The 237,193-nt window shown below is 51.2% G+C and overlaps 91 protein-coding genes across 91 annotated transcripts, besides 1 other annotated feature; 43 read left to right on the top strand and 48 right to left on the bottom strand.

Moving 5' to 3' along the window:
• The first annotated feature begins 2,241 nt into the window (after positions 1-2,241).
• On the top strand, positions 2,242-5,427 carry COCSADRAFT_181726 (uncharacterized protein). The gene is made up of 2 exons (XM_007702378.1): positions 2,242-2,358; positions 2,441-5,427. The coding sequence occupies exon 2, from the start codon at positions 2,457-2,459 to the stop codon at positions 5,100-5,102; it is 2,646 nt and encodes an 881-aa protein (XP_007700568.1). The 5' UTR covers positions 2,242-2,358; positions 2,441-2,456; the 3' UTR covers positions 5,103-5,427.
• Positions 5,428-5,818: 391 nt separating this feature from the next.
• COCSADRAFT_160864 (uncharacterized protein) lies at positions 5,819-10,173 on the top strand (the record flags this gene model as incomplete). Its single annotated transcript, XM_007702377.1, has 3 exons — positions 5,819-8,547; positions 8,595-9,061; positions 9,110-10,173. The coding sequence occupies 3 exons, from the start codon at positions 5,819-5,821 to the stop codon at positions 10,171-10,173; spliced, it is 4,260 nt and encodes a 1,419-aa protein (XP_007700567.1).
• Positions 10,174-10,309: 136 nt separating this feature from the next.
• COCSADRAFT_90911 (glycosyltransferase family 34 protein) lies at positions 10,310-11,555 on the bottom strand (the record flags this gene model as incomplete). Its single annotated transcript, XM_007702376.1, has 2 exons — positions 10,310-10,636; positions 10,800-11,555. The coding sequence occupies 2 exons, from the start codon at positions 11,553-11,555 to the stop codon at positions 10,310-10,312; spliced, it is 1,083 nt and encodes a 360-aa protein (XP_007700566.1).
• Positions 11,556-13,763: 2,208 nt separating this feature from the next.
• COCSADRAFT_66812 (uncharacterized protein) lies at positions 13,764-15,164 on the top strand (the record flags this gene model as incomplete). The annotated part of the gene is made up of 2 exons (XM_007702375.1): positions 13,764-14,535; positions 14,584-15,164. Coding segments are annotated over 2 exons (1,353 nt in total), but the record flags the coding sequence as incomplete, so codon positions are not given.
• A 24-nt stretch (positions 15,165-15,188) lies between these two features.
• COCSADRAFT_47509 (uncharacterized protein) lies at positions 15,189-15,578 on the top strand (the record flags this gene model as incomplete). Its single annotated transcript, XM_007702303.1, has 1 exon — positions 15,189-15,578. A coding segment is annotated over one exon (390 nt), but the record flags the coding sequence as incomplete, so codon positions are not given.
• Positions 15,579-18,158: 2,580 nt separating this feature from the next.
• On the top strand, positions 18,159-20,366 carry COCSADRAFT_37239 (uncharacterized protein). Its single transcript, XM_007702182.1, has one exon. The coding sequence runs from the start codon at positions 18,294-18,296 to the stop codon at positions 20,196-20,198; it is 1,905 nt and encodes a 634-aa protein (XP_007700372.1). The 5' UTR covers positions 18,159-18,293; the 3' UTR covers positions 20,199-20,366.
• A 5-nt stretch (positions 20,367-20,371) lies between these two features.
• COCSADRAFT_37238 (uncharacterized protein) lies at positions 20,372-22,232 on the bottom strand. Its single transcript, XM_007702181.1, has one exon. The coding sequence runs from the start codon at positions 22,181-22,183 to the stop codon at positions 20,474-20,476; it is 1,710 nt and encodes a 569-aa protein (XP_007700371.1). The 5' UTR covers positions 22,184-22,232; the 3' UTR covers positions 20,372-20,473.
• A 103-nt stretch (positions 22,233-22,335) lies between these two features.
• On the bottom strand, positions 22,336-23,469 carry COCSADRAFT_37237 (uncharacterized protein). The gene is made up of 4 exons (XM_007702180.1): positions 23,214-23,469; positions 23,095-23,162; positions 22,979-23,041; positions 22,336-22,928 (listed from the first exon to the last, which is right to left on the bottom strand). Exons 2-4 carry the CDS (start codon positions 23,113-23,115, stop codon positions 22,617-22,619), a joined length of 396 nt encoding a protein of 131 aa, XP_007700370.1. The 5' UTR covers positions 23,116-23,162; positions 23,214-23,469; the 3' UTR covers positions 22,336-22,616.
• Positions 23,470-23,852: 383 nt separating this feature from the next.
• Positions 23,853-26,010, bottom strand: COCSADRAFT_181722 (uncharacterized protein). Its single transcript, XM_007702374.1, has 5 exons — positions 25,485-26,010; positions 25,364-25,431; positions 25,082-25,305; positions 24,625-25,032; positions 23,853-24,574 (listed from the first exon to the last, which is right to left on the bottom strand). The coding sequence occupies exons 1-5, from the start codon at positions 25,619-25,621 to the stop codon at positions 24,203-24,205; spliced, it is 1,209 nt and encodes a 402-aa protein (XP_007700564.1). The 5' UTR covers positions 25,622-26,010; the 3' UTR covers positions 23,853-24,202.
• Positions 26,011-27,173: 1,163 nt separating this feature from the next.
• On the top strand, positions 27,174-28,907 carry COCSADRAFT_160857 (uncharacterized protein; the record flags this gene model as incomplete). Its single annotated transcript, XM_007702373.1, has 4 exons — positions 27,174-27,196; positions 27,270-27,339; positions 27,392-27,472; positions 27,522-28,907. 4 exons carry the CDS (start codon positions 27,174-27,176, stop codon positions 28,905-28,907), a joined length of 1,560 nt encoding a protein of 519 aa, XP_007700563.1.
• A 1,230-nt stretch (positions 28,908-30,137) lies between these two features.
• COCSADRAFT_37234 (uncharacterized protein) lies at positions 30,138-31,941 on the bottom strand. Its single transcript, XM_007702179.1, has one exon. The coding sequence runs from the start codon at positions 31,720-31,722 to the stop codon at positions 30,307-30,309; it is 1,416 nt and encodes a 471-aa protein (XP_007700369.1). The 5' UTR covers positions 31,723-31,941; the 3' UTR covers positions 30,138-30,306.
• A 502-nt stretch (positions 31,942-32,443) lies between these two features.
• On the top strand, positions 32,444-34,546 carry COCSADRAFT_328094 (glycoside hydrolase family 16 protein). Its single transcript, XM_007702372.1, has 3 exons — positions 32,444-33,026; positions 33,099-33,721; positions 33,788-34,546. The coding sequence occupies exons 1-3, from the start codon at positions 32,609-32,611 to the stop codon at positions 34,070-34,072; spliced, it is 1,326 nt and encodes a 441-aa protein (XP_007700562.1). The 5' UTR covers positions 32,444-32,608; the 3' UTR covers positions 34,073-34,546.
• A 296-nt stretch (positions 34,547-34,842) lies between these two features.
• COCSADRAFT_328072 (uncharacterized protein) lies at positions 34,843-35,216 on the top strand. The gene has a single exon (XM_007702371.1). It carries the CDS (start codon positions 34,955-34,957, stop codon positions 35,177-35,179), a length of 225 nt encoding a protein of 74 aa, XP_007700561.1. The 5' UTR covers positions 34,843-34,954; the 3' UTR covers positions 35,180-35,216.
• Positions 35,217-35,254: 38 nt separating this feature from the next.
• On the bottom strand, positions 35,255-38,518 carry COCSADRAFT_160854 (uncharacterized protein; the record flags this gene model as incomplete). The annotated part of the gene is made up of 5 exons (XM_007702370.1): positions 35,255-36,439; positions 36,489-36,652; positions 36,780-36,820; positions 38,130-38,408; positions 38,478-38,518. 5 exons carry the CDS (start codon positions 38,516-38,518, stop codon positions 35,255-35,257), a joined length of 1,710 nt encoding a protein of 569 aa, XP_007700560.1.
• Positions 38,519-38,879: 361 nt separating this feature from the next.
• COCSADRAFT_37230 (uncharacterized protein) lies at positions 38,880-41,147 on the top strand. The gene is made up of 6 exons (XM_007702178.1): positions 38,880-38,963; positions 39,022-39,037; positions 39,117-39,126; positions 39,184-39,294; positions 39,349-40,699; positions 40,747-41,147. Exons 1-6 carry the CDS (start codon positions 38,940-38,942, stop codon positions 41,008-41,010), a joined length of 1,776 nt encoding a protein of 591 aa, XP_007700368.1. The 5' UTR covers positions 38,880-38,939; the 3' UTR covers positions 41,011-41,147.
• A 168-nt stretch (positions 41,148-41,315) lies between these two features.
• On the top strand, positions 41,316-42,941 carry COCSADRAFT_118325 (uncharacterized protein). The gene is made up of 3 exons (XM_007702369.1): positions 41,316-42,152; positions 42,263-42,498; positions 42,639-42,941. The coding sequence occupies exons 1-3, from the start codon at positions 41,408-41,410 to the stop codon at positions 42,684-42,686; spliced, it is 1,029 nt and encodes a 342-aa protein (XP_007700559.1). The 5' UTR covers positions 41,316-41,407; the 3' UTR covers positions 42,687-42,941.
• Positions 42,942-43,380: 439 nt separating this feature from the next.
• On the top strand, positions 43,381-44,040 carry COCSADRAFT_37228 (uncharacterized protein). The gene is made up of 3 exons (XM_007702177.1): positions 43,381-43,579; positions 43,690-43,707; positions 43,859-44,040. The coding sequence occupies exons 1-3, from the start codon at positions 43,439-43,441 to the stop codon at positions 43,886-43,888; spliced, it is 189 nt and encodes a 62-aa protein (XP_007700367.1). The 5' UTR covers positions 43,381-43,438; the 3' UTR covers positions 43,889-44,040.
• Positions 44,041-44,851: 811 nt separating this feature from the next.
• COCSADRAFT_181715 (uncharacterized protein) lies at positions 44,852-46,152 on the bottom strand (the record flags this gene model as incomplete). The annotated part of the gene is made up of 3 exons (XM_007702368.1): positions 44,852-45,244; positions 45,388-46,078; positions 46,142-46,152. 3 exons carry the CDS (start codon positions 46,150-46,152, stop codon positions 44,966-44,968), a joined length of 981 nt encoding a protein of 326 aa, XP_007700558.1. The 3' UTR covers positions 44,852-44,965.
• A 483-nt stretch (positions 46,153-46,635) lies between these two features.
• COCSADRAFT_328020 (uncharacterized protein) lies at positions 46,636-48,302 on the bottom strand. Its single transcript, XM_007702367.1, has 2 exons — positions 48,106-48,302; positions 46,636-48,054 (listed from the first exon to the last, which is right to left on the bottom strand). Exons 1-2 carry the CDS (start codon positions 48,268-48,270, stop codon positions 46,744-46,746), a joined length of 1,476 nt encoding a protein of 491 aa, XP_007700557.1. The 5' UTR covers positions 48,271-48,302; the 3' UTR covers positions 46,636-46,743.
• Positions 48,303-48,983: 681 nt separating this feature from the next.
• Positions 48,984-50,725, bottom strand: COCSADRAFT_200012 (uncharacterized protein). The gene is made up of 4 exons (XM_007702366.1): positions 50,577-50,725; positions 50,363-50,518; positions 49,681-50,292; positions 48,984-49,627 (listed from the first exon to the last, which is right to left on the bottom strand). Exons 1-4 carry the CDS (start codon positions 50,599-50,601, stop codon positions 49,182-49,184), a joined length of 1,239 nt encoding a protein of 412 aa, XP_007700556.1. The 5' UTR covers positions 50,602-50,725; the 3' UTR covers positions 48,984-49,181.
• A 626-nt stretch (positions 50,726-51,351) lies between these two features.
• Positions 51,352-57,770, bottom strand: COCSADRAFT_171710 (glycosyltransferase family 57 protein; the record flags this gene model as incomplete). Its single annotated transcript, XM_007702365.1, has 13 exons — positions 51,352-54,141; positions 54,202-54,218; positions 54,271-54,488; positions 54,534-54,566; positions 54,622-54,680; positions 54,737-54,802; positions 56,068-56,155; positions 56,201-56,511; positions 56,560-56,699; positions 56,746-57,242; positions 57,295-57,488; positions 57,551-57,629; positions 57,694-57,770. 13 exons carry the CDS (start codon positions 57,768-57,770, stop codon positions 51,352-51,354), a joined length of 4,569 nt encoding a protein of 1,522 aa, XP_007700555.1.
• A 1,542-nt stretch (positions 57,771-59,312) lies between these two features.
• Positions 59,313-62,418, top strand: COCSADRAFT_327942 (uncharacterized protein). Its single transcript, XM_007702364.1, has one exon. It carries the CDS (start codon positions 59,518-59,520, stop codon positions 61,987-61,989), a length of 2,472 nt encoding a protein of 823 aa, XP_007700554.1. The 5' UTR covers positions 59,313-59,517; the 3' UTR covers positions 61,990-62,418.
• A 160-nt stretch (positions 62,419-62,578) lies between these two features.
• Positions 62,579-63,783, bottom strand: COCSADRAFT_37220 (uncharacterized protein). The gene is made up of 2 exons (XM_007702176.1): positions 63,700-63,783; positions 62,579-63,632 (listed from the first exon to the last, which is right to left on the bottom strand). The coding sequence occupies exons 1-2, from the start codon at positions 63,711-63,713 to the stop codon at positions 62,849-62,851; spliced, it is 798 nt and encodes a 265-aa protein (XP_007700366.1). The 5' UTR covers positions 63,714-63,783; the 3' UTR covers positions 62,579-62,848.
• A 182-nt stretch (positions 63,784-63,965) lies between these two features.
• COCSADRAFT_143429 (glycoside hydrolase family 47 protein) lies at positions 63,966-66,403 on the top strand. Its single transcript, XM_007702363.1, has 4 exons — positions 63,966-64,902; positions 64,957-65,745; positions 65,802-66,068; positions 66,136-66,403. The coding sequence occupies exons 1-4, from the start codon at positions 64,220-64,222 to the stop codon at positions 66,176-66,178; spliced, it is 1,782 nt and encodes a 593-aa protein (XP_007700553.1). The 5' UTR covers positions 63,966-64,219; the 3' UTR covers positions 66,179-66,403.
• A 411-nt stretch (positions 66,404-66,814) lies between these two features.
• COCSADRAFT_118300 (uncharacterized protein) lies at positions 66,815-68,051 on the top strand. Its single transcript, XM_007702362.1, has 3 exons — positions 66,815-66,932; positions 66,995-67,610; positions 67,692-68,051. The coding sequence occupies exons 1-3, from the start codon at positions 66,891-66,893 to the stop codon at positions 68,015-68,017; spliced, it is 984 nt and encodes a 327-aa protein (XP_007700552.1). The 5' UTR covers positions 66,815-66,890; the 3' UTR covers positions 68,018-68,051.
• Positions 68,052-69,365: 1,314 nt separating this feature from the next.
• Positions 69,366-71,046, top strand: COCSADRAFT_160842 (uncharacterized protein; the record flags this gene model as incomplete). The annotated part of the gene is made up of 3 exons (XM_007702361.1): positions 69,366-69,867; positions 69,942-70,410; positions 70,560-71,046. The coding sequence occupies 3 exons, from the start codon at positions 69,366-69,368 to the stop codon at positions 71,044-71,046; spliced, it is 1,458 nt and encodes a 485-aa protein (XP_007700551.1).
• Positions 71,047-71,138: 92 nt separating this feature from the next.
• COCSADRAFT_171703 (uncharacterized protein) lies at positions 71,139-73,023 on the bottom strand (the record flags this gene model as incomplete). Its single annotated transcript, XM_007702360.1, has 3 exons — positions 71,139-72,307; positions 72,361-72,882; positions 72,933-73,023. The coding sequence occupies 3 exons, from the start codon at positions 73,021-73,023 to the stop codon at positions 71,139-71,141; spliced, it is 1,782 nt and encodes a 593-aa protein (XP_007700550.1).
• A 383-nt stretch (positions 73,024-73,406) lies between these two features.
• On the bottom strand, positions 73,407-74,191 carry COCSADRAFT_37216 (uncharacterized protein). The gene has a single exon (XM_007702175.1). The coding sequence runs from the start codon at positions 74,162-74,164 to the stop codon at positions 73,862-73,864; it is 303 nt and encodes a 100-aa protein (XP_007700365.1). The 5' UTR covers positions 74,165-74,191; the 3' UTR covers positions 73,407-73,861.
• A 430-nt stretch (positions 74,192-74,621) lies between these two features.
• COCSADRAFT_327892 (uncharacterized protein) lies at positions 74,622-75,677 on the bottom strand. Its single transcript, XM_007702359.1, has one exon. The coding sequence runs from the start codon at positions 75,425-75,427 to the stop codon at positions 74,855-74,857; it is 573 nt and encodes a 190-aa protein (XP_007700549.1). The 5' UTR covers positions 75,428-75,677; the 3' UTR covers positions 74,622-74,854.
• Positions 75,678-76,562: 885 nt separating this feature from the next.
• Positions 76,563-78,479, top strand: COCSADRAFT_143415 (uncharacterized protein). Its single transcript, XM_007702358.1, has 2 exons — positions 76,563-76,587; positions 76,655-78,479. Exon 2 carries the CDS (start codon positions 76,688-76,690, stop codon positions 78,353-78,355), a length of 1,668 nt encoding a protein of 555 aa, XP_007700548.1. The 5' UTR covers positions 76,563-76,587; positions 76,655-76,687; the 3' UTR covers positions 78,356-78,479.
• A 1,057-nt stretch (positions 78,480-79,536) lies between these two features.
• COCSADRAFT_171700 (uncharacterized protein) lies at positions 79,537-80,969 on the bottom strand (the record flags this gene model as incomplete). The annotated part of the gene is made up of 3 exons (XM_007702357.1): positions 79,537-80,036; positions 80,092-80,631; positions 80,693-80,969. 3 exons carry the CDS (start codon positions 80,967-80,969, stop codon positions 79,537-79,539), a joined length of 1,317 nt encoding a protein of 438 aa, XP_007700547.1.
• A 207-nt stretch (positions 80,970-81,176) lies between these two features.
• On the bottom strand, positions 81,177-83,366 carry COCSADRAFT_200000 (uncharacterized protein). Its single transcript, XM_007702356.1, has 5 exons — positions 82,850-83,366; positions 82,372-82,742; positions 81,902-82,316; positions 81,661-81,851; positions 81,177-81,608 (listed from the first exon to the last, which is right to left on the bottom strand). Exons 1-5 carry the CDS (start codon positions 82,955-82,957, stop codon positions 81,509-81,511), a joined length of 1,185 nt encoding a protein of 394 aa, XP_007700546.1. The 5' UTR covers positions 82,958-83,366; the 3' UTR covers positions 81,177-81,508.
• A 2,964-nt stretch (positions 83,367-86,330) lies between these two features.
• Positions 86,331-88,496, bottom strand: COCSADRAFT_37209 (uncharacterized protein). Its single transcript, XM_007702174.1, has 7 exons — positions 88,162-88,496; positions 87,895-88,002; positions 87,689-87,810; positions 87,586-87,618; positions 87,223-87,520; positions 86,818-86,869; positions 86,331-86,750 (listed from the first exon to the last, which is right to left on the bottom strand). The coding sequence occupies exons 1-7, from the start codon at positions 88,294-88,296 to the stop codon at positions 86,467-86,469; spliced, it is 1,032 nt and encodes a 343-aa protein (XP_007700364.1). The 5' UTR covers positions 88,297-88,496; the 3' UTR covers positions 86,331-86,466.
• An 861-nt stretch (positions 88,497-89,357) lies between these two features.
• Positions 89,358-90,412, bottom strand: COCSADRAFT_26784 (uncharacterized protein; the record flags this gene model as incomplete). The annotated part of the gene is made up of 3 exons (XM_007702142.1): positions 89,358-89,816; positions 89,871-89,939; positions 89,993-90,412. The coding sequence occupies 3 exons, from the start codon at positions 90,410-90,412 to the stop codon at positions 89,358-89,360; spliced, it is 948 nt and encodes a 315-aa protein (XP_007700332.1).
• A 358-nt stretch (positions 90,413-90,770) lies between these two features.
• COCSADRAFT_26783 (uncharacterized protein) lies at positions 90,771-91,169 on the top strand (the record flags this gene model as incomplete). The annotated part of the gene is made up of 2 exons (XM_007702141.1): positions 90,771-90,787; positions 90,860-91,169. The coding sequence occupies 2 exons, from the start codon at positions 90,771-90,773 to the stop codon at positions 91,167-91,169; spliced, it is 327 nt and encodes a 108-aa protein (XP_007700331.1).
• A 167-nt stretch (positions 91,170-91,336) lies between these two features.
• COCSADRAFT_327773 (uncharacterized protein) lies at positions 91,337-93,044 on the bottom strand. Its single transcript, XM_007702355.1, has one exon. The coding sequence runs from the start codon at positions 92,974-92,976 to the stop codon at positions 91,696-91,698; it is 1,281 nt and encodes a 426-aa protein (XP_007700545.1). The 5' UTR covers positions 92,977-93,044; the 3' UTR covers positions 91,337-91,695.
• Positions 93,045-93,732: 688 nt separating this feature from the next.
• On the bottom strand, positions 93,733-95,671 carry COCSADRAFT_327726 (uncharacterized protein). The gene has a single exon (XM_007702354.1). The coding sequence runs from the start codon at positions 95,504-95,506 to the stop codon at positions 94,052-94,054; it is 1,455 nt and encodes a 484-aa protein (XP_007700544.1). The 5' UTR covers positions 95,507-95,671; the 3' UTR covers positions 93,733-94,051.
• A 376-nt stretch (positions 95,672-96,047) lies between these two features.
• COCSADRAFT_160832 (uncharacterized protein) lies at positions 96,048-97,067 on the top strand (the record flags this gene model as incomplete). Its single annotated transcript, XM_007702353.1, has 3 exons — positions 96,048-96,116; positions 96,163-96,508; positions 96,562-97,067. The coding sequence occupies 3 exons, from the start codon at positions 96,048-96,050 to the stop codon at positions 97,065-97,067; spliced, it is 921 nt and encodes a 306-aa protein (XP_007700543.1).
• Positions 97,068-97,957: 890 nt separating this feature from the next.
• COCSADRAFT_91497 (uncharacterized protein) lies at positions 97,958-99,392 on the bottom strand (the record flags this gene model as incomplete). The annotated part of the gene is made up of 2 exons (XM_007702352.1): positions 97,958-98,545; positions 98,592-99,392. The coding sequence occupies 2 exons, from the start codon at positions 99,390-99,392 to the stop codon at positions 97,958-97,960; spliced, it is 1,389 nt and encodes a 462-aa protein (XP_007700542.1).
• An 824-nt stretch (positions 99,393-100,216) lies between these two features.
• Positions 100,217-102,590, top strand: COCSADRAFT_160830 (uncharacterized protein; the record flags this gene model as incomplete). The annotated part of the gene is made up of 8 exons (XM_007702351.1): positions 100,217-100,310; positions 100,358-100,595; positions 100,642-100,801; positions 100,854-100,874; positions 100,929-100,998; positions 101,051-101,083; positions 101,135-101,273; positions 101,324-102,590. 8 exons carry the CDS (start codon positions 100,217-100,219, stop codon positions 102,588-102,590), a joined length of 2,022 nt encoding a protein of 673 aa, XP_007700541.1.
• Positions 102,591-103,030: 440 nt separating this feature from the next.
• Positions 103,031-104,159, bottom strand: COCSADRAFT_327686 (uncharacterized protein). The gene is made up of 2 exons (XM_007702350.1): positions 103,873-104,159; positions 103,031-103,809 (listed from the first exon to the last, which is right to left on the bottom strand). Exons 1-2 carry the CDS (start codon positions 104,031-104,033, stop codon positions 103,434-103,436), a joined length of 537 nt encoding a protein of 178 aa, XP_007700540.1. The 5' UTR covers positions 104,034-104,159; the 3' UTR covers positions 103,031-103,433.
• Positions 104,160-106,503: 2,344 nt separating this feature from the next.
• COCSADRAFT_143386 (uncharacterized protein) lies at positions 106,504-108,139 on the top strand (the record flags this gene model as incomplete). Its single annotated transcript, XM_007702349.1, has 2 exons — positions 106,504-106,735; positions 106,789-108,139. The coding sequence occupies 2 exons, from the start codon at positions 106,504-106,506 to the stop codon at positions 108,114-108,116; spliced, it is 1,560 nt and encodes a 519-aa protein (XP_007700539.1). The 3' UTR covers positions 108,117-108,139.
• Positions 108,140-108,271: 132 nt separating this feature from the next.
• On the bottom strand, positions 108,272-109,934 carry COCSADRAFT_37201 (uncharacterized protein). The gene is made up of 2 exons (XM_007702173.1): positions 109,654-109,934; positions 108,272-109,595 (listed from the first exon to the last, which is right to left on the bottom strand). Exons 1-2 carry the CDS (start codon positions 109,688-109,690, stop codon positions 108,298-108,300), a joined length of 1,335 nt encoding a protein of 444 aa, XP_007700363.1. The 5' UTR covers positions 109,691-109,934; the 3' UTR covers positions 108,272-108,297.
• A 1,081-nt stretch (positions 109,935-111,015) lies between these two features.
• On the top strand, positions 111,016-112,387 carry COCSADRAFT_160826 (uncharacterized protein; the record flags this gene model as incomplete). The annotated part of the gene is made up of 2 exons (XM_007702348.1): positions 111,016-111,433; positions 111,483-112,387. The coding sequence occupies 2 exons, from the start codon at positions 111,016-111,018 to the stop codon at positions 112,385-112,387; spliced, it is 1,323 nt and encodes a 440-aa protein (XP_007700538.1).
• A 684-nt stretch (positions 112,388-113,071) lies between these two features.
• On the top strand, positions 113,072-114,597 carry COCSADRAFT_327530 (carbohydrate esterase family 5 protein). Its single transcript, XM_007702347.1, has 2 exons — positions 113,072-113,630; positions 113,684-114,597. The coding sequence occupies exons 1-2, from the start codon at positions 113,183-113,185 to the stop codon at positions 114,283-114,285; spliced, it is 1,050 nt and encodes a 349-aa protein (XP_007700537.1). The 5' UTR covers positions 113,072-113,182; the 3' UTR covers positions 114,286-114,597.
• Positions 114,598-114,807: 210 nt separating this feature from the next.
• COCSADRAFT_327571 (uncharacterized protein) lies at positions 114,808-116,303 on the top strand. The gene is made up of 3 exons (XM_007702346.1): positions 114,808-115,586; positions 115,724-116,079; positions 116,182-116,303. Exons 1-3 carry the CDS (start codon positions 114,967-114,969, stop codon positions 116,223-116,225), a joined length of 1,020 nt encoding a protein of 339 aa, XP_007700536.1. The 5' UTR covers positions 114,808-114,966; the 3' UTR covers positions 116,226-116,303.
• Positions 116,304-116,380: 77 nt separating this feature from the next.
• On the bottom strand, positions 116,381-117,976 carry COCSADRAFT_90923 (uncharacterized protein; the record flags this gene model as incomplete). The annotated part of the gene is made up of 7 exons (XM_007702345.1): positions 116,381-116,876; positions 116,928-117,057; positions 117,111-117,297; positions 117,370-117,505; positions 117,556-117,596; positions 117,648-117,819; positions 117,876-117,976. 7 exons carry the CDS (start codon positions 117,974-117,976, stop codon positions 116,381-116,383), a joined length of 1,263 nt encoding a protein of 420 aa, XP_007700535.1.
• Positions 117,977-118,289: 313 nt separating this feature from the next.
• COCSADRAFT_171682 (uncharacterized protein) lies at positions 118,290-118,694 on the top strand (the record flags this gene model as incomplete). The annotated part of the gene is made up of 1 exon (XM_007702344.1): positions 118,290-118,694. One exon carries the CDS (start codon positions 118,290-118,292, stop codon positions 118,692-118,694), a length of 405 nt encoding a protein of 134 aa, XP_007700534.1.
• A 1,168-nt stretch (positions 118,695-119,862) lies between these two features.
• Positions 119,863-122,329, top strand: COCSADRAFT_160822 (uncharacterized protein; the record flags this gene model as incomplete). Its single annotated transcript, XM_007702343.1, has 3 exons — positions 119,863-120,094; positions 120,143-122,138; positions 122,266-122,329. 3 exons carry the CDS (start codon positions 119,863-119,865, stop codon positions 122,327-122,329), a joined length of 2,292 nt encoding a protein of 763 aa, XP_007700533.1.
• A 668-nt stretch (positions 122,330-122,997) lies between these two features.
• Positions 122,998-125,391, bottom strand: COCSADRAFT_91618 (uncharacterized protein; the record flags this gene model as incomplete). The annotated part of the gene is made up of 3 exons (XM_007702342.1): positions 122,998-124,544; positions 124,597-125,072; positions 125,129-125,391. The coding sequence occupies 3 exons, from the start codon at positions 125,389-125,391 to the stop codon at positions 122,998-123,000; spliced, it is 2,286 nt and encodes a 761-aa protein (XP_007700532.1).
• Positions 125,392-126,953: 1,562 nt separating this feature from the next.
• On the top strand, positions 126,954-131,341 carry COCSADRAFT_171679 (uncharacterized protein; the record flags this gene model as incomplete). The annotated part of the gene is made up of 8 exons (XM_007702341.1): positions 126,954-127,071; positions 127,130-127,326; positions 127,394-128,175; positions 128,503-128,649; positions 128,704-129,346; positions 129,401-129,553; positions 129,605-129,719; positions 129,768-131,341. 8 exons carry the CDS (start codon positions 126,954-126,956, stop codon positions 131,339-131,341), a joined length of 3,729 nt encoding a protein of 1,242 aa, XP_007700531.1.
• A 97-nt stretch (positions 131,342-131,438) lies between these two features.
• On the bottom strand, positions 131,439-131,848 carry COCSADRAFT_327430 (uncharacterized protein). Its single transcript, XM_007702340.1, has one exon. It carries the CDS (start codon positions 131,817-131,819, stop codon positions 131,556-131,558), a length of 264 nt encoding a protein of 87 aa, XP_007700530.1. The 5' UTR covers positions 131,820-131,848; the 3' UTR covers positions 131,439-131,555.
• Positions 131,849-132,262: 414 nt separating this feature from the next.
• COCSADRAFT_91745 (uncharacterized protein) lies at positions 132,263-134,068 on the top strand (the record flags this gene model as incomplete). Its single annotated transcript, XM_007702339.1, has 1 exon — positions 132,263-134,068. The coding sequence occupies one exon, from the start codon at positions 132,263-132,265 to the stop codon at positions 134,066-134,068; it is 1,806 nt and encodes a 601-aa protein (XP_007700529.1).
• Positions 134,069-134,411: 343 nt separating this feature from the next.
• Positions 134,412-134,978, bottom strand: COCSADRAFT_92016 (uncharacterized protein; the record flags this gene model as incomplete). Its single annotated transcript, XM_007702338.1, has 2 exons — positions 134,412-134,844; positions 134,947-134,978. The coding sequence occupies 2 exons, from the start codon at positions 134,976-134,978 to the stop codon at positions 134,412-134,414; spliced, it is 465 nt and encodes a 154-aa protein (XP_007700528.1).
• A 1,997-nt stretch (positions 134,979-136,975) lies between these two features.
• COCSADRAFT_37184 (uncharacterized protein) lies at positions 136,976-137,965 on the bottom strand. The gene has a single exon (XM_007702172.1). It carries the CDS (start codon positions 137,880-137,882, stop codon positions 137,136-137,138), a length of 747 nt encoding a protein of 248 aa, XP_007700362.1. The 5' UTR covers positions 137,883-137,965; the 3' UTR covers positions 136,976-137,135.
• Positions 137,966-138,129: 164 nt separating this feature from the next.
• COCSADRAFT_143356 (uncharacterized protein) lies at positions 138,130-141,945 on the bottom strand. The gene is made up of 8 exons (XM_007702337.1): positions 141,449-141,945; positions 141,199-141,298; positions 141,063-141,144; positions 140,966-141,012; positions 140,591-140,917; positions 139,721-140,539; positions 139,503-139,670; positions 138,130-139,454 (listed from the first exon to the last, which is right to left on the bottom strand). The coding sequence occupies exons 1-8, from the start codon at positions 141,563-141,565 to the stop codon at positions 138,556-138,558; spliced, it is 2,559 nt and encodes an 852-aa protein (XP_007700527.1). The 5' UTR covers positions 141,566-141,945; the 3' UTR covers positions 138,130-138,555.
• A 483-nt stretch (positions 141,946-142,428) lies between these two features.
• Positions 142,429-143,378, top strand: COCSADRAFT_327360 (uncharacterized protein). Its single transcript, XM_007702336.1, has 2 exons — positions 142,429-142,603; positions 142,659-143,378. Exon 2 carries the CDS (start codon positions 142,701-142,703, stop codon positions 143,280-143,282), a length of 582 nt encoding a protein of 193 aa, XP_007700526.1. The 5' UTR covers positions 142,429-142,603; positions 142,659-142,700; the 3' UTR covers positions 143,283-143,378.
• A 95-nt stretch (positions 143,379-143,473) lies between these two features.
• On the top strand, positions 143,474-144,875 carry COCSADRAFT_143355 (uncharacterized protein; the record flags this gene model as incomplete). The annotated part of the gene is made up of 4 exons (XM_007702335.1): positions 143,474-143,628; positions 143,677-144,080; positions 144,132-144,224; positions 144,275-144,875. The coding sequence occupies 4 exons, from the start codon at positions 143,474-143,476 to the stop codon at positions 144,508-144,510; spliced, it is 888 nt and encodes a 295-aa protein (XP_007700525.1). The 3' UTR covers positions 144,511-144,875.
• A 1,206-nt stretch (positions 144,876-146,081) lies between these two features.
• On the top strand, positions 146,082-147,209 carry COCSADRAFT_327350 (uncharacterized protein). Its single transcript, XM_007702334.1, has 3 exons — positions 146,082-146,155; positions 146,275-146,489; positions 146,585-147,209. The coding sequence occupies exons 1-3, from the start codon at positions 146,119-146,121 to the stop codon at positions 146,810-146,812; spliced, it is 480 nt and encodes a 159-aa protein (XP_007700524.1). The 5' UTR covers positions 146,082-146,118; the 3' UTR covers positions 146,813-147,209.
• A 445-nt stretch (positions 147,210-147,654) lies between these two features.
• COCSADRAFT_143349 (uncharacterized protein) lies at positions 147,655-149,202 on the bottom strand. Its single transcript, XM_007702333.1, has 2 exons — positions 148,919-149,202; positions 147,655-148,836 (listed from the first exon to the last, which is right to left on the bottom strand). Exons 1-2 carry the CDS (start codon positions 149,109-149,111, stop codon positions 147,761-147,763), a joined length of 1,269 nt encoding a protein of 422 aa, XP_007700523.1. The 5' UTR covers positions 149,112-149,202; the 3' UTR covers positions 147,655-147,760.
• A 1,551-nt stretch (positions 149,203-150,753) lies between these two features.
• Positions 150,754-153,325, top strand: COCSADRAFT_37179 (uncharacterized protein). Its single transcript, XM_007702171.1, has 2 exons — positions 150,754-151,150; positions 151,331-153,325. Exons 1-2 carry the CDS (start codon positions 150,841-150,843, stop codon positions 152,947-152,949), a joined length of 1,929 nt encoding a protein of 642 aa, XP_007700361.1. The 5' UTR covers positions 150,754-150,840; the 3' UTR covers positions 152,950-153,325.
• Positions 153,326-153,441: 116 nt separating this feature from the next.
• COCSADRAFT_37178 (uncharacterized protein) lies at positions 153,442-155,365 on the bottom strand. The gene has a single exon (XM_007702170.1). It carries the CDS (start codon positions 155,239-155,241, stop codon positions 153,568-153,570), a length of 1,674 nt encoding a protein of 557 aa, XP_007700360.1. The 5' UTR covers positions 155,242-155,365; the 3' UTR covers positions 153,442-153,567.
• Positions 155,366-155,937: 572 nt separating this feature from the next.
• On the bottom strand, positions 155,938-157,706 carry COCSADRAFT_118215 (uncharacterized protein). Its single transcript, XM_007702332.1, has 3 exons — positions 157,339-157,706; positions 157,031-157,278; positions 155,938-156,977 (listed from the first exon to the last, which is right to left on the bottom strand). The coding sequence occupies exons 1-3, from the start codon at positions 157,574-157,576 to the stop codon at positions 156,252-156,254; spliced, it is 1,212 nt and encodes a 403-aa protein (XP_007700522.1). The 5' UTR covers positions 157,577-157,706; the 3' UTR covers positions 155,938-156,251.
• A 729-nt stretch (positions 157,707-158,435) lies between these two features.
• Positions 158,436-159,998, bottom strand: COCSADRAFT_327307 (uncharacterized protein). Its single transcript, XM_007702331.1, has one exon. The coding sequence runs from the start codon at positions 159,816-159,818 to the stop codon at positions 158,571-158,573; it is 1,248 nt and encodes a 415-aa protein (XP_007700521.1). The 5' UTR covers positions 159,819-159,998; the 3' UTR covers positions 158,436-158,570.
• Positions 159,999-160,945: 947 nt separating this feature from the next.
• On the top strand, positions 160,946-163,033 carry COCSADRAFT_327297 (uncharacterized protein). The gene has a single exon (XM_007702330.1). The coding sequence runs from the start codon at positions 161,217-161,219 to the stop codon at positions 162,879-162,881; it is 1,665 nt and encodes a 554-aa protein (XP_007700520.1). The 5' UTR covers positions 160,946-161,216; the 3' UTR covers positions 162,882-163,033.
• Positions 163,034-163,143: 110 nt separating this feature from the next.
• Positions 163,144-165,307, bottom strand: COCSADRAFT_91089 (uncharacterized protein; the record flags this gene model as incomplete). Its single annotated transcript, XM_007702329.1, has 2 exons — positions 163,144-165,116; positions 165,250-165,307. The coding sequence occupies 2 exons, from the start codon at positions 165,305-165,307 to the stop codon at positions 163,144-163,146; spliced, it is 2,031 nt and encodes a 676-aa protein (XP_007700519.1).
• Positions 165,308-165,960: 653 nt separating this feature from the next.
• COCSADRAFT_91729 (uncharacterized protein) lies at positions 165,961-167,635 on the top strand (the record flags this gene model as incomplete). The annotated part of the gene is made up of 3 exons (XM_007702328.1): positions 165,961-166,249; positions 166,300-166,340; positions 166,388-167,635. 3 exons carry the CDS (start codon positions 165,961-165,963, stop codon positions 167,633-167,635), a joined length of 1,578 nt encoding a protein of 525 aa, XP_007700518.1.
• Positions 167,636-167,716: 81 nt separating this feature from the next.
• Positions 167,717-173,145, bottom strand: COCSADRAFT_327280 (uncharacterized protein). Its single transcript, XM_007702327.1, has 7 exons — positions 172,987-173,145; positions 172,019-172,923; positions 170,710-171,955; positions 170,436-170,664; positions 170,069-170,382; positions 169,502-170,019; positions 167,717-169,452 (listed from the first exon to the last, which is right to left on the bottom strand). The coding sequence occupies exons 1-7, from the start codon at positions 173,109-173,111 to the stop codon at positions 167,798-167,800; spliced, it is 4,992 nt and encodes a 1,663-aa protein (XP_007700517.1). The 5' UTR covers positions 173,112-173,145; the 3' UTR covers positions 167,717-167,797.
• A 794-nt stretch (positions 173,146-173,939) lies between these two features.
• Positions 173,940-175,700, top strand: COCSADRAFT_26751 (uncharacterized protein; the record flags this gene model as incomplete). The annotated part of the gene is made up of 1 exon (XM_007702140.1): positions 173,940-175,700. One exon carries the CDS (start codon positions 173,940-173,942, stop codon positions 175,698-175,700), a length of 1,761 nt encoding a protein of 586 aa, XP_007700330.1.
• Positions 175,701-175,934: 234 nt separating this feature from the next.
• COCSADRAFT_118199 (uncharacterized protein) lies at positions 175,935-176,731 on the bottom strand. Its single transcript, XM_007702326.1, has 2 exons — positions 176,326-176,731; positions 175,935-176,203 (listed from the first exon to the last, which is right to left on the bottom strand). The coding sequence occupies exons 1-2, from the start codon at positions 176,674-176,676 to the stop codon at positions 175,988-175,990; spliced, it is 567 nt and encodes a 188-aa protein (XP_007700516.1). The 5' UTR covers positions 176,677-176,731; the 3' UTR covers positions 175,935-175,987.
• A 907-nt stretch (positions 176,732-177,638) lies between these two features.
• On the bottom strand, positions 177,639-180,137 carry COCSADRAFT_37170 (uncharacterized protein). Its single transcript, XM_007702169.1, has one exon. It carries the CDS (start codon positions 179,855-179,857, stop codon positions 177,875-177,877), a length of 1,983 nt encoding a protein of 660 aa, XP_007700359.1. The 5' UTR covers positions 179,858-180,137; the 3' UTR covers positions 177,639-177,874.
• Positions 180,138-180,360: 223 nt separating this feature from the next.
• COCSADRAFT_37169 (uncharacterized protein) lies at positions 180,361-181,194 on the top strand. The gene is made up of 3 exons (XM_007702168.1): positions 180,361-180,513; positions 180,585-180,669; positions 180,729-181,194. The coding sequence occupies exons 1-3, from the start codon at positions 180,499-180,501 to the stop codon at positions 181,028-181,030; spliced, it is 402 nt and encodes a 133-aa protein (XP_007700358.1). The 5' UTR covers positions 180,361-180,498; the 3' UTR covers positions 181,031-181,194.
• COCSADRAFT_37167 (uncharacterized protein) lies at positions 181,189-182,242 on the bottom strand. The gene is made up of 4 exons (XM_007702167.1): positions 182,026-182,242; positions 181,805-181,976; positions 181,380-181,469; positions 181,189-181,333 (listed from the first exon to the last, which is right to left on the bottom strand). Exons 1-4 carry the CDS (start codon positions 182,100-182,102, stop codon positions 181,274-181,276), a joined length of 399 nt encoding a protein of 132 aa, XP_007700357.1. The 5' UTR covers positions 182,103-182,242; the 3' UTR covers positions 181,189-181,273.
• A 96-nt stretch (positions 182,243-182,338) lies between these two features.
• On the top strand, positions 182,339-183,661 carry COCSADRAFT_37164 (uncharacterized protein). Its single transcript, XM_007702166.1, has 4 exons — positions 182,339-182,518; positions 182,576-183,009; positions 183,060-183,176; positions 183,231-183,661. Exons 1-4 carry the CDS (start codon positions 182,516-182,518, stop codon positions 183,238-183,240), a joined length of 564 nt encoding a protein of 187 aa, XP_007700356.1. The 5' UTR covers positions 182,339-182,515; the 3' UTR covers positions 183,241-183,661.
• A 520-nt stretch (positions 183,662-184,181) lies between these two features.
• On the bottom strand, positions 184,182-184,878 carry COCSADRAFT_327164 (uncharacterized protein). The gene has a single exon (XM_007702325.1). It carries the CDS (start codon positions 184,674-184,676, stop codon positions 184,308-184,310), a length of 369 nt encoding a protein of 122 aa, XP_007700515.1. The 5' UTR covers positions 184,677-184,878; the 3' UTR covers positions 184,182-184,307.
• Positions 184,879-185,089: 211 nt separating this feature from the next.
• Positions 185,090-186,034, top strand: COCSADRAFT_160798 (uncharacterized protein; the record flags this gene model as incomplete). The annotated part of the gene is made up of 2 exons (XM_007702324.1): positions 185,090-185,363; positions 185,460-186,034. The coding sequence occupies 2 exons, from the start codon at positions 185,090-185,092 to the stop codon at positions 186,032-186,034; spliced, it is 849 nt and encodes a 282-aa protein (XP_007700514.1).
• Positions 186,035-187,285: 1,251 nt separating this feature from the next.
• COCSADRAFT_171654 (uncharacterized protein) lies at positions 187,286-189,144 on the bottom strand (the record flags this gene model as incomplete). The annotated part of the gene is made up of 2 exons (XM_007702323.1): positions 187,286-187,485; positions 187,536-189,144. 2 exons carry the CDS (start codon positions 189,142-189,144, stop codon positions 187,286-187,288), a joined length of 1,809 nt encoding a protein of 602 aa, XP_007700513.1.
• Positions 189,145-191,025: 1,881 nt separating this feature from the next.
• COCSADRAFT_327140 (uncharacterized protein) lies at positions 191,026-196,015 on the bottom strand. Its single transcript, XM_007702322.1, has 5 exons — positions 195,720-196,015; positions 195,499-195,624; positions 193,025-195,442; positions 191,845-192,969; positions 191,026-191,793 (listed from the first exon to the last, which is right to left on the bottom strand). Exons 1-5 carry the CDS (start codon positions 195,735-195,737, stop codon positions 191,155-191,157), a joined length of 4,326 nt encoding a protein of 1,441 aa, XP_007700512.1. The 5' UTR covers positions 195,738-196,015; the 3' UTR covers positions 191,026-191,154.
• Positions 196,016-196,233: 218 nt separating this feature from the next.
• On the top strand, positions 196,234-198,362 carry COCSADRAFT_37160 (uncharacterized protein). Its single transcript, XM_007702165.1, has one exon. It carries the CDS (start codon positions 196,294-196,296, stop codon positions 198,187-198,189), a length of 1,896 nt encoding a protein of 631 aa, XP_007700355.1. The 5' UTR covers positions 196,234-196,293; the 3' UTR covers positions 198,190-198,362.
• A 2,126-nt stretch (positions 198,363-200,488) lies between these two features.
• Positions 200,489-201,862, top strand: COCSADRAFT_37158 (uncharacterized protein). The gene has a single exon (XM_007702164.1). It carries the CDS (start codon positions 200,562-200,564, stop codon positions 201,792-201,794), a length of 1,233 nt encoding a protein of 410 aa, XP_007700354.1. The 5' UTR covers positions 200,489-200,561; the 3' UTR covers positions 201,795-201,862.
• A 337-nt stretch (positions 201,863-202,199) lies between these two features.
• On the top strand, positions 202,200-204,608 carry COCSADRAFT_37157 (uncharacterized protein; the record flags this gene model as incomplete). Its single annotated transcript, XM_007702163.1, has 5 exons — positions 202,200-202,591; positions 202,737-202,867; positions 202,923-202,938; positions 202,985-203,403; positions 203,454-204,608. Coding segments are annotated over 5 exons (1,922 nt in total), but the record flags the coding sequence as incomplete, so codon positions are not given.
• Positions 204,542-206,234, bottom strand: COCSADRAFT_90999 (uncharacterized protein; the record flags this gene model as incomplete). Its single annotated transcript, XM_007702321.1, has 2 exons — positions 204,542-205,641; positions 205,712-206,234. The coding sequence occupies 2 exons, from the start codon at positions 206,232-206,234 to the stop codon at positions 204,542-204,544; spliced, it is 1,623 nt and encodes a 540-aa protein (XP_007700511.1).
• A 1,062-nt stretch (positions 206,235-207,296) lies between these two features.
• COCSADRAFT_37155 (glycoside hydrolase family 31 protein) lies at positions 207,297-209,219 on the top strand (the record flags this gene model as incomplete). The annotated part of the gene is made up of 1 exon (XM_007702162.1): positions 207,297-209,219. A coding segment is annotated over exon 1 (1,739 nt), but the record flags the coding sequence as incomplete, so codon positions are not given.
• Positions 209,220-209,279: 60 nt separating this feature from the next.
• COCSADRAFT_143293 (uncharacterized protein) lies at positions 209,280-211,029 on the bottom strand. The gene is made up of 4 exons (XM_007702320.1): positions 210,725-211,029; positions 209,831-210,656; positions 209,598-209,778; positions 209,280-209,540 (listed from the first exon to the last, which is right to left on the bottom strand). Exons 1-4 carry the CDS (start codon positions 210,960-210,962, stop codon positions 209,460-209,462), a joined length of 1,326 nt encoding a protein of 441 aa, XP_007700510.1. The 5' UTR covers positions 210,963-211,029; the 3' UTR covers positions 209,280-209,459.
• A 1,203-nt stretch (positions 211,030-212,232) lies between these two features.
• On the top strand, positions 212,233-213,427 carry COCSADRAFT_160790 (uncharacterized protein; the record flags this gene model as incomplete). The annotated part of the gene is made up of 3 exons (XM_007702319.1): positions 212,233-212,262; positions 212,320-212,746; positions 212,802-213,427. The coding sequence occupies 3 exons, from the start codon at positions 212,233-212,235 to the stop codon at positions 213,425-213,427; spliced, it is 1,083 nt and encodes a 360-aa protein (XP_007700509.1).
• A 48-nt stretch (positions 213,428-213,475) lies between these two features.
• COCSADRAFT_143289 (uncharacterized protein) lies at positions 213,476-215,829 on the bottom strand (the record flags this gene model as incomplete). Its single annotated transcript, XM_007702318.1, has 3 exons — positions 215,377-215,829; positions 215,280-215,320; positions 213,476-215,228 (listed from the first exon to the last, which is right to left on the bottom strand). The coding sequence occupies exons 1-3, from the start codon at positions 215,770-215,772 to the stop codon at positions 213,476-213,478; spliced, it is 2,190 nt and encodes a 729-aa protein (XP_007700508.1). The 5' UTR covers positions 215,773-215,829.
• A 1,635-nt stretch (positions 215,830-217,464) lies between these two features.
• Positions 217,465-218,208, top strand: COCSADRAFT_26733 (uncharacterized protein; the record flags this gene model as incomplete). Its single annotated transcript, XM_007702139.1, has 4 exons — positions 217,465-217,695; positions 217,738-217,805; positions 217,839-218,022; positions 218,071-218,208. 4 exons carry the CDS (start codon positions 217,465-217,467, stop codon positions 218,206-218,208), a joined length of 621 nt encoding a protein of 206 aa, XP_007700329.1.
• A 2,064-nt stretch (positions 218,209-220,272) lies between these two features.
• Positions 220,273-221,198, bottom strand: COCSADRAFT_171645 (uncharacterized protein; the record flags this gene model as incomplete). The annotated part of the gene is made up of 4 exons (XM_007702317.1): positions 220,273-220,445; positions 220,525-220,613; positions 220,736-220,787; positions 220,862-221,198. 4 exons carry the CDS (start codon positions 221,196-221,198, stop codon positions 220,273-220,275), a joined length of 651 nt encoding a protein of 216 aa, XP_007700507.1.
• Positions 221,199-222,719: 1,521 nt separating this feature from the next.
• COCSADRAFT_357797 (uncharacterized protein) lies at positions 222,720-223,433 on the bottom strand (the record flags this gene model as incomplete). Its single annotated transcript, XM_007702316.1, has 2 exons — positions 222,720-223,302; positions 223,380-223,433. The coding sequence occupies 2 exons, from the start codon at positions 223,431-223,433 to the stop codon at positions 222,814-222,816; spliced, it is 543 nt and encodes a 180-aa protein (XP_007700506.1). The 3' UTR covers positions 222,720-222,813.
• An 8,201-nt stretch (positions 223,434-231,634) lies between these two features.
• COCSADRAFT_37152 (uncharacterized protein) lies at positions 231,635-232,893 on the bottom strand. The gene has a single exon (XM_007702161.1). The coding sequence runs from the start codon at positions 232,711-232,713 to the stop codon at positions 231,700-231,702; it is 1,014 nt and encodes a 337-aa protein (XP_007700351.1). The 5' UTR covers positions 232,714-232,893; the 3' UTR covers positions 231,635-231,699.
• Positions 232,894-234,735: 1,842 nt separating this feature from the next.
• COCSADRAFT_42941 (uncharacterized protein) lies at positions 234,736-234,939 on the bottom strand (the record flags this gene model as incomplete). Its single annotated transcript, XM_007702301.2, has 1 exon — positions 234,736-234,939. A coding segment is annotated over one exon (204 nt), but the record flags the coding sequence as incomplete, so codon positions are not given.
• A 1,995-nt stretch (positions 234,940-236,934) lies between these two features.
• Positions 236,935-237,108: a sequence feature (Protein overlapping with rRNA (COCSADRAFT_91614, EMD63368.1) was converted to a misc_feature.).
• Between the last annotated feature and the right edge of the window lie 85 nt (positions 237,109-237,193).

Genomic DNA, 237,193 nt, shown 5'->3' with positions numbered 1-237,193 from the left:
AAAAAAAAAAAAAAAAAAGGAAAGAGAAAAGAGAGAAAGAAGATAAAGAGATAGGAAAAGTCTTGCAGGTATAGGCTCTAGTGAGGCCTACATATGGTGCTATAGAAACCTGTGACTTCTAGGAAAGCGGCAAAGTCCTCTGGCTCTTCCCAGAGCTCCTGGAGGTACTTGATTGCTTCGCTAGGTGTCCTAGGCGGTGCTGGTGGCCGTCTTGGCCATCGCCGGAAGACGTTTGCTGTTGTGGTTTTCCGGCATAGTGCGATATGCAAGGGGGTCTTTGGGCGCCCGCAGGAGCACTTCAGAGTCGCGTTGTCATGGTGGAACTTCCGGTGGTACCATGTAAAGTCTCCATGGCTTGTTCGGATTGCCAGCAGTCTTGCTAGGGTTGGGCGTGTTAGCTCTAGCTCTTGGGGAGGTCGGGTGGGCTGGTACGGTAGCTTCCACTGGGTGTACCAGTTGGAAAGCTTGCTCTTGGCGCTATTCCACCAAGCTGCTCTAGCTGTGGCTAGCTGTGCCTTCCTGATCGTGCGTATACCCGATACTGTTGGTTGTGCTGCTAGTCCAAATGGAGTGGAAGGTTCTTTCGCCTCCGCATCTGCGAGGTTGTCTGCTGTTTCGTTGCCTTCGATGTTAGTGTGTCCTGGTGCCCATCGCACCTTAACGTTAGGCATTGTGTCCATTATCTCCTGACATTGAAGAAACGCCCATTGTGAGGAGTTTGAGGCTGTTCCGCGTAGACACCAGATTACTGAAGTGCTGTCTATACACATATAAACTGCATCTGTTGGTCTTGCTATCTGGGCCGCGTGCTGAAGTGCTCTGCATGCCCCAATCGCTTCGGCATCGAAAACATGTGAAAGCGGGTGGAGAGACCCGCGTCCTGTGGCTATCTTTTCCTGGGCCCGGTATATGGCATACCCATAGGTGACTCTCTTTTTCCCTTCACAGCGCTGCTCCGATCCATCAGAGAAGATTGTGATCGTGCTGCTATCTAGAGAGGCCCACCATTCTTTGAATTCCTTCGCAGCTGTTTTCTTCTCTATTCCTAGCGTTGGATCTGTGCGGCACCCTTGCGAGAAGTGCGGCGCTATTAGAGCTGGCCGGGGGATAGTTGGCAGAAGAAGGCCTAGCCTCTGGATCTTAGTTCTTGGTTGTTGCCTCTCCCCTACTCTGGTGCCAGACTGATTGTGAGGTACGATCGCTCGGTGGGTGAGAGGATGTTGATGGTCTATTGTCTGAAGTCGCAGCGCGAGACGCCACCTAGCCTCTTCAAGTGCTATTTCTGCTGACGGTATCCCAGCTTCTCTAAAGAGTCGTCCGCGCGGAGAAATTGCCGGACTGCACACTCCATGCCTTAAATTGACTTTCTGAGGCGGCAGTCTTCATCTTCCCCTTCTTAGCTCGCTCTCTGACCTGTCGAGCTCTTAGCGACTGTACGTAGCCGTAAACGAGCAGGGGGGTTCTTAGAGAGGGTTGGTCGACAGCACTAAGAAAAAGAGCGACAGCACAGTTGGCAACGCGTTCTCTAATGTCGGATAGGGATGCAGTAGGAGGACGAGTGCTAGAGAATAGATGGACACTGTACCGGCCAATTTACATATATCGTGTGAGCATGCCGGGTGTCCGAAAGAAAAAGTGTCCCGTTACACCGGGCGTCCCGGCACGCGAGGATTGACATTAGCTATTTACTATATTTTGTAACTAATAAAAATCACATATAATATATATACACAACTAAGCTCTTGAGTTAGTAATTTTGTTATTATGTAGCAGGAGGTTGTTCTTTGGTAGCTGTCTTTACTCTGCCATGCGTCTTGTCAGACTTGGGACTAACAGCAAGCTCTTGCATCAACGCAGTGTAAGCACACATATATTACACCCTGCGCTTACTCGTGGAGATGACCAAGGTGCTTTGCCAGTGCAATGGCTCGACTGGGTAATCAGAGTATGTACTATACCTGCGTCAATTACAACTACTTCGTCGAGACTGGTGCTGCATTCCATCGTGGTAGAAATTTAGCATCAAAAACTCTCCAGATGCAAATAACAACACAGACAGTAGAAATACAGCACGGTCCAAATCGTACAGCTTCACATCGCTTGTACGCGTTCTCCAGCTCAGTCCAATGCGACGTGTATGGGCTGGGCCTCGCCGACAGTGACAATCTTAGCTTCGCCTACTAGGGTCTCCGACCCCACAAGAACGGTCCCTGAGAAGCAACGGCGAGATTTGCCCGCCATCACAACACGTAGCATCTCAACACTCGAACAAAGCAATTGGCATTTGGCCCACACATCAATTGCTCCTCTTCCTTAACACTTAGTGGTACACATAATCGATTTTGGCATCTCCTTCCGGTAAGTGCAAGAGAACAGGTGCCCCACCCACCATCTGCAGCTCTCTGGACACAGTAGCTAACACTCGACCTCGCCCGTGCAGCTACCCGACATCCACCATGAGCAACCTTTTCGAGGCAAAGGTCAAGAGCGTACTTTCCGGCGATACCGTCGTCCTCCACAACATCAAGGATCCAAAAGCAGAGCGCATACTCAGCCTAGCCTTTGTAACAGCGCCGCGATTGAGACGAGAGGGAGATGAGCCCTTCGCCTTCGAGTCACGCGACTATCTCCGCCGCCTGCTGGTAGGCAAGGTCGTCCGCTTCCAAGTCCTGTACAAAATTCCCACAGGCGCGAACCGCGAATACGGCCTCATTGTCACACCGAACAAGGAGATACTACCGCAACAAGCCGTCGCGGCAGGCTGGGTGAAGCTCCGAGACGACGCTGGCCGCAAAGAAGACTCGGACGAAGCGGCCAATCTGATTGAGAGACTCCAAGTCGACGAGGCACGCGCCAGGGCAGATTCAAAGGGAATCTGGGCTGAGACGGGTGGCAGGATCAATGTGGCTTTAGAGCTGAGCGATCCCCACAAGTTTGTTGAGCAGAACAAGGGCAAGGACATTGACTCCATTGTCGAAAAGGTCCTGTCCGGCGACCGTCTCATCGTGCGCCTCCTTCTTTCGCCCACCGAGCATGTACAAACCATGGTCCTCCTCGCTGGTATCCGCGCACCAGCAACACAACGAACTAACCCCTCAGACGGAAAGGTACAACCAGCTGAGCCATTTGGTGACGAGGCACAGCAATTTGTTGAGGCAAGGATGCTCCAGCGCGGTGTGCTCGTTCAGGTACTCGGTACTACACCCAACGGCCAGCTCGTTGCAGATATCAAGCACCCGACCCAGGGCAGCATCACACCTTTCCTCCTCAAGAATGGTCTCGCAAAGTGCACCGACCACCACACCACCCTTTTGGGCCAGCAAATGGGTATACTGAGGGGAGCTGAGAAGCAGGCAAAGGAAAACCGACTGGGTGTGTACAAGGAACACGTTGCGCCCAAGGTCACCAGGGCAGGCGAGCAAGAAGCCACCGTCAGCCGGATTCAGAGCGCAGACACCCTTTTCCTGCGGAACAAGGCCGGCGCAGAGAAGCGCATCAACCTCAGCAGCGTCCGTCAACCAAAGCCTACTGATCCCAAGCAATCGCCATGGGTGGCCGAGGCAAAGGAGTTTCTGCGCAAGAAGCTTATTGGAAAGCATGTCAAATTCCACGTCGATGGAAAGCGGCCAGCCAGCGACGGCTACGATGAGCGAGAGATGTGCACCGTCACCATCCAGGGCAAGAATATTGGTCTGATGCTTGTCGAGAACGGCATGGCTTCGGTCATCCGCCACCGACAGGACGACACGGATAGGAGCCCCATTTACGATGATCTCCTGCTGGCTGAGCAAGCTGCACAAGAGGAGAAGAAGGGGCTGTGGTCGGACAAGGCGCCGTCTGTCAAGCAGTACGTCGACTACTCGGAGTCACTTGAAAAGGCCAAGCGCCAACTCACCGTACTCTCCCGGCAACGCAAGGTACCCGCGATTGTAGACTTTGTCAAGTCTGGATCGCGTTTCACTGTACTGGTACCACGCGAGAACGCAAAGCTCACCTTTGTCCTCTCTGGTATTCGTGCGCCTCGGTCTGCGCGTAACGAGAACGAAAAGGGGGAGCCGTTTGGCAAGGAGGCACACGAATTCGCCAACCGACGCTGCCAGCAGCGAGACGTTGAAATCGACGTCGAGGACTGTGACAAGGTCGGTGGTTTCATCGGTACTCTCTACATTAACCGCGAGAACTTTGCAAAGACGCTAGTCGAGGAGGGTCTTGCAACAGTCCATGCCTACTCCGCGGAAAAGTCTGGAAACGCAAACGAGCTGTTTGCTGCTGAGCAGAGGGCCAAGGACGCACGCAAGGGCTTGTGGCATGACTATGATCCTTCACAAGAGGATGACGGTGAGGAAGTTGAAGCTGCTGAAGCCACCAATGGCGAGGCTGCTCCATCAGCAAAGGCCGACTACCGCGACGTCATCATCACACATGTCGAGGACGATGGCCGACTTCGACTCCAGCAAATTGGTAGCGGCACATCGGCGTTGACATCGCTGATGGACGCCTTTGGCAAATTCCATCTCAACCCAGCAAACAGCCAAGGCCTGTCCGACGCTCCCAAGGCTGGTGAGTTCGTCGCAGCCAAGTTCACTGCCGATGATCAGTGGTACCGCGCGCGCATTCGACGCAACGACCGTGAAAACAAAAAGGCCGAGGTCGTATACATTGACTATGGTAACTCCGAGATAATCCCATGGTCACGCCTCCGCCCTCTTTCACAGCCCCAGTTCTTGCCATCAAAGCTCAAGCCACAAGCTGTCGAGGCACAATTGGCATACATCCAACTCCCTGGCAACTCCGAGTACCTCCAGGATGCGGTATCATTCATCTCGCAAGAGACTGCCGACCGCGAGCTCGTTGCCAGAGTCGAGGCAACTGAAAAGGACGGCATGCTCTGGGTGACCTTGTACAACCCCAACCAGAGCAAAGACGGCACTGAGAGCATCAACGCAGACATTCTGAGCGAAGGTCTCGCTATGGTGCCCAAGAAGCTACGACCATTTGAGCGCAGTGGCGGAAACATCTTGGCTGCCTTGAAGAAGAAGCAGGATATCGCCAAGGAGGAGCGTCGTGGCCAGTGGGAGTATGGCGATCTTACTGAGGACTAAGTTGTTGACTTGTCTTTGATTTGGCATCAGTTGAACCTGGATATGACTTGTATGAGAAAACAAAAGTTGGCACACAGCAGGACTGAAAGAAAAGGGTTTGGAATTATATGCTAACGATGTTGTAATATTAAAAAAAAAAGTCTATGCATTAGATTACGGTGTGCTATAGTCGTAGGCTGCTGCTGCTGCTGCTCACATGTTGAAATCTGTTAGTGTCGTCGTGACTATGGCACACCGGCGTGCCAGTGTGCCGCGCGGTAGCAGCTGAGACATTATTACTCACTACAGCCTCGCTTTTCACAACAATGACGAATGTTGTTTCAGTAGAGATCGCGATAACACTCATGTGTGGCTTCTGTATTAGCATGTCGAATTGTATGCATGCACGTCCATCGTTGCCTGAGGCCGTCGCACACTGCGTAGGCCAGCCCTGCCACGGTGGTGGCGCAAGCGGAGAAGGCCGCACTGTGATTGGCGCGTCGGCGACGGAGATCTTTCCCCCACCATCCAAGGAGCTGAGGCGGTGCCTGTAGGCAACCATCAAATGCACCCTGGTTAGACAGAACACGAGTCTTGTGCCATGGCGACGGGCCCCAAGGCAGTCGTGTTGCAGGCACCCCTCATGCATCCCCTCACATAGCTAATAATCGCCTTTCCCCCCCCCTCATCGCGCGTCGTAGCAGCCTTTGCGACGACTTGCCCGCCCACTTGTGACCATGGAAACGATTAGCAGACTGCCGCGGCGCTTGACACAGCTCTACTCAGATACCAAAACCACATGCGATGCTGTGGTGGAGCAGGATGCCAAAAACACACCAGAATCGCATGCGCTGCATCGCAAGTTCAGGATCCAAAAGGACAGGCTCATAACATGGGGCGTCGACTGGAGCGACAACGCCAAAGGAAAGCAGGGCGACATTGACGACAGCGTCGAGGAAGCTGGCATGACGGAGACTGTCACAAGTGTGCTCGGGACCATCAAGGAGATTCTCGATGAGGCAGAAAGAATGCACCCGGGCGCATCTGCTGCTGGTGTGGGAAAGACATTATCTGGAGAGAAGAGTCGGCCTGACCCGCCCTCGTGGGCGCCCGCTGACAAGTCACGTTACGAGGACTTGATCAAGGACCTCACCACTTCCATTGACATACTGTACGACCTGTCCCGCAACCGAAGAAACCAGAGAGGCCAAGAGCGAGGGAACAGCCCGGGAAAATCTGCACCACGATCTCGTCAACACGGCACTGCAACACCAGTGTTCCTGTCGCCAGACTACAACGCATCTGACCTGACACTCGTAAACCCAGCCACCTTTTCGTCGAATGCTCAGATTCCCCGGTCCAACCTCCCACCAAAACTAGACTATACTGACCTCATCCTGCCCGACGAGGAACCGCCACCATACGAAAGTGTTGGTACCACATCTGTTCGTGTCATTGGCCGCTTACGATCTAGAAACAACCCGCATGCCTGGAGAACAGACAGTGCCAGAGATAAAGAGACCTGTGTGCTCGTAGATTACGCAAGTTACGATCCTACCTATCGCCTTACTGGAGTTTCGCCATCGATAGAGCGTCTCGAGGCTCTTTTGGGTATACTAACAAAGTTGACTAACAGCCAATCTTTTCACGGCACACTCAAGTGTCTCGGATACGTTGAAGATCCAAGCCAGCCGCGCTTTGGTTTGGTATTCGAATTGCCGAGTTCTGTCTATTCCGGACCTCTTGATTCACACAAATCTATAGACGACTTGACGCCAGTTACCCTGCTGAGCGTGCTTCAGACGGGATCGAAATCCTTGCACAACTCCAACAGCGCGACGCCGCCACTCGAAGACCGCTTTCGTCTGGCCTTTACTCTCGCCTTGACTTTCAGCAAGATCCATGGCGATAACTTTGTTCACAAGGACGTTAACAGTACTAATATTGTACTATTTAAGAAGAACAAGCGCCATTCTGCAAACAACCGAGCACTACAGTATTCGCTACGGACCCCTGTCATCTGCTCATTCGATATCTTTTCCGACTGCGACGTTGAGGCCACCAACACGATGCCGACACTAAACATTTACCGTCACCCTGAGGATCCCAAGTGCAGTGGCAAAAAACACCCGTACACGCCGAGTTTCGATTTGTATGGCCTGGGTTTAGTACTGCTTGAAGTGGGTCTGTGGCAGCCGCTCTTTGACTTGTGGAAGCAAAAGTACACCCTCCGCGATTTCAAGCAAAGGATTGAGGATGTGTATATCCGGAGGCTTGCGTCCAAATGCGGAACGGCTTACATGCAAGTGGTGCGCGACTGTTTTTGGGCTGCCGATGCAAAGGGTGACGCTGCAGATGTCTACCCAGTCTATTCCCGCATCCTTACTAGGCTACAGCGCTGCTGTATGCTGGACGAGTCCGAGCCCGGCTTCGACCTGAAAGACTTGCGGCCTGACGCTGCGAACATGCAACACCCGTCTCCACTAAAGCGCAAGAGCGGCAGCCAGACTCAGCTTGCTGCCGAAGCTCAGCAGAGTCCATCGTATAGAAGCGCAAAGAGATGGGCTATGGAAAAGGGATCACAGGCGTTGGAGAGAACCAAGTCTTTGTCAAGAAAATCACCCGACTTGTCACTCGCACGAAACCCATCACGAAGCTCACAACATTCTATCCGAAAGAGCATCTCGGAAAGCCTGCGGATGATGAGCCCCAAGCAAGACACACTGGATTTGGAATGGGAACCGAGAGATCCGCTTGAAGAATCAGGCACTCTTGTTGAGACGCCACCGAACTCGCACGACCCAAGTGACGCCTCATCACTGTACCGAGAGCGAGTGGTTACTGCCGCTTCAACGATACAGCGCGCATGGAGACAGTCACGCAAGCCTCCGGGTCAATCCGTATCCCTCAAAGATTACAAAGAAAAGATTACAATCATCCAGAATGCTTGGCGACAGTCAAAGGAGAAGCGAACGAACAGCACCATTTCAGCTCTTGTTACTGACGGAATCCGCCACTGGCCGCAGGCTACCCTTGGGTATCCAACGCCTGAGCCTGAGCCTGAGATTCAAAGCCGCACAGTGGATTCGAGCGAGAGTTTCGTTACGTCTTCGATTCAGATCGAGACGGAAAATGAACCTGTCGCTCGTCCAAAGATGCGCTTATTTCCCGTCAAGTTCACGCCCGAGATTGTGGAAGAATGGCACTCAACTATGCTGCCTCGTCTCGAGCGCCTCATCGAGCGTGCACTCAAAGACTCTGAGGAAACTGTCAGCATCGATCTTGTAGCTGTGGGAGAAGTTCTGGAGAAGGCTAAGCCTACGGTGTTTGTCACTTGCAGTAGCGTTGCAAAGGTCAGGGCTATTCTAGGTCGCCGCTTTCGATACGACGAAAATGTGTATGATTTGAAAGTCAGGAGGGGCAAGATTAGGAGATCGAAAATGAGTCGCTCGTCACGTCGTACTCGGTATGTTGTTTGTTTTTGAACTACGAGCAAGTGACTAATTCTAACAGACCCCCTCATCGCTCCATGATGAACACCGACTCGTATGGCGCTGACATGGCTGTCATGAATCCATGGCATCAGCAGCGCCCACTCTGTGGAGCATCTATCGGCGCCTTCAATGGACAGCACCTACCACCAGTTTCATATGGTGGAGTCATTCTAGTCGATGATGAGCCATTGGGAATGAGTGTTCACCACCTGCTCGATGCGCCGTCAGACGACGAGAGCGATGCTGGTGAAGACTACGATGGGCCATACCCAAATGAAACCACATTGTCAAGTGCAGCGAACAACCCTTGGCTGATGGGTATGGGCACGCAGCCAGGTGTTTACTTGGAGTCAGAGGAGCCTGCTCCTATGTGGGATCTTGAACTATCCGATGACGAAGATCTAAGGAGCGAAGATGATGAGGTCGACGCCGACTCTTTTGACTTTTCCGACAGCGAATTCGAATCCGACGATGAGTCCGCTGAGGGTATGTTGACAAACTTCGCCATACGGCCATCAAACTAACCAAGGATAGACATGGCCGAATCTGCCATGTCACGTGCAACTACAGGCGATATCGATGGCATCCTGCCCGGCGAGGGCGAAGAGATCCGAATTACCCAGCCAGCCCTTGACGATGTAGACCCAGATTTCTTTCCTAACGAAGAAGACCGCGATGACGACCATCTCTCTTCCCACGAACTAGGCCACGTCCACGCCTCATCCGGCATCCGCCGCTGGAAGCGCGATGGCATCCTCCACGAAATTGACTGGGCCCTCCTCAAGCTCAAAGAAGACCGTCTCCAACCCTACAATATTTGCCAGGGCGGCCGCCGCTTCTGCTTCGGCAACATGACCCCCGAACAACGTATCATAGCTTCCAAGCTCAAGGCGCCCGTAGATCGTCGCCAATACACGCCCGAAGAAGACGAATACCCCAACGGCGTCGCACCTGCCTCTTCCCTTGGCGGCCTCGCCGTTCACTGCTTCGGCCGCACAACCGGCCTCCAAGGCGGTATGATCAGCTCCGTCATGTCCGCTGTGCGCATCTACCACCGCAAATCCTTCTCCCGCTCCTGGCACGTCGCCGGCGACTTTGGCGTCGGCGGCGACAGCGGCGCGTGGGTCGTGCAAAACGGCAAACACAAAGTCGTCGGCCACGTCCTTGCTTTCTGCCACAAAAACCGTATCGCGTATATTTGTCCAATGGAGGTCTTGCTCGAAGATATCAAGCGCACCCTTGGTGCTAAGCGGATTTATCTACCTGGGTCCATGGAACAGATGTCGTATGCGGCCCGGAAGACTCGGCATCAGCCGCAGCATCAGCACCAGCAGGTTGATGCCATGTCGGACCTGGGGGATAGAGTTCATGGACTCGGTATTGTGGATTCCGCAGTCGATGTTAGAGAAGCGCTTGCGTCGGGACCTCCTCCTCCTCCTAGTGTGAATGCAGGCGGTATATGGAGCCATCGCTCCCCACTACTCGCCCGCGCGGCAGCGCAGGATGCAGCGGATAAAGAGGGGCGGAGCGTGATTCGGAGTAGTATTGTGCGCGTGCCTGAGAGTACTAGGGATGGCGGGATTGAAATGAGTGTTTAGGGAAATACCTTTCCTCCCCTCTCCTCTTTCTTTTTCTTCATGTTGTTAGTATAGCCTTTTATATATATATTCTCAATTTGAATTCCATTCTTCTTCTTCTTCTTCTTCTTCTTCTTCTTCTTCTTTTGCAACAAACTCATTCCCATTTTCTAGCCCCTATATCACTCACCACCCCGCCTTCGTCCTCACCCTCACCCAGTCTCCGCCAAAACTCGTCGATTTCGGTAATATACCGTGTCTCGTTCAGCGGCTTGTTCCATTCGTTACCTGGGGATCCGGCGATGCGCTGCCACTGCGCCATGCGCTCGGGCCGCTTGCCGTCGCGGTTCGAAGCGAAGTGGATGAGAAGTGAACCTTTGCGCGCAGCGGATGGGGCAGATGGTGGCGGAGAGGTAGTAGAGGGAGGTGGGTAGGCGTTGAACCAGCGCTGGGGGACGTGAATGATGTTTGGAGAGAAGTGTGGCTGGTACAATACGTCAGTCAATCTTTCCCCTTTTTTCCTCTTGGATTCCCTTGCCCCTTTTCCCCATCTCTTCTTTTTCTTTTCTTGTACGATTACAACGGAGGCAAGTATGACCAAGTGTGTTTAGTGAAAAGAAAAGAAAAGAAAAGAGAAAAAAACGTACTCGTCCCCCCACAATCTCCATAGCACTCTGCTCCGAATACTTGAGCGTGACATGCGCATCCCACTCCCTCAAACTCAAACTCGCACTCAAAAACCGTACCGCCCACTCACTCACCCTCAGAAAAAACACCCCATTGTTCAACCCGTGCCGGTCATTCGTTACTATCAAATTCACATCCCTTCCTGTCCTGTTCCCGCCTACCTCCTTCTCCGGTGGCGGTAAAAAGACTTCAAGTGGAACGTTGGGATTCATGAGGATGGTATCGCGGTCGTGCCAGAAGAGCCAGTGAAGTCGGTGTTCGGCTGGTTTCGACAGTTCGGTGCCGAGAAGGGTGAGCAGGAAGGCGTGTTTGGACCATAGCCCCGGCAACATGCGTTCGCGTAGGATAAAGTGCGGGTAGCTGTGAATGGTATCATGAGTGTGGTGCGAGGAGATTGCGGCTTCGTAGGTGGTATCTTTGGGGCCGAAGGAGGCGGTTGCTTTGCCGATTTTGGAACGGAACTTGCTATCTTGTGGAGGGGTGCTGGAGGGGTCTGAGGCGAGGAAGGGAGAGGAAGGAAGGATTGGCGGGGAGAGGGATGAGGTTGGGGTATGTGTGAGGTAGAAGATGAGGGATACGGCGAGGGTGAGGAAAGAGAGGTATTTTAAAGTTTGAATGCGACTTCGTGGGCGACAGGTCTGGCGGCATTGCGATTCCTCGTCGTTGTCGTCGAGAGAGAAATCGCTGTCGAATGATGGTCGCGTGCTGCGGCTCATTACGGTGTTTGATGGTGTTTTCTGGGCGGAATGCGACTTTGGCAACTGCGCATACGACGTGTATCTACTAGCATTGAGGATACTGCACTATCAATCGGGTTGAGAGAGGAAAAGAAAACCCCTAGACCGAGGCTGGTGAAGCGGGACTACATGGCTCGAGACTTGGGGAAACGGCAGAGATATGAGACGCGCATTGTGTTGGTCTTGCGCCTCAAAGGCCGGCGTCAGCCTCCCTGCATGGCCGACGTAACGAAGGTAAGAAGCTCCCAAGATTGCCAGCTCGGCCAATTAGGTTGGGCGGACTGGGCGCCGGACTGGGCGCACCAAAGTATGACGACCGGGGTTGCCACGTTTGTGAGGCTCACTACGTGTTTAGCACCCACCGGCTCTATTCTCGTGTACATGTCTAGAAGAAAGCCATTTCTATCAGTTTTGGTGAGCTCTCTTATACTACGCCGTCCAATGTAGGGGCTGGCAGCAGTCTTTTAGGCGTTTTAGCCAAGAGCCTGGGCACCATGATACAATTGTACGTCGATGTATCAAAAGAGTAGACTTTGACTCTTCGCAATGTCTAGAATTAAGCTACCTAAGCCATTACACCCACAAGACACATGTAAAAAAGAGTATAGTAAAATGTCTAACTTAACAGCGAGTGGCATGACTCAGGTCATCTTCGTATTCGCAAGATTAGCTACAACATTAGTTATGACCTTCAGTCTCCGTACGGGAGTTCTGCGATATAACTCCCATACATCTCTTTACGAAACGTGATTCATGGGTCTTGTTAATTCACTCAAGTGCTTTGGTACGATTAGCTATGCTATATCTAGCTAGCATACCATCGTATTTGACTCTTGTCGTGATTAAGAAATTGCTTGAACCACTGCTTATCTGAGGCACTCATACGAGAGCACCCCACCAATCACGAGTTCCTTCTTCACGAGTGTTGGCACTAGGAGTAATTTTGCTTAGTTGGGGCTTACGAGTGGAGTCGGCTTTCATGCAGAGGACATGTAGTTCTACAGTGATACAAGAGGGTGTCTTGATAGTGCTCAGAACGTTGTATTCGTCTTAGGATAATGTTTCCAAATCTAAGTCTACTGCATCCGTTTCGACGGATCTCAGACTCTACTCCTACTCGACGCAGATCCAGCGACCGTTTGGTTTTTTATTCGTCAAGTCAGTATAGCAGAAAGTCTCCGACGCCGGCCCGACATAAATGTTTTACTCCTGACTATAGTCATTCCAGCGTTTTTCGGACGAAATTTTTGGAATGTAGTTCACACCAAGTTTTAGAACTACTAGTCTAGAGAAAGAAAAGATGAGGAAACCGATTTGAAGAGTGTTTTTACCTACAGATTGTACGTGGGCCTGATTTTCCTTTCCAGAACCTTGGTTTCTGAATGTAAGGTATTGAATATTGGGAGTATTTGCTGGCTTGCTTGGCAAATAATAGACTGCAGAGACTGTGCTTAAGAGGGCAGAGACTGCGAGGAAAATTAGTGCAATCATTACGTACCGTTAGGAAACAACCCCTAATGTAGATTCTAGCTGGTACGTAGGCAGTGATGTAGGTGGACGGGAGAAAAATCGCAGTGTCATGGAACATAGATGAAGATTTATCTTTCTTAGTGAGAGGCTGTTAGTGTGCTGAAGTTTGCAGATGCTCCTACTGTAGAAGACAAGTATTCATGCTGGAGCATGCATATTTCTGTGATTAAAAACCTAGAAGAAGTGTTGTCGTAGCACTCTTTCTGTCTCTTTCTATACCTTCACTTCTTTATCTTTACTTCTTAGGATATAACTAGTTAAAAACAGAGAGATATGTAAAGTGAGAAAGGAGAAGCAGTACGAATAGCTCAAGTTAATGTGCTAGACAGATTAGGTATAATATCATAGAGTTTTCCGCAGATGCAGAGATCTTTGAGAAAGCACACTGGTTGATATCATAGCGGGCAGTGCGTGAACACCGCTAGTGCAACAGTGGTGCTGTCACTTACCTTCCTCTTCAACCAACAACCTAAGCACGAGGTACATGCAAGACTCACTGAAGGTTTCCTTCACCTTCCTATATCTACTAGTATACCAGGATGCTTGTCTGTCGCTAAGCCTGTGGCGTGCTGCTTAGCCGTGCTTGCCTGGTCGTCTTAAATAGCTGTGTAACTTTAAGTTTCCCGTCTTGCAACGTTCGACATCTCCCAATTTACCATGCCAGGCAAAACCCTTCACACTGACGCTGAGGTCTACGACTTCGTTCTCATCGGAGCCGGATCAGCTTCTTGCTTAATCGCATCACGTCTTTCGCAACAGCTGCCTGACCACCAGATTCTTGTTCTGGAAGCTGGAGAACATATTCGCAATGACCCTAAAGTGCAGACACCTGGTCTAGCCACGAGGCTACTATCGGATCCCACTTACGATTGGCGATATTCTTCTGCGCCGGAGCCGGGGTTGAATAACAGGAAGGTTGACCATCCCAGGGGAAAACTGGTGGGCGGTAGCAGTGCGATTAATAGTCACAGTGTGGTGTTTCCTAATCACGAATGGCACGACGACCGTGTGGTAGAGGAGCTTCTATCAGATGCGGGGAGAGAAGAGTGGGGCTCACGGGGCATGAGCGATTGCTATAGACGATGGCAGGCAGAACATCCCAGTTCAAGAGTAGATGACGATGGAGTATCTCTGGATCGTGTGCAGACATCATACCCGCGTACCTGGGATCTACTTCGAACTCGATGGGTGGAAGCCTTTGAGGAGCTTGGTTGTCCGACGAGGGCTACAGGGTTTACCGAGAGCTCTGCCGGAGCAGTCAACATCACCAATGCGATCGATTCCTCAAAAGGCGAACGAAGCCATGCAGGTATAGCATATCTAGAACCCGCCTTGAAACGTGGCACTGTCACATTGAAGACTGGCGTAAAGGTTGATAAGATTGCATTTGATGAGGCATTGACTGCTGATGGAAAACTCAATGCTAGAGGTACCCACTACACATACAGGGGAGAAGAGTATTTTGTCAGTGGTTGAGAAATCATCCTCGGTGCAGGCGTATTTGAACCGTCCCTCATCCTGGAACGATCCGGCATCGGATCTAAAAAGATTCTTGCAGACGCCAATATCCCGGTCCTGTACGAACTTTTAGGGGTCGGTGAAAACTTGCAGGATCATCTGAATTGCGGCCTGTCATGCGAAACTCAAGACGACATCCCTACCCGTGACGAAATAATGCGAAGCCCCGAATTGCAAAAGACCGCATTGTTGGAGTACGAAGAAAGCCACACTGGCCGAGTGTCAGAAGGGGCCGCATATAGTTTTGCCTTTACACCACTACAGATGCTGGAAACTCCATCGGATACACAGGACCTTATCGAAATAGTCGAACATTGGATGAAAAACGAGAGTAACCCGAACCTAAAGGCCCAGTACTCCATTCAAAAGGCGGTCGAAAGTCCCAACGAAGCGACAACCACCTTGTTCATGCTGCGTACACAACGTCATAAAGACGCTGATTCGCTCCCCAAAGGCACGCCATCTGTTGTAGATGGCAACTGTATAAGCGTTGTAGCAATGTTGGCTCATCCCTTCTCGCGTGGAAGCTGTCATATCTCACTCGATTCTTCAAATCAGCCCGAGATAAAATTCAACTACCTTTCTCACACCCTCGATACGGAAATACTAGCTCGCCACTTGCGTCTCACCGAAAGGCTATTCCAGAAGCCTACCTTTGCTGCCATGACAAAGCTGGACGGAAGACGATTGCCTCGAAACTTCCCCCATCCGGTAACATCACTCAAAGACGCGAAAGGGATCCTCCCAATCAACTCTGCGACGAACTACCATCCGTGCGGTACTTGTTCCATGATGAGGGAAGATCTTAGTAGAGTGGTTGACGAGCGGCTGGCTATATACGGGACGAAGAATATGAGGATTTGCGATGCGAGTGTCTTGCCAATCATCCCACGGGGGAATATTCTGACCGCTGTCTACGCTTTCGCCGAGAAGGCAGCTGAGATAATTGTTAGGGAGACGAAATCTGGTCTTCTTTCACGCCAAGGCATATGATTTTGACTTCGTCATTGTATCACTACTATGGCAATACATGGAACTCAAGCGACTACTTCTTAGGTAGCACAAAAAATGCGAAACGACTGGCTTTGATGATATTCACTACTATATTTCCAATCTACAAAAATGTATCAGAAATACTCCTATCCACTTATCACTTCTGTCACATAGTAAGGATTAAATTCTTTGACTAACAGTAGTTAGAGCAGCCAGAGCAACGCTTAACTTTAGCTATACCCATTTTCAGCCCGCTCATGGGCTATTAGCTGCTATTAGCTTAATACAAGAGTACCAGAGTAACAGGCAGTGCTAGGCGTCACTCAGGCGCTACCCCTTTGGTGTCACTCGTCTATCATCCGACAGTGGCTGATGAGCGACAGTGGCTGATGAGCGACAGTGGCTGATTGGTATGTACGTCTTTGTGGACTGAAACAAGTGAATGGAAAATTGCCTTGGTTACCAGAAAAGTGTACCTACTCACAATTGGTTGTCTCTAACATTACTCCCCTGCACTTGAATTGACTTTGTGTGCAGAAGCGGCTGGATTGCCTGTGTAAAGTTGATAACAGCTTTGGACAGCTACTGCAGCTACGTGAAGTCGGGCTAGCCAGATAAATTTGTAGTTAGAGCTACACCCCTTCTCAGCACTGTTTGTGACTGGGTACCAGTGTGATATTGAGGTTCAAAGTCGTGTATGCAGATGATAAGGGGCTTCGCACACTCACGTGGCTTGCTGTATGATCAATCGACGGCTGCTGCCTAACAGCCACAATTCAATTGCTGGCAACATCCTCGAGCGAGACAGCAGCTGGAGTGACACTAGGAAAGTAACAGTATACACGAGGCTATGCTGTTAGCTTCCACTCTTGAGGACTTTGAAGCAAATCCCAGAGGACCTGCCACAGGTACGTACTCAGCTGCATCCAAGTCGTTCAGGGGTTTATGCCGTAGCATTTCCCCATGCAAGGAGAGTTGTAGGCTGACTTGCTCAAGAAGCGAATGCACCATGGACCCAAGCTGTACAACGGTGTTGCCTAACGAAAGTCTTGTTATTAGTTAGCGTCGGACCTATGTACATGCCGAAGCATCGGAAACAGACTTAAGCGCAATTCCCCATAGTCATTGTAGCTGAAATACTAGCAGCTAGTGCGAAGAATAGCCAATACGGTCGTGGAGTGAACCGATGCAATCCTGTCAAATCTCCACAGTCCTGTGGCGGTTCGTATTTTGTACAGCTGTGGGTGTTGATTTCGGTACAAGGCAGCACGATGTTTCCGACGTTGGTGTCAGCTTGTCACCGTCCCGTTTCTAGTGGGCACCATGCGGGAAGAATGACTTAGGTGATTATGCTATGCTAGACCACTCGGATTTGAGGCTGAGCCCCTTTCGCCTTTGTTCACTGCTATGTGCACGACTTCGTCGTCGTTCATAATCCTACCCCTAGCATCGTTGTCTCTTTAAGCTGATCTTGAGCAATCCAGATAAACATTTATGGGGCTTTAAAAAAGGGTCATTAAGAAGCCAATAACCCAATAGTAGAAGCAGGAGCCCACGACAGCCTTGCTGCGCCGCTTTGGCGTATCTGTATACGGGCAAGCGTGCGCTAGACGCCCCAAATGAGGGACGCTAGGGCGAGAATGAATGTGGCGCATCCCCTATGAGGGTCTGTTCTTTGGCGAACACCATAAGCGAACACGCATCTTGGTCCCGGCTCCAATCGCTGCGGGGTTGAACAGCTTCTGCCATGCTAGGCGCTACCACGTATCTCGCATTGGACAGGTTTGACAAGTACAAACTGTATTTGAAGTCTTCCGACAATGTTTGAGCGTAAACGCTGGTGGCTTCGCTGTCTGCTGCGAGCTGATGTCAAGTCTACGCATCAACTCGGACTCGCGGCGTACGAGGTACGCACGATTATACGCAATGCTGATCTTGAAGTTCGCGCTATTGACGGCTCAAAGCGCTGAGGCCATAAAGTCTAGGCCTATAGACAGGCAATACTGGTGCGATGGACAACGATGCTTCACCGAACTAGCACTCGGCAGCTAGCACTCGACTCCAACGACCTGGCAATGTGGAAATACATCCACGCAGAAAGGGATGTCGTGAACTCCATGACTCGCTTTCGCGACTCGTTCCATGCACAACGGAATGCCCGGATGTCCAAGTCGTTGCCTGTGGAATCGAAAACTCACGAAGCTGCTGAACAAACAACCAATGGAAGAAAAACCACCTCCAATGATCCAAAAGCAAGTCTCTAAGTAGACACCGAGTCTTACAAGGTCGCACAGATGTAGGGCATTAGTCCGAGTCTCAGCCTTGTGCCTAAAAGCTTGCACATCGTATCCGCAGCGGCATCAGACTCAAGAGTGCTTAGCGGGTCTCATTCAATGCAGTAGCGCTACGGGTGTAGATCGAATCAAGGGCACGACAGAAGCTTTTGCAACCTCAGGGGCAAGTCTCTCCGAGACCGAGCTCTGCGGCTTCAAGTGAGTATATAGGTATCATCGTTTCTCTTCCTACATTCTCCATCTTCACGATCCTCTCAATCAATCAACATCTTTCGCACTCTTCGAGTGACGACGACATTCCTTTTTCATTATCAACTTACCCCAGTCATTCGTTATCCACGATCTTTTTATACGTAATATTTAGCTCTACTAATTCATCACAATGAAGTACGCTATCATCTTCGCTGCTACCGCCGCAGCCCACCAGGCCTACGGCGGATATGGTGCCGATGCTCACTCCAGCGTCGAGCCAAGCACAACCGCAACCCCCATTGGCTACACCACCGTTGTTCCCGGCTATGGCAAGCAGCCGGTCACCGTGACCACCCAGCACCAGGCGTACCCAACCTGTGTGACTCCTGCTTATGGCGACAAGGGCTGTGCCAAGTGGGGAGAGGACACCTACGTCTCCACTGTCATCAAGGACTACGACAACAACTACGCTACTGTCACCAACACTGAGCAGCCAGTCGTTGTCTACCACACCAAGACGACCATTACTCACTCTGCTACTGGAACTGGTGGCTATGCTGCTCCCACTGGCACTGCCTCCAAGAACGGCACTGCTGACTGCTGGTACGAGCTTTATGAGAAGATTGAGGAGGTTCCATACAAGAACCTTGGCCCCAAGGCTCTTCCCGGATACAGTGGCTCTGGTCTCTACACCAAGGGTGACAAGGAGCAGCCCGTTCACGTCAAGGAGTACAAGGGTGGAAAGTGGTCCGAGTACGAACATGTCTACTCCCATGGCGAGCCCAAGCCAGAGGTCAAGGTTTACGAGAAGCCTGGCGTCTACGTCGTCCCCAGCAAGGACATGGTAGTCGATCACCCTGTCGACCACCCTGCTGAGGCTACCACCACCGCCAAGGCTGGTGAGACCTGCACCTACGGCGGACAGTCCGTCACTGCCACTCAGACTGGCTACATCACTGCTCCCTATGCTGGCTACAAGACCAAGGTTGAGGGTGACAAGACCATGACCGAGACTGTCATCGAGTACACCACCATCTACGCCTCGACCACCGGTACCTACGAGGTCACCAAGCCCACGACTACCGTCTACGACCACGACACCGAGGTCACTTACCCCACTGCCCAGCACTACGACGCCGGTGTCTACCACCAGCCGGCCCAGACTGTCACCATCACCTCTGCTGGCCAGGCTTACACCTGCGAGTATGAGAAGACCAAGGCTACTCCCTCGCCAATGGTCCCTGGACACGGCAAGGCCTACGGTGGAAACAGCTACGGCTCTTACCCAGCCCATAATAGCTCTTCCATCGCCTACGGCTCTTACCCAGCTGCTTCAACCCCTGCTGCCCATGGTTCTTACCCAGCTGCTTCCTCCCCAGCTGCTTACGGCTCCTACCCAGCTGCTTCCAGCCCAGCTGCAGTCCACTCCAAGCCAGCCCACTACGGTGGTAACAACTATGGTGCTTACTCCGCCTCTACCATGAGCACCGTCCCCGTCCAGGCCTACTCCACTCCCGCTGCTCAATACCCTGCTTCTTCCAGCCCAGCTGCCTACGAGCACTCTTACCCAGTAGTCTCCTCCCCAGCTGCTTACGGTTCCTACCCGGCTGCCTCTTCCCCAGCTGCCTACCAACCCGCCCCGGCTGTCTCCTCCCCTGCCGCCTACGGCTCATACCCCGCTGCCTCCAGCCCAGCTGCCTACGAGAACACCCCAGCTGCTTATGAGCCCGCCCCAGCTGCCTCCACCCCAGCTGCCTACGAGAACACCCCAGCTGCTTATGAGCCTGCTCCAGTTGCCTCCACCCCAGCTGCCTACGATTCCTACCCGGCTGTCTCTTCCCCAGCCGCCTACGAGGCCGCCCCAGCTGCCTCCACCCCAGCTGCCTACGAGAACACCCCAGCTGCTTATGAGCCTGCCCCAGTTGTCTCCACCCCAGCTGCCTATGAGAACACCCCAGCTGCCTACGAGCCCGCTGCCACCCCCACCCCCGCCGCCTATGAGAACACTCCCTCCAATGAATACTCGTCTGGCTCCGAGGCATACGGCAGCAGCGAGAAGCCATCTGAGAGCTACTCTGACTACGCTGCTTACTAAAGCGAATGTAGTAGTATAAATTATTTCTTTCCTAGAGTTGAAATATGTTGAGTTTGGAAAGGTGATTGTGAGCAAGATGTTTGTGGAGAGGAGAGAGAGAGAGAAAGGATATGAAGGAAAAAGAAACGAGCAATAGTGAAAAAGGAGATAAGAAATGTCAAGTGAAATATAATATTTTTTGATCTCGATACCTTTTCCCATTCAGACACACACACACACACACACACACACACGCACACAAAGTGCATAACATCGTAACCTTTTATCTAACTATTTCATTTCCCCATACCCTTCAAATACGCCTCCCACCCCCCTTCGGCCAACACGCCATCCTTGCGCAAAACCTCCTTCTCATTCCCCTCCATCCACACCCTCAATCGCTCCCGAATCGCCTTATCCTCCGCCCCGAGAATCCTCACAGCCAACAATGCCGCATTAGTCGAATTATTAATACCAACTGTAGCAACAGGCTCTCCCCGTGGCATCTGCGTCATGCTAACCAAACTATCCCATCCATCCATATGCGTCGCTTTCACCGGCAACCCAATAACAGGGAGTGTGGTCCACGAAGCGCACATACCGGGGAGATGGGCTGCGCCGCCCGCCGCGCCAATGATGACTTTGAGGGAGGTCTGGGATGCGGTTTTTGAGAATTCGCGGAGCCAATCTGGGGTGCGGTGCGCGGAGGTGATGCGCGTGGTGAAGGGGATTTGGAGTTTGGTTAGGATTTCGAGACCGGCGCGGAGGACGGGGAGGTCGGAGTCTGAGCCCATGATCACAGCGACGAGCGGATCTTCTTTGCTGTTGGTGCTGGTGCTTTTGGAGTCGACTGTCTTGCCCTTTTGGGTGTCGACAAAGTCGATGAGGGGTTGGATTTCGCGCTCGGCGGAGGCGAGCGTGGGTGCTGTTACGGTGATGTGGCCCATTTTGCGGCCTGGACGTGCGTCTCCCTTGCCGTAGAGGTGGATTGAGGCGTTGGGTGAGTCGAGAGCTTTCTTTGCTACTTGGACGTGGGAGTCTGGCGTCTTGCCGCCGAGGATGTTGAGCATGATTGCAGGTTCCCGGAGGCGGAGGTTGGACTGTGAGATTGGGAGGTCGAGGATGGCGCGAAGGTGAGCGTCGTATTGTGAGATTGGGCAGGCCTCGATTGTGTAGTGACCGGAGTTGTGTGGACGAGGCGCAATCTCGTTAATGAGTAGGCGATCGTCCTTGAGGAGGAACATCTCGACACCAAAGACACCCTTGCCTTCGAAAGCGCCGATGGCCTTCTTAGCCAGCTCTTGGGCTTGTTGTGTGATCTTTTCTGATACATTTCGTGGAGGCGCGTATGTGAGCTTGCAGATGCTGTCCTCATGTACAGTTTCCACCGTAGGAAATGTGAGCACTCCATCCTTGGTCTTGACAATCATGACTGCCAGCTCCATTCTAAAGTCAGCCCATCGCTCTGCGTAAAGCGGTCGCTTGCCCAATGCTTCGAACGCCGCACCAACATCTGCCTCGCTCCTAACTACAAAGTTTCCTTTGCCATCGTAGGCTTCTGTCTTGCTCTTAAGCATGAAGGGATATCCATACGATGACCCCACTTCTTTGAGTCCCTCGATTCCTTTACCCTCAAGATCAATACTGTCAGCAACATCGACTCCATGCTCTTTCAAATACTGCTTTTGCGCATATTTATCCTTGATCGTTCGTAGTGTCTTCCAGCTGGGTTCAACAACCACCTGTCCCGCAACCTCTTCCAGCATGTGGGTGTCCACGTGCTCAATTTCCACAGTGACAACATCGGAAGATTGTGCAAGTTGCTTTACAGCAGCAGCATCCTTGAAAGACCCCTCAATATGACCACTGTGCGCCGAGATTTGCTTTGCGGGTGTTGCTGCTGCGTCCAGTACGTTGACTTGAATGTTTAAGCGATTTGCGGCTTCAATGAGCATGCGACCGAGTTGGCCTCCGCCCAATACACCGACTTTGCGAGTGTCGACCATTTTGCAGATGTTGATGTTCAAGTCACTGCTGTGCTGCAGTGACTAGGTTGGGCCATTACGTGGGTGAGAGTTGCTAGCGCTCTGGTTGGTTGGATGCGGGGGAACCGCAAGAAAATTTGACAAAGAGCCCGACATCAGTGATTGTATCCTGGGTTGCCGAATGCGGACAAGCAGTGCAGGAAAAAGTTGTACAGTACTAAAAACGTTGCAATACATCACTAAATACGTCTGTTTCACGATGAGGTACTGATATTCATGGGTTGACCATGAGCTCGAAGAGCCCGTTCGTATGCTTTCATTTCATGTTGAGCATCGAGTATCTTTTTATAGGCCTTCAAAGAGCCATTCCTAGTCATGATGCACGCCTCATAAGTGAATTCCCATGACCTTGACCACGCCAAACCAGAGAAACCGAACCACTTGTAGCACACGCTTAGACCTTGAAACCACGAGACCTTCTGCGACCACGGGCACGCTCGAACTTGCGGCCCTTGCTCTCGACGTAAGGCTTCTTGCCGGAGTGGGGACCGAAGCCAAAGTGCTTGAAAGCCTCACGGGCGTTCTTGGGTCCACGGAGGAGGAGGGTGTTGGATCCAGTGGGGGAGCGGGTGGCAACCTCGTCGATGGTGAGAGTCTCACCACCAGCCTTCTCAATGCGCGCGCGAGCGGAGGCAGTGAAGCGGAGAGCCGCAACGGAGAGCTTGGGGAGCTCGAGCATGCGGTTGTCGTCAGTGACGGTACCGACCTGATCCTGAGTTAGCTAGTCATCGGGTGTTTGGTATTTGGAAGCCGTACGATGACAATGGTCTTGCCGTCGTGTCCCTTGGCGTTGGAGACAATCTTGGAGAGCGAGACCGGCTATATCATGTCAGTGGTCATGTCGACAGGCTTTCGTGCCATTGGCGTCTTACGGGACGGTTGGTCTTGGACATCATGAGGCGTCGCAGAACGGTCTTGTTGAAGGGGGCATCGGTGCGGCCTGTTCGCAGTTAGCACAGATTGTGTGCGCGATTCCAGTTGGATAACTTACGAGCCAGGAACTTGTACAGACGCACCAACAGCTTGACGTAGGGGTTGGTGGACTTAGGGACCTCTGTACACTCGTCAATCTTTCTCCTCTCTCGGGCTCATGTTGCGTCTAAAAGACTGCTATCGCCAGCGCATTTCTGCGCCGACTCGACGGGGGGTTCACATACTGCGGTGCCCGTCTCGAACATGGTGGCGGTCGAGGTCAATTCCCATTTTGACTGATTTTGAGCGTGTTGTGCTGGGGGTTAGTAACGACTGAAGAAGTGAAGTTCTTGCGAACACGAAATTGCGAAATAGGCCAGACTTGGCGTGGTGTGGCCCGTGCGAAGCGAGGACATTTCAACTCCACCTGCACGCGCCTCCAAAGTGCCCTCGCTAGCGCTGGTCAGCATCTCCGCTGGATCTACAAATGGTAGACGCCGTTTGAGACCCTTGATTATCATTCTTGGGTGAGATTTTTTGCATTGCCAGTAGTCGTGCCATGTGGATTGATGCAGGATGTGGCATGGGAAAGGGAGACATGAAGTGAAGCTTGAGAAATCCAAGAAATACGTCCTCTTCAATCTCTACCTTAAAGCTGATTGACTGAATTGGGTTATTCACTACACTTCAAGTTGCATCTCATTACACAAAAAGAATAGTTTGCTTCACAAGCATTATCATTATGTGGCTAGAAGGTATATACCTTTCGCTCGCAGTCGCTGTGAATGCCTGCAAGATCTATATCCGACAAAAACGCATCACTTCATCGTTTCCCTGTTGTGCCCAAAGCTCCATCCTGAATCAACAAGCTTCCCAAAGCAGGCTCACTCAGGCTGAGAGAAACCCACTAGTCTATATGTATCATACCAATCACCATACACCTCGAGCCTGCTCCAAGTTGACAATAAAAAGACAAGAAAAGAAGAAGAAGGTGCGACATGGTAGTAAAGTGCATCGACAGGCGTGTGTAAGACTTCTGATAGCGTGCACCGGTTATTGAAAAGCGCTTTATACAGCCTTGTCGCCAATGAGCTTGCCGATACCGTTGTAGACCTGGTTGGTCGACTCAGGGGCATAGCGTGGTCCAAGGGAGCCAAAGATCAAGAACATGGAGATGATGACGGCGGAGAAAACCATGAGCTTGCGGAGAACAGGCCTGCTGTGGCCAAGCTCTTGCCACTTCATGCTACCCTGGCCGAGGTACTCCTTGAGCTTCTCACCACCAAGCTTGTAGTAGACGAGGCCACCAAGCGCAATGCTGTAACCAAAGGCCTGGAGGAGACTGACGGGGTCCTTGAAGAGGAACATGGACGCGAAGACGAGGAGAATGTCCTTGAGTACACCGGAGAGAGTGAGGACGAGCGACGAGGTCTTGCCAATCTGGAAACTTGTGAGCGGGTGTTTTGTGCAGGTGAGAACAATGAACGTACTAGGAAGACGACCGAGACGTTGAGCAAGAAGGCAACGGAGGCGTTGGCCAACAGGGTGAAGAGACCAACGCGGTCAATGTCAGCCATGGTCATCGAAGGGAGCTCAGTGAAGAGCAAGATGGCACCGTTGATAACAGCGCAGGCGGGGGCGTAGTAGTAGAGGGAGACGAGGGGATCCATCTTGAAATCGGCGCCGCTGAGCAGACGCTGGACCATGACCAAGCGGATAGCCTCGAAAGCGATACCAGCAGCCTGAAACAGGAAACCAGTCATGACAAACTTGATCTCACCCATCGAGGCAACAACGACACCAATGACAATGAAAGACACGTTTCCGAGCGTCTTCAGATTGACAGGCGAAACACCGAGACCCCAGGTGGTAAGCAGGACAGCGACGGGCATAGTAGCCTCGTAAAGTTAGCATCCATGTGCTGACTGCAGAATCATGTCAACATACCTTGAGCATCTGAATAAAGGCCACACTCAGGTACAGGTAGGCCTGGTTACCGCAGATCAAACTCATGCTGAAGAAGATACCAATAGGGACAATAGCTCGCAGATAGACACGGCCGTTCATGGGCACCTTCTTTCTTGAGTCGAGGATAGTGGTGCAGCGAGCGAGGATTTGCGTCATGACAGTCGCAAAGACCAGATGCCATGTTGTAAGGAAGATTGGAAAGTCTGTAATGGGATCGCTGTCAGTATGCGCTTGTGGGACAGGGGCGGGAGGTAGACGTACGGAACTTGGCCGTGTCGAGGATGTACTTGTTGAAGACGATTGTGCTGGAGCTGAGCGTGATCCATGTGCTGCGTATCGATTAGCGTGCGTCGTGGAGAGGGCAGTGGTGTGTGAGGCATACGCAATGTAGACGGCGGGATGGAAGGTTGGCGGCTCAGGTGCGGACTTTTGCGCATCGGGGTTGACGGTGGGCAGGACTGGCAGAGCAGTGTCGCGGGAGGCCTCGACCGAGGACCTCACCTTCTCGTCTTGAGACATGGCTGGGGGTGGGGGTGGGTAGCTAACGAGGGACTGTGGAAAGGTAGAAGGGGAGAGAGAGGGAGGCAGAGGGGATTGTCGGTGGCGGAGGTCGAGGAAGAGATGCGGCGATCGGGGGTGGGAGCAGAGTTGTGGTTGAGGTTACAATGATGGGCGGGCTAGCGCCGCTGACTGATGAGGGTCTTGCGCGTCAAGGGTACAGTGAAACGGTGCAACACAAACGTGGCACAGGGTACAGGTCTTGGGCGAGGGCTCTGCGCACTGGAGGCAACAAGGAGATGAGGAGCGACAGAATTGTTGGGAGGAAGCGTAAATGTGATGGTAATGCGTTAGGCGCTAGTGAAGAGAGGGGCGGAGCGGAAATTCAGCCAGAGGAGCTTGTAGAACGGGGGCGCACAGGGGGTGCGTCTGCCTGTACCCTACTGGGCAACGGTCGACTACTTATTGTACTCGCGCCGATAGCAGGCAGCATGACGCTTCCGTCGCGGCTGTGATGGCGACGTGAAACGGATCTGCTGTGGAGCTGGGCATTGGACGCGCAATCGGCCTGCTTTGCGAGCCTTGGTTCTGGCGGCGAAATTTTGAGCCGCGCAGGGCAGCGCTGTGGGTGTGGGTGTGGGTGAAGGCGTACGTACGCGTACCGTGGCCGCCCTGCAGAGCCGCTTTACATTACAGGCGCAGGAGACAAGGTCCATGACGCGCGACATGGCAAAAGGGCAGGCCTAGCGACACACAAATGGCCGTGGCAAGCCCATGCAATAGGGGGCATGCATGTTGTCGTTGAGCAATCCGTACACGCTTGATTACACCGTCGCACTAGCACGACACGCAGCCCGTGGCCCGTGGGCCGTGGATCTGAAGCTGTAGTTTCCAAGAGATAGACGCCATTGCCCGCCTAGTCGGCTGAGAACATGGTACGGTACACACACAAACGCACACGCACACATGCACATGCCGTCAGTATACTTACATGCTACATGTCCAAGTAAGTACACAGCATTACGCCCCGCCTGGTGATACCTTGTTCCCACCGACGGGAGTGTGCATTGGGGGAGCACAGCACAGCACAGCACAGCATAGCATCACCCGCTGCCGTCGCTGCTGTATTCTTACCTACCTCGACACTCGACGTCGTTGGTTAGTGGTGCACACGCGCTATGCGAGCAGCACCCAAAAGGCGAGGCAGGTGTTGCACAAAGTTGGAACCAATCGATGTGGCCACGAGCAGCCACGGTTGCTGCACTGACGGGGCCCCCATGGCGGCCTGCCCCTTTTCTGTCGTCGAGCCTCTCTTGGACATGCAGATGCTCTCCAGGCGCCCGCCAGCCCAGTCCTTCGCCGGCTGGCCCCCCCACTCCCTACCCTGGACCCACTTATAACAGTATCCTCCTTGGCGTCCCTAGTTCCTCTCCAGCTACTCTATATTCCTCCCACCCACGCCCCAAGTGTTCACAGGCCACTGCTCCTCGTAGCTTCACACATATACATGCTCAACCTCGCTCGTCAGACACTAAAGCGAGTTCCAAGTTTCCAAGAAATCCTCCAGGGCACCATGGGATCCGCAAAGGAAGAAATGTACGTTCACCGCCCAACCTGCCTTGCTCTTTTCCCCCTCCTCTCCCCCTCCCCCAGACTGACCATGGCAAAGTTCTGTTGACGTGCTCGTCATTGGCGCTGGCCCTACCGGACTGGGTGCCGCAAAGCGTCTCAACCAGATTGTAAGTCTACGCAGTGTATAACACAGTTTTGCCCTGGTGCTAACAACCCCAGGATGGCCCCTCATGGCTGATCGTCGACGCCAACGAGACACCTGGTGGTTTGGCCTCGACAGATACCACTCCAGAGGGCTTCGTAAGTACCCCGCCCGCCAATTGGCTGCTCCTTCCTAACCATGCTCCAGCTCTACGACGTTGGTGGCCATGTCATCTTCTCCCACTACAAGTACTTTGACGACTGCATCGACGAGGCCCTGCCCAAGGACGACGACTGGTTCACCCACCAGCGCATCTCCTACGTCCGCTGCAAGGGCCAATGGGTCCCTTACCCATTCCAGAACAACCTGTCCATGCTGGGCAAGGACGACCAGGCAAAGTGCATGGACGGTCTGATTGATGCCGCCCTCGAGTCTCGCGTGGCAAACACCAAGCCAAAGAACTTTGACGAGTGGATCGTCAGGCAGATGGGTGTCGGCATTGCTGACCTCTTCATGAGGCCATACAACTTCAAGGTCTGGGCTGTGCCCACCACCAAGATGCAGTGCGAGTGGCTTGGCGAGCGTGTCGCTGCACCCAATGTCAAGGGTGTCATGTACAACATCATCCACGGCAAGACTGCTGGAAACTGGGGCCCCAACGCCACCTTCCGCTTCCCCGCACGAGACGGTACCGGTGGTATCTGGATCGCTGTCGCCAAGACGCTGCCAGAGTCCAAGACACGATACGGCGAGAACAGCAAGGTGACCAAGGTCGACGCCGATGGACACAAGGTACACCTCAAGGACGGCACCGTCGTCAACTACAAGAAGCTCATCAATACCATGGCTGTTGACGCCCTGGTCGAGACCATGGGCGACAAGGAGCTTATTGACCTCAGCAAGGGTCTCTACTACTCCACCACCCACGTCATTGGTGTTGGCCTTCGTGGCGAGCGCCCAGAGCGCATCGGCGACAAGTGCTGGCTGTACTTCCCCGAGGACGACTGCCCCTTCTACCGTGCCACCATCTTCTCCAACTACTCACCCTACAACCAGCCGCAAAAGGACGTCAAGCTCGCAACCCAGCAGCTCGCTGATGGCTCCAAGCCCAGCTCCACCGAGCCCAAGGAAGGCCCATACTGGTCCATCATGTTGGAGGTTGCCGAGTCTGGCATGAAGCCCGTGGACCGAGAGAACTTGCTCAAGGACTGCATCCAGGGTCTCGTCAACACCGAGATGATCAAGTCCGATGATGAGATTGTCTCCACCTACCACCGCGCCTTTGACCACGGATACCCCACTCCTTCGCTTGAGCGTGAAGGCGTCCTCACCAAGCTCCTCCCTGCCCTTCAGGCCAAGGACATCTTGTCGCGTGGCCGCTTCGGTTCATGGCGCTACGAGGTCGGTAACCAGGACCACTCATTCATGTTGGGTGTCGAGGCTGTAGACCACGTTGTCAACGGAGCTGTTGAGCTTACTCTCAACTACCCCGACTTCGTCAACGGTCGCAAGAATGAGGAGCGTCGTCTCGTGGACGGTGCCCAGATCTTCACCAAGCCTTCTCTTGCGCTGAGGAACAAGGGTGTTGACTAGACGCATACACAATGAATACTGAGCATGTTATGGATTTTGAGAGATGTTTACAGGATACCACGCTTATTTACGAAAGGGACGGCATGGAATAGGGAGTCGGCGCATGTGTGCATGTTTGGACTCTAGGTAGATAGATAGTTGTTGCATCTGCACAGCATCTAGCCGATGTTGGCAGTGATAAAGGATAGACATTACCTTTTTGCCCAGTCGCGTTTCTCCTTGGACTTGTTATCTTTTGTGATTGTCTTGTCAGTGCTTACTCGCTTCGTACCCCAGCAAGCCCTCCATTTCGACGATCTACAGCATTCCTCCACTTAATTTAACCCCCACTCACCTCATCCCATCCCCCCCACTAACAAGAAGCACATCGCAATAACCACCGACTAGACGACGTATTACGATGACGCAATCACGCAAAATGCAACTTCCACTGGTTCAAGTCATGAATCATGCAATATGCCCCTACTGCTACTTAGATTCGGGATAATTAAAAGAAAGAAACACCATGCCCGCAATCTGCAATCATGATTTTCGCGCCCAGTGAACAGGTTCATTCGGTCCGACTACACATGGATAAAACGAAGCAAGACGCGCGCCCGCCGAAGTGATTGCGGATTTACTACAAGTCGAGTAAAGTCAAAAAGATTTTTATTTCCTTTAAAAAAAGGAAACTTTGCAACTGAAAACGGCAAATCCGGTATGAATTTGCGTGTATATGCTAATCTATGTTATTTGACTACTACTACTACTACTACTACTACTACTACTACTACTACTACTACTACTACTACTACTACTACTACTACTACGACGTGAGAGAAAAAAACTGATGATGTGGCGCGCGATAAAGCATCTGTGCTTGTATATACACACTAAGTATTTGTGGGGAAAGCAAAAAGATTTGTGTGTAAAAATGGAGGGATGAGCATGCAAATGTGACGCGTAAGTCTCGGGTTATTTGGGTGGCGGTTTATTTTTATACATTGTGTCTCATGCGCCTTACATTATTCTCGATTTAGTAATATGGGAATTTTTTTTCTTGGGGCGTGGTTTGAAGTTAATGCTGGTTTCGGGTTTGATATGGAGTAGAATGAATGAGATTGAGTGAGGGGAGAGGTGATCGGAGATGCATGGGTATGTGTGTAAGTGCGGAATGCGGGATGCGGTGAGGAACAAAGGGTACACGTGGAGGGATGTTTGCGTGTCGGAGTATGAGGCTTTTTTTTTGGTGAGGCCCGGGATCGTCGATCTTCGGTATCGCTGCTTTATCTTGATAGATATGGAGAGCCAAGAGTTTGGAATGTAGTATGTAATCTTAATGGTGCAGTTACTACGTAATCACGTGATTACTACTTGATTCAGGTACGTACACTACAACAGAGTAGTGGCTACGTGTATCTCATGCCTTACTCGCCCTAAACTTCCTCAAAATCTCCCTCTCTTCTTCGTTTTGCGCAATGCTCTCCTCGTCACCGACAGGTAGGCGCTGGTGTTTCCACTGCCTGCCTCCAGCCCCGTACTCGGCGCTCACCTGTGCATCGCCTACAATTACCCATTTGTATATCGTCAGGCCTTCTAACCCGACAGGCCCTCGCGAGTGGATCTTGTTCGTGCTGATGCCGACTTCAGTCCCAAATCCATATCTCTGCCCATCAGCCATGCGCGTAGACGTATTCCAGTATACGCTAGACGAGTCCACGGCTGCAAGAAAAGATTTGGCCGTGGCTTCTGATGTAGTCAAGATAGCGTCGGTATGGTGAGATCCGTGTGTATTGATGTGAGAAACAGCTTCTTCAACATTTGAGACGGTCTTGATGGCAAGAATGTAGTCCAGAAACTCGGTATCGTAGTCTTCTGGTCCTGCTTCTTGCAGTAGCGCTGCCGAGTGGGGATCTAATTTGCCTTTGAGTGCGACCAGTGACGCATTGTCGCAACGAAGAGAGACGCCCTTTTGTAAAAGTGCTTCTGCAATGATGGGCAGACTGGTGCTGAGGGCTCCTTCCTCTACAAGAAGTTGTTCAAGTGCATTGCAACCTGCAGGATAACTCGTCTTTGCATCAAGGATGATTTTGGTAGCTTTGTCTGCAGGGTAGTCTGAGCATAGATAGGTGGAGCATATGCCGTCAGCGTGGCCGAGAACCGGGATCGTGGTCGTGTCTTTGACATAGCGAACTAGTTTGTTGCCGCCACGGGGAATACATAGGTCGATGTAGGTGTCTTGTTTGAGGAGGTCGGCAATAACATCATGGGTCTGAACTAGTTGGAGACAGTCTGATGGTACTGCAGTTGACGCCAAGGCCTTTGAGATGATGGATGCAATTGCTGCGAAGCTGTTGCTGGATTCGCGGCCACCTTTGAGAATGGCGGCATTTCCAGACTTAATTGCAAGCGCGGAAATGTTGGCAATGACTTCGGGTCGTGCTTCGAAGATGATGAGCAGTACGCCAATTGGACACGTGATTCGCGACAGGACCAAATTGTCGTCAAGCAGTGTCTTCGCAGTTGTCTTGTTGATGGGGTCTTCCAAGTCTCGCACATCCAGTATGCCCTGGAGCATATCCTCATATTTGCCTGGCTTTCCCAGATCCAACCTCTTTACCAAGCTCGCGCTGAGCGTGCCTCCTGCTGCAGCTTTGTTGGCAGCCTCGAGGTCCTGAACATTGGCGGCTAGTACTTCATCCTTGGCATTCGCCAGTGCATCGTGGATGGCTGTCAGGGCCGCATTCCGCTCGTCGGTAGATAGGACGGCCAGTTTCCGGGACCCGAGTCTAGCTGCCTGTGCAACCTCGAGCGGTGTGGCGTTGGTCAGAGACATTTCTTCTCTTTGGGGATTGCTTTTGCCAGGTGGTGGTGGTGAGATGTGGTAAAATGGCCAAAGTCTTCGGATGCGTGTGACTCAAATTCAATATTGATGGAGTGACGAGGGGCCTAATGCCGGTTATGCAGGGTCTGTTTCCGCTGCAGATGCTATTGGAGATCCGACTGCGGGTCGTACATGTGTGGAGATGGCGAGGAGGCCTAAAAAAAGCGACAGGACTCGTGGTGGGATGAACGTGGTGGTGTTGCGGGGTCTAGATGCATGACGCCACACCCGCCCGCATGCGAACCAGGGTGTTCTCCTCTTCTCACACCAACCACTACCACCCTGCTGACTGCGCTCTTATTACTTGCATCCTGGATCGCTGCCCAACTCGATCGCTGACAGCTTTCGATAAGTTACCGGCTTCGTCATAGGCCGGGGCTCTGGACGCGCACCAAGATTGCGTGTTGGCAGCAGCGTCTGGCGGTCGAGTGCTCGGCAGGGGTTTGGTGTGGCTGGGTGCGCCTACCAACCACCTCGGCGTCGCCTTGCCAACCTCGCCCAATTCCATCCACTCCCGTATTGCAACAAGCAAGCCTGACCGCACTATCCCAGTTTCACTTGCAGCCAACTACGTAGGTCACCGCTCAGAGATGGCTGGGACTCTACAAAAGCTGCAGGGTCGCCGGCCACAGGGCCTGCCACCTCTGCACACTGTTTCCCGACCGCCTCTCAAGTGCTGAGAAGGTACCCTGTCGCACTTTACCTTCACGGTACTCACGTGCATACCCGCCAGTGCGCCGTAGACTGCTGTACCGTTTTTTACGACCACTCGTTTGACTGCATCCGTCCTCCAATATATCTCACACCACTATCGCTATCGACCGTCACCTTTACTAAGATGCGCTCTACAACAAGGGTCCTTGCAGCTCTGCTCTCAACTGTCTTATACGTTCCCTCTGCAGCACAGACATGGTCCAACTGCAACCCGACCCTACGAACCGACTGCCCTCCGGACTCCGCGCTGGGAAGAACCGTAGACATTGACTTCAGCTCAAAGTCCGACAGTTTCACACCGCAGGGCAACCCAACCTATGGCTCCGATGGTGTATCCTTTACCATCTCAAAGGCTGGCGATGCGCCACAGCTCACTTCGCTATGGTACATAATGTTCGGCAGGGTAGACATTCAACTCAAGGCTGCCCCAGGCGCGGGCATTGTTAGCAGCTTTGTCTTGCAATCCGACACTCTTGATGAGATTGACTGGGAATGGCTTGGTGCAGATCCTGATGAGGTTCAGTCAAACTATTTTGGAAAAGGTAAGATATGATCGAGTTTGTCGAGCCATGCACACATCAACTTTTAAAGTCACTTGCTAACAGCCCATCCAGGTCAGACAACCGACTACAACCGCGGTGCTTTCCATTCAGACCCCGGTAGCCAGTCAAACTTCAAGACGTATACAATCATCTGGACACCAGAGCAGATTGTATGGCAGATTGACGGAAAGACTGTGCGTACTCTTGAACCTGCCAATGCCAACAACCAATACCCCCAAACACCTATGCAGGTCAAGTTTGGCTCCTGGAGCGGTGGTGACCCAGCGAACCCTGCCGGTACTATCTCTTGGGCTCGTGGTCCTACCGACTACTCCAAGGGACCTTTCACTATGACTGTCAAATCCCTCAAGGTCCAGGACTACTCCACTGGTTCCCAGTATATCTACGGTGATCAATCTGGTACCTGGAAATCCATCAGGTCCAACGGCGGTGCCATTTTTGCGGGAGGTAAAGCTCCAATTGGGGACGCACCAGCAGTCACCGCAACAGCTAATGGCGCTCCTCTGCCTTTTGCTCCTCACCAGACCAACGCCGAGCGCCCCAGCGTTTACCCCTGGATTCCTGACCCGAACGCTACTCCCACTCCTCAGCCCACGTTTGCAAACTACCCTGGCCTTCCGAGTGGGTGGACTGTTTCCAATACCGGAAAGGTGATTCCACCCAGCTCAGCCACTGTCAGTAAGCCATTTCTTCAGCAGTTCCTCCACTTTGCCAACAGTATACTGACTTGACTTTTGTAGATGTCCCCTCCAGATTCCTCTATCTCATCGCCGCAAGCTTCGCCTACGGATTCCTCCGGCAATGGGCCTAAGACTGTAACCGGCTACGACGACCGTGGCTTCACGACAATTCGCACAATCTACCCCGAAGCCACGCCAGCACCCTCAGGCAACGGACCACAGGGCAACGCTGGGGAGGCAGTCCCTGCCGCCCCCTTGGCAGCAAGTTCTTGGACCCTCGTCCTCTCGAGCATACTGCCCTGGGCAATCGTACTCCTCCATATTCCAACCTGCCTCGGCTTCTAGGCGAGTTGGGAAAACGTATGGTATACCGTGGACTTCGGACCAGCCTACTCTATTCTCGGTGCTGGTATCGTCGCGATGTTTGCATGTCTAATGAAATGCGTTACGAAGGGGTATATTGGTTTCAAAATCTCCATCAAGTTGTGGGCAGGTCCTTGGCCTGACGCAAGCTGGAAGTGGAACTACAAGTTTAAGGGCAACAAGGAGACGGAAGCGACGTACAGAGCCATGTGGACGTTGCTTCGGCGGTTCGTTCTTGGGGCTTGATTTGTTTTTTGTTTTGTTTTATTGCATAGCGCTTGGTTTTGGTATTTGAGCGTATTGGCTTTTTGGTTTGTTATAGCATATCTGCGGGCGATTGAGCCGACTAGGCTGCGGTTGATGTGGATTCCTTGTCTGCTTTCAAACGAGATTATAGAGTATAGGAGACGATGTCATGTCGTAACGTAATGAACTTATTATAGTGTATCATCGGCATTGTCAACATTGACATATTATTGTGCCTAATAAGTCGTTAAAGAGATACCGTCTGATGGGTCTCGATTGCTTACTTCTCTCGCCTAGCAGGTCTTCAAATACACCATCTTCAACATTCACTCTTATTCCCCAATCAAAGGTCATTCCAAACAAAAATCCCGTGCATTATTTTTTGGTGAAGTAAAATCAGCAACTCTAATATACAAAAGCAAACGCAAGATTTCAACCACTCTCCCAGAGAGTAAAAAAAAGGACCCCAAACTGCCGAAGCATACCATTATGATTTTCTGATTCCTCTTCTTGGTTTTTCTGCCCTAACATACCGTACTCCTCCATTAGATTTGATTGAGTGGGCGGACCCTTTGAATTGAAACTTTTTTCTGCGCTTTTGAACCGTTTCGAGGCGAGATGATGGATGTAGGAAGAAAAAAGTGTTTCTCCCCTAACCGTATGGCATACCTTGATGGTGAAGAAACAGTAGCCGTATTAACTCCACGCTCTCTGGGTTCTCATCCAAGCAACAGTCTCCGAGTTCTTTTTATGTTAGGTGAGGAGGAGTTGGACAAGGAGGTGAGAAAAGTTGTTTTTCTCGTTCCTTTCCTGCTTCTTCTCCTTTTCAATCCAAGCTTGTGATTCCAAGAGCCATACTTCTCTCTTTCTCCACTCTGTGAAGCTTCTCGCCTGCAGATCATCGATACCAACGACGGTTTAACCGCCACGGCCACCATACGGTTGGTGTCTGAAGCCGCCGCCTCCACGGTGGCCTCCGCCACGGTAATTGGCGCCGCGGACACCAGCGTTCTTAGGACCAGTGGGAGCATTGATGGGAGCCTGACCGCCGCCAGAAGGAGGTTGGCTGGACCCCTGACGAGAGCGGTTGTTTCTGAAGCCACCACCGCCACGGCCGCCACTAGGTCCAGAGGGGACGTTGGGCGGAGGTGCGTCGTCGTACATGCCGTCCCAACTTGCTGGGCCGCCGCCCTGTGCCGCGCCGTAGCCCGCGGGGCCAGAAAGTTGTTGCTGGCGACGAGCTTGCTGTTGCTCGTATTTTTGCTGTTCAAAAGCCAGCTGGTCTTGTGCCGTGTATGCTGGGCGAGGACCGGCGTTTTGTCCGCCTTGAGCATTCATCATGCCTGGGCCTCCGGGTCCGCCTGGGCCACCTCCACCTTGCATCTGTTGCATCTGTTGCATTTGCATCTGCTGCATTTGCATCGGATTCATGCCGCCAGGGCCACCCATCATCTGTGGGTTTGGCGAGCCAGTGCCACGGTTCATGCCTTGGTTCATCATCTGCTGTTGCATCTGCTGCATCTGCATCGGGTTCATGCCGCCCATTCCACCCATGGGGTTACCCGGCATACCACCACCGGCCTGTTGTTGAGCGAGCGTTTGCTGCATAGATTGAAAGTATTGCTGCATCCGCTGCCAGTACTGGGCCATCATAGCCGGAGACATGGCAGTGTTGCTGCCTTGTGCTTGCATGTTTCCTCCCCCGTTCTCATAGCCGTTCCCTCCACCCTGACCACCATTTCCGCCATCGTTGAACTTGTTGATCTTGTTGCCGCGACCGAACTTCTTGTTTCCATCACCCCCATCGTCGTCGCGCATGTTTCCGCGAGGCTGGGCGCGCTTGACTTCGATTTGCTTGCCGAGAATCTGAAGTGGGCCGCGTAGTGTAGCATCTACTGCCGCATCGCCGTCAAAGGTAACGAAACCGAAGCCACGAGGGCGGCCCGTTTCCTTGTCCATCATGAGTGTAGCATCGACGACACGGCCAAATTGCTTGAAAAAGTTTGTAAAATCTTCCTCTGTTGCTTCTTGGCTAACGCCGCCAACAAAGATCTTGCTGGTTCGCTCTTGTTCTTCACGAGGAATAGCCCGCTTTGGGTCAATCTGATCATTGTTAGCGAATAGTTTTCATTTGGATTGGTGGTTGACATACGATCTTGCCGTCTAGATAGTGCTCTTTGACCATGACGATGTTGACGCATTTGGGGTCCTTGAAGGTGAGGAAGCCAAAACCTCGAGATCGGCCAGTGGCAGAATCGCGCATGACAGTGCACTCGCTGACCTCACCAAATTGTGAGAAATAGCCCTTAAGGGAATCTATGTATCGGATATTAGTACTAATTCAGTGGTATTACTGGCCGCAATGGTTACAAGGCTGACAAGTAGCAGTTCTCAAGATGAAAGACTAGGAACTACTCCTAGCTCGTCAAGCCAATAAACGTACCTTCAGTAGTCTCCCAGTTCAGACCTCCGATGAACATCTTGCTACAGATGGTGTCAGTACGTCAACATTGAGATGGTGGATAAAAACAAGAGTACAAAGGGGGCATTGAGACGCATCACAGGTTGTCGACCAGCGGTATCCAAAGGCCATTCGAGATGAGTAAACAGTGAAGATGATAGACCAACAACTCGACATCTTGTAATGTCGAAAAGGTACAAGGGTAGTGATCGCCACATGTATGCGCAAAGTCACTGGGCTCCAGTAATGTAACCAACGTCCAGAGGAAGGTGTATGACAAGGGTCTGTGGCGGGCGAAGCGGGGAGAAGCGCATGGTTTCGGATACGGCGTATGGTTCGTCCAGTAATATCGAGATAGCCAGACTATAATATACCCTGGCGGTCCTGAAGGCGTGGAAAGGCAAGTTGAATGTATTGCCTGTTTGTGTTGGCGATTCAGACACAAGATCGAGGTACCATCGTACCCTAGAACATATAGTCTCGGTGATTTTAGGTACTTTGCATTCAGGCACCCTGGCTGTCCGATGTTGGTTGTGATGATGACCGAATACAGAACTTAAGCGAAGCCATGTCCAACGCCGCATCCTAATCCCAACATGTCGAATCTTGTGGCGTAGACCAATCATGCAGACTAGCAACGCAAACCACGTACTCAAGATCGACATTTCGAGGTTCAAAAGTAGCCCTGCAAAGGCACAGTATGGTTCGGATGAAGCGTCTGTGTTTTGCTATGGATTCGAGTGCAGACGTCTGAGAAAGACATTCTTACAACTCGGTAGCTATCCTCTGCTTGCGTTGCTGGTACGCGCTATCAAGTACCTAGGTATATATCGACATGAGGCGCTGCCAACGTTCGGGCAAGCCACAAGAGTCCTCGCGAAAGGCGCGTTGATAGTTGTTTCTGAGTATCGCAGAGCCGTTGACCCGTGTCTTCCAGCTTCTTCCAACAACCAAGCTTGACGGCCCAACCCGTCATATTCAGAACGCTCGCCAAATGGGCGACGCAGATTGCAAATCTTCGCATCTTGTCAAGATCCTAAGCCTTCACACCAGACTGGCCAGTCACGACCCAAGGCGCTCTTGGATAATGCAAGCGCATGAGAACGTCTAGGGCATGCTCCATAATCATGCGCCTAGAGAAATCAAGCAATTAGTGTACCCTTTTGTCGCTGTCTGATGTCCCAATACTACTTTTCATGCGGCCGATTATAATTTTGATCCTTATAACGGTATGTTGTTCGGCAGGTGGATGAGATTGTATCTTGTACGTGTGACTTTACCTTGTGATGCGCCTCTAGGATATTAATACGATATCAAGCATACATGACTTACCCGTCTTCTTTTACGTTTATAGGTCCATAGTTGTCATCTTCCGCAGGTGCGTTATCAAAGGACTGTTCGCCTCCGGCATTGAAGCCAGATTGGCCCATCTGTGTGTCCTCGCCTGCCGCACCTTGGGCTGCCCAAGATGCTTCAGCATTTTGGTTGTGATTCTGAGTAGCATCCTGAGGTGGCGCGCTCGCAGATTCGGTTGGTGCTGGCTCTGGCTCGGCTTTGGGAGCAGGTGCAGATGCCGCTGGGGCTTGTTGCGACGTGGGCTCATCGTCATAACTGGCTGGTAGTTAGCATGGCGCAAAATGGCGTCACAGAGTAGCTGAACGCATCGCATCCGGGTCTTACAGATCGTCAAAGATATCGTCCTCGTAGTTCTCGTCGGCCATTGCAGCGGCTGAGGTTGAGCTAGAAGTGATTAAGAAGCAGAGTCAGAAAATGACTGGAGTGATGGCAGTCCTTAATTGAGCTCCTGGCGCGATGCTCTGATCAAAAGCTTCGACTACCTGGAAAACTCAGTTAGAGAGGCAGATTGTACAGTCGCAAAGAGTAAGGCGATGGTGTGAGAATTAGGGGATTGACGCGATAGAAGGCGGGTGGGTGATAGTGAAGGGGAGAGAAGAAGAGGCTGCCTGAGGTTGGGAGATGAGAAGCAACGGGCAGTCGCGCTAGTGTGGGTGGAGCTTGGCGTGGCAGGCGCGATGGATGGAAAGCACGAGCGGCAGCGCCGTGGTCGGGCAACTTGGAGCTCGGGGCCTCGCAGCGGGGCGTTGTCGCGACACGATTTCAAGAGACGCATTCGATTCCACCATGGCTTCCAAAAAGCAGCAGCAGGTTTGTGATTCTTCGCCCGTGTATGCGCAAATGCCGAGTATTTCTGACACGTCGCTAGGAAATGGTGCAGGTCGGTTCGTGTCCATCCAAACCACCAAGCGTACATACATCACGATACCCGGGGTAGCTAACACATCGCTTCCCTACACACAGACCGCTCCTCGTACGTTGCTATGCCCGAGCCGCACCCACACCGCCGATATTGACATTGATTGCGCAGTTCTGCCTCGCCCTTTTGGCGCACGACATCCAATACCGCTACCTCGCCTACAAGCAAGAAGGTTATCGGCGCATCATACTCCCATGCCGACATACTCAACTTCAGCTCACTGTATGTTTTCTTGGTACGGCATTCACGTATTGGCGCCTAGACTGACCGTCAAAGGAGCGTCTCTGGGTCGACGTCACGGCCTCGCACCCCGCCATCGGCTACGCATAGTCGCGAGTCGAGCATTGCCCCAGGTCGGTCAAGCAAGACCACATCACCCCGCTCGCGCCCAACATATAGCCACTTTCTCAACGACACACAGCAAGACTGGAACCATGGCGACGACCCAGATGACACCGACAATATGTTTGAAGACGATGAAGACGAATTTGGCCTACCGAGCATTGCAAACATGCGAAGAAAGGGCCGTCGCAAACAGCCAACAAAGCCAAAAGACCCAGGCGGCACCGCTCGCAGGGAGAGTCAGGGCTCGACTGCATGGCGGGCAATAGACAGTGGTGACATAGCCGAAGAGCGAGGCATACCCAACTACCCAACCGCCAAGAAGATTGAAGGAAAGATACTGCGACCGCAATATCAAGAGATCCTACGCGACCCCGCAAATTCTCTACATCTCATCTCACATCCCCCCGTAGACCCGAATGCGTCAGCAAAGCAAATTGAGGAGCACTCGGCCCGAACAACAAGAATCAACAAATTCAAACGCATACTTCAAGCCAGCACCATCTCGCTTTCCGATTTGCGCGACTCAGCATGGTCAGGTGTGCCATCTGAAGTACGCGCCATGACATGGCAGGTCTTGTTAGGATACCTCCCCACCAGTAGCGAAAGGAGGGTTGCGACACTGGAGCGCAAACGGAAGGAATACCTCGAAGGTGTGCGGCAGGCTTTCGAGCGAGGAACTTCTGGTAGTGCAGGCGCTGTCGCCTCTGGTATGGCCGGGGGCGCCTCTTATCCTGCGACAAACCGAGGGCGTGGGCGTGGCCTGGACGAAGCGATATGGCATCAAATCAGCATCGATGTGCCTCGGACAAACCCTCACCTAGAACTCTATAGCTACGAAGCGACGCAGCGGTCGCTTGAACGCATACTATACGTCTGGGCCATACGGCACCCCGCCTCGGGCTACGTACAGGGCATCAACGACTTGGTAACCCCATTCTGGCAGGTCTTCCTAGGTGCCTACATCTCAGACCCCGACATTGAGTCTGGTATGGACCCTGGGCAGCTGCCTAAGCAGGTTCTTGACGCTGTAGAAGCCGATTCATTCTGGTGTTTGACTAAGCTGCTTGATGGGATACAGGACAACTACATCGCCCACCAACCGGGGATCCAGAGGCAAGTGTCAAGCCTGAGAGATCTCACCACACGCATCGATGATGGGCTAGCAAAGCATCTTCAGAATGAGGGTGTCGAGTTCATACAGTTCAGCTTCCGTTGGATGAACTGCCTTTTGATGCGTGAGATATCCGTGAAGAACACAATACGGATGTGGGATACCTATCTGGTATGTATTGTTGACTGAAATACTGACAAATGACTGACGTGTGTTAGGCCGAAGAAGACGGATTTTCGTCTTTTCATCTTTACGTTTGTGCCGCCTTTCTTGTAAAATGGTCGGACCAACTTCGCAAGATGGATTTCCAAGAGATTATGATGTTTTTGCAATCACTACCAACTCGGCAATGGACCGAAAAAGATATAGAATTGTTATTGAGTGAAGCCTTTATTTGGCAAAGCCTGTTCAAGGGTAGCGGTGCCCATTTGAAGAACACTGGCTCAAGAGAGATCGGTGTAGGGATGGGTCCCGACTTTTAGTAGCGCCAATGTTGTAGGTTGGGTAGATAAATCGCAGCTATGTCGAAAGCGCATAGACTGCAGCAAAGTTGTGCACAGGTCTTGCGAGAGTTTCTTCCGCGACTGCCAAAAACAGTGTCAATTCGAGATGCTTGGCGCTTGCTTTTCCGAACAGTGTTTGTTATCTCCGCACTACACCAATATCGGCTCAGGTAATGAGTAGCAACGGGGAACAGAAGCTACCCCGCCCTTTACCCCACTATACGTCACTTTGCCTATGCCTTGGACTGAGACGCATAAAGTATCGTACTCTGCCTAGTTCCATTACTCGAATGCCGAACCCGAATCACCCGGGTTTTCGAACAGTACTGCTTCGACTAGATATTACAGAGGCCAAGAGCAACTTCCAAGATCTCCAATGGCACCACCACCTCGCCCTCCATTCACCGAGCTTCCGCTTGACAAGAGCGGTCCTCCAGGAAATGCATGGGGTCTCTACGGTGCCAATGATGAACTTGGTGCCCTCAATATGATCACTCCCTCTGTTGTCAAAGCCGCCGCACAAGAAATCCAAACCGGCGACCGTGTATCTCTGGACTGGTATCTTAATCTGCCATCCCACCCGTCCTTCAACCGGCCATCATTCTCTTGGACTATGAAAAACAAGGAGCATCCAGACGGGACGAAACGAACAGTAAATGACGATCATGTGGATTTCAACACTCAGGGAAGCAGTCAGTGGGATGGTTTTAGACATTACGGATATCAAAGTGCGAAGAAATACTACGGCGGACGCTCACAACAAGATATTGAATCGTCGCAAGTCATCGGTATCGACCGTGTAGCTAACTCGGGCGGTATTACGACCAGAGGCATCATCCTAGACTATCCACGCTATCTCGAGAAGAAAGGCGAAAAGCAAGTGAATTCACTGGAGGCGCATGGCATCACTGCAGACGTGCTGAGGGACATGTTGAAGGACGTGGGCGTTCAGTCAAGAGAAGGCGATCTGCTCTTGCTGAGAACAGGCTTTACTCGGGATTACAACAAGCTCAGTGAAGCCGACAGAAAAGCGATCAAGGACAAGCCACCAACTTTCCTTGGTGTTCAGTCCGACAAGCAGAGTTTACAGTGGATTTGGGAAAGTGAATTCGCAGCTGTTGGTAAGATCTTCCTCGATCTATGCTCTTTCCTATGTTCAACCTAGTCCATGTCGTTTCCGTTTCTCATATTAAAAGTTCTTTATGTTAAGTGTCTCCTAACCGAATCACAGCATCTGATGCCCCTTCTTTCGAAATGTCACCTTTAGTAGGCCCTCACAACGCCCCCGGCGGCATATGGGCAAACGAGTCCTGGGAAGAAGAGATGCAAGGCGGTGGGTTGTTGCATCAATGGTTACTTGGTGGTTGGGGGGTTATGATTGGTGAAATGTGGGACTTGGAGGCACTATGTAATAAGAGCGCAGAATTGGGAAGAAACACATGCTTTGTGAGCAGTGTGCCGCTCAAGGTATGTTGGATCGTCTCTTCTTCTTCTTTTCCCCGTTCTTAGAGGCCACGTGAGTACACTCACGGGAGAGATGGAAGGTGCAAAACAAGGATTTGCTATTTTGCGATACACCACGCAAAGCTAATCATGTTCCATCACAGGTACCGGGGGGTGTAGCAAGTCCACCGAACGCTGTCGCTATCTTTTAATTTGGGTTGTATATTGGAAGAATACACTTGTGGACCTTTATAAACTTTGCCAAGTTCAAGGTAGGTTTGGAAATGGCCTAGTCGACGGCTATATCACAAATTCCGGTAATCTTCCACCAAATTTCTCCGTATATCACTTCTATGTAAGATATACGAGACGGCCCACTTCCCTCCGGATCGCTGCGGAGTGTACAATTTACAATGTAGTGCTGGTCTTAGAAGCAATACTTACACGGGCACACTGCCCTTCACACTCTTTCACACTTTCTTTATTTCCCTCAACCAATTTGGACTAAGTGCGTACACGCTATGCGTTGATCTCGGTGAAGGTGAAGGTTAGTACAATTAGCATTATGTATTGCGGTCATGTGAAAACATGACACACTAAAGCTTACACAAGTTGAACGGACACACATATATAACCATGCAATCCCTGGTATGACCACCTTCATCTTCAGTCCCCAATCTTGAAACAAAGCCAAGCACATATACTTATATACACAACTGGAAAGGGGGGGGGGGGGGTAAAAAGCTTGGAAAGACGCACAGCCACCTTTTCAACCCTGGTTTCAACTTTAAAATAACGTAAGCCCTAACCCTAAATCCAGAGTTGTACACATCTATGGAAACTCTAAACTCTATCGTAAGACTTTAAATGTCCGCCCTTCGTCCATCGTATTTTAGACTTTTGTCTTTTCGCTTCACTTTCCTCATTTCGCCAAGATATACCTGACTTCCACGAAGAAAACAAGATGAAGTACTTCACTCTTGTAACGATAACTACGATTGTTGCTTTTGCGACTGCGCACCCTGCGGCTCAAGGTATTGGACAGTCGGTCGTTGCTTGTAGCAGGATTTGTGCTGGGCCTTCGTTGTCATGCAGTGGTGATGAAGTAAGTTAAACATTCTTTTTCTTGTTTTTCGGTTTTCGCCTCTCCTTCGTACATGCTTTATGTTCCGTTACATGCGCGCTATACTGTTCAGAAAGCTAACGTCGTGGCAGTTTGTCCAGCATACTGGTGTAAGTATTGCTATATTCCATGCGGGAGAGACTACGTTGAACGCGCAAACAACGTGGGGTGGAGAGTAGTAGACTGGACGACCCACAGAGAGAAACCTTTCAAACCCAAGCGCATAGTAAATGGGTTCGAAATAACTAACATATCGTATAGGACTGCTACACTTGCTGCCGACAATCGTAGTTCCCTCACGGTTTCCTGATGGCGTGCACTGGTACTACCGCCACACGATACAAGCCCTATGACAGAGGGTTTTATGCATGCATACCATGGGTCAAAAATACACCTGCATTCTTCTTCGTACATACTACCCGACTTAGTTTCGAAAACTGTGTATATTGGATTCTGTACTTGAATAACAAATTGTCCGACATCTCAAGTAGCAATGGAACAATCTGCTATCAAAGCTTACCCCAATGTTCATTACAGTAAACCCATCATTATGGCTATGAAATAAGATAAAGGTTCTACGAAATGAACCGTCGCCCCCAGAGCCAGAAACAGTATCCACCACTCTCCACTCTTCCTCGATGTACCTGCCATACGCCCTACACAGATCCAAAACTCGAACTAGAAACGAATTTTCCAGACATATGCGGCGACATGTGCATCTAGCTCTTTTTTTTGAATATTCTAACCATCAGGCATATGTGGTATTTTCCTATTTTCCATCTTTGGCGCGAGAGAACGGAATTGAAACTGTATTTTGGTGTGTAATGGTGCTGACGTGAGGGATATATTGTTAACTGGTGGAAGGTTGATATGCTCGTTCATCTATCGTAGCTATGCTGGACGTGTTTACGGGTTGAAGAGGGATAAGGGGACTACTAGCTGCAAGTTGCGGTTTTCGTGGTTTGATTTACTAAATAGCGTGTGTGGTTATGTGGGAATTGACGATGAAAGTGTGAGAGTTTATGTCGTTGGTATAGGATAGAGTGATGTAAGTGGGGTGGTTTGCTGGGAAGAGAGACTAGAGCGGTAGCGGTGGGAGCGAGCTGTGATGAAAGAAAAGGGTATTCTTACTAGATGATTTGGGTGGGCATAGGTATGGAAATAATTCTTTACTCCGCATGATCTATGAGTTCCTGTGAGAAGTTTTTGGCAGAGCCAGGCGTCTGTACAATCTGACAACATCCATGATGCATTCTCCAGCTCTAAGTATCTAATCTCTATCATGTCGAAATCCATACTACTATTTGACCAGAAAAAATCGCTCAAAACATTGTCGGTATAATTACCTTCACCTCGTCCATCCAAATCTCAGGTATAACGCTCAACCTGCTGCTCGTTCCACTCCCAAAACGCCTTTGCAGTCTCCTTTCCCTCCTGACCCCAGTAGTCCTTTCTCAACGGCATCACGCGCCCAAAAGGCACAACCCACTCGCTCTCCTTCAGCTTCGCAGCTTCGGGCGCCAAACTCGCAAAAAGTTCCGTATACGCACCGTTCACAGGCGGATGCAATATGAACTTAATGATCATCTTCTGCCACGCAGGTATATGCCTGGTAAGTTCCGTCCTGAGATTTCCAGGATTGAGTGGCTGAGTAAGGGGGAAAAACGTCAGTGAAAAAATAACTAAAAGCAATACACACACACACATGTAAGGAGCCGATCTAGATCGAAGGCAAACATGAAAATAGAATCCCTGGAGGTAAGACGAAAAGATATGAGGGAAAAACTTACAACACTGACCACCCCCTCTGCACCATACCTTCTCTGAAATTCGAGAGCTTGCAAAATGTTCCCCCCTTTACTAATCGAATACTTCGTGGTCGGCCCAGCATTCTTCTTATAGTCCAAATTCTGCATATCCACCCCTCCCTTTGGCGCAGCTACATCTGCCAACGAACTCGACACCCACACCACCCTTACACTCTCCGCAGGTTCCTTCTTCGCCGTCACAATCAGCAGCGGAGTAAGCAGCTTAGTGAAAAGAAACGGGGCAACGCAGTTAGTTCCGAGCTGTTGTTCGTAACCTTGTTTTGTTGTTGAGCCTTGCGGGGTCATCATGACGCCTGCGTTGTTGATGAGGACGTCTAGACGGGATTCCTGGGCGAGGAACTTTTCAACAGAGGGTTTTATGCCTTCGAGGTCGTTGAGGTCGAGGTGGACATGGCTTAGTTTGCCTTTGGAGGATGGGTGTTGCTCTTTGATCCACTCGAGCGCTGCTGTTGTTTTGTCCAATGAGCGCGCGGCGGCGTATATGGTATCATTGCGCGAGTAGAGGAGGCGCGCCAGTTCTTTGCCTACGCCAGTGGAGGCGCCGGTCACGAGGAAGACCTTGTCTTTGAGGTCGGGCAGCGAGTCTTCAGTGAAGGTAGGTGCTGGGGGGAACACCTGGCTTAATTGGTTACCCAATTTGACTCGAAGTTTCCTGGACGGATCGTATATTGATGGTTAAGCTTGTGAGATGATGTTGATGGCCTTGAGAATGTACTTAAATACCATATCCCCTGATTTTCGGAAGGTCCGGCTCTTCTCGTCCGCTAGAAACGGCCCATTACAAAAAAGTTGTCAGGTATCACCTCAGTTGGCGAATCCAATAAAGATAATTAATCTTAGATGACCGACTACATTTGCCGACCTTCATGGCATGTAGTTAGTTTCCTCAGAGAACGTTATGGTAGGGGATCGAGCGTAAAGTGGGCCCATTAGCGTGACTGGAGAGCCTAGCTTTGACCGGCGGAGAAGGAGATGTGGAGGTGCAAGGATACCACCAGGGTGCTGTCCGGTCATCTGCCTGGGAGCTAAACGCATAGGTCTGTTTTTTTTGGGAAAGCTTGAAATGTGGAGTATCGAAGTCGGATCTGGAATGAACCACATCGTTTATATACAAGCTGGAAGTAGAGTCAACACTCGATACAATCACAAAGCCGAGAATCAGCAGTGGTAAGGCAGCAATTTCGAGATGACTGCAACTCAGTTGGAAGTGCTAGAGGATACTTTGATGGTTTCCGGACATGGTAAACATTGGATATATCTTGTTTGTATCTCTTCTACACATACTGCCTGAACATAATTCACTCTTGGACCCAGGGCCTATTTCTTGCTGGTCTTTCCCATAGCAAGCAGCGCATCCTGGTCACTGATACCAGCCAGTTGTCCTTGTTGCGCACGCTTGACCGTAAGCGCAGCAATGAGCGCAGCACCAACACCGGAACCGTCCTCGGCAGGTAACACCTCAATAGGATCGTTCTTGCCTTTTCCATACTTGGCTGGCCAGTCCATGATTTCCTTCAGTGCCTGAGCCTGACGGATCTTGAAGTGAGGGTACTTGCTGAATACGGAACCGTCAGCGCCAACATGCACCTCGCTCCATTTCTTGTGCTTGCAGATAGCGGAGACACCGCAGGCAGTCAGACGAGCAGCGCGGGTACCAATCAGCTCAGCAAGTCGGCGGATTAGCTCGAGTTCAGGCTTAGTGCAGGTGATACCAAGCGTCTCCTGAAACAGATCGGCCGTATCTTGCAAATTCTCGAAGCGGTCTTCTTCGATTTGGGAGAGGAAACCAGCATCAAGAGAGTAAGGCTTGTCGAGTTTGCTGGCATTCTGGCCTTCGAACATGGAGCATTCTGAACCCTTGTGAAGATCCAAGAGGACTAGACGGAAGATCTCGCCAAGGTACAAACCTGCAACCATCTTTTCAAAAGTCTGTTGACCCGGCCGAGGCGACTCCTTGTCAATTATAACGTCGTATTTTGTCCGTGGCAGAACTTGGTGTTCGTTGTCAAAGGCGCCCCATTCGCAGTTGATAGCCATTGGCAGTTTTGGGTCCAGGTTCATGTGCTTCAGCTTGGGAATAGCACCACACTCCTCCATGTAGGCAGCGTTGCACCCCGTACCGAAGATGCAACCAATCTTGATGCTGGTATCAGTATATGCTGAGGCAATCATGGTGCCAGTGGTGTCGTTGACCAGTGCCGCGAGCTTGATAGGCACGCCGCGTTCCTCCAGAGCTGCCTTGAATCCAGGCACAACGTCTACACCCTCCATGCCTTGTACGTCGAATCCCTTGGTCCATCGCTGTAGGACACCGTGGTCAATAGCATCTTGGGAGACAGGGTACGAGAAGGTGAAACCGAGGGGCAGATCGGCGAGCTGCTCGCCCTCGTGGTGGTACTCGATGAATTGCTGGAGGCAGTCGGCAACGTAGCCCCATAGCTCATCAGCAGTTCCAGTCTTCAGCTCCTCAGGCATACGGTACTTTGATTGTATAATCTCAAACTCTCCCTTCTCTTCCGTCAGGGTAACCTCACAAACACGTAGGTTCGTACCGCCCATGTCAAGCGCAAGGTATTTTCCGGTCTCGTTGCCATCGGGAAAGGCCATGCACCAGGTCGGAATCATAGGCTATCTGTGTCAGTGTTCTTCTGCCAGCGCTGCGAGTGAGCTGCAACTCACAATGCTTCCGCCTTGCTCTGATAGTCCCTTCTCGAGCTCTTTAACAAAGTGATCCGAGATGTGCTTGAGCTTTTCCGTGGAGACAACAAAGTGCTCCTCCAGCTTCTCAATCTGCTCCTTCAGATCCCGGGGCATGTCCGCCATGGAGCCTAGCACAATTGTCATTCCCTCAGTCTTTGTGGTAGCAGGCTTGGAACATACCCTTGCGGGAAGGGGGTTTCTTTGCGCCTAGCAACACCATGATTGCAACTGTGAGAGTGAATTAGGTATGACCGGTTTTATCGTAATTTATCGTAATAGGCGTTGTGTGTCAAGACAAAAGTTGAGGCTGATAGGTGGGGAGCTTCAGTTGCTTGTCAGTGTCGGTACAATGACGATATGCCTATGGAGATGCTAAGACTGAAGGGAACCGCTCGGCCGTCATGTTCCGCGGACAATCCCACTTTTTGTAGACGAGATTTGCTTTCTCCACCAGCCCAGGTTGCTTTTGGAAGTAGTATGGGGAGCTCAGCTTACCGAGACTGTCTTATCATGCACCGTTCACAGTCAAGTCCGCCAATGGCTTGTAAGGATTATTCAACAAGCGTTCAAGCTCAATCGGGGTTGATGGGGACAGAAGCAGAAGAAAGTGTAGGGTGCAATTGGAGGAAGCGAAATCGGGGAGGGAGGAGGGAGGATGGATACGCTCGAAAGCCATGTTGAGCCCCGCCATCCCACGTAACATGGCTGGACACGCCTCGGAGCTTGGAGTGCCGCCATGGACCCCGCCACCCTGTCCACCGCCTTCGCTCAATCATCCTTGGCTTCGAACTCGATGCTTTTGCTTCGTACAACACCTCACCGCAACACATTTGCGTGCTTCTCAACCCGAGAAAGCTCTGTGCATTCGGCATCACACACAAGGAATCGCTTGTTTTTGAATCGTTATTTAAACATGAAAAGCTAATGTCTAGATACCCAGACACTAGCATAAAAAACCTCATTGTGTTCCTGCACGGGGATCATAACGCCAAGACCCAGGCTTTACGCCATGCCCAATACCAATACCCTTGCCCGTCATCATGTGCACGCTGCTCTCAGGACACCTTCTGCAAGTGTCCGGGCAGCAACTGTCGAGGGCCACCTGAACTAATAGTACTCTGCCTTCTGCTTCCCGCTCCACTGTCAAGTCCAGCACTCAGCGGTGCCCCAAAGCCCGCGCTCTGTGGAAAATGTTCGTTGGTTGCGCTCAGAGGTGCGCCCATCATACCCAGTCCCATCCCTCGTCCGGTACTCGCGTTGTCTCCTCCTGAGAACATGGAACCTCCTCCACCAGGCGGCGCTCCAAGTGCAGAACGAATCATGCCCTTCATCCGTATATATTGGTATTTCGATCGTTGAGATGTGTGAGTATACGTTGCCATGGGACGCGGTCGGTGTCGACCCAGGGCGGCCATAATCGAATCTTTCTCTTCGTCCGAGTCAACAGCGCCCGAGGGCTCGAGATCTTCGGGAAGAGGAGCGTTTGCGTCGATGAGTGATCCTGAAGCAAGGTTAGCGTGTGCTCCTCTCGACACTGGTTGTTAAATGGCATACTTTGTATCTTGGCCTGGTTCTTCTTTTGGTACTGCGCCAACAGCATATCGTACGGCAGACTACGTCCCGGGACAGCCCTCTTGAGACCCATGGAATGGCTCTTGCAAGTCAAACTCCTGGCGCAGTATCCACCGTTTGGTAGAGATACACCACATTGCCTCTCGACGTCGACTGGCCCTTTGGGTTTGGCACCCTTTTGCTTGGGTTCGTCCTTCTTCTTCTTCTTTGCATTGGGCGCCTTCTCTGCATCCCCATCAAGCTTCCGCTTCTTGCCCTTCTTTGCGCCGTCCCCATCCATGGAAGCGCCTTTGATGGCCGACTTGCGCGACTTACCACCTTCGTCGTCTTCGCCTTTCTCCTTTCTGAGCGCAGCATCTTTGGCCTCCTTGGCTTCTTTCTTCTTCTTAAGCTTCTCTTGCTTCTTGTGGAGACACTCGCGGATATGTGTTGCTGACGATGCGCGGAGCACTGGCCGACGACAGTGCTTGCATTGTACCGTATCTACTTTGTCATCTAACGGGCGGCCGCTGGGGAAGCCAGAGATTGTCTTTTCGTCGAGAGCGTTGATCACAGGCGAAGTCGTCGACGATGCGGGGGCTTTGTTCTCAATATCTAACATTACATTAGCATAGGATAGACTATATGCATGCACATGGTGCGCTGCACACAGAGTTTGGCATACTTGTTGCATCGCTTTCCTTCCAGTTGCCCGGTAGCGATGGTTTAGGCACCGGCTTCTTGATCCTCAGCTTGATCCTCGACTTTTCCGACCTTACGACGCCTTTGACCAGACTCTTGTCTAGCAGGCCTGTGGCTCCCTCCGAATTTGTAGGAGTTTCTATAGCGCATTAGTGCCAACGCGCGTGTGGGGTGTGGACACTGCGGCGTGAGCTCACCCTTTCGCGCCCCATTCACGGCCATAATTACGGCTGCTTAATATCGGCGGAGCCCTTTACTGGGCTTCTGAGAGGTTCCCAAGATCGCTCGGAACGTGATATCAATATTGCCGATGCCCGGTTGCTTGCAAGGAATGAATCCAGATGGGTATAGACGCGCGTGTTGTTGAAAGCCTCGGATCGGTTGTCGCCCGGCGATGACGCGCTAGTCCAAACCGGTCGATACATCACATGCGCGCGACATAGTTGCACTCTAAGATCAATCACTAAACAGCCTTCAGCATAACACCGAGTATTGCACACATGGTTGAAAAGTGAATGGTTCTCTTTCTCTCACAAAAATATATTGTTTGGTCGCTTGTTTCAGTGATAAAACACCATACAGCTGCATGTAGTACTGTCAAGTCAAGACAGAATGCGCAGTTCCAAGATAACCACCCAATGCATACCATGGCATACCCAGTGAATCGAGGCCGAAACTTCCAGTGGACCACTCCAGCGCCATGCCATATCCTGCTAAACGCCTTGAAATGCATGTACCGTACTCTGAGCGCCATTTCTCTTGGTATCAACGCTCCGAAATTCGCCAAAATATGCTGTTTCGTCATTCGTAAATATACGCAGGTATTTCAACCTTCCAGTGTGGCGCTTTCGAGCTTGATCGTGATGAAAGACTTGCAAGAATATGTAGATCTTGCCGCTATGGTTTTGCAGCAAGTTCACGGGTTGTTTTCACCATGTTCAACCTCTTGCATATGCTTGTTGCACCTAGACATTAGCGTCCACGGCCCTTGGCCTTCGCCTTTGCAGTTTTTGCCTTGCCCTTCTTAGGTGGCTCGTACTCCTCGAAGTGGTTGTAACCAAACTCATCGCGCATGATGCTGTTGGTCCAGTGAAGACAACGATCCTTGGGAGCCTCGTCGGCTTGAGTCTTGTTTCGCGTCGACACCCGGGGCCTGTTCTCGTCCTCTTCTTCTTCCTCCTCGGGCTTGTTGGATTCTTGTAGATGTTGCTGCATCTTCAGCATGTACTCTGCAATGCGATCACGGAAGGCCTGCAGCTCTTTACGCAGCGCACGCTCCCGTAATCCGCGCTCATCCAGCCAGGCCAACAGCTTGTCAATGTCTTCGGGGTCATCGTAATATCCCCACTCAGTAGCCGTTGAGAGATGCGTAGAACCTTCCTCGCGCTCTTTGCGCTGAGGGACAGTGTAACCGAAACGCTCCATGTCTTGAGTAAGGGCAGGTTCCTCCAGATTCGGACCAAGTTCATATTCGCTAGGACCCTGTACCCAGATTCGCCCATTGGCGTAGCCATACTCAGCAGTAGAACTGTTCGGAACACCACCAAAAGGCATGCCGTTGTGTTCAAACCAGTAATACTTGTTGAGGAATCGATCCTTGCCGAGAATCTTGCTGCGGTGCACCAAAGTCTCACGGAGATCATCGTCAAGTTCGTTGATGTTGGCCTCGCAGTCCTTGAGCTCATCCTTCTTTCTCTCAATAGCCGATAAAAGCTTTTCCCATTCCTTTTGCTTCTTGTTCTTTTCGGCATCGGCCTTTGCCTTCTTGACCTTCTCTTTCCGGGCATCTTCGGCGGCAGCCTTGCGCTTGTTCTTGTTTGATGGACGAGTTCTTGTTTTGGAAGCAGTGGTATCATCTTCACCGTTGGTTTCGGCAGCAACCACATCTTTGGTGTCCTCGTTAGTACTGACCATGGATACGTCTGCTTCTTCGCTCGCCTTGGCGTCAGTAGGCGATGCGGGAGTGTTATCGGGCAGATGGATCTTTCGCTCCAAGTCCAACTTGCACAGCTCATCGGCCAACTCCTTCCTCTTGCGCTGATACTCAATCTTCTCCTTCCGCAAACGAGTCATCTCCTGAGCGGCGGCAGTGAGTTGATCTCGGAAGTTCTCGGTGCCAACAGTCAAGCTGAGAATCATCTCAAGTGCCGAGATGCGGAGATTAACGTCCAGGTTGTTGTAATTCTCGGCAATGGTGAGGGTAGTGGGTTCCTCCTCCTCTGACGGGATCAATTGCGCAAGAATCTCATCACAAGCCTCCTTCCTAGCAGGATCAAAGGAAAGACGATGGAGTAAGGCTACGATAATGGACTGCCACCCGCCCTCAGTGAAGTTGCGCACCTTGCACTGCTCGATCCAGTCAAACTCTGCAATAAATTCTGCAGCCTTATGAATCTCCTTCGGTGGTTCGGGTGTGGGCGTACGTTGTTTTGCAAGTAGCTGTGCGGCACCCGACTTCCTCAAGCTGCTGCGGGTTGTCCTAACTAGTGGCTCAGGCTCAGGAGTCGGGGTTGACTCGCTGCTGGACTCCTCATCCGACGAGTCGTCATCCATGTTTGGCAAGGAACTCTGAATTTTGCCGGACTCGTCGATGATTTGCTTCAATATAGCACAGTGCATCTCAACAAACAGTTCACACTCAACCGTTTCGTGCGAAAAGCGCATGGCATCAACGAAGTCGTCGAACGTGAAAGAGTCGAGCATGTAGACCGTGTCATGGACATTGAGCGTTTCCCAGATGCATAGCAGCCGGCCAATGCTTTTCATCAGAATACCCGTCTTCTTTTCCTCAGGGGGAGGCTCGACTCCATCGGGTACATCATCAGAGAAGAACTTCAAGGGTGGCCTATTTACTTGAAGACGGGGATGCTTAATTTCGAGATCTTCGCATGGGTATTTGATATATTCGACAGGGCGAGCTGGTGGAGGTGCTTGTTGCGGCTGTGCAACGCTCGAGGGCCTGGGCGCCTGTTGATGAGGAAATGTGGTTTGAAATGGAAAGTTGATTGGATGACCATTTCCCTGTGGAGGTATCTGCATCAGATGGGGAGTTAGATGCGCCGGGAGATTGGATAATACCTGATGTGGCTGTCCAAAGGTCTGGATAGGCTGTGGTCCGCTGTTGTACATCGGCGGCGCATTGAACAAGTACTGCGGTGGAGGGCCATTCAGAGCCACGAAAGGATGGGGCAGATTTTGTTGGGGGTAGGGAGGTGTATTTGTAGAGAAGTTGACGAATGTGGGCTGGCCTGGTCCAGGAGGAAGAGGTGGCCTTTGACCATTCATGTGCGGACTATGACCGTTTACTACGTGCGGTGGGTACGGCTGTTGAACCGCCTGGGTGGCGCCGTTAGGTATGCCATGAGTTGCCTTTCTAGCAGCGATTATAGCCTCCCGTGTCTTGTTATCGGGGATCTTGGTTGGAATATCATAGCGCTTTGCAAAACTGTCTTTGACCATCCATGGGGCTTTGAGCCAGTCCTCACGTTTGAGGGCATTACGAAGAAAGGCCTTTAGAATAAGCTTTGAGAAAGTTTTCTTGTTTCGGTGGAGGTCTGAAGCTTTGTACTTTGTCACGTTTTCCCCAGTGTCTTCCATGGTGATTACGTAAGTGTACGTTCGGATGTTGTCGTCCATCGATTGGCCAGTGAACATACTGTGCATTCGACTGTTATCCGTGATCTGAGTGATTGTACCGAATCGACGTGGATTGTCTCCCTCGATAGATACACGGTCATGCAGCATGAAGTGCTCCTTGAAATGCTACAAAGATGAATTAGTATCACAGTTTCCGTGGCTTGTTCGGAGATGCAAGCAGCTTACATCGTAAACGTCATTTACTTCAAGATGTGTTAGCAAAATACTAGTTGCAAATATGGAGTCTGAACCTACCTAGGTCGTCTATGCGCTCGTGATCCTGAAACTGAACATAGTGAAGAACAGGAGACTTCAAGCTATCAGGGAAGATGCTATTGATCTCTTTGGAAGCTTCCGTCTGCACGGATGTTACCTCCTCGTCGGCCTTGACGAGTATTGACGTGGAGCCTACCTCGCTCTCTTGGGCCTCGAAATAAGTGTAACCAGAATGCCCAGTGGCCTGGCATGTGAAGCTTCGCTACGATCCGATTAGCCGTTTTAAGCCCAATTGTTCAAACTATGGTTCTCTTGCCTGTTGGTAGAAGTCCAGCCTAGATTGTGTTAGTAACGTCCTTGTGCCTGACGTCATTTCCATGAATCTCTTACCGCTCGAGATAGCGCTCATAGTCGACAAAAACCTCCCCAGTCTGCTCGATATGCCACACCTAACCAACAATCTTAGTATGTATGCCCTTCGGCTTCATCCAGTTATGTGACGCACTTCGGCATTATCGTCGAGATTCTTGGGCCGGGGTTCAAGCTTGACGGGTTTGCGCTTGAAGAGAACCTAAACAATTCTCAGCAGATGTTTGTATGTATGCTGCGATCCAGTATGTACCATCTTGAAGTGAGCACCAGCTCATGTAGGGCCCTCGGCCTCTAGTGTACCGCGTCGCAAACTTCGGAAGCGTCGCGATGGTCGGAGCGCGTAGGTTGTGCTTTGCGGGGTACAATGTACAAAGAAGCGGAAGCAATGGCCCCTCCGCGAGCGACTGTGCGACTCTGTGCTTTTCACGCGTCAGAAAACGACGTCCACAAATTGCTGTCGCACTCTTCGGTGGTCCGAAAAGCGTTCCGAGACGCGTCTTCCAGTTCCGAAAGCGCGTCTGAGAGGTTCGAAGCTGCCGGCAAGAGGTTGGGGCGCGGTTGTTGGTCAGGCAGGCGAGAGGGTGGACAGCAGCAGTCGGAGGGCAGTCAATGGGAACAAAAGTGAGTGGAAGGTAGTAGGAGAAGCCCATAGTCCCTTGGCGCGAGGTGCCATACTAGATGCGGTAAGGACCGTCTTCGCACCCTACCACCTACGCCCCGAAGCTACGCACCCCACCACCATCACGATATCGACGTATTTGGACTCGTTCTCGTCGTAAAAACGAGGACAATCAGGCTGCAGCATGTATGCATCGGTTTGGCATGGCATGTCAAAGAATTTCTCATTATCAAGTGACAGTGAAGGCCGGCCATGGAGATGCTCCATGCCGCGAGCCACCTTGAGCAAACCCTTGGACAGGCTGACCCACTTGCTGGGACACGCCATCCTTATACCCGCTTCTAGTCACACACGGCCTTGCTGAACCACGTACAACCAAAGAGCCGTATATTCTGAAAGACAGCGCAGTATCAAAATGACTTGACAGGATACCCTACCCTACTTTGCCCTTGATGTCTACGTTTGTCTCCTTCGACTCACCAAGTATGATATTTGAAGCTGCTGAGCGCTCAGAATGTCGGAGTGAACCTCTCCCGGAAGCCAAACCTCCAAACACCTTGTTTCCTGCAGGTTTATCTGACTTGATGTAGTGTATGTTGGAATGAAAACGAGCTGACATGTCGCCCAGACGAGGTTACTTGAACGATGTTGGTGACAGGCACAGATAATGGACGGCAAAGAGTATGGTTAACAATATAGATTTAGCCAATATGTATTTCGGCTTACAAGTCAAAGTATACTACCAAGAAGCCAACCCAACTACCCACTACACCGATAGCAGAGTAAGAGCTCGTGAACATGAGCGGCAGGAACTCATAACGGGACCCAAATACAATGCCGTGGACAAGTGAGCAATACGCAATCAAAGGTATCGAAAGCGTTATGTAGAGCAAAGAGAACCGATCGAGCAGAAAGATGCGAGGTTTGGGTGACCTAACAGGTTAGCGTATACTTGGACAAAGACCAGAGGTTGCCTACGCTGGAGCTAGCCGGTCAAAGGCAATCAGAAACAAGACAAGCCAGAAAATGGTATAAACCGTCTTGATAGGAAACTCGGCTGCAGTAAACAGTAGCGGGAACAACGACACGTGACCAGCAACAGCCAAGGGCCGGAAAGCCCCGTAATACCTGCGATCTTGGAGCGCTATCAGACTGAAGGGAATAATGACAAGCAGAATCGCCTTTTCGTGGACGTGCCAGCCGAAGAGAAACGATGCGTAGCCACAGAGCGTGACGGCGCTGACAAAGGCTTCCCAGGTAGGCTTGAAGAGGAGTCGGAGAAGAACAGGCTAAAAGATGTTAGTTGAGTCGTCTTTGTGAAGTGGCAGGGTGCATACTATCTGCGCTCCGAGTGTAAGGAGGAAGCAAGTCAATGGAACTATGTCGGGAAGCACAGCAAAGGAGGTGTCTCCAACTAGACCTCGCGTTACGCTATTCACTGCCTCTTGATCAACATGCAATCCGAGCCGTGGTGCCACTGTCCGCGTTAGTGTTGTCGAGTAAAAGAAGGAGGTTGTTTTTACAGTAGATCAGCACCCGGTCCGTAAAGGAATATATTGCCCAAACGTTTGGCGCCCAGTATGCGTGACACAGTCCGCGGGAGAAGGGAAACAGGCGACTGACTACTTGCCCCAACTGACCCCATAGTGCGAATGGACCAAAGGCTGCTGCGAATACCGTAATGATGCTGACTCCTAGTTTGGTACAGTTGAAGAACTGAATATTGAAATAGGGAAATGACGAGCGATTACCCAGACAATAAACACGTAGGAGATAGACAAAATAGGCAGGCGCGAGATACAGATAGATGTGCTTGAAGCACAGGAGGGCAGCAAAGAGAAGGCCAGACAGCAGAAGCGTAGAGCTGTTGCGTGCCAGGACCATTGACAATACCAGGATTCCGTAGAGAAAGCCATTATACTGGAAATGGATGTGGTCGATAATTAGCAGTCCCGGGGACAAGAGAACTGAGAGAGCAGCAGCATGAGCTGTGACTTTGGACTTGGACGTCTTCACATAGCTGAAACGGACTTAGCATGGTGTGTATGTCACGTAGGGTGGGATGGTTGTACAGATGCAAAGCGTAGACCAGAACCAGTTCAGTGAGGATGACAGTAGTGCGCTGAAAGTAGATGGTCTGCCAGCTGTCATAGCCCAGGTCTTTCACGTTAAGCAAGCCAGCGTCAACATATGCGGCGGCTTGAGACAAAAGCCACTCAAAGTAGGCGAAAAAGGGCGGATAATCAAGGGTCCATTCTGAAGTTTTCTGTTTGTGCGGTTAGAGGATGATGACGAGGCGATGGATGCTATTGGACATGGCAGTCTGACTTCATAGTACCACTCTTTGATGGGCAGGGAGTGGGTTAGAGCTAGCCAATTGCGGTGGACCTCAAAGTCGGTCGACTTGCTGCCGAAAAAAAGGTCAGCATGGAGAGGGTTGAGGCGTTGGGCGTGTGGTGCGGCAGACGTACTATGCAGGAAACAGTAGCACCTTGAGCGCCGTGGCCACGACGGCGCACTGGGCAAGTGACGGATACAGCTCTGCCATGGCGAGACTGACAGCAGGTGAAGGCACAATGGGCAGAAAGCACAGATTAAGTTGAGGATCGTAGTCAGAGTCACGTGCTCGCTTACGGGCGAACCCCGGTGGTTGTAAGTAGTGCTTGGTAGTCAGTAGTAGCAAGCAGTAGCAAGCATACCAAGACAGCAGCAGCAGGGCAAGTGCCTGTGTTTGGAATCACACCCACGCACGCGGCTGGCGCGACGAGAGCAAACGGGCGAAGAAGCAAAAGCGGATTCGAGAACAATGCAAACGTGAACGGGCGACAGGGGAGAGTGGCTGGCAGGCGGCGCTGACAGTTTCGCATAATGGTGTCTGACGTTTGACACACGGCATAGGCTCCGCTCCGTCTTTGTTCCCCTGGGTGCAAATGCTCCACGTGAGCGGTTTCCTGCCTCGCACACCTGTTCGTTCCCCCCCCCCCCCCGGGACTAGGGGGAGGGGGTTTGTCTAATGCTAAGTACGCTGGAGACTGGAGCCGCAATTTGATCTGGACCCGCTGACGCTGGCGGTGGGTAAGTAGCATGGCAGGGCAGGGCATGACATGGCATGGCATGGCATAGCACGGCAAAGCAGCACTATAGTACTATGATTGTGGCGCGCACCCACGATGCAGCGGCACTGCACCATGTGGAGTGTGGTGTATCTAAGTAAGTAGGTACTTGGATACTAAGTACCGTTACTACTGTACTTGGAGCATGTATCAGCGTGGCCCGTCTAGTCAGGGACCAGAGCTGCACGTCTGCAATTACCCGCTGGCCGCAGCTGCTCGAGGCAAAAACGCTCCGAGCAAGAGACACGGTACACGGCACCCTCGCCCCGTCCAGCACCAGCACCTACTGGCAAACTGGCGGACTGGCACTGAACTGACATTGACACCGACACATTCACTAAACACTGGCACACACACACCCACACCCACACCCACACACCCCACGGCAGGGCGGCGCCTGGTGTCGAGGGTAGCATTGTCCGATTCAGTGGCGGGCCTGCGCGTTTAAAATAAGCAGAGCGCTAGCCGTCCGCTTTTGGCGGCCTCATTTGCGCCTGCCTCCTAATGGACCCTGCTAGTGAGCATTTCTCACCGACCTCCTCCTGCTCTCTCCTCCCCACCGTGTCAGGTCGCATCCCTCTTCTTCGATCCCTTCATTCATTACCTCCTCTTCTCCCCCGCATCGACGCTTCTACGCTCTTGCACAAGGCGCGCTTCTTTGCCCTTCCTTCTTGTCCTTGTCCCATCGTTTGGTGCACGTATCAACACAAGCCACGCGGGTTTCTTCTTCGCCAGCTCTCGGCCACAGCATTTAATTGCCTTTCACCCCCCGCCGCTGCCATTGGCCTTTCATCCTTACCTTGACCGTGTCGCCTCGCTCGCCCGCCGCCGCGAACCTGTGCCTGTGCACTCGGCATTCCTGCAATCCATCCAGTCTTTGCCTGGTTTGGTCGACAGCACTCGCCGCCATTGTGCCCTCCCCAGTGCGTCTCCTCACCTCCTTTCGCTTCTGCGCCATGTCAGACTAACCTCGCTTCCCAGATCGCTTCTTACTCATTGTAATACAGCATCATACTTTGCACGCCTAGCGACCATCCTGCAACCGGTTGCAACTTCCCCTTCTGCCATACATATTTCGTCGTCCGGTCCAACGAGTCCCGGGCGCAGTAATACACCTTCACCACGGCGGTTCTATCTCAAAACCCGCGGGACAGCTTCAGCCTGCCCCCGCACCTTCTCGATATGCAGCAACACGACGGTGCCCCTACCGCGCCCAGCGGTCCCCGTCTTCAGACTGGTTTCCCCAGGCAGGTCAATGGAGGCCATCACGGCTTTTCCCATGGTGCCTTTGCTACCAACCAGCCCGGCTACGGTGACAGGCACCCGGAGAGGGCCAACAACATGTCCATCAACACCGGCAGACTTGCCCCGGGCAACCAGAATGGCGCTGATTTGCAGACTCCTGGAACCGGTTTCGACATGAACTTCACTCCTCTGCTTCCTTCGCAGTTGCTTCTCGGCAGCCCTTTCCAGCCCGGCTCTCCCTCTGCTTTTGCGTCCCCGCAATTCCAGAATTTTGCCCAGTTTGCGAGCCAGAACCAATCGCAGCAGCAGAATCACCAGTCTAACCACGTCGGTAGCCCTCTGCAGCAGCCTCTGTCGCCCCAGCTGTACCAAAACATGGTCTCTCCTACAAGCGGCTTTTTCGGTGGCCCACAGTCTCCCACAGGAGGCTTTTCTGGTTTTGGCGCGCAGGGCCTTGGTGGCCTCGGCTCCTCCATGCCAATTGCCCCTGGCCTAGTCTCTGGAACCAGCAGGACCGTCTACTTGGGCAATATTCCGCCAGAGACATCTGCGGAGGAAATTTTGGGTCATGTCAGAAGTGGCCAGATCGAGTCTGTCAGGCTTCTTCCTGATAAGAACTGTGCCTTCATCTCGTTCTTGGATAGTAGCTCTGCTACGCACTTTCACTCTGATGCCATCTTGAAAAAGCTCTCCATCAGGGGTCAGGACATCAAGATCGGGTGGGGAAAGCCTTCGCAGGTACCCACATCTGTGGCCTTGGCAGTACAGCAGTCCGGCGCGTCTCGTAACGTCTACTTGGGTAACCTACCAGAGGACGTTACCGAGGACGAGCTCCGTGAGGATCTCAGCAAGTTCGGACCCATTGACACTGTCAAGATTGTCCGAGAAAAGGCCATTGGTTTCGTTCACTTCTTGTCGATCGGTAATGCCATCAAGGCTGTTTCCCAGCTTCCCCAGGAGCCCAAGTGGCAGGCTCCTAGGCGTGTATACTATGGCAAGGACCGCTGCGCATATGTTTCCAAGACGCAGCAGCAGAACGCTGCTCAGTACTTGGGCATTGCACCCGGATATGCACACGTTTTGAACGGCGCGGACCGTGATATGATTTCCAACGCCCTCGCTCAGCAGTCCGTAGCTGCGGCTGCAGTAGCAACCTCGGCTGGTGGTGTGAACAACCTGGGTAACCGAACTGTCTACCTAGGCAATATCCACCCAGAGACCACCATCGAAGAGATTTGCAACGTTGTGCGCGGCGGCCTTCTTCACCACATCAGGTACATTCCCGACAAGCACATTTGCTTTGTTACATTCATCGATCCCACTTCTGCAGCGTCCTTTTACGCTCTCAGCAACCTACAAGGTTTAATGATCCACAACCGCCGTCTGAAGATTGGATGGGGCAAGCACTCTGGCGCTCTTCCTCCTGCCATCGCCCTTGCCGTCAGCGGCGGTGCTTCCCGCAATGTGTACGTTGGTAACCTCGACGAGTCTTGGACTGAAGACCGTCTGAGGCAAGATTTCTCTGAGTACGGCGAGATTGAGTTGGTCAACACCCTGCGCGAGAAGAGCTGTGCCTTTGTCAACTTCACCAACATTGCCAACGCCATCAAGGCTATTGAGGCCATCCGAGGCCGCGAGGAGTACAAGCGGTTCAAGGTCAACTTCGGCAAGGACCGATGTGGTAACCCTCCCCGCCAGATGACCAACCAGCAATCACAGTCTCAGCAAGCCGGCAGTGATGGTCTCCAGTCGCCTTCACCCATCAACGGTCTGCACCCCAACCGTGCTGGTGCGTCGGTCTCGCCCACTGGCTCTGGCGCTCCTGGCTCTGGTCAGAGCACCAATGGACAATTTCCCTCTGTTCAAGCCCCTGCTTCAGGCAATATTCTGAACGCGAGCAGCAACAACAACCCGTTGATGATGTATCTCCAGGCCCAGCAGCAACAGGCTCAACAGCAACAGGTAGAGGCCAACATGCAACAACAGCAGAACCAGCAACAACAGCAACAGCAGCAGTCGTTCCAGTCGCCCCAAGCTGCCTTCTATGGTGCTGACTTGAACACACCCCAGCCTCACCACTCGCACAGCTCTCACCAGAGTACCTCAAGCTTTAGCCTGATCAACGGTACATCTGCTGGTGGCTCTGGAACTACCACTGTTGGCGGTCTTCTTGCGCCCTCGAACCTCAATTCTCGTGGTCAGCACTCCCGTGCTGTGAGCCTTCCCGCCTTCACCCAAGGGCCTTTCAACCACTCTATGCCACAGACTCAAGCTCCTCAACAAGGATCATTTGGTAGTCTGAGTTCGGGCATTGGTGGGTTTGGCAGCGGCAATGGTGGCTACGGCCTTGCGATTCAAGGTGATGGTGGCTTGCCTGGATGGGCTGAAGAGGAGGTTGGTGCGCAGTAAGCGCTCATGGCCATTTTGGATACTCGCCAATGTCATGTTCACATTAGCGATATCCGATTCAAATCTACGACGTCAACCTGTTGGTTATTACTCACCACTTACCTCACTTCTCCTTTCTTTCTTTCTTTTTGCAAATCTTTTTTGAACCTAGGGTACTCGCGGAAAGGGCGTCGCTCTATTGATCTATCCTAGATCTGACTCTTCAACTATGTGTTGTAATTTGAACATGCGCGTTCTTTGCCTTAATACTTGACCTTACTACCTTCGCTTTCTCTTTCTTTTCTTCTTCTTTTTTGATTCTTTCACACTTCTTCTTTTTCATGGCTTGACATGTTTTTGTTCATGTTTCTAGTTTAGATACCTGTAGGGATACCTAGGGACAAATAGGTGTAGGGGCATGAGACTAGCACCGGGTCGACATGAGTGTCTAGGCAGGAGTTCGCCAGTGATGTTGGCAATTGAATTTTGTAAAAGCTCAAGTGTGTGTAATGTTGCTGTTTAATTAGTGATGAATGCTGAATAAATGTGCAAATTCCTTTTCTTTTCACATGAACTAAGCACGGTTTTACTCAAAAACAGATCATCAGCATTACCTAGATAGGGCATTTGTGCATTGAGATACCATGCTAGACTCCCGTTGCGTACATGCTTTCTTGATTAGAATATGTGCGTGTCTCTAAGCTAGTCTTTGACGATTTTTACTGAGTAACCGGTTGCTGGGATATAGTCTACGCAGCATGCGATTGTGGAACGTTTCGCATAACCACACATGTAAAAGCGAGACATTGAATGCTGCTCTATCCTGTCTGAAGAACACCCCTCCAAAAAGAAGAAGACAAAAGAGCGGCCGTGTGAAACCTCAGCCCCGGATTCTCAATGCATCACACCACATATGCACCGCCTGTTCGCGCTGCTGCTCCCTCTTCACCTCAACCCTGGGCGCCATCATGAACTCCTTAACTTCCGAGCGACCCAGATCCTTCCCGTCCTTGATACGATTCCAGCACTCGCGAACAACCGCCTGCGCATATTCAAAATCAATGTCGTTCTGCTCGCCCGCATCCAACGGTGCACCATTCTCCACTGCTGAGTACGCTGCGTCGGGTCCCTCATCTCCGTCTTCTGCGCCGACAACGGTGGTGATGCAGAGAACTATGCCAGGAGAGAGCATTGTACCTGACTGTGGCCCCTCGCGTGTGGCGCGCAGTTCGCCGAGCTGGATGGTGCAGAGGCCCGCGGTGTAAGAGGTCCCATCGCGCACGGAGAGTACATGGCGCTGTGCCCACAGCGCGGAAGACTGGCTCCTTAGCATCGAGGCGTGCGCGTCTTGCTGGCGCAGCGGTATCGAAGCGGTAGTCGCCGTTTGCGCGGCTGGCTGCGCATAGACATATGTTCTGTTTGGGGCGAGGGTGGAGAGGTGCAGCATGTGCTGGTACGAATGTGGGTATGGCGCTGGTTTACCGTCTGCACCCACGGGCGGCTGGTAGCCTGGGGGGATCACGTCGCGGAATGCGCGGTAGGAGAGCGACCATGTTGGTTGGCGGGTGGCGGTTTGGAAGCTCGACTCTATGCTTTGAGTGAGGGTGTTTACGGTGGAGAGGGCGGCCTCGACGCTTGTGGAGGGGTTGGAGATGAAGTAGAGCCTTTGTATGTGTGTTTAGTTATGATTTCAATTGAGAGTTTGGTTAGGTAGCTATCTGGCTTGCTTACCCGCTGTACTTCATCGTGGAAGCGGAGGAAAATGAAAAAAGATGCAAGTCGGGCGATATATCTCAGGCACCGCGGCAGGTGAATGGTCGGACATGACGGAGCCGATGGTTTGGGGATCGGCGCATGGGCAGCTGTCTTGCCCTCCCCTGCTAGCTTCAGGGTCGGGGGACGCGCAACCGCGTCGGGAATCGGCACTCCAGCCTTGTCGTCTCAACCATGGGCTGGCCTGGCCATGCAGCTGCCATGCGTCTCCTGTCTTTCCCATCCCATCTTGGCCGCATCGGTGTCCTATCCTGAGCGTTTGAACGCCGCCATTACATATTTTTATAGAGTTTTTGTCTATTGATATTGTTCGAGCTCGTCTTTCCCCGCTTCTTCTGGCTTTCCCCGCCGCTATCTGCATCCATTGCGGCACCGCCGTTGCACTTGACTACTTTAACTTTGCTCTTATTTTTAGATCGTACACCTATTCCAACCCTTTGCTACATGAGACTCCCTCCATAGACTTCCTCTGGCTATCATGAGCCCCATTGTCCGACGCATCATTGTACTGTTCGTCTCCACGACATTCTTCATCCTCGCCTTTCGCCAACTAGGCGCTCGAAACGGACTCCCCTCGCCCACCTTTACCTCTTCAAATCGCATCACAAACCCCGTAGAATGGAAGAACGTCCCCTTGCGACATCCAGTCGCCTCGCTGGCGCCGTGGCCGACAGGCTCGCCTGCTGCCATCCCCAGGATACAACATGAGTTTGGAATTGAGACGGAGCATAACAAGGCAGAGAGAAAGCAGAGACAGGCGGCGGTAAAGAAGGCCTTTTTGCATTCGTGGCGGGGCTACAAGCAGCAGGCATGGTTGCAGGATGAAGTGACTCCGGTGACAGGAGGCTTCAAAAATGGCTTTGGACAGCGTGCAGCGACCCTGGTGGATGCGTTGGATACACTGCACATCATGGGGCTAGACGAAGAGTTTGAGGAGGCAGTCCATGCAGTCAAGAAGATTGACTTCACCACTACGGCTGTCCAGCGGCTGAATGTGTTTGAAACAACCATTCGCTATCTCGGCGGTCTGCTCAGCGCCTACGATTTGAGCAAAGGGAAACATTCTACATTGCTGCATAAAGCAGTCGAGCTAGGCGATATGCTGTACGCCGCGTTCGACACGCCGAACAGGATGCCTGTGACACGGTGGGACTGGGAAAAGTAAGCTTTGTGTGCCTCGTGTGTGCAACCAAACTGTATACTAACGACCAACAGCGCTGCCCTGAGTGGCCACCAAGAAGCCGATGCGCAGGCGCTCAGTGCGGAGATTGGATCGCTGACTCTGGAGTTTACCCGTCTCTCGCAGATTACAGGCGACCTCAAATATCACGATGCAGTACAACGCATCGCGAATCTTCTGGAGAAACACCAGAGTCGGACCAAGATACCTGGTCTCTTTCCTATCCTTGTCAGTCCTTTCCGTGAGGAGTTTGACACTCATGGCTCCTTTACTATGGGAGGCATGACGGACTCGCTGTATGAGTACTTGCCCAAGCAGCACTTGCTTCTCGGGGGAGCAACGGATCAGTATCGAAAGATGTACGAAAACGCCATTGAGCCAGCCAAGAAGCATTTGTTCTTCCGCGCCATGGTGCCTCACAATCAGAACATTCTGATTCCAGGAAACGCGCGAATTAGTGCTGCGGGCTCGATCAAGCTCGAGCCTGACGGTCAGCATCTAGCATGCTTTGCGGGCGGCATGGTTGGTCTTGGTGCCAAGATCTTCAATCGCACTGAAGACATGGATGTCGCCCGAAAACTGGTAGATGGCTGTACCTGGGCGTACGAAGCCATGCCGACAGGCATCATGCCCGAGACATTCAGCCTAGTGCCGTGTGTCAACGATGAAGACTGCGCTTGGGACGTTTCAAGATGGCATGGCGCTGTTAAACGCGCATATTCTGGTGCTCTGCATGCACAGCATTACGATGTTCAGGACGTGATCAAGGAAGAGGGGCTCCAACCTGGGTTCTCAAGGATTGAAGATCCCCGGTTTTTGCTACGGTAAGGAGTTTGACCTCTACCCTTTATTTATAGCTTCATCTAATGCTGGCATATAGACCGGAGGCCATCGAGTCGGTTTTCATCCTCTACCGCATTACCGGCGACACTGCGCTGCAAGATACTGCCTGGCGCATGTTTGAGTCCATTGAGAACGCTACCATGGCAGAGTTTGCCCACTCGGCTATTGCTGACGTGACTGTGCCCAAGGGACAGGGTCCACTTAAGTTAGATGAGTGTGAGAGTTTCTGGATGGCGGAGACACTCAAGTATTTCTATTTGATTTTTAGCGAGCCGAGTCTTGTCAGCTTGGATGATTACGTCTTGTAAGTATTGGGCTCTGGTCAACGCCGCGACCATATTTTGATTGTGACAATGCTGACGGTTGGATAGTAACACTGAGGCCCATCCGCTACGCCGGCCAAAACAGACTTGATGGCCTGGATATTTTTAGTGGATATTCTACGATATCAAGGAAATCTAGCAAATGTACATGTGTATATATGATTATGGGAGTGCGGACACATTTTGTTTTGCCTCTTAGCAGTATATCTGGAAAATACATCTGAGAAGAATTGGGCGAACGCTATAGTCGAAATTTCATATAGACATAGACTATCGCCTGTTTGCCTCGCCGTTTCACAATACACAGAAATGCATGATATATGCCAAGACTTTCCCGTTTAGATTTAGTGTACTACAGCTGCACTTTAGTAGCTTAGTAACTCCTGCTTATATTCTCCGTCAGCGAGATGTTGTGTTTCAAATCCATGGTGTGACTGGCTATAGACAGTGGAATGCGGGGGTGTTTTTGTCCGACTGCTACCGTGCCCATAGCCCTTTCGAGCACAGTGCAGAAGCAAACCTGAAAACATCTATCTATTTGCTGGATGTCATCTACTTCACGACGCGAGAGGCTGACTATGTCCGGTGCATAACAAGTAAAGTTTGGCCAAGAAATATGTTGGGGATTACATTCTTCTTCGATGGCAACTTGGCATGTAGCTGGAGACGAGATAGTCCACGAACAGTACCGGATCACAAATCGTTGAAGTATATAAATTGTTTTGTTCTCGGACTTCACCAATTCTCTATCCATATGCAAATTCTAAACTAGTCCCAAGTCAACTATCCATCTGTACAGAATCATGACAAAGACAATCGCTGTTATCGGCGTAACAGGGAACCAGGTAAATATGAACTAAACCCACCACCACACCAACATCGTTACACAAGACACTCAAACCCCCAGGGCTCATCCGTCGCCCGCGTATTCCTCGCCGAGCCTGGATGGAAAGTCCGCGGCATCGCCCGCGACCCGTCCAAGCCCTCTGCACAAAAATGGTCGTCCCAAGGCGTCGACATCGTCCCCGGCAACCTCGACGACGTCTCCTCCCTCAAGCAAGCCTTCCAAGGTGCGAACGTAATCTTCGGCGGCACAGACTTCTGGGGCCACCTCAACGACCCAGCCACACAAAAGCTCGCCGCCGAGCAAAACCGCACCCCAAACGAAGTCGCATACGACCGTGAGGTATCCCAGGCGAAATCCATCATCGACGCCGCAGCCGCCAACATACAAACGCTAGACCGTTTCGTGCTCTCCACTTTGTCCGAAGCGAGGAAGTGGAGCAACGGGACGATCAAGTGGAACTTGCATTTCGATGCCAAAGCCGAGGCTGTGAATTACCTCAAGTCTACGTATCCGGATTTGCTGGCTAAGACGAGTTTCGTGCACTTGGGGTACTACGCTAATAACTGGAAGTCGTTTAGTGGGACGCCCACGAAGCAGGCGGATGGGTCGTTTGTTGTTAGTTTGCCCATGAGTGGGGAGAGGAAGATACCCATGGCGGATCCGGTTGCGGATACTGGTAAGATATTCACGTCTCTTCTTTTTTTTCATGTCAACTTGGATTTTTTTTGATGTTGCAGAGGCTGATATGTTTGAAAAGGCCGTTTCACCAAAGCGCTGGTCGAATCGCCTCCGGGTATTACTCTGAGCGGCGCCGGCTCGTTCCTTTCGTTTAATGAGTGGTGCGAAATCTTTGGTCGCATTAACAATGTTAAATGCGTCTTCAAGACTATACCTCGCAAGGTGATGGAAGAGGCAATGGGACCTATATACGGGCTTGAGATTGCAGACATGTTTGAGTACTTTGACAAGTATGGGTTTGATGGTGGGGCTGAAGTTGTCTTTCTGTGGGATCTGGGGGTCAAGGTCAAGTATACGACGATGGAGGAGTATATGAAGGGTGAGGATTGGAGTTCTGTGCTGTGAAGTCCTTCTTTGGCTGAAGCTGAGTATACCATGGGTAGTGTACGGATTGAAAGCTATTCTCGTTCATGTGATGACGACCCTTGCGCGACAATGTTTTGTCACATATTGTCGACTTGTATGAGTTCTCTTCTTTGTACTGCTATGATCTTCTATACCGAGATCATTAGTGGGATGCAGGCCTAGTTGGGTGCGGGGTACATGACACGCGCGGTTAGTGGCAGCCGTGACAGCGACGATCAACTCTGTCACCCACATCTTTATCCTCATATATCTAGTCTCTTATAACCCAAAATACGACTAACTATATGCAAGGGTCACTGGTGGCCTCCGGAAGCGTCCCATCGTCCGACGATTGGTCGGCAATCAGAGTGTTGCTTTTTTGTATCTACCAAGCCGTTGACCTCATTGTCCCTCTGGCAACTCGATAAAATCAGCCCATTTTCACGCGAGCCAGATATCGAAGGTCAATTGCACATGCTGCTTCTCTCTTGAGAACCTTACTTTTTCCATGCAAGCCCATTGCAGCAAGGGCTCATATGGTTCAGGAACATTATTCCGACTTGGTCAAATGCATGTCACTGCTCAGAGCAATTCACTAACCTTGACTCCGGATATCACACCACTACGGCACTGCAAATGCCGTAGTTCCCCAATCACATCGTTCCATCACAAAGAGTCCTAGGTAAGTCTAGAATGCCGATAGTAACCTTTGTACAATGCCGACAGCGGCAAGCCGCTCAAGTCAGCCGCGCAGCATGCACCGCACAGGGCTCGACTGAGAACCTAATCGATTGGTAGACCAGTGAAAGATAGCCAACTCAATCTGCGCACTCCTCTGCCAAGAGGATTGGGATTTGGATACCAGACAAGGTTAGCTTCATGCGTTCGCGCAGCGATCTACGCTGAGGGCACCCCCACCAGCATTATGCTAATGATGTACACACGGCGATACGGACCTATAAGTTGCAGTCGTCATTCATGGGGTAAGATGTGCCATATGCGATCGCCTGCGTATCATCGCAGCCTGCTGATGGCTCTTTTCTGGGTAGTCGTGCATAGCACCTTGTAATACATGTACTTAAGCGGAAGGCGCCCCACAGGTTGCATTGATAAGGAATGTGTATCTTGTTTTGCTTGCTGTGAAAGGCGTTTGGCTTGATCCATGCTAGCTTTCGTTTGTTTTATCAGTGTGTAGAAGGACTGGGCCTATCTTGACGATTTCAGCTTGGGGCCGTACAAATCACTTTGTCCCGCCACATTTGCGGGTATTCTGAGAGCCGAGAGAAAAGTATCGGTGCCAAAGAACCAAGAGAAAAAAAAGAAATTAAAAACGAGTACGTAGTCTGAGATGCCGTTCAACCTTTTGCTGCTGCTGGGCGCGGCTTTCCTCGTTGGCTCGACTTTAGCCTTTCTTCGAAGAAGCCGACGCACCATTCTCCTTGAGCGCCTTCGCGCTGGCGGGCGAAGAGTATCAGGAGCAAGAACCCCTCCAAGATCTCTATCACCCAGCCAAAAGACGGAAATCCCTCTCGAAGTCGACTACTCTGACACGTTCCCGCCATCACGGCGATCAGCACTAGCCGGAATCTTGAAAGATGGAGAACTCGACGAGCCAGCAGAGGATTGGACGAAGAACATGCTACGAATGGAAATGCCATACTTGAAAGCCGACGATGCAAAACGTCTCCCCTGCGGTTTTTCCGTCAAAGAGATCAAGGCTCTCGGCGACTTCCCTGACTATGCTACCCTCAGCGGCGTACCGCTTCCAAACCCATATCCCGAGTTCGACATAAACAAGGCACTGCCTCGACCATATCGACCGTTCCGATGGCCATACCACCAGACCATGTGTGAGTCTTCCTAAAAACCCCCCCCCCCCCCCAACGACATATCTTTGAACTCTACTAAGAACCAACACAACCAGCCCTCAGCAAACTCCAACCCGATTGGTGGATCGAGCTCGAAAACACCTACACAGAACGCATCCAACAACGCAAATCCCTCTTCACCCAACATGGCACCGACGTCCTTGACGCCCTCCCCGGCTCCGAGCTCGCCTGCAAAGAACTAATGGAAACAGCCGTCCAGTTCCTCTGCGCCCGCTACCCGCACTACTTCTCCCTCTCCCCAGACAAGTCCATTCTGCGAAACGGTATTCTGGACTCGGAAACCAATATCTCCGCCACACACCCGTTGCACGTGCTCCTCGACAATGTCCCCGAGGACTTTGCCATCATGCTGCGCGATGAGCGTAGCGGCCGTTATGTACTCCGCGCAGGCGTCATTTGCAGTGCGTTGGGCTGGAATCTAGGAACGAAGCTAGGGAAGCATCTCGCGGATATTCATGCGCCGATTCCGGATTATAAGGAGAAAATGGCGTTTTCAATGGATAGGTATGTTTCTTCTTCTTCCCTCTTCCATGTACCTCAACCCTTTTCCACTCCCAAAAAAAAAGGCGTCAGAGCAAAAAAAAGAAAGAGTCAGTGTGAAGTTGGTAATAGATTGGAGGGAAAAAAAATATTTGCTGATAGAAGGGAAAAAGATACTTTAGCAAAAAACCAACCGACAAACCCATCCAACGCGGCTCCTGGGGCCTCGAAATAAAAACTCCCCTCTACGCCCCCCCTTCTTCCCCCCTTCTCGCCCACCGCAACCACCAACTACCCCCTTCCGAACTACCCCTTGAGGACATCCACTTGCGCGTGGACTGGCAGACGCTGCGGCGCCTCCCGCTCTCGGGGGCTGTGGTGTTTAATTTCAAGGCCGTGTTTACGCCGGTGCAGCAGTTTAGGGATGAGCCGCGTATCCCGGGATTACTGTTGAAGGTGTTGGAGGAAGGAAAAAAGGAACTGATGGAGTACAAGGGGACGTGGCATGTGGAACACGTGGTCAAGGATGCGTTGAGGGCGTGGCATAAGGAGCAAGCAGCGAAGGGGTGGGTGGAGGAAGGGTGGGATGCTGAGACGTTGGGGGAGAGTCCTTGGTTTGAAGGGTGGGAGGGGAAGTGGAGGGGGATGCAGGGGTTTTGAGAGAGTTGGTTGTCGATGGAGGTGGGAATTTGAAAGATGTATTTTTGTAGGAATTTTCAAAGAGGGATTGATGAGGGGGACGAAGAAGAACTTCACTTCCCCAGTCTCTTTGCTATATCCCCTCGATAAATCCATGCTGCAGCTCCTGCAGCCACCGCTCCCAGTGTTCCGAGGACCAACGTTGTGTTACTCACGTATGACTCCTCGTGCACACGTCCGATCTTAGTCGTCTGTTTTCCAGTCCCAAAGACGACCTTGCTGGCTCTCATTCCACCCTCCTTCTCAGCCCCTACACCATCACCATTTTGTACAGGCTTGACGCTTGTGACCTCGAAATCCTCCCAATCAACCTTGCTCATCATCTCCTGATATTCAACCACCGTGCCTGACCAATTATTCGTGATTCTCCCTTCGCTATTCTTGTACCAACTGCTACAGTTCGGGTCCGCAAATGAGCTCGTGGCGAGTTTCTGCTGGATCTCATCATTGTACGCTTTTGTACGCTGGGCGTTAGGCACGAGGCCGATTCGCTTGCCACGGCTACGGGCGTCGAGGACAGCAGCAACGAGGGCATTGAGGTAACGTGACTGGGCCTCGATCATGAGGATGATTGAGTTGTGGCCTAAGTTCGTGTTGGGCCCGTAAAACATGCCAAAATTAGGTAGTGAGGGAATGGAGGTGCCGTATAGGGCGTAGGCGCCGCCGTTCCAGATGGAAGAGAGGCTGCGGTTTTGCGTCCCGGTCACGTGGATGGGGTGTAGGAACTCGAGGGTACGGAAGCCCGTGGCGAGGACAATGGTGTCATGGTCATGGTGTGTGCCGTCTTCGAGCTCAATACCCGAGTCGGTGATTCTGCGTATCTTTATGGTCTCAAGCTGTGTCTTGGGACTCGCGAGAGCGGGAAAAAAGTCGTCGGATATGATGACGCGTTTGCAGCCTGGGTTGTAGCCTGGAGTGAGTTTTTCCCAGAGATCAGGCCGGTTGGGAATCTGCTTCTTCATCATGTCCTTGCAGGCGGCGCGGAAATCTTTGGCCATGGGGCTTTGGCTGTTGCTTACGGCGTCATAGAAAGATTCACGGAAATCCATCATCATGCTGCGAATGCGCCAGCTAACAGGGGGCACATAGCGCTGGAGGGCACGCCTGAAGTCGCTGATAGGACTGTCGAGGCGTGGAATGACCCAGTTGGGAGAGCGCTGGTATACTGTCAAGGACGAGGTTTGGGGCAGAATATCGGGTATGATTTGCGCAGCTGTTGCACCTGTTTGTTTGGTTAAGCTAGCTTATCAAGCCACTGAGCACTGCGATACATACCGTTTCCAATTATTCCAACACGCTTCCCCTCGAGACTGTGGCTCCAGTCCCAGCGTGCAGAATGCATGATTTTGCCCTTGAAGTCTTGCAGGCCTGGTATATCGGGATATCGAGGCTGATTAAGCTGGCCGACTGCCGAGACCAGAAAGTCGCATTCGATGCTGTATCCAGAGGCAAACTCAGCATCCTTGCTACCGATCACGTTGACGTCAACTCTCCATCGATTTTTAGAGTCGTCCCATGCCGCAGCCTCGACGGCAGTGTTGAAGCGAATATATTTGTACAGGTTGTACTTGCGTGCGACATTCCGAAGGTAGTCGAGTATCTCCTCTTGCCCTGGATATTCTCTCGTCCACTCCGGGTTTTGCTCAAACGAGTAACTGTACAGCATGCTCCAGACATCACAGCAGCAACCAGGGTATTTGTTGTCGTGCCACGTGCCACCGACACTAGAGCCCTTCTCTACAATGATGAAGTTGTGGCATTTGTTGCGTTTGATGAGGTCGATAGCCATGCACATGCCTTTGGATATTTAGCCCCGTACAATCAGACTATCTGGCTGGGATACTGACCAGAGATGCCGGCTCCAATGATGACTACTGCAGCATCGGTATGGGTTTTGTTCTGGACCGGAACCTGATGCCATGGTTGCGAGCCGCCCATGTTGGAATTACTCGAGAATGTAAGGATTAGGAGATGGAAGAAGGATTGAGCGGTCTAAAGGGGGATGCAAGAGATGAGGGAGCTCAGCCAAGTAAAAAAGCAAGCCACGTTATATGTACAACCAGCGCGACGACTTTGCTGCCGTGGGGACGAGTGACATGAGCATTCTAAAGCTTACAAAAAACCAGCAAGCGGTATAGCGCCGGCATAGTGCAGTGAATGGTGGGGAATACGATGGAGATCCTCGGCGAAATTGATTTGCAGACAGCTTCCCCTCTTCCCATATCCGTCCAGTTCCCGTCCGAGGTCGTGCAGCACGGTGCTTTGTCATTATGCAATGGCGCTTCCGTTTTTACTACAATCGGACATATTAAGCCTAATGAGGAAGAGTGCAAATGTATTGTGAATCGAATGCCCTGGCTTGCTGCAATCCATGCACAGAAGTGTTCACGGGTGATAAGGAGCGGTGGTGTGGGCTCTCAGCAAGACATGCGTAGCGGGTTGTGGGGAATGCGCAAGGGCGGGGAAGGCAGTATCCGGCAATGGTGGGCCGGAACACGCCAATCACCAAGCGAACTCACCAGACGCGCCTGACAACAGGTGCGGACAATATTACAGGCCAGCCCAAGTTGTAGTATGTCGTCAACGAATGTAGTTGACAGAACATACACATGTGCGTATGTACGTGCGAAATGGACGAGCTGAACAGGGCTTCCCGCTTCTTCGCCCACCGTCTGGGTGGTCTGGCAGTGCCTGGTTGTGTATGGCCCCACGACTCTCGTTGTCGTTCCCCCTTGGACCAAAGGCCATGCTCAGCTTCTATTGCTCAACTCTTTCTTCACCGCTGCTGCTGTTGTTGTTGTCGTGGTTTTGCATCGACCTTGTTGCTTGGTTGCTCGTCATTGTCTTCCGGCGGAGGTTCGAATTCGCGTGTGTGTACCACGCCCCATCGCACCTTTTTTTCTCCTCGGCTGTCTTGATCTTGGTGGCTGCTTGTACAACGTGTGGAGCCTGTGGAATCTGTAGGATATGTAGAATCGATGGAATCTGTAGAACAAGTCGAATCCGTACAACTCGCAGGCTGGGCCGGCATGATAGGAATTGGAGTGACTGCTCGTATTCGCATCCATGCCTCGCTCATCTCCAACCTTGAAATGGGGAGCCGGCCATGTCTGGGCTGAGTTTTGAGCTCGCCTCGTGGTGTCCTTGAGTATCCATGGTGCCGGTCTGCAACAGTGCTGAACCTATCATGGGTGGTGGGGAGTTGTGTCGACGAGGCGTGCTTGGTTTCTCTGCGATGATGAGCATGATGGCGTCTGTCGTGCAGCATGTAGTCTAATGCATGATGCAGACACGGGCACTTCATCGCTGAGGGCGTGGAAGCCCGCGAGGAGGAAGCTGTTGTGCATCTCTTGACATTGCAAGAAGGCGACGAGGTGCAGCGGGTGCCGCTGAAGCCTCTTCATGGCTTCGACTTCTAGGGTCGATGGGAGAGATGCATGGACGTTTTCTGAGAACAACTGGCCAAGCGCAAGACGGACTGACGTGTACGTATGACACAGGCGGTGCACATGGAACACTGCTCCAAACTATCTCGTCATTTATAGCAAGCGCAATTACGCACGTCCCTTGGGGCCAGAGTCTGGCGTCAGCATCGCGTTTGCAAGAAGCGATCTGGTTGCTGTGACCGATGGTGGTTTTGATGATGCATGGCATGTGTAGGGGCCTGCCATGGATGTTGTGACGAATCCCAGGCGGTTTGCGTGCATTGGGTGTAGGGCGGTACACGTGGTGTCGTCACGTGGAGGCCGGGGGGGGGGGCGATGTTGGTTCAACGCGGCAGGGCTCGAGTCAAAACCATTCTTGGCCTCGCCATCTGCATCGACTTTTGTTTGTTTCCTGTTTCCCGTTGAACGGCACGGACCCCGCAGCAGACACGGGCAGACTGGCAACATCCAAGTAACCAAGCATGCGCTGGCGGGCAGAGGACACAACAAAGCCAGGAAAGCGGCCAGAGGGCCAGTTCAAAACTAGACGAGGCGGAGGGTTCTAGCCGGAATTGCTTGTGTGTTGATGAGAGCTTCAGTGGGCCGTGGTCCATGGGGATCCGTAATGGACCGAGATACGAGAGAGCAGGCGGACTGTTTGGCCCCAAGCAGCAGGTACAAGGCACTGAAGCGACCGTTTGAAGGTCCGTTCTGTGCGGTCGGTGCACAGCATTGACCCGCCCGGAGGTTGTTAGAATTGCGGGCACGGGAGGGAAATAAGCCAGCCAGTGGCAGAGCCAGGATGGGTTTCGCCAACACAAGATTGGCGGGATGCTTGGGAGCAGGAGGCTGGTCGCGGTGGGACTGCGGATGGGGCGTATGCTGTAATACTTGCTTAAGTACATATCCCTATACATACACACTAGATGCTGCACCCCACAAGCAGACGCGACTGCGACAGTTGGGAGCGGCGCACAGAGAGAGAGAGAGAGCAAGAGAGAGGGGCAGCCAGCGTCCAGAGCGCCTGTGGGGATTTGGGATGGTGGCTGGAGCTGGAGCTGGAGCTGGATCGAATCGAATAGTCATAACAATATTAGCAGTCAGTAGACTCCAGACGGGCGGTCTATGAGAGCCCATGTATTAAGTCAATCCATCTCTCCACCCATCCACCCACCAACCTACCCACTCATCCATCCACGATCCAAGTATCCAGTCCAGTCCAGTCCAGTACACATGCACACAGGTATGTGCGCTTAAATTCAATAGCGCCGTCCGCTCGCTGTAGGTCCATGGATGCGGCGAGCCATACCATGTCATCATAGCTGCTACTCTCCTCGCACCCAGTGAGCAACAAGCAGCGACAACGCCTTGGATGTCTCCCATCCGGCCATGTACACAGATGTATATGTCTGAAGCTGAAGGATCCCTTGTACGACGAGTAGAGACGCGCCCTGCTCCCCCCACCCATGCAGCCATGGCGGGTGTGGTAGGCTGAGGTCGAGGACAGGTCGCTTCTTGCAGCAGTGATTGGCCGCGACCCCAGCGTCTCTCCGTGTTCTCGACTGTGTGGTAGCACTGCGGATGGCGGATTGGGTTGCACCCTGTCCTGCTGCTAGCTGCCATTCTGAAACTCAAACACCTCCTGGTGGGAGCCACCATTGCCCGCCTGCTTGCCTGCCTGCCTGCCTATACTTGCCCATCCCATGTCCGTCCTCTTCTCCTCTTTTTTTTTTTCTTCTTCCTCTCCGGTGCGCGCACTAGACGCATGCCCACTTCCCACCACCTCTCCCCACAAACACAACTACGGTTTTGCTGCAGTAGTCGGCAGTAGCTCTGTCGGGCCATTGCTAGCCGACCATACATACTCTACCACTTTATCACTACGTACGCGCACGCCCTCCCGCACACCGTCATCACTGCAGCCGTGCGCACTGGTCGGCCGCACTCAGGCTTATTCCTACCACGCCTTTGCACCTAATAATATTCCTCTGCGCTTTCCCAGCTTGCCACTGTCTAGACTGTCTATTTAGTCGTAATCCACATGGCCCGCAAACTCTCCTTCACTCTGTCTCCTGTCGTGCGTGCTCCACTAAACACCAAAACACTAAAAACCTCGATTCACTTGCTCACACCTCCTTCTCTAGAACACCGCCTCCAAGCAGGACCTTGCCGGCAAGATGACGCAAGAAACCAACCCCTTACACGCCTCGTCCCACAAAAGACACTCCTCCAAAGACACCATATGTGACAGCTCGCCCTGGATCAACCGCCGCGTCCTCGACAGCCAGACCGACCAAGAGCTGCGCGCAGCATGTCGCCTCATCCTCAAAAACTTCAAGCCCTCCGACCATGGCATGGAGAACACCGACCCAAAGCTCGATTTCGCCGGCCTAGGCTTCAGGCCTCGCAAAGATAGCAAGCCACAGTCCGCCGATGTCAATGCGCGTGTGCCTGCTGCTGCCCCTCCAGAACCCGCCTCAACTTCGTTCCTGCCACGATCGCGCAGCACAAAAGTCCGCACCAGGGCAAAAGCAGACATGGAGATAAGAGCAAGGCAGAACAGTGATCTGCCTGCACGAGCAAACAGCAGCCGCAAGCGTGCTGAGCGAGATGCTGAAAAGGATGAAAGACTACGCAACTTTGGCAAAGCTTCCATGGATGTACCCAGGCCCGCCATATCTTGCATCTCCAACGAAGACATTACTCTTCCAGTCACCATTACATCCACCCTAGCAACCTCCAAGAATTCTGCCCCTCATGACTTTGACGACCCCGTTGCTGCTGCAGATGCCCAAGCATCCGAGTGGATGCGCCTAGAAATGGACAAGAAGCGCCAACAAGACACGGCAGATCGCCAGCGCCGACCCTCGACATCGGTCCGCCCTCCAAGCCGCGCCGCGAGTATCAAGGAAAGCGTCATCGAATACGTTTTCCCCGGATCTCGAAGTCGCGCCCTCAGCCGCGCACAATCCAAGGAATCCCTCCATTCGCCAGCTGACAGTAATGACACTGGCCTTTCTCGCAATGGCTCAAATGCGACTTGGCGAAGTTGGGGCCTGCGCCGTATGAAAAGTACGAGAAGTGAAAATAGGTCAGGGTCTTCCCATGGCCAGGGAGACGACGGTGCACAACCTAGAAAGTCAGAGTCGAATACCGTCAACCTCAACAGAGAGCTTCCACCATTACCCAGTCTGGACAGCTGGAAAGAACCTGAAAAGCCCAAGCAAGAAGTGGCATCTCCCAAATCACCCACAGCCGAGACACACATTGCAAATCTTATGCGTCCACAGGAACAGCATCCAGAACGCTCGCCTGCCGCACGGAAACAGCACAGGAGGAGTGGGTCAGATACCTTGGCCATGCAATACACCGCTGCCTTCCCCGCTCGCAAATCCTCTCGCCGGCAGGGCACGCAGCCAATTTCCCAAACACCAACAAGTGCCGTCCCAGCCAGCGCCGTATCAGTGAGCCCCAAACCGACTGAAAAACTCGCAACAAACGCGTCCTCATCAACTACCAACGTCGACCAGCAGCACACCAAAACCGCTTCGAGCTCCCAAACCCGCCCCCGCAGCGGCGAAAGCAATACCACGGCCCACGCCTCCAACTTCTCCCATCGCATGAGCATCGACTCTCCCGCCGTTCTTAAAACCCTCTCCAACGAACCCAAGGCCCCCGCCAAAGAAGAGCAGAAATCAAAGCTCAAGAAGATCTTCAGCGGCTGGATCCATAAAAAAGATAAAAAGGACGATTGGATGCATAAAATGGAAAAGGAGGGCATCAAGGAAGGTGTCTTGGTTCAGGATAGTAATGATGCTCTTGCTGCTCCTGTCGTTCGGTATTAATTTTTTTTTCACTTTTTTTCTCTTAACTATTACACGCACTTGCTACTACCACTACTACTATTACCATAACTTTTACTCACTCTCACATTCCACCTTTTTTTTTCTCTTCTTCTTCTGGGTTACTCTCGTTCGTCTGTATCAAAAAAACTTAATTTGTTATACCCTTTTTTTGGTTCGTCTTATTTTTTCCTTACTCTCGTTGGAGATTCAAGGAATTTGTGTGTACTTGGGTTTGCACGTTGAAGACAAAAGCTGCATTACACTACATATATATATACATATTATGACCAATAATGCATGTATGCTTTGCAATCATGATGGGAATTTCTTTCCATTCGTCTTTTGTCGGATTTTAAGCAAAGTGTGGTTGTGTACTCTTTCCTTCTCCCCCTCTGTTCTTCTTCTTCTTCTTTCTACATCAACATGTGCATCACTAGAGATACTGGCATTCAAAAGAAAGCATCTTTATTTGTAGAAAAAAAGTTTCAAGTCATCTTGTTCCAAAATTGTACGTCATACCGGACTATCTTTCACCACAATGGTCAACAGTTTCAGTTTTTTTAGGGTACTTTCTCCATGTCACATTATACAAGCTAGATATATGGAACCATCATCAGAATGCCTTGATACACAATACTACCACTACCATACCATGCATCCCCATCTAATACACGCTATCTATGTATGCCATTCATTCTGCTAACCCTTTGCATAACCCATGAACTGTAGCCGTAAACCATAGCCCATAGCCCATAACACATGCGTCGTCCATGACGTTCAATCATGCACCTATACGCTATGCAGCAGCACTCTCAACAACGTGCCCAGACTTCAGGCCCCAAACAGGGCCGCCCCCATCATCTGCCTTAGCCTACCAACCACCCTCCGCACCATGCCCTGCACCCGGCGCGCGATCCAGATATTGACATGCACAATCAAAAGCCCCACGATCAAAGGCATCAGGAAGAACAAGAGTGTGTAGGCCGGTCCCATCACCGCAAAAGCTGCCATATAGTCAATGAACCGGTCCTCGTACTCGACCAGATCGTCCGGGTCGAAAATGGCTAGCGGCTGCCGATCGTCTACCATTGCGCAGACGCCTGCTTCCTTCCTCGAGCTACATTGCATTAGTCATGTAATTTCTCAAAGTGTGACAAAGAGGGCGGTCGTGAACAGAGGAATCACCACCTGTCCACTCCTGACCCTCCTGACAAGACAGTGTTAAAAAAGTTGCCATCGCCCCCGCCTCCATAACTGCCACCGGGGTATCCACCACCCCCTCCGTATCCGCCCATGGCGCCCATGCGGTTTTTACCTTGGTTCTTTCCATGCTCGACAATAGAACTCTTACGGCCAAATTCCTTGGCCGCTGATACCGAGTTGGTAATAGATGCCAGCAAGTTGACCAGCTGGACATCAGAAGCCTCTTGCTGAGATTCGAGGGTAAAAGCAGCAGCGTCTGGAGGGGCAAGAATGTTGATTCGAGCGAGCATAGCGGAAATGCTGCGAAGAATTGGATGATTCAGAGGCAATGAATGTTGCTCGTCTAGTGTAGGATTGATTGGGAGCGACGCATCAGACAGATATGATGGTGGAAGGGAGTTGAGGTAAGCGCGGAGCAGAGCTATACGTCGACCAAGCATACGAATAGCGTTCATCTTTGCTGTAAGGGTAGACAAAACTAAAGATCGGTCAGTACTTCTACATCATATCCACAGTCTTGGGGATGGACTTGCTCTCTTCGTCATCTGCACTCAAAATCTGCGACTCCTCAATTGGAGCATCTTCCGCCATCTTCTCCTTCTCTTTCTGTTTGCCTCGCGTGATTCGTTTTCCAGCATCTTCGTCATTCGCTGAAGCCTCGGCATTCGACACTGGGACGTCAACTGAGCCCTCGACCGCCGTTGCGTTTCCTCCACCACGGGCGACAAAGTCAACAGATATCATCTCGGCCTCGCCAGTCTCAATAGAGTATACTAGCTCCCGGAATTTGGTTGACTTTGGCTGTACTGCGCCATCGACATCCATGACCTTATCGTTCGGTTCGCTCGACGTGCTGACAGAGACGGATTCGTAGACTGTAAGTGGCAATTTTCCGGCAGCAGTTTCCTCAGAGAAGGCATTTTCAGGGTGGAAGAGAACAAGTAATGGCGATTCGGTGTAGACTTCAGATATCCGTGAATGTATGGGAAGAAGGTGAGGCTCGGGGCCAGAGGCGGGACCGAGGGTAAACCATCCGACAATGTCGAGCTGGGGCTCTTTGTGTACGTCCTTGACTGCCATCTCCGTAAGCGTCTGTTTGGGTATACCTATCAGAAGCATGGGGGCACGGCTTACAATCCTCGATCCGCTTGCTGAACCAATCGTCATCGAGCGTTGTTTCGCCGTCCTCGTTTGACCGGAGTTTTGCTTGGAAAGCGACCTCCATGGTGATATTCTGTCCATCTTGTGCCCCCAATATGGCACCGACTACCGGCCCTGTCTGCTGTCGTAGTGTGTGCCGTGTTACACAATCGGTTATTGTGAGGAGGACTAGTGGGTGAAGCTGAACTGTGGGACTGGCGTCAGAGGCGCGGGTGGTTGAAACAAGCGGGTTTCCCGATGATTCCACCATTTTTGCTGTGTACACAGGGTCACTTGTCTGATGCACACACTGGGGGGTCTGGAGGGGCAATTAGAAGTTAAAGGTGGAGGTGCAAGGCAATGGCGGCGGTATCGTCAATGGTGGGGAGCTTGCTAGGCTGCAGCTGCTACAGTTCGTGGGGCTACGCCAAGCCGCTAGTCTGGAGCTCTAGCGGGCAACTAGACTACTACTACGTGACGCGATTCTGTTAACTACAACTAAACTCTTCACAGTTTCACAATTCTATCCATTACTCCTAAATCGATTATCATTTATCATATTCTCCAGCTCAGTACAGACCGGAAGCTTTCCTTCGTCAAACTTTACCCTAGTTGATATCCCAAAATACTCTACTCCGGATGCGTACTAAAAAAGAAGCGAGTGGTATCTCAGTCTTGAACAGAATCCCAAAAATTATCCTGTGAACGCCCGGCTACAACACGTAGCACTCCCATTACACCTCCAAGTAGTCTCTAGTATCCATAATGGTTCTTGAAGAAAGAATGTACACAATTACAGGTCGGCCGTATTTACATCTCAACAAGGACTTTGACGACCAAGTTGCCGTCCTTGTCCATGGTCTTTCCGGCGAGCTCGAAAGCCTCTTTGGTTGAAGCAAGACCATGATATCTTATCGCAAATATTAGCCGTTTTTCTGCGCTTATGCTACAGGATTACTCACCTGTGCGTAATCATGTTGTCGAGGCTTGGGAGGACACCTGCGGACAGGATCTTGATACCTGTTGGGTAGGTGTTTGCGTATCGGAAAATCCCGATGATGTCAACTTCTTTCAGATGTGATGCTGATATGGGAAGAGTTTGAATTGGTGTGCCCATGCCGACCATGATCAGCTTGCCGCCGGGTCTGGTTGCCTGTGGGGTGGTTAGCATTGGTTCCACAGCAACTCCAAGGATTCACTCACATAAAGTCCGGCTTGCATGCACACCTCCTTACCGGTGCAGTCAAAAGTCACATCGGCGCCTTCGAAGTCAATCTCGTTCAGCGACGCAATCTGCATAATGTCTGCAGCAAGCTCCTTTGCAGCAGAAAACTGCCCCGCGCCTTCGGTTGATTGTGCTTGTGCAGTCACAATGTAACCCTTATTCGCGAAGCCGTTCGCTAGAGCATAATTTATGCGTCCATAATCGATATCGGCAATGACAACCGTTGTGGCACCAGACACCTTGGCCATGGCAGCAGTCAGAAGACCAACGGTACCTGCGCCGAAGACGATTGCAGTGTCACCCTGCTCAATCTGAGCTCTCCTGGTTGCATGGATCGCAACCGAAAGAGGCTCCAAAAGCGCAGCCGACTCCATGGACACGTGTGAAGGGAGTCTGATTAGAGTTGTCAGCTAAGGCTCGGACTTCGGGTCGATCATGCACAACATACTTGTGGCACCATTTTGCAGGATGGTTGATGCGTTCCTGAAGGGTCCCCTGAAAGTGAGGCACAGATTTGGCACTACTTCGGAACCTCATCTTAGGGCATAGGTTATAGCGGCCCCTCTGGCACGACCTACAGTTATCACACGGCACACCAACCTCGAGTGCAACGCGGTCGCCAATCTGGTAGCCAGTGACATTATTGCCGATGGCCACAACAACTCCAGCAGACTCATGGCCTAGCGATAAAGGCTCACAAGCCTGCAGATCGCCGTTCCGGAACTTGCTGTAGTATGAGCAATCACTGCCGCACAGCCCGGTGGCTTTGATAGCGATCTGGAGTTCATTGGCGGCAGGATCTGAGATTGTTCGAGTTTCCTATTTGAACCTGTCAGCCTGCCGTCTCGGATGTTCGTTGTATATGTATGACACCCCCACGGGCAGTGGGTAGGCGTGGGGTGGGATAACGAAAGCGGAAGGCATACCAACCGCAAATCCCTTGGCCCATGCAAGACCGAAGCTACGACGGTCGAAGACTTTGTGTAGTGCCTTGCTGGGATTGGGCAGATATCTGCTAGAGCTGAGGGCGCCATTACGTGAAAAATATAAAAGTAGTGGGAGATGTGGCAATGGTACGGGAAAAGGAGAAGGAGAAATGGCTAGCAGGAGCCCACCCCACGGGAGCGTGGAGGCTGATATACTTGTTGAGAAGACGCGTTTCGATCAATAGTAAATGGGCGCGCGCTGGGCTTGCCTCAGATTCGTGCATCGGCGAGATAATGGCATCGCATGAGAGGAGACTTGAAGGTTCCACGTCATTTGCTAGGCGGCTCAATCTGGCGGGACAAGCAAGGTCAAGGGTGGACAACCAAAAACTACTTGGTACGGTAGCCTTTGCCTAGTCATTTCTTCATACCGTTACTCTGGTAGTATATGTGAGGCTAGATCGTCTTGTGGGTACGCCACGGAGAGCATGTGCAATTCGACCGAAGAGCTAGCGGCAATTGGTCTTGGCCCGTCTGAACTCGTTCTGCCGAATCAACAGCTACCAACGGCCGAGCATGCATACACAGGATGCGATATATGAGCAGTAGTCATATTGTGGTGTCTATTTTGGACTGGCCTTTTTGCGATGCCCGTCTATCAGAGACGAAGCTGGCGTTGTGAAACGGCGATAAGGCACTCTGCGCAGCTGTGGAGCTTGCCTTCAAAGGTTCCGTTGGGATTACTTTGAGTGGATCAGTCTGTTCTTGTGGCCCTGTCGCTGCATGGATCCCTGGATGATATGCAGGAAACATCAGCCTGATATGCGGGCTGTCCTGTGTCGAGGGTGCCAGTCGTCAAGCCATATCTCCACAATAAGGCTTCCGAGAACCCCAGCGCAACGTCAGTGCTGGACTCCCAGGGCCTATCTGCCGACGGAAGAATGCGAACGTTGACTGGCTAGAATACTTGGCTGAGTTTCCAGAAGACCTTTGGAAGCCCCCTGGAGCAATCAAACCTCCTGTGATATAGTAGTGTCCTAGTACTTAATAGTGCGAACGACTCACGCTCGACCACGCGCCTCCTTGCTAAGAGTTTCGGTGAGGTAAGATGCTTATCCTATAACGTGCTAATTGGGGAATGCCAGGGCAACAGTGTGTGGTCAAAACCCGTTGGCTGGATGTCGGCTCGTAGTAGGTTGGGCGTGCGCAACGGTGCACCTACCATGGAGCAGCTACTAGTTCAACGAAAGGAATGAACTCGCGACCGGCCTGTCGGAACAAGAAGACATACATAAGGCTTCTTATCGGGGCGACTCCAGAGTCAACTGCACAAACGACTGGCCAAAGGCATATCAACCAGCTACCAGCTGCAGCTGCGACCGAGGAGCGGCCACCAACGGCCAAGGGGATTTGACATGTGCCACTGACTTCTGCATGAACATGACGAGAAGGCACCGATAACGCAATGCAATGCTTTGCCGGATCTGCCAATCTGACCGAGACATGAGGTTGAGCATGGTCCACCCGCAATCGAGAGGAATAACGGTGATCGTGGCCGCATGGTAGGAACCACTAGACAGGGGTGAGCCACGAGCGAGATGAGAGGTCGTTGGGGCAAGCCGTAGGTACCACGGAATGAGGATATATCTCTCCGACCGTTTGACACGGACTCCCCTATGGGACGGCAAAAGCACAAGTCTGAGAGCCGTTCCTTGCACATGGTCGAACCTAGTACGACAGAGCACTATGGTGGCTCCAGCCGTCCTGGCCGCTCGAGATATACCAACCACATACGTACCCAAGACACAATACGAGCTCGCCACGAGCTCGCCATGAGATGCTATTGTATAATATGCATGCTGATAAGACGTGATCACATACGAGTCGCACCTACTAACTACTACCTCGACTTGCTTCGTGACACTACTCAAGATCCTGCCGATAGCCCGTACGAACCCTGAGATCATGCATCACCAAGCAGCCAAATCCTCGATCTCGCTGCATGGACCTTCGAAAGCAGAAGGCGGTGAGCCTGGTCAAGCATTGCGCACCCATCCGCAATTCGATTTTTAATACTACCCACTCACACGCGCTTTATCGCAACTTGCGTCAAGCATCTATATCTCAGGCACCGGCATTTGCGTCGCAGCGGTGAGCGGGTAGATCTTGGTCTTTTGCCGCCAGAAACCCGGGACGGCGAGTCAATCTTGATCCTGGGGTTGTAGCCGCCGCTGGAGGCGGTCTGCCTGCTTGACGTAACGGGACTGCATCCTCCTATCGCACCCAGGGTACGTATACCACCCAATCCTAAAGAAGCTACAGATATTGCGGATGTACGGCTCCGCATCAGTCCATTGGCAACACCCTCATCATGCCGAGTACAATTCACAACCACCAGATAGCCACAAGGTACAACGCAGTGACACCACTGGCTATACTCTGCAGCACGAGTCCCAATCCTCTGGGTGGCGCACGGACGGGGACCTGCATCCCGAATATCTTGTACCAGGAAAGTAACGTGTTCCAAGGTATCTTTCCCACTCGCAAAACAAATATGGTGATTATTCGCTTGGAAGAATACAGGGCAACGCTAACGGATGAGCGTTCGAATCAAGACGGGACAAGAACAAAGGATTGGGAGGATTCAGAACACCCGGTTGCACGTCAGTGACGGGCCAAGTGCCTAGTACTACTACTACTTTTGCCGTTCTGTGAGAGGTTAGAACCTCCGGAGATACCGAGGAAGTCACCACCATCACAGCACGCTTCACAACGCCTCATTTTCGAGGGTAACAAAACCGAAGGATGCCAATGCGTTGCAAGCGAATATCGGAGATTGCACAAGACATGGTAAAGTTTTGTCTGATACAAGCGAAAAAAGCCATTGTCTTAATTGCCACGTTAGGGATCTTGCATTTGACAGATAGGTAAGAAATGCCGACCATCGACGACTACATGTGATTAGCTAACAAGACGAGATGGTGACGCAGGCCAATCTGCAACACGGCCTTGAGTGCGGCCTTAGTAGGGATCGACTCGACATCCAAACCCTCATTTACTCGTCAGCAGCGAGCCGTCAGCAAAAACACCAAATTCACATTGCCGAAAACTCTAATTAAACAACCCTCGTGTGCTGCGACATACTAGCGTAGCGGCACCCCGATGTCGCTTATGATAAGGGATGAAATGGAAGCACATGTCGGACCAAACAACGGATAGAGCCGCAAAGCTGCAATTGCAATTGCAATCATCTTTGCTCCCTATGCATGTACTCGGTATTACTGTATGTACCTAGAGGTCGACCTTGCCACCTCAACCCTACAGTCACTGTACCACCAGTCATGCGACACGGAAATGATATAGAAGCAATTCCGTTTAGGCGAAATTTCATGGGGCTCCACTACTCCTTGCATGCACACCGCACACTCGTCACCCGGGCGAACCGTTAGGGGGTCCAGAAAAAAACATGCTCAGACCACACAGACGTACCCACAATAGCTTCGTGTCTACAACTTGTTTCAAAGTAGGCGGAATTGCGGTTATTGTATCCCCGTGGGATTCTACATATTGTGCTATGCTAGCGCATCCTTTCTAGATCCGTCTCAATCCCCCCGTTTTTACAATTGACTGTTTGGCTGCTTGTCTACTAGGCCTTGCGCTACAAACCATTGGCGGATAATTTGATTCACCTCGTCTGGCTTCTGTATCATGGCCCAGTGCCCAGTCGCCACCTCGCCTCTGGTGAGCTGTGGGATGAAGTTCTCCATGCCTTTTGACAACTCTGGCGTGAGGACCATATCCAGCATTCCTTGGATGAAGAGAACAGGTTGGGTAATAGTCTTTTTGTCAAGCAGCTCTTGCTCTTCTTCCCAGTTTAGGCGGCGTGTGCGGTACCAGTTGACTATATTGAGCAATCGGGTTAGCTAGAGGATTTTGCTATGTGAGTGTTGGTTAGGAGCATAACGTACGGGTAGGATGAATGCCGTGGTTAGAGTATTGCTTGACGTAGTAGTCTAGGACCTGATTCGCTGTCAGTACACCATCGCTTGAGGAAAAACGGTATCCACGCCTTTCTCTCTGAAACAAGACAATGACGACAGTTGGTGATCATGACCCGTAGCGTGGGTCATGATCGTGTCGAGCAAACAAAAAAGGAGCCGATCTTCTGGATGTCGTGCCGGCAATCCTGCACCGAATACCCAGACGGGTAACAATGGCTGCCGGGCACGTCTCGCTCGTGACCCATTATCACTGCCTCAAAAGAGCAGCAATCTTTGCCTTTCACCCGGTTTCCCCGGCTTTTAACCTAGGAATAAGAAAAAAGGGGGTCGCCTCTCGACACGCGTCCTAGCATAAAGAGATCAACAACGTACCTTTCCCTTCAGGAGCACACCCTCTCCGACCTTTTCTAGGTTCTCGGATAGCACACCCTTGTTAGGATTGAAGACAACTTCACCGTTTGGTCCCTTGGCGCCATACATGCCCTTTAGGAACTGTCTGATAGTCTCCTCATCCTTGATCACCTTCTCCACCTCGCCAGACGCAAGATGCATCTGATATGCGAACTGGGGTACAGGCCCCTTGACAATGTCTTCAATGGGGAAGTATCTTTCAGACGGCGCAGTATACGGTGTGCAGATTGAAAAGACGTGAGTAATTAGCTCAGGGTACCTAGATGTGTCTTGTTAGAAAACAATGATTTGATCACGGTTGGAAAGTGGGTTATTGAGATTTACCATTGAGCAGCACGCCAAACGACGGCACCCCCCCTATTCCCGGTATCAGCATATCGATTCCTCGTCTCGAGCAGAATCGTCGATGAGACGCTGTACTACTCACCAATCATGACCTCCCAGCACAATTTGCGGCGCCTCGACTTCCTTGGCCAGCGCAGCAATGTCGTCTGACGCCCTCTTCATACCATATAGATTGAGCGGGTTGGGAGGGACTTGTGGAGCAGCCTGTGCGCAGCACGATCAGCATTTCGCCTTTTACGACGAGTATATCCTGGGGAAGAAAGAGAAAGAGAAGCATGGAAAACTTACCGTTCCTCCATATCCCATCATATTCGGTGCTACGACGCGGAATCCCAAATCCAGCAGAAGTGGGATCTGGTATCGCCATCCTATGGCGAGATCGGGCCATCCATGGATCTAGGGTTTGGTGCGTTAATCGAGTTATTTGCAGTATACAGCGTGTCCATCTCTCTGCAATAACTATCCCAAAGCCACGTTGTCCTTCTTTTTTCTTCTTCTTTTCCTTTCTTCAGACAACCCACGGTTACTCCGACTATGCAGGAAAGAAAAACATACCAGAAAAACAGTCTTCTTCCACCCCCCAGACTTGGGCACACCATACAAATACTCGTACGTCTGTCCATTCAGCGTCGCCGTCTTAACCTCGATGCGCGAGTCAGACTCTGGGTTGATAGGTTCGATGCTTGACATGGTTTTTCGTTTTTTCACTTGGCTATAAAAAAAAAGCTATAGTCACACTAGAAAAAATCTTCGTCTGTCTCAATACAAAGATGAAGATGGAGATGTAGTACAAGGTAAATGTTTTAATTGTTAGGGAAAAGTAAGAGAAAGAGCAGTAGTTGATATGCTTTCCTCTCGGAGCTACTCGAAGTAGAAGTTCGTACGGTAGCTTGCTTTCGTACGAGGTATGATGCAAAAAAAAGCGGATATGCCGAGGCAAAGTACGTACCTAGGACAGAGTGGGGTTCGCGTCACATTTGGTACGATGGCCGTCACTGTCGGGCCTATTTGTGTGAATGTCTTTTTTTGGGCTTGGGCATGTCATGCTACGTGTCGATACTCATTTTGCAATGTTGACATTTTACCTATATATATAGCAAGTAGAAAATATACTAGGTGTTTAAGGAAATATAGTAAAGAGGAATTGCGGTGGCGTGAGTCGGGTTGCTATATTATATGTATTTTCTCTAATTGTAGGTTGCGTCCTTGAATGTGTATGAAGCCAGAATATAGGCTCGCGAGCTACAGCTTAATGCAATACAGTTGGACCCAGGCATACGAAAGTTTGTACCTCAATTGCCTATCGCTCTTTTCCCGGAACACGCCCACACTTGGTTTGGTAGTCAGCAAGCAGTGTTCATTCTTTCAATTCAGCATATTGGGCAACGTGTAGTTCAAGTACTGGCTTGTCGTGCATAATGACTTATCACCATGCTGCATCAGATTAGGCTGTATGATGTAGTATGACGTCACAACAGCTAATGCAGTAACAAGAATCCCCAATTAGGACATTGTTGCTTTCCTGGGTTCTGCTCGAAAGTATCATCGCACCATTGCTCCAGGTCTTTACATTGAGTTACGAATCGGATAGGACCTAGAGGCCGAAGCAAGCTCTAGTAAGGAAGATGATCGGCGGGTGGAAAGACGGGTATCCGAAGGGATCGAAGGTATTGTGTCCAAACGTATATCCACGAAAGCAAGATGTGGTTAGTGGACAGTGGATGTTAAACGGAAGAAGCTCCCAGCGGCACTCAGTAGATGACGGTGTCCTCGGCAGCCTCCTCTACGACATCTTCTCCATTCTCATCTTCATCATCCTTGGCAGGCTCCTCGGGGACGATGTCACGATTTGCATCCCTGCTATCCTGCGTATCCCCAGTGGCGTGTTCATCCCTTGCTTCCGTGGTGGTGTTGGGATTATCAGAATGTCGGTGGTCTACTTCCATGTCCTCAGGCGGAGCAGTGCTATCATTAGTGGCACCATTGGCGGTGGATGTTGCGTGAGGTGCATCTGCATCATGGCTCTTACTAGTCTGGGAATCTGTTGCATGGCGGTTCATTTCGTCGGCAGCGTCCCGCTTCCGCTGATTATCCGCGTGCTGGCGAGCCTCGTATTCAGCCACCTCATGTCTGATGATGTCTTTGGCTTCGGCTATTTGGTCTTGTATGCGGTCGTCTTCGCCGGGGCTGGTTTCCCAGGGCTTATAGTACTGGACCGGGAATTAGCTTTCGGGAATGGGCAACTGGGTCATGCGATAACGTACAAGACGTGGTTCTGTCTTGGTCTGAAGGAAGTGGGCCATGCTGAGGAGGTTGTCATGACGGATGCGCATCTGGGAATAGTAAGCCCTGGTTGAACAGAGTGTCATGTGTTGCCGCGACTTACTGATTCCCTCTCGAAGCGCTTCTGTTCTATCCATCGCTGCTCTTTCCGCCTTGCTGCGCGCTCAGCTCTCCTCTGTTCGCTCTCGTGGTCTTCTTGCTTGCGTTGGGCCAACTGTCTCTGCTCGATTTCAAAGCGGCGTTTCTGTGCGGTGGTGGCAGTGTTCTGTGAGAGCGCTCCCAGGACGGCGCCGAACAGCCTGCGCTCTCGTCCCCTCTCGCGGCGCACTGGGGCAGGCTTGGTATCTCTGGAGCCGGAATCACGTCTATCGTTGTCGCCGGATACATCGTCGGCTTCGATTCGTGGTCGCTTTGCCGGGTCGTCTGAAAATGACTCCTGGCGTCTTTTCTGGCTGTACACGGGCGAGGCTGGCACTGAGAGTTCGTCGGGAACGACTACGGCGGACGCAATAGAAGCGTCCATTGTTACATGGAACCCAACTAGGCAGACTTTCTATTGTTGTAATGTGCTATATGCCCCGCAACGAAGCCAGCATGTCACGCGTCGTAGAAAAGAAAGGGTGAGTGAGACGAGGCATATCTAACGCGACACGAGCTTCGGCGCAGAGCAGGCGTTCATCTCCATGGGCGGTGCTTGGCTTACGCTAGCAGCGGACCCCCGAAGCTCGACTTTCACTTCTACAACTTTCTCTCTCGCGCCTTCCATTACAGCATACGCCACTTAATAAAAAGAGACATAACACAACGATCCTACGAATCTACGAATCCCTCGCAACAGCTCCATCTCAACACGCAAACACTATACTGAGAACCAACCCACCATGTCTCGCCATCACCCGTAAGTCCACTCACACCCTCTCACTCTCCCTCTCCTCTCTTCCCATATAAACTAACAAATCTCCTCACTCAGCGATCTCGTAATGTGCCGCAAGCAATCCGGCATATCCATCGGCCGCCTCTGCGACAAATGCGACGGCAAGTGCCCCGTCTGCGACTCGTACGTGCGCCCCACGACACTCGCCCGCATCTGCGACGAATGCTCCTTTGGCAACTACCAGAACAAATGCGTCGTCTGCGGTGGCGAGGGCATTTCCGACGCTTTCTACTGCTTTGAGTGTACACGTCTTGAGAAGGATAGAGATGGATGCCCCAAGATTATTAATCTGGGAAGTAGTAGGACGGATTTGTTTTACCAGAAGAAGAATTTTAGAAATCATTGACGGGGAGTTGGGGATATCAGTGTGTGTGAGTGGAATGTAATAGTGCCGGGTGCGTTATGCGCTGGTAGGGGAAGGGCAAAGGAAGAGCATGGAGAAGCGGACATTACCATTGGATACAGAGGCGTTTTAGGAGTCCAAGATACCTCGAGATTTTTCTTAACGGTACCTATGCCATTTTTCTTCTTGATCGAAAGACTTGGTACTGACAAGTTCACAAGATCTTTCTTTGGTTCATTTAAAGTTACGGAGACACCAGTGCAACGACATAGCTTGAATATCTCTGGGAAAAGCGGACAATGTAAAGATGAATAATCCTATTCAAGTGGCCCCTTCATCTATCTAGCAGAGCTTGGGTATCATGTTCGCAGCTCCAACGCGTGCCCCCCAAAAAATGACCAGAAAACGCCAAATCCAGACGCCGCTAGATGTAGACAAGCTTTTCAGCTGATAGCAATAACTGAAATACGGTTTTTCTCCCAGATACATCAAACGTGTGCCAACTCTACCGGCCAAAGTCATCTTCATCTCAATGTCCATTCACACCTGAATTGCTAAACTTGCGCTTCTTGGCCTCGCGCTCGCCCGCATCTTGCGACGGCCGGTACTGATCGAGCTTGCCCTGCATACGATACGTCTCACGTTTGATATTCTCCGCATTGGCCAATAGGTCCATCTCCGTGACGGGCGCTTCAATACTCTCCAACACACTATTGACCGTGCTGATGTGATTAGCATCTTTCTTGTCATCGCGCCAGCGGGGCGTGCCGTCTGCTTCTTGCTTGTATTTCCACTGCCCATTATCTGTGCGATAGCACTCAATTATGCGGCCGTCTAGACGCTGGTTGAGGGATTTGAGCGTTTCCCACTCGGCTGGGGCGAGGGAAAGCTGGGCAAATACTTGGTACTTGTTTTGATTGTGCTGGACAAGGAGTTCGATGGGGCGCGGCATTGCGTCGTAGTCGGGAATCAGGCCTTCTTCGCCGTCTTCAGGGTCAATGAAGGGGAACTCGCCGAGGCGGAGCTTGAAGTCGATTGTGTTCTCGTGCGGTGGCTTCCATTTGAGAATGTGTCGATCTGTGCCAAACTGATATGGTGTGGATACACAGGTGAAGATTAGGCCATCGTTGCCGTGCCGGAGGTTTGGCAGTATGTTGCTGAACATGTCCTCAAGTTTATACGCTGCATAGGTCTTCTTGCCCTTGAGCGCAAATGGTTTGAGGTCATCTGGTCGGATGTTCTTGCCAAAAGTCCTCGTCAGGTACATTTCGTACGGTTTGATGACCCAATCGTGCAACCGTCCTAACCGCTTGTCTAGTGTTCTCCCCGTGACATTCTGCTCGTTGACTGCCAAACAATCAAAGACGTAGAAATTCAACCGCGGCGCAGACTCGTTTGGATACTGGTCATGTACTAGTTCGCCGTCCAGGATCGTGCCGTACAGAAAGGGCTCGGGTTCGTTTGGATGCATGTAATGCGGTATTCGAAAGGGTGGTCGCACATCGTAGTAATTGTTCTTGCGGTCAATCAGAAAGGTCAAAGGCTCAAAGGCACCCGTTGGCCCCTCCTGCCAGTGGAGGAAGAGAAGACAGCGCAAGCCGTCCGTCTTCTCACACATGAAGTATTCGTTCCGCTGAAGCTCGGCAATATGTTCGCGTGCAAATGATACGGGCTGGGCGCCTGGAAAGCGTACATTGTCGCGTTCGAGAAGGTCCGCGACAGCTTGTTTGAGTGGTTGCGCTTCATGGTTGGGTATGAGGAAGCCTGGTAGCTGTGGCGGGGGCGCATGTGACGGTCCCGTGGCCGGCATCTTGAAGAATGTAGTATGCTTTCGTGATAATACGCGGGTTTGGGTATTGCGTGTGCGTTATTAAGAAGGTGAGAGTAAAGTTATGGAGAATAAGCTAGACTGTGTTCGCGACTACTCCAACCATGAAACTACGCGCCAAGGTTTACCTAGTTACATAGGCCCAGTTATGTAAGCCGGAATAGTCAGCCACGTTGCGCTGTCAAGGCCTTGTCCATAGAAAAAAGTACTGATATTTCGAAGAGTCAAAGAATCACTAACTGATATCGTTTGTATTCACAATTTCCTGATCACGGGTTGACACATGGTTATTGAGGTCTCTGAACTGCGACTCAGGCACAGAACTTGGTATGGTCACTGTAGAGTTTATATTTATGGTGGTAGTAAGTGGAACCTGCATAAGTCGTCTAAATTGGTAATTTTTGCAATGTTGTTGTAATCATGTGCAATATCTGTATCATATTCACAATTCGCTAAGGGAAACCCTTGGTATAAATTGCGATGTCTTTTGCCCTCGTTTCGCATTACACTTGCTGTCTTCAATACATTTTTCATATAACCGAAACCGAAATGCACTGAAACAACGCCTATGAAAAAATGGAGACAAGAAACGCCCCCGAATTTTCCCCATTAGCCATGTGACTATTCGCTTGTCTGTCAAGTTTTAGTCCGTTCTCATGCACTCATTTGGTCTTGTCCTACTTCCCGTTCCCTCAAGGATGGTACCCGGGCGCAACCCAATAGAGTCCTTGTAAATGGTTGAGTAAAACGAAGGCAATGCGCAGTCTTGCTGTCGTGTCACTTGGTAGAGTGCTCGTGATAACGATGATACATTTACTCCGATTAGACATCTGCCGAATCGTGTGCCAACACATTGCGCAATGATTGAGCTGGAGTGAAGAGGTACTATGTCTGTTCATTGACAGCCGCGGTTCGAAATCGTTTGCCGAATAATGGCACAGACACATGGTCGGCCTAGCCAGATATTTGTTCATATAGATTTCAGACTTCCAGGGTGTCCTCTTCACAGCAGATCTGCAAGAAACAGCAACCTCAAAACTCGTAGAGGTCAACTGGTTTATGATGCAGTATACTCTGGGGGAGGTACTGTGTCTGCGATAGGTGGCGCCATGTGCCTTGACCCAAACTCATGTATTGATAGCGTAGTTGCCAGCGGCTGAGCATCCCAGCTCACATTGAGGTAGTGAGGTGGTTCCATAGGATCTACCTCTTGATACACTGGCCTAGGCTCTAGGTCGTATACTGGAAAGCCATCCTCAAGTTCAGATAGATTTGCCGCCAGTGGCACTGTGGTTAGGTAAACGGGTTGGGTACACACAATACTAGACCACTCTCGATCGGCACATTTGCCAGTGATTTCGATTTGTAACTCGTACTCCAAGTTCAGGCCATAGGTTGTGAAACTTGGTGTAAACTCGTGGCCTGTAAGCTTGACGTCTGCTATATCTAGTAAGGAAAGCCCATCGTATAGCAGCCGTCCATTTCCCTTTTCGTACTTCTTGTCGCAGAGCATGATGTGGCCCCTTTCTGCATGCATGTGTTGTTTCTTTGGAGGACGGGCTGATGGATCACTTGGCGTGAATATGTTGAAGATAAAGTTCAACTGAACTTTGAGGCGGTGTATAAACAGATCAGGCGGGCTCGCAAGCGATTCGGAACGCTGGAGGTGCTGAACACTGATGACAACGGGAACTTGGGAGCCAACAACTAGGACACGAGCAGGAGTCGCGGATATACTGAATTTGACATAGGGAATCTCGTCCAAGCTCTGGAAGCCAAAGAGCAACTCTTTGTCAGCCAGCTTCTCCTTGATCTTTTTAAGCTTTCCCGCCCTCTCTTCGTAGTCTTGGAACAGTTTGCGCGTGCGGATGAACTTTTGGTGGCTACAGTGTTTGGGGAGCGTTGTGCCAAAGTTCGTGTCTGGTTGGAGGAGTGTGGGATGGAGGTCGGGTGGTGGTGGCGTGTACTTGAGTTCTTGGCGTACCCTCACAGGCAGACTATCCGGATCGCTACTCTCCATGGTCACCTCAAGTTGATATACAATCTGCACATCTGGAGATGTTCCAGCACAACTCGGAGGTAGTGGAAATCCTGGAGAATGCTGAAAGCGTGGATGATTGAACGAGTCCTCCGGATAGAGCCAATCTCTATCTGTAGGCGGTAGGAGGCTCACATGTTGCGCAAAGGTGAAGGAGAAGGGCAGTTCTGCCTTTCCGGGATTTGATGAGCTTGTGGGCAGGAGATCGAGGTTTGAGCTATTGCCTGTAGAAACGAACAAATCCTGCGATTCTCGACAAAGTTCAATGTAGGTCGGCTTGCCAGAAGAATGCGGGGTGATGGAGAAGCCTCTTAGAATAATGTTGATGCGCGGAGATCGTGCTTGGGAGATGAGAAGAAGCCCTCTCACGTGATCTCCAGCCGTGTAAGCCGGCGGCGAATTGAACAGATGGATGTAGACGGGGTTGTCTCTGCGGTTGGCTCGTCTGCCAGCGAACGGCCCCTCAGGCCCCATAGTATCGAGTGGGTGTTTTGCACCGCTGAGGCGATTCAATGAAACAGTGGGAAAGACGCGTTATAAAGCAGTAGGTGACAGACGGAGGATGCATTGACAAACGGGGGATGCAATGACACCTTAACCCCCGGTCTCTTCCCCGGTCTCGGCGCCTGCATACCAAGCATCAGGGGTGTTCACGCATGAGCGCCAAAATGCCATGGTCGAGGCACTGCACGTGAATGCCATGATTGGTACGTAGATAACTACCGAACCGAGTGTGTAACCGGGTACAGGTGACAGCGCAGCCATGGCAGATGTGATGATTGGAGAAAACAACCCTCTTCACTGATGGAACGATGCTGCTTGATGGGATCATGTCGGGGGCGAGCATCTGTGTGAGGCGCATGGGAGAGAGATGCTTGCTATTGGGTCGTTCTGCCGGTCAGGGTGGTGCCGTCATCGATGGAGGGCGCGCGACTCGCGACTTCGCCAATTCCATCCAGGCAAAGACTGACTGCCTTTGCACAGCACACATCCGCACATACACACATTGCCCACAATGGCCTCCAGCTACATGTGCTCAGCCTGCTCACGCGCTATAAGCAGGTCCTCTACGCCCCTTTTGCAGGTACACAACCATGTTCCGCCATGCTGGCAGCAATTGACTTTTGTAGCCATCGAACAAATTAACCCTCCGCCAAGCGCATCGAACTTTCTCCGCAGCCACGCCAACCTTCTACCATGTGTCACACACCCGGTCGGCAGACGTAAGACCAGAAGCAATCAAGAAGCCGCACCCGAGCGTGGCATCAGGCGTGACTGGACTGGCACAGAAGTTGCGCGAAAAGGCCCCGCTGATGACTGAGACCTACGTCGCATACGGCGCAACAAGAGACCTGATCAAGGAATGCACCAAGCCGGGCGAGTACAAAATACCGCAGGCTCTGCTGAAAGGGGGTGAGATCCCCGTCGACGACAATGGCGTGCACCTGGGAGAGGGCGAGGGTTGGTGGTATGACAGTAAGTCTAGATTGTGGCACAGGCACGCATACACTTGGCTCACTCCTACACAGCCCTCGGACTGAAGCCAACCTTCTCCAACTGGGCGCAAATCACCTTTATTCACATGTACATGCTGCAAGTCCGTTTCCGCATGTTCCCCCAAACACATGCTCCTGTGTGGATCCAGCATCTCACCAACCATGCTTTTTACGCCGCCGAAGACCGTCTCGTGGTATGGCACAAGTTCAATGCCAACTCGCTGCGCCAAAAGTATCTCAAGGACATGTTCTCCCAGTGGCGCGCAGTGCTCCTGTCATATGATGAGGGTCTGGTCAAGGGCGACGCCATGCTTGCAGCTGCCATTTGGAGAAATCTACTCGGCGCCAGAGAGGACGCCGACTTTGAGAAGCTAGCCCAGATTGTAGGATACATGAGGAAAGAACTGAAGAGGTTGGACAATGCCACCGATGATGATGTGGCGAATGGGCAGTGGAAATTCCGCGGCAGTCCTGGAGACGAAGCTGGTCTCGTAAAGTCACCAAGTAGGTTGATGGCGACCGAGACGGCCAAAGTTTGATGAATTAATGGGAAGGAGACGACACCAAGTGTACTATACCTGTATCTACTACACGAGACACATGAAACCCCAAGGATTCATCTTCAATTACAGGATTACGACACAGAAGAGTGTTTGAAACACTACTACTCATAATATCTTCTCCCATCATGTAAAAATTAGTCGCAGGATATGTTGATTAGGAAACAAAGGGTACATATAACAGTCAACATTGGTGTGCTCCGTTCACAACTTGAGCATGCTCATTCAGCAGCCATACCCAATCCGGCCATGTACTGAACCTTTAGAGCACGTGTTCAAGGTGCGGAAGGCACCACTCGTCGCTCCTTATTCACCTGCACAAAAGAAAATACATGCAGCCCGTCATTGCTGTCCAATCACAACGACTACCAGTCCGCAATTTGGAAGAGATGGAGTGTATGGGTCGGATCTAGTTGACCTAATAGCCAATGCGAACAGAAAGCAACTGGTCCATACACTAGGCACTTTGCCATTTTGCCGTATTCCGAGACTTCGAGCTCCAAGACATACTATTTGCTTATGGAGTTGACGTCATCTTTGCAGCGCGACTGCTCTATTCACCCTGACAAACCACTTATCCTACAACATATGACCTTGTACATCCGCCAAACTCATCCTCCTAAAAACCATTGTACCTCGAAATTTGTGCCAGGAATAAAAGTCCACGTGGTTGGTATGTTGTTTCTCCGCGGCTGGCGACAAATTGGAAGACTCAAGATCCGGTGACTGACTTATTAAATTTTTCTTCAAACATATCGTACCTCAATGTCCCATTATTACAGATTTTCCAAAGCCATCGCTTTTTGTTGGCCCCGGCGCCAAAATTCAGAAGGAACTGGGATCGTTCCCTGACCTCGATTCACAACGCTTCAGCCAGGAACAATATCAATACGATCCGCGGGCTCCTCCGATACTGCAAGTTCGAAAGGAGCGGCGTGTCTGGGGGGTGGTACAAGATATCGCAACCGGTCTTGCAGCATCTCTGGTACGCTGATTCTCGAGCACACGATATGCCCTTGTCCATCAACTGCGGTAATCTCAAGAGCGGCATTCTGTTCCGAGATGGAGATTGATATCCTTGACGCGTCGGCACTACTAGCCCGCAGCTTAACAACCCATGAAAGCAGACCAGTAGTCGAGCTTGTCAGCCCACCCATGGGCGCTGCACGAAGAGTCAACAACTTCATGTTGACTTCATTGTGGCCCTTCTCCACAACCACTACGAAACGGCCATTGCAGGATACTGCGCCAGCAAGAACGCTTGATCCCACCACGCTGTCGGGTAGCGGTTTTATCAGTTGCCGGAGGGTTTGTGGGTTGGTTTCAAAAGTATCAATCGGCACGATGAAGGTTCGGGGGAGACTTGATCCTGGCTTGTGATCCACTGTGCAAAGAATGTAAGACCTTCCCGTTGGTGAAATAATCAGAGTGGCTGTCGATATCTCGTCGCGAAAAGCCTAGAAAAAGTCAGCCCTGGATGGAATGCTTGTAAAGATGTCTTACGCGTTCGCTGCTGCTCGCATTGCAGTCAACGTGCCAAATCGGGTCCAGACGCATAGTCGACTTGAAACTCAACTGTTTACTGATATTCCAACAGTATAAGTGGTTTCCTGTCGATAAAGCAAAAGCCATGAGGCCGTATACGGCATCACTCCGAAGAGGCGAAAAGCCGACGACCTTGATAGCCCCGTTGTTCTGCGGGCATGTCAATGTTGTGCAGTGGCTCTCGACATTCCAGCCTTGCGTGTAGATATACCTGAAGACCTTGACCCCGCTTGTCCCTTCCCCGCCCACCGCGATACTCGCAGTAGCTCCCCCTTCAACAGACGGAGCGCCCTTTTGCGAAATAGACACTGATCTTGGAGTCCAACATTCGTTTTGATCAATGCGCTGTTCCTTCACCAAAATGGGTACGCCGCCGCCATGTCGGCGGTACTCATCATAAACCAATAGGCGCCTATGGGTGATTACAGCAAGCAAATCCTCCGACAAAGCGATATCTCGTATTCTCTCGTCTTTATGCGACATGGGAATGCTCAACTCGGCTGCAAGTGGAATCTCTCGACTCTGGTTCCCATTCTGCACGTTGTATAGCCGTACTTGCTTGGACGAACACACGGCGACCCAGCCTGATGGCGAGACTGATGTCGCAACATCATACGGTTTGGATAGAAACCTCTGGCCAGGTCTGTGCAAGCGGGTTTCGGCATGCGAAGCAAACGAGGCTGGAAACAAAGGGAAATTCTCCACGGCTAAGGAAAAACGGCGCGTTGAGGGGTGCGAAGAACTGCTTGAAATTGACATCATCGACGAGCGCAAAACAAGGATGCCATGAGAACGAAAGAGGAGTTGTAGAGGGTATGGCCCACGGAGCACGGTGGGCCTTGGTTGTGAAGCAGCGGAACCGCGAACGCCTGGAAACGGACGGTCAGCCCGTGTTCTGGGGTCAGATACGGCGGCAGTTGTTATCAGTTGTGATGACTAGATCCAACTGGCATCGCGCATGCGCCTCAGCCTACGAACTCAACGTATGAACCATCGGTTACGTGGCCTGGACCACAGCGGCTTTTGACGTTTAAGATGTATCCAATTAGCAATTTCTAGCGGCGCCAGCCTGTATCTTCTGTCCATAAGCGTACACCGGGAGGCCGCAGCAAGCGTGGCTGTGATGCTAAAACGCACCCGCACGCCAGTCGTATTTGGCCGTGGCGTTTCTTAGTGTCATCTACCAACTTCACGTGTACAACCCGATGCAGCTGCGGTGATCTTGCCCGGATTCCCATTATCCTGACCAATCACAATCAAGCCAAGTCGTGTGCCAATATACCGTTTCTATCCCGAGGTGTTCCTATTGATTGTGGCTTCAGCAGGCAGAAGCGAGGACTGGCAGGACGGCACGCTGTGTAGTCTTGGTCTTTGGTCTTGAGGCGTGGGACCGGCGTACATCAAGTTGACACGCCCGGAAACCAGGCTGGCGGAAGGCTCAAATTGTTCCAAAGTGCTGCCTTGACTGGTTGTAGCACACTGCTGCGGCACGCGTACTTGGGGTGTCTCACTCATAGTCCCACTCTCCACGGTCCGCCTAATCAACGTTGCAGCCTCACAGTCGCCCTGACCCACCAGAAAGTATGGACGAAGAAGAAAGGCCATTAGATCGATCACCTTACTATGTGACACATTCTGAGCACCTCGATCGTGTCCTCAGCAGGCCTCAACTTGCAGGTAAGCTGGCCTTGGCTCCAGAGAAACGGCATTTTATAACGTCACAGGCATTGGAATTTCTGGCTGCATTGGCGGAGGCATCTTTATTACTTCGGGTGCCCTGATATCTACCACGGGATCGCTAGGAGCTGCTATCAGCTATGCCGTTGCGGGAGGAATCATCGCTTGTGTCATGTACACTCTCACAGAAATGGTGACATGCAGACCTTTGACTGGTTCGCTCATCGACCTCCCTCACACTTTCTTGGATCCTGCATGTGGGTTTGCAGTTGCATTCATGTATGGGTATGTTTTTGTTGCCGCCATTGAAATCGAAAGCTGATGGGAAAAGATTGGGCAAGATTTTCGCCATGGCTACACTCACAGCACACTCGGCAGAGCTCACTGCTCTTTTGAAGAGCGATCCAAAGCCACACTCTACTGGTGCAGAAACCGCCATAAACATTGCTTTCATTGCGTTGACAACTTTTTCCCATTGTCTTGGCGTCAAGGTTAGTTGAGACTTATAGATGATAAGTTGCACTCGAGCTTACATTCCATCAGCTTTATGGCAAAATCGAACGAGTACGCTATACTCAAACGTATCTCATGGAGCTGTGTCTAACATGATGTGTCCAGGTAGTTATGTGGTTCAAGATAAGTTTGCTTGTGCTTGTATGCGTAATGATGGTGGTGATCAACCTCGGAGGTATGCTATCAAAAATTTGTGATATTGCAGATGCTTTTCTGATATAATCTAGGCGGCGGTCCAAGGGAAGGAAAATATTACGGAAGTGAGTATCTGTCTCAATCAGCCACATTGTGTACACTAACCAGGACCACAGACTATACAACCCATGCTTTTACTCCCGATTGGAAACCAATTGGACACAATAGTACGACTGCCGATCCTCTGGCACTAAGAGGCGTCTCAGATCATGCTTATGGGATTTCTGGGGCTGGAGGCGTCCTGTTTTCATTCATGTAAGTGCTATGTCATCGTGTTGCAGCAGCTGGGTTAATGACCGGCCAAGCACTTCAATCACACTTGCCATGTTCTCTTGCTTCGGAACAGATCTCGTTGCAATGACCGCAGGAGAGGCGAAAAATCCCTGGAAGGATGTACCAATTACCATGTCCTTTGTGTACCTTGTGCCCCTCAGCATATATCCTTTTGCCATCTTCGCTGCTGGATCGAACGTCAATTACGCAAACCCAGACCTACCCAAGATATGGGCAAGAGGTGGAGGCGTTACGAGATCAGTCTTTGTCATCGCGGCCCAGGAATCCTCACTCCATGGACTGCCAAAGGCACTGAATGCGCTCTTCATAGTATCGGCATACACGACTGCAAATACTGACCTGTATGCAGCTTCGAGAAGCGTCTTCATGCTGTCACAACAATACCTCCCGCACAAAATCGCCAACATATTTGGTCGGACTAACAATGGCCATACTCCACTGGCGGCCATTCTGCTATGCTCAGCCCTGGGATTCATATCACTTATTGGCTTAGCCGATAAATCGGGATCGCAACCACGCATTACGCTGTCTGAGCTCTATACAGGGACGGCCACATGCATCAACCTCTGCCTTTGTATAACCTTTTTGCGCTTCAAAGCCGGCCTGGACCGTCTAGCCAAGCGAAAGATTTTCGGCAGAAACCACCCACTGTACAAATCTCGACTCTTCAAGTCGCGCTGGCAGCCTCTCCCCGCCTACATTGGCATCGTCGGCAGCGCATGCGTGATCCTCTGGTCTGGCATCCCCCCTTTCATCATCCTCGTCACAAAAAGCAACCTCACATCGACCAAAAGCCTCAAATCAACAATCAGCCTCGCCTTTGACGTGCTGGGCGCATACATCGGCCCCGTCCTCTTCGTCTGCCTCTACCTAACCTACAAATACATCTACCCACGCACCTCCGCCGTCGACATCCGCAACCTCACCGTCGAAGACTACGTCCTCCAAGATCTCTCCTACATCGAGCTCGAGGGCCCGGAGTCGGTCCCGCATATCCCGCGACCCCGCTTCGACTCGTACGAGATGGACGGCCAGAACGACGGCATTGCGAGTCCCGTAAATGCCATGTTCCAGGATCCGTTCAAGGAAGAGGGCACGTGGAATGTCAATGTTAGTGCGAATCCCGATTCGGATATGCAGGAGGAGATGGAGGCGGAGGCGGCGCGCAGGAACGAGCGCGCGCGCATCAGACGGATTCTCGAGCAAAGGCCGATGAGGATGGGGCGCGGGTTTTGGAGGGAGGTGTGGAGTTTTGTTAAGACGGATAAGGAGGAGTGAATTTTTTTTTCTTTTATCTTTTTCTTGTTTAGTAGCGAATCAATCTCACAACATATTTACTTCATCTTCACTATCCAATTTTTTTTGAAATGGTTATGGTTGCTGCATTGAAATTGTTTTTTTCTTTGGGGAATGAAAGGGGAAAAACTCTCTTCCAAGGGACTGTCTTACATTAATTTCGTGATACGAGCCAGACGAGATGAGCCGCGGCTTTGCATCGGAATGTGGAGTGGTTGCATGTACTTACTGTAGCTGTGAGCGCGGCCGGTCGGGAAAAGTCGGGGGTTACTTGCGGACCACGTCCCATAACGGATTGCACCGACGGGCAAACCTTTAATATGTAGTAACTACTTGAATGTATTGAAAGAGAAAGTGAAAGAGAGAAAGAAAGAAAGAAAGAAAGAAAGAAAGAAAGAAAGAAAGAAAGAGAACGGGTAGAGAATACATTGCATTTGAATGTTTGTTAATGTTTGATATTTGATTCTGAAATATGATACATGATTCGTAGCCCCCTCTATTTTTTCTAGAGGGTTTCTCTTTGACGCCAGATGCTATGAAAGGAAAAAAAACGCTAGATGCTATGCTGAGCGATGAAAATGATGTCTGTCTCCTTCAATTCCGCAGGGCACACGAGCCGGGGACAGCTTGAATGCTGTGATGGCCGTTGCTCGTGACCTGGTATGCAGTGTGGGGTCCATGGCGCGCAGCGCATGGATTTCCTTGTTCTCTCTCGTGCCTTTCTTCGGGTCCTTCCTGTGGCGTGTGTCCGTTGTTGCACGCAACACTGGTCGTTTCTGCTCGGCTAGTTTCTTACAACCTCCCCTCTCAACGCCTCGCCTTCACTCATTGCACCTCGTAAATCTCCATGGCACGCTGAAGATCCTCGATGCTGGTCTTGTCGCCGTACGCCTCCTCGAGAATCTTGTTCCTGTCCTTGCGCGTAGTGAGCCTGGCTTCTAGACCGGCAATGGCGCGCTCCATGTCTTGCAGGCTAGAGCGCTCGCCATAGGCGTCCATGAGCATCTGGTTCCTTTGCTCCTGGGTCAGCTCTAGTGCAGAGTGGACCTTGCGGTTGGCATCATTGAGGGCATTTGTAACACCAAAACCTATGTTAGCATTAGCATCACCAAGCGAAAGTGGCCGGCGAGGCTGCGACGATGATGCATCTCTGGGAAGATAGATCATACCGATGGCTACCATGGCCATGGTAGGGAGGTACCTGGGTCTTTGTTAGTCCTGGCTGTATACAGGTGGTGATTGACTATGCAAGTAGTAGACGCACCATCTGGCGACCCTTCCGAGCTTGGGGACAACACTGGCGCCTGGGGCGGCTGCCATGTGTGCTGCTGTGGCATCCTCGAGGGAAATGGCAGTGCGAGCACGTGCAGAGGTGGTGAAGAGCCTCTGGCGAACGAGGGTCGAAGTGCGGAGAAGGAAAGACATGTTGTTGGCGGTTGTGTAGTAGGAGTGGCGGAAAGTGAAATGGCCAGTGGGTGATGGTCGAATAGGGCAGATGTGGGTTAACTTATATCCCGTTGGTGGTGGTGGTGGTAGTGGTAGTGGTGGTGATAATGGGTAAGGGCTTGGAATGTGGATGTGATGGCCAAGAGGAGCGTGTATCGGCCGCGGTTTGGTTTCTGGCAGGGAGATGTCTGATTGATGCGTGGAACGGTGTGTTCATGCGTGGTGATGCGTGATGTGTTCCGGTCAAGGGATTCCAAGGCGCGGACTATGCAGCCTGTATATACGGCGGCGTTGTGCGGGGAAATGCAGGTCACAGGCGGGCTGTGCACCAGTGTCTCTCCACGACCACCCTCATGTCATGCCACGAATCACAACACTTGACATCACCGGGCTCCCTGACCCTGAGAGTAACAGACGGCCAATCCGAGCCATTGTCGTGCCGTGTGCGTGTCTTCAAATCCGGGGACTGCTGACGTACCGTGCTGCTTCTCTCCCGGCCGCGCATCGAAGTCGCCTCTCTGTATCCATCGCAGCCGCGCCCACTTCTCTTACTACTACCACTACTACTTGGCGGCCGTGACCCGTCTGGGATGCGTTTCGGCTGTGAGGACGGCAGCGGCCGACACCCAATTGCACGTCAGCGGGGCGGGGGGTTGCATCCAGGTGGAGTTAGCTGTGTGCTGATGGTGGTTAGACGACCGTCTTTCGATTGTGGGGTGAGGCTGCCGGTCACGAGACTCGCCCATATCCCGCCATGCTGATGTCAGTCTGCATATCCACAACCGGTTCCTCGTCCGGCCAGACACCTCAACCTCAACACCACGGTTTTTCTTCATGTCTCCCATCGTCATTGGCACCCGATGCAAATTTCTTCTGCAGGACATTTAACAAGTCCCGGACTATGACAGCAGCAGAACAGCCGCCCCGGACTTTTGTGTCAAATAAATACCACAGTCGGTCCAAATGCCTTACGCCATGGAAGCACTGACAAATGTTTCGTCAAACACGAAACATGCGCCTCGCTAAGTCCAGACAATTAGGCAACACGCCATAGCTGGTCGACAACAAAAGTATAACTTTGAAACGCTCCTCGAAGCCATGAGTTGCGCGCGTACCTTGAGTTGATGCTCAGCTCAGTAAAGACACGGTGGGATAATGCACATGCTGGCACATAAAAACAACTCTAGGGTTAGCTTGGAAGAGACCCAGTGGCTGTTGCTTGATATAATGGCCGCTCATCCACCATTAGATCTGCTCACTTCTCTATACGCACAGTATATAGTGGTCCTGAATTTCCTAAAAAGTGCCAGTTTGCTTGGCCACTATGTCCATGGCATACGTCCTCATTTGTACTCAGAATGCCCTAGACTACACAGAAACCGCCGGTAAAGTGACTTGTAACCTGCACAGTCAGCCCAAACCCCCTTTCATACTGGATCCATCCTTGCAGTCGTGTCTGCTCCCGTGAGTAATTGGTACCGCATAGATAGAACCATGCTGCTTTCACATCCGACACTGCAAAAGCGCATATTATTGATTTCAAGATGTGAGATGTGCAGATAACTCTTCCTAAAGCAAAGAATGGCATGTTTGGTGGGACACTGTTGAGTCAGCAGTGGACCTAAGGTAGCATTAGATAAGAAAAATTGACTAGGTTCAAAATCGCCATTTGCATATTGGCCTTGGCCGTGTAAATAGCACAATGCTGAGAGACGTAGATGGATAAATTGATGACATCATGTAACGTTTCCTGCACCTCTTAGGCAATACAAAGACATATAAATGCCCCGGTGTTCTGATAGTCCTCTGTTATGAGCGAAATGATTTTAAAAGAAAAGTTAATTTGGTAATAACCTGTCGATCAAGAAAAAGAAAGTACAAGGAGACGCATCGGCGGTTGCAGACTTGCCTCAACCAGACCCACTGTATCCACCGGAAGCAACTGCCGTCTCTTTTGCATCCCAACCACAAAACAGTTCGACGAATCAAATCTCAGCTCGCCCAACCAACAGCATATACCGAACCCTTTAGGCAGAAGAGCCGCAGCTGTTTGCCCGGCATTCAGCCCCCATTTCAGCCAAGCTTTGCCGTAAAGCTTGAGCGCGGATGGCGTTGCTTGGAGCGTCGCCTACAACAAGTCAAGCATCCGATGTGCGGCTGCCGACTTGAGAAGCTATGTGGTAGCTAGCGATGGAGCCGTGGCGACAACAGCGCAGGATATTGATTTGGGAACCCCATGGGCCCGCATTTCACTAATGAGGCCTATCTCTGGGGCCTCCACTGAGGGGATCTCTGCGAGAGTCTGCTTCCGAGGAAAATAACTTGGGGAACGGAGAGTACATAGCATGAAGACGCCACTGACGGATGCCAGCCGAAAGATTGCTTGCCAGTCTCTTTTTCTCTTCATCTCTACGGCATTTCCTGTGCGTGTACGTTACTGATAGTCAGGATGGAAAGCAAAACAGTTGCGACAAATAAGGGCCTTGTTGCCGATAGCCCCAAGTACAGCGAGGACCTCGAACATGCTGCTACTCACGGCACATACCTCGGCAAGGAGGAAGCATCTCATCTCTCCGAAGAGCATCGCCAATACCTGCTCCAGCGTCATGGCACACTCGATCTCGACCCTCTCCCTACCATGGGGGCCGCTGACCCGTACAACTGGCCTCAGTGGAAGGCAAGTGGCCCTTAACTTCTCTCCACTAGCATTCCTTTCTAACCAACAATCAGAAAGTCATGAATGTCCTTTTCGTAGCTTTTCACGCTATGATGTGTGCGTTCCCCGCATCTGCCATTATCCCTGCCTACGAAGAGATATCCCAAGACCTGGGTGTCAGCATCCAAAAGGCATCGTACCTTACTTCCTTGCAAATTGCCATCTTAGGTGGTGGACCATTATTCTGGCGACCTCTCTCAACACGATATGGCCGGCGCCCCATCTTCATCGTCTCACTGGTCGGAAGTCTAGTCTTCAACATTGGCTGTGCCAAAAGCCAGACCTACGCTGCAATGGCAACATGCCGCGCATTCCAGTCTTTCTTCATTTGTCCACCCAACGCCATCGGCAGCGCTGTCGTAGTCGAAACCTTTTTCCGCAAAGAGCGAGCAAAGTTCATGGGCATATGGACTGTCATGATCACTCTGGGTATACCTCTTGCCCCCCTCATCTTCGGCTTCGTAACATACAACGCGGGCTACCGGTGGATCTACTGGATCCTCGCCATCATCAATGGCGTCCAACTCATTCTCTACTCCCTCTTTGGCCCCGAAACACGCTTCATGCGGCACGACAAGGCGCAGCACGCGCAATCCGACCTCGCAGCCTACAAAAAAATGTACCTGAAATTCCGCCGCATCGACCCCACTCCCATGAGCCTATACGAATTCATATCTCCCCTCCGCCTCTTTGCCTACCCCTGCATCGTCATCCCCGCCTGCGCATACGCCATGGTCTTCCTCTTCGCCTCTGTCCTCACCACCGTCGAAATCCCCCAACTCTTCATGGAGAAATTCCACCTCAACGCCCAGCAGCTCGGCCTCCAGTTCCTCGGCACCATAGTGGGCACGGCGCTCGGCGAGCAAATAGGAGGCCACTCGAGCGACCGCTGGATGCGCTGGCGAGCAAGAAAAACTGCGCCTTTACGGCCTGCCCCCGAGTTCCGACTCTGGCTCTCATACATTGGGATTCTGCTGACTATCTGCGGTATCACTGTTTTCCTGGTGCGGATCGAGCAGGCGGCCCCGCTGCAGTGGAATGTCACGCCCATTGTTGGTGCGGGCATAGCCGCGGCTGGGAACCAGATTGTTACCACGGTGCTGATGACGTATGCGGTTGATTGCTATCCCGAAGAGGCTGGTAGCATTGGCGTCTTCATCACATTTGTGAGGCAGATTTGGGGCTTTTTGGGCCCGTTTTGGTTCCCGGATATGTTTGACAAGGTTGGGATTGCGGATAGTGCGGGTGTGGCGGCTGCGCTGCTGGTTGGGGCGAGCTTGGTGCCTGTTGTAGTTACGCACTGGAAGGGATTTAGTAGTAGAGGAGGTATGGCGGAGATTGGGTGAAATGGTAGAAGTAGGAAGAAGGGAATATGTACTTGTTGTATTTCCATCTTTACATACTGGCTTCGGCTTACTTGTCTAGCACCAGTACGAATTTAGTCTACAATCCAAGATCGAAGCCTCAGGATACTCTGATTAATTAGAAAACTAACTTTGTATTTTTTTTAAAAAATTACAGGAATGCTCACAGCTTTGGCCCAAATCCCTCCTTATCACACAGCTCCTCCGCCTGCGCCACAACATCAACTCCATACACATTCGCCTGCACATCAGCATCCGCCCAGCGATCCGGGACCTTGCCCTTGCCCTCCTTGAGAGCCGCAAAAGCCTTGTCGCGCTCCTCCTTCGCCTTACCCGCACCCAGATGCATCTGGCGCCCGCTCTCCGCCGCAAGTTCAACCAGCGCCTCAGCCCTCGGCTTCCGCAGCTTCTCGTACAAGCGCAGTGCGCGCTCAATGGTTTCGGGCCTGCCATCTGCGATGCGCTTGGGCGACAAGACAACACCGAGGACAGCACCGTCTTCAATGGCTTGCGCGGCGCCCTGAGCCATGTGCGGGAGCGTCGGGTGGCATGCATCGCCTACCAGTGCAGTTGGGCCGTGGACCCACGTTGTCAACGGGTCATGGACTCTGAGCTTCCACTCGACGACCTCGCCTTCCGGCACCAAGTTCAGCATGCGGTGGATCATGGGGCAAAAGTCGCCGTAGACGTCCAGCATGGCTTTTTTGCTGCCCCTTGTCGTGTATTGTGCGTCTGGGGCGCCGGCAAAGTTTGTGTCTGGCTGCGCGGTGGAGATATTGTAGATTTGCTTGTTGTGGATCGGGTACGCGATGATGTGTTTCTTCTCGCCGATCCAGCGTGTCACCGTGTCTGAATCGATGAGCTTGAGTAGCTCGGGGTCGTGCTCCATTTGCGAGCGGTTCAGCATGATGCGGTAGGCGGCTTGGCCAGAGTCACGCGCAGCGCCTGTGTGTCCGAGTTCCTTGAGCATGGCAACGCGGGTGCTGCTCTTGACTCCGTCGGCGCCGAGGAGGATGTCGCATTCGACCTGGTAGGGCTCGAGACTGCCTTGAGATGGAGTGACTGTGAATTTGGGCTTGGAGCCGAAGCGAAAGTCGGATAATGTGCAGCCCAGCTTGAATGTAATGCCGCTCTCCTTCTTGCAACCTTCGAATAGACCATTTGCAAGACTGGCTCGGTGACCAACCATGTGTGGGTACCCGTACTTTTCTTTGACGTATCCTAGATCTACAAATCCCAGCTCCTTGTCTGTTGAACCTTCCTTTATGGATGTGTTTGCGCATACGACGGCTTCGTCACGGATTGGGCCCCAGCAGCCTAACCGGTCGAGGATGCGGGCCATGTTGGGTGCCAGTTGGATGCCTGCGCCTACGAAGCCCATGACTGGAGCATTTTCATATATCGTGATGTTCTTGTGGCCGGCTTTTGCAAGGGCGAGAGCCGCGGCAAGGCCGCCCATACCTAAGATACTATTAGTGGATGCACTCGGAAGGCGCGAATATAGATTGAAGAAGCACACCTGCGCCAACAATGGCTATCCTCGTTTGCTCCGCCATATCTTTTGCTTTGAACAACTTTGACTCGGACACTGCGTACTTGGCTGTACAGTAGCAGTCCACTTAGGTGAATGGTTGAGGCGGCGGTAAAGTTGTGTTGTTGACGATATTATGGTGGCTGACTTGCTGAATTCCAGCTTTACCAGTATATCGTACGAGGTATCTCTATGTATGTATGTATGTAGTAATGCGCAATTCGATTTGTACCCCACAAAACCCCACAGCTTGTAAGGTATGGCCAACAAGTAATATGTAAAGGAATGCCGGATGATGTCTTAGCCGGAGTTATTGCTTCTTTTTGAGTTGATTGGGCACAGTGCGAAATGCCACACACGATTGTTCAATGATTGGGCGGAGTCGGTCGGTAATTATATATGTTTCTACGCAGCAGACATCTGCCTGGCTCGAGTCCATCCAAGTATGTGTATTGTGGGTTGTTGTGGAAGCCAGCCAACAGTCCCACTGTAGGCGGGGCTACGCTTAGGATATCTCTTGTGCCTTGCCCCACCACCGACGCCGGGAATGCCGTCCCCACGGAGAGACGGAATCACGTATCATACAATCGGCCCGACACGACTGTGCGTCTACGACCATACCTATGCTCCACGGGGTGTAGAATGCTTGTAGGTACCAGTCAATCGCCAGACTCCTAGGAATACTGCATGCGTACATGGAACAATTCCGATTGAGCTGTTGGCAACAAACTACCTGTTCTACGCATGTTGCATTACTATAAGATCGGAGAATAGACGTCTATCGTTCACACCGCCTAGCAGTCCAATTTACCATTCAAGATGGCTGACATCCGCGATATAAACGTACCAGTTAGATGTCAATTAGATGAATGCAAGCCCATCAGCCCGTGTGGCTGTCTCGTCAAGAGCACACCGACATCAGCTGTACGGGTATGCAATGAGGGGCCGGATGCCCCGCGCTAATGTTTGATGCGGGATGTGGGGACATTTCTCCTGTCATTCCAGACAATACCATCATCGCTCCAGCCATCGCATGAGGAGCCAATACCAAGCCGTCAGCCGTCGTCTTTATTCTAGCCATCATTGACTGGCGTATTGGGGGACACGCTTTCGAGAAGCCCCAACCTCAGACGACCGGGAAAAGTGTTCATCCGGCAGTTGTGTCGAGGCTAGCTGGAACTCCTGCTGACAATTGAGACGTCGATTGCGTGGACTTCGGAGTCAGATTTAACCCCTTGAATCAGTTTATACATCGTGTGCTGCGGACTGCACAGTAGCGCTGACCGTCGTGCCCAATACGCAATAAGAAAGTCCTTTGCCTGTGCTCTGCAAAACTAATACCGCACAGACATGGCGGAACGACGAAGCTCTTTTGATCAAGCCTCGGCTGGCTTTCGGGCCCATTTGCCAGATCTATCCAGTCCGCGCTTCACCACAGGTGCCAAACAAGACATATACCAATATGTCCAGTCAATGCAAGACAACCGTGCCCCGCCGTGGTTGTACGACTTGACAAAGGTATGGGAAAAGCTGTTGGAAGAGCCCTACACAGGTGTTACCAACGATGGCAAAGTACGACCAGGTCTTTTTAAGGCCCAAGACGAAGGTGCCAATGTCCAGGGTGCGTTCGAAAAAGCAGGAGAACTTTTAAAGAGCTTGGATGATGAGAAGAGAAAAAAGTTGGTGTATCCGATCAACGCGAGAGAATGGCGGGCATGGAGCAACCCAGAGTTCCTACTAAGGCCATTTGGACTAAGGCTCGAGGAAGGTAAGAAGGCCTTTAGGCAAAAGTTTTGATACCGTACTAATATTAGCAGTGCCGGAAAGTACTGCACAGTCAATCCTCGCCGTGGTCGAGGCGTCCTTGTCGCCAGAAGGCTACCAAAAGGCACTATCTGCTATGCGCATCAATCATTTCCTAGGAGAAGTCGTCAAGCTCCCCAACATCCTGAACAAGTATTCGTACAACTTTCTCTTGTTCGGGACGCCCTCTACATCCGCATCTTCACCATGGGGCTGGCTCCTTTACGGCCATCACCTCGATATCGCATGCTTCTTCAAGGGGCCTCAGATCGTCATTACTCCCTCTTTTACCGGCGCAGAACCCAACATCATCGACCAAGGTGAATGGAAAGGAACCCAGATCCTTCACAGGGAAGGCAGTCTCGGTTTGAAGCTGATGCAGAGCTTGAGTGCAGAGGAGCAGCAAAAAGCTCAAGTCTTCAAGAAGATGAGGGATGAGGGCATGAAGCAAGTTTACGGCAACTCCAACAACGACGAGAGCAAGCGTGACGAACTCATCACTGACACGTGGGGCCCAGATGACCAGCGTCATCGCTGTGGCGCCTTCCGAGACAACCGGGTTGTCCCTTATGAGGGTATTTTAGTCTCTTCGCTCAACCCCACCGAACAAGACCTTATCTTGGCCATTTGTCATGAGTTTCTTCTTTACCATCCATCCAACGCCCGTGAGCTCAAGCTCAAGCAAATCAAGCAGCATCTTGACGAGACATACTTTTGCTGGATTGGTGGCTTCAACGATGATGACGCGTTCTACTTCCGGGTCCAAAGCCCGGTTATCCTGGTGGAATTCGACCATCATTCTGGAGTCTTTTTGACAAACAAGGAGCCAGCCAAGTACCATACGCATACTATTGTGCGGACACCTAACGCGGGAGATTACGGCCAGGCCATTAGGGATAACCATGAAAAACTAGAATAGTTTGTTTGTACTGACATCAGGACCCGAGTCAATCAGAGACAGCGGTCAAAAAGGACAAAATAGTGTTGCATGCCGTGTTGGAGTTCGTCGGATGACATTCTCCGAATCCGTCCGAACGTGATATCGGTGTCTTTTACTCAGTTTCTCCGCTGAATTTTTTCATTCTACGAGAACAAATAGCATGTGCAGAGGAATACGGAAAACACGACAGTTTGGTTCAAAAAACCGTCTGCCGCAAGTCATGCACTAAAATATACTAGAGTCTCCGCGGGAGAGGAACAGGAAGGCAATCCTTCGTTCCTGACATGATGTGGGTCCAACTACAACACCATAGCCAATGGTGGACCTAACTGTGCCGGGATATCCCTAAGCGGCTTGACTACTGGGCGCAGCTAACCTTGAAAGAAAACGCACCTCTTATCGACTTCTACTTTTGGTAACTCCCCCAGGAGGAGATCACCACTCGGCTGTTTGCATCCGCAGCAAGATTGACAGAAACTCATGCAGGGCAGAGGGATAGAACCATGCCATGGCTCGTATACGTTATTTACGAAACTTGCGGGATTCGACATTGGATGCCTTGGTGGTAATCCAATTTCTCTTTTCACTCAGTGGAGATTAAGAGATGGATGATCTTTTTAAAAACCCACTTGGCTCCCCGCTCTTGCCACGCTGATACCCCAGGTACACCTTTTCAAAGGACCTTTTCGCTCCTTCGATTTGATATTCACGGTCGTTTCCTCCACCACACTCGTTCATCCAATATAATATACTTAGCGTACTTAATTCGTAATCATGTCTTTCAGCATCCGCAACACAATTGCCCTGGGCGCCTTGTCCGCTCTCGCCGCGGCACAAACCACGCCGCCTAAGCTGGACGCAGCCTGCGCCGATGTAGTCATCTTCATGGCTCGCGGCAACGACGCTCCTTACCGTGACGGACGCACCTTTCCATTTGTCGAGGCAACCTGTGGCAAGTTGATTGCTGAAGGCAAGACATGCGACCACATTGATATTCAGTTCGACGTTACCCTTGGTGGAGACTACTGCGCTCAGGTGGCTGAGGGGGCCCGCAATGGTATCTCTCAGATTACCGCCTTCAACCAAAAGTGCCCTTGCACACACATCGTGGTTAATGGCTACTCTGAGGGAGCCCATGTTGTTGGCGATGTATTGGGTGGACCAGGTGGATGCTCCTTTGTGAGCAACGGTCTTGACAGCACCTCTCCTGCTGGCAAAGCAAGTAAGTATACACAGGTTTTGACTTTGCTTTGGTTCAATGCTGACTTGGATAAGTCGCTGCGGCTCTGCTGTGGGGAGATGTCATGCACACCGCGAACCAACCTTACAATGTTCTCGACGGTGCCAGCAAGCAAAAGAACCCACGCTCGTCTGAAGACCTCGCCCGTTTGAACCGCTATGCTCCTGTTCTTCGCTCCTACTGCGCAGCTGGAGACCCAGTTTGTGCTGGAGGCGAGATCGTAGCTGATCACCTGAACTACTTTGAGCTCTACACTGACGAGGCTTCGTCCTGGGTCGTGTCCAAGATCAATGGCGTTGCACCTCTGCCTTCTTGCGCTTCGTCCAGCTCTTCCAGCTCGTCTTCTGTGCCCACACCTACCGCCAGTGTGTCCGCTTCATCTGTCGTACCCACACCTACCGCTAGTGTGTCCGCTTCGTCTGTCGTACCCACACCTACCGCTAGTGTGTCCGCTTCATCTGTCGTCGTACCTGCCGGCTCCTCGAGTGGGGGTGAGCCTTACATTCCTACCCCTTCTAAGGACGCAGAGACACCATACCCGACTTCTCCAGCAACTATTTCTCCATTCCCTCCACCGGTCGACTACGATGCGTGTGTCCTCCAGGTTCACGTAGAGTACGTCTACGCCCACATGTAAGTGTGTGAGAGATGGAACGTGGAAAAGAGTGGTTGGCAGTTGTGGTGGTAGTATCAAAGAGCACATACTCAATACATAGTTGCAAGTTCCGAGGAAATATCCTGGTTCTACCAATACAAGACTATGTTACTGGACCTAGTGCTGGTGCCTGCGTATAAAATGCCGACGATGATTCCATAGTGCCGTTGATTTCTGCAGGGATTACCTGAAACAGAACCAGACATTTCAATATTGGTTATTGGGTTTGCTGGTAACATACTTATACTATTATCCCAGAGTGAAAGTGAGAATGGAGTCTTTGGAAAATACGAGAAGACCAGCTGTAAACCCAGACTTTGCAATGTAAAGAGGGCGACAAGCATATCGGGAAGAATTGGATTTTCATATACCCAGAGCAAAGAGACCAAAAAAAGTATGTAGATACCACCAATACGAAAATAAACGTGAAAGCCGTTAAAAACCGTTGACACTGTAACGCCGTAATGCGATCCCTGCACCCCCGCGGACTTTGGGAACCTCACGTCACCTTTACACCCGAGTCCGGCTCTACTGCGCTCCACGGCCCAAGAAGAGGTACAGTATGCAACACAGCAGCATCTGGAAGTGACGGACAACTATATATCGTGACAGGCATCCCACCCGAACTCTCTAAGCCCTACTACCAACAACCATTCCAACACCATGTATCGAATACGACCGCCCTTGCAAATCCTCAGCGCAACACACCCACCTCTCCCGCGCCCGCGACCAGCCCAACTCCGCTTCTACCAACAACTCCCTTTTGGCCGGGGTCCACGACCCCAATATAAGCGCTTCTCCAGCCCCTCTGGCGGGCTCTCCGGGCTCCTCTACCGCTGGGCCGCGCGCCCAACCTTCTACCGCGACATTGGCATCCTCAGCGCAGGCGCCGGTACCATCTACCTGTACAACCTGGAAGAAGTGCCCGTCTCGGGCCGGCGCCGCTTCAATATCATACCCGCGCAGCTTGAAGAAGCCATTGGCCGCTCATCGGTCGACCAGGTGCGCCAGCAGTACGCCGGGCGCATTCTGCCCGATAACGACGTGCGCGTGCGCAAGGTCAAGAAGGTGCTGCAGCGCTTGCTGCCGTATGCCGAGGGCGAAGGGCTACAAGGACTCGACTGGGAGGTTACGGTTATCGAGAGTCCAGAACAGAATGCGTTTGTAGCGCCGGGGGGCAAGGTGTTTGTGTTTACGGGCATCCTGCCGTTGTGTCGGGATGAAGATGGGATTGCGGCAGTGTTGGGACATGAGATTGCGCATGTGGTTGCGCATCATACTGCGTATGTTGGTTGTTTTTTTTTTGCCCCCTTCTTCCCTTCATATACACACTTTGCTACTACTACTACTACTACTACTACTACTACTACTACTACTACTACTACACATGGACTTTGGCTGATGCAACAGGGATATTTAGAGAACGCATGTCTCAAGCCCCCCTCGTTCTCCTCGGCGTCCTCGCACTCTCCCTCTTCGACATATCGCTCTACTCGGGTAAACTCCTCATCGACCTCTTTCTCTCCATGCCGGCCTCGCGCAAGCACGAGGCTGAAGCCGATTTCATCGGCCTCATGATGATGGCGCAGGGCTGCTACCGACCGCAGGCTGCCATGGACTTTTGGGCCCGCATGGAGAAGATGGGCGGTGGGGAGCCCCCGCAGATACTGAGTACCCATCCGAGCCATCATAATCGCGAGGAGAAGATTCGCGAGTGGTTGCCCAAGGCGTTGGAAAAGGCCGAGGCGAGTGAGTGTTATGGCACGAGTCAGTATGGTATGTGTTTTGATCTCGTTTCACGTTGTTATCGTGTATTTCTTTTCTTTTTCCTCTTTTTTTGTTGTTATCGAGGAATATCTGACTAACGACATGTTACAGCAAATCAATTCAGCTCTGCATTCAGTGGCCTTGGAAGGTGGTAATACGGCCGTTGCCGTGCCTTGTATTCTAACGAGTGACTGTACAAAACATTAACGATTAACTAATAATGATAACGATCTACGGTAGAGGATGCCTTTTTGCCCAAATTCGCCGCCCCTGCACCGACAAATTCAAGCTTCTGCCAGGTATCATAATGTCATAATTTTTTGTACTCTATCCCGGTCGGGTCGCCGGTCTGGACCCGCGTCAGCTTTTGGACGTCGGACGGTTTTGCTAAATCGACACTCAATCTACTCATGGCTTCCTCCTCCTCTGCCACGGCCGACAAGTCGTCGTCGTACCGATGCCTGCCCGCGTCTTCGCCCACATCGATCTCCTTGTCTATAATTACACTTATATTAATGTCGATGCCCTTGCCCATTTCCTTTTCCCGCACCGTCAACCTCTTTTCGTCTTCAAAGTCAAAGCTCTTGCGATTCTTCTCCAAATCTTCGCTTCCATCTCTGCTCACTAAATCTTGCTCTGCCCAGCTCTCAGGGTACCCGGGCAGGGTGGGCATCTCCGAGGGTGTGGCGGGCCGACTGGACGACTGGAAAACGTGCTTGAACAGGGGATAGAGACAGGGAAGAGAGGCTGCGAGGATGCTGACGTCGACTTCGATTTGCGACCAGACTGGAACCCAGGCCCAGCCCCTGAAACCATGTTAGTAACAGTAAACAACACATACAACATGCAAGACCTACCAGCTGAAATCATTGTCCTGCCAGGCCCTTCCTGGTTTGACCGGCCTGCCAGCCATGATAATTTCACATAGCCGCATAGTGCTAGCTATAACAGGAATCAATCCGACAGAGAGGACGACTACCAGAGCCGCTATACCAATTGTTAGCTATGGTCGAATACAGACGCAGCAATGGTAAACGTACTGCGTTGTCTACGATTGAACTTGAAGAGCCGTAGCAAGGGTAGGGGAAACATGAGAAGGACAATGTCGGTAGCGACGTTGATGGCGGCAGAGGTAATCATGAACTCGGACACATCGATGCATCCTCCGTCATTGACGTGCACAATGTCCCAAATGCGAGATATGGGTACACACAGAAAGAGCTGGGCCTGGGCAATGCGACTGTTAGTATGGGGTAACAACGTACTGTGCACTGGACGAGGCGAGCAACCAGAACGTACCGTGAACGAGGAGATGCCAAATGCAGTCATGAAGCCTGCGACTGTCCATACAGCAGGAGCCTGGACAATCCACGGTAAACCTTTTCTCCCATAGCCTATCCTATAGTATAGGGCAAGTATGCTCATCTTGACCGCCCTAATTTGTGAGTTAGGAGTTGGGCAGTGTAGCAGACAGGAGATGCATACCAGTTTGCGACAAAGTATATGAGCATATTGATCCACTGGTACTAGTGGGCAGTCAGTAGTCTGTGTGGGCGCAAGAGTGATGCGAAGCATACCATGAGCATGTGGTTGAACTGCTCGATGCGCAACTCGGTGGTATGGCGACCCTGGCCATGCTCGACTTGCAGTATTATGGTGACTGTCTGGGCAGCCCCAAGGACAGTAGCAATGGCAATGAAGATGTCGTCGAGGCCAAATCTCTTGACAATACATGCACGTGTAAAGCAGCTAGACAGGGTTAGTATACAAGTCATGCAGGGTGGGTGGTGTATGTATGTATGTACCGGAGGGCGACAAACGTCACGGCAACGGTGTACATGGCGAGGCTGACTCTGGCCAGCAGCGGACCTTGGTCATGGCCGTTGGCAAAGACAATGTGGCCCATTGCGTGTAGGGTAGGATAGTGGGAGACGCAAGGCGAGGAGTTGGGACATGGGGTTGTGATGGCGAGCAAGGGACAGGGACAGGAGAAGAAGGGAAAAGGCAAGAGGCGATCGGGCAGACGTGCGATAGCGCCGATGGGGCCTATTTCAGATCTAATACAGATGTGAAGTCAGCAGGAAGGATGGCGACACTGGCAGTGTACCATGTCGATCAGCGCGTTGCAAACGTTTCCGCCGCATGATTGACGCGGCGTTATTTGAAACGCCAGGACGAACTTCCAGAAGCAAGCGGTACGATAAAAACGCGAAGGAGCCATGCGGCCCGTGCGCCAGCCTCGAAATTTATACGTGGTGAGTGACACTGGTGTGACGAGGCCTGTCGCAACGCCTCTCTTGAAACCATGTTTGGGTCGACGACTCCCAATGACATGGCAGCCAGGTGCGAAGAACCCATGGCCTCAGGTGCCTGCAGCGGCAGAGGGTGTTGAGTGGCTTGACTGTTTCTTGCTAGTACACAGTAGTAGTATAACAGGACAGGCCTTGGAACCGAGGGTTGGGCCGACAAATACGACGGATCATCCCGGCCCTACTTATTCACGTCGAGTGCATCAAGAGCCTCCTGTAAGTACGTCTCAAGAAGGGCGGAGAAACGACGGAAATTTTGGCACCCAGGTTCCAGGTCACGGATGGGCGGCTCGCCTGGCAGCCGTTTGCGGATAACAAGCCCGTGGCTGACATAATCTACTAGCTAGGCCCTCGTGTTGAGCTTGTAGTACACTACTCATGGCGGTTGCATCCAGACAGTGTGCAGCATAAACGTCTGGCAACATGGGCTGATGTATGTAGTCGGGTTTAGGGGTGCGAGAGTGGGTAGCAATGGTTTGTGCTAGTTGTGAATGCAATGTGGGTGTTCGGCATGGGCCGGCGGTGCAGAAGCCGTGCGCAGGCACTCAGGGCGATTGGTAGGCTGTGGCATGCCTGGGGGATGGAGGCTGTTTTACTCTAGTTTCCAATGAATGAAGGAACAGAACAGGTTGGACGAGAGAAGGGCAGAACAAGTAAGTAAAGTAATGCCTGGGTGGACGAGGGAGCGAGGACGAGGGGCTTGGGAGCGGCTGATCGGTGCGGGGCAAGCCTAATCAGGCTACGGGTGGCTGACGAGGCCGCGGCCTAGTGCTGGCAGTCCACACGTTGTACTCACGTCACCTTGGAAGCATCAAGAAAAGCACACTGGATTATTCTTCTTGGAGCGGAGCGAAGGGGGCAGAGAGGGGGGAGAGGGGAGAGGGGAGAGAGGGGGAGCCATGTGGCGCTGTACAAGATGCTCAACAATCTGACAAGAAGCATTCACTGCACTCGCCAGCACCACCATCCCCACCACTACTAGCACTACTTACATACTACTGTACTCGCACCACCATCCCCATAGGCCCAGACCCCCCAGCATTCGCCTATTTCAAGCTCCGTCGTGCCCGTGTTAAACCGCGCCTCGCGCCCCTCGCCCAACTCTCTGCCGGCCCCTCGACTGGCGGCTGCACCATCGCTCCGTTGTCTTGTTGCTTGCTTGCTTGCATCGGTGCAGGTGCTACCGGCACAGCAAGTAAGTAAGTAAGTAAGTAGTAGGCGCGCCTTCCCCTCCCCCTCCCCCTCATGCCACTGCCAATGCCAACACCCCTGCTGTACGTACTGCAACCTGCAGTAAGCCCCTCTTGCGCCACTGCATGAGTGTGAGCACGCTCAATTCCTCGCCTGTAACCGCTAACCGTCTTGTTCTCCCAACAGTCGCCCACTACCCCCACCAGAGGCCGCGCCTGGTCTGTCTGGTCCGCCACACGACCACTCCTACCTATATTCACTCCCTTGAATATCCCCTCTCCTCGAGGTCGCCATGGCCACTCACGCGACCATCACCTTTTCGCAGCCGGGCGTCCGTCCCCCTGTCTATGTCACCTCCTCCCTCAGCGGCTGGACCCCGCTTGAGATGGACGTGGCCGACGACACGACCCCTTCGGGCGACCCCATCTTCACAAAGACATTTTCCAATGTAGACCAGGGGAGCTACCAGTACAAGGTCCGTCTTGGTCAAGACCATTGGATCTTGGACGAGTCAAAGCAAACGGGTATGGCTGAAAGCAGGCTCCCCCGGGTGCCCCGCTGACACACAGCAGCTACCGACGACCAAGGCATCCGCAACAATGTTATCCATGTCGAGCCCGTTGCTCCTGAGCCTTCCCAGAGCTCAGCGCCAGACAGTACACTTACACAAGCAACCACATCCAGCGATCCGCCTGCAGCACCCTCTCATGAGCCTGCCTTGAAGCGGCTCGACAGCCGCAAAGACAGCACCATGGACCAGGACCAACTGCCCATCCCCTCAGCTAACCTGGAGCGTGATGTTAAACAAACAGGCGACGTGGATTCGTCGACCGAGCCTGGCGTGCTGGAACCGCCTCATGTGCCCATCGTTGTCGTCGACAAGGTGGACACCGAACCTGCGTCGCCCGAGGACGCTACTGAGGACGCTACCGCTGCCCAACAGACTGCGCATGACACGAAAGCTGCCGACGCATTGCCCGACAAAGTCGGAACTGTACCTCCACACCACGTTGAGCCTGGCACAGGCGATGAGCAAACAGCACCATTATCTCACCATGAATCTTCTCAGGCCGACCCATCGCCCTTGCCGCCCTCCATGGACACGATTGACGAGGAGTCTACGCCTTCATCAGCCGATCACACTAGTTCTGGAGACGCCATGGACACCCCGTCCGAATTGGACGAGGGCGACGAGTTGAACTTGGTACCCTTGCTTAGCCACGAGACTAGTGTAGGCCACGAGAGCAACGGGTTTGCGAATGTACCGTTGTTTGGTCACGAAGCAGAGACTGGAAATCATCATGCCAATCAAGTCCCGCTCTTGTCCCACGAGTCCAATCTACCAGATGACGCCGCTGTTACGACCGACTCTGATGGAGGAGATGAGCTTGACCGATTTCCATTACTGGCGCATGAAGGCAAATCCTCGGCGTACAAGCAAAGCGAGACTGTAGCCAAGAGTGATCATCTCGAAGAAGAAGGATCACATCTTGATAGGCCTCACAGTAATCATAGCGAATCTGGCAGCCACCCTGAGGGAGATGATGGCGACGCGCCTCTCCTGCCTCACGAGCGGGAAGCGGAAACCGCTGATCATGCTGGCTCAGTCTCTTCACAAGACTATGCGCCATTCCCGACGGAAAAGCAGTCCGCTTTTGGCTACGAAACGGAAGGCGCACAAAATCTCTTTGGTGGGCCTGGCCGATATGACTTCTTCAAGACACGGAAAAACAGCAGCCTGCCTCATCGATTGCCTCGATCGGATGCTGAGGACGAAGACTTAAATGATCCGTCGTTAGAGCGCTTTCCCACCAACCGTGATCTAATTTTGCAGCGCGTAGCCTCAATAGGGGCTGAACTCCCCGAAGATGAGGCCACGCACGAGCACCCTTGCTCACCCCAACCGTCAGTCTTCTCGCAAGCATGTTCTTCAGTTGATCTTGTACCAGTTAAATCATATACATCGTTGGCCTCTGTTCCTGAAGCGGATGACAGCGATGAGGAGGATGACGAACAGGACACTCATGACCTTGACAGTTTGCCTTCGCCCATCTACATCGGTAAAAATTACCTTCGTGTATCCAATCCACCATCGGGATTCGCCCGTGACCCCAACGCCACACCCGTCATCAACGCAAGTAAGCAACTGGGAGATATAATGCAGGACAAAGACGAAGACTCAGCAGACCATGCAAAAGAACTGACTGGCGAAGCTAAAAGCATCAACGGACACGACGGTGCTCAGGACGAGTCGAAATCTACCAACACCTTGCGTGATGCCATCTCCATGCCTACCAAGGCCACAACATCTCCGCCCACGTCTGATCTCAATGCTACAACTGAAGCATCCCACCCAGTTTCCAATACAGACTCAGAACTTCGACAGCGCAAAGGTCTTGCCGAAGAGCCCTCGCAGGACACAGACGCATCAGGAACTGCCGCAAAGGATACGACGACTTCCAAAGACAAGGTGGAAAACACGGTACCATCTTTGGCATCTTTACACCAGTCCGAGAAGCACAGTGGCGGCACGCTCAAGCTCTTGTTTGGCGATCGGAAACGAGCCAGGTAAGCCATCATCTTGTTTCTTCTGCACGTGGCTTGTGATGATGTCCCTCCATTCACGCCCCTTTCTCCTTGATGGACCATCATTTTCTATCATGATAGATCTTGCTAACATGACTTCTATTTCTAGTGCATCGGCCCTCGTCATTGGTGGGGCGCTCGCGGCATACTACTACATGTCTGCAAAACCCTAATGACCTCTTTCACTCCCCTTTTGTTTCCCTCTCTCTCTCTCATCACTGTCGTGTTTGATTCTTCTGATGAGCGAATGGCACATTAGACTAGTGCATGATGCATGACGGACGTACAATGAATGACCACGGCTAATGAAATTCATGCTTGGTAATGAAGTCAAGCGCTTTGGCGTACTAGGGCACTTTGCACGTTACTTCTCCTCTCTTGCTCCTTTTGTTGTTCACTATAGGCTTTTTGTTTTAGCCAGGATCCCGCAAAGAGCTTTTGTCAGATTCACAGCTACGTAATGATTGGAAATGATAACAATTGGCAACACAGTCTCTCTCTCCGAGGCAAAGATTCTCATCATATGCATATCTCATTTCATAAAAAGGCGTAAATGCTATCTGCCTGTTCCTAAAGCAACGCTATCTAGGTATCGAAGAATCTCCCATGGTCCTTTTGTGAAAAAGAAATTGCCGGAAAGACTCAAGTCTATGGAGGAATCGTCAGCGAGTGGACAAACTAAGCAGCCCAGAATGTGCCCATTTTTTTGGTATGTTTAACCCACAAGGAAAGCAAGTGTACAAGGAACAAACGTTACAGGCGCAGCCTCGTTTGCCGTTTCTTCTCTTCGTCTCTTCATCCTCTTTCTCTTTCTGCTGCTTTATTTTCTTTTCTTTATTTCTTACAAACGAGGTCTGCTTGCCCCGCTCGATGGTGTACTCACCGACTTGTTCTTGATATCATAGCGGTCGTTGTTCATAACCTTCTCCCATCCAGCAACAAAGTCCTTGACAAACTTGTTCGCGTTGTCCGATGATGCGTACGTCTCGGCAATGGCACGGAGCTCAGGGTGGTGACCAAAGACGAGGTCGTGACGTGTGCCCGTCCACTTCTTCTGACCAGACTTGCGGTCGAAACCCTCGTATAGCTCCTTGCTGGCGTCGGTTGCCTTCCATTCAAGGTTGTTGTCGAGCAAGTTGACGAAGAAGTCATTGGTGAGCTGGCCGGGGCGCTGGGTGAAGATTCCGTGAGAGGAGCCGTCCCAGTTGGCATTCAGCGCACGCATACCACCAGTGAGGACAACCATCTCGGGGGCAGTAAGCCGGAGGAGGTGGGCCTTGTCAACATCGAGCTGCTCGGTGCGGACACGCTCGGTGCCCTTTCCGTAATTGCGGAAACCATCTGTGACGGGCTCAAGGTGCTCGAAAGACTGCACATCAGTCTGCTCCTGGGAAGCGTCGGAGCGGCCCGGCGCAAAGGGAACAGGCACACCGGCAGCCTTCTCAACTGCGGCGGTACCAGCAAGGACAATCAAGTCGGCCAGAGAGACCTTCTTGCTACTGCCACTGTTGAACTTAGACTGAATGCCCTCAAGAGCCTTGAGAACCTCAGCCAACTCCTTAGGGTTGTTTACCTCCCAATCCTTTTGGGGAGCGAGGCGGATGCGAGCACCGTTGGCGCCACCACGCTTGTCGCTACCGCGGAAAGAAGCTGCGGAAGCCCAAGCAGTGCGGATAAGCTTGGCAGGCTCAATGCCAGCGTCGAGAACCTGCTTCTTCAAAGTTTGGATGTCAGACTCGCCAATGATCTCACCCTCGGGCTCAGGGACAGGGTCCTCCCAGAGGAGAATTTCCTTGGGAATCTCTGGGCCGATCCATCTGGAGCGGGGACCCATGTCACGGTGAAGAAGCTTGAACCAGGCACGAGTAAAAGCGTCATGCAGTTCCTCAGGGTGGTCTAGCCAGCGGCGGGTGATCTTCTCGTAGGCAGGGTCCATGCGCATCGATAAGTCAGTGGTAAGCATCCTGGGCTTGTGCTTTTTGTTAGGGTCGTAAGCGTCTGGAATGATCTCCTCATCTGTCTTAGCAACCCACTGGTTGGCACCAGCAGGGCTCTTCTCCAGCTCCCATTCAAACTTGTAAAGGTACTCCAGGTACTTGTTGCTCCACTTGACGGGTGTGCTAGTCCATGTGACCTCGAGACCACTGGTGATGGTATCTGGACCGTTGCCACGGCCGTGCTTGTTCATCCAACCGAGACCTTGGGTTCCAAGGTCTTCCGAGTTGGGGTCTGGGCCAGTGTTTTCGCTGGGGGCAGCGCCGTGTGTCTTTCCGAATGTGTGGCCACCAACGATGAGAGCAGCGGTTTCCTCGTCGTTCATAGCCATACGGCCAAAGGTTGTGCGAATGTCGTGGGCAGCGGCAACGGGGTCGGGTACGCCCTCGGGACCTAGACAAGTCAGTAACGAGTAGAGATGTGTGTATTCTAAAAGGAAACTTACCCTCTGGGTTCACATAGATGAGACCCATGTGTGCGGCAGCCAGTGGCTGCTCAAGGTTTCTCGATGTGTGGGTATCCTTGGCGTCGTTCTTGTGCTGGTCACCGTCCATGATACCCTCGCCCTTGATACCCTTTGCGCCGTCGGCATAGCGGACGTCGCTGCCGAGCCACTCGGTCTCGCCGCCCCAGTAGACAGACTCGTCCGACTGGAAGGTGTCTGAGCGGCCACCGGCGAAACCAAAGGTTGGGCATCCCATGGACTCAATGGCAACGTTTCCGACGAGAAGCAGGAGATCGGCCCATGAGATCTTGTTTCCGTACTTCTGTTTGATGGGCCAGAGTAGGCGACGGGCCTTGTCGAGGGAAACGTTGTCGGGCCAGGCGTTGAGGGGAGCAAAGCGCTGCTGTCCATCACCGCCGCCACCACGACCGTCAGTGACACGGTATGTTCCAGCAGCGTGCCATGCCAAACGGACGCTATTTGCAGGGTTAGATAACAAGACAGAGGCGCAAGGGCAAAGGGCTAAACGTACAAAAAGCCTCCATAGTGACCAAAGTCGGCAGGCCACCAGTCCTGGGAGTCGGTCATCAAGGCAGTGAGGTCCTTCTTCAAGGCATCGTAGTCGAGCTTCTTGAACTCTTCAGCGTAGTTGAAGTCAGGACCAAGAGGGTTCTGTCTGGGGTCATGTTGGCGCAGGATGTTTACCCTGAGCTCGTTTGGCCACCAGTCCGAGTTTCTTGTGCCAGAGCCGGCGACGTTGGGCACCTTCTTGACAGGACACTCGCCTTTGGACATGATGAATGATTGGGTTGTGTGCTGTGAGAGTGGATGGTTCAAACACAGGCTGTAGAGCGCTGTAATGGGAGCGACGTCTAGGTATATAAGCCCCGAGTAGCGGGGCATTCATAAGCACCTGTTCTGGCCACTGGTCGCTGCTCCCCTCCATCCCCTCTCCCTCCAAGTCGCCAGTGGGTCCGCGTATGATAGCTCGATTTTGCCTAGCATGACGGCCAGCCACCCCACTACACGATTCCCTGTGTCCCCAGTGGCCAACAACAGATGACTGACGACATGTATGCCGGCAGCCTATGTATGTATTTTGTCTGCGATTACTTTTTTCTTCTTCCATTAGGCTCGTTGCACTCTTCAGAGTTAACGTGCCCGCACTCTGCTTAGCCTACGCAGTCAATTGCACGAGATTGTCAGGTGAGAGGCGTGTGGACTGGAAGACCCCGCTTTCACGACCGGAACCGGTTCCGCATCACGATCATGGGCGCATATGAAATTCGACCCGTTTGATTGGCCAACGCGAAATCACGTGATGGATATGCGCACCGAGGCACGCAAGACTCTGGTGGCGGAAAAAGACGGCTCCATGTGCTGCACAGTCCAGACACCTACTTTGAGTAAGCATAATCACTCCAGATCTGCACACATCATCTGCTGTCCTACACTAGGCTGTATCTCGCAATTGCCACGCCTGCACACGTATGTCCAAGCATGCTTGCACCCACCAGACAATGCTAGATGCTTCGACGCCATTTACTAGCTGCCACGACTCCATGCCCCAACATGTCTCAACCATCTGGTCGCCTAATACTGGATGTGTGAAGCTATTCAAATGTCTCTCTGCCCTACACTACTTGCTTCAGGCGAAGAAAATAACATTTAGCCAGCGACTGGGAAATCATGTGCGCCAGCTTGACGACCGGTGGCCAGTCTTCTACTCCAGACATACTGTACTACTTTTTACTCACTATGAATCTTCTCTCTTCCGTATGCCATTCCAGCAATTCCGTGCCCCCGCCCTTTCCCTTTCTACTACACGACACTAAACGTGTGACAAGAAAACAGCCGTTTCCTCCATCTAGGACATGCTTGCAACACTGTCAGCTTACATAGTGTTTGAGTGCCATGCCAACCCCACATACTTACATTGCCCCGCATCGCCTCTCAGCAAGGGCCCTCGACATGGGGAAGCTAGGCGCCCGCAGAATTGCCGCTCCCAAATTGTACAGGTCGATTCTGCGAGACAAGCCGCCTGCTTTAAAGCAGTCTATACATATCAGTCATCAGTGGCCTCGCACTCTTGACTCGAATGGTTCATCTGCGTTTCACCGGCTTGTTTGCACTAATAGGCCCGTTTCCACTTCGTCCGGCAGATGTTGGAGAAATCATAGGGCTCCCTTCTTGAAGAGGGGTAAAGATATACCGAGGTGTTCAAATATATAGTACAACTGCTATCTATGTACATACTATTCTGCTTCCTACTTTCCAGTCACTTCATCGGTCTTCTTCTTCTGCGATAAACCCAGTCGTTTAACCAGTTTTACCGACTATCCCAGATTCCACTCAACATGGCACAAGACAAAGCCCAAACGTTTGAGATTCCAAAGACTTGCAAAGCAGGCGTCGTGGTCAACGAAGGCCCGGACTTTTATGTAGAAGTACAGGATGTTCCAGTCCCAGAGATTGGTAGGTTTTCAAAAGTGTACTTTGCATTCTGGGCACCTATGCTCACACGATCCAATAGGACCTACCGATGTTCTCATTAAGCTCAATGTTACCGGCATCTGCCATTCAGACATCCATATCATGGCTAACGATTGGAATATGCCCAAAATGTCAGACTTGGGTACTAAATGCTCTGGACACGAAGGCGCAGGCGTCATTGTAAAGGTTGGGGATCAGGTCAAGAATTTGAAGCCTGGTATGCGAGCTGGCTACAAGGTGAGCAGACCCAGGTGTCACAGCAACCGAATTCATCTACATAATCGTCATTTCTGACATGTCACAGCCAGTCCAAGACACTTGCGGTGTATGTGAGCTCTGCCGCAACGGCAATGAGTGCTACTGTCCAAAGGCTGTCATGACCGGCTTAATGGTCGATGGGTCATACAAACAGTACATAGTCTCGCCCGAGAGATACACAACCCTGATCCCAGACGGAGTGAACGACTACATAGCAGGGCCTATTATGTGTGCAGCTTCGACAATATACACCTCCATTAAAGAATCCCAACTGCGGCCAGGAGACTGTGCAGTTTTCCCCGGCGCCGGCGGGGGTGTCGGGTTACAGGGTTTGCAACTAGCCAAGGCCATGGGTCTGCGAACTGTAGCCATTGACACTGGAGAGGACAAGAAGAAGCTGTGCTTGGAAGTTGGCGGCGCAGAACATTTCATCGATTTCAGAAAGGTGGAAAACGTTGCCGACGAAGTAGTGCGGCTCTGCGACGGCATCGGCGCACATGGCGTCTTTGTTACTGCTGTCCAAAGCTATCCCTCTTCGATATCGTACCTTGGTAACCGTGTTGGTGGCAAGGTGATGTGCATCGGGCTCCCACCGGCTGGCACTCATCACGTCGACGTCGACCCGACCCATATGTGCATGAAGAAGCAGACCATAACAGGCACAATTGTAAGCAGCATGGCAGATGTGGACAAGACACTCGAGTTTGCCAGCCGAGGGCTACTTAAACCCATCTATACAGTATATCCCTTGAGCCAGTTTAACGAAGCAGTACAAAAGCTAAAACGTGGCGAGATTGCCGGAAGGGCAGTTGTAGACTTTAACCAGGAGTAATTGATAGATGATTTAGATGTACAATAGAAAGGGCCTGAGTAATCTCAGTCCAAGTGAATGAATTCCCAGCAAGACTGAGCCTACAATTATCTTTATGTCTTGTCATGAAATGGCTGTCAAGGATGATGCGCTGCTTCATACATACTTACCATGATTCTGAGCTATGGTGCACAGATCACTCCTGATTCACTGCACCTGTCCCATCACGACTCAGCCCTACGTCGCAAATACCACGATTACTGTACCGTACATCTCTCTACATAACGATTGCTTGAGCGATGCGCCCTGGCCTTCAAACAAGCATATGTCGAGGGCATGTCCAGCTCTTCGCACAGTCGGTCCCCAATCGGACACGTCAACACCTCGTCGAGCCGCGCATCCAACGGGAAGCAGCCAGCCGTTGAAGACGACCGCAGCGACGAGGAGGCACTGTTGGCGGACGATCCACTAGATCCCGATTTACCTGAGCAGTACGCACCTCTGCCAATATCCCCCCGCTCACGATACTGAATTGCCTCGCCCAGACTATCATTCAAACGCAAGCCAAAAGCATCTGCTTCTTCCTTCGGCTTCTCACGCTATTTCCCCTCGCCGCTTACGCCCTCCAGTAGTCACGCATCGCCCTCGCCACGATCTCATCGTACAACTCCTTCAAACGGACTTGACTTGAACTATCTCGAAACACCAGGCAGCGCTGGTGAACACACCCAAGACGCCAAAGATGCAAGCGGGTTAGATTGGCACGTTGAGGGGCCGGGCCGAAGGGTGGGCTACGACGATCTTACCGCCATCGACTGGATCTTTGAATATGCAAAGGAACGCCAGCGATTGAGGTACCTTTACACAGGCACCAGCGGCATCCTGGGGCATGTGAAGCAGCTTGCAGATGCAAGTCAGGTCTGGATCATCTTGGTCGCCGCAGGCATACTAAGCGGAGGCATCGCCGCTTTCATTGACATTGCGAGCGATTGGCTTGCGGATCTCAAGACGGGATATTGCCGCAATGTGGATGGAGACGGAAGATTCTATCTGAACAAGAGCTTCTGTTGCTGGGGAATCAACGAAGCACAGGCCTGTCACGATTGGGCTTCTTGGGGCTCGGCTATGGGCATTGGGAGTGCTGGTGGAAGATATGTTGTCGATTATGTCTTGTTTATTCTCTACTCGGTGAGTGTCCAATGATGGATTGTTTAGAAGAACGAGAACACTAATAGCCACTAGGTGCTGTTCGCAGCATGCGCCAGCTTTCTAGTTCGGGAATTTTCTCCTTATGCCAAACATAGCGGTATACCGGAAATCAAAACTGTTCTCGGTGGGTTCGTTATCCGACATTTCCTAGGCGGCTGGACGCTAGTCACAAAGACAATTGGTTTGGTAAGTAGCCTCGCAAGAAACAATTTGTGGATCGCTAGCTAACTTGGCCAGTGTCTTGCAGTCGCATCAGGCCTGTGGCTGGGCAAGGAAGGTCCCTTAGTACACGTAGCGTGCTGCTCGGCGAACCTCTTCATGAAGCTGTTTAGTAGCGTAAATGGCAATGAAGGTCAGTATTTTACGCTCGTTATTTATTACAACCCATTAATTTGAGTAGCACGGAAACGAGAGGTACTCTCGGCTGCGGCTGCAGCAGGCATTTCAGTCGCCTTTGGTGCACCTATAGGCGGTGTACTCTTCAGCCTTGAGCAGCTGTCGTACTACTTTCCAGACAAGACCATGTGGAGCAGTTTCGTATGCGCTATGGTAGCAGCCGTCACCCTACAAGCATGCAACCCCTTCCGCACCGGCAAGCTTGTCTTGTATCAGGTCACTTATCACAGTGGATGGCACGACTTTGAGCTCTTGCCCTTTATCTTTCTTGGGATCTTAGGTGGTCTTTTTGGAGGCTTGTTCATCAAGCTTAACATGGGCGTTGCCGAGTGGCGAAAGAACAGACAATACCTCAAAGGCCCCGTGAGGGAAGTTGTCATTGTGGCATTCGTGACGGCCCTGATCAACTTTCCCATTAAGTTCATGCGCGCCCAAGCTTCCGAACTAGTGCATATTCTTTTCGCTGAATGCGCTGATCTCACCGAAGATACGCTGGGCCTCTGCAAATCTGGCAAAGCGAACACCGGAGTAATTGCTTTGTTACTGGTGTCTTCGGGACTGGGCATCATACTAGCAGGCCTCACATTCGGTCTGCAGATCCCAGCGGGTATTATCCTTCCTTCCATGGCCATTGGCGGTCTCTTTGGTCGTGCAGTGGGACTATCTGTGCAAGTAGTCCAGGCTGCTTGGCCGTCGCTCTTCGTCTTCAGCTCCTGCGAACCTGATGTACCTTGCGTGACCCCAGGAACGTACGCTATTATTGGAGCAGCATCGGCGCTTGCAGGCACCACACGCATGACGGTTTCGATTGTGGTCATTATGTTTGAGCTAACTGGGGCTCTCACGTATGTTCTACCCATTATGATTGCAGTCATGATCAGTAAATGGACTGGTGATGCCATCTCCCCACGGGGCATCTATGAGTCCTGGATACACTTCAAAGGGTACCCTTTCCTCGACAACCGCGACGACAACGGTAGCTCGATTCCAGATGTCAGCGCAAGCCATGTTATGACACGCATCGAAGACCTGACGGCCATAACGGCAACTGGACACACTGTTGGGTCGCTGCGTGAGCTTTTGTCTCAACATCGGTTCCGTGGGTTTCCCGTGATTGACAACAGCCGTGATGCCCTCTTGCTGGGGTACATATCAAGAACTGAACTACAATACGCGCTTCAGACTGCCCTGACGCCTCCTCGGAACCTAGCGCCTGAAACGGAAGCGTACTTTGCCCACCAACCCCTCTCTGACCCCACGACTTCCCTCGATCTCCGGCCGTGGATGGACCAAACGCCTATGACACTAAATGCTAAAGCTAGCTTTCAGCTTACGGTATCCATGTTCCAGAAGCTCGGGTTGCGATATGTCTTGTTCACGGATCGAGGCATACTCAAGGGGTTGCTTACCAAGAAGGATGTTTGGTACGTCATGGAAGGCATGGAGGACGAGCGTGAAGACGATGGTAGAGGGGGGCTCGGAGAGGGGAGACAAGAGGATGAAGAGGATGAGCAGAGTGACCTACTGGGCACGGCGGAGGAGGAGCACGCAGGCTTGATTGGTGCCCATGGTAGATAGGAAGCCGAAACTGAGACTTGACACCGTGTCTAGCACCTTCTATGCCAGTGGGCTTGAAGAAAAAAGGTCTCGATCTCTGTTGGATCGTCATGTGATGATATCACCGCATGTCGCGCATGCGGTGTAGGCCACGCCGGCGGGGGATTGCTCGTTTGGCAGGTCGGCCGTTGATCAGGGCCACGGGGAGGGCTTCCCGCCAGGAACACAAGGCAAATCAACAAGCGAAGCTCTCACCGACAGTGACGCTACGACCAAAGCATACTGTCGGCCTCGGACTTGGTGCGACGTGTCGTCCGGCTCTTGAGGAGTGCAGAGAGTGGAGTGGATACAATGCAGTGCCAGCTGCATGGCATGGTCTGTGCAGCGCAAGACTCGGCCAGCCAATCACAGACGAGGTTGTGGGTGTGGCTGTAAATGGCTTAGCGTTAGGCGATGCCGCGGCTTGCTGCTTGGACCTGCATCCACCCGCCCTTAACATCCGGCCTCGCCCATTCAGACTCCAGAGCCTTCTCTCCCCGCCGCCCCGTCTGTGACTCGGCCTTTGTTTGTCCCAGTACCCCCGATCCCCTTACACTCGTTTCACCGTCAAAGAACAAAAATCGACACCCGCCATGGATGCCTTGATCGTCTAACGTCAAAGAAGCACGGAGCGGCTATGACTAGGCCTTGGCATACGTCGCGATCCGGCAGACGACGTGAATCGCGCTGAAAGAACACCAACGCTTGCACGCGATAGCGGCGCCTCGCCAATCATATTTGCCAGATCTACACCATAATAACTCTTCCCACCACGCCCACACCATGGCCCACGCGACCGACCTGGAGCGCAGGAGCAGAAGGAAGCATTCGCATTCGTCATCCAGGGCTTCGAGGACGCGCTCCTCGTCCAAGAAGCCTCATGTTTCGCCTCCTGTGCCAGACATGTATCCGCACGACCATGCACCACCGGTCCAGGCTACCCCTCACAGCCAGCCCCAGTATATACCACATCAGCGCTCCTATTCCCAATCTACTGTCACATCACCGCCATTATACCACAGCTACTCTGCGAGCCCGCCTGAGCGCTCAGATTACGGACAGATGCCCGGAGCTTATCCTCAAGATGTACCGCGTTATTGGTCTCCTCCACCACAGCCTGTTCAGCCTTATGCCAGCCAATCCACTATCCGCTTTGCTTCCCCACCACCTCCTGAGTCTCGCGGCCAGGGTCCTTTCCAGCAGCAATGGGATAGTCTTGACCGCATGGCTACGAGGTCTTTTACCAATCTGCGTGACACGGCTGGAAAGGGAATGAACAAGCTGACTACCAACTGCATCGAGCGGCCTACAGCTGCTGTCGCGACCAAGAGCATGCAGACTTTGTGCCGTGGGGCAGCGTTATACGACGTCATTACCTCAAAGTTCGACTCTGTTATTACTAGTATCGATGACGAACAGTTCAGCGGTAAAGAGCAAGATTTGATGATGGAGTTTGGTGACCAGATGGACTACGAGGAGCCCGTGAAAACGAGCCCGCCGCTTGGCGGAGGTAGACGTCATGGTCGGGAAGAGGTTTCTCCCAAGCCTGGTAGTGACAAAGGATCAAACCATTTCTCAAAAGTATGGCTTTACTCCAACTCACGCCTGCCACCGCATTTACCCCCTTTTAAAGTGTATCTCCCGACGTATCCCTTGTTGTGCTTGGCGGCAACGTACTCTGAAAAGGCGTACCTACCTCCCGGTACCAAGAAGAGCTCTGAAATGGAGACACACATCCCTGCCGACTGGCGTAGCGGCACCAAAGCCATGGTCCTAAAGTCTATACCCGTTGAAGAGCTGAACACGATCGTGTTTGCTATTCGCGGAAGTCAGACATTCATGGACTGGGCTGTCAACTACAACTCTGCGCCAAGCAGTCCGGCCAAGTTTCTCGATGACCCGGGAAACTTATGTCACGCGGGCTTCCTCTATGTCGCAAAAAAGATGATCAAGCCAGTCGCAGAGCGGCTCAAGGTCTTGCTACAAGAGAATCCTGCGCGCTCTAATTGTAGTCTGCTCATTACCGGCCACTCCGCAGGCGGAGCGGTCGCCGCGTTGCTATACGCGCACATGATGAGCACCAAGGTTGAGTCTGAACTCAGCTACCTCACTAGCTTCTTCAAGCGGGTGCACTGCATCACTTTTGGTGCGCCGCCAGTCAGTCTGCGGCCGCTCAAGAAGCCCGAAGACAAGCGGCACCGAAAGAGTCTTTTCTACAGCTTCATCAACGAAGGTGACCCTATACCGAGAGCTGACAAGAGCGTGCTCCGAAGCCTGCTCAAGCTGTACGCCAGTCCTGCACCCACCACGGCCTCGAGCTCTGGCTCTGCAACGGCGTCGTCGTCCAGAACCAATGTCTCGCGCTCACATTCTTCATCCCCGCCAAAATCCAGATCCAAACATGGCTTTGCTGCACGACTCTCACGAGGATCAAAAATCTCGTTGGAAACAAACAATACCCAATCGTCTTCGTCTTCTTCACTGCCCGCTTGGCCAATCCCGCCCTGCACCCTGTCGCCTGCGGGCCGACTCGTCGTATTGCGGCAGAGAGTAGGGACCAGGAGCGAGGACGACGTCGAAGCCGTGACAGTGGACGATGAGATGCTGAGGAAAGTTGTGTATGGAGATTTGCTCAAGCACCAGATGACGACTTACAAGAAGCGCATCGAGGGTGTTGCTGTTCGCGCCGTTACCGCAAACGGTGTTTGATGAGACTGCCAAAAACTTTTCTTGACGAATTTGTATGCCTCACGAATTACATGATTACGAATCTCTTTAGAAAAGAAAATGAAAAATATGTCCGAGTCTACTCGTCTCAAATCTGCTTTTGAACAGGATACGTGATCAGAGTCATAAGTGTTGTGTCCAATTCTCCTCGTAGGCAACATGCAAATTGACCATTATCCTTATGCAACAATGATATCCCCAAACAAAGAGGTTTTTTTCGTAACAATAATTCATCTCATGCAGATATATTCGTCAACGAAAAAACCAACAGTGGTATACTCAATCTATATGCCTAGCCTGGAAAAAGTCGCCTCCCCTGCAGCATCTACGCCATGATCAAATCATACGCCGCCTTGGTACTCATAAGCACCAGAACATAATGCGCTATAATACCCGCAGCACCATAATACCTGCCCGTACCCCCTCGCTCCGCACTCCTCGTATACCCGACCGAATAAAAAATACGATTAACACTCCACGCGGCGCCGAGCGCCGCCGTCGCCAGTGGGAATCTCAGCCCCGAAATGAGCATAGCGCAGAGAGCGGTAGGGTGGTTCTCGCCGAAGTTTTGGTGAGCGCGCTGAGCGGCGTTGAAGGCGAGCATGGCGGATTTGGAGGCGGGAGCTGCGGTTTGGATTTGTTCGTACGACGCGTATTCGAAGGGGTACGGGATCTTGGCTGCTTTGCGGAAGGAGCCTACGCGCCCGCCGAGCCAGATGCCGATGAAGAAGGTGGAGACGGCGGCGCCAACGACATAGCTAAAGAGCGAGGGTTAGCTATGGGAGAGGCGAGGGTTGATGTGCTTGTTGTTGTGTGGGAGTTGGGGAAAAAAGAGGGTTAATTGAATGATGGATACATACCTGTACTCGTCTGGAACCTGGATAATGGCCATGATGTCCGTTATTGTTGTTGTTGTCGTATCTCTTCACGTTCGTCTATTCGCTGCGTAGTCGAGTCGCCCTTTCCAAATCTTGTAAGGAGAAAAAAAGTTGTGGACAATCAATGTTAAGTAGCCAATTCGGCCCTTCTTATACGTCTCTTTTAATTGTTTTTTTTTTGAGGCGCTGGATCGATGTAGAAATCGGTGGAATGTTGTGGCTTCGAAAGGGAAGGGGGGTGGGAAAGCTACCGCCTGTTCAGGAGTCATTACGCGGACCAGTTTCAGCGGGGCTGCGGGTGCTGGTTTCCCCCGACTCAATGCTAAACAGCAAGGCTCCAGCATGCGTTCGGTGCAACATTCTTGCCGATTGCTACGGTACAGCTATGCTCCAGAAAAATATTGTAGTTCAGTGGTCTGCATTGTTGGGATTACACGTTGTTCACAGCGTCGTGTGCTATGTGGCTAGACGGGTAGGGTGTGTACGCCGTGCCCGTCGGACAGAAAGTGTTCCCATTGCGAATTCAGGCGGCCAAGCAGAGTCGAGGGTTGCAAGGTTTTGTGTCACCAAGTAATTTTCTTACATCATGCAACCGCCTTGTTGTAAGGAAACGATCTGTTCAGGGTGTTCAAAGATGTCTCGTAGGAGAAAGTGGTCGATGCAGGTGAATAGTTGGTGACTTTTAGTAGAAAAAACGAACAAGAAAAATGGCGACGTTTGGGATTAAATTGAGTTCACAGACAAGACTGGGCATTGACTACGAGCGGATATCGTGATTCCTCGGCTCTATGACGAAAGCTTTGCTGACCGGATTCGAACATGGGATCAATAACGTAGTGAAATTAGAACGGACAAATCCGGACTTGTTCTCTTTGGTGTATCATAGATATATTCATTCAAAGCAGGCTAATATTCTACTCTGCTTGATCAAATAAGCTTATGCTCTTCTCGGGCAGCATGCGGAGCTGTCGTGTAGTATGATCTATGTTTCAAGCTTTCACGACAGATGACCCCATCTTCTCATCCTTTACTACCTGTGATTCCCGACTCTTCTAGTGCCTCCATAGTACCTTGGAAATTCTGTCACTCGTCAGCCTCTATTCCATCTGGGATACTGCTTACCTCAGAAAGTGTACTTACGGGTAGTGCTGCAAGCAAGCATATTAAATTCCCTATAACAAAGATGGCCCATGAAGCAGACGCCTGAACAACTAGTAGTTTCATATACTTCCACGACGTCTCCCTCCAAATTCGAGTGTACATGTGAATAACCGCGATTGGTAAGGCGAGGATCGTCTGTGCAATGTATCGACACGTGAAAAGAAGCTTCAAGAAGCCAGGGCTGTAATTGGTATCTTGGGCCCGACGCTTGGACGACTTAACGTGTAACTGGAAGCCTCGAATGATACATAGAAGAATGATGGCAGCTGCAATGTTGAGAGTGTGGTAGCGAGGTACAGCAGAGCATTCAATCCCCCTGTCGAGCAAGCGGCTACATCGTCACTTCATATTCTTATTCGTCATGGAAATAGACGCTATCCATCGCGCTATCTGTACGATACCCTGCGAAGTTATGTACTGCACGAAGATGAAGAGTGTAGAGTGGAATATAGCTTTATTAGCGACAGTCAAAGGGGAATCATGGGTGTTGCAGACGAGTTTTCCCAGGAATTTGGCTGCTGGATTCCCGGCTATGCTATCGACAATTTGGTAATGGAATGTCTGGCAGGTTCGTCGGCCGACCCAGAAGCGGAACGTGTCGTAGAATGTGGAGCAAACGGCAATAAGGAGTAGGGAGAGAAGGGTATTGTTGATGATTGTGGTAAACTGCAGTATGGTGTATAAGGCAGGCTCTGTGACAAGGTTGGTTAATTGCAAACTGCGAGGCAAAGCGTATAGATGTACTTTCTTGCCATAGATCACTCCACACCGATCGCGTGGGAGAATTTTCTCGAGCCATGTCGATTGAAAACAATGGGAAGGAACAGGGTGGATAGAGATCGTGGAGAATGCAGGGTTGGGCAAGTCGATGATTTTTATGTTCGTTTGGGAAAGTGAGGCAGAGGCCAATTACCCTCAGGCAACTATATGCCTTCTCTTCTTTACACGCAATCACGGCAAGTACGTCATTGATTACGGACTCAGTCCTAACTCCTTTCACTTTCACCAGTCTATTCTCGCTCGTACATGCAAAAGTGAAACCTGACACCCTGCTCCTCAATCGCACCCTCCTCAAGATTCTCCCCCGTAAACTCTTGAATCTCACCCCTGTTGGCATTCCTCCATATTGTTGCCTCGTCCAAATTAACATGAAAAAAAGTATCGCACACGAACTCCTTCTCGATCTTAGTAAGCAATACACGCTTCGTCTGCGGAAGTTCAAGCGCCGTTCGGTATATGCTAGCCCCACCAATAATAAAGATTCTATCAATCTCGAGGTCCGCAGATGGTAAATTGCTCTTGTCCTCGCGCTCAAGCTGAGCAATGGCGTCAAGGATACCAGAGCACACAAGTGGGCCTTCGACTTCTGTCTTCTTGTCTAGCTTGTTTGCAAATGCTTCTGGCTTCGAGGTGATGACTATGTTGAGGCGATCCTTGAGAGGCCGGAATTTGGGCGGTATGCTTTCCCATGTCTTGCGACCCATGAGTACAGCATTTACTTTCCTGCGCCCTTCCGCTGGGACAGAAGGCGATGTACGCTTCGTCACTCGTGCGAAGAAGCCCATTTCCTTTTTGAGCTGTGGCCATGGCAAGACCCCATCCTTTCCTATGCCGAGGCTCGGCGTGGCAGCAAGTATCAAAGTGAGTGTTGGGGGTTTAGGTGGCATGGAAGATGATGCGTCTTGTTCCTGGATGGCTGAATTTTTCTTTGGTGTAGTCGATGTATCCAGATTGGTGGTAGGATGCTTGTTAGACATTGCGTGGCGTCTTCTAGAACCAAGACGACTCTAGAATATCAGAGACAATTGAACGTAGCGTCGAGACGAATAATAAGCGGAAGACATGGATGTGGGTCGTCATATCGACGTGAAAGGTATGCGGGGCCAAACGCGCTAAGTGACGCGAAGGAACGTGACTTTCAACGTCAGTCCTACCTGCCAAACATACTGACTAGACATACCTAGCCATGCTCACAGAAACAGAACCATAGAAGAACATGAAGTGACTTCGATGACGAGTTGGCATTCCCGAACGAAGACTACGAGATATAAAATACACAGGCCGGATGATGCCCTTGATCATGCACAGAAAACCCAAACACCCAAATGCACGGTGATAGGCCCGACACACAGCGCTGCATCATCCCATCATGCCACAGTCCCAACCCGTCTCGCTCGCCGGGGAGGGCGACGATACTGAACGCCTAGATAATTACACCTTTCGCAATGCCGCTACCCTATTGAAACACATTTGCAAGAAGAAGCCAAAAAATCTCGTACGCACCCATTTCATACAACGTCATCTGTGTCTCCTCGAGTTTCCAAATGGGTATCTTTTTAGGATTGTTTAAAGCGCATCGCGCTGCAGAAATGAGAAGTCTTTCCTTCTCCCTTGCAGCTCATCTTCGTCTAAGAGCGGGGGCGTGCGATACTATTCGCCCGCGCCTCCCTCACCACTACTTTTTAGTGGAATGGACAACGAGATCTTCTTTGGTGTTCCACCACCATCCTTTCCAGCATTGACATTGGGCGACTTCCTGCGCAAGTTCCGCAGGCTTCCTGAGCTTGCGTTGCTGGACGTCGAAGCACGGCGCTTTGGACCTGCAGATGTGGAGATGCTTGCAAGAAGCTCATCCTCCTCATCCTCCTCTCTACGGCGCTTTTCGGATATACGCTCCGGCGGCGACCCTGCAGAAGCAGAGTTTGGTGATGGAGTTGTTTCTGGCGTTTGCGTCTCTGCTGAAATCTTGTGCACAGAGGCTGGCAGCCCGGTAGCGAGATCATCCATGTCGGCATCGTCTGCGTCGTCATCCGGGTAGTTAACGAGGGGGCGTACCGGCGATGCTCCGTTGAGAGCGAGTTTGCCAGTGGTGGCAAGTTGTTCATCCTCATCGTCCGATGTGTTGAAGTATGCCTCCTCATCCGCATCTACGTCCTTCAAGCCTTGACCCCACTTGCCGCCATTGACATTTGCGGAGTGTCGCGCAGGTGTGTCACTATCCACACTTGTAAACGAATTGTCGAGCTCCTGAGTAGTAACTGGCTCATGGTTTTGGTCGTATTTGAGGATCAGATTTTGGAATGTGTCGACATAGGTCACAGCTTGTAATTTCTCCCTGTATGTCTCAACCAGATGCTGAACAATCATTTTGATATTCTCGCGCCTGATGAATTCAAATAGCTCCAGGCATGCCGAGTTGAGGAGATTGTCGCGAGGCATCGTATCGAATAAGATCTGCAAGATGGGCTCGAAAAGGTGGTGTTGGATGATTTGGCGGTTGTGTGTCTCATCGTGGAAACCGAGGACAGTACGGAAGTACTTGAGCGCAGCTGGGACAAGTCAGTAAACGAGACAGCAATATTGTGGAAGATGCTTACTGAGTTTCAAATGCTTCTCCGGACAGGCCATGAGTTGGGCTACCCGCATCGCGAGGCCTTCGGATAGAATGAAGTATTTGCTGCGGAAAGAATGTTGACGGATGAAGAAACATAGAACCTCGACAAGGTGGGCGTATAATGACACTTCTTGCATCGATAGATCTTCCACTGAACAATGTTAGCCGCCGTCGCTTATAAGGGCCAGGAACTCAACTTACTCGACTCGCGGCCTTCGAGATCTTTGAGAGGTTGGAAGAGCTTCCGTGCAGACTCGTCGTAAAAGTTTTGAATAAAAGAGTCAGTCTGCGGTATGGATGGAAGTTGACCCCTCATCTTAGCAAGGAAGTCACTGTTAGTTCGCCCAAGCGCTTCTATCGACGCCGAGTTGGCATTGGGGTCTAGCAGAATCTTGATCGCATCTGCCATCTGCGCCTTGACCCCCAAGTCTACCTCAATCAGGAGTAACTCGATTAGAGTGTCGGTAAGTGGTTTAGTCTTTTCCTGAATGGCCTTGAAAATGTAGCTGCGCACCATGAGAGCATCGTGGTCGATCAAAGACACAAGTATGTCTGTTCCTGCTACTCGGACCGAAGCATCTTGGTGTTTGAGCGCAAACTGTATGACTTCCAGCAGGCCGCCACTGATGAAGTTTTGATAGAGCTGCGCCCTGACGTTTGCCTGCAGGCTCTTTGCTATGGCGCAACACTGCTGGATGAACAAGACTGCGTCCTTTTTTCTCGAGAGATTCTGCTCCTTGGGCGAGAAGATGCCAAAAAGCTCTTTCAAAAAGGGGCCGTTTGCTTGAAGGTGCTGGACAATGTCGACTTGGTGGAAGAAGATGAGGGAATTGAGGACGCTAAAGGTGGGGTCGTCGAGGATGCGCGCGAGAACCACGTCTTTGAGATACTGCAGGCGATAGGTGTAATGGATTTTCCGCTTGATATTCTCGTCTTCAATCTTGACAACCTCTTTGAATTTGGATTCGTCGTCGAGGTATTGTCGGTGGTTGGCTTTGTGCAAGGGAAAATCCGGGTCGTCTGCAAGAAGTCAGCAAGCATTGAGGCAGGGTAGTATGTGGTGACACTGACATTCTAGGGCTCCAACAACTCCCAGGACAACGGGGTCTGTCACGACGTATTCGATAATGGCAGTGTCGTTGAGTAGGATGAGCATCTTCATGATGCTGCATAGCCGGTGGAGATCCGATACGCTTTCGAGGTCTTCGGCCATGTCGACGAGCGGAATCAGTTTCGGTATGTAATCCTGAGCAAGGATGAATTTGGCGAGGGCTTCTCGCCCTCCTGGGGTAGAGTTTGCGGCACGCATGTGGTTTTCAATCTCGTGAAGGTTGCCGAGATCTGGGTTTGGGAGAAGTATGGGACTAATAGGGTCCAAATCGTCTGAGAGACCATCGTCTGGGTCAGCATTAGCCTGCTTGAAGCTATATGGATGGTCCAACGTACCTTGTGCTAAAGCCTGCAATCGCGATTGCACTTCGTTAACAAAGTCCCTATATGGAATCAGCGCGTTGCTCAATTGACCGAGGCAGTGGATGCCTACCATATGCTGGCACAGCCCTCGGGCTCCTGAAAGCTGAGGGCCATGTCGGTGCCATTTTGCTCAGTCCATACGATGAGGGTATCTATGGCGGATTAGCTGCAGGCTTGTGTTTGGGTAGCGCATGGCACGCGCATACCTTGCTGTTTCTGATAGCCATCATCCTTGGAGATGCGCGTTTCGAGGAGCTGTCGCGACTGGTCATCCTCGGACAGGACTACAATCCTTGCTTCCTCCTGCTGTCGAGTGACACCAGTTAGCATGTGTGAACGGCAGATATGGGCGTGAGCGTGGGCATGGACATGGACATGAGCGCAGGCGCGGGCGCGGGCGCAATGGGGCTACACGTGTAGCGGGGAGGTGTTGTGGCGAGGAGTGGGGAGACGTACATTTGCTACAACGCCCTTGCAGAAGCCGGTGCCTCTGTCGAACCAGTCATTGTTCTTGAGTTCGTAGACTTTGACGCGCTTCCGTTCGCTCGCCGGTGGTGGTGCGACGGTTGCCATAGCCGGGGGCGGCGTGTCGACAGTCTCCGGCTAGGGCAGAGGACCCTCCGGAGGGACGGCGCGCTGTCGCGATGGCTTGCGCAAGAGGGCGGGGGAGCGTCGGCGATGGGGGGAGATGGGGGGCGGCGTGGTGTTGTGGTGGATGCGGTGCTGGCAGATGCGGGTTAGGAGGCTCGGCGACGCTTGTGGGCTGGCGCAGCGGCGCGGCGGCGGGGACGCGACAGACGAACACTCGACGATGAGCCAGCGTGGGCGCGCAACAGTAAGCCGGGAAGTCTGCGATGGCGGCGTGACAGGCAAGGTGATCAGCCTCGGACACTTTTGCAGGCGCGTCGTGGGTCGCAAAGTGGAAGCGGGAGAGCACAGGGCCAGGCTTGGGCACAGTGCATGCACTAAGATAAGAGCCTAGACCCGAGTGGCGGCACCAGAGCCTCAACACCACGCTGAACCCTGGAGATAGCGGTGATGGCTGCGTGGGCGAGGGCACGAGGCGGCGACGGGTTGCGGGGTGCTTTTGCAGCTGTCCGGCGCTGCGAGCGTGTGGAATGAGTGTAGCTGTCGCCGCCCATGGCCAGATACGCGCTCGCCTCACTGACGCAATCCCCTTGGCGCTGCTGCTCATCAACACCATGCAGTGCTCGTTCATCTCGTTGTATCTAGTACATATAACTATCTACATGTACATACGTGCTGGTGTACATGGCACGGACAGTGCCCGCCTGTCGCTTGTCACCTTGCTGCATCCACTCACCCACGCACTGTGCGTACCGTTGTCGTCGTCTGCTGCCCATGGCAAGAGCAACAGCAGCGGAGCAGCCACCAAAGGATGCAGCCTGTGTGTGATCCGGTCATTCCGCTCCTCGTGCCCATTCACTCTTGCGCGATTGCAGCTCACCACAATCCAATACTCCCACGCCGCCCCCAGATTCCCCTGAGATATATTGTCATGACGTCCCCAGCCAAGCCACGCGATCGACTTGCCCGGCCCGCTCTGCATGGACGCAGTGCTGCAAGGCTGCGGTCCCAGTCGGGATACAGGTATTATACGTCGTACACATCTACTTCGATAGTACTGCTAATATAGCCGCAAAAGCATCATCATCATCATCATCAAACATTATCCAAAACACCCTTGATGGGCTGGAGCCGCCTGGCCTGCTGCACTACCAACAGCACGTGTGCATCCATGTATTGGCAAGCTATTCACCTAGTACTCAAGTACACAAGTACGTACTTACGTAGCCATGTACACATGCAGAGTACAGTCTACACATGGCGACTCGTCACCAAAAGCATGCCGTCGCTATTACCCCGGCTGGCGTCATGGCGAGCCCGGCCTCTAGCCAAACGCTTCCCCATACATACCACGTACATGCGCCATCTCAATCTCGCCAGCCTCTGGACTATTAGGGCAAGCCTGGCCACGACGGATACTATGGATTCTGTTCTTTTTGGTCCGCCTGGGGCCTCGTCGTGCAGAATTAGGCCGTGGGTGCGTGGGGGCAGCCAATGGCCAGGCGTACAGCATGGCGCCACACGCCCGCGGTCATTGCCGCATTCGTTTTCACATGGCTGGTGGTGCGGCCAGATTCATTTCCCTTGTATTTGCAAGCTGAGCTATGCTGGCCAGACGCCAAGCAGTCGTGGGTCGTTATCTTCGCTTGCTAACTCTATTCAGCCCTCCAGCCTGCGCCTCGAGCATCGGTGCCGTATCTGAAGCGCTAGAAGCAGCGGCGCATGGGTGCAAACCCAGTTACCACGCTATCCAAGCGCGACCCGCCCGTCTGTTGAGACATGAATATCCACTATAGATTAGACGGCCTGCTCCCTTAAGCTGCCTCTTGCAGTCCCGCCTGCTCCGGTTCTGCACCCATCTTGCACCGTACAATCTTGCCCATAGCAATAATAATGTCGAATCTGTCCGTCTTGACCCAACTACAAAGCACATCTACCGAGCCTTTCCCCCCCGTCACCCTCACAAAGCCACTCAGACCAGTCTCTGCGCCTTGTCCAAACTTTTCAAAGCCCATAGCAGCCGACCCTCCACCGACAACTGATTCGAAGTCCGTCAGCGCCGACCAAGTCCAGGCCAGACTCAAGGCTCACCGGAGATCCGTCGGCGCCCATGAAGTCCAGGCTAGAATCCAAGCTGCAAGAAGAAGCTTGACTGCTGCACAACCCCCGACTGAAGCTTTTCAACGCAAACTCGACCAGTCTCCTGATCTCATCCACCCAGCTTTGCGCGCCAGGAGCGGAGTGACGCCAAATGGCGACCGCGCTCGTAGCCTCAAGTCGAGAAGCAAGCAAGATCAATCCATTGATGCAGTCATACGCCGCTTGTCAGCCGAAATCGATAGCGGACATCTGAACCTTGCAAGAGATGTGCCTCCAGTGCCTGCGTTGCCCGCATTCCACTCGCCTGTATCCGGTCGTCCGCGATCATATCAACCCGCAAGTAGTAGGTCTTCTGTGACGAATAGACGAAGCCCACTTTCGATTGTGTCATCTGCAGATGGTATGTAGGGCAAACTCAATCCTACGCGTCATGTTGGACTGACAGTTGCAGACTCGGAGGAAACTCCATGCCATACCTCTGGACAGACCTCGACGCAAACATCAAGGCAGACATCGAGGCGATCCTCTACCTCAGCCTCGTCTCGTACGCACCTTATCCCTGCCAATCTATGAAATTACTCACACGCTACACAGAAACCTCCAAATCCGACGACAGCAACGACCTAGATGATGACGACAAGCCCGCAAAGATTCGAGTGATCAGCCTGGAATCCCACAAAGCAGGCCACGTCCAACAGCAACAACAATCCGCACGTCAGCCCTCGCCTTCATCATCACAACCAAACATCTCTCACTCCAAACCCCAACGGGTCAAGAGCCGCAGCCCGTGGCATTCAATTTCGCGACGACGAATACTTTGCTTTGTTTAACGACTACCCATCTTGCGCCATGTTTTTTTTGTTTTGTTTCTCCATGTCCATGTACATACAAGGCCGCGCGGGCCACAAACATATATTTTCTTGAGTGTTTATTTTTACGGTCATAGCGGCGCACAGTATACTCGGCCTTGTTCTGGCGCTGATTTGGTTTCTGCATCATGAGCCTGTTGGATTTGAGCGACTACAGGGGGCATAAATAGCGCGGGAGTTTTGGCGTTTTCCTACGTGTTCCAATAGGCGAGATTACTGAGCGTTTTCTGTCGCCAAAGCTGACGACTAGCTACACACATACATGGATAGATAGCACGCACGCAACAATGCACATGTCGGCAATTGCACAATCCGCATTGCCTCGCTTAACACAGTTGTTCTCGACATAAGCCTTGATAGCGCTTTCAGAATATTGGAGCAGCTGAGGGCACATAATCAGTAAGTACGTGTCCCCTGTTCTGGAATCCGGGCTTGCTAGACCCATGCAAGCCACCAGCCACACACGGGACGCCTTCCGAACCCGGCCACAATAATAGCACACTGCCAAATCCAGCCCAACGATGGGCCAATTGTAGCCAAAGGCACCATTACAGCCGCCTCGAAGAGGTTAGAGGTTGGTGTCAGGGTGCGGCGTTCCCGAGCCCATCGCGAGCCCAGGCAGCCACGCAAAGGAGAACGTGCGCACGGCTGCAGCTTGCTAAGTTTGAGTATCCAAGTGCGTCTCCAGCTGGGCCTGGAAAGGGCACATTTGGAACCAGAGCATCGGCAGTTGGGCCAAATGCCGAAACGCTTTCCAGATGGTCTGCCGACGAAAAAGCACACACAAAGTCCCTTGGGCGCCGTGCATGAGGGCGGAAACTGGTTCGGGGTCTCTGACGGCGGTGCACGCACAACACAGACTAGCAAATGGTGCCGACTGCGCGACCCGCTCGAATGTCCGTTGAACGTCCGCGACAACGTTTGGCCTAGCGGTAAAAATCCCCTTTCCGCGAGCTCTTGATGCGCCCAGCAAATGGGTACGTGACACTTTGAGAGTTGACTCGCTAGTGATTTGTCAAACTCTCCACCACTTTGCCGAGGACACATCAGCGGGACTACTGGCAGACACATAGCGCCATGTTCCCCATGACCTGGTCTAGAGTACTATAGCCGGGGATTAAACTGGCTAATCCTACGGTCCCAGATTCGTGACACACCAGGAACCCTGTAGCACGTCATGTCCAGGAACAAGTCAGTAGTGCATTACGACAACCGGATTTGACCAGAATGCGACTAAGACTGCCATGGTAAATCAAGCAAGCCATCAATTGGGATCATCTCACCTATCTCGGGCCATGTGTACTTACCTTAGCACAGTAGGAAAACAGAACATGCCACTGATACGAAAGTGAGTGCAGCCACCCCCCACAGCTGCATGGTCAGCCCTGCCCGCCGCACGAGCCATGAAAATCCCGAATGCCTGGTGAGCATCACCATAGCGAGATGCACAGACCGCCTTTGGGCCTGCTATCGATAAGGCCTCGAGCTTGGCAACCGTGACTGACCGGAGCTCCTTCCTGTCATACTCCACACTCCATCTTTACGTCTCTTGTGTCCCAACACGCCACTATGAACCCGTCAGAGCGCACAAAAGAGGCGCTCCTCGGTATGTTTCCCCAGCCTTTCCCCGCACAAGCGTGAGGCTAGTGTAGCAGCACAACCTGGCCGCCCAAGTCATCATATCCCCCAATACCTCGATTCGAGCCCTTGCTGATGCTACCTCAGCAAAGACAGAAGCATTATGCAAGTCCATTGTGGACAGCCGTAAAGATGACCCCTGGGGCGGTGATGGCTATCTATCTACTATACTCCGGACTGTCAAGATGCACGAAGCCACTGACTACTCGTCGGTACTAAACAAGACCGAGTATGAGCCTGCACTGGATTACTCAACCTCGGCACACAAGGAACTGCTGATCAAAGAACAAAGCGCTGCATTGGTAGGTCATGTGCGCGTGATTTCGCTCAAAGCATTGCCCACAGCTGCTATTCTTGCAAACAGTGCAACCAATGCTCTGCTAACACCAACGAATAGATCAAGACCGCTCAGGACATCTCGACCCTCATTCGTGATTTGCAGGAACTCTGGCTCTTTGGTGGCCTTGATACCCTCGCCGATCCTTCAGATGAAGAAGCAAACCGCAAGAAAGCTTTAGCGGTTGCAGGGATGATTGAGACCTTAGCAAAACAGGGGCCTACTGACATGCGAAAGAACGACGCCGACCTAGTCAAGGAGGAATCAAACGGCAGAGGAGACTCATGAACGTGGTAGCATTTGATACTCGGTTGGGTGGCTCGTTAAAGCTAAAGTACGATGAGAAGGCGATTCGAGAACTCGCTCTACACTCCAAGAAAAAAACACTTGCATTGCGGGGCTACAGAGTCAACACGAAGCCGCACGAATGTGTTCCTCATGGTGTAGCTTTCCCAAGTAAAAGGCATTCCAAGCAGCTGCCATTACGAATGACCTATTTGCATAGATGGGTAGTATGGTGAACGGAGTGACTTCCTAGTGGCCCAGATTATGTTGCCTAACAATAGCCCGCCACCATTGAGCTAGGCATACCATCACCCTGTCGAGGTAGAATAGCTATCTTGAAAGGCATAGTGATTGTTGTCGATAATGAAATACAAATTTTCTGCCCGGCGCTTTTGAAGGGTTATTGAATCAGGTGAGATGCTAACACATCAACTGCAAATCTACAGTGCATTGATTCACAATATCTCAAGCTTTTGAAACAAATTCTGTGCGTGTATATTGCCCAAGTGCTATAATATGGCGCTGACATCATGTGCACTTGTTAGCCAGGCCGTTGGGAAGAGTTTAAAGTTCTCGGGTCCAGGCTAGTAAAGGTGTGTGAGGTCTTCCTCCTCTTCTTTTCCCCCTTTAGACCGGATAAGGTTTAGACCTGATCGGTTGGGACTTGCACTTGTCGCCCGCGGGATCTCCGGTGAGATGGACCTTGTTCCGGTGCTGATGTGACTGTTGTTGAGATCCAGAAGTAGCTCCGTGGCGTTTGTGGCTGCTCGCAAGATGGGGATTGAATGGGCAGGGGTGGGCAGGGGCAGGACCTGTAACACAAACGATCGACAGGCGGGTAAATTGTCATGGTAACGCAAGATTTAATTCAATAGATGAATATCTGCAATATTGACGCCAATCCCAAACCACGCAGAGCCCCATTGATGCATACACGACTCCCGGGCCCTCCTACTCGTCTACCCTGATCTTCATGCCAAACTCATTCAGCGTATTCACGTATTCGTCACCTAGTGTCGCCGGCGTCAAAATACCACCTCCCAGCCTCCCAGCCTCTGTTTGGTCAAGCCTCCCCCTGAGCATTAGCTTGGCAGCCGCGCTCAGCGTAATGGCCGTCGCAACATAGCCACCATGAGCGACTTCTAGATTCGCGACTACCTTTTTTCCATCTTCGGTACAGCCTACCCCACGGTAATGCATAAAGTCCTTCTTCATGCTTTCCTTGGATGGCCCCTGGCCCGGACTGGGAATCACCATTTTGAAGAGCGGCTCCACAACCCATCTTGTTGGGGGAAAAGCGAGTAAGATGGAGATGGAGGTAAGCACCACTTTCTGAGCGAGACCAACAAAAAAGCTTGGTGCGCGCGCGTACTCGTTGAACCGGAATCGGGGGCCGTATTGCAGTGTTGCGTCGCTCGAGGATTGGTACAGACCCCATGAGCGGTGTGCAATGCATTCATCAACGGGAGCCATCAATCCGGTGGTTTGAACACCGCCCAGCTCGGGAATCATCTTCAGGCCAACAAGACTATAAGGAAAGCTTCCTGCAGGCGGTGCAGCAACCTTGTCCGCCTTGACCGGCGACAACGAGTACGGATGCATTGATTTCGCTAAATGGCTGAGCGAATAGTTTTTAAACAGCTCAAGCATGGTAAGCGAGGTGCCGCCACTAATTCCAGACTTGAATCTGTACAGCGTCATAATGGCGCGCTCGCATGCGACATTGTACCGCTTGCGCACCTCTCGCGCAAGCACGTACGCCATGATGTCTGCAGGAACAGAGTCAAGACCGCACTCTGGGATGATGATGGTCTTGTTCTTTTGAGCAAGCGCATCGTACTTTGCAATCATGTCGTAGATCCAGGGTACCTCGCCCGTTGAGTCGAGGTAGTGCGTGCCGTTGTTGACGCAGGCGGCGAGGACGGGCTCGCCATAGTGCATGAATGGGCCTACAGTTGTGATTACGAGTGTAGTCTTTTTGGCAAGTGTGTCGAGTTGGGATTGCTCGAGCTCGCAGGTTTCGATGACTGGGAAACGTCAGTTTTCTTTTTTTCTTTTCTTTGTCCCTATCACATGGTTTTGTCACCACGGGACATTTTCGTTACGTACCTGGCTCTTTGCGATCTGGCCTCAGTTCGGACAATTCCTTAACAACGCCCTGTAGCTTCTTTGCATTGCGCCCTGCGATGGCCCACCTGAGGTCGTCAGGCAGATGTGTCGTGATCCATTCGGCGACGAGTTTGCCCGTGTATCCAGTGGCTCCCAGGAGCACCAACTCGTACTGGCGCGATTCTTGAACCATTTTTCTGTAAAAATCCGTTGCTTTTTTCCCTTCAAAACAGAAAAGTTGGGTGGATAAATGATGGGAACTGAGTGGTGGAGGGAGGTGGTGTTATATCAATAGGAGCAAATTTCACATTCACGACTACAACTAACTACTCTTATCGGACATGACCCTTGTTTTGGTATGCTCTGAGGTCATGCCGAGGTAACCAGGCGCCGGCATGGACGATGTCATCCCTTTTTTTGCAGCGCATTCTTCTCAACAGTACGACACAAGCAGCAAATGGAATGTCTTGTGTGAATACGCCAAAGTCTAGCGATGGGATGCACGGTATATCTGTGTGCCGGACGGCTCGAAAAAGGGTAAGCTGAGGGCCTGTCCAAGTGTACCTGGCAACAATGGTTCATGTCACAAGCGGTTAGTGGGCTTGGCACACAGATGCTGGAATCGAAGAATACCCCTCCGAATCGACGGGCAGCAAAATTCTCCTCACCGCTGTCCATCTTCTTCTTCTCCACCAGGGCTGTCACGATTCCCGACTGCGTGCCAAACAAGATTTTGCGGCTTTTGCGCCCGTTTTTACCGAATTGGCTGCAGCGCATACAAAGAGAGCTGGGTAACCTGGTCAGCAAGCGCGGTTGGTGGAGACTAGAAGATGTTTTTTTCGATTCAACAATCATCCATTGCCTTGCTGTGTCGCTAACCTGACAGCCATGTGTAGGGCAGCTAGGATAGATCTAGTGTGCGATTTTGAGTGGCTGTCTGCAGGCTTCACATTATTCGTGTTGCGCAAGACGATAGCTGTAGAAATATGGTAAGAGCCACGCGTTCAACTTCATCGTCTGCGCGGAGAGAGAGAGAGATACACGCACACAAAGGCTGTCGAACGCAAACCCCCCGAAAATGATGATGCGAAGATAATGATTGGCAGTGCCAGGACCTGCCCGATTTTCGCATCGCACTCGTACGTGTTTTGCATATTGCATGGGCTGGCATTGACAGTTCTGCGGAGAATGTACCTGAGACGGCATCACGATACTAAGTATGCACCAAGGACTGGGCATAGCTGCAGTAGCTTCCGCTGTCTTATCTGCGCATCTCGAGTGGCCGTCCGGCATCCAGAATAGGTCATTAGACTCGAAAGGTTATTATCAATGTCGTTTACAGTATCACCTTCCGCTTGCAAGACTGCGTATGCACATTGGGAAGACTCTAGTACCACCCTGGACATAGTCGGAACCCATAACAGAAGCACCTTAAGGCCTCGGTGCTACATCTAGAGAAGCGAGCGCAGCATAGCAGAGCGGCCTGGCTGAAACATGTTTGCCTTTCCGACTCACCACTGAGCGACGTGGGCAAGTCACATGTGCACATCCGCTCAGGGTAGCTGGGCACGTAGTGAGGTACAGTAAGGAACTCTGAAGACTGACTGAGCTTTTAGGGCTGCAACAATTGGGCAGGCTGACGGCATATACATAGAATACGATCAGACAGTACAGACCCAAACTGGACTCTGTACCCACTTAGTGCCCCTCCACCAAGCACCTGTCACGAGTTTCCGGGGTTGGCGCGACTGCCTGTCGAGTGTGGCTGCTGCAGGGTAGTGAATGATCAATGATCCGCCGGCCAAGCCACTAGCGTCCGCGTACTTAAACCACTGTCCCCGCTCTATCTACTTGACCATCTTCCCAACTTATGAATCGCGTCGACGAGTACATTCGTTCCTTTACTTCGAAACACGACACCAATGGCCGAGACGTGCATAGTCTGCCTCGGCGATCTCGTCCCCCGAGACGACGGCCCTACCGCCACCGTACCACCGCTCGCGATCAACTCCCTTGAGAATAGTGCTGATGTCCCAGCCGGACACCAACACGATGCCAAGAACAAAGACGTGGTCATATCCTCTGTCAAGGACGAGGACATGGTAGCACATTTGCTTCCATGTGGCCACGACCTGCACAATGACTGTCTCAAGCCATGGGTCGAGCGAGCGAACAGCTGCCCTATATGCCGAGCCAGTTTCAACATGGTCGAGCTCAGCGCATGCGTTGGAGGTATGTTTGTCCTGGATACTACGGAGCTCTGCAGTCATGACGTTGTTTTCGTTGCCTGGTAGTAGCCTGGCTACTGGCTAAATGGTCAGTCGAGCACAACACAACTTCTGCCCATCCTTACGCTGTTGCACCGCAACACATGGACTCGAAACGACGAATCGCTGACTGAAATTTGTATAGGCCCTAAGATTTCCGAGTATGCCGTTCAGGACAAGCAGCAAGTCGCAGATATCGATCCATCCATGATTATCGAGGAGGACTATACTCTCGAAGATGATGGAAGTTACGATGCATGTATGGTTTGTGATGAGTTTGGTGACGCGTCACAACTCATGTACTGCCACAGCTGCGAGCAACTGTGCCATGTCTTCTGCGCTGGGCTTGACCGGATGCCCTCGCGTGGCCCCTGGTACTGTCAGGGCTGTGTCGAGAACCCCAGTTTGCTCGAGGCTGCATCCAGACGACGACCTGCTATCCGAGGCCCGGCTGCCTGGATCAATGGTAGAAGCCGTGTGCCCCGCCACAATCAAGCCCCTGATGAGTGGGTAGGAGTCTGGCAGAGCGTTTGGGACCGCCTACAGTTCGATATTGAATTTCCCTTTGACGAAGAAGAGCAGTCCGAGAACCAATCCGACGTTACGCGCCGCGAGGATCGCAGATGGGAGGAACGCATGCGTGTAGCGCGGCGGGCAGGAGCAGGCAATCGATTCCAGATGGTCACTGATAACGTTGTCACTGGAAGGCGCCGCAACTCCAACCTAACAGCACAGCCTATAAACCGAACACTACATCGCGACCCGCCAAAAACGCCAAAAGACCCTGAATCACAGGAAGAATTACGCGCATGGAACCAGTTCGAAAAGGCTCGTGAACAACTCGCCCAGGCCGAGGCACAACCTGCACCCAGTGTAGCAAGCACAAGCAGTCGACGGGCACGCAAGCGGAAGTCTATTGATTCTTCTGCAGAGTCGGAGCCTCGCGAGCAGAAGCCAGAGCGCAAGTTGAAGCGTCCTCGGACACGTATGCATGTGGACAATGGGGAGTCGTCAGCAGCTGCGGCTCGTCGCAATACCGCTGCGCATGCGCCTGCAGCTGCTGCGGCATCATCGCCACCGGCTGCAAATGGCGAATCATCTGCCCCTGCTCCTGGCTTTTTGCAATCTCTCTTGCAAGAAGTCGAGGTGGATCGGTTTGCCGAACGCGATAAGGAGATTGCCGCCCCTCAGCCTCGGCGCATCATTGTTGAGCGTGCTTGCTCGCCACAGCACTCATCACCGGGACTATCTCCCGTCTATCATACACTCCCTGGTATGACAACACCACCACCTTTGAATCTCACTCGTACTGCGTCACCTGCGCAAAAGGAGGCCCAACTGTCACCCACCTACTCGCCATACTCGCCCGCAGACGACGATCGCGCTGGTCGCCGTAAGCTCGCGCATCGCTCTGTTGGTCTTAGCAGCCCGCCCCGCTCCAAGGACTCGTCACCTATCCGTCCATCACTTTCCTATTCCACCAAGGCTGAACTGCAGCGTATGGTAACTGCAGTTTTGAAGCCGTTGTATCTCAAAAAGGAAGTTTCGAAGCAGGAATATACAGATGTGAATCGCGATGTATCACGCTTGCTGTACGAAAAGGTTGGCGAGGCGGGCGCGGATGCGCTTGCTGACCAAGACACTCGGGAAAAGTGGCAGAAGATGGCTAGCAGCGAGGTGCACAGTGCTATCAAGGCATTGCCGCGCAACCAGGCTGGAGCACTTTCGCCTGCTGCCGAAGACTCTGCTTCATCGTCTGGGTAAGAAGTTGTTATAATTATTATTGTTATTATCATTATTATTATTACTACTACTGCTACTGCTATATTTTTCTCCATTGCACTGGAGGTGGCGTATATCTTTGGTGGCGGGGTTTTTTTGTACCAACTGGCGCACCATGACGGCGTGTCATGGCGAAGTGGGGTTTAGTCCAAAGCGAGGTCTCATGATACCACGGGGTTTTTGACTTGATTTGTGCTCTTGTTTTTTTTTCTTTTGGCATGCATGGCGTTTTTGGGTAGTAAGCGTGGTAGATATGATGTAGTTATCTTCTTTTTCCTCCCTTTCCTTCCTTGTGTTAGGAATGCAGATGAATACTATCTGAGACGCGGCAAACACTTGCCAGTCATCACTTTGGGCATGCAGTTTTGGTTCTAGCTACGACGTGATGTGCCTATGTTTAGTTGAACGAAGGGGGTGGACTTGCTTGATGCAAATCCAGCAAAGCATTGCACATATTTTCTTTCATGTATATGTTATGTGGACTTGTGATTTATTGTAGCTCGCTCACAGTGTGTAATAATACTCTTCGTTTTCATTCTCAAGTCTTGATAGCTGGAACGCGAACTCACATCTATCCTTCCCCCCTTTTTTTCTTGTCTCTCAGTACTCGTTCCTCCGGTACTCATTCTCACCATAGCCCTGTTGCTGGTATCCCTGCTGTTGATATCCCTGTTGCTGGTGTCCTTGCTGTTGATATCCCTGTTGCGGATATCCCTGCTGATAACCTTGGTATTGCTGTTGTTGCTGTTGTGGCGGTGGAGGATAATTTCCAGCCTGGTACTGTGGTGGAGGTGGTGATTGCTGGTGATACGACTGGGGCGGAGGAGCATACTGCTGGTCTGGTCTATATTCTTGATGCTGTGAAGCAGGAGGATGAGGAGGTCTTTGTTCGTGTGCCACAGCACCCCCACCTACATTCTGCTGCACAGGACTCCCCACGCTAACATTCTCGTTACCAATGTCATCTGGCACGTTGATTTTGACGTCGGGGAGGTACCGCTGGACTTTTTGCTCTACCATGGACTGCACAAAGACCCAGCTTTCGCGCTCGAAGCGGCGGTGACCACCATTGACGACGCCGAGAATGCTTTCGCGGAGTGTCTCTTGCACTTTGCGGACAAGATCGCGGATCTTGCCGAGGAGCTTGGCTTTGATATCGTCGCCAAAGCCGCGGTCTGCATTGGGTTCTGCGTCGCGGTCCAGCTGTGAGTCGAACGGGTTGCCGCCGAGGATTTTCTCCAGCGGCCGCTGGAACTGGTCGGGCAAGAGTTCGAAAAGCTGTTTTTCGATTTGTCCAAGTACCTTGCGGAACTCGAGGCGTACTTCTCGATGCACTTTTGCTAGTCCTGTGCTCAGTTTGTCGCTGATGACGCGTGAGAAGCCACCTCCACTACCGCCATTGTCGCCATCGCGACTCGACTCGTCGAAGCCTCTAGCGGATCCTTCGTTTCCGCTCTTCTTGTTGCCAAAGAGGCCCCCAAGACCTTTGACCAAGTCGCCTACTTGCTCTGCGATCTCGGCTTTTGCACCTTCGCCCAGGTCCCTCGAACTGGTGTTTCCACGCAGCCAGCGCTTGATATGGTCCAGCGCAATGCGGGTGAATTGCTCAGCAATAGGCGCATGCTGCGATCGCAACTTCTCACCCACCACCTGTTTGATCTCAGGGCTGATAAGTCTAGCTTTTTCTTCTGGGTTTTGTGACGCATCTTTGATAGTGTTGGACAGCATGCCGAGGAGACCTCCGATTTCGAATCCTTGACCACCGCCTCCCCCACCGTTAGACCCGTTCCGGTTTTCGAGACTGTCCTGCACTGCATTCAGGGCCGAGGACAAGAACCCCCTTGCTCCAGATGAGAAATCCACATCTTGAGATCGGGCTTGGTCCGGCGCCCCTCGATTGCCATTTCCCTGAGTAAGTGCAAATATTTCGCGCAAATCCCCACCTGCCTCATCAGAAATCTGTCCAAAGCTGCGGGTCAGCTTTGCTATTTCGTCTGCGAACGGCAGCGACTGTCCGCCGTATGCGTCGGGTGCTGCATCACTGAGATTCCACGGGCCGCCCGACGATGAGCCACGATTGCCATGTCCAGAAGACGAATCTTGATTGAAAAGGGAGCGAAAGGCATCCACGACTTGTGTTTCGAGGCTATCGATTGTTTTTTGTTGGAAATCTTCTAGTTCAGACGCAATGCGGGGTTGGATCTGGGGCGCCAGCGAGTCAACGTATTCGTCGACCTTTTGCATCAGGACTTCGGGGAGGCCGCGCGATGACATTTTGGAAAAAGGAAGAATGCTAGTATCTTCTTAGGTATACTTTTATAGAGTTTTTGAGGAGAGATTAATGAGGTGATGTTGATGATGATGTAAGTGGGGATAGAAGAATAGGAATGGAGAGGCTGCACGAAACGTGGCTGGGGACAAGTGGCGCTGTCATAGGTGGGCAGGAAGAATGACGTCTACTCGTGCTAGGCAAGCAACAGTGAGACACTGCCATTGGTATCTCCATACGCTGTGTGCATCTCGTACGCCAAGATACTTTCACGTGACTTGCGTAAAAAATAAAGCAAAAAGCAAAAAAATATACATACGACAGCGGGGATTCGCTAGTGGTCGCCTTATTATAACTCGTATATTACTATGTACATACAAAATGTGCTAGGGTTTGGAAGGCGCCAAAGCAGCACTTAAAGGTAGAGTAACTTTATGCAGTCCACTCTAGTCGAGTACATGTCGCTCGATATCGGGGAAAGGGAAGTGAAAGAGGCGCCAAAGCAGCACCTGTGAGGGCAGGGACGTGAGAAAGAGGTTAATTACACGAAGACTTGGGTAAATAGTTAACTAGTTAGTTATCTAAGATAGCTTACGTGATGCTATCGATATCCCAAAGCCTGGCACTACCCCGCGCATAGTAACTACTCCCTCACTTTTGCCCTCGCTAGAGAGGCTTCAACTAAGAAGAAACTAAAAAATCAGCGGTATCCAAGTTTCAGTTCATGTAGAAATATAGTTATTTAGCAATGTGGGTGTAGAGGTGGTTTCTCGCAATCATTCAGAAACCCCGTGAAACTATACAACCTGTCGTCTATCCAGACGTACATCGACAATTCTCTGGATTTAGTATAGGTCTCCAAATGATAATTAGTACGGTACAACTCTTTCGGCAAGAAAGGCACATCATTTATTATTGAGCGGTCCAAGATCATAGCAATACGTGAACTTCATATCAACCAGGGTATTCGCATCTCTCCAACAATCCATTCATCCCATGCGAGAAAAACACATTGTTAAACAACAGCCTCAGGCCTCTCGACCCGCCTCTTCGCCGTGCCGAACCCAGCATGTCCTCTCTCCTGATTCTTTCCCAGCCAAGGCTTCAGCGCCTCACCGACCGTGCTCTGTCTCAGGAAATAGATGATCTGACCGATGATAATTAAGACAAACGCAATCGGGTACATCCAATGAATCTTGAGCCCAAACACCTTGACCCCAATAGCCACGCCCCAGAAACTTCCTGTAAGCAGGGAAATGTTGAAAAAGGCGGCAGAACTCATGCGGAACAGAACGGGAGCGAGCGAGTAGAAGAGGGAGAGGATGAGTGTGTAGCCCACAATGTAACCGGCGACATCTGCGTTCCACGTGGCGGTGCGAAAGGCAGCGCGGTCGAAAATGCCAGCCTGCGTGCCGTTGATGAACATGCCCCAGAAAGCCAATTGGCCAACGACTTCGTAAAGAGGCCGTTCGGAAACCAGCCATTCCTCGAACACATTAGAGAGACCGTAGAAAGTGGCGCCTAGGAGAGCAAACAGGTCGCCTTTGACTTGATCGATAGCGCCAAAGTTGTTGCTGCCCGTGATGTGGTCTGAGCCGAAGATTACGCCTAGGCCGCCGATGCAGAGAAGGATACCGAAGATTTGGGTGTAGTGGTAGCGCACTTTGAGGAAAAAGAAGGAGATGATGACGACGACGGCGATGGCCCAAAAGTTGATTAACTGGGCACTAAGAATAGTAGTCTGCAGGTATGTTAGCAATTGCTTATGGATGAACGCAAGCGAGTACGACTCACATAGCGGTACGCCAGGACAACAAAGTAGTTACCCTCAACGTCCATGAAAGCCAGAATAAAGAAGCGCCATCCATCTTTTACGACGAGACGGACCCATTTTTTGAAACCGTACTTGTACAGGGTATACGAGGTGTAGATGATGTTGAGTAGGACGTAGTTAAAGAAGGTCTGGAACGCGGGAATCGAAGTGCCCTCTGCCGAGAGCAAAGAAGAGAAAGTGTTTGTCGAGGTAATGCAAATGGCAAGGACTGCGTGTTCTTGGTTAGCTGTGCTGGATTGGATTAGAGTAGGTTGACATGGATGCATACCCTGCCCAATCGCTAGCGTTAGCCAGAACTGCTTCGTCTTGATGTACTGGAACCAGCGTCCCTTTGTCTGCGCGTCGCGTTCCAAGATTTCGTTGGCTGGCACGCCGCTATGCGACTCGTTTTCAGACGTCACATAGTGGCCGGCGCCTGTCTTGTGCACTGGCTGCGGATCGTAGTGCTGCTGGTGCGCATCCTGGACAACAACGCCCTCGGCGGGATGGACTTGGACTTGGTTCATGACGCTAGACCTATGGGCGATCAAGGTCGAATACTAGACGAGGATAATAATCTGTGGGAGCTTTTCGGATTTGACGTGAGCGCAAAACCCCAAAGTCGCTCACGAGAGGTGTACTAAGCGTACGGTTGCTTGGAAAAGGGCTGTAGCCAGGACGAGGGGTCGGCCACATTATAAGCCAGACTTTTGGGTTCTCACTCACCCAGTCGCGTCGCGCGCTCCACCCACCATGGTGCAGTGGATTGAAAAAAGGCGTTCTTGGCCGGGATCCAGAGCATGGAACCCCCACTTGTCCTTGCCTCTGTGGGGCAAAACCTCGGAGACTAAGCTCCCAGCGGGTGGACATGGACCGTGTAGGAGCTGAGGACGTGCTTGACGCGGTAGTGACCTGGGGCACTAGGGTAGGCGAGGTCCGATGCTTGCTTTTTTTCCTTCCCTCTCTCACCATTTGGATGCCGCTATCTTGCATGGCAGAGGGCAGAGGGTGGGTACTGAAGGAGTGTCAGTGGAACAGCAAAGGAAGCCACAAGCCATGAATGGCGAGGAGCAAGCGAAGATTGATCATAGGGTGGGGGCGGGCATGCAGGTGCGCGCCATGTTCTCATTGACTAGGTGTAGCACGGGCTATAGGCTCGGATGGCGTTTCTACACATGCACGCAGAGACTTCGCTGTGTGCCCAGCGTGGGCCCGAGCACCTGGTGGAGGGAATTGACTATGGCATGGTAGTGGGGCACAGGTGCACTCAAGTAGGTACATATGTAAGTAGATGGCAATGCACGGTCATGAAGCGAAGTGATACAATAATCAAGGTTTTCTTCTAATGATTGGCTAGGTAGAGTAGAGTAAAGTAGAGAGAGAATACATGATCGTCTTCAACTAAAGCCAAGCATGCCACACTAGGAACAAGTCGACACAAAAAGTAACGCAGAGGTAGAGACAGTTAGCGGTCGGCTGATCCACAGACTCTCACCATGTACGGTTGTAAGCATAACCGTTCTAGTCAGAGTCCTCCTCTTCACTCTCTTCTTGCTCAAGCCAATTCTTGAACTGCTCGGCCGACTTGCGAACAGTCTTGCTGACCTTGAGGTCAACATACCTCTTGCTGGCCTTGGAGCACCACGTCTGGAGCTGCTCCTCAGACACGAGGTCGTTCTCGTACACCTTGAGCAGGATAGCAGATACCTGAGGGATGAGCTCAGGCTTGTCGATGCCCACGAAGCGCTCAATACCGCCAAGGAAAGCCTTCTCGTGCTTGTCCGACGTAATCATCTTCTTAAGCATCGGAGCGCGGGCGTCAATCTGCTTGACAATCTTCTCCGTGAACAGAGTCTGGGGAATGACGGTAAGGGTGCGGTGCTTGGTTTCGATACCGAGCTCCTTGGCCTTGATGTAGATGTCGACGTTGTCGAGGTTCTCTACGCCGCCCTTCTCTGCGCCCGTGTCGATGATCCACTTGCCAAAAGTGTCGTAGTTGGAGCCACCCTCTTCATCCTCCTCAATGACAAGAGCGCGCTTGAGGTCGTCGGGAAGATCCTGGGCACGGGCCCTGATGGCCGCCTCAGACGTGTCAATGGACCACTCAACCTCCTTGGCATCCTCTTCCTCAATCTCCTTGGCGCCCTCGTTGATCTGGCGAGTGAGCTCGTCATCACTGCCAGCCTCGAGGGCAAGGTCGCCGTCGTCGCCATTCTCTTCTGCGCTGTCACCGGGGCTGCCGTTGTCGGGCGAGCCGGCCTCGCCACGAGCCTCGGCCTCCTTGCGGGCACGGCGCTCAGCCTTCTTGCTAGACTTGTCCTTCTTGCCCTTCTTGGGCTCGTTCTTGAGAATGAAGGAGCTGAGCTTGAGACGAGGATCAACTTCGGAAATCTTTCCGCACGCCTTGCAGTCGAGCGTGATGTTGCCATCCTTGATGTGGACGTCGGTTTCGGGGTTCTTGCATTTCTTGCAGAGGACGAACTTGGAGATGAAGCCGTCGAGGTAGTCCTGCAGCTTGCTGGCGTCGTGGGCGCCGTTGATGATCCAGCGGTCGTCGTTGGGGCTTGTGTTTGTCTGGGCTCCAAGTTCGAAACCAAAGTACTTGATGACATGAGCAGGGGGGCGGGCGAGCGAGCCAGCGACACTGGTCAGGTTGACAATGACAGTCTTGATGCCGTTGCCCTTGCCCTCAATCTTGGACTGGATACGCTCCATTTTGTAGCGGTAGAAGGGGTCGGTGACATCGCGGCGAATGTTGACGGTGGCCATGGTGACGGTGGTGCGGGGAACAGGAGGGTGAGATTGTTACTGGTAGTGCAGCGTGCGGACAGACAAGGTCGGGTCGGTTATGTTGACGAGGGCCGAAAGAGACATGCGCAAATGCAGGCTCTTGGGTAATAGGGGTGGTAGAGAGGCGCGACTCGGGGTCAGGAGGGGCAGTGGATTAGCCGTTGGTCTGATGTATAGTACTGCTTGGTATCCGCATACAGCGAAATTTTTGCAGTTTGGGGGGAGGTTCGACTCGGAAGGCGTAGCGTTGGCGCGAATACATATACTCCTGATGTCGCTGGCAACTCTGAGGAGCGGGTTGTGCGTGTGGCCTCGAGGCGTGGGGTGGTGGTGGTGGCGGCTAGGGCAAGTCGCGGGAGGGCGACAAGCAGGCGGGTGAGGGGGGTTTGAGAGTGTTGTGCTCTTGATGCCCGTGGGGAGGCAGTGGCGTAGATTGGCGGATGCTGTGGATGGATTTTTGGGCGGTGCAGAGGGTGAGTGTGCGTGTGGGAGCGAGTCGTGGGTGGTCAAGAGAAGTTATATGGGGACGGCGGAGGTTAGTTTTTCGACTTTGCCGAGCCACACTAGCACAATCCGCCCTACCAAACCGCCCACACCCCTCCTGACACCCGCAGCCTTGCATTGCACGGTTTTTTTTCTGCGTGTTCACGCGGGTGCCAGGCATTGATCCTACAGGACAGGTGTGTTTGCCGCCATAGCAAGAGGCATCCAGCTGTCGTGTATACCACACACACATGGAGTATGGAGGCAGTCATCCGACACGCAGCCGTTGGGGCCAAACGACAAAGCAGACCACATTACCAGGCATTGTTTCAGCAAGCCGCTCCTGCATGAAGCCGGACGACAGCGACAAAGGCGCCTACACCTACACCTAGTCTGCCGCTCAAACATTTTCTGCCTCTGCGGCCTGGTTGCTGACCGCCAGCACAAGCAGCGGAATGTGGTGGCGAAGAGAACACGTTTCCAAGCCACCTTTCTCCACTCTCAACCATCAACCATGGCCGGCCAGAATTCAGTGATAGCAGCCGGCACACGTGTATGTAGTATGTATTTACTCATGTACTACATATAGGTTGTGAGGCCCGTTGCCAATCATTGTCGACATGTGCTTTTTCCAACGAGGGGCACCGTGGTTGGGCCCCGCACAGCAATCTCAGAGCACTGCACACATACCTGCACCCGCAGAAATACCGTGCACGTACCTACATGGCAAACGTGTGCTGCTGAAGACATTGTTGCTTCTTCCCTAGCCAATTGAAGGCCTGCGCCGAACCCGTCTCGATTGCGTCATTTCCGATAGCGTCTTCCAACGTCTTGACCTTGCATGCTGGGGTCACATTTGTTTTGGAGTCCCCCAACGTACGTAGGAGGGAAAAGATGAGCGGCCAAAAAGTAGATTACAGCTTATATCTCGTGACTGACTCCACAGAAGCCATTCTCGGCTCCCGCAACTTGGTTGATGTTGTTGAGCACGCTTTACTCGGCGGTGTCACCATTGTTCAGTACAGAGACAAGACCTCTGACACCGGCCTCCTCATCTCCACAGCAAAAGCCCTACATGAAAGATGCAGAGCACACAGTATCCCCCTTGTTATAAACGACCGTGTTGACGTCGCATTGGCTATCGGTTGTGAGGGTGTACATCTGGGGCAGGATGACATGAACGTAGTCGAAGCCCGCCGTATCCTGGGCAAAGACAAGATCGTCGGCGCCACCGTCTCTTCCGTCCAGGAGGCCCGGGTTGCCGTTGAACGAGGAGCAGACTATTTAGGCATTGGCACTTTATACGCCACAAACACAAAGAAGAACACCAAGGAGATAATTGGCATTCCTGGCATCCGCGAGATACTGAGATACCTTGACCAAGGGAACGAAGCAGAGAAGAACGTCAAGACAGTGTGCATAGGTGGAGTGAACGCCTCGAATGTGCAGCGCGTAACCCACCAACTTCTCGCTCCAACGCCTGTCCAACCCAACCCCAAAACCATTGACGGCGTTGCTGTAGTATCAGCCATAGTCGGAGCCTCTGACCCCAAAGCTGCCTCGCAAAACCTATTGAAGCTTGTCAAATCCCCACCACCGTTCAAGCTCAAGTCGACCGAGCCACACTTTTGGCACGAGAAGGATGAAGATGAAATTACGTCTCTCCTAGCCCAAGCGGTCAAAAACACACAAAGGGTCAAGCAGCTAGGTCCATTGTCCCACAACATGACCAACCTTGTTGTCCAAAACTTTGCTGCCAACGTCGCCCTCTCCATTGGTGCCTCGCCCATCATGGCGAACTACGGCGAGGAAGCTCACGACCTATCCCAACTCGGCGGTGCCTTGGTTGTAAATATGGGCACCGTCACTCCTGACGGCATCCTCAACTACCAAAAAGCCATATCCGCATACAACGCCGCTGGCAGCCCCATTGTCCTTGACCCCGTAGGCGCAGGCGCAACATCCGTCCGGCGCGCTGCCCTCTCCACCCTCATGGGCACCGGCTACTTCGACCTGATCAAAGGAAACGAAAAGGAGATTCTAGCCGTAGCGCGTGCATCCGGGTACACGGTGACGGATAGCTCGCAGCAACGCGGTGTAGACAGCGGCGCCTCGCTCTTCTCGCTAGCCCAAAAAGCATATCTCGTCCAGCGCCTTGCAGCTCGCGAGCGTAATCTTGTCCTCATGACAGGCGCAACAGATGTGGTGTCCGACGGCATACGCACATATGCCATTGCAAATGGACACGAGTATCTCGGTCGCATCACGGGCAGTGGGTGTACACTGGGTACCACGCTATCCGCCTACCTCGCTGCTAACCCCAAGGATAAGCTTCATGCTGCTGTCGCGGCTATTTTGCATTACGAAATTGCGGCTCAAATTGCTGCTGAGCGACACGATGTCAGCGGCCCTGGCACGTTTGTGCCCGCGTTTTTGGACGAGCTGTGGAATTTTGGCGAGGCGGTTGTAAAAGGCGGGGGCGACGCCTTGTTACGGGAGAAGGCAAAGGTGCAGTGTCTCAAGGATATTGCGGATGCGGGGTTGTTAAAGGACTTGTGAGGAAAGTAAAGGGTGGTTTGGATATCCCGTTGGAGAAAAAGCACATGGAATAAAAGTGTCAATTACTAAAGCACACCCTTTTGCTCCCCCCTCTCTTTTCAACACTTCTTCATCATGAAGCAGAATGAAAGAGCAGGAGGAGAAAAAAACTGCCAGAACGCTGCTCTCGTAAAACTGAATTCTTCGGTAATCTTGACTTCGTACACTCGGACAACTGGTAGCTAAGCTCCCTCGCAACACCCAGACCTAGATGTTTAAAAGACTACCTCGCCTTCCTATACCTCCCCTGACTCATCTCTGCTTTCAACGCATCCTGCTGATCCGGTAATGGTGCTCTCTTCCTGACCAGGCTATCGCCGCCTCCTGCACCACCTTGCCCACCTCCACCCCCAAATCCTTGCTGCTGCTGCTGTTGTTGCTGTTGCTGCGGCTGTTGCACCGGAAGTTGACCAGGCCATCCCGGCGGCGGCGCAGCATTGCCCAATCCACCAGGAGGCGGTGGAGGTGGAAAGCCAGGGAAACCAGGAGGAGGCATACCGTGGGGAAGAGGCGGCATACCCGGCGGCATTCCCTGTGGGAAACCAGGGAAATTCGGGGGTGGAGGAAACGGAGGAGGAGCAGTAGCGTTTCCACCCTGAGGTGGCGGCGGACCGTGACCGTGGGGGAGCGGAGGGGGCGGCAGAGAGCCAGAGGCAATGAGTTGGGCAATGTGAGATGGGTCCATACCTGAGAAGGGAGGAGGAATGGGTGCGCCGCCTGCGTTTAGTTGGGGCGGAAAGGGCATTCCTGCCGGCGGAGGTGGTGGCGGAGGAGGATGAATAGAATGTTGGCTTGCACCGCCAATTCCTGGGAGAGCGCTTGAAGTGCCATCTGGTGGTGCAGAGAGCCCTGGAAGTGAGAGACCTGGGGGAAGGAAGGGTGCACCAGCCATGTTCCTAGACGGGAGTTTTTGGTCAACCAGGCCCTCTGCTTCATCCTCTGCTTCCTGTTCTTCTTCTTCCATCTTCTGTCGTCGGCCCTGGCTGCGATCAAAGGTACCCTGGGCTTCTGCTGCGGCTTGGCCAATGTGGTACCGGTCGTTGATGTAGTTTGTATCGCCAGGTCGGGGGCGTGTCCAAAAACGAGTGACGCGGTCATTGGAGCCAGAGGCGAGGATATGACCAAGCGGATGCCAGTCCATGGTCCAGACCGTAAAGTCGTGAGCGTATTGCAGGCTGTGTGCGGGATATATAGTTTGCGAAGGGGCATTTTGCGAGTCTGCAGCGTCGTAGGGTGATATTGATGGCGCAACACCCGGGGGAGGGTTCTGCTCGTCGAGGAGGTAATGATGAATGCTGCCATCTACACCTCCCGTAGATAACAGGTTTTTGTGCATTGGGTGCCACGCCATTGTAATAATATCTTTCTCGTGGCCTTTGAGCAGTAAGACATCGCGCATCATTCGGATATCAAAGATGCGGGCGGTGTGATCACGGGCGCAGGTTGCTAGCATGTTTCCTTGGACAGGCTCGAACATGGTTTTTGATATTGGGTTTTTATGTCCATGAAGTGTCGTCAGACAGCGGCCTGTCCGCGGATCCCAGAACTTGACCTGGTGATCCTTTGATCCCGATACTAGCAGCCCCTTGTGCGGATGCCAGTCGACCGACTTGACTTCCCATCCATGTCCTGTCAGCGTCGACTCTTCGGTACTTGACGCAAAGTCCCAGATCTTCAGTGTGGTATCGTCGGCGCATGTGACAAACTTGGAGTCAGTGGGGGCTATTGCGAGCCCCCGCACAGCCTCTGTGTGCGCCTGTATCTCCTTGACGTTGTTAAAGTTGGTCTGCCAGTACTTGACGACTCCGGTCTGGTCAGCAGACAGCAGCCAGTCGTCAGTAGAGGTGTACTCGACGGCGCGAATGGCTGCCTCGTGAGCCTGCATGATGGTCTCAAAGTTGAAGCCCATGCCATTCCACAGCGTGAACTCGCCGCTAGTCGAGCCCGTGAGTAGGCGCCGCCCCTCTGGCGTCCACTTGACTACGTTGATGGGATGCTTTACTTTGTTGAGTGACGAATGTACTGCCTTTGCAGGTATGGATTCGGCAGCACTGGCGATGCGCGCTGCAGGAGGCTGCATATCGACAATGTAGCTTGCACTCGGCCGCTCCACCTCTGGCCTGGGCACGTTCTTGTACCGTGGGCGCCGATTGCGCATCCATTGCACCGTTGTCGAGCCATAGTCAGTGACGGCACCTGCAGACTCGAGTCAGCTCCTAAGACTAATAATCGCCATGTCGCGAGTACGACACAGAAAGTGAAGTGCATGATGAGTAGAGAGAGCATCGGCTGGGATTGGGGGTCGGGCATGCGCAGTAGTGATACTCACGTTTCGGTCGGGGACGCAAGCCGCCTTCGAATTCGGGGCGATGGTACTCGCGCTCCATGCTGGCTGCTGCTGCCAGACAACCTTGCCTAGCTGGTGCGCATGGGCAAAGGGATCACAGCAAAGAGCGGCGACAAGGAAACGGGGGGATTGGTGGTGATGGGCAAGCTGCGGTTGTATGTAGAGCACAGGAAGAGTATGTACGTAAGTAGTAGTAGTGGTACAGTGCAGCGCGTGCTTTGTCGCGTCCTACGCCCGCCAAGCCACAGAGCCATACAGCCACAGAGCCACAGGACACAAGCCACACCATGCCACACGAGGCGCGTACATGGGGGCAAGCCACCATCCAACGGCTCTGCCTATGTACTACCAAGAACTAATCCCCTACGTACTAGGATGTGGGCGAGGTGCATCACCGTGCAGACCCCCGCTTGGCCAACTCCCAACAGAAATTCAGACGGGCCTTCGTATCTCTCAGCAGCCCAGAATGCAGAGACCGAGGGTGGCCGTCATGGCGGGCTTGTCCCAGCTGCTGAGCATACAAATCTACCTCGCCCGCCACAGCCCACGCTCAAACAAGCCTCTTCCCGCCCTTGTGCTTGCCGCACCTTTCCACAAGCCCCAGTCGCTACTACCACCCTGAGCCATTGCGCTCTAGGCACAAGTCGCCTTGCCTTATATAATACTACGAATAGGTTGCCTTGCCCTCCCATCATGACGACAATCACCCAGATGGCCTCCTCTTCTGCCATTGACGCCTCTCCTTTCCCCCCTGCCGCCAACACTGCCGTCTTCCGGGGAAAGGACGCCTCCGAATCCGCGACTCCTACTGCGACCACCACCACAATTACCACCACCAACAAAACCACCAAACTCGCCCGCGACACGAAATATCGCCATGTCTTTGCTACACACGCTCTGACGCGCACCTCATGCCTGAGCCACGATGCAGACAAGAGCCCCAGTTTTGTTGGCTTCAGGAATCTCATGATCTTGGTGCTCAGTACGCATTCCCTGACCCTAACCACTCTCACCCACGGCTAACAGGACCAGTCGTGTCCAACTTGCGATTGATGATTGTGAACCTACAAAAGGTGTGTCTCCGCTACGCATTCGTCTTTAATCATGCTAACCTGACCAGTATGGTGTCCTTATATGCCTCTCCTGTCACGACTACAGCCGCTCGGACGTCATCACCGGCCTGCTCCTGTACCTCCTTGTTCCTGCCCACCTGTTCGTCACATACCTCATCGAACTGGCCGCCGCCTGGCAGGCCAACCGAGCGCACGCCCGCATCGCCGGGGAGCATGACAACGATTGCCCCGCCAAGTACGCAGCAGCACTGCGCAGCTTCAACTTAACCTGGTACATGATAGCCTTCTTCCACAGCGTCAATGCTGTCGCAAATCTCTACATTGCCACAAAGTACGTCTACTACGACATCTACCACCCAGGAATCGGCACGCTATGCGAGATGCATGCTGTCATCGTCTTCTTGAAGTGCGCTTCATATGCACTCACGAACCGCGACCTGCGCCACGCCTACCTCCACCCAAAACAGGCCGATCCACTTCCTGAGCTATACAATACGGGCCCATACCCACAAAACATCAACATGAAGAACCTCTGCTATTTTTGGTGGGCCCCGACTCTTGTCTACCAGCCTGTTTATCCCCGAACGGACAAAGTACGCTGGGACTTTGTCTTCAAGCGATTGCTCGAGTTAGCGGGCCTCAGCATCGTCATCTGGATTGCCTCGGCTCAATACGCTGCGCCACTGCTACAAAACTCCCTCGACAAGGTCCTTACCCTCAACTTCACCTCTATTGTCGAGCGCGTTATGAAGCTTTCTACCATCTCTGTATTTTGTTGGCTCTGCGGCTTCTTTGCTCTTTTCCAGTCGGCGCTCAATGCCCTTGCCGAAGTGATGCGTTTTGGCGACCGGGAATTCTATGGTGACTGGTGGAATGTGTCGTCTATTCGCACCTACTGGACGACCTGGAACAAACCGGTGACAAATTTCATGCGTCGGCACATCTACTCTCCTTTAGTCGGTCGTGGCATCCCCCCTCCCGTGGCTCAGATTCTTGTCTTCTTCTTTTCCGGTGTACTTCATGAGCTGCTTGTCGGAGTGCCCACACATAACATCATTGGTGTGGCATTTGCGGGCATGATGATCCAGATTCCACTCATCGCGCTCACTGACGTCATCCAAAAGATCAGGTGCATTCAAGGCAAGGTCGCAGGCAACATGATCTTCTGGGTCAGCTTTTGTCTTGTGGGACAGCCACTCGCCGCCTTGCTTTATTTCTTTGCATGGCAGGCCAAGTATGGTAGTGTGAGCCGGCAAGTCAGCGATAGTCCCATCAACATGTTTTATCGGCGGTAACAACCTTGCGTGATAATTTCATCTTCTCCATACCTTTTTTGAGAGAATGTCATGGCTGCTTTTCTTGCTAATTGTTCACATAACTATTGTTGATCATTTTGACAATCAATTTTTTACTTAATTCTATCTATGACCTGAAAAACATGATTCGAATTGCGCACCTCATACTTCGTCCAGGCTCTCCTTGATTTTGCCCAGCACCCGCAAGACCTCCTTCTCCACTACTTTTTCCATCCTCTCGATCCACAAGCCATGAACGCCCTTGCTCTTTGCTACATGCAAAAATTTGCCCAGCGCCACCATCACATCACCCTTTGTCTTCGCATTACCCCACCCCACGACTACCTCGGCCCCGCAAAAGACTCGCATCCCCAGCGTAAAGATTTCGGCTTTCGAACTCCATCCTAACGCCCCATCCTCTTCCTTAGTCGCAGTTTCTGTGAGCACAGCCAGGCCATCCACCACCCATTTCGCCAGTCCTGACTTCAACGTCAAAGAGACAGACGAGGTAGGCAGATGAAGTAATACACGCGACCAAAGTAGCACATCCAAAACATCATCCTTGTACAGATTCTGCTTCTCTTGCGCAAATAACGCCATGTCTTCTTGTCTCTCCCGTGCAAACGTCTCGACAAAAGGCGTGGAGAAGAGTGCTTCTCCAGTGGTAGTAGCATTTGCCAGACGGTGCAGAGCCTGAGTAGCCAGGACTCCTCCCGATGTCGATGTCGATGCCGATAGCGATGTTAAGTGGAAATTATGACATGTAAACAGTGCTAGACGATAGCTGCTCAGTATCGGCACGGTGTCTTTGCACAACGACGTCGTGTACCCCTGAGCGCGAAGCAAATTTCCCGTTGTGCGCGCCGCTAGATCACGGATTTCGTCGTCATCGTCATTGAGGAGGTCGTAGAGAACCAGGCTGAGACTCAGGAGCAAAGCGCGTGCCGCATTTGATATGGGGTGTGCGGCTAGAGTGGAGTGTAGTGCGTGTAGAGACTGTACTGCAGCGAAGCGTGTGTCAAATGGATTTGTGTCAATGACTGTCCTGCGAAGAAGACGGATCCATCGTGCCATTGCGGATAGGACGTCTTTGCGCTGCTCGGGTAGAGAAGCATATGCGTGGTCGAGGAAGAAAGCGACAAGGTGCAAGCCGCTTTGCATGTTTGATGGCGGTCCCTCGAGACACTGGGATTCTAGCTTGGCTAAGGTGAGTATGATTTGGTCTTGTGTAGTGAGAGAGAAAAAGTTGTGGCGAAGGTGTTGGTTGTTTGTGAGGGCCGAGGCCAGGACAAATTGGGCGGCTGAGATTACTTCTGCGTCCGTGGCTTCGAGGATGACATGGTGGATGTGGCATAGTACCAAGGAGAGCGGAGTGGTCAAGTCTTCAAATGGCGTAGACTTCATTATAGTGTCTAGTGTGCGTAGAGCGGTTAGACAAGTATCTGGGTCTTGAGCTGCGAGAAGCATCAGAGCGTCGCTAATGCTCTGATATTCGTCTGAGACCATGATGCCAAGTGAAGTTTCCTGCATGATTACGCGGTCAATGATGAAAACTTGAGCCAAGGAACTGCGAAACAGATCGTCTCCGTGATGCTCACTAGGTCCGATATTGAATTCAGGACCGATAGAGACGGACCCGGCAAGGTCAGCCCAGTTATTCAGCACCGAGACGGCATTCGCCTGGCGGAGCATACTCATGCCACACAAACCGACAACATCTAGGAAGGCGGATTTGACAAATAGACAATTGCTCGAGGCGTACCATATGGGTGCATTTCTGCAAATCTGTTGCATCATACTTGCGAAGCAGTCCAGGGCTGTCGATGGTTAGTTTGATTGTGGGACTGAATGCAAGAGAAAACCCACTCAATTGATTCGAGTTACGGAGTGTCTTTTTCAACAGATACTTCACCACCAGAAGCATTCCATGCTGTTCATTGCGGCTGGTATGGGCATTGTCCAGGATGAGACCAAGAGCCTCAACCCCCTCGTTTGGGGAACACAGAGACACATAAGTTCTTGCGGCCATGTCTCGCATGTGCCAATGCGGGCTTGGAATAAGCTCCTTCACCAATTCCTGCATCTTTGAAATATATTCAGGTGGTGGTCTTGCTTGACGCAGAATCTGGAGAGCTGGAAAGACACCCTCAGCGCCGTGAAGATCAAGAGGCGAGCTGCCCGTCTCAGGCATGTCCATAATCTTCCGGTTGCCGTTCGGCTTGAGTAGATCAAGCAATATTGTGACGAGGCTGGGGTAGTTATCGTAAGAAAAGCGTGATGTCTTTGCTCGATCGCGTTCTTTCCAATCTTGAGCTTCGTCACTGCCAAGCAACCTCTCTATGAGGGCTTTAAATAGCATTAGACTACAGTTGCGAAGCGGCCATCTATGATAGAAGTCAGTGTGAGAGCCAAAAGAAGATTAGACTTTCTTACATAGGTGAGCTGAGTGTTTTTGCGGCCAACTCGAGACCCTGGCCAATGTATGCTTCGGAAACGACACTGAGCTTCGATGTGGTAAATATCTCCTTGATGCAATTAAGTGCATGTACTTGTGGAAGACGGCTTTCTTCAATGTTTGCGCTTCGCGCTTCGACCAGTGTCTCTGCAGTAAGATCCTTCATTGCCCGAGGGAAGAGGTTGCCGTTTGTCTGTGGCTCCGCAGCCAAAAGGGCTGACATGGCCGCCGGTATACCTGCAGATCTCCGAGTGATGGCGTCTGATTTGTCTTGAATAGATCGCAGGGTTTCCTGGCATATGTTAAAATCTATGTTTTGGAAGGTCATGCAGTCTCTTCACGTACCTGATACCACGCTTCTGGCAGCGCGCGAAGAGAGGAAATACTCGATATTACGCAACGACGACAGAAAACTGCAAAGGTTTGGGATACAGTCGAAAAGGCACCTCGATGCCGCAGCTCTAATAGCTGGGTAAAACATAGCCGCCCTAGTTTTTCGAAGAGCTGCGGTGTTACAAGATCACCCTCTGCATCACCCACGGGGGCCTTTGAAATGATGGTTCTAAGTAAGACACTACAAGATGTTAATGAAACTCCTCAGTAGTTACCAAATACTCACCTTGCTTCTTTGAGACCTCTCCATGAATAGCTCAGAATCTCCTTGGTATCTAAGCTTCCCTCGTCCTCCAACTCGTCAGGGATATGCCCTTCTGGCGCATCTGCACATAGGACGTGGTAAACGCAGCCCCATAGGCTCTCGATACTTTCTACAACATCGCCATGAAGACTTTTCCAATTGGTAAAGGCACCTGGCGACATTTCTGATACGAAAGCATAGAAGTCAGGCTGGTCCACTACATATCGCAATGCCGCAAAGATACCATGTACAGGCCGGCCATCAACAGCCTGTGAAAGGTCATTATGTGCTATAGCTAATGTTTCCTTGAGCTGCTTCTGGAGATGCTCAAAAATTTGGAACTTCGTAGAGAAGTAAGAACTCCCTAGAGTTACTTCTCCGTTCTCTGCGGAGCTGAAGATCATTCCATAGGCTCGAGCAACACCATCCGCTTGGTCAGCTCGTCCGGTCTGGAGCATGACGGTCTCTGCTCGTACGATGAACGGGGGAACTGCCGACATCACACGTCTTTTATCCGATTCCGGTAGAGCTGATAAGCATAGCTGTAGAACTGACACGGCCGCATCGCGAACGTCATCAAAGGGGTCTAGTATCAGATCCAGTAGCGTTCGCACCAGATTCTTGTTTCCAATCTGAATTCCATGGGCCCAGTTCAACTGCCCTTGCGCTGACTTTGAGAGACTATTGTATGGAACGCCAGGATCCACGCCTGAACGTAGCACAATGATAAGAGACCTGAGGGCTGTAATACGACTCTGATAGGATGCGGTTGGGCGCAGTTCCCATTCGAGAAACCGTATATACCAGACAACAAACGAAAGTGACTCCAGAAGCGAGTCTTGCTGCTTGGGATGGGAAACGGAGAGACCGGAATCGAATGCCGCTTTTGGAAAAGGCAGTCGCGTTTGATCAGCAACTTTGTTTTTCAGCATACCCTTCGAAAGAGTGGCTGTGCTTGCCCTTAGGCGGTCGAACAGCTTTTGTGTATATCCATGTACCTCTCTTCGAAAGTTGGCGTCTGTATCGGTGTGTAGGTGGATGAGGTTACGCTTCAATGCTTGAAAGACGCTGCTGCTGACAACTCTTGTGACAGAGGTTGAGTAGACTGAAAGAAACATCCCTGCAAGCCTGACTTCGGGCTCGGGATCAGTCATCCATTTGCCTGTGATGTTGTCAGGCAGATAGACAGCGCCATCGCGAATTTCTATGCTACTCCGCACTTTTTGATCTGAATGGCTAGTAAGTAAATGTTCGAACCCATCAATACCGAATCAGGGTGCCGTATTCTTACCGTTGTCCTTTACGATAGTGAGCTCTTTACCAGTCACAATCGCTGCAAGCAAGATTCTGAATTCCATTGGCCCATCGATATATGAAGTAAATCTGCTAGGCTCCGATAGTTCATCCGGTAATACACCATCGTGCGGAACGTATGAACCGAAGTGAAGGTACGATAGAAACTGGGTGTATTCGGCAATGTTTGGTAGGAAACAGTGAGGGAATACATGGGTCTTGAACTCCTGTATCCTATCCGGCCAGTCTCGTAAAGTTTCCGCTACTGGTTCTATCCAAAGCGGTATGTGCTTGCTATTGGCCTCCTGCTTCCAATAGTCTGGAGAGCTGCGGGCCTTTGTGAGGAAGTTCTTGATTAAATGACCTGCAGATAGGGAGGTGTCATGGTGAACGACCCAAGCAAGAAATGACAAAAAAACCGTCTGGGAAGTTGCGACATCTTCGGCTGCACCAGATGAGTGCTTCGCCTGTTTTCTGAAAAGATCCACTAGCCCCGATACTGATACTACTTCCTTGAGCAAGAAGTGGGCTAGACCTTGTAAAGCTGGCTTCACTTTGATCCTATCTTCACGCTCACAGATAACATCCAGAAAACAGGCTGTAGCTTTCTCTCGAAGCTCGATCGCGCGTAGGCTTTGGTCTCTGGTAATAACACTTGTAAGGACTAGAAGCATCTGCCTCATCGACTTGCCTTTTGCGTCGCCGGATCGCTGAAGATAGATGTTGAAGGCTTTCATGAAAATTGAATCATTTAGAATTTCTTCCCGCGCATACTGGCACTTGGAAGTCGTGCAATGCTCAATGATTGCACATAGTGCATTCGAGGCAGCCGCACGATGACTATTCTCCAAATCTGCAAGGTCCGCAGTTTCCAGGACTGGGGATAGAATTTTGTGAAGATTTCTAAGACTCCGTTAGTCTTGTTCGACACTATCAAAGCAAAGCTCACGGACTTTGCATGCTTACTTCACACCAGCAGCCGCCTCTTCCTCTTCGAAATTAGGCAGGACCTTGGCTACATTTTTTGCCAAATCTCTCAGTGCCTTGTCAGGCAATGGTATTTCGGGGCCTTCGGATACTCCTTGGGTCATTTTGGAGAAAAGGTTCACAATTCAATGTTGCAAGTGCATCGGAGTTGATACAATTGATGAGCGTGGTTTCCTTCAAGGGTGTGGGGGCATGATGACTCAGCGGCAAATCCTGCAAATTCGGCAATCGACACTTGATACATCTACGAGGACGAGTATGCCCAACCCGAAATCGGTTAGTGCGACACACTTGTCAACTTCTAAAGTAGTGCCTGACTCAGGATACTATGTGACTTCCTTGTAATTCACCTTTCATTTGCTGACCTATGACTATGAGTAGCAACATGCTAGCAAGAAACACACTCAGTTTAAATTCTGTCGCTGTTGTCTTTCTCTTGTAAACACGGTGGCACTGGAGGAGATCCGGTCGGACGGTTAGAACTTCTTCTGTGCTCTCATGTTTGGCGGCGGTTCGATTTAATTTCAGGCATCTGACTCTCACGAGAGAGAATCACCAAGATAGACACATCGATATGCGTTCCGTCAAGAGATCTCTCACCTCGTCTGCCTGTCCCTCTTGCAGTAGTTCTAAAACAACTATCAACTTCTAGGCTTTTGATATTTTCGGGGGGCCTCACCAAGTGAAGTCAACTTTACTAAGTCTTACCTTGTTCTTAGTGCCCCACGAAGTCCAAGCTTTAATACGGCTTTGGTATGTCTCTGGCAGCTAGTTCTGTATATCTCATCTATAAGCCCGGTGAGCCCATTACTACCGAAAGTACATAGGTATTCTGCAAGCCCAGAAATCGAATCGAAATCCCTTTGCAAAGTGTAGAGAAATCATCAACCCTTCGTACAACAAGTAGATAAGATCTCTGGAAGGCTGTTGAGATGCCATCCCGAGATAATTTTTCTGCATATGCCGCTAAGCCAGATGCTGCTACGTCAAAGAAGCGGCCGTCGTCAATAGACACTTCTAGCAGTGCTGTGAAGCGACCGAAGACTAAAGGCGGCTTTGTATTGGATAGCGATGATAGTGATGAAAACGACGTGAACGAAATGAAGGATCATGTTTATGCTTCTCCGAGGCCAGCTTCGCCACAAGGCACCTTGCAGACAAAGCTTACTCCAAAATCCCTCCGAACAAAGCAGCTCAATAAGATTCGTATTCAGGCGCTCCTGGGCAAGAACAAAAAATTGGACCAGAACACACGAAAGACATTACCACCGAGTCAGGCTCAACAACCTTTGCAACAATCTGTGAGTACCGCTTCTCATCCAATACTACCAGTACCTACCAAGAGCCCACAAGAAAACCTCGTCCCGAAAGAGCAGAATGAAAAGGCGAAGTTCTCTCAAAAGTCTGGGAAAACTCTTCCTATATTTAGTGAGATGGGCGCTTTGAAGCAGCTGAACGCTGTAAAACCTAGGAGCGGAGTTGCTATATTCGAGAATACCGAAGAAAAACCCCCATTTATCCAAGGAATTCGTCCGACCACTCTTGATAGACAATCAAATAGCGACTCGAGTTCCGAGCGACAAGCTTTTGGCAATTTTGGCGCTTTTGAAAAGCCCACAAGACTTTCTAAATTAGCCCAATCTTCCTCGAAGCAGCCTTTACCAAAATTGGAGGCTGATGGCATTCTCTGTGGTGCTGGAGATATCAATAATGCAAGCCCCAAGAAACAGAATATGTTTCTGACCAGCGCTAGGATGGATGTAAAGGCTGGTGAGGAAAGTCCAGATTGCACGCCTGCAACTAGCGTCGTCTCTGAAATGGGTTCAACAGTAGATGCTGACAAAGTATCTCCACCAGTTGTTCGTGTAGGAATCCCAGCTACCCAAGCAAACAGCACCAAGGCTTTAGATCTTAGTCAATCTTCTGGAATTTCCACAGATGCAATACCTTACTTTGAATATTCAATCTTCCAAAAGCACTGGTACGGCAAGCAAGGCGAGAAAGAGGCTCTGATCAGTGAAATAACTGTACGTCCGTTTACTAGTATGCTTGATGCAAATGCACAGGCGGAGAGGTATTTCCAGAGCAAACAACAATACTCGGGCTACATGACCATTGAGCAGAACAGCAAGCGAGACGAACACGGCTGCATGGTTCTGACTAGCACCATGACGCCTTTTGAATACTCGACTAAAAAACACTACACACAAATATATGTCCAACGTGATTACGTTTCAGAGTTAGCAAACCAGACACCTCGTTCCGTCGAAGATGCATCCTTCATATCGGATACTGGCTACATTTTGAGGTTGTTCAAGCTGATCGACTCTGATGACTCCGACGCAAATTCCGATGCGGAGTCAGGTAGCGGCAAAGGCAAGGCTAACGAGCCTGTTCGTGTATACCGTCCTCATGGGCGTCCGGAGGTGTACACTACCTTACGAGCTGCCAACTATGCTGCTAGAAACCTTCAGATCGAGCTTGGCCACGAAGAGGATCCGAAAAATGCAATGACCAAGATGTATCAGGAACAGGACTTGAAGAAACTCAACGAGAAGGCACGTGCACTTGAGGTAGCCAGAGAAGGTGAAAATAAGTGCTGGCACAGCAAGTTCAACACCCGCGGCTTGGGAGGAGACAAACTTGAGCTGGTGGTGGAGAAGGCAGGGATCTACGGACCGAGGAATATTTGATGAGCGTGGCTGGAGAGGAGACACCCAGGAAGCGGTATTGCGTTATGGTACTGTACAAGAGGGTGAACGGGAATAACTGGGTGTGCTCCTGGTGCGATTCTCATATGGCATCTCATACCTCTATGAGATCTTGCTACATCAAAAGGGCTAACTACATTAAATCATTTACTCCATATCATTTCATGTTTGGTACAGAAGAAGAGAACAGAAAAACAATATACATCTACATAACATACCCTCTTCTAAAAGTCTTCTTCTACCTCATCTAAGCCACACAAAGCACCCAGCTAACATTGCCGCCACGCGAGCGTCCAGCTCGCATGCTTGAAATCATACTTCCCAAACTCGCCCTGCACAACCGGTCGAAAGTTGACATTCAGAATCCCCGGGTTGCCATCTGACCCTGTGCACCTGGACCACTTGAGATCCGAAGCGCTACTCCGCACTGTAACGTAATCCTTGACGTCTGGTCCCGTACTCATCAAGCCACCTGAGAGAAGACCCTATTGTGGGGGGAAAGCAAACATCGTCAGTTATGTTATCCTTCCTTTCTTCTTCTTCGGAGAACAAGGTATACTACAACCAACTTTTCAAGTCCCAAGAAAAGAAAGAGAAAGGAACTCACCGTGTCCCCCGCATTCTCGCTCCAAAAAACCTGCGTGAGCGTATTCAGTCCGCTGTTTCCTTTCAACTCCACATTGCCAGCGTAATCCGCCTGCTTGAGCGCAACCTGCCAGCCGGGACTTGCGCCAGAAGACTGAATGTGTACGCCACAATTGTTTGTCGAGTCGCCTTTGAGCTGGGAAAAGGACATGCCGGCCAAGTCCCCGAGAGTCGTCGTGTCGGACTTTACGGAGCCCGAGTCGTTGGGGCAGCCCGAGCCGGAGAAGACGAGGCGCGTTATTGTTGGGGGAGTAGGGGGAGCGGCGACGGCGAGGAGCGCGAGGCTAAGAAACGGAAAGATGCGGGCGTGCATTTTCTTTTTTTTGGAATCGGTAGAGAAGACGAAAGGGGAAAAAGGAAAAAGAGGTGATGGCAAAGGCGGTCTGCGAGAGAAGAAAAGGATGGAAAGAGGGAATGTGTTGTCCTTCTGGTAATGGCTATCAAAACTTGATGGTAAAAAGAAAACTTCCCTTTCTCGATCTTTCTCAGCAATGAAAAACCAATAAACCCACCCTCCTTTATATACCCCCCCTTCCTTTTCATCCGGATCTTCTCCCCTCTCCCTTACTGCTCAATCTCCGCAATTACTTTATCATCCACTTTACTCCCCTTTCCTCTCTAGTAAACTGTAAAGAGGAAGAAAAATCCCGTCCCTGCAGATTCACCCACTCAACTTTTGATATCGCTCTCCCGCCACCGCATATAGAGCCATTCCCCCGCCCTCTAATATAACGCTCCGTGTGTTGCGCTCTGGCCCACGTCCCATCCGGCCCTTACGAGCATTTATCCAAATTAAGCGAGCAGACGGAGTGGCCAATCAGCGTTGCGGCGGCGCCTGTGTACCGCGACAACGTTTGTATAGTGTAGGCCTTCTAGAACGTCTTGTCCGGAATTTAAAAATTATATTTAGTCTTTTGCCTTCCTTACTGCCCCGCGGTCTATTGAGTGTGGGTGATTTTGAGGCATTGGCGTGGCGTTGATGTGCTCTTAGAGGCAAAACGAACAGCATATTGACGAGTAAGCTCTGGTCTTCTTTCCTGCTGTACTAGGTTCCCGTGGAGAAAAAAAAGAGATGCGTATTACAGTTGTTACCCTTTAAGAGACAGATGAGCGTCTGGGCATCGTATTCGATATTCGTGGGCTGGAAGCGCCTCGCCACTTCCTTCGTATTAGCAATGTAAGACCAGATTAACTTTATACAATACGATATGCTTCACTGCATGAGAGGTTCAATGCCGGTGGAAAAAAAATAGATTCATTATCTACTTTCGTAGGATGCCGCTTCAATACTGTATGTGAACCAAAAACTTGATGCCATTAATAAAACGTGTCCATGCGGTAAATCATTGTCGGATATCGTACAAGCTCCTTCGCCGAAAGCGCCTCGCTATATGCTATTTTGTGGAAAGAGTGTGTCGGAAATGTCAATATACAAAAGCCAAAGTCCACCTTCTTATTCTCCAAGTCTTTTTGCATCTTCTTTTCGAAAGCGTGGCTCTTAGATTTATGGCCTACATGGTCTTCCTGATTCTTCTTCTCTTACGTCCACTGTCGACTTCGACACTCGAACTCATGGTGTCTCTGGCACTGCGCGGTGTTGAGAACCGCTCTTTGATGTTGTCTCTAATCATCTTTCTCGTCTTGTCACGCTTCAACTGGCGCTCCTCATCTGGCGCGACAAAGCGGTGCACGGTACGATGGTCACGAACGCGTTGTTCTCGGTCATGCTTACCCTCTCTTTCCGTCTTTGGCCAGGGAAAACCATACAACTTGGAGTGACGCTCACACCGTGGGCACTCCTTGCGAGTATTATTACCCTCCTGCTGGACAAAGTCCATTTCGCACGTGTGACAGTTGACCCACTTGGAGCCCTTGGCGGAGAGCACGGCATTCGAAGTCATGTAGTCACCCGGTTTGCGCGTGTTCTCGACATAGTCGGCCTCGTCTCCGTCTTCGATCGTAATGGGCGTTCCGACGCGGTTCTGAACGTCAAAACGCGATTTGGAACGAGTGGTTCGAATAATAGGGCGTGGCTTGCGCTTGACAATCTGCTGATTTCCATCGTCAAATTCGAAACTCTCAGAAAGTTCGCTGAGATCGGACATAGAGTCCTGTTCTGCTGCAGGTAGAGAGGGCCACGGGGCGTTTACCGTAGTCGTAGTAACTTCCTCCTTCACTGTCGTTACTCCCAATGCCGGCTGATCGTGAATGGTTTGTGGATCGACCTTGTCCTTTAATTCACCGCCCTCCTGAACATGATCTTCGTCGATTGATGTGGCATCCGTCGACTCTGAAGACTTGGGTGATGCAGCCGCTATTGACGATTGCGGCGAGATTTCTCTAGAAGAAACGGTTTCATCCGTCCTCACTGTGAGGAAGCCTTCGCGTTGTTGGTTGCGCATCTCGCGCGATATTTGCGGAAGTGCGGCCAAGTTGCTGGAAGGATCTTCGATGCTCGAAACGGCAATTTCCTGTCGTAGTGACGATGTGCTGTGAGCCTTTTTCAGTGTCGTCATTCGCAACAAGTCCGACTCATCGGGTCTTGTCGGCGAGGTCTTTTGTTCAAATTTAGCTCGTTTGGATTCCGGCATGGAGTCAGACTCGGGGTCTTCAATGGCGGAGTCTTCCCACCGCCGCTTTACAGACGTCTGTGTGTCTTCAGAATCGACACCATCCTGCCCATGACTTGTACTTTCGGTTTGCTGAGTAGGTTCCTTGCCGTCGCTGCATTCTACTCGCTTCATTGGTGCCCATCCATTCTGTTGTAAGCTCTCACATGTACTACAAAGACACTCTTCGTTGTCATCGCCGAAATAATCCTCGCCATATGACACAGTAATCTCCTCTCCCTCAGAAATGGGCTTTATTGCAACAATCTGCATGCCGTCGTAACCCTTGGTGGTGAGCTTTGCATTGGCATCACAATCATGGTTGGCGAAGCGTGCTGGGCCCAGAAAGAGAGAGCGTGTCTTCTTTCTACTGGAGATGACTAAACTGAAGTCCTTGCGCTGTAGTTCCAAAGTTTTCTCTTGCTCTTCGGTCATGGCCACCTGGACGCCGGTCAGGTACTTGATCTCCTCACGTGGGTTGATGTCGCGCCGTGCGGTGATTGAGGCTTCGTGCTCTGTGATGGTATAACGATTCGTAGTTGTCACGTCGAACTGGCAGTCGGGCATGTAGATGTTGACATATCTGCGGAGATGTCGCCTGAACTGCTCCTGGTCACGCTCGTCTTTCAGGCCGACCAGGAATCGACGCAGACGAGGCAACTGCAGCAGTTTCTGCACGGCCTCGGCAGGATCTTTGTCCCAGATGACGTTTTGGCGAATGATGTCGGCGACGTGTTCGCCATCCAGGCCACGCAGGCCGGTGAACCGGCCACCTCTGTTCTTGCGGATGGTGAACCAGCCATAGACCTTGTCGATGACAGCATCGGTGATGATGTCGTCGAAAGTCGCGAGTTTGTCCAGCGTGAGCTTGGTCGAGGGCGCCATGGCGGCGCAGTGGCCAGGGAAGAGGATGCGGATGTCGATGAGCGAGCAGATGTGGTATCAGGTGGTGTGGGCAGTGGAAATGGTTGTGGGCGTGGTTGCGAAAGGGGTGGTTGGCAGTGCTCGCTGACGTAAATGGGGGCCGGGTGGTGAGCAGAGGCGCGGCATGCGATCAGTGGCGTACGACTATAACAGCAGGCGCACAGCAAAGAAAGGGAAGGAGCGCCTTACGCAGTGGCAGCAGAAGCAGCAACGACGCGTGTATAGAAAGGAAGGAGTGTCGGGCGCGCACGGAGACGACTAGGATAGAAACGGCTGGATAGTCTGGAGACCGGCGGGAGGACGAGACGAGTGACAGGGCTGGGCTAATACTGGACTGCTGGGCTGGGGCTCAAAGAAGACCCCTGCCCGACCCAGATCTCACGCGCGGCGTGAAGGGGTGCGTAAGCGAGAAGCGAGCCGCCTAGGGCAGTGAGGGCAGAGCGGGCAGAGGACCGGCCGGAGAAAGGCCGGCAAGCAACTTCAACTTCGTCGTGCAACGGCGGCATTGCACGCAAACTGTTTGATCGATAACGCCGCTGCCAGCACACAGTGCACACTGCCGCCGTCGCCAGCAACCAGACAATAGAGCCAAGGCGCACACGATGATTCAACTAAAGGTGTGTCTGCCCATGCCTCAATGAGCATAGCAACATCAACAGCAACAGCAGCTCACATGCATCAAATCCAGTCACTCGTCAATTGCATCGACAACTCGGGCGCCGCAATCGTCGAGTGCGTCAACGTCCTGCGCTCGAAGCGCCCTGCCAAAGTCGGTATGTGCCACCCCAAGACAGAGACAAAGACCGGGGTGGATCGAGGTTGACGGTAGCAGGCGACCGCATCGTCGTGGTGGTGAAGAAGCAGCGCAACTTTGGCCCCGAGACGGGCAACAGCGTGTCCATCAGCGCAGCAAACAAGGTCCGGCGAGGCGATGTGCGGCACGCAGTCGTTGTGCGCACTGCCAAGAAGTGGCAGCGGCCAGACGGCAGCGTCGTCAAGTTCGACGATAATGCTTGCGTCCTCATCAACAAGGCTGGCGAGCCCATCGGATCTAGAGTTAGCGGCGTCGTCGCTGCAGAACTGAGGCAGAAGCAATGGTCCAAGATCTTGTCCCTCGCCCCAATGCACGTCTAAGCCAGACGAGCCATCACAGCAAAATTCAAAAAGCAGCACCTTGCTCACTTCCCATGACTGTATCTTTACACTTTCTCAGAAAGCCCAGGAATAAATGTAATATTATCCTCTTCACGTCACTACGCCATACTCGCAGGCTATCTAAAGGCCCTCTTTTGTTTTTTCCTCCCTAAACTCCTCGCAATATTATATATCTATCATGAGAACAAACGCCAACCGCATGCATGTCATGTCGCAATTCGCCTAGTTGTTGTCGGATGGGCGTGTGACGTGACCGCACCCCGCGCACACGTAGTACAGGGCCTGGTACAAAGTCAGACATGGCCGCCAATCTTGATTGCCTACTCACCATGCCCGTCTCGGCAGTGCGCTGCTGCGACTGGAAAAAGACGGCCTCGTTTTCGCCGCACTCTGTGCACTGTTTCTGCACTCGTGGTAACTAGACGCAGGTACAGTCAGCGAGCACGCTCAAGAGCAAGCAAGCAACTGTACTGGTAGTGATGCGCACGAGGCGCGCATTCAGGGCGTGTGCTTGTCATGCCACATTTCCTCATCAAAGTCGTCGTAGTCGTCATACATGTCCTCGTCACCGCCCATGTCTTGCTGAGCGAATGACGCCTGCGGGTCCTCGTCCTCGGCCTCGAGCACAAAGCCAGGGGCCGGTTCCTCGCCGCACTCTTCACACATGATGGGCATGCCACACATGGTGCAGCAGGGCATCTCTTCACACAGGGCTGCTTGGGCTGCTTGTACATCGGACAGGGAAGGACCAACCGTGGGATCTTGGGCAACCTCCGCTGTCACACCGGCCGTAGCTCCCACCGTCGAAGCGATTTCGTGGCGCATCACGCAAGACGAGGGTGCTTCTTCGGTGAAGTTGCAGGTGCGGCACGCAAAAAGCAACTTGTTCTCGGATTTATCTTCGCGGGGAAACAGAAGGTTGGAGCTGCCTCTGGTCAGCAGTTTCCACCATCTGGCAGGGCGGCAAGGCTCACCATTCCGAGCAAAAGCGGAAGAGAATGGGCTCTTTGCCGCCTTTGACACCGCTCGTTTGTGCTGCTGGGGACGACATGTTGGCGGTGGGGGGTGCTAGACAGTAGACAGGAGGGAGTTCGTCGTGTGCTGGTACACTAGTTGCCGTACGAGGTCGTAGTTTCTGTGCAGTCGCGCCCGTGTTGACAATCGCACGTTATGAGAAGGAACACTTGGGGGTCGAGACATGGGCATGGGCTGACTATGACTGGGCGCGGGCCACCCCACTTGGCTCGCGCCGCCTCTGCCGTGCAGGCCCTTTGTTTGGCAAAGACCCCCCCCGCATTGTCGACTTGGGACTGCCGATCGCCCTGGCCACCGCCTTCAATTCCAGACGTCGCTCCACGCTGCCTCCTTTGACTGCCCCCTGCAAAGACTTCCATCACACTCTGCGCCGCTCCGTCTATACTGCATCAAACTCTGGTCGCGCCCATCAAGACACAAGCAGCAAAAATGGTACGCATTGCGCGAGCCCGTCTCCACGCTTGCCCTTCAGCTGCTCACACGTCATAGTCGTCCGCTGAGACTGGTCTCCCCGAGGGATGGGAGGTGCGCCGCTCGAATACGAAGAACCTGCCATACTACTTTCATGCGCAAACCAAAGACTCGCGATGGGAACCGCCCGCGGGCACCGATCCGGAGAAACTCAAGGCGTACATGGCAGCCAACCACAGCTCCAAAGGCGTTGCGCCTGCTGCTTCCGCGCCGACCGAAGGCAAGATTCGATGTGCTCATCTGCTTGTCAAGCACCGCGACAGCAGACGTCCCGCCAGCTGGCGAGAACCCAACATTACGCGTTCGGTAGAGGAGGCTCGCGAGATGATCAAAAAGTACCACGAGCAGATCAAGGCATACGAGCAGGGCCAGAGTGATGCAAATGCAAAATCGCTGTCTGAACTAGCAACGACCGAGTCGGACTGCAGCAGCGCCCGCAAAGGAGGCGATCTGTGAGTTGGCAGTGGGATTGGACAAGAGCTGGTTGGCTAACGATGAGCAGTGGTTTTTTTGGCAAAGGCGACATGCAGAAGGAGTTTGAGCAGGCAGCGTTTGCGCTTGAAAAAGGCCAGGTCAGCGACATGGTCGAGACGGCATCAGGAGTACATTTGATCCAAAGGTGGGATGACTATAACATGGGCTGATGACAGTGCTAACAAGAGGCGCGATATAGGCTGGAATAGTCGAGATGCCGTGCCAATGGCGCGAAAGAGAGGCGGCAGGCCCAAGCCATCAAGATTGCTTGCACTTGGACTTAGACTACTTGCAAAGCGCTGGGCAGGGTGATGAGGGATTTACTGGGGCGGATGCCGGCTATGCTAGATAAAAGGGTGTCAAGCGTGGCCCAGCGTCGCACAAAAGCGCTCAACACCAAACAATGATAACCATGAAGTGCAATGCTACCACGGTAGGCCAATGCAAATAAGAGTCGTCATAGTCTAGCAGCTGTCGCACGACCGAAACATGATGTGGGTGCCAGTAGTCTGTCGTCTGGCCGCTTGCACCATGACGTCTCGCACAGGCTCTTGCTGGAGCGACAAACAGGTTCTGCACCACTTGGTTCGCGTGCTGACGACAGACAGACCATGCGGACGTGCTGGCGAGCGAGCCATGGTTCCGCGGCGCCACAAGCAGCAGCAGCAGCAGCAGCAGCAGCGGGAGGGGCGAAGATGATGTTCGCGACGGTGCTGTTGACGGCAAGAGCAGGGCGAAGGCGAAGGGCGAGGAAGCTTGCTTTTGCGTCTTTTTGTCCGCCGTACAGACGATCACCACGTCGGTGGAAGCATGTTGCACGCTAATAGACGTCGAGCCGAGTCGAGTCGAGCAATTAGGTGCAGACGGGCGTCCGCGTCTCAAACACGCCCCGGCTAGACTTTTTGAAACACGGCTGCTTTTGACACCGTCGGGCACAGAGGAGCCCAGCGCACACACACACACAATACCCAGCCCAGCCCAGCCACATGCACTGTAAAGAGTACGCGGAGCAATCTCAAACCGTGTCAGCTCTGGGGGCTGCTGTCGGCATGCCGACGCACTGCGCCATGCCTCACCCTCAGCTGGCAGTTCCGGTTCATTCCGAGAACAGGATGCGGCGGCAATGACTGACGTTTCGCGTAAGTGGCTGCTTTGTTTTTTTGTTTTTTTTTTTGCCCTTGCCCTTGCCCACCTCAGTCCACATCAGCGCGCACATACTCAGATTGGCACCCACACATGCGCACACATATCCACCAACCGTTTCCGGGGGCATGCTCTAGCCCCAGACGGGCCTCTGGGCACTGCCTGGTGTGGCGCACTGCCAACGCGGTCTTTTTTGGACCGTCTTGCATGCTGATAGCGTGGCCGCAAATGCTATGCAGCAGGCGTGCAGCAGGCAGGGCAGACAAGGGCAGACAAGGGAAGGGCAGGACAAGGGCGTCCGAGCGTTTGGGCTCACTACCAACCGCCCATCCTTCTCCATCTTAGGCGTACCTTGGCTGCCCTTCACACGGCCACCGCAACGTTTTCCCTGCATGCTGGCATCTTCCTGGGAGCGCCGGCTTTGGGTTAAATCAATGGGTCTGCGCGTTCCCAACCACACCAGATGCGCCTCATTTGCCGCACACGGCGCTCGCTGCCCCATTGAGCCTGCGTTAGCATTTGACGTAGCTACTCGTCGGGTATATGGGAAACCGCCTAGCACCACCCTTTGATTCCCATCCGCACACCCAAACGCCGCCCGCACAGTACCCGCACCCCCCCTGCCTAAAACTCCACACTTCTTCCTGCTGACTCCGCTACGGGCTTCGATCACCAGCCCTCGCACGATCCTTTCACTCCCCCCCTTCTCACCTCTTTCCACCTCACGCACCTTGTGCCCTATTATATACTTTGTCTAGAAAGTTCCCTCGCTGCCTACAAATACTCCTGCAAGCCCCTGGGCCCCTTCTTGAGAGCACCGGTCAAGTACCACGCTACAGAGTCAGTTCACTGGCCCACTCCACTCTTCGTCGTGCGCACGCCACAGACCTGCTCAGTCGTACCATAATGCCCGCCATGGCTACTCCACAATCTCCAAAGCCCGTCTACAACAACCCCGGTCGCCCTCGTCGCGACAGCTGCCGGCCCATGGGTGGAGCGTCGCTGTCGAGGTCGTCGTCTTACCTCAATGCCGCTCGTGTCGCTGCTCCCAAGGACGGAGATGCCTTCAGCTACAACCCGGCCCACCTGCGCCATTGGTATTGCCCGCAAGAACTCTGGGATCGCCTTCCCGAGCAAGTCCAATCCAGCCTGGCCGCTCTACAACACGCTGGCGCTGCTGTTTTGACTGGTACGTTCTCACTCGACCCTGTCCCATTCTTCAATCACGTGTCGTCTTTGTCCCTCACGTGCATCTCTACCTCGGTCCGATATTAATTCCGCATAGGTTTCGAGCGACTCGACAAGCACTTGGAGAGCTCCGATGACAGTGATGTCGACGGCAAACCTGCCGCTGACGACTCGCTGGCTCAGCTCGATCAGCTTCCGTCGCCAAGGTTCCGCACAATAAGCAATGCCAGCAGCGTCTTTCATTCCGACTCATCTACGCCCCTCACCAGTGCCTCATCCACCTCTCAATCGGGAAGCGCGTCGCCTGTGGAATCATCACTCCCAGCCTCTCATCTCTTGTGCCCTGGCTCGCCCATCTCGCTCGGTGCCTCTGAGCGCTCTCGTTCGCGTGAGCGATCCTTCTCAACGCCGCTCAAGTCACATGATGCCTACTATGCAGCAGAGCTATCGCATCTGCGCACCGAGGCTCTTCCCCGTCTCCGGCACAAGACTTACAAAGTGGACTCTGCATGGTCCGAGGCCAAGCCTCACATGCATGCGGACGACATCAATGCCTTTGAGAACTGGTTGGCGGAAAAGAAGTGCGCGATATTGAGTCTCAGTGAGAGGGGCAAGCGCCTTGCAAAGGCTGTGGGTATTGCCGACACTGGGCTCGGGTGGTGTGCTCCGTAGAGAGGCTAGCGAGGCACACGTGCTTGGCGCGGCTTTCACATGGGATCACTCAGCGTGTCCAGCACACAACGTGGCATAACAGAGTCTTCTACAGGCTTTGGGCTGCCATGCGCTATTTTTTTCTTCTCTTTACTCTCTGTTATTGCTGTTCTTACTTTGTATGCATATTTAGCGCGGAGTTGGTTGGTATTTACCGAGATAGGGATCTATGCGGGAGCCGGAATCATCCCAACTCTACTTGGACTGGAAGGGCGTGTGGGAATTTTTTTGTTTGATGCGTCCCGGATAATGAGTAACCACTGAAATTGGACTCGTATTGCTGGTTGATGCCCTGCGGTATTTTTTTTTCCGCCGGCTGTGAACAAGTTGTTGCTTCGGGGTTGGGCCTGGCCGGCCAGGTTATTGTCAGGTGCAATTAGCGAATGATAATGTTTGCTTGATAAGTTTGTATGTATGTATGTGTGTAGTATGTGTGTAGTATGTGTGTAGTATGTGTGTGAGTATGTACTGCGCGCACTTGTGGTTGCTTGTGACAGGCGAGATGGAGCTGTCTCGGCCACGGAATGCTGCAATGGTTGCACCACAAGACCAGTCATGTGGCATTGCGAGTGCAGGAGTTGTGGCTGCCCGACGCACATTGCAGGAGATTCGGCGCGTCAATCTATCTTGAACCACGGGATGACAGGGCGGTTGTTGTTGTTGGGAACGTCGCAAAGACAAGGGCCAACCACCCACCCCTCCTTGGCCAGCATGTTGCCTGCAGCAACACGGGCTAACCCGATGCTAGACGACTACAACGACTACCATTTACTTACTTGCACACGCGGCAGCATTGCCCTACAGCATGTACTAGAGTTGAGTAGAGTACATACATAATCTATGTAGCATACATGTACGTACTGCAGCCTGCATCTCGGACTCGACGCAGCAGGTGTACCGCTTACGTCTCCATCAGCGCCCTCTCACTCTCACTCTGACTCTCACTCTGCTTACGCCAATCCAAAGCGTCTCGATCTCCCAATCTCTCGATGCCCCAAACGCGGCACACTTGGCGCATGCTGGTGTGATGATTTGCAGGCGAATCATGACGCATCTTGGAAAGAACGAGGCCAGGGTCCTCGGCCTGCCATTCGTCTGCCTGGACGCGGGCCCCAATCCTTCTCCTTGATCCCCAACACCACACCTACCGTTCCTGAAGCTTCGCCCTCCCGGCCCACCCTGCTCATCTTCGCCCCAGGCCTGCCATGTCTTTCAATATCCATCATCATCATCATCATCATCATCGTCGTCGTCGTCGTCGTCCTCGCCGTCGTCATCCGTATCGGCTCGAGCTTGTCTTGCTCCTTTTCGACTGCTGTCGGTCCTTCCGTATACTATGCTACCACCCAAGTTGAGTTTGTTGGCCATGTCCTTGTCCTGACTACCCAATCTACCACCGCCACGTCCTTTTACTATGCAAGTTATCAGTAAAAATCAGGCTTTGCAGCACTGCGACGCTTACCACTCCATTTGAGCCCGCCCCGCTGTCGTGAGTTTGACCACATCCAAGATTCATCCTGCCCTACTACGTCAAAATCACCACATTCATCGTCTCCGTGCGCCCCTCTTTGCTGACCGTCACGGTTACTGCTACTGCTACTGCTACTGCTACTGCTGCTGCTACTACTACTACTACTATCACCGTGACGTCCCAGCAGCATCCCTCCGCGGCCACCCGGAGCTTGCGAATCAACGGCCGTCCTTCGATTGCCTTCCACAGCACCCATGTCTTGTCGCTCTCCCGCTTTAGCCCCATGGTGTGATGTGGAGTTAGGCCGCATGGCTTTCCTCCTCCTGCTCATCTTCTCCTTGAGCATAGTCATGTGGGGCTCTATGTATCCATTATTCATCATACCGATGGCAGTACTATCAAATCCCATGTTGGTCATGTCGGTCATGTCGGAAATGTCATCCCCATGTCTGCGCATACCTGCAGCGGCCAAGCCACTAGCAATACCATGTGGCATTGGTCCGATTCCTGATGGAGCCACGCCGTGCAGATTATAGTTCGGCATGCCCATTTGTCTAGCCGTGCGTGCGTCAACATGGGGTCCGTTTGCCATGTAGTAGTATAGGCCTTGTCCAGATCCGGATGCCCCGAGCGAAGGCGGCCGTGCGGGGCTGTGCCCTCGATGTCTCTGACGACCTTCTTTCCTCATATTATCGAAACGCTCGTCTAGCGCTTCCAGTAAGTCGTCCTTGAAACCTTGAAACTGTTGCTGCAGTCTCTTCCTCTCCTCCCTGCCCCCATTCTTGTTCTTGTTCTTGTTCTTCCCCCTCCTCCTGTCTAGCCTCTCGCTACCGCTTTCGCTCTTCCTGCATCTAGTGCCGTGGTCATCACAGTCCCGCCCCAGGTCGTCTTTTAGTATGTATCGTATCTCCCCACTTGTGTACTCGTGGTCTTGAATGTTAAAGTTACTGCCGTTCTGTTGACGGTCCTCGCGTGCACGGTACAGGACTCGCTGGCTTTTTCGACACTTGCAATCTATGGTACAGATACAGGCGTCGAGAAAGGCATCGCCGTCCAACCACTCTTGGCCTGACGGCCCGGCCTTCTTGCCTAAAGACTGTCCACGGTTCAAACGTATCGAGGTTTGCGGATCGACATGTGAGCTCGGCGGTTTTCTTGCCTTGTTCGTATCTGTATAGGCGCCCATTGGCACATGCTCGTAGTGGTTCGGCCGCCCTCGTGGGACCGGCTGCGGCGGAAGAGTACCGTTACTCGATGGCGGACTACTACTAGGTAGTGGGCCAGGGAGGTAAGTTGGATAAGGACTGACTAAGCCTGTACCGGGCATCACCCCGTCTTCGTCGTACCCAACCAAATCAGGATTGGACGTGTACTCTGGAGGCAGGCCAGATGGCTGCTGGCCGCTTCCGATACCACTCGTTGGCACTCCTATTGGCATACCTGCGTACCCCCTTCCACCAGGCATCTCGGACGTCGACCTGGGTCTCGAGTCTAGGGTATCAAGCCGTCCAAACATACCCCTCGGTCCCATCATGCCCATGCCTTTGGTAAGACATCCTTTCAATCCTTCCTTGCATCTTCTGGCCTCTGCATCTACCATCACGTCGCCCAGTGTGTTCTCACCATCTCTACTTGTCTCCTCTGTTATATCAATGTCGGTTCCTCCTGTGCCATATCCATATCCCAGCGTGTTTTGCCCCCTCCTACCTCGTGCTCGTCCTCTAGCGTACGGTGCGTATATGGGGCCGGTAGCACTACGTGTATAGGGGCCCAGCTGTGTTCGAGAGTAAGATGGGGGTGGATGAACTGTAAATGCTGTCCCTGCCAATCGGGGAATACAAAATTTAGTTACAGTGTATCAATGGACGAAAGTGGGGCGAAGTGGACGTGGGAAGTAGAGCGCGTAAGTGTGGCGAAGAGGGGGACGCGCGGAAGAACCAAAAAAAAGAAGAATGGACAAGGGATATTCACCTACCTGGAGGAACAAGCACCTTGCCTCTTGGAGCGCTGACCTCAATAAGAGGCGGCGGTGTCGAATGCGATGAGCCCATGTTAACCCGTCTTTATCTTTTCTTCTACTAGTAGTGGTAGTAGAACGTGAAAAGAAATATAACGCCCTCTTTTCCCCTTCTCCCTTAACTTTCTTCCAAGTAGCAGCAGTATACTCCTTTTTGTTTTGTTTTTGTTTTTCCAAAAATCCCCCCCCCTTTCCTTCACCGCCCAGGAAAAAAACGATGCCAGAAACAAATGGAATATCAAGATATTAATTACTCCGAAGTATTGAGATTTCCCCAAAATAACATGCAAAAGTCGGCAAAAAAAATTCGAAGGTGAAAGAAAAAAATCAAGATTGAAAGACGAGTGAGGATGTCTCCTTGTCTTGCCCTGAGATTCAGTCATAGTAATTTCCCAACCTCCCCTACAGGGTGCCCGTTTGCAAATCTCCTAGTCATTTGACCACCGTATTCTGATTATTTTTTTTTGCTTGCTTGCCTGCTTACATGCTTGTTTCCACCACGCTGTCGTGTCACCTCTACACGAATACGTGCTACATATGTAGTACAAGCTACGTCTCACAGCATCTTCTGTATTCTTCATTTTCCCGTCGTGCAAAGATTCTGATTTTTTTTCTTTTCTTTCGGCACCCAAATTCTGGGCTGTGTGGAATCATGTATACACATGAAAATATAGGAATGAGAATGGTTGGCGTGTTCGTTGAGTGAGATATGATTTGTGTCGTTTAACTAATGGAAGTGCTGAATTGGTGAATGTATTTTTTTTAATAATGCAAGGACACACAGTGAATCCATTGAATTGAAAAACAATTGTCATTCCAAGGCAGCAACAGAATAAGATAGTCGATGCATTGAATTTCCACCTATTTCACGATGAGCAGTATTTCAGTCTGATTGTGAGTAGATACATCGCCTACTGTCATGTCGCGCAGACATATCGGGAGGGGCAATGGTTCACCGTTGTGCATGGCAGGGCAATTACACATGCCAATATCACACAGACTTCGATACGCACACACAAACAAAATCGCTACATCACATGCCAAATAATATTGCACAAGTTGAATCACTCAAGTCATTTATTCACCTCTTCCTCAGCTTGCTAGCAAACTTCTGCACTACATCATCATCGCTAATCAAATCATTACGCAGAATCTCGTGGTCCCATAGCCGCCAACGCCAAAGCCATCCAATACCCGTTCAACACTAACAAGAAACGAAAAAAGAAGAAGAAGCAACGACAGCAAGATGCAACAAAGAACGAAAAAAACTAGGAAAATGCTAGACAGCAAACACAGCGCGAACCACACGCCCATAACTTCGCGCCTCTCCATCATCAACGCGCACGTACAAAATGAAAACAGTCGCTTCGGTTAGCGTACGGATCTGTTTGATTCGGGAAATGGATGCGCAGCACCCACGGCCGTCATACTTCGTCGCAACTTCCCACATGCCCACATGCCCAATTTGAGTCGGTAGGAAAACGAAGAGCGGTTGCAAAGCTAAAACGCAAGGAGATGCCAGTAAATAAAGTGAATGTCCGAGAATGCAACTAGAGAAAGGGGTATCGACGATGAAGAGAAATGAAGTGACTTTTAGAAAATCATCGATCGAACCTGATCTCTACGTCCCGCCTTTGCAGCAGACTCCTGTGTTCGCGGCCTTGGAGGCGGCGCATGTGACATGCGCATATCCTTCAGAGGTGGAGCTGGTGCGTGCGATTGCGTTCGGGCATGACCCTTGACAGGGCTGGGGTTGGGTCTGGCCGAATGGACATCGTGCGATTGAGTGCGTGCGTGAACCGGACGATCAATATTTGAGTTTGAAGTAGGAGACCCCAGCTGGCCTCGCTCCTTGCGTTCCTTGCGTTCCTTCTCAAGGACCATGGCGGCCCAGCCCTTGTTCTGCGCAATATCCTTTCCGACAGTCTCAGAAAGAACCTTCATCCAAGCCTCCTTTTGGTCGCGGCTATCGGCATAAAAGTCAATGACCTCGCCGTTGGCGAAGCGGATGCGGAATCCCTCCTCGACAAACATATAGCCTTCTTCGTCTTCCGCGAATCCAGACTTGCGGCGGCCACCAGACTTGGTCGCAGAAGGCTGTTGAAGAGCGGACTTGTCATCCATGAGCTTAGAAGCCTTTGCCAGGTTGATAGTAGCACGTGGTTGACGAGTGGACTCGTGATACGCAGTGAGCTTTGTGCCTTCCAGACGGAAGAATCGGCGACGCCAGTACTACAGCATATTAGTTTGTATTTGTGAATGGCCAATGCAGGAGGTACTTACGGGACAATCGCCACCTTGCTGGCTTAAGGTACCTTCGAAGCTAATGTCCTTGACTTGTTCAGCCTCCTTGAGTTCACGAATGCAAGCATTCATGCTCTTGGGCATATCCTCATCCTTGGAGTTCTTCGGCTTGGGCACATACAACAGCTGAAGAGTTAGCTTGCCAACCCGATAAGGGGGACGACGAACAACACCACCACGCTTGCTCTTCACACTGCTTCCGCCCGTGTTGTCAACGGCCCACTCGTTGAAGCAGGGAACATCGACAGTCAAGGGGCGACCATATGCTTGGTTCTCGTAGTTGCTGAGGCAGACATAGGCACGAGCAAACGATCCATCCGAACCAACCAAGTCATGGAGGAGGTCCCAGGCAGTTGCCTGGTAGTTGCGCTTAGCAGCAGCCTGAGCCTCTTGCTGTTCTTGAAGGGCGATGCGATCGGCCTCCTCTTGAGCCTTGCGCTCTTGCTCCTTCCTCTTCTTGGGTGATGAGAGGAGATTGCGGAAGGCCGAGTGCGACTTCTTGTGATTGACAATCTTGGTGGGTGGAGCAACAACCTGCTGCACCGCCGGAGGCTCAAGCTTTGTCTGCAGGGTGAGTTGGAACTCGAGATCGTCCAAGACGACAAGCTCAAATTCTTGACCAATCGGAGCTGACGGGGAAAGCTCCAGCCAAGATGTGGTAACACAGTGCAGACCATTGTCGAGAGTCAGTTGGAAATTGACGCGCTCCTTCTTAGGTAGAGGAAGATCGAGATCCTTGACACCAACCACCTTGACAAAAACTCTGCCGCGCTCCTCTCCATCTTCAAACTCATCAACAACGCCCTGTTCAGCCACAGCGTCGAGACCACCCGCGACAGCCGAGTCCTGGCCAGGTAGAGGCGGAGCCGGGCCCTCGGAGGTCCGCATTCGCCGACCCGATGCAGTTCGGATGCTCTTGCGTCGAGGCTTGCCATTCCACGGTTCTTTCGTCCAAGGCTTGCGCTCAGCACTAGCCTTGCGAGTTCCAGTTTTGGTAACTACGATCTCAGGCGCAGCATCAGTTCCAGTGGGCGGCTTCTCGTCACTGAACTGACGGCTGCTGGCAACAACAACCTTCTTGTTCTCACGCATCATGTATCCCTTCTGTTTGTAGGCGTTAGTAAACAGATCCAATGGAACAAGTTGAAGAACAACTTACCTTTTGTGCAGCAATGATGTGATCAAACTCCTTGTCGAGGCCGAAGCTGAGGTCATTCGAGTCATCACCAAGGTTAAGATCAAGCATGCGTCTCTCTCTTGTCCCAATGCTGAGCTGTGAATCTTCATCATCAACATGGCCCGGCTCAAGGCTCATAGACTGGCGTTTAGGGCTTCGCTCAGGGACGGGAGGAGCATAACCACCACTGACATGGCGACGCGTGGCTGCCATGTCAACCTCATCGGGGATGAGCGAAGGTCTAGTCTTCAACTTTCCACCTGCACCCCGAATGGTTGCTTCACGCTGAGGAACCTCGATATCTTCTTGTGGAAGGGGTGATTGAGGAATGGGGTGTCGAATGACGGAGTCTGGGGTGCTAGGACCTTCCGATCCGGACTCGTCATCCTGACCTTCTGCCGGTTCTGGGGTAACAGGCCGACGGAGAGCATCACGCATAGCGTCCAGCTTAGGAGCCTTGTCAAGTGGGTTTGCAGGTGTATCGACTGTAGGCTTCTCGGGGTCGAGGCTGAGATCCATGTCCTTGCCGTCAATGTTTGAAAACATCTCGTCTTGCTGAACCTGCTTGTCCTCGACAACTGGTGAGGAGGGAGCAACAGTTGGTGTTGATGGGCCGGAAGAGTCGATGGTACTCTGGGATGTGGGCTGCTCCTCAGGCTCAAGAGAATATTGACTAGTGTCATCCTCGTCGTCGGACGCTGGTGGCATGGGGTGGTGGATGACGGATGAGTCGCGCTCATAGTCTTCAAGTTGAGACATGGAGCTACCGTCTACGTCTGTTTCGTCATCGTGGTCACTGTGTGGCACATCGCCATAGCTATATGCATCCACTACGCTGTCTGCCTCACTCTGAGAAACACCAGAGGCTTGTCGTGGGTGTTCGTCGAAGTTGGAAGAGACCTCACGCGAGGGGATGGGGACATCGGGATCAAGATCAGCGAGGTCTCCATAGCTGCGCTCAGGGCTGTCGTCGTGATCGAAGTTGCTGTATTCAACCTCGGAATCGTCGTCTTCACCATCCTCAAAGTTGCGGCTCTTGACACGACGGAGGATGGAATCGCGGGATATGCGGGGCGCAGATCTCGGCTCATCAGGGGCAGTCTCGGAACGCTCAACGTCGGCGTCTGTAACCTCATCGTCAACATGAATGTTCTTCCTGTTCTGCATCTCCTGTGTTGGGGTGCTTGTATCGCGGTCGTTGTCAAAGTTCATCAAACGCAATCGGTCCTCGAGCGACATGGAAACTTCGCGCATGTTGAGGAGATCGTTTTTGGAGATACCAGCGCCTTGGGGTAGTTGAGGGAGAGAGCGCCGCCTGTCATTGATTCGTTCAGCAGCATTGGACAAACCAATGCTCGACTCACGCCGCCGACTGCCCTCATGGGCTGGGAAGCCGGGAAGAGGAGGAAGTGGTCTGGCGTCGCTATCAGAGGCCGTTGAGCCTAGGCGTGCTTGGTTCCTTTGGCCATTGGGGTTTGCAGAAGGCATGGGGCTGTTGTCACGACCGTCGAAAACATCGTCGTAGGTGTCAGTTAGTGAAGTGTTTGCGGCATCTGGGCTCATGTGGCGCCAATCCTCAGGAAGGACTACGGGTGTCTTCTCGGTGTCCTCGAGGGAAGCATCAAAGCTGTCGTCCTGGTCGAAGCTCAGCTCCTCCTCTGTCTCGTCTTCTTCGGAGTCGTAGCTGCCGTCTCGTGATGCCGTGGTCACTGAGGGATCGGGTGTGACCATCTCGAACTCTGTGATTTGGGGGGGCCTAGTGTCGAAGGTCACACTCTTAGCATGGCGACGTAGGGGGCGGGGCGTCTGTTGCACCATGTCCTCGTCGTCGGAGAAGACGGCGCTGGAGTCGGGGTTGTACTGTGGTGAGTTGAAGCGGCCGTTGCTGACAAGCGACGACTTTGTGGGGGATGCGCGACCTTCTGAGGGCGACGACTTCGAGGGTGAAGAAAAGGACGATTGTGTGGGCAGCTGGGCGGGGGAAGTCTTGGAGGGACTGAGGACGGGAATCCTGGTAGGGCCATTGCTGCCGCTGCTACTGTTGTTGTTCTCATCGCGCAGGCCCTGCATACCATGGCCGCCATATGCGTTGCCCTGCACGACGGCGTTAAGCGGGCGACCGGCGGCGAGGGGGCGATCGAGTGGCTGGACGAGGGTGGGGTCGTATTCGTTCTTCTGCTCGCGGGCGAACATGCTGCTGTTCTTGACACGTGACTGCTTCTTCAGGTTCTCAATCGAGTTGCGCTTGGGGGAGAGCGGTGTGCTGGCCTCGCAGTCGTTCTCTGACGTGTCGAAGCGGCTCTTGGGCGACGTTGTCTGCTCCTTCCAGAAGAGACGGGGGCTGTGGGTAAAGGGCGACGAGTCGCGGTAGGGCGAGCTCTCCTTGGAGATGAGCATCTTCTGGAGGGGGCGTGTCAGTTGCTTTTGGTGCTGATGGAGCGGCCATGTGCACGAACCTTTGTTGACTGGTTCCAGCTGGGCGAGTTCCTGCGGTGCTCATGGGGGCTGATCTCCGACAGCGGCCGGCCACTGCCCTTGGGGGACGAAGTGGAGGGCGTCTTGGTGATGCGCAGCGGCGACACCTGGGTGCCATTGCTGTCAGCATCGCAGTCGCAGTCGCCATGATAGTCACGCGACCGGCAGGAGAATCGTGGTGGAGGGGAAATGGGGTGCTTACCGCTTCGTTGCGCGACATGTCTGCCGCAATGTGCTATGCGAGTGCAAACAAAGAAATCCTTCTTTGTTGTTTGTCTAGGGCGGCGGGATGGATGCCGTCAGTGGGCAGTCTCCGTCGAGGAGTTGGGCGCGCACTGGCAGGCCAAGTGCAGGCAGTGAGTGCACGGTAGCGTGTGCGCTGATGAAGCCGGAAGCAAAGCAAGTGAAGGACACACACACACACACACGCACACACACGGAGCGCGGAGGCTATGGTGCAATGAAGAGGCTATCGAGGACGAACGAGTGTGTATGGATGCGTGCGGTGTGAATTGGATTGGGGCCGTGGGCGCTATCTAAGGTGTTGATAGCCGGGGTAGACGGGTGTTGGGTGGTGTTGCTGCGGTAACGAGCCGCATGTGGCTGGAGCCCACCCGCCTGTCCATGGCACGCTGGCAGCAATGGCAGCCCTCTGCGCCTAGCGCCCACTTCTATCGCGACATCGCCCGTGCCGCCCGACGTCACCTCGTCTGCCCCGTTTGGGAAAAAAATTGCCCTCCCTCCCAAAAAAAATACACCGACCAAAACCACGGACGATGCTGCCACGGCTGCCCGCTCCCTGTCCGCTGTGCGGCCCGAGGGCGCTGCTGGGCCCCTCGCCATTGCGCCGCCACCCATTATCATTGCTGCACCACCCACGCCCGTATGCCGCCTACCACGACCGCCGCCAGTCGTCGTCGCTGTCGCCATCCAGGGCCCCGAGACCCTCGCGCATGGTGCTGTCAGAACATGTCGCCCGCACGCCAGACAGCAAGCCTAAGAACAAAGCCGCCGATGCCTTCTCCTACCTGAACCGCACACAAGCGCCGCTGGGCCTGCAACGGATGCGCGACCAGAGAGAGGCACGTGGGCGCCCGTCGTCGCCCACAGGACGCAGCCAGGGCAGGGCCAGGCCAAGGACAGAGCCCTTCCACGCCCTCAAGATGCAGAGCTCGCTGCACCAGGTTCCCTATAGCGACCGCACCGCCATCAAGCGCAACATGGACCAGTACGACTCCTTCGACAAGTTTCCCCTCGCCGAGCCCGTCCTGCGCGCTGTCAACGATGCGCTGCCCGGCCTCGAGTACCGCAATCCCACGCCGGCACAGGCTGTCGCCATACCCGCACTGCTCGGCATGCAGAAAGCTGTGCGCGCCAAAGTAAAAGCGAAGAAGACGGGTCTCGACGCCTTCTTGCTCGCAGCCGAGACGGGGTCTGGAAAGACACTGGCATACCTTCTCCCTACCCTGGACGCCATCAAGCAAGAAGAGATGCGCGAAAAGGACGAGGCCGAGCAACAGGCAAACAAGGCGGCTGAAGAGGCGGCTGCGGCTGCCAAAGAGCACGATAAGCGAACCGACATGTTTGCTGCCGAGGAGCCAGAGATCAACAAGGCCGTTGACCCAGCCCGCCCACGGGCCATCATCCTCGTTCCTTCCGCCGAACTGGTTGCACAAGTCGGCGCTGTCGCAAAGTCGCTCTCGCATGCGATCAAGTTCCGTGCCGCGCCCATATCTGCCAAGTTGTCTGCTACTGTCATCCGTAACCAGCTCTTCAACCCCAACGGCGTCGATGTTGTCATCAGCACCCCGCCGCTCCTTGCCAGCATTGCCCAAAGTAACCCCAACATCCTTGCCCGCGTTACCCATCTCATTTGCGACGAAGCAGACTCCCTTTTCGACCGCTCTTTCAAGGAGAGTACAACCGAAATCCTCGAGCGGGCCACTCCATCCCTCAAGAAGCTTGTTCTATGCTCGGCTACCATTCCCAAATACCTCGACAAGTACCTTGCACAGAAGTTTCCTGACATGCACCGCCTCGTCACCCCGAACTTGCACGCCATTCCCCGCAGGGTGCAGTTGGGCGTCGTGGACGTGAACAAGGATCCCTACCGCGGTAACAAGTTACTTGCTTGTGCAGACACCATATGGCAAATTGGCAGAGCATCTGCTGACTACGACCCCACCGAGGGCAAGGAGGCAATACCAACAAAACGCATCTTGGTTTTTGTCAATGAGCGCGAGGACACTGAAGAGGTGGCACAATACCTTGTCAAAAAGGGCGTTGATGCCCTAGCCTTCCACCGCGACACAGACCCTTCGCGACAAGCAAAGATTCTCAAATCTTTTACTAGCGATGCTTCACTCGGCACTTCGCCACCGACTCGAGATGAAGCACCCATCAACTCAACACTGGCGAACAAACGCACTCTGCCCAACACCAAGGTCATTGTTACAACTGATCTCGGCTCAAGAGGTATTGACACCGTGTCTGTTCGACACGTCATCCTCTTTGATGTTCCCCACACCACCATCGATTTTATCCACCGCCTTGGCCGCACAGGCCGAATGGGCAGACGTGGAAGAGGTATTGTACTGCTCGGGCCAGGCGACCGTGCAGACGTTGTACGAGAAGTCCGAGAGGCCATGTTCAGGGGCGAAGCGCTTATTTGAGAGGCAATGTCACTGTGTACGATTATGGAGAAGACCAAAAGTTTTGTATATATAGTTAGACATACCCGAGTAGACTTGTGGCTGGCCTCATCATGATTCGAGGCTTTGCTGTAGCATCGCACTGACGCCATTTTACGATTGAAATAGACATGAATGGCAATGACGGATGATCAAATCCGATGTGCTCTTTAGGTTTGCATCCTTCCCGTCTACTTCAAAAGGCTATATCTCTGCTTCTTGTTGCTAAGAAGAAAGCACCACACTATACACGTGCATTGATCCATCTCTGGGTGTCTCAGTCAATTTATTCACCCCTGCAGACTGTCTGATGTCTTGGATTGGAACCGTAAGCATTGCCATGTCTATGGAAATATCAACGCTTCTGCATGTCTACCAGTGTTTCACCGATTGCAGCTGGACTCGCCGCCAGTCGCAGCATTGGCCTGGCCGTAGCCTGGATCGTCGCGTGTTGAACCGACCAGATCCAAACAAACAGCGGTAGGCGCTTCGGTGGGTCCGATCTTGATGACAATGACAACACGACAGTGCCCGTTGCCCAAACTACAGCTTACATGCTCGGGAGCTGCGTAAACAAGACTGATTGTTTGTGTACATGTATGTTTCACAAACATTTGTATCCCGGTATCATCCCTGCTGCCACCCAAGTAATTACCTAACCGACTCGTTCGCTTCAATCAGCCCGCCGACAGCCCGCTAGCGTTGTTGTTGACCAAAACTCAACGTCCCTGTCACACATTGTGAGTTGTTACGGTTGTGACATGCAAACTATGTTTGACAAATCCCTGGACCCTCTTGAATGCATTGCCGTCGCCTGGGCTACCGCCGCCTCATATGCAGCAACTAAACCGACGTCGCTGCTAACAATAGCCCCGCCGCATCTCGCCTATCTAGTCCCAAAATCACATGCTTGAGCAGGATACGTATGTATCATCACGCTACGTACACGGAATGATCTAACGCCCGGCTGCACTAGACCTGCAGAAATATCGATAATAGCCTTGTATCAATAGCATCCACATTCAGGTTACTCACAGCCCACAAAACAGGTTCTCGCAATACTGTGCCCGTTACGGATTAGCACTGCATCTGTGCGGTAATTTACCGGCATATACCAGTACCATGTTTTGCCCACCAACAATCTACCGCTCCTGACATGCTCCTGTTCATCTCGATCTCTTTCCTAGAAAAGACTCGCGTCCCAGGAGAAGAAGAATAGAGTCAAAGTAGCATCCGAATGCTCAGGGAAATGTAGCAACACCCTAGAGGCACTGACCTACCTAACTACTATTACAACACTATAATTTCACATGCCATTCAAGTACGAGAATCCCTGGATCCCGTACCTCGACCATCAGCTTTGTGCACAATGTACATTCATACATACTGCTACTTCATCAGTAGGCTTATCGGGCACACGTACCCACGCGTAAGCTGACATGGACACTGCCGAGACCAACCTTAGAGACCAATGAAATTGACATGTCGCCAGAGTCCGACCTAGAATAATAGTATATCTGCACAATAGCATACATGTAGCTCCACTTGATTAGCTATCGTGAAATCCATATATTCTAATCATCTAAAAAGGTCACCGAGTGGTTGTCTCGGCGGCTGGTTGATATTGCAGATATGTAGTACACATAGGTAGAGGTTATAAACAAACTATATAAACATGTGGTTGTGAATAGTAAGGTTGAGGTTCCGGGATAACAGTCCAAATGCTGTGGCCTATGACCGTAACTGTATCCTTCCAAAACAATATCAAAAAAGTATGGATTGTACACGTATTTCAAGCTTTTAACCACATTACGAGGGCGTATCGTCTGAGTGATCCAAAGTCTGATAGACCATTTGTACATACGTATTGTAGGCTACAGAATGAGTGTTTGAGATGTATCATCCAGTACTCAACATCTCATTTTTGTTCCCCGTCCTTACAAAAACACGATACAAGAATTTACTAGTATGTCTAACCAAGGACGACGGTCATATTTCCGCAGTTTCCGCGGCCCGTGGCTTAGCCACAACATACCTGCACCGCGTAGACGAACAATTCTAATGCTTGGCTCGGTAACTATCAAGATTTGCTTACGTATTGCGTCGTTGGGCCCTGCATCATGTAAAGCTGCTTATACATCACCATGTACGATAGTTAGTTAGTTAGTTAGCCATCGGCTTAGCAAGCGACGCAAGTTGGGGTTCCGAATCCCCGAACTGGCCCCCACTTGCCAAATAATGTACCCAACGCCATACATGACACTTCTCACAACATCCAACACGCCTGGTATATCAGCAGTCATGTCGCTGCTCCGGAGAACAGCAGCACCTCTCGCATGGCTACATATCCCACCATGAGCTCCCACAAACCAGTCCTGATTGCTGGTGCTGGCCTTGCTTCGCTTCTCCTTGCCCACTCGCTGCACCGTTCCAAGATTCCATTCCTCGTCTTTGAGCGCGACGCGTCCATTGTTTTTCGAGCACAGGGTTATCGACTGCGCCTGTCCAGCCAGGGACTGGACGCAATAGAAAATGTCCTCGGCCCCGAGGGCTTCAAGAAGTTCTACGACAAGTGCGGCAAGACTGGCGGCGCGGGATTTGCTGCCATTGACCCATTGACGGGCGAGACACTAACGGGAGGACAGCCACCTGTCAACAACAACGGGCCGTTGACCAGCAGAGATGGCAAGATTGTGGGCATCTCGCGAGGCGACATGCGTACCATCTTTCTAGAGGGACTGGAACACAATGTACGATGGAGCCATCGAATTGTAGGCTATGAGAAGACGGACGACGGGGTGCGCCTTGTTTTTGCAGACGGAAGCCAGAGTGAAGAGGGTTCTATGTTGATAGGTGGTGAGGGCGTCAAGAGTGCAGTCGCAGGCCAACTGTCGAATGGCACCATCAAGGTCTACGACTTGGGCTCGCGAGGAATACATGGTCAGGCGCCCACGGCCGCTTTCAAAGGCCTAGGCGAGGGCGTCTTTGTCGTCAGTGACACTGATTCACAGCCAAATGGTGGTAAGGTCTTCCTAATCACCAACGTGCGTGCTGGCGATATGGACAATCCAGATGTTGAGTTTGGCTGGACCATGGGCGGGTCACCGGGCGTCATTGATGCACCCAACGACAACTACACCATCACTGGTCCACTAGCGGCAAAAATCGCAAAGTCGCTTACTTCGCATTGGCACACGCGCGTGAAGTCGCTCATTGACAATATGAACGAGGCCGAGGCTGCCTTTTGGAAAATCACTTGTTCTTCGCCAGACGGCGTGCCTACATGGCCTAACGAGCCTCGAGTGACTGTCATTGGAGACGCTGTGCATGCGATGACGCCCGCAGGTGGCAACGGCGCGAATACGGCGATGCGCGACTCGGCTTTGCTGGGTCGATTAATGGCAGAGGCGTGGGAGCGCGGCGACGGCGATAGTTGGACGGGCGTGACAGTAGCCTACGAGAAGGAGATGCGTGTCTATGCAACTGAGGCTGTTCAGGCCAGCTATGGCTCGGCCGTAGCACACTTTGATACGGCTCCTGACCTGGCAAATGCGCCTACCATTAATGAGTACGTGACCCCCAACTGAAATGGGACGTGATAGCTTCAATAAAGACAGCAGAAATGCTAGATTCCACGAGTCCTTGTTTCTTCCAGACACTGCCGTAGCTAATATATATGAAAGGCTCCGACTTGACCAAGATGATTGCAGCACAGTACCCCGAGCTAGTACTTACGTAGATTTGCTACCAGCAGTGTGGCGTAAGCGACAGCCGAACAAGTGGCCTGACAGACAGAAAAGCAGGTGGAGCAGAGCGGAGCAGAAGAGTAGGGACTTGGCGCGGCTCGCTATAATCAGACGGTTGGCTGTTGTTGTTGCATGGTATGCGGCTCCGGCGGGGCTTGGAAGCAAATTTGCTCCATCACATTGACTGTCTAGCATGTCTACACTACACTAGCCTTGCGCGAAGGATGACCTGACCAGGACCAGATCCGATGGTCGCCATCCGCCACCAAAACCACACGACTCATGCATCCCTTCTTCCCCCGCTTCTCCACTCGGTCCACCCCCAGTTTACCCCGACCTTAAAAACCGGGTCAGTCCGCCATGGTTTCTCCTCTCGCGCGAGATTCCCGATGGATGCACACGCCTCACCACGACCGCGCAAACGTCGTGCTATCAATGCCTGTGTCAATTGCCGGACGTCCAAGGTGCGATGTGACGGGAATCGCCCCTGTCAACGTTGCGAAAGGAATAGTGCTTCCTGTCAGTACTTTGACGCAGTCAAGGACGAGAATGTACTCCGCATCGAGAAGTTGGAAGCCGATATGGCTGCACTGCGCGAGCTGCTCGGCACCAGGGAGACACCAGGTCCCAGGACTAGCGTGAGTGATGGCTCTTACATGCATTAGTGATGCTTCTCGAAGAAGTCCCGGCCCAGTAGACAGGTGCCGGGATGGCTGCAAGACAGTCCAAACCCCACGTGGCTGGAGGGATAAAGACATGTCGCTAACTCGGTTCCCAATCCAGTTACACATGGATAACGCAAGCGTGACTGTTGCAGAAATCACGCCCCGTTCCCCGGCCGGGCACAGCGCAATCGGCAGTGCCGTTGATGCAGGCTTCATCACTTGGGACCAAGCCGCTCACTGGTACCAGAGGTAGGCAGACCCCCTCAATCCTTTGCTCCCACTCATCATGCTGACCCTCGTCTAGCTTTTTTTCCGGCAGTGTAAGCCATGGCTCTATTCGCAACAACATGACACTAAGCAGCACAGCAATACCTCGTTCCGATATTTTGTGAGAGATATGACACCATCACTTCTGTATCCTCACGGAGCGCTGTCCTCTTCGATGCCATAGTCAGCATCGGTTGTCGTGCTGAAGAAGGTTTCAATGCAACCATCCACCGCCAGCTCCAATCCAGGGTTCGCGATCACATTACAAACCTACTCATCAACAAGAGTATACCCAGTATAGAGGACATACAGGCCATTACCCTGGTAGCTGCCTACTCTGAAAATGGTTTCTTCTTGATTGCAACGGCCCTTCGCTTTGCCATACAGCTTGATCTGCCTCGGATCGTCGATCAACTGATTGCAAAAGGCCAAATACGTTCTGGAGCCGTCAACAGCCATGAGCAAGAACTGTACCGTCTGTCCAGAGTCTGGCATGGAATTTGCAATCTCGAACTTTTGTAAGCATTATTCCGGTCATATCTAACGTTGGCTGTCTGACGCACCGCAGTTTCTCGCTAGATGGAGGAAAGTTACCGGGCTTGAATTTCCAAACCTCCCCTAGGAAAATCAGAAGCCTTCTCCAGCACCCTGAGCGTACATCAGTCGATATTCGGCTGCTCTCCCAGGTAGAACTCAACCTGATTCGTGCAGAAGCATATACCAAGATCATGCGACGAGACACGGATGAATTTCTTCTCCAAGAAAACGAAAATAAAGTCCGAAGTACGGTAGACGAGGCTAGTGTAGAGTTGACGCTCTGGCTGGATGAATGGACAAACATCATCTTGGCAGAACCCGTGCCACATCGACGAGCAATGGCGTTACAAAACCTCCACATCCAGCGTGAATGGGCCATGATGACACTGTACTTGAAGGCTGTGGCATCATCTGGCGTGGAAAATATTGCATTCATGACCGACTTCCAGAAGAATTTTATACGTAGAGCTAAAGACGCAGCAAGTCGACATCTACACTACATGCTGCAGTCCTATACATCGAGTCCAGATGCTTCGCCGGCGTCCTCGACACACACAATTGGCTCTACCTATCTCAGTACATTCCGATGGACTCTGGATTACGTATGGGCAAAGTGCGCAGTCTCCGTTTTGCTCGTACTCAAATTGGCCATTCTCCTCCGCGATCCTGCCGCGTCCGTCATGGCACTTCTCCGCGACGCTCATAGGGTACTTGAAGAACTCAAGACTGTGACGGTAGGACATATTGCATACTTCCAAATCCTTCAAACAAGTATTGAGAAATGCGAGGCTGCATTGCGAGAATACTCTGTTGAACAGAACCATGCTATGCAGTCGTCACCTGTGTCTGGGACGGATGGTGGTGCTGCTGAAACAGAATTTCAGGGCTATGTGCCCCGAGAATTCGTATTCGAGTGGGACTTTCCTGGGCTCAATCTTAAACATATGCCTTTAGGGTGGCAGGATTTATTCGTCAACATTGACAGTCTCTTCTGATTTGACACTCAAGCTAGTATTCGACTATATACCAAATAACCATCGGCAGGGGATGTATTGCAGTGTTTACCTCTTTTTAATTACGGAAGAAATATCTATGAATCATCATGTGCAACTAGTCGTCTTAATAGATGTAAATGAAATCCTCGTTCTTGAGGTCGGTCACATCGTCAAAGGCCTTGTCACCCACCCCGCTTGCCTCGTTCTCGGATTCCTCGGCGCTCCCTTCAACAGCGTTTCCCATACTTGTGTCGACAACAACGGCCGACTTACCCATACTCTCTCGTGTCGCGGCATGCTTGCGGTTCAGCAATTTGATCCATAGCATTGCTGCCAAGATCAAAACAATGATGAGGATGAAGAGGGCAAGGCACACACGCAGACCACGCTTGTAGTACGGCTTTTCAGATGGCTTGAAGATCTGGGGCCCAATAATGTTTCCTGCACTGGCGCCAATAAATAGTATGCTGGTAGTGACTTTGCGCTTTGTGTCTCCACCCGTGTTTTGGCCTGACCAGGAATAGATGAGTGGCGAGATGCCTGGATAAAATGATGTCATATAGTATCCAAAGAGCAGAAGGCCGCGGTTTGAAGCACCGCGCCCAACCACCATGAGGATGACGATGCCGACAATGGGCGGAATACATAGCAGGATGAGGACAGGCGACTTCTTCTTGAGCCATGTTGCCAGCCAAGCACCGCCAACCGTCGCGACGATTTGCACAACGCCAAAGGGCATGTTGAACAAGATAGTCTCAAACTTTCCGAAACCAAAACCCTGAATGATCAATGGACCAAAGGCGGAGATGCCGCCACTCGGAATACTGATGGCGGTCAACATGGAGAACCAGAGCCATGTCTTGATGTCCAGGAATGCCTCGAACACATGGTCCCACTTCCAAACTCGAGATGCAACACCCATCTGGTTCATGCGCAGACGCTCAACCGCGACGAGCTTTTCATGCTCGGTCAAGAATTTTGCCTCCATGGGAGAGTCGGGCATGAAGAACCAAACGAATATTGACACCACAACGGTGAGGAGTCCACAAAAGAGGAAGATGATCTGGTACGAGTGAAGAAGATTCGAGTCGATGTGTCCGAGACCATAGCATAGCAGACTGCCAAGAATGTTGACAATGCCCAGCATGGCATACCAGGCCGCATTTCGGTTAGTTTGTTCGCCGCGCTTGTACCACATTTGGACTACAGCGATAAAAGCAGGAGCTGGCAGAGACATTAGCAAATGAAGTTGAAAAGGACGACAGGTTTTTGTGTATATAGAGTAGAAGCTTACCGACTGCAGCCTCAAAGGCGCCCAACAGAAACCGCGTCGCCATGAGTGCTTCGAAATTCTTTGCACCTGCCATACCGCAAAGAATGCACCCCCATGTGAAGACCATGGCGCCAATAAATTTTCCCATTCTCATCTTGACGAGCAAGAAGGCGACGAGCGGCTGTGCCACCAATTGGGCAATGTAAACGATACTTCCTAGCCAGGAATACTGCTGTGACTTTGGATCGAGATTTGCATCTTCGATGAGTCCAAAGACGGATGCGTATGAGAGAGTGGTCTTGTCGAGGGACTGGAGAAAATAGACACTAAGCAGGATGGGCAGAATGATGAGATCAATCTTCTTCAGCACACGCTTATTCTCCTCCAATGTAACCACAATACGTTCATTTGAGGCGAGCAGCTCAGCGGCCTTGTCTTTTCCTTTGCGGTTCTTCTCGTCGGTTGGCTTGTGGATCGATTCTGTAGTTTCGACATTGGATTTGACACAAATGTCTGCTGCTGCTGATGGGGTAGTTGCGGCCATGTCGGGCTTGTGAGACACGATGAAAGCAAACAAGATAGCGCCCTGAATACTGGGGGCACTACTTGCTGGCGATCTGCTCAACAGCACTTATATCATTTTCCCCACGGGGACCCCATATGTGAACCTTGTCTGATTCCAGACTAGTGGAGCACAGGTGTCGGCCGAAGATGCCGACCCAACGGGCCTTGTGACAAACCTACTCCATTCCTCTCGGCAACTAGAAATGGGGCTTTCGATCAAACGCCGACGTCAAACCTTGCTATAAATTCCAAGTCACTGTGTGGGCAGTGGTCAAAAAGAGCATACCGCTTGTTGATGCCCGCTTGTGTTTCGTCATGCCCATGCTTGAGCACGTTCCTGCCGGCTATCAAGCCGGCGCTGCCACGGCAACATCAAATGCGAGCGTCGAATTACAGTCAAACATAGGAGACTTCAAATTCACATTCGATGCGATACGGCCGGGACTCTTTCGCACAACGTTTACCTCACCGAAACATCTACTGCCACCTCATCGAGCAGCCCCGGTTCCCAGCAAGACTGTGGACAACTCCAACGCCACAGTCTTGTCATCTGGTGCAGCTGCAAAAAGCTTTCAGGTCGACGGTGTCACGGCTCAAGTTGACTGGGAAAGCGGACTCCCGCTCGTCTCCCTGACTCTTTCTGGTCAACAAAAACCAATCCATGCCGACCTTCCCAATCGATCGTACGCTGCTGATGGACCTGGCATTTCTCATTACACCAAGTACAATCATGGCACACTCCATCTTGGACTTGGCGAGAAGCCAGCACCCATGGATCTTTCAAACCGCCACTTTGTGTTATCAGCAACCGACTCTTTCGGTTACGATGTGTACCGGACGGATCCGTTGTACAAGCATATTCCACTTCTGATCAACGCTACGCCAGATGGATGTATCGGCATCTTCTCCACATCACATGCACGTGGGTTTTACTCGGTAGGCTCGGAAATGGATGGTATGTGGGGTCGTTTTAAGGTTTACCGCCAGGACTATGGAGGTCTTGAAGAGTATCTACTTGTAGGCAAGACACTACCAGACATTGTTCGCATCTACGCAGATCTTGTTGGATATCCCCTTCTGGTGCCGCGATGGGCATTTGGTTATCTGGCTGGCGGAATGAAGTACTCCATGACGGACGACCCCCCTGCGAGCCAAAGCATGATGGAGTTTGCGAGAAAGCTGAAAGAGCATGATATTCCATGCTCGGGTATGCAAATGTCTTCTGGATACACGGTTGCAGAGACCGAACCCAAGACACGAAATGTCTTCACGTGGAACAGACATCGCTTTCCAGATCCTAAAGGCTGGATTGATGCATACCACAAAGAAGGAATTCGACTCATCGCAAACGTCAAGCCGTATGTGCTGGGAAGCCACCCAGAGTACCAAAAGCTCAAGGAGGCCAATGCTTTCTTCACCGATTCACTTACAACAGCGCCGGCTGAAGCTCGTCTTTGGAGCGCCGGAGGTGGCGAAAGTGGTATTGGCGGCCATATTGACTTTACATCAAAAGCTGGTTATCAATGGTGGTATGAAGGCATTCGCGAACTGAAGCGAATAGGAATTGATTGCATCTGGAATGATAACAATGAGTACACTATCCCTCACGACGGGTGGCAATGTGAACTTAGCGAGCCTTCGGTTAGCCAAGAGCCGAAGAATGAAAAGTATGGCCAAGAGATTGGGTTCTGGGGACGGGCACTAAATACTGAGCTCATGGGCAAATCCTCTCACGATGCTTCGTTGGAGGTTGAACCGGAACAGCGTCCTTTTATCTTGACCCGTAGTGCCACAGCCGGGACATTGCGATACTGTGCCAGTGCCTGGAGTGGCGACAACGTGACCTCCTGGCCCGGCATGAAAGGTGCCAATGCTCTTTCCCTGACTGCCGGCGTCTGTCTGATGCAATGTTACGGCCATGACATTGGTGGTTTTGAAGGCCCTCAACCATCGCCCGAACTGCTCGTTCGTTGGTGCCAGCAAGGCATCTACAGCCCTCGCTTCGCAATCAACTGTTTCAAGACTGGCAACGACAACAGCGTCGGCGATGTGATTGAGCCTTGGATGTATCCCGAGACGACGGCATTGGTTAGAGACACCATCAAGCGTCGCTACGAAATGATTCCGTACCTCTACTCGCTTGCCCTGCATTCACACATGACGGCAACGCCTCCACAGCGATGGACTGGCTGGGGATACGAGTCGGATCCCGAGATATGGAACAATAAGGTCTTGACAGACGGCGAGACACAATATTGGCTTGGCGATGCACTGCTGGTAGGCGGCGTTTTCGAAGCCAATGCCGAGAGCGCCAAGATGTATCTCCCTAAAGATGCTTCGGATCCCAGTGCTGAGTTCCTCGATTTAAACAATGATCCCCAGACATACTACAAGGCTGGGCAGTGGGTCGATATCCAAGCAAAGTGGACTGAAAGCATCCCTGTACTAGCAAAGGTTGGATCGGCGATTCCTGTTGGGAGGGCAGAGCAAGTGCTTTCGGTAGGGGAGAAGAGTAACCCTGCGAACCTTGCCCGCGACGATTACCGTGCTGTCGAGGTGTTCCCACCAAAGGCTTCATCAAACGGCAAAGTCTACACAACGACTTGGTACGAAGACGATGGTGTTTCACCGCCGCCCGCGAAGATTTCCGTGTTTGTCGTCAAGTACGAGGCGTCGGAAAGCGAGGTCTTGGTCAGATATGAAGAGAAGTTGAAGCAAGGATTCGAGCCGGCATGGTCGGAATTGGAGATTATCCTGCCTCGAGGTGATTCGAGAAGCGTGTCGTTCAACGGGAACAAGGCTGAGAAGGTAGATACCGATGCAAAGGGGAGGACCAGGTGGAAGGGTGTGGTTGAAAGGAGTGGTAAGTAATCGACGGCTGCACTGATGAACTTGCTAGAATAAAAAAACATTAGACCAAGAACCTTCAATACGATTTGATGATGTCCAATAGCATTAGCATTTCATGTCTTGCCGCTGCCAGCCTATGCCAAGTTGTCATTGAAGCATAAATAAGTAAAAGTGTGATGATTGCTACTTGTAAAACTGACCATTGACGAAGAAAGTATTTTGTGGTAGACGTAATAAAAGTTTTATAAGCCATGGAAATGAAAACTGTATTGTGTAGACTGGTGGTATTGTTGCGGGGGATAAGTAATTTGATTGACAGTCAGATATATCTTCATCATTTCTTCCCCTCAAGTAGTTACGACTTAATTGCGGCCTTAGTAGCTTCCAAAGCACCAACAACTGCGAAACATATCATGGGTGTAACTGCGTAGCTGATCTAGAGATTGGTCAGATGAGGTTCTCTGCTGGGGTTGGCGGTGGCGATGGTGCTTACGGTGAGAAATTTTGCAACAGTCATTTTCATGGACTCGGCAGCACCCGTTACATCACACAAGGCAACCAAGATCATAGCCGGTGGCCCTGTGGGCATCAGCATCATGGAAAACCAGAGCATAGGATCAGCGTCCAATGATCTGGTTTTGGATGCAAGTGCCCATATGAGAGGAATGCTGATGCTAATGTTTATCAGCGAATGAGGTTTACAAAGTGAGGTAATGCGAAACTTACAGAGGCCAGACGATGAAGCGCATAACAAGCACAAGCGCTAGACTCGCCTTGTCTACCTGGCCGCTGTCTTGGCCGTTTTTCATGCGCACCATGCTCTTGCTGAGTTTGACGCCAACGACTATGATTTGCAACGAAGCAAAAAGCTCGCCGACATTCTTGATAGCGGTTGTGAGACAAGCGTTGAGATATCCGCCTTGGTTGCTGGGGCTGAAGAAGAGGCGATGGAGTGGAGGCGTCAAACCAATAATGGCACCTACAAGGGCACCAATCAAAGGGGCATTAGCAAACTGCCAAGTGATGTCGAGTGTCTCTTGGAGCCATGGGGAGAGATTCCTGTACCAGTCGCGTGTCTTGAGATATCCGCTCTTTTCTATCCGATTTGCTCGTTCTACGATGCGACGAGGAAGTAGCGAAGTCTCCTCATTGACGATGCCATGTGGGCCCCTCTCCATGTCTGCAGTGCTAGCATGGCTCTCGTCGGAATCACTAGCCTGCTCGTCTCGGATATGGTCGTCTTGACTCTCCGGACCGTCTTCGTCGCCGGGTTTCAGTAGTCTTGGGCCAAGTGCAAAGGTAAGCGAGTTGCTGACCATGGCGTTAACCAAGAAATACGACTCGGCCCGGTCCATTGCCTGGCTCCCCGATTCGCTGGCAATGAGGATGGCATCGAGAATTCGTGTTTGCTTGAGCGACTGGATGAGAAGCAGAGGGAGAGATGTCGTGTTGTTGAATGCAATGGCGGGCGCTACCCAAGCTGGCAATTTGAACCAGCGGGTGAGGATACGGCCGACAAAAAGAGAGAGGAGGGTATAGCAGACGGACCAGACTGTGTGCCAGCGGTGAGCAATGGTGCGTGGCGCGCGTTCAACTGCGACGGGAGGTTGGCGAACTTACTGAGGATTGGCACGTATCTCAGACCTGTGTCTTGATGCAGATTGTCGCCAATCTTGTAAATCAACAGTGCAGGGAGGAACATGCGCACGCACAATCTGGAAACCTCCTTTGCTGCATTTGGTGATAGGAGATTGCACTGTGCTGCGACGACGCCCAGAGCAATGGTCAGGAGGACCGAGAGGGCGGCCTGCAGGGCGCCGATGAAGGGAACTATCAGTTCGGAGATGGCGATGCCCATGGCTGGATATGGCAATGGAAGGGCCGACTGGACAACAACAGTGGTAGTAGTAAGAAGAAGGTTGGCATTGCTGCCGTCGTTGTCGCCATTGTTCCTGCTGTGCACGTGCTCTCTCAACCAGCCGCGTTCCTGAGAGTGACAGTGACGTCGGTGCAGTGGGGCCGCCGTTGCCATCTGGGACGCTAAATAATCCTGCCTTCCTTCATCCACAGCTTCGGGTACATGGTACCTACTACTATATGCATGTGGTAGCATCAGACTGCTCCAGCCCGATCCCTGTCATGCTCTGAGTCTTTATTTCCGAGAGTCGAGTTGGTACTGACGACAGAGCCATGGAGCAGCTGGATGCGTCTAATCAGCCAAGGGAATCTTAGTAATGTGCTCCATCCATGTGCACATCAATACTAGCGCTGATCTATTGAGTGGGAATAGATTGAATAAGTTCTTTCTTGCATTGGTATAGATATACCACCGAGTAGAGTAGTATACTCCATCACGTGTCTGGGCATGACTATGTTCTTACGGCTCTAGCAGGGACGAAGCGGCCGCCTATGAAATTGAGTTATATATAAAACTTGACGAATGCGAGTCCCCATGTCTTCTCACATTCCAATTGCTATTCGTACAATCACATCCTGTTTTGAGCCCTCTTCCTTGTAACGTCTGTCGATCCAAAAGCTTCATCCAGTCATGGATCAAAACCATCATTGCTAGAGCTACATGACACTCATGCCTTCCTTTTGCCGTTTGAGACTCCAAAGTCGAGCAAATATCCTCAAGTGCAACGATGTACTATCATCTTGCATCTAGTACGCTTTGAAAATCGACAAGGTACTCCTAGTGCATTTCCCTAGTACTGGCTGTCGGCAGATTTAGGCGACAACGTGGGGAGCGCCAAAAACGAAAACCCGGTTTCCACCCCACCATAATCCCAATTGAAACATAATCGGAAGATCAAGGCTGCCCATCCATCCCGCACTGGTTAGCATCGCCAACTGCCTCGGCTTAACATCATCCATCGCAATAGTGCTGTGTGCTCGTAATCAGCCCCACATGCATGTACACGCTACATATGACTCTACTAGCCTAAGAATTATTCTTCAACAGCAGAAGGCTTTGGAAACTATAGCTCCACTGATTGTTCTAGGTACGAAGAAAAGAGTCAGTACTGGTTTAACACTAATCTCGCTAGGAAAAGCATTCATTGTATTGCAGAGTCAATCGTTTTTGCAGTTGCGCTAACCAAAGTCAACAAATTCAAGGCATCAACATGTTGGATGGAGACCGTGGCCTTGTGACTGTATATCGCTCTCTTCAATACGCCCTATGGAATTTGCACAGCTGACATAGTTCGCAGATAACAGGCGCGAATGGAACTATAGGCTACGCTTGCGTCGTATATGCCCTTCAAATAGGCTATCGCGTGCGTTGCGTTGTACGCCGCCCATCAGCCATTGAAACTATCAAATCCGGGCCTTCTGTTCAACCTTACCTCAGCCTTCTTGAGTTCTGCATTGTTCTAGACAATGCGGTCGATGGTGCATATGACAAAGCCGTTGCTGGTGCGGATTACGTTGTGCATGTAGCTGGTGTGTGGCCGTTGCTGCATCTGCACCCAGACACGGACATTTATAGTCCGTTCATTAACTCAACTAAGGGCTTAATCAAGGCCGCACAAAAGTCAGTTACAGTGAGGAGAATTGTCTTCACCCAAGCCGGTGCAGGTTTGGTTGATGCAGCCGATGGGGACACGCTGGGCACACGCATGTATCATACAATGGACGGTAAAACTCACCCCATGGCTGTTTTCACCAATCGTTCTCTTACTGAGCCGTGCAGAGCATGTACAAGTGTCACCGACTTCGCTCAAGTATAGACCGCCGCTAGAATCACCCCACCACGCATACTGCGCTGGCAAAGCTCAATGCATGGCGTTCCTTGCGGATCTCCAGGCCAGTGGAAAGCTTCCCTTTTCCATTGCTCAAGTCATTCCAGGGACGGTAATTGGCCCTTCCGAGTTCTGTCGCACTTCTGCTGAAGCTTATGTTCACCTTGATCGGCAAAGTAAAGCGCTTCTTTTTGACAGCGTGGCTCCGCGATATGCATTTGGGTTCGTGCACGTGCAAGACTGTGCAAAGGTGCACATCGAGGCTTTGAACGAAGTCAAGGTGGAAAGCAAATATCTTCCAAAGTGGTTTGTTGCTGCCGGGACAGTGCAAGAGGGCTTGGATGGCCAGAAGATCTGGAATGCAGCTGCAGATATGGTTGAGAAAGACTTCCCAAGCCAGGTAAAATCAGGGTTGTTTAAGGTTGGGCGAGGCAAAGTACCTATCAACATGCCGTTTCGCGCCGAGTCGAGGCTCACTGAAAAGTTACTCCTTCAAGGCGACAATATCAGGGGGTTAAACGAGAGCGTTAAGGAAGTAGCGCAGTGGTATGTTACCCTGAAAGAGAATGAAGCTTAATATGATGTCTTGTCCAAGGAGTATGCCACCTTGTAGGCACGGATTTTTCTACCATTTGAAGCTTTCTTCGAAGTACTCTATACCCGTATGGCCCATGCCTAACATCTGTACACTAGCTTTCCTTGCTTGATCAGCCATAAGTGCTGGCCCACAGCAAACAACAGCTAGTGATACCCGACGTGCATTCTCTGCTGCTTCCTTCACAACCTGGTACACATTGGGTCTTTGGGTCGCGATCTTGACATTCTTGAGGTCTTTGTCAAATATTTCATCATCATGGCCAACGTCCTTCGTGATATGTACCTCCATATCAATCCTCTTGTTGCCCAACACGCTGTGAAAATCACGGAGCAGTGTGGTGAGAAATGCGCGTTCACGAACTGCCCATACTATCTTTACGTGCAAGACCTGTGATGAACCGGTGAAAAGTCCACTGAGATGTGATAGCGGTATCGCGACCCCTGTACCCCCGACTAAGAACAACACGTTCGCAAAGGTACGCAGAGGGGCGACATGGCCATACGGCCCATCGACAAGAACCCGGATCTTTCTTGGATGTAACAGGCAACTTGATCTCAATCGTGATGTGAACCCATTGTAAGGTCTGATTAGAAACACCAAATTAGACGAAGCTTTTGGTACGTTGTTTGACAAGAGTGTATCTGACTCAGTTGAGGAATCTGGTGGATCTTCTGTGTTTTCAGGGCTAGGTGATAGGGGCGCTAGAGATGTGATCGCTGACGATGTTGCATCAGGCGAAACGAAGGCCAGCGTAAATGGGTGACTCTGATGAGCATATCGTATGTCATCAAGAACATGGACATAATAGTATAATCCTGGTCGAGGAGCTAATAAACTCTTGCTGCCGTCCACATCCAGACGTACGAGGTTGCTACATGCATCATAAGTCGCTTTGGCATTAGTGTCAAGCGGTCTACGGTTGAATGCGAAGATCCGAGCAAGACGCAAAGCGCGGTCGAGGATCCAAAATGCAGCGCAAGGCCATATAAATATGTTCCACTCTCCGGCAGTGAATATCTCAACGTGGTAATACATGGTCCATAATACTGCGACAGAAAGCGCAATGTGCGTGGCCAAGAAGAAATCGTAGTGTTGGCGGCGAATGGTATACACCGAAAAAACAACAAGTGTACACATTGCAATGGTTGCAATTTCGCCATTCCAAAAGTAGTGCTCTTTCCAGTACTGGGAAAAGCTTGGCCAACCTCCACTCGCCAGGATCATCACCGTGTATCCCACACTGTGTGATATGGCCTGTATAGTTGCGACTCTTGCAACCCATCTATGAAACGCATTGTACGTTCCAAACCCCCACCCGGTTATCCAAATGAGAACATCATTACGCATCCCAAATAGCCAGAGCAAAGGGAAATTGGCGAGAGATATAATGCCCGTTCGATCCGACACGAAGCGTAGTAGCTGTGCAGACTTCTCTGGCCAGTAGAGGTTCCCTTCGGTGAGCCGATAAGAGCAACTGCAAGCTGCTATATTGAATATAACAAACAGAAAAATGGTAAGTGATTGGATCCGAGGAGGTATGGTGCACAAGCCATAGGGCCGCGCGCAGCGGTTGCCAAATGCAGCTGGTATTATGAGATTGCGTCGCAGCCAGGATAAAATGAAAGCAGAGGCAGTGCGCATATTTCGATTAGGATTCTCTTGGATCCTAGGAAGTCTCAAGTATGGCGTTTCCGTAGATCGACGCTTGTAGACGAACAATAAGAGACGATTCGCGACGCCAATAAGGACTACTATAATCCAAAAGTAGTACATGTACCACCTGGAGACTTGTGTCAGCGACTGTATTTGGGACATAAGCTGGATCATTTACCCGTATACAAGATGTATTTTGTACTCCCAGTTAGCAGTTTCCTGTATTACAAACGCATTAGCACGGCCCTCTTCACTCAGATAGGTGGATACTGTACCACAGTGGTGTATGCTCGCTTAAATAGGTCATGTTCAGGTATCACCAGATGGTTTAGGGATGGAAACTCCAGGGCGTTGGTGGCAGATAATCTCTCCACCTTGTTCTTAGCCTCTGGTGACCACTGATCCAAAACGTGTTGCAGGGAAGGTAATGTGACGTTTGTATTGTGGGAGCACCACAGGCTTTGAGTCTCTATCCAACTCGCGACTGCGCCATCTCGTTGGCAGAATTCATCGAAACATAGATATAGAGACGTAATGCGCAAGTCGCTGCGACACGCGTTTACTTTCCAAGGCAGTAGAGGGTTGCTATCGTTAAAGGTCACGTAGTTGATTGTCGTTTCGCAAGACAAAGGACAGTCGTGTCCCGTGTAGAAATCATACGTTACATTCATCAGTGCGAAATTGGAGTTTGGGTAGGTAGGAATGCGCGAGAAAGAACGCGTTGCAGGACAATAAGCCGTAGTGGTGCAGTCTCGGATCTATGGCGGGGAAAGATAAATTTCATCAGATAACTAGTTAGTTAACACTGCACTAATACGTAATCATCGCTGATGTATCGGCGTTAACTCGGCGTTTGCCGTCCAATTTACCTACTCACTAAATGCTTCTCACAGTACCAGATTTTAGAGATTAGCTGTGATACTTACTACTATAGTTTTATATCCCTCAAGAAAAAGCTAAAAGTAAACAACTATGGAATTGTGAGGTGTTTCGCGGATAGGCACAAAGTATATCAGTTGAAGTGAATTAAGACGAATCCTTAAGGAGTGACCTTAGGTTCGGACGAGACTATATACCCTATGCACGTGACTGGGACTGCCCTGGCCCGAGGGGCACCCAATGGATCTCCGAGGGTTATCCGCCGGTTCAGAGTATCGTGGCAGGAATCAAGCAGTACAGTGTAACAGATGAAGTAGAGAAACACGATAGCAAAGTGGGACGCATAGAGAGAGAAACGAAAGATTTTATGGCCAGCCAGATGCAATTTCTGGCCCGATAAGAAGAAGTGGTTGCACATGAACGCCAACACACAGCCCGAGGACACAGGTAATTCCTTTCACCGGGCTACCTCAGGATTGAAATTTCTTTCGGATACCCTACCGTCTGGGAAAAGCAGACCTACAAAGTAATCGACAAACCCGATAGACTGTGATAAGTCCCGAGATTTCCCTAGGAGAGTGCTTCTTGCTGGAGGTTCCGCGCACCGTGAGTATTTCCCGATATTGAACACTTTCGAAGAAAATATTGCTACCAGCTGCTCCAGTATGCAACCCGTTTAGCGGTCTATGCTTGACAGGAGGAATTGCTGATGTGGGTGGCCTCTTTGACTGTCTGATCAGCACCGCAACTGGGTAGGCAGACGACTCAATCTCGGATAAGTATAGCGAGATCCGAAGTAAGATATACAGAGAGTTCACGGATCTAATTTCTACGGCGAACATGCGGTGATTGTGTTAAACGGACCCTAAGACGGCTGCGGAAGACCCAGTTCTCCAGATGATGAACAAGGGAAACACAGATCCGGTCCCAGCTGCGAAGATGGTTGCACATATGCATTCAATATCACACAACTTTACACAGTATGACAAATTCATAGAGAACCAGACCCAGACGCAGAAGTAAGAAAGAGATAGTATTAGTTATCGTCTTCCAGGTCTTCTACTGTACGGAGTGTAGACTTGGATTTGCCAGGTTGCTTGCCTATGTCAGCCGGGAGAACTGCTTGCCGTTGTTGACATCTTGTGATAAGATCCACATTATATCTGCTCATCTGATGCAATAAGCTTGCATAAGACCCTAAACTGACTGCCGGAGGAATCTTGCACTGAAAAACAGGTCCGAAATGTCATTTTTGTGAGATTTCTAAGCAGCTACATGTAAAATTGCACGAAGATTACAAATATGACTAGAAGTTTCAAGGTGATCACTCGCTGATGTTAAATTAGGGTCGAGAGATGTGGGACAAACAAACATAGATATCAATATAAAGTCGTCAATGAGAAGTTTCCAATATAAACACACTGGCTTTGATCTGGCGACACATATCCAAGATATTTAGAAAGGCTTCATTCTAATATCAAACCATGTGCTCTCTAAAGCGAATCTTACCTTTTATCTCCCTGTCCATTGCCACGCTCCAAACCACTCCGTTGAGGGATGTCAGTCTTAACTACCAACCTCGTCCTTACAATGTCAGCATTGACCTATTCGTGATTGAATCGCCCCGTAAGAAAGCTAGTATCTTCCGTTCTACCGTTAATACCTCAGCCCTAGCATGGTTCGACAGTCTTCTAGCTACAGACACAAAGTTAATCGTAAGATACTGGGTAGAAGAGTACGACTGACTGACTATCCAGACCTCCATTAACACGAACTTCTCAAACTTCTATATTACTGTTCCGCCCCCTAATAGACCTTACAATGAGTCTGTAAACCTCCACTTCATTTACTAACGCAGTTCACGGCCTGATGTAATTCCTATCCTTCTCCTCCACGGCTGGCCATCGACCGCTCTTAAATGGGTATCTACAATACCTAGCCTTGTTTCTCCAGATAATAACAGCGAACCTGCATTCCACATTATCGCGCCCGATATCCCTGACTTTGGCTTCTCCTCTGTATTGAACAATTTTCGCGTCGGCGTTAGTAGCACCGAATACGCAACTATATTCGCTTTATTAATGTGATAGCTCGGCTACAAGAGATATGCTGTGTATAGTACTGATCTGGGAACTACAATTGCTATGGGCCTTGTGGTTAATCCTGCTGAGAGTGTTATGCAGTATGTAACAGATTTCTATATCACTTTTCCTGGCCCTAGTGACTAGGCCCGTTATGCTTCGTATTAGACGTCCGAGGAGAAAAATTAATATATTGGGTCGTTGAGTTCATTCCTTGATGCTCACAATGGTTGTTGGGCGATATAATGAACATATCTATCATCTCCAGCGTATGCGATGATTGATAGCCCCTCGGGTCTTCTAGCGTGGGTATATTATCTTTCTTCGACGATGAACGATCGATCGTAGGGAGAAGCAGAGATTATCACCAATCCGCTACTATTATGACACCAGGGGGTGTATAGTTATATCGGGTGCTATTAGGAGTTATTTAGTAGTACTATGTTCTTACTAGATAGGAACTTTACAGTGCCAACAAGTGTGTTGTAGTTTGGAGGCCTAAGACTATATCCGGGACTTGGTAGCTTGAATTATGTGGCGAATTGATAATCTCGAACTTCATAAATAAGGACTAACGATAGATTAGCCACTCGAGTGGGCGAAACGAATAACAAGTGTTACAAATATCGCGCGTGAAGGCGAGGGAGAACATTTCCCTACAGTAACAGTACCAGACTTAGTAGTAAAATATATCCAGACTACTTTCGTGTCACGATACTCTGAACTGGAGGCCCGGCAAAGCCAACCTTCAGAGGGCCATCAGGTAGACCTTGGGCAAATGGAGCTATAACTATAGGTTATATATCTACTCTATTTTGTATATTCTTTAGCGAACTTGGACGTAAGGTTGTGAACAGGGTTAGGGTTATTGTTGAACTTGAAACGGAATTATACGAGCCCTTGCTTATGCCTAGGAACTGCGAGCCTTGGCCCATGAAGGCGAAGAGAATGTTTAATTTCCTCTTTGGTCGGTTTATCTACGCTCCCATTCTCTGATGCTTTGCTGATTGCTGAGCGAATTTCGGGGATCGAGATTCCCGCAAGTGCAACTCTGTGAGCATGGTGCTATCATCCAGCTGTCGTGGTATACGGGAGTTGCGGTAGTGATATGTGATCATTTTGCAAGTGGCGAAGCAAGTTCTTGAGATTGCCCACAATGGACATTTCAATGTGTGCTGAAACGATCACAATATGATCCTTCCAGGGATAAATCTCTTCAGCGACAGAGGAGATCACAGGGGCGTCTTTTGATATCAGAGCCGTGTTATCCTAGTTGAGCTAAAGCTACTGAGCAGAGCCCTTCTCGGTGTAATATTACCCTCCCTCTTCCACAATGTAGACTCAGAAGTAATACATTGACGTTTCTTGCCTTGAGGTCGGAAAATTTTCGATCGATGTTGCTCCCTGGTTTGATACATAACGTGATGTGGCTGAAGGGCATTGTGCTGCATTATGAGCAGGACCTTGAAGATACTCGTTACATCACGGATACCTCCATAACCTATATTAGACTCTGAGCCAATAAAGAGTGCATTAATCCTGCGGGCCTTCTTTTTTGGAGCAAAGCAGGTTGGAACTGACTTCACCCTCTTCTGCATCTCCTACCTGGGTGCCTGCACACATTTGCTATGTCGATATCGTAAGTAGACAAAGCGCAGATTCCGAACGTCACCCCGCCTTTAAGTTTAACCGGACAGCCTTTGACGACTCCTACAAGCGACAAGGAGTTATCTGCAGCAGCGCGTCACCTTACCAAGAATCTTTAGGACAGAAAAGAAGGGAGAGATTGCGACTTAGACCCGGAATAAGAATTTCAGCTTTCTAAGAGAGGATACGAGGATATATGTACAATATAATTGATGAAGATTTGGGCTTTAATCTGATATCAAAGGCAAGATACGGTTAGTCTATTGTAGACACTGCAACAGCTATAGCTAAAGATAGACATTAACATAAATGACCAAGATCAAGACCAACGCGAACTAGTTGTGCGAAGGCCTAACCCCTAACACAACCTTATTGATATAATAAATGCCCCCCGCTTTAAGAGATTCTCATATAAAAGTCCAATTTATCATAAAGCGTCGATACTAAAGAGACAAAGACAACACAGTTCTACCTCTCAGTCTTATTGTGCGCAATATAGATCTTGTTTCTTAACCATCTGTGAGGGGCTACACTCTGTAACCCTAGTCCTATCTCACCATCTCTTTAGATGATCTCCTTAGTGATCGTTATCATGTTGCCATCGCTGAAAACCTGGGTGCCGACGAAGTCGCCAGTCGCATCTTGGTTGAGCAGGAGAAGCCTTCTGCCACTCTTGTCCTCGAACTCGCGGAACTTCTTGCCTGAGACGCGGGACACAGCATCCATAAAACCCATATCTGTATAGGTGCAAACTTTCCGTTAGCCACCAAAAAGATATAAAAGGGGAAAAGAAGACAGCAACATGGAGATACTCACTGCGGCGGAGCTTGACGTTCTGGAAAGCGCCATTCACGAGGCGGAACTCGCTGCCGTCGTCGTTGGCAGTGAGTGTATCGCAGAAGGTGCTGGCAAAAGAGAGTCAGCAAGAAATGTTACGATTTCCGGTTGGGGTAGGAAAAGAAAGAATGGAGAGAAAAGGAGATAAGCAACTCATGCGCCGCCGTAGTTTATGACAAAAATATCAAACTGGTCACCATCATTGATGGTTTTATAAAAATTACCGAGCTGTCCTCCTTCGCCTGTGATTTCACGGGAAATGTTAACTTCATCTCATCATAACACCCGTGGATAGTCATCAAGCGCCCCAACTTACTGTGATTGTCCGTGTCAACAACACAGCGCAGGATCGTGCCCGCACCTCCCTCGTGTGTGCTAGCAAATGGGTACTCGTCACACGAGTTGCCCCACTGGTTGTAGTTCGTGTTGGTGCATGGCCTACGGTTGCAGCCAGACGCCGTGCGGCGCGGGCTGCGGTTGGCCTTGTTGGCGTCATATGTTAGCGTTCCACTGGTGAGCCCATGGTTCACGACATAGCAGGCGTTGTTGCACGTCCCCAGCGAGTTCGTACAATCCCAATCGAAGGAGACAGCGTGAACGATACCAGCGGCGAAAAAGACAAGGGAGACGGCGGGAAGAACGGGGAAGTGCATTTTGACTTGGTGGTTTCGGAATTAAGTTTTAGAAAGAATATCAGTGCAGAGACAAGTTAGGCAAGGAACGAAAGGGTTTCTTTCAAGCAGCTGTGCGAAAGTGGTTGTGTTTTTGTTACATTCTTGGAATCCCCTGAGGACAAGCAGGTTAAAATACCTTTGTCTTCAGCACAACGGCACGTCCTTCGAGGTGGTCTGGCTCCCGAGTCACCACAGCTGGCTTCATAACTGAAACGATCCAACGGATTGTAGCTGCATTGCCCGAGCTGCAGCAATGCAGGCCTAGAGGACTTCCTCAACAGGCTATGATCAGACTGGTCAATACTTCTCGGACACCGCGAGAGCTTCCGTAGGGACACCTAATGGACGAAACTAAATGTTCAAGGCACGCAGGGCTTACAGGTTGGACAAAAATGGAAGACCTAAGTGCCATCATCGGAGGCAGATTTGACTTATTTCAGCCATAAGTAGGACATTCGTAGGTTTCAGTAATATAAAACATGATTACAAGACCTCACCATAGATTTAAGGAGGATTTCCGACCCCAAATGTTTATCAGGCGCCCCTATGTATTCATCACCCGGCGTCACCGCAAGTTTCAATCCCCGATTCTTAATGTCCGGACTTGTTATGTTTAACTAATATCGTGATGATCTGCTGTTAACTATAGCTTACCATTGTGCATGTGGATGGTGGAGGTTTGGTTAGTGTGATTGGCACTCTGAGTGAAATATAGCTCCACTTCTTAGTTTGGAGAATGTTATGTATCATCTGTCTACGGAGCGCGATCCCTGTCGTTACTGAATGGGGTAGCTCGTCCCCGCTGCCGTTCTAGTGCCTCAAACTGATGTTCCTGCCATTGGTCACGTTGAGGGCTTTTCTAAAATCGAACTTTTGCGATTCCATGATCGGACATTTTTCATGATTGGATTTCAGGAATTCTCAAGCACTAACTTCAATTTTGTTTGTTCCTCTTCATGGTTTGAAATTGTTTGCGGCTACCTTTAGTATTATAATAAGATACCAAGAACTGATACACAGCGTAATGGAATCGGTGCCTGAGGAGACAAAAATCCGCCCCATCTTCAGAATTCACATGACCTAGAGGATGAATATTCCCACTCTTCCAAAGTAGGGACACATAATGCCCTGATAGTACTTGCTCTGCGAGCCAAGAAACTACTCGGATTGATATCCTGTTTATCTGCAGGAGGGTTGCTAACAATCACCTTGATCGGCAGATTAATTGATGGACGTGCCTCGAAGTGCTCTTTGGAATCATGCATGGTCTTACCGTCGGTACGTCCGCGAGTCAATCTGTCGATCAACTTAATTGTCAGCAACTTTGATCTGCAGTGCCGATCATGAGGATAATAGAAGACCATCGGTGATTCGAAGTAATATACCTTCATTCATGTGGATATTATAACAAAGACGGTAATTATTGAGTATATTCACTGTCAAGATCTAATCCACTAAATAATGGTCGAGTAGCTTATCTAAAGAGCAAAAGGGAAGGCAGCAGAGGAAATGATATGTATATATAGAAAACTAGAGCAATTTTCTATACAACCCTCGTCATAACAATTACGCCACTGAGTGCATCCTCGTAAAATTAAGCACCCAACTTCTTCCGAGGGGCCGGGCAGCCCTTCTGCGGGCCCTGCGTAGAAACAGGCGTCCCATAGACCCCATCATTGCCCTGGGCATCAGCGATGCTCTGAATCTCGGCAAATCCGATGGAACATATATCGAGCGAGATGAGCGTCCTCTGGACTGCTGAAAAGGTTACACGAACTGTGTCGACTGTGCCATTCGGGTCCCGAGCCGCTAGCAGCGCAGTGTTGTCACGGGTGGAGCGCTCGTCCAGGACAACGAATAAGCTAGCATTTTGAAAGACAGGATGTTGAGCGGCGTTTTCAACAGATTTACCAAGGAATGGCGAGGTAAAGGGCTGTAATGGTGATCGCGATGCGCTCGAGGTAAGAGCGTCGCTGCCTTTATCGCTGGTATTGCTGGTCGTAAGGATCACGAGGCTCGGAGAGGTGCCTGGGACCAGCTGCTCGCTGCTAGTATACGCATCCTTGAGAAAATTTTCCAAGATCTTTTGTTCAATTTGTATTAATCACTTTGCCTCTGCTTCGGGAAAAGTTTGAGCCGATCGGGAAGGACGATACTTACGGAGGTTGGGATATCTACAGTGCAGATGACGGGGAAGAGCTCTGATTCAGGCATGTTGGGCAATGCAGTAGATAGTCGTATTTGATATGTGTTTCTCTTCGTGTTGGCTCTTCTCCACAGCAATATATATATATCGCAAGTAGTAGCGAAGCTAAGTCCAGTCGACGTGGTTGGTCTACGTCTTTGGCCCCCATGAAACAAATGTGGGGGCCGATGACGTAACAAGTACTATACAGAGATAGATCAGGAATACAAAGCGCAGGGAGCACATTAATGTACCTGGTATGTAGAGTTCCACGTTGGCATCCTAGAACAGAAAGGTGCGGCTGGGGCGTGCGTATGCCATCTGCGCGCATTATAACAAAGTAATGTAATTGGACTTTACTCCAAACATTACGTCTATACTATCCACATCTAGCTAACTGGTTTTGACCAGATCACAAGACTACATAGCGGCTAGCTATATATTATCTGGAAAACCCCGCTTTATGCTGATTTTCTTAGCATCAGCTACTTAACAACCTTTTAATTCACTAATAGACTTCTATAACACTCTAAAATCATAGCTGCAGTTAGGTTCGGAGTTAAGACCCCTATAGATACTAACCTAACACAGCTAGGCAGTTGTTATGTTATACATTAGAAGATGCAGCAGCTCTCCTAGTAATACCTCTACTAGTTCCTACCCGTGCTTAACATTATACCTACTACAGTAGAGCGGCGCGAGGTACCCGATTACGAAAAAGAGTAAGAAACTAAAGATTATTGCATATAAAAGCAGTTCCTTCTTGTATCTAATGCAGAAATGCGATCTAGGACCTAAAATTAATTCAAATCTAAAGAAAAAAAGCGAGTTGTAGAGAATTACTAGATTCATAGGCGTATAAGGTCAGACTAATAGTCTCTAATAATATCATTGTAAAAGTGTGTTATAAAATCTATGATTATGATTGTATTACTAGGTACGTAATTACTATTAAAGTCTTCTTTAGTGTAAGGGGCTGCGCTCTGGGGAGTAATCGCGAGGTATATAAGAGGTTATGTTTGATAGAGAGCTAAGATCCCAAGTTGCGTAGCTATATATATAAGCTGGTTACCTGAGTAACAATCGAGCCGATGAAGTCTAGGTGCACGAAGCAACTTCTGGATCCTGCGGCTGTCGTCTGAACGTCGTTTAGGCGGTGCGCGGAGAATCCGGGTGCTTAAGGTAGTACCCAGATTCTACGAGTAGACTGAGATTCTATTGAGGAGCCATCTAAAGGGCGTTCAGCCCGTTACAAGAGGCGTATCTAGCTTAACTAAGTAGCTATTAATTATCTTTACTACTATATACTTAGTATTTTTTTAATCAAGCTTCTTTATGGTTCGCCTTATACTACACTACTAGTTAAGCTTTAGTTATACTTTATTACTTACTTAGTAGCTTTATACTTCTCTCTAAGTCTTATTTACCTATGTCTCTATTCTTACTATCTTAAATAATCCAACGGCAATTTCACTATTAATTTCGGTAGCTTATAACGCCGTTTATAGATACTAACTTACTATAAAACCCCCCTAATCGTGCAGGCAGTAGCCTAAGTGGAAACTACTCTAGCTTTCCTATTTTGTCTAGCGTAGGCGTTAAATAAGTTAAGAGGCTAATTTACTTTCTCGTTAGAAAAGCTATAGCATGCCTACAACCTAACTCACTCTTCTAAACACTATAAGTAAATATAACCGAATCTATAATTATTCTACTAGTAGAGTATTAAAGGCTCTCTTCTCGCTGTCTATATTAATAAAAGCTAGGCCTTATTCTTCTTCTCTTATCTCTGTTACAGCCTGTATTCTCCTTAGCTTCTACTAGCTCTACGTATACTTGCTTTACCTCTCTTTTATACTTCTTTTCTAAATTTTTTATACAATATACTACACCACTTATTAGTCAAGAGTAATAAATTTACCAACAAAAATAAACAGAACGGAGCATAGCTCTTCCCTAACGACAATCATCCGCCTAAATACTATCTTCAACAACTAGCGAATTTCAACAAACAAGAGTACGCTAAGAAGGACTATAAGGATAGTAGAACTCACTTACTTAATCGTATAGAGGATTAGTAGAATTAGTAGGTCTCCTATTACCTTAGAGCTTACCCTAGATCTTATAGACTAACCTAGGATAGGTGCTAGACGTACCTTAAGAAAGACTATTACCATACTTATACAACCGTTTCAGTCAGCACTTTATACATTTTTTAACTAGCTACTTCGCTAGCACTAAAGTAAAGGCGGCAGAAAACGCTAAGAAACTAAATTCTCTAGCTCCCTAGGAACGTATTAGAAGGTTTTCTAGCTAGTATATAAAAGAGTAACTAGTATAAAACTAGACAGAAAGATAAATCAGAGCATGCATAAGGTACAGCTATCTAGTTTTCTAATTACAGTCTTATATAAGCACATATATCTAGTTAGTTAACGGGTTCTATTAGTAAGCTGAAAATATCAGTAAGCTAAACGCCCTACCAAACTTAACCCGACGCTCTACACTACAACTACTATACTACAATAACAACCCTTTACTTAGACTTTTTATGAAGGTAGAATAAGCCTTACTATCATATTTTATCTTAGTAATATAAACTAGTCTATCCACGCTTTTACAAAAGCGTATAACGTACTAAAGTTAACACTATATACGCGCCTCCACGGTACCCAGCCATAATTAGAGACAGCCTCTATTAGTCGCAAGCTATTAACTATCGAAGAGCAATCTCTTATATAGTAGATTCTAGACCTTAACCAACGCGGTTTTCCGCCCTATATTATTAACGTACAACGGATGGCAGACGCTCTACTTACCGCGCGTGGCTAAAATCTATCTTTATAACCTATAGGCAAGTACTAGATATCACGTTTTATCTAGAGTTAGCTAGAGCTCTAGATAAAGTAGGCTAGAAATTTTAGTAGCCAGCGCTCTCTCTCTAAGAATCCTATCATAATCGCAGCTTAGTTTAAGCTAGTAGAGAAGACGCACTAAACGTATAGCGTCTTAGACTAGGATATCTACAACTTTAACGAGACTAGATTCGCAATAGGCGTCGCTATCACGTCTAAGGTAGTTATAAGCTCTAATAGAGTCAGCTAAGTAGTTTTCGTACAGCTAGGCAATCGCGATTAAGTAATAGCGATTAAGTGTATTAATACGTCTAGCTAGAGTCTTCTACTATTTATAATCCTATCTGGTAAGGTCTACTAGAGTAGCTAGTACCATAACCTCTTACTAGACTAGACTATCGGCGTCTTAGACAACGGCTAGACGACTAATTAGCTTAGTATAGTGCAAGTAAAGTATTTTAACTAGTATATAGCATCTCGTACACCTAGAGTCTATCGGCTTCTTATATTAGACGGCTATAGCAGCTACGCTATACTAGAGTTCGACTAGTACTACGTAGAGAACAAGATTATTACTCTCTATATACCGCCTTACACCTCCCATCACCTCTAGCCTCTAGATATGAGCTACTTCTCCCCACTTAAGCGCGCGTACGGGCGTAAGATTAAGGAACTCGACCGCTAAGTCGTCCACTATATTAACAAGATAGACTTCCTTACGACCTATACACGGATCCGGCCGACTATATTTGCGTAATAGAATATCCTAGGTAGGCTTTCGGGCGATAGGACTTGTCCCTCCTTATCTAGATCGCATTCTATCGTCGCTTATAGTAGCTAGAACACCGTCTCTACTATAGACAACTACAGATAACAACGTTATAGCGCAGGTAGCAGCGCAGATAAAGACGCCGCATATAGTAGCAGAGCTTTGGCAGCAGGTACGCTATCTTTAAGAGCGACTAAGCCGATAGCTAGAGAGTCTAATAAGCGTTGCGATACGCTAGCTTGCTAAGAGCGCTTAGCTCATAATGTAATTAGCAACGATACTTATGGAGGAGAATAAGAAGCTATGTAAAGAAAATTAGCGCTAATGATAAAAGTAGAGCCAGCCGCGTTAATATATTGCTTCTAGTAGAGTGCTCTAGGTACAGCAGGCTTAGTAGCTTGCTACATAGGCAGAAAAGTTACTTATAGAAGATAGTCAGAACCAGGCTGGTGAGCTACGTCGGCGCGCGCCCCCAACGTGCACGAAGTGTCACGTTGAAGGACATACTCGGACTTTATGTAGAGCTAAATAAGTAATTATATCTCTAATTTTTATCTAATTTAACTACGTCGTTATAGCTTAATAGTGCGGAGCGTTAGGTTAAGTCTGGTGGGCTACGTAGCTTACTAGGGTGCGCAGCTTACTGGTGGAGCACGTTAACGTAACTAATAGGTACTAAGGAAGCTAGCGAAGAAGCACGATCTAAAAAAGATTAGTTAGGATAAAGCCTGTATATATGTTAAGGATCTGGCTCAAGTGCTGCAAACAAATCTAGTAACAACTAAAAAGAGATATTCTTACGGTCGCTATAGGATATACGCCTAGCTCTATCTATAACTTGGTGGGTTTATAGCGAACTAACCCTAGGCTCTTCTCAGTCTCTTTTATCGCTATATATAAGTCACTCTTCTACGTGATCCTAAGAATAGCTCTCATTGAGTACTGTTAGATTTTACTTTCAAATTTACAAAGGAATTTCTTACTATTAAAGACTTATACATTATCGTTGCGTATAAGAAAATTATACGCTAATTAAATTTTCCTTAAAGAATACCTTTCCCCTTCCTAAGATTATATACGATTGGACGATCCTCTTTAGTCCTTACTAGGCTGGCAAACGGGTTGCCTTCGGGTTGCTAAGTCGGGTTACTAAATATCTTAGCGATTACTTGTTCAAAGTAGATGATTAACAGCTTATTTTAAAGCTTTTAAGTAGTACTTTAACTTATATATATAAAGTTTTTGAATATTATTTTGAACTATAGAGTTGAAGCTAAAAAAGAGCTACTTTTAGGGGGGTACCCGAGGGCCTACCCGACCCGAACTTCCAAAAGTCAGGTTGCTAAATAACTTTTTAATTAACGTGCGGGATCAGTAAGCTGGAAAGATCAGTAAGCTGAACGCCCCACCCAACCTGACGCGACGCTCCGCGCAATTGCTCTACAACAACGCAATAATATTAGATAGAAATAAGAGATGTTATTCTTTATTTAGCTCTACATGAAGTCCGAGTGTGTCCTTCAACGTGACACTTCGTGCACGTTGGCGGCGCGCACTGGCGTCGCTCGCCAGTCTGGTTCTGGCCACCCCCTATGACTACCATTTCTGCCTCTGTAATGATCTGCTGAGCCTGTTGGACCCGGAGCACCCCACCAGAAGCGATATATTGACGCTGCTGGTCTTGCCTTCGTCGTTGGCGCTGGTTAGTCGTACGTAGCTTCTTATTCTCCTTAGCAAGTATTGTTGCTGATTGCATTGCAATCTGACAGCCTTTGATAACTTGGCGGAGAAGCTGGCTTGTTGGGCTTTGTGATTCCCGACGGAGCCGGTCTTGAAGAAGCTTTGCCTGCTGCTGTAGCTGCGCTACTGTATGTGGTGTTTCTAGCTGCGTTGCGGCGATATTGTCTATAGTTGTCTGTAGTGGAGACGGTGTACGGACAACTGTAAGCGACGATAGGACGCGATCTGGATAAGAAGGGACAAGGCCTGTTGCTTGAAAGCCTACCTGGATGTTCTGCTGCGTGAATACTATTGACCGGATCTGTTGATAGACTGTAAGGAAGTCTATCTTGTCAATATGGTAGACGCCTTGGTAGGCGAGCTTCTCGACCTCACGTCCGTACGCCCGCTTAAGCGGCGAGAAGCAGCTTACATCAAGCGGCTGGAGAAGATGCGACGTATGAGGCGGCATGCAGAGAGTGATGATCTTATTCTTAGCGCAGTACTGGTCGAACTCTGGCGTAGCGTGGCTGCTCTGGCCTTCTAGGATAAGGAGCCGATAGACTCTAGCCGTACGAGTCGCTGTATGCTGGTTGAAGTGCTTCACTCACTCTACTCTAAGCTGATTAGTCGTCCAGCCGTTGTCTGAGACGCCGATAACCTAGTCTAGCGGGAGTCCATTGTACTAGCTGCTCTGGTGGACCTTGCTAGACAGGATTATGAACGGTGGCAGACACTAGCCAGACGCGTTAACGCACTCGATCGCTGTAACCCACTGGCGATTACCTAGCTGTACGATAACTGCCCGGCCGACTCTGTCAGAGCTTGTGACTACCTTAGACGTGCTAGCGACGCCCATTGCGAATCCAGTCTCATCAAAGTTGTAGATATCTTGGTCTAGGACGCCGTACGTGTGGCGCGTCTCCTCTACTAGCTTAAACCAGGCTGCGATTGCGACTGGATCCTCGCAGGAGGCGCGCTGACTATAAAATCTTCTAGTCCACTTCGTCTGAAGCTCTAGCTGGCCCTGGATAAAGCGTGACACCCACTTCTTACCAACAGGCTGTGGAGGTGGATCTTGGCCGCGCGCAGTGAGTAGAGCGTCTGCCATTCGTCGCACGTCGATGATATGGGGCGGAAAACCGCGTCGGTCAAGGTCTAGGATCTACTGTACGAGAGACTGCTCTTTAATAGGTGATAGCTTGCGGTTAATAGAGACTGTCTCTGATCGTGGCTGGGTACCGTGGAGGCGCGTGTATAGTGTTGACTTTGGCACATTGTACGCCTTTGCAAGAGCGTGAATAGACTGCTTTGAATTATTATAATAAGATGCTATAGCAAGACTTATTCTACCTTCACGAGCAGTCTGTATAGAACGTTGTTGTCGCGGCATTGTGGTGGTTGTGTAGAGCGTCGCGTCAGGTTGGGTGGGGCGTTCAGCTTACTGATCTTTCCAGCTTACTACTGATCCCGCACGTTAGCACGAATCTTTTCGAGAATTTTGTACCATCATGGAGCTTTCTAATACAGTCTTGAATAATAAGCTAGCTGCTGATTTTTTGCTTCCTTGTTTATGAAAGCGCGACTTTAACCCGGTTAGGCATCGGACAATTGCAAAGTTCTCATCTATCTTGCCAACACAATCCATTACTGGGTCATCGGGGCTTTCCCATTTGCTTTGACTATTATCGTGATATCTGTGGTTACGATTGTTGACTAACTGACTAATTATACTCCCTTATAGTCGCGAAAAAGGCGGGTTTATTAAGCCTAGGCTTTAGACATTGTGCGCATTATTCTTCTTAACGGGCGTTGGACCTAAATTTTTCAAGTCGCCATAGCATTGCTTTTACAAGATGCGTTCGTTGACCTTAGTTAACTAGCTTCCTCCTGATGATGCAAGTAGCTTATGAATCGCATTCGTCTTATTTATGCTAGTTATACATGAATCCACAATATCTTCTGCCGCACGCTGAGGTGCGGTAAAATATGATGTGTGTATTGTTTTCTGCTATCTACCATCTTGAGTTATATATGGTGTATAGCTATCAATTTCTCTTGTTGTGGTGCATCCTTGTTGCCATCACAGTGGCTTGTTACATACTTTGGCTCAGCTGGAGTCATTGCATCTGCGGCCTCGCTAGGTTGTGACATGATGTTATAGTATGGATACCCCGCATTTGCCTCCACAAGTGTCATAGCAATAGTGCATCCACTGTCATTGGTATGTATTCGTTGCGTGCATAGGCTTTCTAGCTACTGACACTCAAAGTATTCCTATTCGTCTCAGCATACGGGGTATGTACTAGGCTGCACTTTGGAGATTGATGTCAGAATGGATTACTGAGCACGCAACAAAATCAAGTCGAACAAATCCCCTTTGAGAGCAGCTTATTGAAAGCTTTAAACTCTAACATCTGCGAATGGGACTAATACGGAGTCAGTAATGAAAGGGTAGTATGGTGCCTCTTCAATTTGTCATGTGTACCCCGCACTCCAAAGCCATTGACAAGTAAGATCATCGATCAGCGCGCAGCGTCGGTCAGAGTGGCAATGAGCATGGATATGGTGTCAGTAGATCCAGAGTCAAAGCTGATCTGCAGGCCTTAGTTCCTCGGAGCTGTGAAAACAACCGTGATTCTAGAGCGACCCATCACATTGTTATAACAGCGATACGGGTTACCATAAGTTCTACGCAGAGACACAGCTGTTCCTATGTATGCAAAAAGCTGGGCTAACCGTGTCTTCTAATAGTGCGCTATGCCTTTTATGCTTCATGTATCATTATTTGCGTCTACTAGGGTGATCCGCTTGCCAATAGAACATGTTAGGCACATACCGTCTGCTTAGCGGAAGTGAAGAACTTTTCGGTTTATGGAACAACAAAGGGCATATTGCACGTGTAATTGCTGACTATGGCTATAGATCTGCAATAAAAAAACTCCATCTTCTTCAATCTTGTGAGTCCGACAACAAAAGGCGCATCCCTCCAAGCCCCCATTGCCCCAAATGCTGTTGGATAAACTCAACACAATATAAGAATGTCTGCTTGCCACCACGGCATGCCCCACTCTCTAAATGCTGAGCTAATCCACTAAGAGTTGTGAATTGCTTTCCTTTTCCTTGATTTGTTTTAGCCTTGCTGGAGTTGATCGGAAAGAGATTACGTGGGCAGCGGTAGACCTTATCGCAGTGTGCTGGAGAGACTACATGCTGTTGACGAGCCTGTATTGTACGAAAGGCTTTGAACTTTCTTGGACAAAGCGGACAACGGAGTTCAGTCTTAATTTCGTCAATCACGCGTCTTCTTCCAAGCGAGAGAAGGGTGTCTTCAAACGGCGACCAATCTACTAGGCTATCCCACACACTACCCTGAGAGTGCATGGGAGTGACCATTAGCCAGCCGTCTGAGCTGTCGAGAGACGTAGTCGGCGTTCTGGAACAAGGAGACAAGTCATGTGCCGACAAGTAGGTAGAGCTCGTAGGTGTGAGTGTTGGGAGGGTGTGGATCGCATGATCTTTGTCGTATAGTTGAACCATGTCGTAGATATCATCACGGTCCATGCCTGAACAGCACTTTCCACTTTCTAGGTGGTGCAGTAGAGCTGACGGTGCACTAAACTTTCCTCTGCATCCCTCTCCTACAGGGCAACTTAAAGCGCTAAGTGGCTTGTGCTTTATCGACTTACAATGTTGTTGAAAAGACTGGATAGACAGGAAAGTTCGCCAGCATTTCTTGCATGTCCAATCACCTGCACTCATCGCAGTAGCTTTTCCCGCCTTTCTTACATTGTTATGGGGCTTTTGCTGGAGAGGCTTCCGATGCGCACGGCTCGCCATATGTGCGTTTAAAGCGTGGATGTCTTTAAAAGAGATATTACAGTTACAACACCGATACTCGGAAGCATGGAGCTCTGTCTCGCGATGACTCTCCCAAGCTCTTTGACTTTCGAAGGAAGTTCGCATTCTGAACAGAAGCAGTGCCCTGTAGTAATGCGGTGGTCCTCAAGGATATCCAGGCGCTCACAGAGCTTGCTGCAATAGCCACATTTGCGAATAGTATAGCCGTAGTGAACCACTGAAGGATGTTTGCAACTACTTCTGCAAATATGTGAGGGAAAGTGCCCTCGGGCTCTCCGATGTTCTTCTAGATCAATCGCATACGGATAGGTGCGGCCGCAGAAACACTTGAAAGGATCGGTTGCGCGAAGAGTCATTCCGACAGTTAGTTCGATGGAGAATGTGTTTTTTACAATCAGACACAATAAAAGAGGAATTAGATAAACAGAAGAGTAATAGAAAATCTACAAATACATAGTTGTAGTCCGAGCTTATTATCTGTTCCGCGGGCTCGTTGCGTCATCAGGAGCATCAAGCACTAACCCCGCTCGAGTGGCAAAGAGCTTCCTTGTTAGCCAATAATACCTGAGAAAAGAGAGTGAACCCTCATTGAACCTAATTGTTAATATCAACCAGAAAAGCTCACGAGTAGATTGAATCCGCCTTGGCCCGAACTCTGCTTGTGTTTCTACCCCGCTCCACATTGATAGTGCAATGCGGTAGTTCCTCGCCTCCGCTGAGCAGACGCTCATGTGTAATTTATTCCATCAGCAAGTAATCCGCTCTGCTCAGAAAGAGATTCCAGAAGCTATTTTGGTAACTATATTGCAAAATCGATGTAAAATAACTAGTCATTATGGTAGCTATGCAATCATATGTGGTGTGAGATCTAAAAGTCTCGCCCATCCGATACCTACAGTTTGCAAATCACTAAATATAGTTTGGAGAGTCAACAGGCCGCGCGGCCCTTAGCTAAGCTGAAAATACTGTGACGTAATGGAACTAAACCTTAAAAATCAAATATGCACAAATAGGGGCGGAATGCTGTGGCAATCGTAGCTTGTTCCTAAGCTCGACGTTCTCCGAGATAGGGATGTATAACATGCTATCCTGGCATCCCATACGCTCCCATTGACTAAATGGACTAATAATAAACATGTAGTAGTCTAGGACCTAACTATCAATTACAAAATGTTAAATAAATCTAGAGATTACATACTACTAACATACAAAACATTTCTTTGTACAAAGTTGTCGCGATCCTGTAGTGAAAAATGATACAATCATGAACAGCTAGTTACTTTAAAGTAGTTGATTGCCAGATGGCTTACTCTACGGCTCTGCATAGTTGGTCTGACGACTATCACAAGCCGCGAAATAGTACGAGTCTTTTCGAGAATTCTGTGTAATTATGGAGCTTTCCAATCTAGTCTCGAACAACATCTCACTTAGTCAGTATCTCGCTTTCTTCTTTATAACAGCACGATTTTAACATGGCTAGACATCGGATAATCGCAAAGTTCTTATCTATATTTCCAAATTAATCCATTACTGGCTTATTCTGGGCTTTTCCATATGCTGTGATTATTATTGCGATTTCCGTGGTTACAATCTTTGATTGAGTAATGATACTTTCTTAAATTAATGGAAAAAAGATGGATTAATTAAGACTGTGCTTTGGGTATTATGACTATTGTTCATCTCGACATGCATTGGACCTGATTTTTTCAAGTCGCAATGACGTTACTTTTACAAGATACGTTCATTAAGTATTCTAACTTCTTCCCGATTATGTATGTAAGTGGCTTATGAGTCGCATTCATCTTCTCCCTGTCATATATGAATTCAGAATATCTTCTGTCACACGCGGAGGTACGGTAAAACTTGATGTATGTATCATTTTCTGCTATTGAATATCCTTATTTATCTATGGTGTATAGCGATTGGTTTTTGTGAAGACAGTGCGTCCTTGATGCCGTTACAGTGGCTTGTTGCTTCGGCTTAGCTGAATTCGTTGTTTCTGTAGCCTTGCTAGGCTGCGATATCATCCTTCAAACTCCGTACATTTAGTTCTTGTCTTTAGTAGGGTTTTGAACCCCTTTCGAAGTAACGTACTTAAAGGTAGAAAATTGTCAGTCGTCGTACCTCTTATGGCGTTGGGGCTAAAAGCACAGAGGCACAGGCAGCCTGACAAGTACCAAAGGCGGTATTGCATGCAATGATGCTAGCAGGTGCGGAAGCACCAAGAGTGGCTCCCCAGGTAAACCCAGCTGCAGAGTAGCAGGCCATAACTACCGCAGAACAGCCCGCCTGACACAATCCATAGGCTGCTGGTCCCGCTGAAGCCAGACTAGCAAAAGCAAGAGTGATAAAGGTAATTAAGAGCGATAATTCCATAAGGTGAACGTGGTGAGAATGCTCAGGTATACAGGTGAGAGAAAATTGAGAGATTCGCGGACTTTTTAATTATGGCTTTAAGTCGATGACTATCCTAAAGACCCTTGTTAGTCTAGATATGTGGGCAGAATCAGGACTGGAAGCCATTTCCGCATATCCATGTTAAAGCGGGCCAGATTTTCATTGATCGGCGTGGTGCGATATTCTACCCACGGGAAGGAAGGTTTATACCTCCTCTTCCATTTGTCGTGCGTACCCCGCACTACAAGCTATTAGGAGATCAGATCATCGATTAGTGTGGTAACCCCACTTCCAGTTTGCCTACTAAGATGATCGGCACTACTAGAAATTCTTTTCAATGAATGGGCTCATTCTATGCCATTGAATGCCGCTTTACAGTAGAATGACTCAAACTCTATATGTAGCTAACTATGAGAAGCGATTATTAAGATCGACCATGCACTGCTCCCAATGCGATTTAGTTTTTACGATTCCTAGAGCGCTTATGAAAGGCATCGTGACTTACAGTAATATACAATGACATGCGCTTACAGTTAGCGTGACCATAACTTTAGTTTCACGCTTCTATGCTGTTGTCTGGCAACGTTTTCGATATAAATATCTAAATAACAGATCTCTAAGCTCTAAATTAGCACATCTTATCATTCTATTATCTGCCCACGCCTTTGCTAATTTTCCTTAGAGTTACCCTCCACGCTTGTCATAACATCAGTGGGAAAAAAATAACGGTGTGTAAGATAACACTAGACTCGCAATTTACCGTCTCAAAGCTGTGAATATCACACGCTTGACTCACCCGCGTGGTCTAAGACGGATGCGCCTACAGAAAAGGCATTTAAGTATAGAGCTTATTGATAGTAGCGCACGGCGCTTATAGTAGAAAGTGAGGTGATATTAGCTAGTACTTATAAGCGATCACAACGTATGGAAATGGAAGAAGAGACTGCATCTAGTGAGCACTTGGTCGTTTTAAACGCCTCGCATTCTTCGGAGACACGTAATCGCCAGCTTAGAAGTTCGCTGAGAAATGCGTCCGTAATTGATGCAATCCGTAACGCTCCCGTTCTTTACGGTACGATTGATATCGCTGTTATTTACTTTACGATTACAATTCGTGTGGCTAGAATGTAAGCTGAGGATGCTTCGTATATACATAGCAATTGAAGCACTTAAAAATCTGGTATTACTACAGCTCTGAAAGCGGTGATGGTGTGGATGAAGTCACACTCTTGGGAGATTGTTGCTCTGATCATTCCTGTGCTTCTTACAATATGTACACCTGCTTTCGTAGGGCTTGCTGGATTTATAGCAGGTGGTATCGCTGTAGGTCTGAGCTTAAATATACACCTAGATTGCCGTATGAGTGACATACGAATAAGTAGCATCGTAGTAGGTATTTAAGCAGGTATTAGAAACGTTGTAGCTCGTTCTATCTTCTTAAATATTATGAGTGCGGCAATGTTAGGATACGGTGTACCTACACTCGCTTGCATAACTAGCTTCCGGTCTATGTATTACACGAAACGCTTAGCTTATAGGGGCGCCTTGTTCTTATTAGGAATAGCTCTAACATAGATACTTATAACGATTAGAAAAGGCGAAAGCTTACTAACATCTCAACCTAGTTAAGGCTATATTATATAGAAGTGTTTAGAGTAGTAATAAAAATAGAAGTAATAATACTTATACTATTAGAAACATAGACAGCTTTATCGCATTATATTATAATTTTATTAGTAGCTAAATTACTATTCTTCCATTTATATCTTTCGCCATAAGGTCTATTCTAAGGTCTACTAGTAGCTATATTACCGCCTTGGCTCTTCTTAAAGCTGCCTAGTATAATACTATCTTCTTATTATTTTTCTTCGCCTTAAGGTCTACTCTAAGGTCTACTAGTAGGGTGAGAATCCCGTACGTGGTCGCTAGCTATTGCCGTGTAAAGCCCCTTCGACGAGTCGAGTTGTTTGGGAATGCAGCTCTAAATGGGAGGTAAATTTCTTCTAAAGCTAAATATTGGCCAGAGACCGATAGCGCACAAGTAGAGTGATCGAAAGATGAAAAGCACTTTGGAAAGAGAGTCAAACAGCACGTGAAATTGTTAGAAAGGGAAGCGCTTGCAGCCAGACTTGCTTGCAGTTGCTCATCCGGGCTTTTGCCCGGTGCACTCTTCTGTAGGCAGGCCAGC

The sequence above is a fragment of the Bipolaris sorokiniana genome (genome assembly GCF_000338995.1).
Source record: "Bipolaris sorokiniana ND90Pr unplaced genomic scaffold COCSAscaffold_8, whole genome shotgun sequence".
Classification (NCBI taxonomy): Eukaryota; Fungi; Ascomycota; class Dothideomycetes; order Pleosporales; family Pleosporaceae; genus Bipolaris; species Bipolaris sorokiniana.
This window is presented reverse-complemented; position numbering and strand designations above follow the sequence as displayed.

Bases quoted from the DNA above. Each gene is read 5' to 3' on its own strand.
- COCSADRAFT_37169 (XM_007702168.1), top strand. The intron at 180,670-180,728 runs GTATGTGCCACC...TGACGGTAGCAG, and splicing joins GAAGCGCCCTGCCAAAGTCG to GCGACCGCATCGTCGTGGTG.
- COCSADRAFT_37178 (XM_007702170.1), bottom strand. From the start codon at position 155,241: ATGTCATCGCGCGGCCTCCCCGAAGTCCTGATGCAAAAGGTCGACGAA.
- COCSADRAFT_37230 (XM_007702178.1), top strand. From the start codon at position 38,940: ATGGCTTCCAAAAAGCAGCAGCAG. The intron at 39,295-39,348 runs GTATGTTTTCTT...TGACCGTCAAAG, and splicing joins ATACTCAACTTCAGCTCACT to GAGCGTCTCTGGGTCGACGT. The intron at 40,700-40,746 runs GTATGTATTGTT...GACGTGTGTTAG, and splicing joins GGATGTGGGATACCTATCTG to GCCGAAGAAGACGGATTTTC.
- COCSADRAFT_118300 (XM_007702362.1), top strand. From the start codon at position 66,891: ATGACAAAGACAATCGCTGTTATCGGCGTAACAGGGAACCAG. The intron at 66,933-66,994 runs GTAAATATGAAC...TCAAACCCCCAG, and splicing joins TCGGCGTAACAGGGAACCAG to GGCTCATCCGTCGCCCGCGT. The intron at 67,611-67,691 runs GTAAGATATTCA...ATGTTTGAAAAG, and splicing joins GGATCCGGTTGCGGATACTG to GCCGTTTCACCAAAGCGCTG.
- COCSADRAFT_143293 (XM_007702320.1), bottom strand. From the start codon at position 210,962: ATGGGCATCGCCATCTCCGAACTGATAGTTCCCTTCATCGGCGCCCTG. The intron at 210,657-210,724 runs GTAAGTTCGCCA...GCTGGCACACAG, and splicing joins GAGATACGTGCCAATCCTCA to TCTGGTCCGTCTGCTATACC. The intron at 209,541-209,597 runs GTAAGCACCATC...ACCAATCTCTAG, and splicing joins CTGTTGCAAAATTTCTCACC to ATCAGCTACGCAGTTACACC.
- COCSADRAFT_327430 (XM_007702340.1), bottom strand. From the start codon at position 131,819: ATGTTAAGGGCGGGTGGATGCAGGTCCAAGCAGCAAGCCGCGGCATCG.
- COCSADRAFT_327280 (XM_007702327.1), bottom strand. From the start codon at position 173,111: ATGACCCAAGGAGTATCCGAAGGCCCCGAAATACCATTGCCTGACAAG. The intron at 171,956-172,018 runs GTAAGAATACGG...CTAGCCATTCAG, and splicing joins CACTATCGTAAAGGACAACG to ATCAAAAAGTGCGGAGTAGC. The intron at 169,453-169,501 runs GTGGGTTTTCTC...AACCATCGACAG, and splicing joins CCGTAACTCGAATCAATTGA to CCCTGGACTGCTTCGCAAGT.
- COCSADRAFT_327307 (XM_007702331.1), bottom strand. From the start codon at position 159,818: ATGGCCACCGTCAACATTCGCCGCGATGTCACCGACCCCTTCTACCGC.
- COCSADRAFT_327164 (XM_007702325.1), bottom strand. From the start codon at position 184,676: ATGGGGCAGCGAGCGCCGTGTGCGGCAAATGAGGCGCATCTGGTGTGG.
- COCSADRAFT_327530 (XM_007702347.1), top strand. From the start codon at position 113,183: ATGTCTTTCAGCATCCGCAACACAATTGCCCTGGGCGCCTTGTCCGCT. The intron at 113,631-113,683 runs GTAAGTATACAC...GACTTGGATAAG, and splicing joins CTCTCCTGCTGGCAAAGCAA to TCGCTGCGGCTCTGCTGTGG.
- COCSADRAFT_37170 (XM_007702169.1), bottom strand. From the start codon at position 179,857: ATGGCGCCCTCGACCAAGCTCACGCTGGACAAACTCGCGACTTTCGAC.
- COCSADRAFT_37160 (XM_007702165.1), top strand. From the start codon at position 196,294: ATGCTGCCACGGCTGCCCGCTCCCTGTCCGCTGTGCGGCCCGAGGGCG.
- COCSADRAFT_37234 (XM_007702179.1), bottom strand. From the start codon at position 31,722: ATGTCTCTGACCAACGCCACACCGCTCGAGGTTGCACAGGCAGCTAGA.
- COCSADRAFT_37179 (XM_007702171.1), top strand. From the start codon at position 150,841: ATGGCCGAGACGTGCATAGTCTGCCTCGGCGATCTCGTCCCCCGAGAC. The intron at 151,151-151,330 runs GTATGTTTGTCC...AAATTTGTATAG, and splicing joins GCTCAGCGCATGCGTTGGAG to GCCCTAAGATTTCCGAGTAT.
- COCSADRAFT_328072 (XM_007702371.1), top strand. From the start codon at position 34,955: ATGATGGATGTAGGAAGAAAAAAGTGTTTCTCCCCTAACCGTATGGCA.
- COCSADRAFT_327773 (XM_007702355.1), bottom strand. From the start codon at position 92,976: ATGCCGGCCACGGGACCGTCACATGCGCCCCCGCCACAGCTACCAGGC.
- COCSADRAFT_37238 (XM_007702181.1), bottom strand. From the start codon at position 22,183: ATGGTCGACACTCGCAAAGTCGGTGTATTGGGCGGAGGCCAACTCGGT.
- COCSADRAFT_327942 (XM_007702364.1), top strand. From the start codon at position 59,518: ATGCAGCAACACGACGGTGCCCCTACCGCGCCCAGCGGTCCCCGTCTT.
- COCSADRAFT_327140 (XM_007702322.1), bottom strand. The intron at 195,443-195,498 runs GTTCGTGCACAT...CGCCCCCTCCAG, and splicing joins GCTGGAACCAGTCAACAAAG to AAGATGCTCATCTCCAAGGA. The intron at 191,794-191,844 runs GTAAGTACCTCC...AATATGCTGTAG, and splicing joins AGCAAGGTGGCGATTGTCCC to TACTGGCGTCGCCGATTCTT.
- COCSADRAFT_143415 (XM_007702358.1), top strand. From the start codon at position 76,688: ATGACGCAAGAAACCAACCCCTTACACGCCTCGTCCCACAAAAGACAC.
- COCSADRAFT_327571 (XM_007702346.1), top strand. From the start codon at position 114,967: ATGTATCGAATACGACCGCCCTTGCAAATCCTCAGCGCAACACACCCA. The intron at 115,587-115,723 runs GTATGTTGGTTG...AGGGATATTTAG, and splicing joins GTGGTTGCGCATCATACTGC to AGAACGCATGTCTCAAGCCC. The intron at 116,080-116,181 runs GTATGTGTTTTG...GACATGTTACAG, and splicing joins TTATGGCACGAGTCAGTATG to CAAATCAATTCAGCTCTGCA.
- COCSADRAFT_118199 (XM_007702326.1), bottom strand. From the start codon at position 176,676: ATGCACGCCCGCATCTTTCCGTTTCTTAGCCTCGCGCTCCTCGCCGTC. The intron at 176,204-176,325 runs GTGAGTTCCTTT...CCCCCACAATAG, and splicing joins GCGAGAATGCGGGGGACACG to GGTCTTCTCTCAGGTGGCTT.
- COCSADRAFT_327726 (XM_007702354.1), bottom strand. From the start codon at position 95,506: ATGGGGCCTGAGGGGCCGTTCGCTGGCAGACGAGCCAACCGCAGAGAC.
- COCSADRAFT_37239 (XM_007702182.1), top strand. From the start codon at position 18,294: ATGAAGTACGCTATCATCTTCGCTGCTACCGCCGCAGCCCACCAGGCC.
- COCSADRAFT_118325 (XM_007702369.1), top strand. From the start codon at position 41,408: ATGGCACCACCACCTCGCCCTCCATTCACCGAGCTTCCGCTTGACAAG. The intron at 42,153-42,262 runs GTAAGATCTTCC...ACCGAATCACAG, and splicing joins AAGTGAATTCGCAGCTGTTG to CATCTGATGCCCCTTCTTTC. The intron at 42,499-42,638 runs GTATGTTGGATC...GTTCCATCACAG, and splicing joins TGAGCAGTGTGCCGCTCAAG to GTACCGGGGGGTGTAGCAAG.
- COCSADRAFT_37237 (XM_007702180.1), bottom strand. From the start codon at position 23,115: ATGTCCAAGACCAACCGTCCC. The intron at 23,042-23,094 runs GTAAGACGCCAA...GACATGATATAG, and splicing joins TGTCCAAGACCAACCGTCCC to CCGGTCTCGCTCTCCAAGAT. The intron at 22,929-22,978 runs GTACGGCTTCCA...ACTCAGGATCAG, and splicing joins ACGGCAAGACCATTGTCATC to GTCGGTACCGTCACTGACGA.
- COCSADRAFT_327360 (XM_007702336.1), top strand. From the start codon at position 142,701: ATGGGCTGGAGCCGCCTGGCCTGCTGCACTACCAACAGCACGTGTGCA.
- COCSADRAFT_327297 (XM_007702330.1), top strand. From the start codon at position 161,217: ATGAGCGGCCAAAAAGTAGATTACAGCTTATATCTCGTGACTGACTCC.
- COCSADRAFT_200012 (XM_007702366.1), bottom strand. From the start codon at position 50,601: ATGGCCGTGAATGGGGCGCGAAAGG. The intron at 50,519-50,576 runs GTGAGCTCACGC...AATGCGCTATAG, and splicing joins CGTGAATGGGGCGCGAAAGG to AAACTCCTACAAATTCGGAG. The intron at 49,628-49,680 runs GTATGCCATTTA...ACCTTGCTTCAG, and splicing joins GAACCAGGCCAAGATACAAA to GATCACTCATCGACGCAAAC.
- COCSADRAFT_181726 (XM_007702378.1), top strand. From the start codon at position 2,457: ATGAGCAACCTTTTCGAGGCAAAGGTCAAGAGCGTACTTTCCGGCGAT.
- COCSADRAFT_143429 (XM_007702363.1), top strand. From the start codon at position 64,220: ATGAGCCCCATTGTCCGACGCATCATTGTACTGTTCGTCTCCACGACA. The intron at 64,903-64,956 runs GTAAGCTTTGTG...AACGACCAACAG, and splicing joins ACACGGTGGGACTGGGAAAA to CGCTGCCCTGAGTGGCCACC. The intron at 65,746-65,801 runs GTAAGGAGTTTG...GCTGGCATATAG, and splicing joins GATCCCCGGTTTTTGCTACG to ACCGGAGGCCATCGAGTCGG.
- COCSADRAFT_328094 (XM_007702372.1), top strand. From the start codon at position 32,609: ATGCGCTCTACAACAAGGGTCCTTGCAGCTCTGCTCTCAACTGTCTTA. The intron at 33,027-33,098 runs GTAAGATATGAT...CAGCCCATCCAG, and splicing joins GTCAAACTATTTTGGAAAAG to GTCAGACAACCGACTACAAC. The intron at 33,722-33,787 runs GTCAGTAAGCCA...TGACTTTTGTAG, and splicing joins TTCCACCCAGCTCAGCCACT to ATGTCCCCTCCAGATTCCTC.
- COCSADRAFT_327892 (XM_007702359.1), bottom strand. From the start codon at position 75,427: ATGTATAGGGATATGTACTTAAGCAAGTATTACAGCATACGCCCCATC.
- COCSADRAFT_37216 (XM_007702175.1), bottom strand. From the start codon at position 74,164: ATGAGCGAGGCATGGATGCGAATACGAGCAGTCACTCCAATTCCTATC.
- COCSADRAFT_37158 (XM_007702164.1), top strand. From the start codon at position 200,562: ATGAGCTCCCACAAACCAGTCCTGATTGCTGGTGCTGGCCTTGCTTCG.
- COCSADRAFT_37167 (XM_007702167.1), bottom strand. From the start codon at position 182,102: ATGTCGTCCCCAGCAGCACAAACGAGCGGTGTCAAAGGCGGCAAAGAG. The intron at 181,977-182,025 runs GTGAGCCTTGCC...GACCAGAGGCAG, and splicing joins TTCCGCTTTTGCTCGGAATG to CTCCAACCTTCTGTTTCCCC. The intron at 181,470-181,804 runs GTTGGTCCTTCC...ACCTGCGTCTAG, and splicing joins AGGTTGCCCAAGATCCCACG to TTACCACGAGTGCAGAAACA.
- COCSADRAFT_200000 (XM_007702356.1), bottom strand. From the start codon at position 82,957: ATGGCGCCCTCAGCTCTAGCAGATATCTGCCCAATCCCAGCAAGGCAC. The intron at 82,317-82,371 runs GTATGTTGTGCA...AACTCTAATCAG, and splicing joins CCTGCAAAATGGTGCCACAA to ACTCCCTTCACACGTGTCCA. The intron at 81,852-81,901 runs GTGAGTGAATCC...ACCACCCCACAG, and splicing joins GCATGCAAGCCGGACTTTAT to GCAACCAGACCCGGCGGCAA.
- COCSADRAFT_37209 (XM_007702174.1), bottom strand. From the start codon at position 88,296: ATGTCAAGCATCGAACCTATCAACCCAGAGTCTGACTCGCGCATCGAG. The intron at 88,003-88,161 runs GTATGTTTTTCT...ACCAAACCCTAG, and splicing joins GGAAGAAGACTGTTTTTCTG to ATCCATGGATGGCCCGATCT. The intron at 87,521-87,585 runs GTAAATCTCAAT...AGACACATCTAG, and splicing joins GTTTGGCGTGCTGCTCAATG to GTACCCTGAGCTAATTACTC.
- COCSADRAFT_37201 (XM_007702173.1), bottom strand. From the start codon at position 109,690: ATGGCGGAGCAAACGAGGATAGCCATTGTTGGCGCAG. The intron at 109,596-109,653 runs GTGTGCTTCTTC...ATAGTATCTTAG, and splicing joins GATAGCCATTGTTGGCGCAG to GTATGGGCGGCCTTGCCGCG.
- COCSADRAFT_327686 (XM_007702350.1), bottom strand. From the start codon at position 104,033: ATGTCTTTCCTTCTCCGCACTTCGACCCTCGTTCGCCAGAGGCTCTTC. The intron at 103,810-103,872 runs GTGCGTCTACTA...ACAAAGACCCAG, and splicing joins CTCGGAAGGGTCGCCAGATG to GTACCTCCCTACCATGGCCA.
- COCSADRAFT_37164 (XM_007702166.1), top strand. The intron at 183,010-183,059 runs GTGAGTTGGCAG...AACGATGAGCAG, and splicing joins GCCCGCAAAGGAGGCGATCT to TGGTTTTTTTGGCAAAGGCG.
- COCSADRAFT_143356 (XM_007702337.1), bottom strand. From the start codon at position 141,565: ATGGCAACCGTCGCACCACCACCGGCGAGCGAACGGAAGCGCGTCAAA. The intron at 140,918-140,965 runs GTACGTTGGACC...ATGCTGACCCAG, and splicing joins ATTGCAGGCTTTAGCACAAG to ACGATGGTCTCTCAGACGAT. The intron at 140,540-140,590 runs GTCAGTGTCACC...GACTTCTTGCAG, and splicing joins AGTTGTTGGAGCCCTAGAAT to ACGACCCGGATTTTCCCTTG.
- COCSADRAFT_328020 (XM_007702367.1), bottom strand. From the start codon at position 48,270: ATGACAATTGTGCTAGGCTCCATGGCGGACATGCCCCGGGATCTGAAG. The intron at 48,055-48,105 runs GTGAGTTGCAGC...TGACACAGATAG, and splicing joins CAGAGCAAGGCGGAAGCATT to CCTATGATTCCGACCTGGTG.
- COCSADRAFT_37152 (XM_007702161.1), bottom strand. From the start codon at position 232,713: ATGCGAACTTCCTTCGAAAGTCAAAGAGCTTGGGAGAGTCATCGCGAG.
- COCSADRAFT_143349 (XM_007702333.1), bottom strand. From the start codon at position 149,111: ATGGTTCAAGAATCGCGCCAGTACGAGTTGGTGCTCCTGGGAGCCACT. The intron at 148,837-148,918 runs GTACGTAACGAA...GACGTTTCCCAG, and splicing joins GCCAGATCGCAAAGAGCCAG to TCATCGAAACCTGCGAGCTC.
- COCSADRAFT_327350 (XM_007702334.1), top strand. From the start codon at position 146,119: ATGAACCCGTCAGAGCGCACAAAAGAGGCGCTCCTCG. The intron at 146,156-146,274 runs GTATGTTTCCCC...ATGCTACCTCAG, and splicing joins CACAAAAGAGGCGCTCCTCG to CAAAGACAGAAGCATTATGC. The intron at 146,490-146,584 runs GTAGGTCATGTG...ACCAACGAATAG, and splicing joins AAGAACAAAGCGCTGCATTG to ATCAAGACCGCTCAGGACAT.
- COCSADRAFT_181722 (XM_007702374.1), bottom strand. From the start codon at position 25,621: ATGTCTCAAGACGAGAAGGTGAGGTCCTCGGTCGAGGCCTCCCGCGAC. The intron at 25,306-25,363 runs GTACGTCTACCT...ATCCCATTACAG, and splicing joins CCTCGACACGGCCAAGTTCC to ACTTTCCAATCTTCCTTACA. The intron at 24,575-24,624 runs GTACGTTCATTG...ACAAGTTTCCAG, and splicing joins ACGTCTCGGTCGTCTTCCTA to ATTGGCAAGACCTCGTCGCT.
- COCSADRAFT_118215 (XM_007702332.1), bottom strand. From the start codon at position 157,576: ATGAACCAAGTCCAAGTCCATCCCGCCGAGGGCGTTGTTGTCCAGGAT. The intron at 157,279-157,338 runs GTATGCATCCAT...AAGAACACGCAG, and splicing joins AACGCTAGCGATTGGGCAGG to TCCTTGCCATTTGCATTACC. The intron at 156,978-157,030 runs GTGAGTCGTACT...ACATACCTGCAG, and splicing joins TTGTCCTGGCGTACCGCTAT to ACTACTATTCTTAGTGCCCA.
- COCSADRAFT_37184 (XM_007702172.1), bottom strand. From the start codon at position 137,882: ATGTCTAACAAGCATCCTACCACCAATCTGGATACATCGACTACACCA.
- COCSADRAFT_37228 (XM_007702177.1), top strand. From the start codon at position 43,439: ATGAAGTACTTCACTCTTGTAACGATAACTACGATTGTTGCTTTTGCG.